The sequence below is a fragment of the Rhynchophorus ferrugineus genome, unplaced genomic scaffold, assembly GCF_030347505.1.
Source record: "Rhynchophorus ferrugineus isolate W39M unplaced genomic scaffold, kcgeb_rfMv2 rfM6, whole genome shotgun sequence".
Lineage (NCBI taxonomy): Eukaryota > Metazoa > Arthropoda > Insecta > Coleoptera > Curculionidae > Rhynchophorus > Rhynchophorus ferrugineus.
This window is the reverse complement of record NW_027472585.1, coordinates 33,430,691-33,719,048: the sequence shown is the minus strand read 5'-3', so window position 1 is coordinate 33,719,048 and position 288,358 is coordinate 33,430,691. Positions and strand designations below refer to the sequence as shown.

General features: G+C 32.0%; 3 protein-coding genes and 3 long non-coding RNA genes across 16 annotated transcripts; 2 read left to right on the top strand and 4 right to left on the bottom strand.

The window, feature by feature from the left end:
- Window positions 1-84,126: 84,126 nt before the first annotated feature.
- LOC143198915 (uncharacterized) lies at window positions 84,127-84,417 on the bottom strand. Its single transcript, XR_013006316.1, has 2 exons — window positions 84,354-84,417; window positions 84,127-84,268 (listed from the first exon to the last, which is right to left on the bottom strand). It is a non-coding gene; the product is annotated as an uncharacterized LOC143198915 (long non-coding RNA).
- Window positions 84,418-86,535: 2,118 nt separating this feature from the next.
- On the top strand, window positions 86,536-253,659 carry SPR (G protein-coupled sex peptide receptor). Its single transcript, XM_076407079.1, has 3 exons — window positions 86,536-86,975; window positions 154,851-155,048; window positions 253,003-253,659. The coding sequence occupies exons 1-3, from the start codon at window positions 86,625-86,627 to the stop codon at window positions 253,594-253,596; spliced, it is 1,143 nt and encodes a 380-aa protein (XP_076263194.1). The 5' UTR covers window positions 86,536-86,624; the 3' UTR covers window positions 253,597-253,659.
- A 9,502-nt stretch (window positions 253,660-263,161) lies between these two features.
- Window positions 263,162-265,413, bottom strand: LOC143198095 (lysophosphatidylserine lipase ABHD12). Of its 9 annotated transcripts, none has more exons than XM_076407081.1 (8): window positions 265,290-265,413; window positions 264,985-265,043; window positions 264,773-264,935; window positions 264,525-264,643; window positions 264,168-264,461; window positions 263,705-264,114; window positions 263,521-263,648; window positions 263,162-263,461 (listed from the first exon to the last, which is right to left on the bottom strand). In XM_076407081.1, exons 3-8 carry the CDS (start codon window positions 264,892-264,894, stop codon window positions 263,401-263,403), a joined length of 1,134 nt encoding a protein of 377 aa, XP_076263196.1. In that variant the 5' UTR covers window positions 264,895-264,935; window positions 264,985-265,043; window positions 265,290-265,413; the 3' UTR covers window positions 263,162-263,400. The 9 variants fall into 9 exon arrangements, with proteins under 9 accessions (XP_076263196.1, XP_076263200.1, XP_076263199.1 ...); XM_076407085.1 differs by lacking the exon at window positions 265,290-265,413 and adding an exon at window positions 265,244-265,267; XM_076407084.1 differs by lacking the exon at window positions 265,290-265,413 and adding an exon at window positions 265,104-265,221.
- Window positions 265,414-268,190: 2,777 nt separating this feature from the next.
- On the bottom strand, window positions 268,191-278,650 carry wde (Fibronectin-III type domain-containing protein windei). 2 transcript variants are annotated; one of them, XM_076407047.1, is made up of 9 exons: window positions 278,500-278,650; window positions 273,899-274,072; window positions 272,654-273,838; window positions 271,866-272,515; window positions 271,634-271,805; window positions 271,424-271,572; window positions 270,916-270,964; window positions 269,129-269,272; window positions 268,191-269,069 (listed from the first exon to the last, which is right to left on the bottom strand). In XM_076407047.1, exons 2-9 carry the CDS (start codon window positions 274,056-274,058, stop codon window positions 268,615-268,617), a joined length of 2,964 nt encoding a protein of 987 aa, XP_076263162.1. In that variant the 5' UTR covers window positions 274,059-274,072; window positions 278,500-278,650; the 3' UTR covers window positions 268,191-268,614. The 2 variants fall into 2 exon arrangements, with proteins under 2 accessions (XP_076263162.1, XP_076263163.1); XM_076407048.1 differs by lacking the exon at window positions 278,500-278,650 and adding an exon at window positions 275,300-275,433.
- Window positions 278,294-278,785, top strand: LOC143198099 (uncharacterized). Of its 2 annotated transcripts, none has more exons than XR_013006149.1 (2): window positions 278,294-278,487; window positions 278,536-278,785. It is a non-coding gene; the product is annotated as an uncharacterized LOC143198099 (long non-coding RNA). The 2 variants fall into 2 exon arrangements; XR_013006150.1 differs by having other exon boundaries at window positions 278,349-278,487; window positions 278,543-278,682.
- A 2,990-nt stretch (window positions 278,786-281,775) lies between these two features.
- LOC143198381 (uncharacterized) lies at window positions 281,776-282,869 on the bottom strand. Its single transcript, XR_013006209.1, has 4 exons — window positions 282,576-282,869; window positions 282,326-282,491; window positions 281,960-282,267; window positions 281,776-281,900 (listed from the first exon to the last, which is right to left on the bottom strand). It is a non-coding gene; the product is annotated as an uncharacterized LOC143198381 (long non-coding RNA).
- Window positions 282,870-288,358: the final 5,489 nt, after the last annotated feature.

The following is a 288,358-nucleotide window of genomic DNA, read 5'->3' as shown; positions in this document are numbered from 1 at the left end:
AATTTCACATTTCATTGCTTGAATCATTTCATTGTTATATGATTTGAAGTAGCCAGTCTAATAAACTCATTTTATCTAGTAATATTTATTAATTATTTAATTACAATATAAAAAACTTTCTAACTAAAGAATAGTTAAAACCTTTTAGCGAAATAAGTTATATATTCAATAAAAGCGTTCGAAAGAAGCAGTATAATTAAAAAATAAAAATACAGCAGCAGGTTTCAATTATTAACTACTGTTAACTCCCGAACAGAGAAAAAAGCTCAGGTCTCGGGGACTCTTCTTTTGTACTCATCAATTATTCGTGCCTGTTTTTTTCCGACTATTACATTTTATCTCAATCATGCTAGACATGTCGAATTTTCAGTGGATGGAGGAAATAATAAGAACACCAAGTTATATAATATGTGAGAGGGTATTAAAAAGAAACATTATTGTAATTAAAATGCTGTTATTGTACGGATAAAAGAAGCGACTGGGTGAACGGCGATAAAACGTCACTGACTCAGTTTATTGAGTCAATTTTCACGATTACATGTATGAATACAATTACATTTGTGACCAATATTTTAAGAGCAAGATACGTTTTTTAACTCTGACAGAGACTGGCGAACATTAAAACAGATTGTTTCCAAACGATATAAACATCCGCAGAAAACACTCACTTGATTGTTCTTCTATTTGATACTTCTTGGATAAAAACAGTACAGCAAGAGCTCCACAAATGTATGATAAACCATAAAAAAGCCTATGGTCCAGGCTTCCTACAGTTAAGTATAGAGGAAGCTTCATGTGTAATTTGGTCTTCTCAATGATGAAGTCCTTACTACGACTAGCTTATTGCCGACAAACACTGTTCCAAGTTGCGCCCGTATACAAAGAAAAAAGGTTCAGTCTTGGTTTGAGGGGCATCGAAGTATCATCAAACATCAAGACAATTGCCATACCTCATATTTGAACCGTTATGGATAGTCTTAGAGTAGAAATAGAGGACCAGATTTCCACCTCCAAAGTTAATGATGATTGGCAGATGTTTTGGTAGTAGAATGGAATAACATTCCGTGAGAAATTCACTCTATGAATTTATTTCGTAAATAATTACAGCTATTGGTAATCCTATTAAGGCATAAATTTTGTGTATATGTTGGACGTTAAAATTATTTTGTCCATCCAATATTGTATATTAAACCGAGATCATTATGCGCCAATTATGTAACTGTATTTTATCTACTAAGCTCTGTTTATCTTAAATATCGCGAGTATAATTTTAGATTTCCGCTCACGGAACACCACGAATACCGTTTATTTGGCTCTTTTTTTTGTTGCCGTGCTTTATGACCGGGAAAGCTAGTTGTAGATTCTTTATTTCCAACTATATATATAACAAAAGACCTTTTTATGTCTCGCCGTTTTATTGCTGGCGAAATATCAGTACGATGAAAACGTGAAAACTTATGCCGGATATATAAAATATAAAAATATTATGGTATCAAAAGAAAATACGAGAAATATCGAGTTGTAAAATGACGTATCAGATAAAAGTGGAGAACTCTTTTAATCTCTTAATAGCGTTTCAGCCCTCTAATGTGAGTTGGCGTCGTAAAAAATTCTGATATATTTTTTTTCTATATATTCAAAATCAATCACATAAATTGCTAAAAGTTTAGCACTTTATTAATGGAGAACTCTTTCAAAATGCCCAGTTGTAAACCTAAAGTATCCTACGCATAAAGTTAAACGTTAAATTGGGATCAGATGCCCCTTAATTTTCTTGTCGATACACCAAATAGAATATGTTCATATACATTTTTAATTTTACATGATGGTATTTTAAAGCACACAAGTGTATTTCGTTCATCCGAAATTGTAGCTTTTACAAAAAATTATTTTTAACTATCAACTTAAATAAGCTTATTTCTACAGACCTTACCGACGTTATTGTTTTCTCTCTCTGTAGTCTGTAACTAATAGATCTTCAATTAGTGAAAATATTTTCACTTTAAATAACTTTTATAGCTATAGGAAAACTTCGAAGTCAAAGGAAATTAATCTGGCAAATAAATAAGTTATTTAAACGTTAACTTGTCGATTTTAATGGTGCTTTTAAGCTACGTGGGCAGGTGCGTTATTTTGGTGTATTTTTATTTCTTCTGAAAACCGGTTAATTTTCTCATATGTTTATCAAGATGCTACCACTTCAATCTAATTCATAGAAAGGAAACAATTCGCAAAATATTTTCACCAATTTTAAAATTGCGCTGGTATTTTTGTTCTTGCGAATTTATAAATTAAATTAAATTTATTTATGAAAATTTTATTACATTCTTACCAATGTTGGAATATTAAAGCAATTATTGAAACATATATGGTGTTTTTAAACTTAAACAACTTGTTACAACAAACAATAACTTGTTACTAATAACAAAGTAACATTTCACAAAATGGAGTAAAAGAAAACTATTCGTATATGTGAGTAAATATTATGAAATCATTGGTACTTTCCACAAAGGTAGTGGGATGATTATCAAGATGCTACCACTTCAATCTAATTCATAGAAAGGAAACAGTTCGCAAAATGTTTTCACCAATTATAAAATTGCGCTGGTATTTTTGTTCTTGCGAATTTGTAAATTAAATTAAATTTATTTATGAATTTTTTTTACATTCTTACCAATGTTGGAATATTAAAACAATTATTGATACATATATGGTGTTCTTTAAACTTAAACAATTTGTTACAAGAAACAATAACTTGTTACTAATAACAAAAAAACATTTAACTGATTTCACAAAATGGAGTAAAATAAAACTATTCGTATATGTGAGTAAATATTATGAAATCATTGGTACTTTCCACAAAGGTAGTGGGACTATATAACAAGTAATTACTACATATATTTTATTTAGATATACCTAGACAGTAACATGTTATTAATATTAAAAATGATATTTACATTATTAGTTATCATTTATTTGTCTTGGATAACATCTTAGCATACTCACTTTGATATATCTTCTGAAAGACGGCATGAACTCTTTTATTTTACTTACCCTGAGAAGTTAGAGAAACAATGTGAAAACTTTATTTGTATAATCAATAAATAATTGTGCCGGCTTAGTTGACGCAGCGGTAAAGGTGACAGGACGGTTCAGCCACTATTGCGATAGTCGCGGGTTCGAATCCTGCTGGGGCATGGTCGTAAATTTATGTTTGTGATTATTTAATATTTCTGATTGTCCTAGGCAAGAGAACAAAATCCGACAATGAAAATGATCCCAGTCATGCCAGTAACTAGGCTGGATAAGACCGGATGTCTTTTGAGATGATTTCTAAGTTATTCACTCGCCAGTCGGTAGGCTTAGGAAATACCGAGGTTCGGGGCCAACGTTAAACTGTAGGTCCAGTCCAAATAATCCTTCGTTGGTAAAAACGAAACTTTAAAATATATATAAAAAAATAAATTATTATCTTTAAAATAAGGAGTACAAAAATATATTTTATTACTAGCATACTAAAACAACACACTCTAGTCAAACAAGAGTATATAACTAGCCCATTAGTTACAACTACTGGGGTACACAAAAGTGTGTTTCAGAAAATGTTTGAAAATGTTGAAAATGAGTTGATTATTAAACTGCTCTAAGAAAACTTCTTCATGACTAGATTGATATTGTGAAATTCGGATCCAAAGAGGATCCAAAGGGGGCTCTAGCAATGTGCTAATTTGAGGTGATCCGTTAACTGAACTGGTTAACTTCCGCTTCAAAAATGACAATAGAGCTCAAGACTCACTTGATGTGTACTGTTTGGACTAAAATATTATCGCAAGAGCTTCACAAACGTATGACAAACCATAAAAAGCCTATGGTCCAGGCTGCCTGTTTCCTACAGCCGAGCATGGAGGAAGCTCCGTTGTGATTTGGTACTCTCATTCACATCACTGACAGCATTACTGAGAATGAATATCTCCACATTATCAATGATGAAGTTTTTACTTCCATGTTATATATTCTTACCAGCATATTGCCGCCACACACTATACCAAGATGATAATGCGCCCATATAAAAAGCCAAAAAGTTCACTCTTGGTTTGAGGGACATCAAAATATCATCAAACATCTTCCCTCATCATAACCACCTCCTCATAGATTAATACTGTGAAATTCGGATCCAAAGAGGATCCAAAGGGGACTCTAGCAAGGCGCATATTTGGGGTGACCGGTTAACTAAAGATAGTAATATTATTTTAGGAAAAAGGTTCACAAAACAAAAAAAGTCACTAAAGGTTTAAAACCTTTTTTAAGCTATATTAATCAACAATGATTCACGTCAAGAGGATGACTTTGCTACTATAATTCGCTATTGCTGCTTTTTTTTGCAATAGTATGTCACTACATTTGCTCACTTGCCGCCGAGAGACATCTGCAGTAACAGTTTTATTCGGTTTGCAGTTCCCACCATATGCTCTGCGATGAATATAACTGCCAGGAATATCCTCCCTCGGTGTCGAGGTGGATAATTTTCTTAGACTAACTCATTTATTTTATACGTGAGATTGCTACAGAAAACTATTCCCTTTTGACAAGGGCATAGTGCAAGATTCTAAGTTAGTTGATTGCGTTCCTATCCCGGAAATGTCCATTCTAATTATTGGCCATTTGAGAATTAGCAGGTGCGATTTTCTAAAATATTTCGAAATATATTAAACCAGTGGGAGAAAAATATAAAATTTAATTTGAATTCAGTACAACACCATATTCAATATCCTATTCATGCTCCATGAAATATCCATTTTAAAGAGCAAACAATCTCTCAATAGTTTTAAATGTATTATAAAATATATAGTAAGCCGGCTTGGTGGCGCAGTGGTAAAGGCGATGGGACGGTCCTCCTACTGTTGCGATAGCCGCGAGTTCGAATCCCTCTGGGGCATGATCGTAAATTTATGTTTGTGATTGTTTAAAATTAGTGAATGTTTTAGGCAAGAGTGTAAAATCCGACAAGGAAAATGATCCCAGTCACGCAACTAACCAGGCTGGGTAAGACCGGATGTGTTCTGGGATGATTCCTAAAGTAGGTTACTCGCCAGTCGGTAGGCTTAATGTTGAAGACCGTGGTTCGGAGCCCACGTTAAACTTTAGGCCCAGTCCAGATAACCCATAGTTGGTAAAAGGAGACTTTAAAATATATAAAAAAATATATATAATATACAGACAATTACGACGAAATTTTTTTTTTCAAAAAGACATGTTTAATTCAATCGTCGAATATAAATAATAAAATATGATGTTTTCCCCTCTTCGAAATCGATACGCTTTTGTCCCCCTTAAATCCGTCCCCAAGGTTGAAAGTATCGGATTAAAATGTTCGACAAATATAAAGCGGACGTCGAAAAAAACATTTCAATCTGCATTAACCTTCGTTTTTTCATTTTAATTATGATAACTGCAATAACAGATTCTGTGATTCGGCAACTTTGGTCACTTTATCAAAACAACGTGGTTTATTAAAAAAAACAGCTATTAAAGATTATTATGAAAAAGAGGGTGAGGGTAGCTTAACCGAAGAAGGTGTGGAATAATAAAGTATTTTCATAGCGATGAAAACGTGAGTATGCCTTCCATAAAAGGACGATATTCATTTCTAGACTATCTGTCCCGAAATCCCGCTATGATTTGTATTCAACTAATATAGCCTAACTTTTGTATTAAATGGAATTTTTTTAATTGAGATAATTGGCTTTTTAAATTTATTAATATATTATTACTAGTATTTGCCTACTAACTTAAGACATGCTTTTACTGTGACTTAAACCTGGGTACTTATCTAGGAAGACACATTGGACCTTACTTAGTCCGATAAAATAAAAGTTATTAGCAGCTTTTAGTAGTTTTACAACAGAGAGCGTCACAACTATACAACATTACATAGTTTGTATCTCTTGAGTGTTGTTTAAGATTTATCAAGAGTCTTGCAAAACATCCCCATAATAGTATTCTATGTATATGGATCTAATAATTTGAAATTTTCATATATCAACAGCAACTATAGTACGTAAAATGTAATACGTCACAGTAATTTTGGCAAGTTACTGAAATTATTATATTATTTTTAAAAATCTATAAAATACCATCTATGATATACATATTGAATAATGAATCATGCATAAAGTATAAATAAAATAATGAAAATAAACCAAAAGCTTGACAATTATATAAGTTATATTATATATGTTAATTAAAGTATACAGTCTATTAGAAAAAGTATAATACTTTATTAAGAATTACCATAAAATATCCGGTCTCGAATACAATAGATCACGCGTTGTGAGTGTAAAATGTTTATAAAAACGATGATTCAGCGACTACTATATCATGCATCAAGTATTCGTCTTATACCAATATAGGCTTAAACGTTTAAAAATGACGATATAATAGTGGAATACCCGAAAACTTAAGATCAAAGATCACCAACAATGATAGAAAACGTGGAGAACGTTAATCGGACACGTTATTTTTAATTGCAAGCGCCCAGGCGTTGTAATTAAGCACAGATAATCATTAAACTATACTAGTGATTGCCTTCCGTGTGATCGAAATCCAATCACAGTTTATTAAGTTAATCATGTATCACTCATAATAAAAGGAATAATTTAAATGATGAAATTTATTTGGTGTATAACATTAATTAAAATAATATAAGTCTGTATATGACAACATATTAAAATATATGCAAAGATTATTATATTATTATAATTATCTCAAGAAATCTTAATAATCTTTAGAATTACCTCTAGTAACCAGAACTATATAAATTACTATCAGTCCTTAAGCAAGAACATTTTTTCTTAGCTGTTCTCTGTTGACATAATAATAAATCAAAATCTGATTTCGAAAATCTAAATATTTTTAAACAAAGAGGACAAACAATTTTTTATTCTCGAATTTGTTTAATGTCGTTTCTTTTACAGCTACAGGAAGTAAAGAAGCACAGCCTCCGATAAAGTGGACATATTAATTCGTTTTCTACAGAAAATATAATTGTACTTGATCATAATATTCTTAATAGTTTTTTACGTAAACTTGCCAACACTCTTTAATATTTCCAACAATATGTGAATAACCGAAGGTAATACAAAATCGTAAATAGCACTGTTTCAAATTAAATAAAATTGGTTTAATAATGCTTTATCATATTCTATTTCCATTTTAATATCTTTTGGAACGTAAAATTGGGGATTTATCATCCGATTAAACATTACCTGACAGTATTTAGTTTTAGATTTTGATACTAAAAATTTCGCATCAGTGGTTGATTTAGGTACAACAGAAACAACAAATAACCTACCTTATGCCAAAAGCCTGAGAAGTCAGTATTAGAAAGCATCTCATTTGCCTAAAGTGAACACTGAGATGTTTAAACGAAGAATTATCAGCAATTACTTCTCTGAAAATTTATAATTTACGTTTATAAAGATAATATTATTTTTTTGTTTATTACATTCGAAAATTTTAATTTAGTAATAAACAGTTTTTATAAAGAGATTTTTTAAAAGATCTAGTAAAAGTGAATTTTATTTTGAGACAACTTCAAAGGCTCTATTTAAAAATCCAGTATTACTTCTCACCTGCCCTTAAAACATCTTCCCTGGTTACAATAAATGTTTATTAGGAAACCTGATAAACCCTAAATATAATTCGAGACCTGATTCTGGTAACGTTTTAATACCTAACAAAATTAAGGAAGGTAGGAGTATTACTGAATAATATTCAATATGTGTAATCTGCACAACAATAGCCCTGGTTGGTTACAATTTGTTGTCGACCGTCAATAACGTTATATAAAACGAGTAAACACCCTTGCTTTACCTGCGGCCATAGAAATTTGGAGATTCTGGCGGTTTGAATTGTGTTTTCTCGCACATATTACGGACCCACAGTATACAGTCGAAAATTCCTTTCTTGCTTTGGATTTTCACACATACACCTTCCTTAGTAAACATCATTCTCTGCGAATTTGTTATACATGTTAGGCATTATATTCCTATATATATACACACACATAATATTACCAATAAGTCCCCAAATTCATACACAAAATAAAAAAATAATTTTAACTATATGTTCTTTACTCTAGGTTTAACAACAACCACTTCTTTATTTTTGTGGGAGTTCTGGTCAAGAGTCGTAAATTTTAGTACTCTTTTTTAGTAAGATTTTTAAAATTTATTTGCTACAGTGTTAGTAGTAGTTGCTGACTAACATACAGTTTGTCTTTAAAATAACCTAAATATAGGAAGACCCATCGTCCCTATCTTAGTCTCTGGTGTAATAATTTGTATCTATTAATAGTGTCGTTTTTTATTAAATATACCTCACTAATTACACTATACAAGATCAAATGGTTTGATTCATTTGATACTGTAACATGTTGTGGTGATATCCGAGAGTTGGAATATATTTATATGAACATGAGAATGGAGACTTGATTGCTAATCTTGATTCATCACCTGTTTCGCATAAATACAGTTTTTTTTTGGGAACACTGAGATAATATTGTTCGTTATTTTTTGAGATATTTTAGTGACCGTGCCCGTACTAATATTTAGTGCAGCTGCAACGCGTAAAAAAATATTTTCAATAAAACCGCGACGATTTGCAATTTATTAAATTCATCTCTTCTAGCATTCTATCTCTTTTTAAATAGAATAAAATTAGAAGAATAATATTGTCTGACTGTAAAACGAAATTATTAATTTTTGACAGACACATATTGATCACGTGTGTCACTACTGTTTTGAATAGACTATACATCTGGAAGCCATAACCAGTACAGTTCAAAGTGTTAATTAGTATTACACAGTGTTAGTGCAATCCGATGAACTTGCATTGCAAGTAAATATGAGTGATAACAGTGAAGATATGGGCTGAAATATTTAGTATCATCCGGTCACATTAAGCATAATATATTTTATATATGGGATCAGCCAGTGAAGTGATTTTATTGTGATTTTGATCATAGATATAGCAATTATTATCAGAAATACTCATTGTTCATTGGGTAGTTTGTTGAATCACTTAAAATTAAAAATAGTAACTGATAAATAATTAGCCCGTATGCCAAACGCAATATGCTTTCGAACAAATATCGAAATTAATGAATTTAGTGATTAAATATTGTTTCAATTTTTTGACTGTATAAGGAGTATAAAGAACCGCCAACCACAAATAGTTGACCAAAATCTACGGTCTATAATTGGGTTCGCTCTGGCTCTGGTTGATGAGTATAGTTTAGTTCAGAAAGACAGTTTAGGGATAGCAGCCGAGTGGCTGTAACTCCGTAAGTAATAGTAGTTTTGGAGAATACTCCTAAGTGCGTATCCCTAAAAGTCTAAACTTTGTTGTTCCAATTCGATATTTTCAAATATTTAGAAAATTATTTCTTGGATATTGAATTATAAGTTGAGTAACCGATCCGATAAAGTAACTTAGCGAAACATCTTTGATATCTAACATGATCAACATGTTGTAGCACCTATATTATAATAATGCTTCAAAAGGTCTACAATACTTTATTTAGATTAGCTTCCTTCAAATTTCTCGGACCAGAATATATTTAGAGCAAATTTTCTTAATTTTGAAATTGAGGGATCTCCATGGGGCATCTTTTTGAAAGGTCTTTTTGTAAAAATGAAGAAGAGTGGCTAAACAATTAGAATTGAAATTTATTCAATTTACAACACACTATAACACTTTTATCTGAGGTGGTTTCTCCTTTAGCTATTATTACAGGCTGTAATCATTCTGGTTATATTTTACTAACATCTCTTAAATTATTTGATCTACTCTTTCTAAAGGCGAAAAATGTATAATGCATACTACCACATATATACGTGAGACCGCTGAAATATTGTTTTCCCATTTACCTTAATCATTTCTGTCTTCATTTGTTCACCTCTCCATCGTTCTTATCACACTTCAATTATTATATTGCCATAATTTGTCCATTACTATTTCGTCATAATAATTAAAAAATGAAGTTGCTTGTTAAATGCTGACCGAGTTGCTAAACCCTGTGATGAGTTACGATTATAGAAACATTAAAAACTTCCTTTAACTTTTGAGATGCTCACAGTGTAATTTTCTAACACCAAAAAAATTTTATATAATATATTTTATGTAAATAAATGAATTATTTTTGGTCCTAATAATAAATTAATATTTGCGTCACATCTACTCCTAAATTAGGGAAGGAAGTAAAGCGTTGACTGCAAAATAATATAATTTGTACGTCGGACAAGGCATTTTAGATTATTGTTCCTATATTTCTGGAAAGCTAAAGTTAACGATCTCCAAAGAACGTTAACGTTATTATTCGTGACTTAAATTGTCATGCCATTAAAATTAAATTAATATATTAGTGTTATTTAAATTTAAATATTTCATGAACAATTCAACAATTATATTTTCAGTGAACTTATAATACAACGGGCGATGTTTTCATTACAAGATCGTATGTCTGGATATTTACATACATACTAAAACACATTCACTGATCTGAGCTAAGACATTTTTAGCCCTACAAAATGGGCTGATAATATGTAAATAGTGTATTTAGGGCGCCATAATCTCGAAATCCCCCACCATCGAGGGAAAACGGGGTAGTTTATTTGCTCTATAGATTAACATGTTGATATTTTACACCAAACATACGCTGGGTGCTCGTCGACGAAGCCCTATCTTTATTTTATATGCAAACCTATTTATATCCTTCTATTGGAAAATATATTTTTAACGGTAGGCCCGTTCGAGATATGAATTTAGAGGTACACCAGAACATAATCTATTTTAATACACACTTTTTTTTCTCTACTGTTTTCGAACAAGTTTTCAGTACAATTAATTTAACACAGACCATTTATTAAATATTCATTTATTACTTTGTGTTTGGATTTGCCCTCTATCTACCAGATATTAGATCTAATATGTTAATGCAAATAACATTTGAATAACTATAGCTTAGTACTTTGGGTATGTATGGTACCTAACAATCTTGCTTTTAATTCAATTAAAATATTGTTAACCATAGCTTTGACCATAAACTGTAGGTCAAATACTACCAAGGATTAATAGCATATCGTTTGTAGATGGCTCTATTATAGGGTCCATAGAAAACACTTTAAATTGTCCATCAAAACATCTATTTTTAATTGAAATTTCGTGAAAGACTAATTATTTGGTTTGGAAGAAAGGAATTTCGACTGACCTACTTCATATAGGTTTTAACAGCGGTTAGTCATACGCTATGGAATTATGAAGAAAAGTTCCTACGAAATTCAACTAATGCAAGATTTAAAGAAAATTATAATGTGTAATGTGTTGTTATAATGTTATGTGGAAAAAATTGCATAAAAGGACAGTGGAGACTAATTAACGGAATTACAACAAAAATACAGAAATTTAGTTGAACTTAGCGCAAGGGAAACGGCATCAAAGATTACACGTATTAAACTTACACAATCTAAAGGTAATTTGGTAACGTTCATGAGAAAGAATTAGTGAAATTATGAGCAAATTATAAGCACATTTTCTCACTGGACAGGCTATACAGGGATAATTAGTGTCTATTAATACCTATCTCTACTTTGTAAGTTCTTTCAAAATAAAAAATTGATATACAGATATGTTCTATATAAATATAAAATAGAATAAATTAACAAAAACTTATTGTTAAAAAAGTAGAACGTTCGTATAATAAAAACTAATTAATAATTTGTTTTCAGTTTGGTTATTAAAATATTGCAACACCATAAACAAAAAAAATTTAAATATTAATCACTGTTTAATTATAAATACCACTGAGTAAAAAACTAAACAGTCAAACAATATAAACAATATTAATTCAATCAGTAATAATTACAAATATTTAAATAAACTAGCATCCGGCTAACCGTTTGCAATAATAATATATAACAACTATATTAATTAAATGAAATCTTTAATATTGAAAATGAATTTGAAGCTCGAAAAAGAGACCGTGACAAATTACCAAATTTGTTAAGTTAGGAGGATGTTATATATCTGTGCCTTTAATTTCACTATAGCCATCAGTTATTCAGCAGGTATCTTCTCATTTTTAAATTTAACTGTTACCAACAGATACCATCAAGAAAACTTCCAAGTACAACCAGATTATAACTTATTCTATTGTTCTGTATTTTTTCACACTTCAGCTCCTTATGTGGTCAGTTGCTATTACCTAGTGTTGGGAACAATCGACTGAAATTGACTATCGACTGTTCAGTAATTGACTACTTTTTACTATCGACTATTTCAGTCTCTATTTTCGGTCCGACAGATTTTATTACTATTTACTATCGACTGTTTCAGTCGTTTACTTTTAGTTACTATTTTCGGTTCTATTAGTTCATTCGACTGATTTTTAACGTTCTGGCCTTCCGTCCTAGCCGCACCCTTGAAAGTAATGCCCCGCATTTATGCTTATATAGATTTATATGTAATATATGTGGTTTTATGTTTTTTTTGTAGTTTGCTTGTGAATAACTGTATATTGTAAATTAATATAGCAACATTTAGCATTAACATGACTAGCATAATAGGTTATACTTTGGACTGGTATAACAGGTAATACTTTTTTGATAAACTTTTACGTTTTTTGTCCAAGCCTCTTATTTGTCGAAACTTTTTTCCTAAAATCTTGAAAACTGAAATTAGGTTCTAAGGGTTTCAGAAATTGCATAGATCCAAAATATTTGAAGAGTTTTTTTTACAGTAGCAGTTGTTGAATTTCTTTTAAAAATATTTACGATAAAGAGTTGAATAAAGTATATTAAATATTTTTAATAAATACATTTTCTGATAGGAAATCTCTATTTTCATATTTTGTCGGCTATTAAGAAGAACACCAGTTTTTATTTGTTAACGAATGGACTATCTTAACAGAATGTGTCCAACTTTTAAAACCCATTGAAATAATGACCACCGAGTTATCTGGTGAAAGATATCCCAACGATGTCTTTAATTATACGGTTAATAAGAGGACTGCAACATTCCATCAAATCCAGGATTTTAACAAGTGAATGGGGAAAAATGACAAAATTGTCTATTAGATGTCATCAAAAAAACACTGGCAATTTTTGGAAACGAATACGATATGCGGGAAATCCACATTCCTAGATTTAAAAAAGCAGGATTTGCTATTGCAAATAATATTCACAATAATTTAAAAATATTTCTGTTCAAAAATAAATAAAACTTTTATTTAAAAATGGTCTGGTAGTTATTGTACGATCTTTTTTAAGTTCATCATGGATTAGATTTTTCAATGATTAGGTACACGTTTAATTTTATTTAGTAGTTATGGTTATTGAAAATATTTAGTTTTTAGGTTTTATTTAAGTTGTATTGTACTATTTATATTTATTATGCTATGTTATTTAAAAATAGCAATTAATATATTAAAACACGATAAAACATTTGTGTTGTTATTATTCCATTCCTTTTTACACATCCACAGAACATTCAGTATAAAAGTAATCCTACTTCATTTAAAATTATATTATTTATTACATGATAATAGAAATTAGTTTTTTGTTCCTTTTCTTTTTTAAAGTTATCACGTGAATGAATATATATACATCTCTGTCTCGCTTATGCTGCCATAAAGACATTTAAAATTAATTGGTCCAAGCATTTATCTCCGTCCTTTCCTATCTCACATTTATTATTTATATTACAGACAAGAATTTGTACCTCTTCGTCTGACATCACGAATGGAAAAAAACAGTCGAACCGTGCAATTACTATTTTCAGTCGCTATTTTTTTGACTATCGACTGTTTTGCGACTATCGACTGTTTCGACTGTTTTCATTCGATAGTTCCCAACGTTACTATTACTTTTTTCAAATGTTAATTTTCAGTTATCAGTTTCTCTATCTCCTTCACTATAATAAAGCAAAATCTAACCAAAATCAACTAATTTGTGAGAACATAAGTTTGTAGATTAAAATATTAATTGAAATTAAATTTGATTGACTACCTATAGATTATAGTAAAAATACAACAAAAAAACGGTTAGTTAACCCAAAATATTTATTTTAATATTAATTTTCTATCTACGAAATATATTGAATAATGTATTTCGATATAACAATAATAATACTGTTAAAGCTAACCGCGATAACCAAGACCAGTTATTTTAAGGATATAACAGAATTAGAAATTCATTAATCAAACTAAATTTATTCTTTAAGCTATCTCAAAAACGGGGGTAGAATTTAAACATGTCTTGGTGGCTATTAACTTTTTTTAATAATATAATTAATTAATTAATATATAATAAAATAATAAATCATCACATTCGCATCAATCACCAGGCTGGGTAAAACCGGATATTTTCGGGGATGATTTCTACGTTGGTCATTCGCTAGTCGGTTGGCTTAATACTAGTGACCCTAGTTCAGAGTCCATGTTATGCAGTAGATCCAATCCAAATAAAACAAAATATAACTCTAATAAAGAAGAGACTATATAACAAAGATATTTATTTCTGAAATACATTTAGATAATTAATTAATTAGATTTAGCTATCCTTAGCAAATCTCGGTCGGTCCTACCTAATTAACCTACGCAATAAATATTACTAAAAATATTTCAATTGTATATGTCTAAAATAACCATAATAGTGAAACAATTAGTTATACTAAATATAGTAAATAATTGTTGCCGTTACAATAATGTATTTCCATTTCGCGTCACAATATACAATAACAATCAATCGAGACAATATACGGTAGCTAATAACCATCCAAATAGTAGATATTTGTATGGATTTATTTTACTTTAATGAGATAAAGGGTGGGTGGAAGTCATATTCCCGTCAGGTCTATTGTTAAACTGTTTGATCATGTCTTATTAAATATAAATGGCACGGAGGCAAAATAACAACAATTAGTCAGAAACGTGATCGTTAATTTTGACTCACTTCCAGAAACGAGGATAAACGCGATCCATTTAACTGTTATTATTTCGAAAGATGCCAGGATAATTAAACTTTATGAAGCCCTTAAGGACAAATCGTTATGGAGAAGCGTTCAGATAGAACAATAATTACGAGATATCTTGTGATGCGTAGTAAATAAGGCATATACTATAAATAATTATCGATATTTCGCCGACAAAATATTTCGAGCATGAAATGGATGTTTGTATTTAAAACGAACCGAATATAATATTGAATTAGAACACAAACTGAACATTTATATTTTTTATTACGTCTTACGTAAACATGCTGGTATAATTTTGGTATATAAATTAATTTATTACTATTGTTCTGTTTTATCTGCATCAATACACAAGTGAGACGAATGTTTGGAAAATTCAACTTAATAGCTCCAAATCTGTCCACATTAATTTTGCATTGAGGCGAAATAATAAAAACTTAATTATATCACTCAATGGATGCCCTAGTCTTCAAGAAGAATCAGCTAAATACCTTGGAATCCATCTTGACGGTAGATTAAATTGGAAGCATCACGTTAGACAAAAAGCAAAACACATTAGAACCAAAATAAAACAACTATACTAGTTAGTCGGAAGATACTCTCAACTTGATCTAAAATCAAAGAGGTTGATCTATATTACAATTATAAAGCCAATTTGGACCTATGGGGTGCAGATATGGCGTTGCATTAATTATTCAAATCAACTAGTCATACAACGCTGTCAAAACAAGGTTCTTCGATAGATTACCAATGCCTATCGCTATGTAACAAATGAAGAACTGCACGATGACCTGGAAATCAAATGGATTTGCGAAGTTATCAAAGATTTCGCCTTGAAACACGAAAGAAGATTACTAAATTATACTAACGTGGAAGCAATACAAGTGCTGGACAGCGCGCAGGATGTCAGGAGATTGAAACGAACAAAACCATACGAACTTATATAAAGTGTATACCTTTAGTGTAAACTATAGGTATAAGTTAATAATTAATAAATAATTAAAATTTTATAATTGAGGAATACATACTGACGTAATTTCTCGCACTCGTCTTGCTTGTTAATTAATCCAAGTACATAGGAAAAGTAATAATAAATTAATTATAAATTAAGATTGTACTAAGCGTATCTAATAAAGATGTTATAAAAAAAAATTAAAATTTAATTAGAAAGGTTCACTGAACAAGTTCGTGTGGTTTGGTTTGCTTCAATCTCCTGTCTGTTGTCCAGTAGCTATATTACTTCAACTTTGCTTTAATTTAGTAGTCTTAGTTCATAATTAAAGACGAAATCTTGGACAACTTTTTTTTATTTACTTCTCACATTAGATATGCTTAGTACAATCTTAATTTAGAAATTAATTTATTGCTACGGTATATGTTCTGGGTACTTTTTTTGGTTCACTTGAATCTTCTGATTTCCTGCATATTGCCCAGTAGCTTCCACGTTGTTGTGATTTAGCAGCGTTACTAAATGTTTTAAGGAGAAATCTTGGATCAGTTCGTATATCCATTTGATAGTTGATACAGTTGCTTGACTTTGAGTCTAATCTGCTCTGTTTTTTGTCTGACATGATATTTCCAACTTAATATACCATCCTATATTTCGAGGTATTCAGCCGATTGTACTTAAGGAATCAGGCATCCGTCAACTGATCAACGCAAAAATAACATGGCCAGATTTCGAGCTATTAAGCTGTATTTTCCAGTCCTTAATTCATTTGTAGATCTTGGTGATCGCTACTTGTACTTTTTTACATTTACTTTTATGGTTGTGTTACTCTATTTACTTGGCCTATTGTAGAGTGGTTATTTCCACTACAATGGAAAATGGAATAATTTTAATATCGCAGATGGCAGCAAAACAGGCCAGTAAAATCCAAGTTGTTCTGCTGGTTTGTCAGATACTTTAAGCATAATTATTCGGGTAACCTTAAGAAATTCCGCAACATGCTTTAGTATCAAACGGACACTGAATATATATGTCAATATGATTATTGCTTTTTGTTATAGTTCATTCAATAACCAAGTTAAAGCATCATCGATTCCAGGAGACTTTTTAGAATTGAGGTTGTTATCAATGTCTGTGGCAAGTTCCATTGAAGACATAATATGATTTAGATCTACATCGGGCGGATAAACAGGATTTATATCTATTATATATATATATATATATATATATATATATATATATATATATATATATATATATATATATATATATATATGTAATGAACGTTCCTGATTTTATATCAAGTTGAACGTAATAATCGTGCGACTAATCAGTGCAATTGGTTGATTTTGAGTCTAATATGAATAAGTGCCTAGGTATGTCAGTGACTCTACTAATCAATCGGGCATCATATTCAATCGGCTAATCCACCATTACCTTTTAAATTAATTTGCGACATAGATTCATAGACTGTCTGAATAGTTGTCAACAGAATATTATTACACTGGTACTATTATTGCACCATACGTCCGCAAATTGATCCAATTTTTTGGAAATGGCAATCAACTCCTGCTTTAAAATTTCTCCTAACTGTTCAATTCTATTGAGTTTTGTCGGTTGTGCTGGTCAGGGAAGATGAAGATATTTAATATAATCAAGTGATCCTCAAACCAATACCTCAAAGACTTAGTCTTGTCTTTTTGGTAGTGCCTAAATCATAACGGAACATTCCTATCTTATGTTTGACTGTAGGAAGCAAGGATCGTAAATATATTTCTGTGGTCTCTATACATAAATCCGGCCGTTTATAGGAAACAATGTAATCGATGATTCACCAAACCATAGTAATTTTTTGTAATTTTTTCAGTCAACAAGTGTTTCCAGCCCATTCTTAGATCTTGTTGCCAGACAGTTGAACGTTGTTATACAACCCTATGTAGAGATATGGTTTTTTGCCATTAAAACTTTATAATCGGGAAAAAATGTTAGGGGCTCCTTCTTTTATTACTAGAATATCACCAAATGCAAAATTCTAGATTTATTTCAGAAATTTAAATATTGATAATGCTCCTTCATTGCGAAACAAATTTTATTTCTAAAAGTTACGACTCCAACAATTGATAGTAGTTGATACGCTATGCTACAATTTGGTCATCTTGTCGATTAATCCCAAATTCTATTATACCTGCTTCAAAAGTGCTGGTCTGTGAGTACTCTACGGAATCCATATTTTTAGGTTTCAGACTGGTATATACATGTTAGTAGAAAAAATAAATAGGAAATTGCATATATTACTGTTATTTAAATGAATAAAAACCAGTAATAAAAGTATTAAATGTAGATGGGAATTAAGATACAATGGAAAAACGATATTACAATGGTTACTGTATATATTAATATATACTATAAAAATTATATATTTTTTGGTAAGTTTTATTCATTAATAGTCAAATATGAGACTACTATATTTATTACGTTGTTTAATAGAACAAAAAAAAATAGAGAACAGGGATAGTATATTTAATTATACAAATCGAAATAAAATTTTATAGAGCTCTTACAACTGTAATATAGTGGTAGCAACAGTTATAGTATATGACAAATAAAAACAAACAAGTATATCTCTGTTAATTTCAGATGTATTATATATTAGATAACAAAGTTGAAACCATTTTTATTACCACTACATGAGACAGTATCAGTTTTATTAAGATCATATAAGCCTGATTGCATTTCTGGTTCTGTTTTCGTCAGTTTAAATGTGTGTCTAAATTATGTGATTTATATCTATACAGTTCCTCGTGACTTATTATATGAATAAATTCATTATATTAGTTTTACTATCACCAGCAGCCTTAATAGAGTTTTATAATAATATATAAACAAATAAAAAATATTTACTCTTGAAAAATCAATTCCAGAATAGATTTATTTTATTAAACAGAAATGATAAATATTAATTGCTGCAAGGTTTGCATAATGAGTGCACTAGAAGAAAACTAAAAAAAAATTACCTTTTTTTCAGTTTGTAACATTCCGAACAGCCGAACAACAGGCCCATAAATAATAGTTCTTTTAGGTATGTAGTTTTTCAGTATTACTACATTTTATATATCGATCATATATGCTATAAAACATAAGCACCGTTTGAAAGTTTTGAAACAACAAAAGAGTTTTGTTTTTTTTTAGAATTAGAGTTTATTATTTTTGCTTTCATGGGTATAAAAATTATAAATAAAATTACTAATTTCTTGTTAATTGTCCCTTATCTTGGAAAAAGACCTGCATTTTTTTATGATCACAAAGGCTGCTACGCTGCCAATTGTTGATTCTTATAATTTGCGATTTTATTTACGGCTTTTATAGTGACTATAGTCTGATATTTTTAATATGGGTTTAGAATTTCAAAAACTATTAGTTTAGAGTTCAGTGTTCTATGTGTCCTTCACGTAATCGTTACAGCAATTCATAATCTCATAATATGGCATAAAGGAAAATTATTTCTCTCAAAAAGTGGAGTGCAATCAATTTGCAGCTGTGTGCATTTGAGGCCTGTGGGTAGTAAAGTAAGAAGTGCGTAGCAGCCAAAAAAACCAATATTAACTATTACTATCTTAAGGGAAATAGATTGAACTGAAACACAAAAACTGGACGGAGAAAATAACTGTAGAAATGTTTTATGGACAAATGAATCAGATTTTTGATCTAATAGACATATTTTTGTGTGCCTATCAAAAGGCGAATGGTTTTCAAAAGGATACACTGTCAAGACTGTTAAGCTTGGTCCAAAACAGGGTCAACGTCAAAAACATTATTACAGAGCAAAAACAAATTGAAAAAATTTTGCAAAAATTCCCGTCAAATTAGTTTGAGATGAACTGGATAGAAAGTGAAGAATCGATACCATCGAACTAAGCACAGTTGTAGTAACACGTAAATGGAATATATTAGAATCCAAATACTTAACTAAGCTAAAAAAGGAACGATTAAAATTTGTGAATAAGTGATTAAAAATGACGAACGCCGTTTTGACGAAACAAATATTTTAATGAAAAATATATTGAATTAATTCATTAAAAATATATTTAAATGTGTACTAAATATATTTAACCAGATTGTAAGAAGTTATTGTTAACATTGTTAAGAATATTTGAGTGGAATAAATTATAATTTATCTGTTTTGTTGACTCTCCAAATTTTTGAAACAATTTTCCTGCGAGTCTCAATAGTATAATATAATGTATTTGGAAGCTACAGTATATATTTAATTAAAATGATACAATAAATTACCAAAAGGTAACATATACCAATAATAACTAAGCAATATATTAGCTTAGGACTTTTATGGCCTCCAGTATGGATCGATACGTACTTCAAATGGACATATAATACAGTTATATACATATATACCGCAGAATTAATAAAGAAATAACAAGCTCTTTATGGACATAAATGGAAACTGTATGAGAATAACTTTAGACAAAAGTATCAAACTAAAAAGTGGAAACATCGTTAACATAACATCGCATTACAACTTAATTAAGAGTATGACGACACGATAAGACAAATGACGACACACTTCAACCACATTAGCTAACTATTTTCTTGTCGTACCATTGAAAGAAATTCCATAGCGTTTTTTACACGATTTTTCATAGAAAATGTGTCAATACGAACCAAAACGACAAACAAAAACTTAGAAATAGAAGTAGCAAGGCCGAGAGAAATGTTCATCAATTCAGGCTTTTTGGGCGGTTAACCTTGTAATATATCGAATTGTTAGCGAAATATTGACATATACAAAGTTTACCCCTCGGTTATTGGGTCTAAGATACTCCCACAAAGAATATATAAATATAAAGTTAGATGTTCCAGAAACTCTACCGAAACAAAACATGCTTAGTTATGCAGAAAAATTTCACATCTTCGGATATTCTGTATGGCAATCGATACAAAACGAAAAAATAATTTAAACATATCTGACTGGCATAACAGTACTACAAATATAACGTGCCAAACCTTATCAAGTTTTGAATTAAATATATATTTTATTATATAACTGATATAGAAAATTTTCGTCTGGTTTAACATTTATTGCTCCATTCCTACGTCCAATGTTTATTTGTAATATATTTAAAATTAGTATTTTGTTTATTTTCATTTTATATAATGTTTGTTTATCGTAAAATATGTTATAACTGTCGTTTATAACGTTTACTAAATTATAACTAGTATATAAAACTTAATTTCGCGGAGATTATTTTATAGTGTATTCACAGTGGTGGTTATATTTATATATTTATTGGCAATATAATTATTATTCATAGTATTATTGCATAAACTAACTTATATTTACATACTCTATACACTTTCTTTAAATTCGCATGAACCTATTGAATAATAAATGTTAATCTTAATTAGTATTATTTAGTAATAAACGTTGTTGTTTTAATGAATAAACCTATATTGTATCAAATATCATTTGAAAACATTACACAAAGCTCAATATCACATTATATATCTCAAAATTGTTACAATTTTTATTTATAAAAATATTATTTATAACATAAATATTTGAAAATTTATTATTATAGTATTACAAAAATGCGAATATTGGGCGTTTTGTATAATTTTTTTCTACAATGTGATGTATTTTATTGTTTTCTGTAAAGTGGCGAACAGTAAACACCTATCATGTTGATATTACATTGTCTTCGGTATCATGCCTATATCTCTTTTATGCAGTAATGAAATCCCTGCTCTTCACTGACATCATCTAATTTTTCATGAAAATAGGCAAGATGGTTGTAAAAGAATTGGATTTTAAGTCTTATGGGTAACAACCTAGAGTTTAAAATTTTAATCGCAAATTGTTCCAAATATATTTTGTTGCTTTTTCGCCTTTTATACCTTTGAAGATGTTATCCAAGGCTCAATGACCTGTTCTTCCAGTTTAGTTTCCGGTTAAGGTGAAAAATTTCCATCAAAAAGTTTAAAACAGTTTAAAATCAGATTTTTAACCTTAACAAAGAGTTTCATTAGGCTGGCTTGACATTAGGCTGGACTATGTGTAGTGGTGACGAAATATTTTTTGGGATTTAATGTCTAACTAAGTTTAAAGCAGTCTAATGTTGGGCCAATGATGATTCTTCGTTCTACGGTTCAAGGGGCATGGAGATAACCTCTTAAACACTATACAGTATCCAGTGGTGAATGGTCAAGCTTTCTTGATATAAATTTAACAAGCAACCGGCAAATGAGCATAAATATTCTCATTATGAAATAATGTGCTTTTTAAAAATTTTGTTTGATTAAGATTGTGTATAAAAATGTGAGAGGTTGGTGGGTAATGCAATTTTTTATTATTATTTTCAAAATTAACATACTAAATATGTAGAAGTCAAAATTATATGTGATTCGATAATTAAAATATTTTCCAGTCACCTTTGTAGCAATTAATTCCAGTTTATTTCCTAAATAGTTATTTGTTACCTCTGTTCTTCCACTCTTCAAAATTCTCAAAAATAATCAACAATATTCTTATCCAGTCAGTCAGTTAACTTTGGGTTTTGTACATTATTCCTCTTCTTCTGTCTGCTGTCATTACCATGGATACAATCACATGTGAAACGTTAAATAAGATCTGAACAATTTCATCGGTTGCTTGTTTTAACCATCGCTGAACAAAGCGTATTATACACTGAAATGTAACCTACAAGACTTGGTATGTAAACTTAAAAAGATATAAACGATGCATTATATACACGGAGACAGTGCTACAAACAAGGTGTACCATGTTCCATCTCTCGTTTATTTTAACATCAACATTTATATTTTCAGTCGGTATAAGATTCTCACCTTACAGAGTGCTAATATGGAATGTAGTTCTAGTGATTGTGTCATTATAGTATGTCTTAACCCTTAGTCAACTAGCATTATTAATAATTGCATCATTTCATTCGCAATAATGTTAGCACTACCTATTTGATATTTTTTTATAATTAACTACTAAACGCAATATATACATGTTACAGGACTAACAAACGGATAAAATTAAAATTTAACCATGTTAATAACATACAAATGTGTTTTAATTTTCATTTAGAATAATTCGCTAATTCCATTAATAATTGAGAAATTAAACTAAAAGTGATGATAAATCGTGTTCATTTGCGGTGTTTAGCAAGTTCTTCCGGGGTTTTGTGTTAGCCGAAACGCAAACTATATAAAATTATTCAGGAGGAATAGAGTTGAGGCTTTTGTATGATTATAAATGTGACTGTAAAGCCTCACAATTTACTAGGCATAATTTGATAAACCTCATAAAGCGGCCAAGTTATTTTGCCGCTTCGTAATCTGCGTAAACGTTTAATGTGTGATTGCTGTGGATTGTTGTAAGACCTGACTACGTATTGTGTGTTTTAGTTCAGGCGAAACGTTCTTAATTTTTAAGGTATATATGCACTGAACATTACTCTTATACAAAATAAAGTTTATTAAACTTTAACTTAATGAATTACGGTCGAATTTTAACACTAACTTACTATTAGTAGTCTTCATACACCTTACTGCGTGTTGAACGGTTGAAATATATTTGAACGAAAATCTGTATAAATCTTCAAACATTTGAAATTTTAAAACTCATAAGATTATAAATATGTTGTGATCCCTGTTGGTTTAATACAAATATATTAACATTTAAACTGGTTAAAGCTCCAACTAGACGCTCAGGATCACGATCACTTTCAAAAAGCTGCTTAAGACGACAACGGCAACTTGAAGTTTCCGTATGTTTAATATAGCTTGGGGAAGTTTTAAATTGATTCGGAACGCTTAAAGTATTAGCGTCGTAAATAACGAGCTTTTATTGCTCTAAACTAGGGCAGCACAATTAAAATATAACGTAGCCTATGACAAAGTAATATAGCGAGAGGATTTTTATAGCAGAAACGTTTACAATTTAGTTGGTCATATTTCTATAAATTTGGGAAATGAAAAATATACGAATAGGTTCTAAATATATTTCTATTAACTACTTTTAGAAAGTATATAGCACTTTTAATTAAAAAAAACCGACTCGAATATGAATTTGAGTACTATAAAAGCTCATTTACAATAAGTGGCAACTTAAACGACTTGCATAATTCAAACCATTAGACGGAGTTAGAAAATCAGAACGATAAATACATTAAAGTCACTGAAACACCTACACGATAGAGATATTGATGAAATATTAAAGCCAATATTTAATACAATTGTTGAATGCAACACTAAAGTGTGCCACTATGCTCAACAGCGCGATATAAAACGCAGCCTAGGATATGCGACAAATATCTAGAGAAGGTAGAAGAAAGAAAAAAGTAAAATTAATCGATCTTGAGAAATCACAGGATATATACGTAACTTCGTTATAAGTTGATATTTCAGGAATTTCATTTTTCATGTCGAGCTAAAAGTGAATTAATTATAAACGACAATAAAATCATTGAAATGTAGCAAGATATCTGGAATTGTCCAAATGATAACCGAAATGATAAGGGTCAGTGGCGAAACATCGAAGGAGTTCTGTCAACGTGAAATAAAGCGATAACATACATGAGACTTTAAAAAATTCACGAAGGGACAAGTCGAAAAGAGCATGTAGGATTTAGACCGATGTTGATGATGATTTGTGCCTACTGCGTGAAGATAGTCTCCTCACAGAGCTGGAATTATGAGCAGATAGCTCTTGACTTATCACGATTGTATGAGTTCTCACACAGCAATAATTCTTCGCCTCTCTTCATAAAAAATTCTCGCATATCTTTTCATACTAACCCCATTTAGCTAATTTAATTATATCAGTATTCACTAAATTAAAAGGAAGATTTCATGGAAATCGATTTGACTAAATCGAAGGAAACCATTTCAGGACTTGAAATCAACAACTGTTTTGAAGACTGAAAAAATGTTGGCATACATGCAGTGTCCCCTAGTTATATTATTATTTTTTATCAAAGGAGTTTATATCTATTTTACAGAACAAAGTATTCTAATGAAGGAAGTAGCTTAAGATAATACTAAGACTTTAAATCCATTTTAAAATAAATCAAATCATTATATTTAAATGTCTCGCTTAGTACTCCATTCACTGAAACATAAACACACCGTCTTCGTAGCCAGGGCTCTATCAGTTGCGCTATACAACATATATCATCGCTGTATACTATTAGTAATGCCAAATATCAGCGATATAATTATTAGGGTTGTCATTTACTTCTCTGACAGCTTTCGGATCGCCTCCTTATATGTGTCGACTTGTTGTTCTTACATTTAAATGAGTTGGCAGGAAAAATTAAACAAATTAGTAGATAGTAACTAGATATATTTTAATAATACTGGCTTCAAAAAATAAAGGTTTATTAATCTTCTAATAATTATTTTAAGTATATTTAAACAAAGTTGAACCGAGAAATATTAATTAGTTTATCGCCCTTTAATCTACTTCATTTATATTACTTCGTGTACAGGAGAGAGACAAAATAATATGAACATCATTCAATATCATAAATTTTGTTGTACTTTGGCAACATTCCGCGCGGGTCTCTTATATGACAGGTCTTATTTTAAGATAGTTGATAATTGAGAACCATGAAATGTTTGGTCTCTCAGGCTCTGAAATGAGATAAATAAACTATTGGTGCTTGATTGTCAAGAGTGTTTGTAGCAAATATAAGTAAGCTGGTTAACTTACGATGAATGTCAGTATCCATAACAATAACAGGATATCTAAAACAAATGAAAAATACTGTATAGTGTATAATGTGAAAAAAACTCGCTTGTCTTTTTACAATGACTCCCTTTAGCTGATTTACTTGATTCAATCAGTATTATACTATTCGCTAGGATAAAAGAAGGATTTCAAGGAAATCAATTTGAGTAAACCGAAGGAAGATATTTCAGAACTTGAATTCAACAACTGTTTCGGAAACTGAAAAAAAAGTATTCAAATGAAGGAAGTATAATGCAATAGAGACTAATTAGCACCGTGCGCTTGTTAGAATATTAATTCAACAGGAAACCGATATATGAGACTTGGTATAGCACTGAATAAAGGTAATTGTGGTATAACTAATATCTTGAAACAACCTTGAACACATACAGTTGTATGTGCGCCAGTAGTGTTTTTAGCAAAGTCTATAAAATACTCAAAAACGAAGGTACAAATTAAAAACCTAGAACCAATAGTTTCATCAATAAATAACCTTCGTTCGTTTAATATTTTATTGAGCTATAATCCCAAAAGTTATTCAATAATTGTTTGTTTTTGAAAAGACATGGCGCAATTAGGCCAGGAAAAGTCGTTTAAAAACACTCGGTGGTGGAATTTCTTTTATATATTTATATAAATTATGTTTTGTATTAGTGATAGTATTAATTAATATTATCCTTACTTTAACAAAACGACTTATATTATTAAAATCCATCTTGTATATGTGGGAACTTCAGAAAATAATTCCGTACGAAATACAGAGGGAAGCTCCATCTTTGTCCATTAAAGTTTCCGGTAAAACAAGCTAATATTAAAATTATATTTATGTATGTTTTATTACTTTCGGTAGTTCTGGCTCGACATATTTAACGAGGAATAATTCGGCGAATATCAGACAAGAGAACGGATGAAAATCGCCTTATTTACGGCTAGGAACAGAGGTCTTATATTACAGTTTTAAAACTTTCGAAACTTATATTAAACATGCGAGAATTTAGAGACTCAAAATCAACTTAAGAACGCTTTTTCCAAGTATAGAAATAAATCAGGCGTTATTACGTTGAGGTCGCTTACAATCCTTTTTCTTAATATTAGAACAAGATATGATTATTAAAGGTTTAAGCACTTAAACGTTGTAAAAATGTGTCGCATATCTCTAAAAATCATCCTGTAAGAACATAACTTATAACCTTGGAACCTTTGCTCACGACAGGATGTCAGGAGATTGAAACGAACAAAACCATACGAACTTGTGTGAACATTTAGTGTATATGATTATTGTAAACTATAGCTATAAGTTAATAATTAATAAATAATTATAATTTTATAATTGAGGAATACATACTGATGTATTTTCTCGCACTCGTCTTGCTTGTTAATTAATCCAAGTACATAGGAAAAGTAGTAATAAATTAATTGTAAATTATATATATATATATATATATATATATATAATATATATATATATATATATATATATATATATATATATAATATATATATATATATATTATATATATATAATATATAATATCACTAGATTTTCTTTAGTCTGGTAAATATATGTCTAAACATTATGCACAATTTTTAGTATAATGTCTACAAGTGTAGTGTAGTGTTGTGTACTACAAATGTTTGTTTTAATTTAGTTTGGTTTGATTTAAATATATATATTATTTAACTAATGCATATAGTATAAAACTAATAAACATGTATACATACTATAATAGTTTATGTTTTTGCGTATATTCTTATCTTTTTTAACTTAAAAAAGGTATTTATAGAGAAAAATGGGTATAACATATGTTAATACTTTTTTTAAATGTGTGCTAGTCAAGGATTGGATCTGAACAAATCTCTCTTGCTGGTCTTTTTTGCAACTATACGTCATTCAGATTGTTTAATTAACATCAGTAGATATCTGCGATTAAATTTTCATTCAGTTTTAGTTGCTCGCACACTGCTGATGTCACCAAGAACAAGACTGCGTCGATGTGAATGATTCTGGTATGGTAGCCCTCTTCCTTACATTTCAATATTTCCTACTATATGTCTGGAACCTCTGATTCATGAACTGCTAAGCTTTCTAGAAGTTTCTTGATTGTTTGAACTGGATTTTCGTGCAAGGAGTTTTGAAATTCATTGTTTTCTTTTTTTTGTTCCTAAACGTCATTGTTGTTGACGTTAATATCGACAACTATGTTATCATTGAGCATCATTGCCATCTGTTTGTAAAAGTATTTAATAGGCTTCGGCAGCACATCTTGTTCAAATCAAATCAAAATAAGAAAAGTAGTGAATATCAAAAATGCTATTACATAGGATTATATTTTATAGCAGACATAACAAGTTACTAGCAATTTTATACAATTGTATTATAAAATTCTTACCGGGACAATATACAACCTTCTAAAAATACAAATAATTTGAGAAAAGACTCCTGTAATGGATATTAGATTTGATTATTTTGATGAATTCGGAAGATTATTTGAAGTAGACCATACCAGAGCTAACATTTTAAAAGTTTAAACATTTTGAAGCATTAAATATAATTAATAGTTTTTTCGCTCACTAATACTATAACAATTGTAAGTGAAAGGGGTTAAAATAACAAAATTTTTATTTTATTTTAAAGACTATTTTATTCTACAAAAAGAACTGGCGACTATTAAACGATGAGTACAAAATGATACTGAGACTTTCGGTCCATTTTAATATAAACCAAATCCCTATATTTAGAGATCTCCCTTAGTACTCCATTAACAGTAACTTAAAAACATAGTCGTCGTAAGTAGAGAAACACATAGTCTTCGTAACCAGGATTGTATCAGTTGCGCTATATAACATACATCACGGATTTATACTATTAATAATGCCAAATTTCAATGACGTAATAAGCGTTAATTTGACATTTACTTCTTCGACAGGTTTCGGATTGTTATCAAAATGGAACATAGAACATAGGAATGGAATTAGTGGATAGTAATTAAAAATAGTTTAATAAAAAATTAAATCTTTAAATATCCACCTTAACTAAATTTAAATAATTCTCTTATATCTACTTCCTTTATATTACTTCGTCTACAGAAGAGGGGCAAAATAATTTGAACATCATTGATATATCACATTTTCTTGCACTTTGGCAACATTAGCACACGTTTATTTTATAAAAGTCTTGTTCAAATATTATATGCGTTATTCTAAAATAGTTAACTATAGCGAACCATGAAATATTTGATCTCTCAGGCTATGCAAGGAGATAAACGAACTATTATTGCTTGGTTGGCGTATATAACAACAATAACTGAACTGTGTGATTTACGATGAGTGTCAGACTCATAGCAATAACGGGATACCCAAATCAAATGCAAACTATTGTAATTTAGAAATAACAAGTGAATCTCAAATGTATTGAACAAAAACAAACATGCCTTAAAGTAATTCTGACGAGACAATTTGAAACTACAACAGCCAAAGGGTCACTAGAGCTGTTACAGTAACACAGGTAATATATTACTAAAGTGCTGAACACTTTTTAACGAAAAATTTAAAAAACTCTAAACATAGAAGAAAGTGGTGCCACAATTATAATATCTGAACGATGCTCAAATGTGTTCTCAGTTTATATATAGACAATGTCAAAGCAATCACACGAACTGAATTACCTGATATAGAGTATAGATTATTTAAGATGTTACATGATAATATTCAGCTGTTTATTCCGATCATCGTCAGAGTAATAAGTTAATTCAGCGCGATGTATCCCTGGAAACAGTGCACCCGAAGGCACTCGCCAAATAAAGAAATATGTGTGATGCCAGTGAAGTGCGTAATTTAAAAGGTTCCTACTATCTAGCCTGATTAATAGACATACAGAATAGTTAAGAATAATATAGAGTAGTTAGCAATGTAGTAATACTCGTATAAAGCGATCTTCTACGTTCTATAATATAAATCCGATCAAATACCTATTGCTCATTGAGCAGATTGTAGAATGTTAAGAGAATAATAAAATACATCATTCGAAGAATTATTGAGAACGAATATCTCGATATCTATAATGATTTTCTTCTATGTAATGATCCTTCTTAATGATACTCGTGTTCTAGGAAATATATAAATGAATAAATATGTAACGTATAGAGTGTAACAGGTCAATTGAAAAGTCCCCGATCTGACACATAATTGGCGCTACTAGAAGTAAATCCATATGTTTTTTAAGTTAGCACTAACCCTCAAAAGATACGTGTGTAAATTTGACAGCTGCCAGATCATTAGTTTGTTGTTGTGTTTATTGTAAAAAATTGATAAAAGGGAATTTCGCGTATTGATAAAATATTGCTTTTTGAAGGGAAGAAATACAGTTGAAGCAAAAACTTGGTTTGATGCCGAGTTTCCGGACACTGTCCCAGGAAAATCAACCATCAACGATTAGTATGATAAATTTGGATGTGGCGAAATGAGCACCGATGACGATGAACGCAGTGGACGCCCAAAAGAAGTTGTTACCGACGAAAATATTAAAAAATCCATAAAACGATTTTGAATGACCGTCAATTGAAATTGACTGAAATACCAGACACTCTAAAGATATCACCTGAACGTGTACATCATATCATTCACGAATATTTGGATATGAGAAAGGTCTGTGCAAAATGGGTGCCGCGCGAGCTCACTTTTGACCAAAAACAACGACGAACTGATTATTGGGAGCAGTGATTGAAGATGATCAAGCACAATAATCCCGAGTTGTTGCATCGATATGTGATAATGGATGAAATATGGCTCCATCATTTCACTCCGAAGTCCAATCGACACTTATCCGGGTACACTGCACACGATCAACCCGCTCCAAAGAATGAAAAAACAAAACACTCGATTGGCAAGGTTATAGCGTCTGTAGATTGGGATGCACATGAAATAATTCTCATTGACTACCTTGAAAAAGGAAGTATCATCAACGGCGACTATTACATAGCGATATATTTTTACCCTTTGAAGGACCAGATAGCCAAAAAACGGCCGCATTTGAAGAAATAGATAGTGCTGCTTCACCAAGACAATGCAACGTGTTGACGAAAATTTGGAGTATCGCTATAATCGCTATATATAAGGAATTATGTTGAATAAAAAAAACTAATTTGGCCAAAAAAATGTGTTTCACTATGGTAGGCCGGGGACTTTTCAATTGACCTGTTAGAGCATTTCTCCTCAACGCCTTTGACGCAATGGAGGAATATTATATTGGGTATAAAATTTGAAGAACATTCTGTTAAAAACTATATAGGCGCCTCTGGAATCCATTATGTGAAGAATTTATTTACCGACCACTTTCTTAACAAAGGCATTTTAGTATCTCTATGTTTACTTTGCGAGAGTAAAATCATTTTATTGTAATAAATTAAACCTTCGCACAAAAAAGTTTTCAACGGAATGGGGGCGAAAAAATACCGTGATAATTTTTTTTGTTTACAAAACACCGTAACACCTCAAACGTAATCGAAAGTTCATAAAGCAATTCAGCGGAATTCATTTTAAACAATTCGGCGGAAAGTTCGACGCGAAATATACGGAAAAAATAAATACGACGGAGTGCCGGCGACAATTTTTTTGTCACTGTTATTATCGAGGTGGAGTGATGAGTCTCGTAGGCGGGCAAAGCGGATCAACATTTTTTGTATGGGAAATAAATCGCAAGACGACGTAAAATGTGACCAAAATAATACCCAACTAAAGCCGGACCAATACAAAATTGCGTTCGAAATAATTCCCGAAAAGTATATAAATATATGTACTTCAAATACAATATAAAAGAAAATGATCTGGAGAATAAAAACAAAATTATCTAAAAATAACTACGAAGATATCGAAGATAAGTACAAATTTCAAAAGGTATAATAGCGAATAATATAATAGCGACACAACTCAACAAAATAAAATAGCATTGTTCTGGATACAGGTATGGACCTCTATATTTTCCAGTCCACAGTATGTAGTTTTTATAATAATATTATATAATATTGTAGAATAAAATATAATATAATATGTAATAAGTATATATAATAATATAAAAGGATAATTGAAAAGTCCCCAAACTACCATAGTAAAACACATTTTTTTGGCAAAATTAGTTTTTTTATTCAACATTATTCCCTTCAAGGGTGATACACTGATTACAGCAAGCCTCCAACTTTTCGATACCGTTTTTGTAGTACGATTTGTCCTTTGCTTCAAAATAGGCCTCAGTTTCGGCGATTACCTCTCCATTCCACGAAAATTTCTTCCCAGCGGGTATTCTTTGAGAACAGGAAATGTTTTTGCGTCGATATGTGACAATTGACGAAACATGGCTCCATCGTTTCACTCCGAAGTCCAATCGACAGTCATCCGAGTGGATCGCACACGATGAACCCGCTCCAAAGCCAGGAAAAACGCAATAGTCGGCTGTTTTTATATTTTGGGATACGCATGGAATAATTTTCATTGACTGCCTTGAAAAAGGAAAGACCATCAACAGCGACTATTACATAGCGTTATCGGACCGCCTGAAGGACGAAATCGCTGAAAAACGGCCGCATTTGAAGAAAAAGAAAGTGCTGCTTCACCAAGACAATGCACCATGTCACAAGTCAGTGAAAACGATAGCAAAAATCTATGCATAGACATATTTGACAGACATTCTTTATCATAGTTGTGGTCTTTGGCCAAACAAGTTAAACAAATAGAATGGAGATAAGAGTAAAAGCTTATAAATTTAACATATTGAAGAGGTATATTTCCCAGATTATTAAAAATCCAAACGAATAATGCGAACTGTCCGTAGTTAAACCTTATGGGTCTATGTCAAACAGAAAAGCTAAAGTAGTTGGTATTTTTAAAAAAGTGAATGAATTTTCTGAAGTGATCTTCTGAAGTGCCAAGAGAATAATAATAATAAAAAACATTTAAATACGAGATAAATGAAAAGTGTTCGATCCCCACCCACAGCTCGACCACCCCTAACCCCCCCCTTTCTCCTTCCACGCATGGCGAAACGACATCAATCAAAAGATAAACAAAAATTACATTTTATTACGTCATCGCGTACCGTTTTATATTGAGGGAAGACGGCCACGGCTATCTTGATTTAGATCTACTCATTTCAACGGCGGGCCCCTTTATAAAGAGAGATATAAAATTTATCGACGACTTTTCTTTTATATAGTTCGTGCTCGACGGCCTAGACGGTGTATCCGGCTTGATTTTGTTGCCGATACTGAAAAAGATCCCGTAGTCAAAGGGTGGGAAGTGTAATTTGATTTATTCGAGGAGGTGGTATGGGTAAACGTCAAGAGTTTTTCCAGTTTTTTTTGCGATTTTGGGAGAGAATGGTATTAAAGATATAATGAATGAGTGATCTTATATATTATGTCGTTCCGATCTTAACTGATGATCCTTTTATTGTATACCAACATTTTAATTCTGTTTTCATCCGTTTATCAAGAATTCCTTTTCGGTACGTTCAAGGACTTTGTGAGAGTTTATTAAAAATAGTGATATAATGAAATATATACACTTACATATATAAGTTGCTAAGTTAGTAACTCGACTGTTTGTAGGCTTGTCACTGACAAATCCCAATTGTTAACAATGAAACTGTAAAATGTAACAAAAGATTATATTATATGAATATCCCGTAACTTATTACTAGTACTATACATAAAATCAGTCAACAATGATTTTATTGCTCTTGAAAAAGGAGTAGTTTCCAACAGTTTTATGAACAGTTTTTCCTATATTTGCTTCGTTTGATTTTTTAATTTATATTTTCATATTATCTAAAAAAACACATTAGAACTGAATAATCCATAAATATCAAATGCATTATACTTAGTATTAAATGTTTAAATGTATGACGTACTTACCAGGCCTAGCGCCTTCTGATTAAACCTTGTTCGGGTTGATGCAGCATGCCTTGGCTGGAAAATGGCAACGGCACATGGCAACTTCGAAATACTGAAGTACGAAAAAAGATTGATGATCGCTACATTAACACAGTTGTTGCCTACAACAAAGTAAAAAGCCATATTCCATTCGTGTATCAAAATAGGTTCTAGTTTACGATTTCACATATGGTGGCAGCGCTGCACTCTTTTAATGGCTGTCAGCTGACGACATTGCATTAAACATCATTTAGAACTTGGGTATGAACTGTGCTTGTGCTTCGGATCATATGAAAATGTAGAGGTCAATGAATGTTTTTGTTGCGTTTGTGGATGTTATATGTTCGGTAAACATGGAAAAATTATGATAAACGCACTGTAAAAAACTTATTTGTAGAACTTTGGGTTTAGTGTAGTATTGATAGTCTATGGATATAACCTGTCTACAGATAATGACGAGTATACGAATATATCAGCTGCTTTTTAAGTGTAGTTCGTACACGTGTTACGCTGATATCTGAGATAATTAATGGAGAGGAAAATAACTGAAGAAATCTAAAATTTATATTTACTATGCTTCAAAAACAGCATCATTTTTACAACGGTATCATCACCATTTTCATCTAACATTTCTTTAAAGAATATCTAGATTCATTGACATGTCATCAAAATTCAATTTAATTACGTTAATTTGATTCAGAAGGCATAATTTTGGATATTTATTTACACTCATTGTTATAGCTTCTGCAAGAAATTTTAAGTAACTTTGAATGAGACATTATTGACAGACAATTTTTGCGAATATATTCTCATACTTGTGGCCTTTGGCTAAACAAGACCAAATAGAATAGAGATAGGAATACAAATTTATAATATTAATACATTGAAGACAACATTTTCTACATTATTTGAAATCCTCATGGATAATGTGAACTGACTTTAGTTAAAGCTATGATAAAAAGAAAAATTAAAGTGGTTGGTATTTTAAAAGAAATAATAAAATTTTGTTATTGAAATAGTCAAAATATATGTACCATTTGACCTATTTATTATATAATTGTAATGCACAATAATGCAATCAATGAATGTTGAAAGCAATGTCAATATTTGAGCTTGTTTTCAACTAGTGATAAATTTTAATCAAGTACTACAGCTTTTACTCAAATTATTTTGATTATATTTCATTGAGAGATACCCAGTCGCTAAAAAGATATATGTCACTAAAAAGTTATGGAATATAATACATATATACAAAATATATAATACAGTTATATATTATAAATTAATTTACACTTTTTTTTAAATGTTTACTTGTTTAAAATATAAGAAATTTTTAACAACAAAATCAGATATTTTAACCAAATTCACGAGTTTCGTAAAAAATTTAATTTCCAAAAAACTCTAAAAGCAACAGCAACCTCCATTAATTTTAATAGCTCTGGTATCCACAAGCAAAATATTAACCACATACACAAAATATATAATATAATATATAATTATATATTATATATATGCATAATACAAAATACTATTTCTCAAAATTAGAGTACTGTAAAATTGAAAATATTATATTTAACAAGTCAATTGAAAGTCCCCGGCTTGATATGTAGATGGCGCTATAACAATTAAATCCATATATTTTTTAGTTAGCACTAAACCTTAAAAGATGCGTGTATAAATTTGACAGATAAATAAATTTGGATCATTAGTTTGGGAGTTATAGCATTTTGAGTGAAGGAGCTTGCGTTATTGTGAAAAGAATGTATAAAAAGAATTTCGCATGATGATAAAATATTGTTTATTGAAGGAAAAAAATACAGTTGAAGCAAAAACTTGGCTTGATGCCGAGTATCTGGACACTGCCCCAGGAAAATCAACCATCAAGGATTGGTATGCTAAGTTTAGACGTGGTGAAATGAGCACCGATGAAGGTGAACCCAGTGGACGCCCAAAAAAGATTGTTACCGAACAAAAATTCACAAAATGATTATGAATGACCGTAAATTGAAATTCAGTGAAATAGCAGACACTCTAAAGCTATCAACTAAATGTGTACATCATATCATTCACGAATTTTTGGGAATGAGAAAGCTCTGTGCAAAGAGGGTACCGCGCGAGCTCACTTTTGGCCAAAAACAACGACGAGTTGTGACAATGGAGGAAACATGGCTCCATCATTTCACTCCGAAGTCCAATCAACGGTCCTCTGGGTAGACAGCACACGATGGACCGGCTCCAAAACGTGAGAAACCGTAACAGTCAGCTGGCAAGGTTATGGCGTTTGAATTTTGGGATGCACATGGAATAATTTTCATTGACTACCTTGAAAAAGGAAGGACCATCAATAGCAACTACTACATAGCGTCATCGGACCTTTTGAAGGACGAAATCGATGAAAAATTAATAAAAAGAAAGTTTTACTTCACCAAGACAATACAGCATGTCACAAGTCAGTGAAAATGATGCCAAAAATCCATCAATTGGGTTTCGAATTGTTTCCTCATCCACTGTATTCTCTAGATCTGGCCCCCAGTGATTACTTCCTTTTTTCAGATCTCAAAGAATGCTCGCTGGGAAGAAATGTTTGTCGAATGAATAGGTGATCGCCGAAACTGAGGCCAATTTTGAGGCAAAGGACAAATCGTACTACAGAAATGGTATCGAAAAGTTGGAGTGACGCTATAATCACTGTATCACCCTAGAAGGATATTATGTTTAATTAAAAACTAATTTTGCCAAAAAATTTGTTAATGGTAGGCTGGAGACTTTTCGATTGACCTGTTAAGAAGTTGTAAAGTTTACACAAAACTCATCGTTTACACAAATAAATATAACTGCAAATTACAATAATATAGATTATAATATAAATATATATATATATATATATATATATATATATATATATATATATTTATATGTATATATATATATATATATATATATATATATATATATATATATATATATATATATATATATTTATATGTATATATATATATATATATATATATATATATATATATATATATATATATATATATATTTATATGTATATATATATATATATATATATATATATATATATATATATATATATATATTTATATGTATATATATATATATATATATATATATATATATATATATATATATTTATATGTATATATATATATATATATATATATATATATATATATATATATATATATATATATTTATATGTATATATATATATATATATATATATATATATATATATATATATTTATATGTATATATATATATATATATATATATATATATATATATATATATATATATATATATATATATATATATATATATATATATATATATATATATATATATATATGTATTTATATATACATAAAATGTTTAAATATGAAAAAGATAAAAAAAATTCTCAACAAAAAATATCAGATATTTTAACCAAACTCACACAGTTTCGCAAAGAAAGCAATCTCCATAATCTCGAAGAAACGCAGCTGAAAGTAACCTCTATTAATAATTTTAATAGCTCTGGCATCCACACGCAAAACATTAACCAACGCCACGGGAAAAGTCTAATTGATGAACAACATTTTTCTTTTCCCCGCGACCAAACCCTTTACAAAATAAATAACGAGAGGATATATTAGAATAAAGATGCAAATTGCAACCGGGCAAGTAGTCGCTTCAGATTTGAATCGAGGGAATGGCTGAGGAAAACTTTAGTAAGCCGGTCGTTACTTTTAATGCTAGATAGTTTCAGGCGTTTTCTACATACCACGGAGATTGTTTCAAAAGTTTTCAGACGCGAATACAGTGTTCGGTTGATAGTATTATGTTATATGAGAAATTTGATGTTCTACATGTTTTTATAGTTTTAGCTAATTGCAAATAGTTGATAACTTGGTAAATACAGTACGAGTTTTAAATGGGGAAACTTTCAAATAATAATATATCTGTGTTATCAGTTTTGATTACTTTGTATATCAGTACAAAGTAGAAAGTATTCTCCCAGTTATAGTGTACTGGTTGCCGTTATAATGTATGATATTTGACAGAAATACTCCTTAATCTTTAGAAAAAATAATGTCTTTAAATTCAGTCGTGAATCTTAGAACTTCATCAACTAGAATTGGTCAGCCCTAAATCTACTTAAGAGACTGGTACTCGCATGACTAGGTTGGTTGATATGATCATTGGACAGCAAAATGGTTGTTCCTCGTCAGATCTCCAAAAACGAATGCAGTCATTCCAGCGGCCCATATACTCCATTATATTACATATATATTTTGAAGGAACTTTTCTGTATGTTCGTCCATAACATATAAAAAACTAAGTGCAAAAAATTGAGATAGGAGTAAAAAAAGGGGGTTCAAGGTTCAATACAGGTTCATTACTTTATATGTATATTAAAAAACCAAATACAAGCTGCCTTCAGCATAAGGCACCATTACGTTCTACCATAATAGGATGGATAGTCATCAGAAACGATCCATCATAGTTAGAATTTTTTGTATGTATGTATGTAATTCTAGCATATCGATATGGATTCCCAGAAAAATACTCAATTTTATCTAACCACTAAGTCTATAGAATTATGGATATTATTGTGTAGCGACTCTCATATCACTACATAGTATAAAACAAAGTCGCCTTTTCTGTCCCTATATCCCTATGTGCACTTAAATCTTTAAAACTACGCAACGGATTTTGATGCGGTTTTTTTCAATAGATAGAGTGATTCAAGAGGAAGGTTTATATGTATAATACATGCATAATATACTAAGGCAACATTGCTAATTTTAGAGGATTCTAACGTGATGTCGTAAATTAACCTATTTTTTTAGGCTTATTTAGCAATTAGCAAAAAACGCTGCCTAACCCTACGAGTTAGATCAAATTAATGTACTACAGTATTGTACACCACAAAAAGGTCTACAAAAAAGTCCGCGATGGTATATGTTTATCTTTTAGGGATAACCCACATTAACCATTTTTATTGTTTACTTTTTACGTGAGAAAATGGCTTATATACGAAGCTATTTTAAGCAATACGGCATTAATCCTTATCGAATTAAGTACCTTAAATACAGTGTGCAATTAATATAGATCAATATGGTTCCTTACAGCATGTAAATTAAACAAATATTTTCGGAGATATTACAAATTTAAAATTTGCGTTTAAAAATGTGTAATGTAATAAAAATTGTATGAATTTAGATATTCCAAAGATAGCAGGAAATCTTCATAGTAAGTATAGGGGAAGAGGAATTGTTTTACTCCAAATTTAATGCGTGCAGGCTAAGGGCAGTAATGAATGAACCAAAAATACTGGATGGATTTTAATCATGTTTTCATTGAGTGACATAGGCATATATATTTTATGCCCGTGCAAAGTCGGAGCGGGCCGCTATGTTTTTATACACAACGTTCATATTTTTTCTGTAGTGTATTTAATTTAGTATCAGCATTGCACCCGTGCGAAGCCGGGGCGGGTCGCTAGTATATATATATATATATATATATATATATATATATATTTATATATTGTCCTATATTTTCCTTATAAGTTGGTTCGACTTGTTCATTCAATTAGTATCCAGTTATCTAGTTACAGTATAGAGATTAAATCGGAATGCGTCAATACAAACATTGCTTATTTATCTGTAGACTATGAGTTGGTCAACCAGAATTTCACTTGAGAGAATTATAGGAAACGAGCCCCTGAAAGTATATGGGCTGGCATATTTCTAAGCTAGAAAAATGAAAAGTTGTTTGAGATGGTATTCATAAATTACCTGAAGGATGTAATTATTTTTAGTAATGTATTCATATTTATAAGTTCTGTTTTAATATGTTCGCCATATATATTCGACAAAATTTGTGTTCTTTCAGTTCATCGAAATGAAAAAGTATATTTTCCCAAAAAAATGAGATTCTATTGTGTTGTAACTGAACATATTCGAAGCTGGAAAAATATATTATTAGATTAACAGAATTTAGCAAAATGATTATAGCAATTTGTTATGAAATTGAAATTGAAAAAAAAATTGAAATTTTCTTTAATTTACATACAAAACGCAACCTCAAAATCTAATAACTTACACACATTTAGAAATTCCTTGTTTTTCTGTGTAATTGCAATACAATTCAAACGAAATTTTTAGAATTTTCCGAGCTTCAATTGGTTGTGTGGTGCACAGGTGCACATTGCCTTTTATTTTCTGCATTTAATGCACAGTACAGCCAAGAAGATTTGTTAATTTTTTACTAAAGTCATCTATTTCATTACTAATTTCATCATATACTAAATGTATTTTAAACTGATTTTATATCAATAGTCGCCAAATTTCGTCTGACATTTTTATTAAAGATTCATTACGTTACATTACATAACATACATGGAAAAAAAATGTGATTATATATCCATATGGAATTTGAAACATTAACCTGTAAATTTAAGTTACAATATTTAATTGAATTGTTTTTTTTTAAAAAAACAATGTCAAATAAACACCTAAAATTCCTCTATTTTTTATTTTCAATATATTTTAATCCAATATATAAACATCGTGTGAAAATAGTATCCGTTAAAAAAGTACCGAGAATAGAATATTTGAAAAGCTCGCTTAAATGAAATGTTACAATTCTGTTTGTTGTTAACACAACTATCCTCTGTATTCAGGCGAAGTTTGAACATCATCTATTACTTAGTTTGTGCACAGTACTATATTTTGTTATTTTAAGTGTTTTTTAGTGATTGCTATGACAGATAAAATCATAGATCAAAAAATCTTCAGTCATCACTATCGTTAAAATAAGTAAATGGCGAGTGAAGAACATACTGTTGAATTTGCACCATAACGTTTCATCTCTCAAAGTTATCATGATGAACGAATTTTTGCCCAAAATCCAAGAAATGCCATCGAATATTTATTGTATTCGTCGACTTTCACTCTAACTTTTATAAATATTTTACCAATCGGAACAGTCGAAAAAGGAAAAGAAAAAGCAATGTAAACGACTTCTGAAATAATAAATGAAGATGTTTGATGAGTAGGCTGGGTGTTCATTTTGTTTACTGACGGTTCCAATTTTGTTGCTGTTTCCTGGTGGTCTTATTTTATAACAATATCGCCAGGGAGAGTTGCTATTTTACTATATTTCAAGTCAGGAACATCATCGGTGCGCATCAGTTAAAACGACCGGTCCCAACGCACTACCCTGTGTTAATGTAGCTTTTGTTTCTGTCAATTCTGAATAAACAACATCATGTTTAACTCTGAGGGCTCTGGTCGAATTTTATACTAGTTTTTAACAACTCTACAAACTGTCTAAGAAATATCTTGCCTAATTTGAAATTAAGACCTTCATTCCTAGGGATGTCATATGCATAGATATCGATTGTCTTTCTTTTAATTTAGTCGTAAATAAATCCAAAAATTCATTTTGATTCTACCTACGTAGACTGCGGCAACTGCAATTGTTACCCAGCTTCTGATACAGCTCTGTGACTAATCCGTAGCCACATATGTTGCGGTATTCCAGGAAAACAAGTAACGACCGTATCCGACTGAAGCTGCCCAAAGCCTTTCAAATCAAAATGTCTTCCAATAGGACTGAGACTGGGAGAGAAGGGAAATTATATTTAATGAGAAACTATTTTTTGTAAAAGCGTAAATATTGAAAGAAAAAGTAATTGTAAAAAAGTGTATGCCACCGAAAAAAAGATGACGGTAACTTATAACACACCATGTTGCACGAAGCCTCCACTTACAAGCCCTAAGCCCATTTCTCGAAAAGATCACTATCTAGGTCACCACTTTAGGGGTTATATGGCTCGGGAATGGAGGTAGGACGAAATAAAATAGCCATGATTACATGATGTAACCGTTATTTATTGGCTTTATAAAAAATAGAAAATGCAAATAGATAAAGGGAAGCGGCTCAGGTTGGCCTGAAGAGAGGCTTGGGAAGTCGATGGTGGCACATCTGAAGCTGAACGATGATCAGCGACCCAATAATCTAAAAGTACCCTTCAGTTATATTCCACATCGATGTTTGGGGATTGTCAGATCTTCGTTGTCGTTTACTGGACTACTATTGGAACCTCGCACGTGTTCAATACATGAGATAATATTTTCTAGGTATTTTGTAGGCAGCTATTCTAGCTAACATTCGACATACCTCAAGCTACACAATAATATCAATAATTCTATAGACTTGGTACAAAATTGAGTATTTTTCTGAAAATCCATACCGATATGCTAGAATTACATGAGAACATCCATCTTGTATCAGAATAATTAGCGATAACAAGAATCTGAATTGGTCTTTGTAAATAGTATGGTATTCCCCAGGAGACAAGATTATACAGCTTTCTTTACCACCAGTTACAGTCCCGACGCCATCCGGTTTCAAGCCCATCTGAACCAGGCGATTGCGTGGTATAAATTCTGGCGGCTGCAGATAAGCCAGAGCAAAATTCATGCTATTCTGTTCCGCTGCAAGAACGAGTTCCGCGCTTGTCGCCGCCAAATGGATAAAGTTCCTCTCCCCTAGCTCCAGAAGATATCCTTAGTGTCCCCTTCGACCGTAGGTTCCAATGGTCAACCCATATCCAGCACGCTATCTGCAAAGGTAATGGCGTGTACAGTCTACTCTTCCCACTCCTCTGTAGAAAATGTAAACTCCCAATCCCCCAGAAAGTGACTCTATATAAAATACTAGTCCGCCCAGTCTGCCTCTTCGGAGCACAGGTGTGATACAGATACATCTCTAAGAGACAACTTGAACTACTCCAAGTGTTCCAATCCAAATTCAAAAAGTTCGCGCGTTACTCAGTGCCTCATGGTTTATGAGGAACGTCAACACCCATCTCGAATCAGGCATCCCGTTCGTGAAGAGTTTCACGAACGTGCTCAGTGTAAGTTTCTCCCTAGACGCCTTAGAATACGATAACAACTTGATGAAATCCGTACCCATCCACAAACCCCAGTAGATGACAAACTACGACAATCCCAATCATAACCCAGGGTCTCTGTTCCTCGTAAAACATTTCTCTGTCCCGCACCCGAAGCGATATTAGCAAAAGACTATTTGGTTCTAGCTGGTCATTCTGGAATAAGAAAAAAAAACCTGACAGTATCTTCTTCGGGCGAATAAACCATTAATAATAGCGTTTGTTTCTATTGCTTTACCACGTTACTCACATACATTATCCTCTATTAGCAGCTTTGGTAAAATTTAAGTAAATATAAAGTAAATTGTTTTCTATTGGCGCAACTATAAATACTTAACAATCCCCTCAACTCGGATCTAGCATTAAGTGCAAATTGTTATTTTATTGATAAACTTTATATCCGATTGGTTTTAGTGATGTGTTATTTTTGGTCACATTTACCCCGTCAGCTGTTCGATTTGTTCCCATCCCGAAAATGTTTAGCCGCTTTACCGCCTACAAAAACTCGACCCTCTGTCACCCCATCACGGCAAAAGCTCCAACGTAAAAAGCTATCGTTCAATACCGATGCTGTTTTCTATTTTATTTTTCAACGCAGTTTTCGAACAAAAAGCATTCGAAAAAAAAACCGAAACTGAACTTTTCGATTATGTTTAAAGTATTAGAGTGTTCCCCAAACAAAAAATATATATCACGAAACTTATCCCTCGGTCCCAGTTCGGTCGGCGGGAATGGCTCTTCGGTTGGTAACGTGCGACAGTTTAATTTATTACGGCGGCACATACTCGTTCTATTCATAAAAATTAAATGAAGACCAAACGGGCGATGATTAATAATGGGTTTGTCTACTTCATTTTTTGCGAAGAAAATTGATTGATTGCCATGTTGTACCTCGTCAATTGGTGATAGATATGGATACTTGTCATTTTTCATCGAGACCGTTATTTTTCTGGCCCTCAGGACAGACACAGAACGTTTTATATTTAGTAGATATATAATATATCGATTATCGAGGGTGTGTTGGAGGATATCGGTCGATTTGTTTCTCACATCACATATTTTGTCGTGTTTTAACAATCTGACAAAACAAATACGTAAAAAATATTTCCTATATAAGAACTTTAAAAAAAGAAATCACAAAGAAGTGAAAAAATTATAAAATTTAGATTTTTAACACAAAAAAAGACGTTTCGGCATGGGTGATTTAACAATTCTTCTAACCAAAGTAGAATAAAAAAAAAGTCGTTGCCCCCGCCGGGACCCGAACCCGCGACCGCGTGTGAGCTAAACACTAACCCTTACTCTACCATTACACCATAGAAGCAATTGCAATATTTCTACGACTTCTCATATGATATGGTTAGTGCTCAAAAAGAAAACTGAATGGCTGCGTACTGAGCAACTTCCAATTTTCCGTCACATCAGCTCAGCAATAACATTATACACAAATATCTAATCAGTTTAGATGAAACAATATGTGAAAACTTGGTACGTGCCTTTGAAATTTGAGGCTTTCCCTCGAATTTCCCACGTTCCCCTATCAGATCGTAATCATCGGAAGTGCACTCTTTTGAATAAAAAAAGATTTTTGAAAATCCTTTCCATAATTGGCGAAGAAATCAGCCAACGTACATTAAAAATATATACACAGTCGAACATAAAACCTCCTCCTTTTTTATGTCGGTAAAATATTAGGTGCTTGCATGTATTTCGATTAGCGATATCTATTGGAGAAGAATCTAAAAGAAATTAAAATGGCTCCCGCACTATTGATTTCAAATTAGCATTTCGAATCGTTTCAATATAGAGTTTTAATATGACTGACTATGAAAAGTAGATCTTCTAGTAGATCGATTTAGTCTAAGAGAGCCATCCACATCGACACCAAATTTTCATGATGATAAAGTATTGCTGTTCATGTGGTGGTATCTACAAGACTTAGGACATTACGAGCTGATGAAACCGAATGAAACTATTACCACAGTTGTCTATCAAGGTTAGTTAAACAAATTTAATGACCTATTGTTGCAAAAAGTTTAACAATAGTGAGTAACAGACTCAAACTCATCCTCTTGAATGACATTGTTCGGCCATACGTTGCCAGGATTGTCAAATATACACTGTTGCAGCTCGAATGGGAAGTTATGATATATCTAGCGTACTTACCAGGCATAGCATGTCCTAATTTCCACTTGTTGAGATTGATGCAGGATGGCTTTTGTACATTTTCTAAATTCTAAAGATTTGCGTAAATGGGTGCCGAATTACTATCGCCCTTTCGACAGGGTATCGCCATGTGTCCAGAAAGATCGGAAAAAGTTGAGGAAAATTATGGAAAATCTTTGGCTTTATATGTAGCGTGAGAGAAGGATAGATCGAAGTAGGCGTGGCCACTGGCCATATATATTTATTCTAAACCTGCTTAAGAGATTTCACAGCTAGGCATTGCTGTTTACGAGTGGTTAGGAAGCATTTTTTAGGTTAATTTTATGTTTACAAAAGTGCGTTAAGGTAATATCATTATTTAATATTTAATTGAAAAATTTAGCAGTAGCCAATTCGAAAGTAAGTGTAAAGTAAGTGTAAGTTCTGGAGTAAAATCTTCCAATTTTGTAACACAATTTTTTGAAATTGCTATGGGATAAGGGGATATTTATGTTAAATTATATGAAAATAAGATTTGTTTAAAGAATATAGTAAAGGCAAGAATGAAAAATACCTTACACCTATAACTTTTTAATGTAGCTGATATTTTAAATGATTACTTAAAAGTTGATGTTTAAATGAAATGTCTTTTTTGAAATGAATGCATTTTTAGGATAGTGTAAACATAAAATATAGTTAACAGAAAGTGTAAAATAAATTAATAACATAAGGTTTGAAGCTTTGTGATCTATTGTCGTTTATATACTTTAATTTAACATAGTATTTAAATCTAACACATTTTTTATAAAAGGAGACAACTATACCCAAATATTGATCGACAACAGGTATTTATATTATTATATTTGCAATGAAGTCTCCACATCACCGATGAGATAGAGTTCTAGAGGTTTATTACGCTTGATCATCTTCAAACACTTTTCCGAATCATCAACTCGTCGTTGTTTTTGGTCAAAAGTGAGCACGTGCGGCACCTACTTTACACAGAGCCTTCTCATACCCAAATATTCGTGTATGATATGATATACACGTCAGTTAATTTCTCTAGAGTGTCTGCTATTTCATTCCACTTCAGTTTACGGTCATTCAAAATCATTTCGTGGATTTTTTAAAAGTTTTCGTCGGTAACAACCTCCTTTGGGCGTCCACTGCGTTTACCGTCTTCGGTGCTCATTTCAGCACGTCTAAACTTAGCATACTAATCCTTGATGGTTGATTTTCCTTAGGCAGTATCCGGAAACTCGGCATCAAGCCAAGGTTTTGCTTCAACTGTATATTTTCCATTCAAAATCTCTTCACTCAAAATGTTATAATTCACAAACTAATTATCCGACAGCTGTCAAATTTACACACGCATCTTTTGAGGGTTAAGGGTAACTAACAAATATTTGTATTTAATTCTAGTAGCGCCATCTATGTGCCAGGCCAGGGACTTTTCAATTGACCTGTTAAGAAGTAATGTCAGCAGTTATGTGACCAATTTGAATGAGAAGACCAGCTAAATTCCTCAACGATGATTCATAGTACTATACCACTTACTTCCAATCATCAAGTGTATAGGTTTTACAACCATAAGCACCACTTTTTTCGCAGCATAGCGTCAGCTTTCATTATAGGGTTTCGCAATAGTAGCCCTTCAATGAATGAAGCTTTGTGAACCTCTCGACGTAGTGTTTTCGTCTCAGAAGTTTTACTTTCTTCCTTTCCTTTCCCTAGTATCTTTTGAATGAGTCGGTCCACTATTCCTCTTCACCAATGTTTTACCATGTTTTCTTTAAGCTGTTACTACAGTCAAATATCTGTAAAAATTTGAGAGATTGCGAATATCACCGATCACTTGTTTTGACCGTTGCAAAAGAAAGCGCTTCCTACACTAAAATATAACCTACAAGACATGAGCTGTACATATGCGTCACATTATTTTCATGGAAACTGTTCTGCCAACATGCAATAATATGTACTATATTGCATAATGTTGATATTATGTTATCTATTCCCTGTACTTATTCGTATTTTTGAAGTTTTAAACAATTCCTATAGAATATGCAAAACGTTTCAAACTATTTGATATTAAAATAATCACCGTTTCAAAGTTTTCCTGACTATTCCTAGATAGAAATCTAGATCGTCTACTTATTCGGTTGCAATTTGCATTTTTATTTTAAAATCCACCCGTTAAGTTCTTTGTAAAGGTTTGACTGCCTCAGGAGAAAAATGTGTTCATCAATTAGACTTTTTCCTGGCGTTGGCTAAATGTTTCCAAAGTGGTCTTAAACTTATTAATACAGGTTCTTCTTGTCGCCGTCTGTGTTTCCTCGCAGATTATGCAAATTAACGGATTTTCCGTATTTTTAACTTTTGATAGTACGAAATTTAAATTTTTCTATTCTCGAAACACTATTTTCATGCGAAATATTTTAGAAACAATTCTGTTCTATTGTTACGTATTTAAATGGTTTATTATAATTTCAATTTAGTGCTCTTGTTAGTTTTATCAGACAAAGTTTGTGGTTTACGTAGAATGTCGAGTGTTCGTGTAACTAGAGCAAAATTTTAATAGTTAACAGTATTTGCATTTTAATTGTTTTGAGATTTTAATCGTTTTATCATAAAATGAAAAATGAACGCGTTTTCAACTACGTGGAAGGCAGAAAATTACAAAAATATCTAGGTCTATTTATTATTAGTTCCTACTGCAATGAAATCGTCGGCCAGTATGTGCCATTACAACAATGGAGTTTAATTGCGCTATTCAAAGATAAGTAAAGTTATTAAATTGTTTAAATATTTTATATTGGCCAATTACTTTACCGGAGGTTAAAAGATAATAATTATAAGATATACCGAATTATAGTTTGAAAGAATCCATACTTATCAAACCGGTCGAGAATTACTTTGTAACCCAGTGTTTGTATATTTTTCTAAGAAGTCTTCGATAACCTAACTACTAAATTCTTAAACTATTATAATAAATGTTAATTTTACATAGTGTTGACTCTACATGGAGTCAAACTATTACAAGGTCTTTGATGTTTAAATCGATCTGACGATTGAATATTATTTTATGACACTTACTGTTTAATAACTTGAGATCCGAAATTCATAATCTGGTATCTGTTTTAAAAAACTTACGTTAAGTCAAGTGCAAGTCTCAGCCTGAGACCCAAACTTAAACAAAGTATGATGGATATGATATAGAATACACTGACTTACTAGATATATGTTTAAAACTCGATAATTTGTTTACACATTATTTAACTTAACTATACTAGTTAGACCGGTATATGTATTGTTAATATTCGAGTAAATCAATATTGGTAGAGCAATTTTCAACATTATTTTCTCCCTGATCATAAATATTTTTAGATCCTTGTAAATGTCAGCCTTTCTATTTTATTCATTTGACTTGACGATTTTATGTTTGTACTATATTAACAATGTATTTCTTTGTTCGTCTCCAGAGTTGTAAATGAAATATAATTCTCTTTTTTTTTCAGATTGGTTGGATAATTTTGATGTGGATCGATTTGATGTTGAAACAGTTTGTAATATCATATTTAGCTAATTCGTGTGATAGATATATACTCTCTATTGGATGTTTTTTATCACCTGTAAACACGTCAAAACAATGGATTCATAAATTGCTAAGCTGTTGAACCTTTTATACAGGAGCTGCATCGTCATAAGTTTCTAAATATGTATAGTGGGCTTCGGCAGAAGATTTCTTAGCAGTTAATAGTTGTTTATATTGTTACTTCATATTTTCATTAATAGATATCGTTCATCAAAATACAGATCTCAGATTAATATCTCATGGCTTGGCTGACACATGGTTACGAGATACTGAAGAAGTTTTAAAATGAATCGTTAATTGAATTGCTACCAAACCAACATCGTTCTTTCGTAAAGATATCAAAACGTTCCCGGAATGATTGGAATAAATGTAGAAAGTGATTGAAAATATTTTAATCTTTTAAAAAATTACCACAATACATACAAGCACATAATAACATCTAACCTTGCCAATAAAACAACAATTTTAAAGTAAAATTCAACATTATTCATCAATATATTCTGTATTGGGAATATTATTCAGTCCAGCAGTCTATTTTCCTCTATTTGTTTATACTTTTTCCTAGAGATATATGCCATTTGAGCCAAGCTTCCTTTTTGTAGCATTCTGTTCAGGTTTGCAAACAAACATTAATAATGGGAGTCAAATCTGCAATAAGTGTAGCATATTTTTGATCAACTTTTTCAAAAAAAAAATTGTTTCACTAAAAATTTATTATAAAAATATGTGTTATTGATTGAAAAATACAATTTATGAATGGATTTCTTAAAAATAAACGAGTTAAGGGTGAAAAGAGCAATATTTTTCCACATCAAAAAAACTGTAAAATACTTTAACTTAAAGGCAGAGGATCATTTAACAGGTCAATTGAAAAGTCGCCGGCCTGACACATAGACAGCACTACTAGAATTAAATCTATATGTTTTTTAGTTAGCCATAACCCTCAAAAGATGCGCGTATCAATTTGACAGCTGTCGGATCATTAGTTGAAATAAAATATTGGCTTGATGCCGAGTTTCCGGACACTGCCCCAAGAAAATCAACCATCAAGGTCATCTAAGTTAAGACTTGGTGAAATGAGCACCGAGGACGGTGAACCCAGTGGACGCCCAAGAGAGATTGTTACCGAACAAAATATTTAAAAAAATCCATAAAATGAAGATATCAACTGAACGCTTACTTCATATCAATCACGAATATTTGGGTATGAGAAAGCTCTTTGCAAAGTGGGTGCCTCACGAGCTCACTTTTGACAAAAAACAATGACGAATTGCTGATTCAGGGCAGTTGACTACCTTGAAAAGGACGAACCATTAACAGCGACTATTATATAGCGTTTATAGACCGTTTGAAGGACGAAATCGCTCTAAAACCGCCGAATTTAAAGAAAAAGAAAGTGCAGCTTCACCAAGACAATGCACCACAATGTGTCACAAGTCAGTGAACAAGTCCAAGAATTGGGCTTCGAATTGCTTCCTCATCTCCCATATTCTCCAGATCTGGCCCTCAGCGACTATTTCTTGTTCTCAGATCTCAACGGGATGCTTGCTGGGAAGAAATTTTCTTCGAATGAAGAGGTGATAAAATCGATGATAGTATCGAAAAGCTGGAGGGTCGCTATCACCCTCGAAGGGAATTATGTAGAAAAAAATTGCCAAAAAAATATGTTTTACTATGGTAGGAAGGGGACTTTTCAATTGACCTGTTATATCAAAACGTTATTTATTATTTTTTTATTAAAAACCATTAATTAAATATTCTTGTAGGCACGTATTATGCTCCAATATAATAATTGGTTACCATAAATTAATTAGATCATCAGAATATAAAATTCTAATTAATATTAAATCAAATTTCCATTGCTTTCTCACTGTGTATTAATTTTATCCGGAGTCGAATAATATGGCAAATACTGCCAATCTAAAAGTACAAATTAAACAGTAATACAATGATGGGATATAATTTCATTTATATATATTTGATTAATTCGAAAGTATGGGATTAAAATAGCTAGTTGAATAATCAATGGTTTGCAAAATACAAAAAGTTTCATATTGCTAAGGTACTAAATTACTATTAATTATAAATTTTACATATTTTATAAAAAATATTTGCAATGATAATTGGATTAGTTTAAGTTTGAGAAAAGTTAAATTGAATTTTCTCCTACTATATATATATATATATAAAATCGAGAAGATCCTGTTGGACTAACTTTTTTCTGTCACCTCAAAGCCAAAAAGGTCCAGAAGTCCTTTCTATCTTCACGGTAAGCCTATTTTAATAAAAATGCGATTAGATTAAATGTTTCGAACCTACAGTACCGATAAATCATCAGGTAATAGCTTGCTTCGTATTTCTGTCCCCTATAAATCACTCGGCGAGGGTCAGGAAATGCTTATATCTGGAACGTAAAAAGAAAATTATTTAATCGTCAGTTTAGAGACTATTTTGGACATTTCCACCGAATTTATAGGTGTAGGGCTGTATAAACGTAGTAAAGAGGTAACACTATTAATAGTTAAGGGTTATATGGAGCTTGAAACATCATGTTAAATATATTTTAAAAAGGAGTTTAGAGGCTAAAATGGTCGTTGAGTAATCCTACAATTACGCTTTTTACAGAAAATCGGCGCAAGGAACATTAAGAACAACAAAATTAAAAATTAATCAGCTGTTATATCTGTTTCCTCTATGAATGGATTTAGCTGAGAAGAAGGCCAAAAAACGCCCCTGGTTCCTCAAGAAACAACAAACCACATTTAAATAATTAAAAATAACTTGTTGTATTTAAACTACACAAGAACATATCTCAGGCATTGAGTGCCCACATTGAGTGAACCGCAGAGCCAAAAGGGACCCGTTAGAGGTAACAGATTAGTACAAATACGCTTATGAATGCGGCAAAATAAACAGAGTGAATGCGGGGAGAAACTAACAGCAAAAACATCAATAATTTGTGAGATGTGGACACAGTCTACATCGACAATTGCTAGGCTAATTCTACAATATTAACCACTCCTTAACCTAAAAAAAGGAGAGGGTTTTGAGTTTTATAAACATCAAAATAATATCAACATAAACAAAGGCTATAAGACCTTTTGAAACATTTTCCCGTTTTTTAATTATTCAAGAAGGAGGGAGGACTATGAATCAGAGCTTCAGTCCGTTGCTCAAAGTTCAAGCAAGCAAAGTTTAAATATAATTTTAACGCAGAAAAAATATATGTAAAAATTAAATTATATCTGCAACTATATGTTGTCCCTATCTTAAAGTTAATATAAATTAAAGCACTATAAATAAATATAGTATAAGAATTTTAGATCATATTTATTTATTTATATTATTAAATTTATTAAGAATAATTGTAATATATATTTACAAATACAAAAATCTTTAACCATTTTTATCCATGGCCTTGACAAAATTTTTCATTAAACCAAGTTTTATATGTAAGGGTGGAAGAATATCCCACATTTTCTTGTGGAATAAGAGGTTCATATTTAACGTTTGATTTACCACAAGCAGAGTCAGTTCATTTTGGTCAATCTTAACTTCATAGTGGTTTTTGGTATCCCTAGTATTCCACAAATAGAGAAAACAATATCTGGTTGAAACCTCCTCGCAAAAACTTTTCAGTTGTATTCTTTGTATTTGATTAATTTATTTATTTTAAAATCACTGAATATACAATAGGTATGGATGTCGGCTGTCATTGTGGAGTAATATAGCTTTTAAGCGTAAATAGTATTCACACTATTACTAAGGAATGTGATAGACAACCATATCAATAAATAGTATTCTTAACAATGATATAAGGAATCGAAAACACGTAATATTCTTTCTTTTTTTTTTAATTTTGTCACACATTGTAATATTTGAAATATTTCACATGTATATAAACTTTCACATTCACACAAATATAAATTATAATATTATTTTGTCACACATTGTAATATTTGTAATATTTCACATGTATATAAACAATATTATAATTTTGTTGTCTACTATAGATTCAGATCACGGATAATTGCTACACGATCTCAAGGATCGTTCCTAATCTATCGGAATTGGTCGATGATACTTTAAGGTTACATAATTCAATTGAAGCATGATGTCAGAGCGACAACTTGGATCTGATACTTAAGCTAATCAATGGCTAATGTAAGCAAAGCGATATGTATATATAACCAATCTGTGAAGATTATTTCGATATTCAATTTGGACAAACATTGGCTATGGAGATTTTTATTATTGGAGAAATTTATTTACTACATATTTAATACAAAATATATAGATTTTACATATATCATAAATACAATTTTTTTTAGAAATATAACGAAATATCTGGTATTCTGTAAATGATGTCATTTGAAATACAATATAATTATTATTATTTATTGTATTATTATTATTATTTGATACAATCTTACTGAATTTTGATATAATTAGTCCCGGAATTATCTAATTTACCGATTGTATCTCTGGCAGTGAAAACATGGAATATCTCTCTACATATCGAGGGCGGATGTTACAACAATTTGTTGAGTAATTTTTTTTTCTTTTAATCTTTTAACTAGTTGTTGATTCACTTCTGTTGTATATTGATGATTCTTTTTTCACTCTAAATTAGACAAAATAATTTGCTTTAATTTCTAAGTAGCTTTGAAGCTAATATTTTACGTTGCGGAAACAATCGAACAACTATAAAGTGATGCTTTTTTGACCAAAACTTTATAATGTAATAAACAGCATTTTTACAAGCAGCATTTACAACTTGACCGAAATCTAGCGTTTAAGGGATATTGAACTATAATATGTTTATTCTTATTCCCAACGATTTAACATTTTTACTGCACTCAATTCAGTTCAGAGTGTTTTTTTTATTTCCCACTATTATCTTTCAGCTGTTTATCATAAAGTCGAGGACAAATGGTTTGAACAAACTAAAAAAAGCGCAAGATGGTCAATTTCCTACCAGTCCCACAACGTATACATAATCACATTTTTCAGCACCAATTTTATCTTCGTAAAATTAGTAATCCATTATTACCACCATATATGATATGTTTCAGTAATCGCCTCACTTCATTGCATTTCAGCAGCTCATCACAAATAGTAGCTCCGTGATATATATGTATATCTTGCTGAACTTTTTTAAAAGTTTCAACAACTTTTCAAGCCCAAACAAAATTTCATCAACATTGTTTATGTTTGTTTTATTATTATTATTTATATTAAAGTAGCTCTCGAAGTGTCCCTATACCAAAAAACCTCACTACTGTTTTACTTAACTGCATAATTTCTGAACGAAAAACTAATCTTTATAATTAAGTTGAATTGGACCGATTCTAAAGAAATCAAAGAAAGAAATTGATTTAAAATACTAGAATCTAGCTAGCTTATTGAGGGAAGCTTTTCTTAATAGATTTACCTAAAATTGACGAATCATAGCTGGCCTAATTTTATAAATTTCAGTCTGCAGAAAGTATGACATAATTGTACTGCCAATGAATGAAACCTGATTTATTTACTTACAATATGTAACATTCATAAATATAATTCATGTTACAAAGCCAAAGTTACATACTAAATTATCCTTTAGAGACCTCAATTTTCCGACAAAATTATTCATACTCGAATACGTTAGATATAACAACCTTATTTCAGCTTCCAACAATTTAAGCCGACTGAACAAAGTGTTTCCGCCAATTCCGATGCAAATCCAATTACTGCAGCCGCACCGACGACAAATTAAAAGATCGGGATAATGTTTAGGGTTGTAAATCGCATCTCGGCAGCAGTAATTAGAGATAAACAAACATCCCCCCGGCTCTGACAACGACAAATCGATTAAGATAAAGATGACTGCATGTAGAGTGAACACCTGGCTGCCATCTCGCTTGTAATACTACCCTTTATAACTATCGTTAATCAAAAAGCGATGCGATCGAGCCGTTATTTAGTAAAATTGAGTTATGCTGAGATTATCTATATGTGTATTATATTTTATTTTGATTCTATCTTGATTCCCTTATTGGCAAGCTGATTTTATCCAATATTGCAGTATAATGAAATTGGTAAGAGTATATACAACTACTGAACCGAAATGAAGCGGAACACAAAATAATTATTTGTATATTTCATTATTTCGAAAGTGCATATACACATCATCTAAAAACTGATGAATATAAGACGAGTTCATATTTAAACAATAACAGTAAGAAGACTGAAGGAGACAAGTTAAAGACTTTCTAATAAAGCTTTTCAACTTACATGTTACGTGTTACAAAAATGCCCGATCACAATTTGGTCAAAACTATATGAACTCAATTTTTACAGAAAATATGAACACGATGTGTGTACTTGAAAAAAAGAGATGGATTGGCTCCAAAGTCATATTGTGTTACAAAGAAACTGAAACTAAAATACGAAAAGGAAACAGTTGCAAAATCAATACCAAAAGGATTTGAAGACTGACAAAAACATTCAGATGAAAATTAATTTTATGTAAAGTTCTTTCTAAGTATTGTTGCAGTGTCTTACAAGAAGTAATATGGTGAATTTTTAGATATTTTGATTGTTTGGTGTCAAGTCAAATCAGTGTCCATCAAATATGAACTATCTAGTAGTCAAATTATCCAAGTTTTTACAATATTTCAAATAATCAGCTGGTGTTCGCGTGATATGATTTTACATTATTATTATTTTTAATCCCTTCTAAGTTATTTTAGAATATATTCAAATAATTTTATTCAATATAATGGCATATATTATATAAATAAATGTATATATTATATAAATTAATAAATAAATATATAAATATAATGTATATAAATACTTGTGCATTAATATGGCTTCATTCAATAGAGATGTATTTAACTCATGATGTACGTCTCATGATCAAAATTCTTTGTAATTTTTAAAAGCTAAGGACAGACTTTTATCAATTAAAAATGTTGATGAAGTGATGGGCCCTGTGGGGTTTGCTGGTTTTGAGACACTGACAGTTTAGAATTGAGGAGATAAATAATTAATAACTTCTACTTTTACTATGATTACTACAAAATAATTAAATTAATGTGTAAATGAGACTTGATTAACTCGATTTTAAGTTATTCCGAAGTGACATAGTAACAAATGGAAAACTTTTTACATATTTTAACATCTTGATTTTGTGCCCTTCCCATAATGGATATTTCTCTTTTTTCTTCCATACCTATGTACTTTTATTCTTTAAAATTCAGTCATTTCTGTGATTATCTTTAAGAAAGAGCGCAAAATCCGACAAATTGATCCTAGTCACTCCAGTAACACGGCTGGGTAGACCGGGGTCTTCTGGGATGATGTCTAAGTAAGTTACTCGCCAGTGATGTTAGGCTTAATGCCCCGAGTTTATACAAACCCTAGTTGCTAAAAAGGAGACTCTCCAATAAAAAAAACAAAATGCTCAGTATTAATTGACATCAGCTGGTATTTATGGACTAGAATGTTTTCACAAGACCTGTTAAATACAAAAAATCGAAAAATTACTTTTTGTTTTTATATCAGCCACGCTTATATTATATATAAGTAACACATTACATATATATTATTTTTACGAAAGGCAATATTTCAACTTGGATGCGAACAATATCAGAATATGCGTATTCAATTCATACACTGTAAAAAATTATAAGTTAATATGATTGCTATATAACATTTTTTGCGAAATAAACAATAACATATCGAACAGTTTTCAGTCAGAATGTAATTTATATCGAAAAAAACTCTCGAATATATTACGCCCCTGTTAGATCAAACCGTAGACATCAGACAGACGTCGGTTTTGCCTTTTGGTATCTCGCAAAAATTCTGCCACGTGGTCACCTTCAAGTTTTAACCGCATCGTCCTCGTGTTTCCGAAAAGTTCGACTATTTTCGGCAAGGAACGCTTCCGGTCGGGAACGCGTTGCCCAAAAATCCGGGCATGCCTAATTGGATTACTTCACCTGGTTATCAGGCCTGTTTTAATTCAAAAATGAACGCAACTATATGTATGAATTTAAATAATTTGGTCAAAACTATGTGAACTGTATTTTTATAGAAAAATGTTACATAGTTGAAAAAAATGTGTATGGATTGGTCCCAAACTCATATTGTGTTACAAAGAAGCAAAAACGAAAACACGAAAAAGATCTTCAGATTAAAATTATTTTTATGTAAATTTTTGAGTTAAAGTTTTTAAGTAATTGTTGAGTTTAAGTTCTTCCTAGATATTATTGCAGAGTCCCACAAGAAGTAATATGGTGAATTTTTAGATAGTTTGATGTTTTTAAACTATCTAGTAGTAAAATTATCTAAAATTTTACAATATTTCAAATGCTCATGTGGTGTTCGTGTGATATGCTTTTACTTTATTTTTATTTCCTTAAAGTTATCTTAGATCATACTCAAATAATTTGATTCAATGTAATGGCGTATAATATATAAATAAATATAAACTTATTAATTAATCTATATTTCTATTTATATAACTTTTTGTAGAACCATACGTTTCATAATCAACATTTTTTTGTATATTTTAAAAGCTAGGGCAAGACTATTATATTAAAAAAATGCCCCTACTTATTTGGAGTTTTTATATATGTACACGTTATAATATCTATTTATAACAGAAAATAATTGAATTAATGTATAAATGAGACTTAATTTACTCGATTTTAATTTTTTCCGAAGTTTCTTAGTAACAAATAGAAAACTTGTTACATATTTTAAACATCTTGATTTTGTGCCCTTCCCATAATGGGTAATTCTGTTTTCTCCTCCATTTTTTATTCCTTAAAAGCAGTTTTATTCCTTAAAATTCAATATTTATTCAGGAGTTAAGTTAAAAATGAACAGCAAAAAATTTCGTGAGATAATTGTGGGGAGCAAAAATACTGCCGGCTTAGTTCCCACAGTGGTAAAAATAACAGGACGGTTATCCTGCTGTTGCAATAGTCGTGGGTTCGAATCTTTTGTGATTATCTTTAAGCAAGAGCCCAAAATCCGACAAGGAAATTTAATACTAGTCACTCCAGTAACCAGGCTGGGTTAGACCGGAATATTCCGGGATGATCTCTAAGAAAGTCACTCATAAGTGACGTTAGGCTTCATGCCGAGTCTAGTTAAACCCTAGTTGATAAAAAGGAGACTCTCCAATTAACAAAAAAAATACTCAGTATTAATTGACATCAGCTGGTATTTATGGACTAGAATATTTTCACTAGACCTGTTAAATACAAAAAAATCGAAAAATTACTTTTTGTTCGTATATCAGCCACGCTCATATTATATATAAGTAACAAATTGCATATATATTATTTCTACGAAAAGCAATTTTTCAACTTGGATGCGAACAATATCAGAATATGCGTATTCAATTCATACACTGTGAAAAATTGTAAGTTAATATGATTGCTATATAACATTTTTTTGCGAAATAAACAATAACATATCGAACAGTTTTCAGTCAGAATGTAATTTATATCGAAAAAACTCCCGAATATATTACGCCCCTGTTAGATCAAACCGTAGACATCAGACAGACGTCAGTTTTGCCTTTTGGTATCTCGCAAAAATTCTGCCACGTGGTCACCTTCAAGTTTTAACCGCATCGTCCTCGTGTTTCCGAAAATTTCGACTATTTCCGGCAAGGAACGCTTCCGGCCGGGAACGCGTTGCCCAAAAATCCGGGCGTGCCTAATTGGATTACTTCACCTGATTATCAGGCCTCTTTTAATTCAAAAATGAACGCAATTATATGTATGAATTTAAATAATTTGGTCAAAACTATGTGTACTGTATTTTTACAGAAAAACATTACATAGTTGAAAAAAATGTTTAACAAAGAAGCAAAAACGAAAACACGAAAAGATCTTCAGATTAAAGTTAATTTTATGTAAAAGTTAAAGTTCTTTCTAGATATTATTGCAGAGTCCCACAAGAAGTGATATGGTGTCAAGTCACATCAGTGTTCACCGAGTATAAACTATCTAGTAGTAAAATTATCTGAATTTTTACAATAGTTCAAATACTCAGCTGGTGTTCTCGTGATATGATTTTACTTTATTGTTATATATTATTTTTATTTCCTTAAAGTTATCTTAGATCATATTCAAATAATTTGATTCAATGTAATGGCGTATAATATATAAATAAATATAAACTTATTAATTAATCTAACTTCATTCAATAGAGATGTATTTAACACTTTCTATTTATATAATTTTTGTAGAACAATGCGTTTCATAATCAACATGTTTTTGTAATTTTTAAAAGCTAAGGCAAGACTATTATATTAAAACAAAAATGCCCCTACTTGGTTGGAGTTTTTATATATGTACACGTTATAATATCTATTTATAACAGAAAATAATTAAATTAATGTATAAATGAGACTTAATTTACTCGATTTTAATTTTTTCCGAAGTTTCTTAACAAATGGAAAACCTGTTACAGATTTTAAACATCTTGATTTTGTGCCCTTCCCATAATGTGTAATTCTGTTTTCTCCTCCATTTTTTATTCCTTAAAAGCAGTTTTATTCCTTAAAATTCAATATTTATTCAGGAGTTAACTTAAAAATGAACAGCAAAAAATTTCGTGAGATAATTGTGAGGAGCAAAAATACTGCCTGCTTAGTTCCCACAGTGGTAAAAATAACAGGACGGTTATCCTGCTGTTGCAATAGTCGTGGGTTCGAAACTTTTGTGATTATCTTTAAGCAAGAGCCCAAAATCCGACAAGGAAATTAATACTAGTCACTCCAGTAACCAGGCTGGGTAAGACCGGAATATTCCGGGATGATCTCTAAGAAAGTCACTCATAAGTGACGTTAGGCTTCATGCCGAGTCTAGTTAAAGCTTAGTTGATAAAAAGGAGACTCTCCAATTAATAAAAAACAAAACAAAAATATTCAGTATTAATTGACATCAGTTGGTTGTATTGTTGTTGGTATTATTGGACTAGAATATTTTCACGAGACCTGTTAAATACAAAAAATCGAAAAATTACTTTTTGTTCTTATATGAGCCACGCTTATATTATATATAAGTAACAAATTACATATATATTATTTCTACGAAAAGCAATATTTCAACTTCGATGCGAACAATATCAGAATATGCGTATTCAATTCATACACTGTGAAAAATTGTAAGTTAATATGATTGCTATTTTTTGCGAAATAAACAATAACATATCGAACAGTTTTCAGTCAGAATGTAATTTATATCGAAAAAAACTCTCGAATATATTACGCCCCTGTTAGATCAAACCGTAGACATCAGACAGACGTCGGTTTGCCCTTTTTGTATTTCAAAAACTTCTGCCACGTGATCGCCTTCAAATTTGAACCGCATCGTCCTCGTGTTTCCAAAAATTTGGACTATTTCCGGCAAGGAATGCTTCCGGCCGGGAACGCGTTGCCCAAAAATCCGGGCGTGCCTAATTGGATTACTTCACCTGGTTATCAGGCCGCTTTTAATTCGAAAATGAACGCAATTATATGTATAAATTTAAATAATTAATTAATTTGCTCCCCCACGGCATCGAGCCACGGTCGTGTTGTCGTGTCGAGTAAGTTTCGAAACGGCAGGTGGCAGGAACGGGAGGCCGTCTTATAAACAGGAAAAATCACACGGTGACAGAAGGGGAGATATCTTACTTAAATACGTTTTAATTAATTTTTAAACGACCGATTGATTAAAAGTGGATTCATTAATATTAAGTGAATGATTAATGACGTATAAGTCATCGAAAGTGAAGGGTTTAGAAGAAAAACAATTATTTTAAAGTAAAACTATTTTGTCGTGTTGGTTAAATCCTGATGTTGAGACTCAAATTTATTATGAATGGTTGGGACAGCCATGTAAAATGTAAGTTACGCTAATTGTAGAATTCTTTCGGTTCTATTGTTAGAGGGTCTAATTTATTAGACCTTTTAACTGAAGTTATTAATATGTATGATATGAAAAAGATTTATGACCCGATAAAAAACAACGTTCGCAGTATATTGAACGTCTGGTAAATATAGACAGGCAAAAGGATACCAAGTAAACAGAACAGACGTGTTCAACAAGGATGATTCCCATCAGCTCGTTTTCGAGTGTTTCGGATAACGAGGGCTCAGGTACCGAGGCTAGACGAAACGTGTCGGATGTTAGACCTGGTATAGGACTCTTTATGGCGCCTAACCATAACTACCAAGAAGACCGGAAATTGTGCAATTTTTGGGAATTCCTTAAGAGTCCGAAACGCACATGTTTTATCAGCGTGAGAAGTTCCCAGCTGGAAGGGTGTTTCCAGATACCCTCAGTGAATCGGGGTACAAAAAAGGGTTTCTTGGACCAGCCTGGTCCACCATCACCAAGAACCCGAGGGAGGAGCTTCAGCGATAAAACACTGTGCATCTACAACGAGAACACAGTCTCACAGTAATTTGCTTGAACACCGAGGAAAAGAGTGTTATTGAAAATGAGAAGAATAAAGTATTGCCGAGAGAAAGTATTGATTTGTTTGAAGAAGAAACTATTGAATTGAATGAAGAAGAAATAATTGAATAAGCATTAGTTGAAGAAATTATTGTATTAACTGAAGTATTATTAAAAGCATAGAATTCCTGTCTGCATTAGCCAATCTACACCTTTCGTTAATAGTAAGTACATGCGATTTGAATCGTAATCCTATAAATATTTACTCATGGAAGAGAGGTTAGCTTCAAGGGTAATACACTGATCATAGCGACCCTCCAGCTTTTTGATACAAATTTTGTAGTACGATTTGTCCTTTGCTTCAAAATAAGCCTCAGTTTCGTCGATCACCCTTCATTCGACGAAAATTTCTTCCTAGCGAGCATTCTTTTGAGATATGAGAACAGGAAATAGACGCTGGGGGATAGATCTGGAGAATACGGTGGATGAGGAAGCAATTCGAAGCCCAATTCATGGATTTTAGACAAGGTGCATTGTTTTGGTGAAGCAGCACTTTATTTTTCTTCAAATGCGGCCGTCTTTCTGCGATTTCCTCTTTAAAACGGACCAATAACGCTATGTAATAGCCGCTGTTGATGGTCCCTCGTTTTTCAAGGTAGTCAATAAAAATTATGCCATGCGCATCCCAAAATACAGACGCCATAACCTTGTCATCCGACTGTTGCGTTCTACCACGCTTTGAAGCGGGTTCATCTTGTGCAGTCCACTCGGATGACTGTCGATTGGACTTTGTAGTGAAATGATGGAGCCATGTTTCATCCATTGTCACATATCGATGCAAAAACTCGGGTTTATTACGCTTGATCATCTTCAAGCACCCCTCCGAGTCATCAACTCGCCGTTGCTTTAGGTCAAAAGTGTGCTTACGCGGCACCCACTTTGCACAGAGCTTTCTCATACCCAAATATTCGTGAATGTTATGATGTACACGTTCAGTTGATATCTCTAGAGTGTCTGTTATTTCATTCAGTTTCAATTTATGGCCATTCAAAATCATTTTGTGGATTTTTTTAATGTTTTCGTCGGTAACATCCTCTTTTGGGCGTCCACTGCCTTTACCGTCTTCGTTGCTCATTTCACCGCATCTAAATTTATCATACCAATCCGTGATGGTTGATTTTTCTGGGGCAGTATCTAGAAACTCGGCATCAAGAAAAGTTTTTGCTTCAACTGTTAATTTTTTCCTTCAAAAAGCAATATTTTATAATCGGGCGAAATTCCTTTTTATCAATTTTTTTCACACTAACAAAATTTGCTTCACTCAAAACGCTATAATTCACAAACTAATGATCCGACAGCTGTCAAATGTATACACACATCTTTTGAGGGTTAGGGCTAACTAAAAATTGATAGATTTAATTCTAGTAACGCCATCTATGTGTCAATTGCCTGTTAAATGTAGGTATATATATATATATATATATATATATATATATATATATATATATATATATATATATATAAAGCGACCCATCATATCATAGTCCTGATGTAATAATGTTAATATATTAACACTGCTGCTCTATTAAATGCATTTCACTACTCTACAACTACACAAGGTCAAATGACTTGGTGATTTTGAGTCTGTGTCCTGTTGTGTTGTTATGCAAGACTAGTATTACTTTGATACTGACATTAGAATGGGATCTCTCTGCTTGCAATTCTCCTGACTTCCTGGATGATAGTCGGTGTCTCAACGTCTCGATGTAAGTAATCAGTCCTGTAATATCTCGGTGCGCATACAACACTTCTCAGGACTTTGTTCAGAAGAACTAGCATTTTATTTATATTGGTTTCTTCTCGGAACATCTCCATAAATGAATTCCGCATGTCCATATAAGTTTCAATACTTGCTTGTATATTAGCAATTTATTCTATGTTGATAAATATGATTTCCTTCCAATTAACCAATTTTCATATATTTCCTTTTTGATCCTACTGTTGAAGTCCAGTTCTTTCCTTGTTGTTCCTTCCTCAAGTTTTGCATCAATATTTTTTCAATATGATGATAGAATACACATGATATAATCTAAGAAAACTAATAAAATCTCGATAAAACCTATTTGATATCATTTAATTGGAAAAGTCCAACTTTAAGAAAAGAAGCATCCTTCTAAAGTAGTGTTTTAATGCTACTAAAAAAGTGTAAAATAAGTTGAGAATGAATCAAATTTTCATTATCTATTTTAAATGAAAGATTCTTAAAACGTCCAAGCTTCTAATAAAATATTTTTCTTTATTTCAATTAAAACTATATCCTGTATATTTAATAGAGAAATTGAGGGAACAAAAATATCTGATATATAAGAGTTTGAATTTGACATTCATAATTTGTTTGGGTTTTTGCTAAGTAGCCTTAATGGACCCAAGTTGACTTCTGCAAATATAAAATATAGTAATTGCTCTACGCTTAACAAAAAAACCATCAATCATGGGGCAATTTCACTTCATAAAGCCAATGAATCAGATATCATCATGCCGACCCCATATTTACTAAAAACATAGTAATGGTATAATAAAAAAATCATTAGACCTTATGCATATTATTTATTTAAGTGCATATTATTTATATGATTATTTGCTTTTTACTATGATATAAATATAATTATTTTCAAACTAACACTCACTCTGGTTTTATTCTTGTAATGTATTATTTTACTGAACACATGAAAAGCTTTCGTTGTTCGAGGACTTTTTTCGGGTTGTACTATCTTATCAGATAGTCACGTAACATGAGATTGTCTTAAGATTAGTTAGTGAGCTCTGAACTAAATCTAATAAATTAAATCACAGTTTTCCGGACGATATGTACTGCAATTAGGTCAAACAAAAATTAGGGGTTTTAGTTTATTTGAGATTTAAACTATTTGAATGATTTTTCTAGCATATTTTATGATTGTCACAGCAGGGTCAAACATAGTTCAATCAAATGAATTAGGGCCAGTTTTGAATAATAGTTTTTTAGGTCGTATACCTGTTATAGGCTTGCTGAAACCTCTGCGTATCATATATCTGACGATACATTGTTCTTTAAACAGGTTTTCCTCATACAAGTGATTCACTTCAGAATCGAAGTAGTCAGAGATCATACCACCATCAATGGTAACGGCTTAAATGGCTTAATTTTTTAAAGTGTAAACCGATGATTTTACCACCCCATAAGGCCCACTAAATCATAGAGTCATAGAGATGCACCTCAATAGGGGACTCTGGCGCAAAGTTTTGCTTTGCTCAATAGCCAGAGGGCGCCATAATGGACCATTCAAGTAATTTGATTGGTCAATTTATATCTCCATTATAGGCACCTGTAAGAAAAATATTTTACGGTGAAGACATTTCATTGGCTCATTAGTAACGGTTGGCACATGACAGTCTTGATGTCATGTTTAATTAACCGATGAAATTTAAATAAAAAACAATTTATTTCTGAAATAAATTTATTAAATAAAATTCAATTAAATATAAATATAATATTTAAATAGAAATAAATATAAATAAAATCTTTAAAAATAAATATAATCTATAACAATAAATATAAATATATAAAGTAAATTTATCCACAATCTTCCCTCTTTTTCATTTTTCATATTTGTTTAGTGCCATCAATTTAATAGGATTTATCAGAGTTCTGTCTTTTTATTTTCTTATAATGAAGGCAAACTTTGAGTTTTTCCCTTAATATTCTGTTCACCTATTTTACTCAAAAGGATCATTATGGAATGTACAATTAAAGGGTTTTAATTTTACTTTTTTTTTAAATATTTGACAAAAATTTTGTTATATTATTGACGTTTAATAAAACAATTTTGTTCGAGTCTGGGGCATGAGATATTGTCTTGCCTCTATAGAATCAGTCTCAATTTGTGGGTCTACTGATTTATTCATAATTGTATGTAAAAAAAATCACTTTTAATTTGTTTTTTCGAAAGTTCTACTAAATAACCTGATATGTACACTACAATAGAACGTAAATTTTGTTTCCTCTTATAAGAAAATCTGAACTGAAGTTATAGAGTCAAGTAATTAACGGCAAGAAAGAGGGACACTGGCTTAATGAATACAAACTTTACCATTACCTTCTGGAGTTTGTTCAAATGTCGATGATGCTTGCTTCGAACGCTCTGGTTGTGGACCTGAAGCGATGGAAATAAGCTTACAATTATAGTAAGACAGTTTAAAAGTTAATGTTAACAATTATGAGCAGAAATGTGACTGACTCCTTCAATTTACCTTCTATATAATTTTGATTTTGATCCACTTCCATTTGTACATATTCTCGGCTCGTGGTCTAATTTTCACCATCACTAAATTATTCATAAGTACTTAAAGGAAAGTTTAAATGTATCACAGTTTAGGATATTTAATATTTTCTACTCATTCCTTAAAGATCGCCGGGTACATTTTTAACGGAAAACGATGATGCATTTCATCACTATCTGTACATCCGGGCACACAACACTTCCTAGAACGAGAGTGTATTTCAAGTATCAACTTGTATATACTAATAAATTAAAATAACGATTTAAGCTATAAACGTTATACTAAGCTAACCACACTATTCTCTATATAGGGCACATTGAAAATGGCGTACAAAATAAACAAACCATAGAAATAAATGAACCAAACAGATCCCGTCGCGGCCCTTAGCACAGCGAATAAAACAAGTAATATATTAAAGGTAGCGACATCTACATGTTGGACGTCGCGAATCATTTCCCCAAAATTTCCTATGAAGTTAAATCTCTATTTCTCTATGCAATAACCAGTCATTCTTTCTATAACTAACATTGTCTCCACATACACTTAGCTTTATTTTAAAAGCATTTAAGTCCCAATCTCAAGTCAAAACCTTTGTTGTAGGTTTAAAAATCCAATATACAATTATTGTGAAGATAACGAATATTAAGGTTTTCTTCTATGCGACGCTCTTCAGCACAAACAATTTCTTCTGTACATATTGCTATATAAGCTATAGTTTGTAACAAACAACACCATGATGTTTATATAGTAGCCTTTTTTGACCACACTGGTATAACATATTTTTAAAATGCATATTCAATTGTCCAAAACTATGTACTGATTATTCAGATTCTTGTTCAAGTAGTCCTTTTATATGAAAGGATTTCAGACTTAACTGTTAACTACGTTTTATTCGCGTTTGTTTTAATACAATTGCTAAACGATTTTAATTTAAAGAATATGGGATTATTAATAATACATAATGAAGTATCTGTTATTTCTTTTTCATATAATTTATAGTGGTTAACTTGCTAATCATAAAATTTCAAACATTTTCATATATTGTTGGCAAGAGATAGCAAAATAAAACCAATTCTAGTTCGATAACAATTAATATAAAATATGAATAGAATACTTAGCTTAAGATTATATCATTCATTTCAGACCACATTAACATATTACATTTGTAAAAAATTTAAAGTATTCTATAAAGAGAAATTACGTAGCAAAATTAATCACGTTTCAGCTTCATAAAAATGTTATATTTTATAGATTAGTTCATTATGTTTTGACTTCATCTTCATCATTTATAAATCTGGATAATATTATTCAGTTCCTCTGAACTTTCACTGTGGTTTGCAATATATTCTATATCTTGTATATCGTTTTTAGAAGAATAGGATCTGATGAAGCATAGTTAAATATGACACGGAGTTGATTGAATTGTAGATGCAACATTTTCGGTATTGAGCAGTTGTTATTTTGTACTTATCACGTCAAATTTTATATTTTATAAGTTCCTACCAAACGAACAGCAAAAGTTATTGCTTGTTTTTTTTTGTTCTTCATTCTCATTACCGTAAATGTAACCACTATTGAATTTAAAAGGACAATTCAAAAGTCCCCGGCCTGACACATAGGTGGCGCTACTGGAATTAAATCCATATGTTTTTTAGTTAGCACTAAACCTCAAGAGATGCAGGTATAAATTTGAGAGCTGTTGGATCATTAGTTTGTGAATAATAGCATTTTGAGTGAAGCAACTTTTGTTATTGTGAAAAAAATTGATAAAAAGGAATTTCGCGTGTTGATAAAATATTGCTTTTTGAAGGGAAAAAAATACAGTTGATACAAAAGCTTGGCTTAATGCGAGTTTTCGGACACTGCCCAAGGAAAATTAACCATCCAGGATTGGTATGCTAAGTTTAGACGTGGTGAAATCAGTACCGTAGACGGTGAATGCAGCGGACGCCTAAAAAGGGTTGTTACCGACGAAAACATTAAAAAAATCTACAAAATGATTTTGAGTGACCGTAAATTGAAACTGAATAAAATGGCAGACACTCTAAAGATATCAACTGAACGTGTACATCCAATCATTCACGAATATTTCGGTATGAGTAAGCTCTGTGCAAAGTAAGTGTCGCGCGAGCACACCTTTGACTAAAAAGAACGAAGAGTTGATGATTCGGAGCAGTGTTTGAAGATGATCAAGCGTAATAAACGCGAGTTTTTGCATCAGTATCTGACAATGGATGAAATATGGCTCCATCATTTCACTCAGAAGTTCAATCGACAGTCATCCGAGTGAACTGCACACGATGAACCCGCTCAAAAGCATGGGAAAGCGCAACAGTCGGCTGGCAAGTTTTGTGGCGTCTGTATTTTGGGATGCGCATGAAATAATTTTAATTGACGACCTTGAAAAAGGAAGGACCATCAATAACGACTATAGCATATTGGACCATTGGAAGGATGAAATCGCCGAAAAATGGCCGCATTTGAAGAAAAAGAAAGTGCTGCTTCACCAAGATAATGCACTGTGTCACAAGTCAGTGATAACAATAGAAATTATCCATGAATTGGGTACGAATTGTTTCCTCATCCACCGTATTCTCCAGATCTGGTCCCCAGAGTCTATTTCCTGTTCTCAGATCTCAGAAGAATGCTCCTGGGAAGAAATTTTCGTCGAATGAACAGGGGATCGCCGAAACTGAGGCCTATTTTGTAGCAAAAGACAAATCGTACTACAAGGATGGTATCGAACAGTTGGAGTCGCTATAATCACTGAAGGGAATTATGTTGATAAAAAAAAATAATTTTGGCAAAAAATTTGTTTTACTATAGTAGGCCGGGGACTTTTCAATTAACCTGTTATGATTCGGCTTTATCTTCAGCATTTATAAATCTGGATAATATTATGATTCAGTTCGTCTGAACTTTCACTGTGATTTGCAATTGTTTGCCTCAAACCCCAAACCAAGGAAACTGCAAGAGTTACTAAAGTCTTCTATATAGTTTTGATAGCAACAGGATCCGATGAGGCATATTTCAATGTCATATGGAGTTGTTCGAATTGTAAATGCAACATTTTTGGTATTAAACAGTTGTAATTTTGTACTTATCGAGTCAAATTTTATATTTTATAGGTTCCTACCAAACGAAAGAAGCAGCAAGAGTTATTGCTTGTTTTTTTTTTGTTCGTCATTCTCATTACTCTAACTGTATTACAATACCCGAATTGTAACCATTATTGAATTTAATATACAAACCATAAGTAGATACACGTTTCATTTGATTTATATTTACTCTGTGCTGCTTCACAATATATAAAATCTTCCGTTGACTGATATAAATAAGGGTAGACATTTTCATGATGATTTTAGTCATCATCACATTTCTTTTAAAAAATCATTTTTGAGCTCGAAATATTTCCATTGTTGCTCAATCTGATTAGTACATAGCATATAGGATCCAAAAATCCGTAGCGGTTAACTGTCAACCAAACGCACGGCCGAGTGACATTAAACACCGACCGAAATCGAATAGACGTCTGACGTTTCAAAGTGATCCAGACTAGCTCGAAACCAACCATAGAAACGCGACAATTTAATCGACCCTAATGACATAAAATTCGGTGGGGTAGAGATCTAATGGAAAATGCATGGCTTATGACGGCCTGCCAGCTTATATGGTGCCATAACAAGATTGCTAATATTAATGTCATCTCGGCTAAAACGCTTTTGATAGGCCCCCATTAAGATTATACGATTTGAGAGAGATAAAACTACATCTTGTAATACAAACACATTTATAGTTTTATTGCGTGCGGTATACGGTATTTTAGTATTCATAAAATTGATTTTATAGGGGGCGTATTGTAAATATGCAAGGAGGTAGACGGCGTAAATAATTAATTGACAAATAATGTTCGTCCGAATATGAACGGGATATTGGAAGTTTTTTTGAAAAACCCTTGTTTTGTTAAGTGTAATTCTAACGTAAATATAAAATATATAAAATATTTCAAGCGTAATATTCTAAATGTACTATAACTCTTTTAACATATACGCCGATGTTATATTTAAATTTTTTATATTAAACATTGTTTTCAAGAAGCGTCTCTGGTGGTAACTCTATTTTCGTTTTTCAAGATTTGTCATCAGTTTTATTATACCAGTCACCGAAGAGCACTGTAGTACTAACAGTTCCACCATCGCAAGCATTTTTCAAGTAATTCTGCAACGTTTTCTCTCGTTTTATTCTCATTGTCATTGCGTACTTATCATTTAAGTTTATAGATAACAGTAGAATGAACTGAAACATTGATGCTGCAAAATAAATAAAAATATATACAAAGAAAAACTGCAGGTGGAAATGTTACCTAAGAAACGTTTGGGCAGTTGATCGTGGCGCATTTGTGCAATCGAAAGAACCGAGTAACTTTATGAGGTTATCATTTCTTCATTTCTATTGGTTTTTCTGTCGCTGTTAGTAGCTCGCATATCTTGCATGACAAAAAAACAATATTGGTTCATTTACAGACTGTTATTTTCAAATATAACACTCGACATATATATCGTTACAACCTATAATTTCAAAGATGTAATATATTGTTTGAAATACTTAACGTTCTCTAACATCATCAATCAAAGTTAGTGATGAGACCCAAAAATCGCTAAAACAAAAATGGTGGTCGTTGTTAACTAAACAAATTCTATGGCAATGTTACCTGTAAGATAAATATCATGATTCTAATCACGTAAAATTATATTGCAATGGTTTGGACATATCTGTAGGATTCAATATGGATGAGTTCCATTGAGGACAAACTTCTGTGGCGAACAGAAAGTTCATGCAACGACTCATGAATTGACTTCACGGCTAAAAAGGCGAAAGTAATCAACACTTACGACATCCTGTCTATTACTTGAAAAGCTTTATTTGTCAAAGTAAAAAGATATTTTCCATTCATTAGTCAAAACTCAGTAAAAAAGTTTACATTATCAGTGTGAAGTTTCTTTCGTTTTGTGCATAAGAAAATTTTCAGAATTACATGGATTGATACTATAAAAACTAAGCTTCCGAGTAATGTTAGTAAATAGCTAATACTTAATTAGTAATGCTATGTTATTTTAAGTTTATATTTGTTTATTAATATATTTTAAACTCTTCTTTCACCAACTATGGGTTTATGTGGACTGGACCTACAGTTTAACGTGGGTTCCGAACCACGGTCCTCAGCATTGAGCCTACCGACTGTGACCAACTTTAGAAATCATCTCAGAAGACACCCGGTCCTATCCAGCCTGGTTACTGGCATGACTGATATAATTTTCCTTGCCGGATTTTACCCTCTTGCCTAGGACAATCACAAGTTTTGAACAATCACAAACATAAATTTACGACCATGCCCCAGCAGATTCGAACCCGCGGCTATTGCAACAGTAGGAGGACCGTCCTATCGCCTTTACCACTGTGCCACCAAGCTGGCTTATATTTGTTTTACTTGTAGGTATAAGGCACATATTTTATAATTAGTTTTCACTATACAGTTATATTAATGTTATTCTTAAGTCTCATTTTTTAAATATTAATTTAATAACAGTTAATGGATGTATTTACATATAGCTCAACATACCAACAAGAACTTGAAAGGTTTTGTCTCTACACTCTTCAGTTCACAAAAATGCTTAAGTCCACCATTAAGTAGTTGTAACACTTCAAAGTCTTTGTATCCATCCAGCGAACACTACGCCGAAATTGATACTAGGTACAGTAGATTTAACAGTAACTAACAGTATTTAGATGTATAATCCCAGAAGACTCCAACAGTATGTCGATATTGTCTTCGATGAAGGCATTTCTCTATAGCTTATGAAACGGTAGTTAGATTGAACTGAGATTAAGTGACGATATTCGCTTAAGAGATGGTATAAAGAAGTTGGTGAATGGGGACTAAACTCATAATTGAGGGGGCTATTTATGTTCATTAAAAGGCTGTGACAGAATCGGGCTAGATAGCTCATTAAAATATCTGACTCAATCTGCAAGAGATGATTGTACCTGAAATTTGAGTAGTTGCATTTGATTGTGTTATTAATATATTTTTCATCGAAAATAATAAGATTTGATTGGAAATAAAATGATTCATGTGTGTCACGCTGACAAGCTGCAAAGCCATTAAAACAAAATTATCCATTCTTAGTTAATTTAAAAATTGAGTATTTTACCTGTATATGTCCGATGCGCAATGGTAAACGTAAGACCTGTCGCCAGTTAGATGGGCTGAGTGTTGACCTAGAGAGTGAAAGAGATCAAATGTCAAAAGATCAGCTCATCTGAAATTCTCTCTCAAAAACGTTGCTAGCTCTTAGCATTAGACAAAATATGACTGATTCTCAATTCATAACGACCTTGACAGATCCTCAAAAATATGGGTGGATTTTTTGCTTTTAAGGCACCATAGAGACATTGTTAATCAATCCTAAAGGCGCTAACCTTATAGTTTTTGTTTATTGTTTGTTTTACATTTGTTTATAAAAATCGCCAAAAGAATGCTAAAAGAATTTCAAGCTTTGGGTTACCTAATGAGTCAAGGCAACCTAAAATAAAAAATCCTAAATCCTAGATCCCAAAAATACATTTTCCTTAATTTCTACCTCGACCACTTCGCGGAAAATTTGAATTTTAAAGACAAAGTGACTCTTTGCTATTTTTTAGTATATTCGATTGATTTTTTCTTCTTTTAGGTAATTTTTCTGCTAACATATATTCTCCTGACTGATAAAAGAGAAATAAAACCAGTATATATCATTCTCTTCACGTTAGCAACAATACAGACATGGCCTTACCCACATTTCATTTAAAGTAACACGGCACTATAAAGTATTTCTTCATTCCAGTCAGCTTTCTACCCCCCATTACAACGGACATCAAAACTTTTTTACGTTCATTTTTATTTCCCTGCCGACGGTCCTCCTTTTACGTCTTTACAGCCCACTAGAGCTCAACAAACAGAACAGACCACACTAATTAAGGTAAAGGCAAAACAACGGTCCTGCCGGTTTCCATGCCGCTCCGTCGAGGATAGTGGCGTGTCGATATTTTTAAAGGGGTTTGTTCCCGTCAACAGTCACGTTCAATAAAAATGTCAGCGGAATTTTCGACCGATACGGGATAAATGGGGTTAATCGCTGTTGTTTTTGTCGGAACGCCGGAATATGGAAATTAGGCTGGGCTTGAAGGAGGTTTGAGACCGTGCGGCGTTGTCTTTTTGTTTAAAATTTACTTAATATAGGGTTTTATATCTGTATCACAAATATGTTGCATATTTGTAATGCTGCGTACAGACCGGACCAACGTAAGACAACGAAGGGATGTATTGCGATATTTTTAGTTCTGTTTGGACGATTAGACGACGGCCAATTCTGTGTTTTAATATTTATTTAAACGGTTTTTGTGTATGTCTCTAAATATGTATTGCTTAGATTATATTTTCTTTAATTATTTTAGTAATTTATTCCAATAAAATTTATTAACTGCTCTGAGGTGTTATATAAATCGAAAGAAATAATAAATCAAAAAGCTTCAAATTCTATATTATTAATTAATTCCAACACTTTCTATTAACACACTGACACTTCCTTTAAACATTTAGCTTTATTCATCTTTTGGAATATCTGTACAATCAAAAATATATTAGTATAATAACAACTAAACAAAACATAACATGGTCATATTTCATTCTTACCTTTACTATAATCTTCAAATAAGTTCTGTTTCCATATTATTTAACATAAAAATATACCCTTTGCGCCATAGCAATCTACAAAATTACTGTTGATTTTATCACCCAGCATAAAGATGTTTTATAGCCTATCCAAAGTAACAGTCAAATCACGTCATCAAGATGTATAATGTAATGCCTATTGCGGTGTGTAAATTCGTTTTGATGCCATAAAATAATTACCTTCTCATTTTATTCTATACAAAAGGAGATACAATGCTGTCTGATTAGTTCGAACATGTTACCGAATCAGCCTGCAAAAGTCGTTCGGTTGTCAAATATCTGCAAAATTCTTCAAAACATTAGTGATAATAAACCGGCACATATTGTTTTGGCGCTTGTTATGACTAATTTCAAATCGCTGCTTTAAAGTAGTGATTACTTTGGTTGAAAATTCCGAGGCCAAATAAATATGTCAATCAGAAACAAACTGATTTTTTTTACCAGTAAAGTGCGTTAGAGAAGTTGCAATACTGAATACTGACATAATATTTTATAGAATTAATTTAAATAGTATAGAATTAATTTTAATATTTCGTGGTACCACCGATTTGCTCTAATAAGTGCTACTGTGTGTCAGAGCATGACCTCAAATCATGTTTTCGCATCTTCCTGGAATTTGGAGATATGATGACATTCTCTTATTAGAGTTTTAATTCATCGCTGCTTGTTGGTAATCACTTCTTTTGCAATGTCTCCTTTGGTGAGATTCGCATACCTAGTGAATTCTTTGACAAAGACCAAAACAATGATTTCTTTCTCGCCAAATATGCAGTAGCATTTATGGCTTAGTTATCATCATTAGGAAACCATTTCTTGATCTGCGGTAGTAACACTGTTTCTAGTACTCGCTTGTCGGTCTTGTTACATTGTCCCTTCTACAATGTAGAGGCGTCCCATGCCTTTGGCTGAGATACAGGCCACAACATGACAGCAACCGCGTATTTAAACCCCTCTACAAGACAATCGGCGTGGAAACCAGGACGTCGTCTTACAAAAAAATATTTGTCAATCAAAATTTGAAAGGTTGATTCGTCGGAAAAGAGGACCCACAAATTAATGAAATTAATACTAGAAAGTCGTTATTGACCAATTGTATCGTCCAAAGGAGTTATACTTATTCCACTCCAGTCTGCAACAGATTTTGATGTTGTCTAACCGATTAGAGGCGTTTCTTTTTCACGATTTTGGTTAACCGTAGTTTTTTGGAAGGCCGCCCTCCTAATAGAATATCTTCAACCAACCGCCTCCGCATTGTCCTCTGCAAAATATTTATACCCTCGTCGCTTATCATCGTAATCAAATGAGCAACGCTCTTTTTCCAATTTTCGAGGAAAATATTTCTGATTGTTCGATCGGTACGAGGTGTGATGATTCGTTTTATGCCATATTTACCACGACGATTGGCCTCAAGAGGCATTTTATTATCAATTTTAATTTTAATTCGATTGAAGACAGACTTTGAAACTCCACCAATAGCTGCTGCCTACTGTCACAACGTTATTGTATCTCTACATCTTTTGGAGACGTGTCCAAAGCCTTACTGCCATCCTGAAAATTTAAAAATTTGTGGTAATCGCGTCGGGCCATTAGTAAAATTTAAATTCGTATACAAAACATTGCAAAAGTGTTGTTATACAGATCATAGTCATCATTTAATTATTTTAGTCATTAAAGACGGTTGAAAGTAATGAAGTTATAATATCTAGACAATACAACAACAATTCTGCAACGCGAGCGTTTGACCAGACAATGACTGAATGAGACCATGAGAATAAGATTATTGATCAATAACACCTGTATAGTCTATCCAACAGTTAAACCGCCTCATCTGAATTGATGATGCAATGTTGCCGCATCAACTCTGAGTTTTAGTATATTTTGTCTTGGACATATAAGAAAATTCTAATCTAAAAAAATAATGAAACAAAAATATCATCTAATATAATTTATTTAAACATTATAGTACATCTAATGCATGTATTATCGAAGAACTTAAACTACAGTTAATTATACAGCCACAATAATTTATAGGTTAGAGTTGTTTTATTATATTTACATTATACTTTTTTCCGTAGTAGTACAGGTAGAGTTCTAGACGCGTTCTTTTTATGTAGCGGTATCCCTCAAGGGCCTAATCCACCTAATTAACAATTCTATCTCGGAGCAGTCTATTTTACTTTCATTAGAGAGTATATTTAGCTTTTACGCTTAGTTCTTGTTTCCATCGATGCAATGTTTCCTTGTAAAGTCATTTTGATATTACTGTATTTCCCCTTAATGCATATTCCCTATAGTTCATTCTTTGACATGATTTCTTCAAAACTTATTTTATTTACTTTAATTGCAGCCTTTGTTGATGTACTTATTGGGATCTCCTCTACGAGTGATCTAGGATATTGTGCATTGTCCATAACAATAAGTGATGCAATAAGTGATTTCAAACTTCTGGAAAAACAAGTTATGGGCCATTTCTCCATGGAAGTCACCCTTAAAGTTCAAAATAGCTTTAAATTCACTGCTATTTTGAAAAGACTACATGTTGTATTGCCACTTCACAAAAACCCTAATAACTATACCAATACCTATTTAAAATAAAGTAATTCTTTAAAAGAAACATAATTTTTAAGTACGAGTACTATAATTTGGCCACCTACTCTATATTATGTTATAATTATTAATAATTTTACAGCAATTAGGACCTACTGTTACTGCTGGCCCATTACTTCGTTAACATAAGGTGACATTAATAAAATCGCTACCCTATAACTTTATGGCCTGTAATAACTTCACGAACGAAAGCCTTACAATCAGCTAATCCGCTATATCTCAATTGTGAAAATTCACTTTTAACATACCCCCAATTATCCTTCCCCTACCGCGCCCCGCAACCGACCCCTTTCATCGAAGAAAACTCCAAAATTATACAGGCGTGTAATATCATCCCGACTGTTTTATCCAGAAGGCCGCGGTTTAATCTGTATGAATCATCGAATAAGAAGAAACTAACGATGTTTTGTTGCGGACGCTGTTATCTGTGAAATTTCCCTTTCACCGTTAAACGGATTATCTGAAATTGAATGTGCCAGTTTGAAGCAAACGATAAGGAATTGACGTGATTAAATTTTCTTCATTTTATACCGGGCCCTTGAGGGGGCCGCGGGAGGGACGGGTTTTGGGAGCAGTAAGATTGCTTTATTCAATTAAGAGGTTTTTTTGTTTCGTCTCCATGAAAAAGTGAAATATCACCCTATAAAGCGAAAGGATTTTTCTTTAACGATTTAAATCAATTCAGAATTATTCAAAAATAATTTACTACAATATCAGATGCGAGCCTGTGGATCGATGTACTATTATAAACAAAATTGAGAAACTTTTTAAATAAAACTAAAATAGTCTAGTTAAGTTTAAATCTTTAAAAATAAAAAAGAGGACTCGAATGAGAACACAAAAAAATGTATTTGTTATTTGCAAGAAAATCTAAATTATCCGTACCCTTATAACCGATTGTTGCTGCTGCACAAGCAGATACTAAAACATATATGAACTATATAAAATCTAGTGACTGAAATATTCTGAGAAGTATTGTGAATGTACCTAGATACTCTAGAAATAACTACTTACACAGAGGCCTTCGGATTATAACTATCATAGAGGAAATTGAGATTCGCAACAAGACATGAGGAAAGACTCCATAAACACCAGAGTGTTGCAGCACTCTTGCACACTGCACACTAAACTGAGATGCAGACTGAAGAGAACCACTGCGCGCTAATGATAAAAACACTGAAAAGTGCTACTAACTTTTATTTTATTAGACATTAAGCAAGAGCTAAATAGTTTTCCTAGTTAAGTACCTAGTTTTAAGTCACTATAAAGACAAGTCCATAATGACTAGTAATAATATATTAATGAATTTGAATTTATTTTTCCTTTACATTCTAACTCTCTTGGATGGAATGCCTTTCCAAACCACTGAAACAATTAGTATTCAATTTGCCGAATATCCTTTAAAGTCTTTTCTGTTTCGACATAGATTGTTGATGAAAATGTTGCGAAAAGCGAATTATTGTAATTTTGAAAAATCATGGGCCATTGACCATGTATCTGTAGACTACAATCAAATAATATTGACTTTAACATTATAAACAATTATGTATTGTGTAATGGATTGCTGCTATTAATTTTTATAAAGCTCTGATAAAATTTTAATATCGTATAAAAAAACGACTATAGAATAAATCAACTGAAGATCTGAAATAATCGATTCATATGTTATGAAACAAGTAGAGGTTTTAAAAAATATTAAAAACAGTTTTATTATAACGAAAATAACGACTTGTTGAATCTATAGTGCAGACACACCGTCAATGAAATTTTATTTAAACAATAATTTTAATTTTAATATAAATTTCCCTTAATTCTAAATAATTAATCATCTCCTCTTACAGCCAGCTTCTTTACCAATTTGTTATCGTTTGAAAAGTGATATTCGGTAAGAATAAAGGTTGATGAATTTGATAAACCGGTAACGTATTTATTTTAATTTTTTCTTTTTGGCAATAGGTCTACATTGTTTACTTTACTCACATGATTTAGGTTTAAGTGATTTCTGGCAGTCACTAAACTAAAAAATATACTTCGACGATGCCTTTTAAAATAGATAATTGATACTAAAGGTCATGGAATAAATCGAAATGAACGGGTTTATTTTAAGGAGGATGAAAGAAATAATTCTTTCGAATTTTAATGCTAAATTTTTTAGTAAATTTTATAAAAAAGATAATTTCTGATATAAGGTTAAGAAGTACTGAATACCACATTAAGATTCATTTTTCACTCTAAATTATTTTAAAGATATTCTTAAGAATCTTAATGTAATTAACTAACCGAAAAAATTTATATATTCCTCATTATAAATCTGCTTGCTATAATTAGGCGACCTATATTAAAATTTTTGCTATTTTTAGCCGCATTTAATCTTGCAGTGGGTAGTTATTTGTATCCAAATAATATATTTTATCGGAAGGCCCTATTTACCGATCTAAATATAGGTGTAGTTACTATGAGTAACATACATTGTATAATACGTAGTATAACACATTATTTCAAATGAAAATATTACCACATTTTTCTGAATAATAATTTATCACTTAATAAGAAATATTTGTGAAGTTTATAATAAAATATGCAGTTGTTAACAACTATGCAATGTTGGAAAGATATATACTAAAGGCAGTAAAAAACAGTACTTAATTTATTATCTAATATATTTATTGTTTTGTTTTATTATCGACAAAGTAACTTGTTAAGACACCAAATCTGAACTATATCACTTTATTAGTAATTTTATGAGCTCAAAATTAATAGGGTGCCATATTTGTCCAAATCTTGTAGAAGTAATATTCTGTACTTATCTAATAACATGTTTTGTTCAAATACTAAAAAGTTACTACTGCTGTATCGGAGGATGAATTGTATTATATGATATGACTGATTTTTTGGACACTTTACTCAACATAGAAGAAAAATAATTCTCATTACTCTTTCTAGCATAGACGTCTGTTCAATAATGTCCAACAACTATATATTCTTTTTCGAGTGCCTAAACATGTTCTTGTATCTTTATCTACGAAAATATACTGCATATATGCTTCCTCAGTATTAGAGACTAAACATGCCTAAATTTTGCTGTCAATTTCTAACATATTATGTTTTTTTTTACATTCGTCAGGAGATGAAGTACAAACTTCTTCAAATATCACCATTTTATCCAATCTGAAAACACATTACAGCAATATTTTCAGTGCTAGCAACAGTGAATGAAAAACCAGCTATATTTCTGTGTACAGCCCAATTCCAATATCGTTAAAACTATTTGTACTACCTACAATTTATTTCAAACTTTTCTCGCATATTACATTTGTCTTCTTGGAAATACTGTAAAGTCCACTGGCGATTCTTTTTCTCGATATATTTCTATGATTTTTGAAATACTACTTTTCTTCATCTAAATATCAAGAACGAAACTGACACTAACAAATAAAAGAATCCACTATATAATAAACAACGACTTGTTTGACATACTTAACTGAATTTTCTATTCTCAGCAATTTAATATTCCTGTAAGAAAAATACCAAACTATTTTTCATATCTTTCTAGTCTAGCCTGATGGTTTATAAGGATATATTCCTTAAGATTTTTACTGAGTACAGCAATTTACCATACTAGTTTTTCAAAACTTTCGAAACTTCATCCATCTTCCAGCACAGTTTTTTAATATAATTAAGATATATAGTACCGTTTTATATAAAATGTTTTTCCGTTATAGATATTAAGCAGGTCAAGTCAAAAAATATTTACGAGTAATTCTACCGTACTAAATTATGTTGTTGTTTGTATGCGCCAAGAAAGGAAATAATGACAGAAACATCAAGCAGCGATAGAATAAGATATTAATATTCATTTTAAATCTTATTTTGATGTTATTTGTAAAGACATCTAAATTGCCTTAACCTATAAAAGACGAGAATGGTTAAGCGTGTTGTTATTAGTGTTGGGAACTATCGACTGAAATCGACTATCGACTGTTTAGTAATTGACTTACTATCGACTGTTTCAGTCGATATCTTTGCTTACGACTGATTTTACTTCTTTTACCAGTGACTGTTTCAGTCGACTGTTTTTAGTCGTTATTTTTGGTCGATTTTTATTTACTATCGACTGTTTCAGTCGTACTTTTGTTATTATTTTAGTTATTATAGTTTTTTTATTTTTTTTGGTAGTTTGCATGTAAATGACAATATATTGTATATTAATATTATAGTATTTTGGTACGATATTTTTCAAGATTGTTCGTGTAATAGCGTAAAAATTAGCGTATTTTGACTGTTTTTATGGCAATAATAGGTAATATTTCGATTACTTTCTGGAGTTTTGTTAAAAAATATTTGCGTTTAATAATAAATAAGGTATTTATATCATTTCATTCAGATCATTTTTAATTATGTCTTAGATTAGTTTTTTTATGATATATGAGATATAAGTTTAATTTTTGTATAGTATTTATGGTTATTATACATCTTTAGTTTTTGTTGTATTGATTTAACTTCCATTGTATTGTCTATATTTATTTTAGTATATTATATTTAGTATATTTTTCGTTTTATGAATCATTTGTGGGGTATTATTCCATTCAATAGAAAAAATCTATTCCTTTTTACTTCCTTCTTTTTTTAATTTAGTTCGTGAAGAAATTTATACATCTCCGTCTCGCTTATACTACCGTTAGAAAATATGAGCACATATAAAATGAATTGCCCCAAGCAATTATATCCGTCCTTTCCTCTCTCACAATTTATACCGGAAAGGATTCGTACATCTTCGTCTGACATCACGAATTGAAAAAAACAGTCGAACCGTGCATTTGACTGAAAATAGTAATTACTATTTTCAGTCGCTAGTTTTTCGACTTTCGACTGTTTTCAGTCGATAGTTCGCAATGCTACATAAAAAAATCACAATGAATTTATTTTTTCATCATAACTTTAGAAAAATAACTATACTAATAGATATATGTTCAGTTTTTCTTAATTAAAATGATTTCGTAGTAATTTTTATATAGTTAGTTATATAACGCATCGTATACGAATGTTGTGTACTTCATCTAAAGGTCATGTTCCGCAGTTCAGTCGGTATATCTGCTAGCAGTAATAAGGTTTTGCTTGCACAGATAACTTGGGCAATTTGCAGCGGAATTTTCCGTGTAATTTCAAGCTTAAATTAGAGACTGCTTATTAGCCGGGGCTTGGCGGCGCTACAATTGCGTTACAATTTGTAATTTGTACCTCAAATAATGTTCCAGCCGTCGGTCGGTGGGTCTGAACGAGTGTATGGGTTAAAGCCGTTAAGGGAGACTACTTTGTTTGTACATTTACGGTTTATATATGTTGAATTAAGCTAAACAATAATCCCATTCCCGAAAGGATATACAGGTTTCTAGATTTCAATGGTGTCAATATGCAAAGAAACAATTCTTAAATCATTCTAGCGTGGCATTGGTTTAGATCCTAATAGTGTTATTGACCTATTGGTTATATATCAAATCAAATATATTATATAAACAATGTTTAATAGAAAACAACAAACAACAAAGATTTCGTAGCAACGCTCTGTTTTCTGCACTTATTAAATTAAATCGTGTTAATTGAATATAATAGTTCAAATAACATAAAAAAAACCAACATAAAAATAATGTAAAATTAGTTCATTTTTTTACCATACCCTAAAAACAGAAAACAAAACTATCACCAGAGAACTGGGAGATGATTTTAATAAGATTAATTAATTATTTCAGTTTCTTTTTAAAAATGGTATCATCATGAAACTAGTGTGAGAAAAGCATGAAATTGACCTTTAGATTTATACTTTGTTTATTAGGTACTTACTTTAGATATGTTAACTTCCTCAAGTTATTACTAACCGCCTGAAATATCATTGACCTCAAATTATTACTGAAGATTTTGCATGTTTCAAGTCCAGATCTAAGACCTACATTTTTCTTTGTTCTTATTTTAGATATTTTCATCTGTCCAAAAAACATAATATGGCTATGAAAATGGAGGTTGCAGGAGGTCATTTTTGTCATAATTGGATTTTTTACTTCAGAAAATAGGTTATACAGTGATTCCACAGTTGATGATTCCATAGTACAGGCGGTACAAGCTTCAGAATAAACTTAGGAAACATCATTTTGTTCGGTTTTTCGTCTTGAAATATCAATAATGGAATTATGAATTTGATGATAAAAAAATGGCAAAAGTTATTTGTATATTTGTATATTTGTTTGATTAGTCTTTGAAGCGAATATGAATATATTCTCTTTGAAGAACATGATCTAAACTGAAATCACTAATTTCCCCAACGCTTTATCAAAACCCTGGGGAGGGAGGGTCTATTAATTGACATTAGGAATATGTCAATATACTGAAGTATTTCCACTCTATTAATAGAAAACTCTTGTGGAAATTCATTTTTATTCATATATTTAACCATATTTTAATTATATTTATTTAGTTTATTTTTAACAATATAAAAAAATTAATCAAAGTATTGCCGTCAATTTTTATATTAACGCCTCGAATTTTCTTGTCATATTCGGCTGACTTTTCATAATTCCAACATTCAGTCGATTCAATAAGGAGGAGTAGTATTGGCTATTAATAGTTATTTCGTCCGACTTCCGCCTTTTTCTGGCATCAATAAGTTTTCTTAGCTCTTAGCACCGTTTTTTCTTTCTGGCGTGTAGTGGGTTCATTCAAGTTTCATCCATTATCAAGGACTCCCTTTTATTTCGCTTAGACAGCACCAAAGGGCACACTTAATTACACACATATTACGTTTGATAGGCGGTTTTAAAGGTACAATTATTATAAACATGACTTCTTTATACGTAAATTTAATCTAACATATAGGTTTTAATATTCCACGCGTTTGTTATCTTACAGCTTCGCTTAATGAAAGATATTTTGTGAAATATATGTTAGATATCAGATATATCAAAAGGATTAAGCTTGGATAATACGACTAACATAATGTTGTTTCCTCTTCCTGGCATTATAATGCGCATTATACTTTAATTTTTGGATACTGTCCATTTGTCGTGCTGTTTTCACTTCATTGTACATCACATTTGCTGTAGTAGGCTACTGCTCTAAGCGACGCTCTTCCACAAAATTATCAACAGATGAAATTATTGATTTTGATTGGTTAACTTGTGTATTTTTTTGCTGCTTTAGTTAATTAGTTCTTTGATAAGAAACAAAAAATCAGTAAAAAATGGGGGGTTAGTAAACACGACCCACGGTGGAAAAAATCCAAAGCAGAGATTGGGAAAATCATATATAAAAAAATTAGAAGTAGAAGACAGAAAATTGCTGAAAAGACAGCGCAATGTTGGCGTTGCTGGCATTACTGTCTACGTATTATAGTAAGTGAGAAACTTCTGGTTTGCTGGTTTAATTCACTGGGCAGATTATTTAGATTAACTGGTTATGTTGAAGAATGCATTATTATCAAATATACTGGAATAGATATTTAATAATAATATTTTGGGTAATATTTTGCAAAAAATAAATTGTTAAAAGCAAAACCATCTTAAACGAGTTGTCAGTCTTGCTTGAATTCGATTTGTCGATTAATTTGCTTTAAATTTTGAATTAAATTTATTTTCTATTTTTCCGTTGCCTAAAATTTTGGATGTGAAGTTTCGTTGCTAATAAAATAGAGATGCTAAAAATATTAAGTATATCAAAAATATGTGCGTATAAGTGGTAATGTGCATTTAACAGTGCTCAGGAATTTAACATATAAGTTATTAAAATTTTAAGAAAGAAAATTTGTTGTGGGTCTCAATTTATTATTGGGAACGAAATATCCTACCGAAAACTAAAAAGAAACATAAAAAACCAATTGATATGACATAGGCTCACAATTTTCTTTGTAATTTTTTTAGTCGATAAAATATAAGATTTTAGAAAGTTATTATTTACATCATTTTTTAATTTCATATTCGTTTACACAAGTACATTATTTCGAAAAGTGCCTACTTTGAAGACTATGCAATGAATTTAAATATATAATACAATTTTTGGGTTATTGATTTTTAACGGAGCAAACCTTTGAAAAAATGGAACGTTTTTCAGTTATATTTCTAGACGTGGACCAAGCCTTTGATAAAGTTACTCCGGAACTTCCAGTACCTCAATGAAGGCCTGAAATGCAAGTTGGAAAACGAATTATCTAGACAGATGAGTCAAATTCTCAATGATTATATTTCAAATCGTCATTTCAGAACAAAATACGGTGACGACTATTTAGATCTAAATCCGATCTATGCAGGTATACCACAAGGTAGTGTCCTTAAACCAATGTTATGTGTAATCTCTACTAGTGATATTCCTACATGTGAATGAGTAATAATAGCTACATTTGCTGATCACACTGAAAACACTACACTACTCTGTACAGGCGACAGCATTTAGATAACTATAAATAAAGCCTAGAATAAAGAAACTCAGAAGCTCATCTCCAATGTTCAATGTGAGGGCACTTACGCATGCGTCGTATGGTAGTTAGTTACAGCGGGAAATTTAGAAATTTGAGCGAGAAATTTAAAAATGTATAGTAAAAAACTTTTAATTTTACTGGGAAAATAAAATAATAAATATATTTAAATATATTTTATTGATATATTACAGATACATAAATGTTCCTTGACCATAAAGACATTGACATAATCGCAGAAATATCTCCACTACCCAAAACACGTGATCCACTGATATCTTCTCTCTAATATTTAAAACAAACCTAAAACAAACATTAAAATAAGATAATATAACTATTAATGGTTCTGCTGTGTTATTTTTTAGAATCAACTAAATTAACAACCTACCTAAATTGAGGTATATTTTATCAAATATGACAACTGTAGTTCGACCTATACAGTCAAGTTTCTGCACTAACGACTAAAATTAGAGGTTACTACTCCAGCAGCAAAAAGGAAACTTATTCAGTATCTGCATTAATGCTCTTTTCGAAGGCAAGCAGAATATCTTCGACAACAGTTTATATCCCTTGCCACTGCATTTCAATATGGATAAATTAATTTTTAATCCAACCGGAAACGAAACTGATGGGACAGGCTGTATCTGTAAATAGGAGTTATTAGTAGTAGTAAGTAAGTTAGTAGGAGTTATCTGTAAATGAACATATAAATTTCAAGTTAAAACCTCCATTCTCTAACAATAAACATAAGTTTCTTATTATATACTTACTTTTTGGTCTTGTTGGGGTAGAAGAATCTCTTATATATCTGTCAGCCTCAAAAAACGTATGTGTTTTAATATTGCCATTGGGAGCATATGTTCCATATCTTGTAGTAAAAGTAAATAATCTCAATAAATATTGCTTAATTATTTCAATGCAATAAATCATTATTATTTAACAAAATACTTACTATCTAAATTACTAGTAGGAATTACATCTTGTTTCAGCCATGGCTTTCTACATTTTGGTCTATAGTCTTCATCTTTAAAATGATTATAAACTTTCCTGGACCTACATAGGGGATCATTTTAGAGGTCCCCTTAAGGTTTTCTTTTTATTACACTGAGAAATTAAAATACACAGAATAATCTAAAGTAATTGTGAAATATATATAAAGACATATACCGAAAAACTTGACGTAAATAAACAACATAAATTATATCATCTAAAAATGGCCGTTAACTGCTTAGGTTACAATTATTAATACCGAGGCCGAACGAGAGAGAAACACACATATAGCTGTTGTATTTTTCATTTACATTTAGCCGCGTAACGGGGCTTCCGAAAAGCTTAAACATGGGACCCGATTTTTCCACATAACTTTCACTTCTAAATTTTTTGATTCTATGAAATAAAGTACAGACAGCTGTCAATTACATTACTAAGTGGACTAATGAATGACATGAAGTTAAATGTTACGAAGTCTACATATATAGATTTCACATAAAAAGTAGACTACCTGTAAATTATAATTGGTTCTAGAGTAATTTTCTATACGAACACAACTAAATATTTGGACATGGCAGTGGATACCAAGCTCAAGTAGAAAAAGTACGATTAAAAAACAAGTAAAACCTTGTATGAGTCTCAAAAAGATCTCAATCAATCTCAAGAATCTCAAAAGAAATCTAATATTAATATGATCCAAACTTACCTTTAGTTAAATTATTTACATTAATTATTTATTTACATTAAATTATTTATTTATTTTATTAATTATTTACGCATCGTGGTATATTATATTAAAAAAGAGGACATCCGCAGATATCTTAAGTTACCAACAGCCTGGAAAGAAATACTACAAGAATGGACATACCGGGTCATTGAAGATACAGAAATAATTTGAACTAATATAGTTAAATTATGTTCGAAAGTTAGGCAGTGGGGTCTATGAAGTCTATGAGAGCACCGTCTATGAAATGCTGATTAAGTTTAGGTTTGAAATCTTAAATCTGATCTTTCAGAACAATATTAAAGGCTAATAGGAGTGATTAATGGACCATAGTAGTAAGAGCGAATAGTGAAAAAAGATAATAGTGAATAATAGGAGAAGTTAATAGACTAATAGGAGTACCAATTGCTTTTAAATTTGGAAAAATTATCGTGCGTTTCACATCACAAAAAGAACTACGTTTTTACAACGAATACCCAAATTTTATATCAATATTCAGACCTTTCTATAAATAAGGGTTGTGTTTTATATTTCGACATTTATGATCTCACTTAATATTTAAGAACCGCCAGTTTTTCAAAATATCGTGTCACATTTTAAAATGTTATATGCATCAAATTGCCAAACGTGTCGGCATACACAACGAGAAGTCATTAATAAAATGCAAAATAAGACGCGAGAATCCAATTTAAACCCGACACAATAACGATGCATGCAACACCTGCCGCTAGTTAAAAAGTAATTTTCTGTTCCAGGTTCTCATGCATACCTGACGAAACCCCGACGTATCCGAAGACAGACAATATGGCCCGGCCGACCGTTCCAACCGTCTCGATCCGGGAATGGTAAACGAAAATCGCGCTAAATATTGAAAGGAGACAATTCGATTTCGCCATTGATCCTCGACATGCTCGCAGTTCTATCCAGTTAGGAGCAGTGGCCGACATGGAGGACCGAGACGAAAACAGTTCGTTCATCAATAATCTAACGAGATTCGATCAGGATTACATCAATGTCACCAACGAGATGCCCATCGGTTACGCGGTGCCCCTGTACGGATATTTCATGCCGTTCCTCTTAGTGGTGACCATCGTGGCTAATACTCTGATAGTGGTGGTGTTATCCAAGAGACACATGCGGACTCCTACGAATATAGTGTTGATGTCCATGGCTCTCTGTGATATGTTTACGCTTTTAGTACCTGCTCCATGGCTCATTTACATGTACACGTTGGGTAATCACTACAAACCGCTTCATCCGGTACCTATTTGCTACACCTGGAGCATCATGCACGAGGTATGTAAATTATAACTCAATTATATAGCAACTTTTTATTAATTTGTTTGTGCATTTATTAAATACACTGTATAATATACAGCTTTAAAATATCACAATGTATCCTAAAGAAAATGGCTTGAAATTGTTGATTTTCATAAATTAATTTTGATTTTAAACTACACTACAACGGCGTCTACACTTTTTGGGTCTGAGCAAACTAATTCTGTTTATAAGGTAAGTAAGAGTGAGATTCCAAATCAACAGTCCGTTTATCAAATTGGTTCTCATTTTCGAAATAATCAATAAATTCATAATTTTACTTTTTTAACCATTAAAGGTCTCTTATCGAATTAAAAAGTATAAATCAGAAATTCACAGAGATGTAGCTCAGTCTTTTACACTGGTTGAGATCTGTTTCAGGCATCATGGACAAGAAATAATCACTCATCGTGACTTTGTCCCAAAATCTTTGGCATCGCCTCTCGATTTTCGCTCTACTTTGGTGGAGCTCTCCTTGCTCGTCGTTTGTTTCGCCTAAGTTTTATGGGGAAAAATCAAAATATGAATACACAAAATGTACTTTGACAGACACTAGAGCTCCAACTTTGTGACAATTTTGGACCAAATAACCAGTAAATTACCTACATGAAATTTAGTAATTTGTGGTTAGCGAGAAAGTTGTGAACAACACTTTGAAACAATGTCCATGCTGCTGCTTCATCAGGCGTTAAACAATTTGTAAACTTTGCGTCAAATTGCGAATAAAATCTCTCAATTCGTTTGGCAACATTAAATACACTTCTTCCATAACGAAATCGCCTTCATTACTCGCCGACGATGGAGATAAAGTTCTTAAGGTATTTTTCGCACTTGTGCCTTCGATAGTGATGATATGTCAGGATATTTATACTATGCTATATTTTGCGTTTGTACCAACAATATTCATCGAGCAAATGTAGCAATAATTTACATCATTTCACACTCTTCATAATGTTAACATAGAAAATGAAAAGTATATGTTTTCAACAAATAATTACTTGTGGAATGTAGCTTTGTTCTATATGCCTTATAAAACAATTTCGGTACCCATGGATTGTCAGTGTTTACTACTGCAAAATCGAAGTACTGTAAATAGGCATCTTCGAGTGTATTTAGCAGTTCCTAATGCATTTTATGCACTTGTGTCTTCAATGGTAATGATATGTCAGGATATTTATGCTGTGCTATATTTTGCGTGTTTTACTATAGTTTGCTATGTTTCCACGTTTAGCGAGCATATAACAATCACAAATATAACAAAAACACTTTGAGTCGAGTTTGACTAGTTTCTGCCTCTTCACAAATTCCTAAGTATAATCACACCACAAGAACAAGTTCCAAATGATGTTTAATGCAACGTCGTCAGCTGGCAGCCGTTATCTGCACCATGAGCACAGTGCTGCCACCGTAGGCGAACTCGAAATCTTGAACCAGTCTTGAACCACGAATTGGAAATCTGAATTCAGACCATGAAATATCCTTAAAAACGAATCTGTAAACTTGTGTATTTTTACTCTCTATATATAATTATTCTCTCCGTGTACTGAATTCCTAAACCGCTGGACCAATTTAGACAAAATATTTTGAATATTTGAGTCCGTCCCAGAATAATTTAGGTTCACATTTAGACATTGAGGTAGGTGGTGCTGTGATAGGTTCCCGGGATTGTTCTTTTGACTTTACATTTTTTTGGGTAAAAAAACGTATAACATCAAAATTTGTGCTAGATTTGTGAAGCTGTAAGCGAAGTGTAACATTCTAAATAAAATGTAACTATTCCTAAAACAGACCATTGGAATGGGTAATCAAGGAGTGCTATTAACTCACATACAATCTTAATAGATATTTTAAATGATACATTTTGTTCTAAATTAAATTAATATGTGATATTTAAGCTAAGATGTACTCACTATTTCGCCCTACTCTTACTTTAACATGTAGCACAACCCTCATAATAATCTGCTTTGGACTAATATTGTTTCACTAACTCATAAGGATTCATCCTTTTCAGTTTATTAGGTTTGTCTTGTCCAGGAGCTCGATAGCCTCGACGTTCACCAGGTTGAGTAAGTTTTGTTCGTAGACACTGGCATATTTGGCGCTGATTTGTACAACAGAATCCGTTTTAACGTATTGATAGATGTTTCTGTTTCGGCGCTACAAGGCTGCATCAACTATGTTCTTTAGAGGTTTATTCTCAAGATGCTAGATTACTTGAATGTTGAATGCAATAAATCCGAACGAGTTTCAAGATTTGCTAAAGTAGGAGTAGTTTGTTATATGTAAAGAGATTGGAATTTATTCCAAGTAGACAATACATTTTCTTCGGTTTGGTGCTAAACTCTTCTCGTTTTCTATTTGACGTGGATTTTCCAGCGGAGTCTAGAGTCAATATCATTCCCAGATATTTTCCTGGGTCTGCAAAATGGATCTTAGTATTATTAATTCTAATCGGTAAGTGTTACTTCTTCGTTTACCTTTGTTTAATTTGATGCACCAAGTCTTAATCCGTCTTAAATGTCTTAATTAAAGTGTTAATTCTATCAATGTATCTTTATTTTATGAATATTATAATAATAAAATTACACTAAGATGTACCTCTATTCCAGTCATTGTGAAATTTGCGGAGACATTGTTTAGAAAGTAAAAATAAAAAAATTAAATTTCTATTAATAATTCCCCAATTTATAATGATGTATTAATTAATGTTATGTGAATTTATATATTTCTTGCTCATGTATAGTATGTTTTATATATTATTTTCACAGATACAGAATTTTTAGTTTTTTTTCGTAAAATAATTTGTTTTTTAATATTACCAATTCATTTGATTTATAGTTTCGATGATATCATAGTATCACGTTCATGTTAATAATTAGAGCTGAAATGAGAATCATCCTCTGAGATATGTGCATAGAAAAATTCAGTCGCTATATAATATAAAACTATTTTTCAATATAACATCTTGACTTTTATGATATTTGGACGACACACTTTCATTATTGGACGAATATAACCACATTTATTAACTATTGACGCTATCGACTTTAATTTTAATATATATGACCGTATATCCACCCTATCGCAGCACAAGTCACAATTTAATTATATTAACGATAAATTAAGTCTTCAAGACAGCCTTTAAAGTCTTCATTGACTAGAGTTTAATCTCCACTAATCAACGTCAGAAAACGATATTTTCCGAGATTTTTTAGAATTTTAGGCTCTTCCCTAAAAAAAATATAATCTTGATAGAGCAAAACCAGGACGAGTAGGACGATTGTGCAATAGAACATGTTGAATGTTTAATAAAAATGCGAGGAAGAACAAATACTGTGTGACAAGACACATTATTGTAAAGAACAAGTTGAGTAGTTTCACACAATATTTTTAATTATTATTTAGTCATTTCCGACTAATCTACAATTTAACTTTATGATAACTTAAATATTATAAACATGATGACATGGATGTCAGGTTGGTGAGTTTTTCAATTCCCTTTCTTGTTAGTTTTTGCAGTAATTCTCCTGTTATTAAATCATAGCCTGGTGATTTCCTGGGTTTAATGTCAGTTTTAATAACTTTGGTTAGCTCTTTCGGCGTGACTAATTCAATCATCGAATTTTCAGCTTCTATGTCTGGCAAATTATATTCAATATTAGTTTCGTTTGATTTGAAAGTTTTTTCTAGATATTCGGCAAGTGCTTCTGCTTTTTGGTGATTGTCACATGCCCAATTCCCACCTAGGTCTCTTATAGGTAGAGTATGTAGACATGAGCGCTTTAGATATTTCGTGGCTTTCCAGGGTGAATAATCAGTTTATTTATCATCTGTTACATTTATCTCAGAATCTCCTTTTTCATTCTTTGGATTATATGTTTCACACAAATGAGGCATAACACTTGTGTAACACCATATTGTATCATATATATTTGGTCACGCTTTGGTCCGACCAAAGGATGAACAACACCACAATATTCAAGAAAAATTGTCATTACTTGGATTTCCTAGCAGCTCTGGTTTAGTTTTTATCGACTTGGAATCACACGATAATTTATGAACACCAAATTTCTTTTCATCCACATCTTATCTGAATTATTTCCATAATTTCTATCAAGGAACAACACTTGCTTGGATAGAAAATCATATAAAATATAAAAACAATATAGTTCTTTTTTGTAGAATTTTTTGACTCCTTAAAAATAAAAAAATTGATTAGACGCTAAATCTTAAAATGTATCATACCATTACTATTCTGCAATAAAGTGTAACAGATATACTTAATGAATTGTTTTTCAGCCAGATATAATTTAAATATTAATTTCTAAATCATGTGGCTCAAGTTTCGGCAGAAATGATGCTGTAATCCTCAAGGGAGGGAGACTTTCCTCATTTATATAAAGACCTTATGAGTAATTACTTAGAACCACTCCATTCGTTACATTCAACCATTATATCCATCTGGCTGCGTCTGCTTCTAATATATTCATTAATTTAATGTTGCTTTATTACGTTAACTACAAGAGATCGTTTTGAAACTCTCGATGCTGTTGCACTGGTTAATGTTTTCTGGAGTAATTTTCTAGTCATACAAATACGAGGATTGTTTTTTGTATTCCAGAAATGCAATGACAATAAATTACTTACTAATAAAATGTTAATTAAAGTGTATTTATCAATATATACTTTATAGAAGTTACTACTTTGAAGAAAATTTTTATTTTTATTAGAGGCTATAGACTAAGTTGAACCATATATTCTTTTTGAATCCTCAATATCTCACTTTTTAAATAAATTGGAGTATTATAAATTGCGGTGTAGAGAATGATGAGATGAGTAGAAATGTAGATGAATGTTATATAATAGATACTAAATAGTATGAGTTATTATTCATTAAGTTTCGTTTCCATTAACTACTATTACTGAAATTTAAACAAAATAGATAAAAAATTGTATCGACCTTCAATACTAATCAATTTTTTATTAAAGAACGTTTACTGAAGACTAGATATTTTATAAGAAAGACCGTTATGAATGTATCATGTAAGGCTAATTCAATCGTATTCAAATCAAAACCTCAAAAGAGTCCCAAACTTAATTGCATACACTTTGTTTTTCTATAAAAGAATGGTTGTTACAATCGAACTATGATTACTGTATATGAAACATCAAGTGTATTATTACGGATTTGTGCATATATTTTCGTATTAAAGATGAGTTCTAAGAAACTATACCAATTGGAAAACCAAGATAAGTTAATAGATTTGTTTGATTATAATGATGCTGTTCATTATCAATACCAATAAATACGTTGAATTTGTTTGTATTAACTAATGTAAGTTATGGTTTAATTTTCAAAGGGCAAACAAAACACTGTGTGAAATCTAACGTAATTAGTTGAAATAATTTCATTTGACTTACCTTCTAAGATTTTAGTAAAAATTGATATGGTTATTATGATCCTAAACAAGTAAAAGATGTACGATTCTATAAATATGTTGTCTGTGAATTACTTTAAATTAAATGTTTACGTTCTACATCATTTTTCAAAATATTGATCATAGCCTGGTTGCCTTGAAGAAGGAAAATTGGAAAAGAAACTGTCTTAACAGTGGGGATACTTACAATTTAGAGTCAACGTATACACACAGGAACCTAGTCTATATAAAATTTGAATTTGCTATGTTGCCAGTTTTTCTAATTTATATGTATATTTCAGGAATATATTTTCTTGTATTCACAAATTAACCAGTAGGCTCAGGTTAAAATTTTGATAAGGTTATTGACACAAATGTCATCTTCTATAATATAGTGATAAGAATGATAAAGGTAAAGTTAAATCAAGTCAGCGATGCTATATATCCAATCAGTTTCGACACCAAAAGAAAAATGACGGCATTCAGTTGACTGTGTTCTACTTTTGGATCACCTGTAATTTGGCAACGTCGCATAATAACGCGAGAACTGCCGAAGTTAACCGAGTACTAACAGTGCGTCAATGAACATAGCCACTACTCGTATGAACACGCGACTAAGCCGGCAGGCTTATTTCGCGGCAATATTCTTACGTTACCTAAGGTTCTTAAACATTATTTTCTAAAAAAATCCGATATTTAAACTCATGTAAACTAAAAGGAATAAATTTGATGTTTAATGTATTAACAGTGTTTTCTTATAACATATTTATTCGATACGCTTAATACAATCTTAAATATAAATTAATTTATTACTACATTTCATTTGTACTTAGATTAATTCACAAGCAAGATGAGCGCGAAAAAATACATCAATAAGTATTCCTCAATTATGCAATTATAATAACCTATAGCTATACTTTACCCTAACGGTATACACTTTATATAAGTTCGTATGGTTTGGTTCGCTTCGATTTCCTGACATCTTGCACGCTGTCCAGCAGTTGTGTTGCATCCACGTTAGTATGATTTAGTAATCTTCTTTCGTGTTTCGAGGCGAAATCTTGGATAACTTCGCAAATCCATTTGATTTCCAGGTCATCGTGCAGTTCTTCGTTGGTTACGTAACGATAGGCATTGGTAATCAATCGAAGAACCTTGTTTTGACAGCGTTGGATGACTGGTTGATTTGAATTTTTAGCGCAACCCCATATTTGCACCCCATAGATCCAAATTGGCTTTATAATTGTTTCATAAATCAACCTCTTTGATTTTAGATCTAGTTGAGAGTATCTTCCAACTAATCGGTATAGTTGTTTTACTTTGGTTTTAATGTGTTTTACTTTTTGTCTAACGTGAAGTTAACAGTGTTTTATAGCACACTTTTATATCGTAGTTTTATATCTAAGGAAAGAATTAATTTATTTTTCTTTTATTTCATTATTTTCTATTATTTATACCATATTTCATTTTTAAAATGGCTTATTATTATAAATTGTTAACATTAATTCTGAAACTCTAATACCATTTTAATTTATAAGATGAAATTTTAAATATATTTTACCCTAAGAGTAACAGGGTGTGCTGAAGGAAAGGTGAAATATTAAAACGATCTTATTTTATACGCAAGAGCGAATATCCTCAATAAGAAAAACTGACATTAAATAAATTATTTCGTTAGACAGAATAATTTCTTTCCATTCCGATTCAATCTGAAAGGAGAAAGCAGAGGAGATACAAGTCATCGATATCACTGGATTCTCCTCGCCGTTATTTTCGTTATTTATTTCATTCATTTACTCTAACAAATCTAACAAAAAAGAACTTGTGCGTTTACATAGAATATTAAAAGGATAAAAAAAGAAAGGGAAGACGCCAGACCCAATACGGGGGAGGGTATTCGAACTTTGTATCGGGAAGGGCAAAAACGAATATACTTAACTGACACAAAAGAGTGTTTTTGTTAAAGTCGTAGCTTTCGTGCTATCTATCCGGGGAGTTTTATTTTTTGTTTTCTTTTGCGGGTTGAAAAAAAAACGACTGTTTCTTCTTCTCCCCGTAGAGTTCGGCAACTTTTACCGTAACGATATTAGCAAATTGACTCTGGTTGGATTAGAGAACTTGGGGGGAAAAAAGTCAAACGACTGAAAAAAGCCCTAACTAATTTTAAACGAAATTAAATTGAAATTCGTAAAGGAAATTCGACAAATAAAGCTTTTAATAAAATTTATTACCGTGATATATTTGCTGACCCTTTTAAATATGCGAGTGTGTTAAATGTTTTATTAACTAGTGGACTTAATTTTGAAACATTTACAACATATGACGTGATTTATATTAATATTTCAGTTCGATGAAGTGCAAAGGTCAAGTACATAAGATCACTAATAAAAAGAAAAATTAACTCAACCGAAATGATAATTCGAATTGATGAAGCAATATGATAATAATTATAATACTTCATGTGATAAAAGTACCAGTAAAGAATACTGGAAAATCATTACCGCTTCCTTCGGAAATAACTATATAATTTTCACGAAAATGGAAAAATGTATTTATTCAAAGTATTGAATATTTGATTCTACATATTGTCCATCTTTCAGGCAATTTATGGATGTCATCTAAAAGAACTGCTTTTCTAACTTGTTCGAGCTTGAAGAACGGAAGCTCTGTCAGCGCGTGCCCAAGTGACGCGAAAAGTTTAGCCGGAGTCGGATGGGATAAGGTCTGGAAAGTACGACGGGAGCGATATTTCCCATCCAAGTGCTTTCAACGCTTCCTTGGCCAGTTTTGCTTTTTGAGACGCCACATTATCATGCTGTAAAATCAATTTATCGTGTATTAAAGCGTTTGGCTTGAGTCGATCCGTCACTATTACGTAGCGAAATGACTTCCGATCATACATTTGAAGCAGCATTTCACAGAAGAATTTTTTATTTTCCATTTTCGTGTCATTCAATTAATGTGACACCCTTTCTCCATCTTTTGGATTTTCACCATTGCTCGTAATCGGTCGCTAATCGTATCTTGGACCACATTTAATATATCTGCCAATGGTTTTTGAGTTTGGGAACTTTTTCGGAATCAAATATACCACTTTTGAATTCTCGAAACTGCACCTCACATGTTTTTAAGGTTAAAACATACTCAACGTCACAAATCTATGACGGTGGTTACTTTCGCAAAATATAGCATATATATCTTTGTAGCTTGACGAGTAGAATAAAATAACATATATGTTAAATCATAACATTGCATACTTATATTACATAGTGGCATCTATTAGATAAACCGGTTATAACTTTCCAGTACATCTGGTATATAATAATCAGTCTTTTCAAAATACTCATTTTATTAATTCGTCCACGAGTTCTCTTTCTATTCGAGAGAATATTAGAAATGAAACTTTTTGATTAAGGTTCAACAATCAATGCACAAAGAAGATAAATAAATAAAAAACTCCTCCCGAACTTTTCTGGTGAAGCGAATCTCTTGGATTTAGTATTCAACAATCAGTCACACAAAAAGAGATGAATTGATATTACTGAGGACTATTTGAAGAAAAAAGTAGATTATTGGCAGAATAAAGGAGAAAACAGGACAACAAGAGCAGTTGCTGCTTGAGGAGTACCTACTGAAAATTCATGCTGAAGTTCATGATGGTGAATATATACATATTTTTAAAACTTCTGTATCTAATAATAAAGCGAATTTCTAAAAATAATCAAATTCTGTTGAAAACTTACTCTAACATCTAGTTTCAGTTATAACTTAATTAGTTAGTAGTTAACGTTAGTATTAGTTATAAGTTATATTTATAGCTATAAGTATCAGAAAATAATAGTAATTCCTATTTAAAATGTGCTTTAATACATCAGTAAGTTAACTGGCCTATGTGTTGATAATAAATTTTTAATTTCAACAATCAAGTAGAAATTTATGAAGCAGAATAAAATTTACTATGATAGCCTACAGGCAAAAATGAAAAAATTATTTTGTTATATTAATATTTATATCAATTTAAATATATATTTTGAGTTTCTTTATCCAGTATTTCTAGTGGGTTTATTTTATATGAGACATTTTTATTTATCTATAAACTTCATTTAAATTAAGAGAATATTATACAACATACAACGCATCTAACTACACAACTGAACATTATAATAATGTATAATTATAATAACCAAATTACACTTATAATAATGACAGGAATTAATATAACTATTTAATTTATCATGTCTCTATATCCAAAATATTAAACGAGCGTGACAAAAAGTTTATTAATTGATTGAATATTTTATATATACAATAATAAATAATTAAATCGTTAATCTAGATACAAAAGTTCGTAAAAGGATATTAGAATATCGTAAGTACGATTTAAGTACAGAAAAGGACCTTATGTAGACCTGTAAGTCTCCTACCAATAATTGGTCAACTAATGAAAGAAATCCTAAACAGAACATCCGTTTCGTCGCTACTACATCGCTCTGTAGATATCATCAGTAGATTTCACTGACAAAAATTTCTTCACTCCAACTACAATGCCATCTAAATAAAATAGAGAAATGGTTTAACCAATGGAGAATAAACTGAGGAGAGAACCTGTGTTGAAGATGACCTATCCGTCTGTTAAATTGTATAACCAAAATATGCAGTAATATAAAATGCAAATATGCAAACTATGCAAAGCAGAACATGCAAAATGCTTGGACCATTACCTGCAACGTAGATTAACTCAGCAGAAGTACATCTGGGCCAAATATAAACAACTCAACAGCAAAATCCGTAGTGTATATTGGTTTTAACATATCGCCATTCAAACTTAAGCAATGAGTGTAAAATGATGGTAAACAAAACCATTTTCAACTCAATCTGGACAGACGACACTTAACTATTGAGCACAGAAAGCAACAGTAATATTGAAAATTTATAAAAATTCCAGAGCAAAACATTAAAGGACATGTTCAATATTCCTCAAAGCACGAGCAATAGGTACCCTATCTATCTATAGGGTGGGGCAAAATTCCTCCTACCATTTTGATTTGTCACTAAGGTGGTGCAAAAGTCTCGCTACCATTTTTATTGCGGGCCATCTTGGTTATGTGAGGTTTAGCTCAGTTTCGTTTTAACCGTTGTATTGTGTAAACGTCCAAATTTTATCATAGATAAATATACGTCACAAGAACTAACTGAAATAGTGACGATATTTATCGAATATAATCGCTCCATTGTTGACACTCAGCTGAAATTGCCTCATTGGTAACCAGTCTTTTGCCACACCCTATATATCTCAATATGAAAATAGTGAATCAGGATATTCACACAAGTTTCAAGTACTAAGCAGTAATATAAGTTCTAATCATAGCATAAAATACCAGAGGCAACAAATTCACGTAGAAGTATGGGTACTGCGCTCACAGATGGAACCTTTCTCATAAAAAAAATACAACAAACAAGTTTAGAAGTTGGGCACAGTGAATTATTGACAGATTTCCAGGGCACAGAATATAGAAGGAAAAAGCTCTACACTCTAACTTTGCAAAATAAAGTATCTATTCATCAGCCAATAGCTGATAAGCTCCTTTCACGTAAATCACATGTATCTTTCTAATAATTTTATTTCTGTTTGAAAACCGTACAGGAAAAGCGATAAAAAATCCAGACTCTCTTTTTTAAACAGATAAAGCGGTGTTTAGACATTGCGCCTTGAGCCGCTTTTATTTTGTTCGGAGTTATTTTTTTCTTTTTGCAGCATTTTCCGCGGCAGAAATTATTCCACCTAAAAAAAGAAAGCGGCTTTCATTATTTTGCAGGAACAATAGAAGTAGCGCTGATACTGGCAAGAGTTATGAATAATTTTCCGAAAAAAGAGGAAATAAATCTCCGCAATTGTAAATATATTTTTATCAGCATAATCAGTTCCTCGTTTTATTTTTCTCGTTTTTCTCGCACGTATTCTACATGGTTTTCTTTTTTTTTTCAAGTCATATTTAAAATCGCAGTTCATCATTATTATCATACTGTGGGATATCCCCAAGGATTTCACAGGAAAAGGAGGATATCGTAGTACAATCCCATGGTAACATTCCATATAAAAGGTATTTCAAATTCAGCATTTTTAATGAAATTCTTGAATAAACATGCCGTTGTCAATTCGATTAGGTCTAGCTAATTCAAGTGAACTAAAATTGTGAATTTGAATAAAATTTATAATATAATAGCGACCCGCCCCGGCTTCGCACGGGTGCAATGCTGATACTAAATTAAATACACTACAGAAAAAATATGAACGTTGTATATAAAAACATAGCGGTCCGCTCCGACTTTGCACGGGCATAAAATATATATGCCTATGTCACTCAATGAAAACATGATTAAAATCGATCCAGTATTTTTGGTTCATTCATTACTGCCCTTGGCCTGCACGCATTAAATTTGGAGTAAAACAATTCCTCTTCCCCTATACTTACTATGAAGATTTCCTGCTATCTTTGGAATATCTAAATTCATACAATTTTTATTACATTACACATTTTTAAACGCAAATTTTAAATTTGTAATATCTCCAAAAATATTTGTTTAATTTACATGCTGTAAGGAACCATATTGATCTATATTAATTGCACACTGTATTTAAGGTACTTAATTCGATAAGGATTAATGCCGTATTGCTTAAAATAGCTTCGTAAATAAGCCATTTTCTCACGTAAAAAGTAAACAATAAAAATGGTTAATGTGGGTTATCCCTAAAAGATAAACATATACCATCGCGGACTTTTTTGTAGACCTTTTTATGGTGTACAATACTGTAGTACATTAATTTGATCTAACTCGTAGGGTTAGGCAGCGTTTTTGCTAATTGCTAAATAAGCCTAAAAAAATAGGTTAATTTACGACATCACGTTAGAAACCTCTAAAATTAGCAATGTTGCCTTAGTATATTATGCATGTATTATACATATAAACCTTCCTCTTGAATCACTCTATCTATTGAAAAACACCGCATCAAAATCCGTTGCGTAGTTTTAAAGATTTAAGCGCACATAGGGATATAGGGACAGAAAAGGCGACTTTGTTTTATACTATGTAGTGATTATAGATATGAAAATATTAACAAAATTGTCAGGATAAAATTGTATATATCAATATTAGTTTTCCTAACGGTTATTGAAAAATATGATTTGTAAGTAGATACAATTGGTAAGAGTATGTAAGGAAGGCCTATTGAAACTTTTAAAGATAACATCTGTGTAGATGCTACTAGGTGAAAAATAAAGTTACAAGGAAACAATCCAGATATACAAGGTACATTTAGAGCACATCGGCAGTGTGAATAAACCACATGCGAAGGAAATACATAAATACCATGTTAGTATACATAATTGAACAAAATATCGATGAGGTTACATCGATTTTGATTTTTTTAAAATTTTAAATTTTAAAAAAGTCTCTGAAGGCCTTATTCTTGTAGGGTTAAGCTTAGGGAAAAAATATCAATTTTTCAAGTTATATACTAGAATACACCCTTAATTCACTGTAATATACGTCAACTTAAAAATTTAATGAATTGCTGTTGCAAGCTCTTGAATAAAACATTATGAACAGCTCTTGGTTGTGTTTACTTTTTGATGCAATTACTTTGAAAGCTTCTATGCCATCGATGATTTCTGTAATCTCTTTCATCGATTGCTAAATACTTTTAACTGACTTGGGAGTCTTACACCATCGAATCATCGAACGCTACTTGCAGCTATTTAGAATTGACCATGTATAGAGAATTATTGCCTTAAAATTCCAAGTTTTTTGAAATTCTTTTGACCCATTTGTTATCCTTACAAACGCAAATAAAATCGGAAATGTAGTTATTTGAAAGATAAATGGTAAAACAATACCGTGAATTGAATCGAACGGTTCCAGTTCAAACTTCGAAATCAATAATAGCATTCCAATGCATACGGTTGACGGGCAATTTGTGCCGTTCCCTAACAATTCCGTTGTATTTCAGTTTCTGCTCAATAAAACGATGCAATTAAGCCTCCATATTAACTAGTGTGTTAGTAAACCTATAATAGTCAAAGAATTCCAAAACTCTACCACATTGTTTAATTCATTATCGTCATACTATATCAGATTGTTTTATCGTAACTATGATATAATTTTGTTTCCTTGGTATTAATTGTGTTTTTCTTGTTTCCTGCATTCATTAAACCGAGACTTGAAAAATTAGTCAATAGTCATTCAAATTAACCCGATTTTATATAATATAGAAAATATTCCTTTCTAAAAGTTATATATAAGTTCATATTCTTAATTTTTACTTTATGGCCAAAGAGTATAAAAATATACCCAAAGAAAACTGTCTCAAATAAAAACGTTTCTAACTTCTTACAGAATGCTCCAATATTGTAGAATTTCAAAGAAAATAAACCCTATCTAAAATGTTTGGAACAATATTCTCTGAAAATTTATTCAAATTATTTTAATTACATTATATTTTGAAATATGTAAGTTTTAGAATCATATATAACTGAACGATACTTCAGAGTCAAACAAGCAGATGTAGAGAAGTGTATTGGGTCCAGTCCTTTACCTATTGTAGACATAGGACTTCAGTGTTCACTTTCTTCTTCATTCCTACATTCAATGAAAATATTGTAGCCATTGGAGATAAAAACACTGAATCAGCCGAGAAGTTACAGACAGCTATTGCCGAAATAGAGTGTTGGGCAGAAGGATGGGAAATCAAAACGAATCCAACTATATCAGAACATATTGATTTCATCAACGAAAGAATCAAACACAAGCCAGTATATATAAATCAGCAAGTAGTCCCAAATGGAAATACAGACGAATATCTCGGCATGACCCTTGAGGTTAAAGCCATGTGGAAGCAATATGTCTAAAAATATAATTCACATATAAATGTGAAGAATTCAAGAAGAAGTATAAAAAATGTATTGTTAATTGGGTCGATATTCAGCCTTGTAAATAATAAGCTTTTACTTTACCAACAAATGTTAAAATCAGTATGAACTTATAGTGTTCAACTCTGGGATTGTACTGTAGTGGTGTAGAGTAGTCTGTGTAAGCACCTGAAGGTAGAAACTGTCAATAACGTTATCAACTATTGTTCCCAAAGATATGAACAGAGGCTCCATCATCACACCAATGTTGAGGTTCTCCAGCCCCTAGATAGTGATAGTTTAGTAAACAGTCCTAGTTCAGTAATAAAACTCAGTGCAGTGACATAAATGTTAAACCCAAAGTATCTCTCGTGAAATAAGTACTTTGGTACTAAGAAAATTGGTGACGGATTTACGGTAAATAATTAAGTAACCAATATTTTGCATAAATATTAACTTCCTCCACCTCTTCTCTATATCAACTTCAATTATGCCCAACCTCATACAGTCAATAGCTGAAATCATGAAATGAATTTTTTTTCAAAGGTAATATTAAATGCAACAAGCTATATGTGATGTATATGTCTAGGCCAGATTGAAACATAGCAACACAGTGTCTGTAGCCAGAGGTGCTGCACTCTCTGATCTCTCTGATTGATGTTGTTTCTACTAAAATTACGTGTTATATCCTGTATACTTAAAGTCAATGGATGCAACGGAATATTCTCTCTGAAAGTAATAAAGAAGATTAAAAAACCTTAACAACATAATCCACCCATTAAAATTGGCAATAATACCTGGGCTGCGATTGATAAAAATAAAGCGGAAGTTTTCTCTAAACACTTAAAAAGAGTATTTAATCCGTACCCGTCTGAAATATCCGCAACGGAAGAAAATAACCTAGTTGACTTTCTTAACACTCCATTTCAAATGGATCTGCCACGAGAAATTTACTGTAAAGGAAGTAAAACAAATTCTACTTAAATAACTCAATGATAAAAAAGCTCCTGGTTTTAACCTAATTACTGGAAGAATCTTGAAAGAGCTCTCAGGAAAGTGTATAAAATTAATAATATTTGTATTTAATGTCCTGCTAAGACTAAATTATTTTCCTAGCACTTGGAAAGTGGCTGAAATTATTATGATTCTTAAAGTCTCAATATAAAAATAAAGAGACTCAAAAGAATCGCAGAAGAGAGAAATATTATCACAGACCAGCAATTTCACTTCCGTAATAAACACGAAACAACAGAATAAATACACACCCTGGACTGCACGTTAAATTGAAAAAGCTTTTGCCCCATGCGCACTTTCAATTGCTGAAATCGTACCTCTCAGACCTACATTTTATTGTCAAACAGGGTGACGAATACACTGACCTACACCCAATATATTCGGGTGTTCTGCAGGGCAGTGTTCTCGGTCCATTGTTATGTCTTATGTATAAAGCTGGCCTACCGACCTCAAGAAACACTACTGTTGCAACATATGCTGACGATACAACGGTTTTATCATCTGATAGCTTATGTCCAAACTCCAGTAGACCATGTTTGTTCGCAGAAATGTTAGCCCGCCTTTGATGGTCTTACATCTTAAACTATGTCTTTGTGCTAGGAATCCAGGGACCAAGGGTTTTCTTCAAAGTCTGAATATTTCCTAACTATAAAACCATAGTTTATAGCTAAGGGTCTTTGGCCACCTTTCACGACGTAACGGCTTCAGCTATGATACTCTTGCCCGAAGTACAGTTAAGTGTAGTTCACACCAAGAAAAGCTTCGGGTAACTGCGGAAAAATTGCCAATCCAACGTCAACCTATTCTGATTTGTCATTTATTGATAATTAATTTAATTCCTGTTCCTAAATCCTAAAAAAATCATAAAAAATCACAAATAAATAGCTGTTGAAAGTCTGCGTCGTAATAATACCGACGAACGGTATCATACACGTTGTACTATGGCATCCGCTTAGGTCCCTAATATCATAAACATGCCTCAGAGTTTGAAATTATAATCCCAATAATGTTGCCTTCAACCACCGTAGACAATTAAGTAATGCGTCCAAACTGTGTATCTCCATCCTTGACAATAACCAAATAAAGCGGGGTCTGATGTCAAACAGAGCCTCCTAGGCCCTGCGGCGTAACGTGGAAATTAGGCCGCTGAAATGACAAGTAGATTAATTTAACATCCACGCGACGACAACGGTCCAAGTATTGTCGTATAAAAAGCGAATACTACCTCGTGTAGTTTGACCTCGACCCGTCGCCGAAAATCGTCCGTCGATCAAGCTTCAAAACCTCACGCATGCCGATTTTAAATTAGCCATCAATTACAAACTGACGAGTTCGTATTGCCGGTTGTCTGGTTCACAAATTAGTAACTATCGTAATTATGTTTCGATCAAACATACATTTTCTATTTTTTACCAGATATTTCTGACATTCTTTATGATGTTTTTTAACTAGAAATATGTTAAAATAAATATTTCTTCTTTAGATAAAAAAAGTAATCTGTGTTAATAACAATAATGAAATGTTAGTAGTCGAGTGACGAAGGCTGGCGCTACTCCCAAGGATATAGCTATTCAAAGTTTTTTCTTATCGTAGGCTTGATCAATAATGTCTGTGATTCAGCAATAATGCCGATAATGAGTTGAATGCTTAAAAAATTACATTCTATCTATGATTGATTTTTACCTTTTTAACAGGAATTTTTCAAATACTTTGGGCATTACTGGTAGTAAGCAGTTTTATAATTGCATTTCTTGGTAGTTTTTCGGCCCATTTCCTGTTATTAAGTCATCATGTGGAGTTTTCTTTGGATTGATGTCAATTGGATTGATGATGCTTATGGTGGTGAACCTATAAAACTCCTAAATATATCAAGGTAGACCTGCATATTTCATCTTCATTCAATCTGCTTCAGCATCTCCATCTGCATTTACATATACATCTCAATCATCATTGGTACATAAGACTTGATACCAAAAGAAGCTCTATATTTGGGTTCCATTGACCAACTATTTTTCACTGACTCGGTATTACTTCAGCACTGACAATATATATATGTAGTAACTCGGCAAGAGGTGAAAGAGATTGGCTGCGAAAATTGGATGAACCCATAATATAGAACATGCCTTACGCCGTCCGACTCGATATTGATAATAATTCATAATTTCTTCTATATGTCCTATGTGTTACATCTAGGTAAATTATGTACTTAGTTTTATTTTAACTATGAATATTTATGTATACATATAGTTTTTATATATTATTCATATTTCTCATCTATAATATATATTGCAAAAACAATAAATATACCGGCTGATATAAATAAAAAGCTGATCACAAAGATAATTTATTTTCTTAAATTATTAAATAAAACTGCATCGATCTTTGCCTATTTTTTTCTCTCTTTTTCATGTTACCCTTGCAGATAGCTCATCATTAATTTGCCTTCTATGGCTTTCGTTTATCAACCACTTTCTACTTTGTCTTTTATCCCACATAGGAACTAACAACTAAACAACAAATGAAGAATTAAAGTTAATATTCTCTGCAACATTCATTTTAATGCTTGAAACACTAATTAACGTATTTATTATCTGCAATATTTTGTCGGTGCTTTGTTAAGAAATGTATTTACTAAAGGAACTTGAAATGAATAAACTTAATACTTTAGAATTATTTCTAGTATAGTCATACCATGTCTCCACAATAATATCAATTACTATCAGTCCTTGAGCAAGAATAATTTTTCTTAAATGTTCTCTGTTAACTAAACAAAATTCTAAATAACTTGTAAACAAAGAGGGCAGACGAATTTTCTTCTCGAATTTTGTTAATCTGGCCTCCAATTACAGCCATATTTACTTTCCAATAAAGCGATCACATTAATTTGTTCTCTCTATAAAAAATGTTAAAGATAGTTTTACGTGATTATAATAGCATTAGTCTTTTTTTATCTGCATCTCCATCTGCATTTGCATATACTTCTCAGTCATCATTGGCACATAAGAGTGGATACCAAAAGGAGCTCTATATTTGGGTTCCATTAACCAGCTATTTTTTGAAAGAGATTGGCTGCAAAAATTGGATGAAACCATCATATAATTAAAACATGCCTTACGCCGTCCGACTACCACTTTTTCTGGGCTTTTTTCATAAAAATCATAAAAATCTTATAATTTTTACAGTGAATTATACTATTACCACAAAAATAGAAAAAGAAAAGTATAATATAATTTCACTTTGAGAAGCGTAAAAAATGAAATTAATTTCTACTGAAACCATTATAACGAAGTGTCAAATCCCACCGGATTTTCTTTATTTTTCGATAGCTCTGAAGCAATTGTTTTCAAGTAATCGAAACTCAATTGTTTCAACAGCATTTTTCCTGGTATAAAGATAACTGCAACATAAAAATGAAACTGAAAACAATGGTAACGATATTCTAATTGTTAAATTCTTGTATAAACGTATAACTGATAAAACGAATCTTTTAATTAATTAAATATTTCAGTTTCCGCAATAAAACTAACAAAGTTCCACCAAAAAAAGCGAATCCGACTACCACATACACCATATCACGGTATTTCCACTATCTGTATAAACAGAACGATGATAATTGGATTTGGCAAACCAATTTGAAACAATACAGCGAGAGCAAACGTTGAATTTAAACAATGGTGTAGCCGAAGGCCACCACGCTGTTCTTAAATCTAATTGAATGTTGTTATAACCCCAACGGACATATCGGCTCGAATCGAACGTGAAATCGTGCATCGGGATTAGTTGGAGTGAACAAATTACTGCTCGTATATTTTTCATGAGTCCGGCATCGATGGGGTTCGATTTAATGCCGGATGAAAGAAAAAGGCAAAAAAGAATCGAAAAATTGAAAGATTTTATGCTTAAAGATACGTAGCCTTTTCCATATACGTCGTGTTTTTTCTTGGCGGGGGAGCGGGGGAAGGGGAAGTGAATCGATGCTTTCCATATCTTTTTAGATTTCTTTCAAATACATATTTACAATACTTATTTACGACAGAGGTAACGAAGTCTCGAATACTCATAACATCCTAGCAATTGCGTTTTAGTTAGCGTTGGGAACTATCAAATGAAAGCAGTCGAAACAATCGAATTTATAATTGAACTTGTTTGTTTTTAAAAATGTCTCGCGTAACTACATTCACTACTATCTCGGAAGACTGTAAAAATATATATTACTCTACAAATATCTCCGGATTTGGTGCACGAGCACTCTCTCCTGCATAGAATAGACCATAGAAAAGAATAAACTATATTGTCTTACTTTTTTAATTTCAAAACAACAAATAAATCTAGAATATTTAGAGTTTGTGTTACATTAATAATTCTATTGTAATAATAATTAATTTATTGTGTTGTTCTTGGTGATTTAACATACATTGGTTTTGAAATCTGGTATAATAAGGTTAAATTTAGTTATAAAATCCAAACAGCATCAATTTTATTTATAGTGGGAATGTTAGTTGCCAAATTTATAACACATCATTTTCAACGACATCGAATAGGTACCACAATATACCAAAATTTAATAATAACAAGAACAGAGAAGAAATGATTCTTGTTGTTTTGGAAGTAGTCAAGTCATTGACAAGAATGGTCTATCAAGAATTATAGCAAAAATTTTCCAAAAAGTCAGTCAGTCAGGAAAAGTCTCCAGCCTGACACATAGATGGCGCTACTATAATTAAATCCACATGTTTTTGGTTAGGACTAACCCTCAAAAGATGCGTGTATATATTTGACAGCTGTCGGATCATTAGTTTATGAATTATAGTATTCTGAGTGAAGCAACTTTTGTTATTGTGAAAAAATGGATAAAAAGAAATTTCGCGTGTTGACAAAATATTGCTTTTTGAAGGTAAAAAATACACTTGAAGCAAAAACTTGGTTTGATGCCCGCTTTCCGGACACTGCCCCAGAAAAATCAACCATCAAGGATTGGTATGTAAAGTTTAGACGTGGTGAAATGAGCACCGAAGGCGGTGAACCCAGTGGACGCCCCAAAGAGGTTGTTACTGACGAAAACATTTTAAAAATCCACAAAATGATTTTGAATGAAGTTGGAGGATCGGTATAATCAGTGTATCACCCTTGAAGGGAATTATTTTGAACTAAAAAAAACTAATTTGCCAAAAATATGTTTTACTATGGTAGGCCGGGGACTTTTCAATTTATCTGCTATAGCGGTAGTTTTTTCGTTTGGTTTTAACTATATTGACTTGGTTTGATGTAAACTATTTTGGTCTTTTTTACGGTAATGCTTATTTGTATGGCTCTTGAAGTTCTTGTTAATTATTCAAATATGTAAATTAATTTATATATGATGTTTTTATAAAAATGGAATGGCTGGACATATATTAATTATATTGTTATTATTTCGTTTTATTCAATACTTTTTTACACAAAATATATTAATTTCAAAATTTTTACATTTTTATTTACCTCCTGAACCTATTTACCTGCTTATATAATGTTTAACTCGAATTATTGTCTGTTTTAAAATTAAATGAAGCTCAATATGCGCCAAATTCGGGGATATTTGTGGAGTAATGTATCCTATTTGTAAAGCAGTGGAGAGGCGATTAGCAAACACCAACTCGCATTATTATTTCGCACCCACAAATATAGCTAATAGAACCTTTGTAAGATGGAACCTGAACAACTTAATAATTTTTAAAATAGTAATGTTTAAAAATAATAGTTTAAAATAGTACTGATATATATATATATATATATATATATATATATATATATATATATATATATATATATATATATATAGCACTATAAAATAAGCTCAAAATATCTTACGAATAAAATGGGTTTAGGGATTTAAATCGAGTATAGGGATATAGAACTGTTCCATAAATCATATTTTCTGCATATCCTTTTTCGTCATGGCGAGTGTAGACGCGCAAAAGTCGAGGAAACATTTCGCATCGTTTATCTTTGCACTTTACCAATCTTTCTCGCGAGAAGAAAAAGAATACGCGCGAATTCGAACTTAAAAGGCGTTGTTTCGCGAGAAATATAATTTGGATCTTTTGCATCTTCGTTTACGGAAGTTGTGCTGAAAGAACTGAGATTGCCGGCGAGTTCAAACCGAGAATTCTCATTTTCCGAATATGGTCGACGATGAATCCCCTTCTACGCGAGACTTTTTATTTATTTCACTTCCTTTAACGCGCCATTAAGTATAGCTTTTTGAGAGTATTTTTTATTGTTTTCAATTACGAAAATTGCTACATGGCAAAAGATTTTTTAATTTTCCTCCTAAAAAAGTGTTATGTTGGAGATTTATAGCTTGTCTCTTTTGGAATAATAAAAAATAAAGAAATTTTCGAAAAATACTAAGACAAAGCACCCTACGTTCATTTCAGAGTGAATCATAAAAAAATTGTAGATGTTGTTTATGTGATCTCAAGGATCACAACTAACAAAATTAAATTGTAAACGATATATAGAAAGAAAACCGTGACTAAGACTGATAAAATTTTATACTTTTAGATAAGGCCATTTTCCATGTTTTTATTTTTTTATTGTCGCTTTCACGGATGTCTTCATTTCAGGACAATACAATTGTACGGTGTTGGGGCCGAGGACAGATATAAAATATATAAGTAAAATAATAAATTAATTAATATCAAGGGGGGTAAAATTATAAACAGTATATAAGCAATTTAAAAATGAACACAAGTACAGGGATACAAATGCAATCATAAAGAAGTGAAGGTTCTATCCAGATAGTACACATCAGCACCCATATTGGAATGGTAATGGTGATTTGGTCAGTAAGACTTAACTTAGCATAGGCTAGATTCTATGAAGAAAATGAATTTCTCGTAGGAATCCGAGGAGCCTGTCTATATTTTCTAATGTTGAGGCATTTCTAAAATTTTACAGCCCATACTAAGTTCTAATCGGGGTGAGCCCTGTACCATCGTTCAGTATGTGGTAGACTGAAATAGGGGCACAGTAACAAAACTCAGAGTGAGCAGGCGGGCTCGAAGTCATCAAGTGACCGAAGGAACGCGAATAAAGGAGAAAAAGTCAGCTTTAACCTCAAACAGCCTGTTGTAGTTAGCCTCCTGGGCCCAACAACGTGGTAGCCCCGCTATTTGTAAAACAAGATACGAATGGTATAAGGTCGGTATCGACACAAACATGCGTGATGGGGAGTAGAGAGGAGGCTGCCGAGTTAGCCGCACTTTCCGCGTGCCCATTTTCCGGTATACCAACATAAGACAACGTACAAACTTACAAACGCAAAAACGTAAGAAAGGATCCACAGTAAAATTGTACTGATCTCATATGATAGAGGGTATGGATGATTGTCAGTGATTGAACAGGGAATGGTTAAAATTCTGTTCCAGGAAACATTCGAGAGCATTTCGGGAGTCGGTCAGGATTAGCCATTCTTTGAAGAACTGTGTTGTGACATAGAATAAACCAATAAACACCGGTCCCCGTTCAGGGAGCTTGAGACGGAATGCCTGGTTGTCTACCACCAACGTACTGCCAGGTCCGCTGCGATATTTGGAGCCATCGGTATATATGTGCTTGGGGCCAGGGTAAGAGTGGAGAAGGTCACCGAACTTGGATCGAATTTGTTTTTAATTGATCTCATAAAGAATTTTAAATTTCGATAAGGGAAAATACGTAAAACCCCGTGACATACATTTTTTCCATTATCTTAGGTTTTTTTTTAAATTAATTATATAACATGTAAAAGCTATATGGAATAAAAAATCCTGCCGATGAAAAAGACCTATTAAGTAAACAAAATTGAAAAATATCGTCTAATTCCACTGTGCGCCTAAATTTTTTAACATAAATAAGAAAACATGTTTTCAATTCCTTATTCCATTACCAAAACTATTGTCTATAGGTACAGTTATCCAACACGCCATGTTCCTTAATAATAGTGTGAATACTATTTAAACTTAAAAGCTGTATTACTCCATAATGACAGGCGATATTCATCCATATCTATTACATATTCAGTCATTTTAAAAGAAATGTATGAAAACATGAAACTAACTTTAGACTTTGTCAAATACAAAGTATACAACTGCACACCAAAAACAACTATGAAGTTAAATATTAGTTAAAAAGAACTGACTTTGTTTGTTGTAAATCAAACGTTAAATATGAACCACTTATCCCATAAGGAAATTTGATTATTCCAACCTTACATATAAGATGGGGTTTAATAAAAATTTTTGTCAAGGGCTTGGATGAAATGATAAAGAATTTTTGTATTTCAAAACTATTTTCTTTAAATTAAGTGATGCTAAATTAAAGGAAAGTATTTTTGTTGGTCCACAAATAAGAAAACTTAGCGAATTGGTTATCTTTAAAGAAAGTAATTCATGGATTTTTCGGCAATCCTAAAGCTAAAAATGCCTAGATTTTAGTGAATTACTCGTTATAAAAATTTAAAATGATAAGGTGCAGAATGTTTTTAAAAATGTATTATTTATATTCCCATTTCGATATTTCCCTACTAACTTTAGAATGGGGAATGACGAACGAGGTAAATACTCTCACCAGGATACAAAACAGATAGAACATCATTTTCAAGGAAGATGGAATGCTAAAATATTAGCAGATTACTGCTGGTTTATAGTTAAAGAGGATTCTACTAGAAAAGTTAATATTTACTTACTTTCTTTCAGAATATATGGCCTATTTTTTTATTGACCACTTAAACCTAAGCTATAACACAGTGAACACTAAGCCAAAATTGGTAGTAGGCACTGTAGATCAGTAATATGATACTTAAACTACATTATAGTCTGTTCATTATGGAAGGCCCTTCCATTAAAGAAATATTTTTGCTAATAACTTACATATAGCTTCTTTTGTTCCATACCAATATCATATTATTTAGTTGGGTCCTTAATCAACGAGTTTCTAGTACATTTTGTATGAAAATCTAATCTACGACAAAAAACTCCCGCACATTCAGAATTATAAATTCGATTTAAAAATATATCTCCTCCATCGTGTTTTATATAACACTAAAAGTAATCTTACTTTTGGAACTACGATTAAATTAGAAAAAAGTTATACTTTAGAAGCGCCTTAATGGTCTAGAATTTATGTCGCCATCGCAACATTTAAGTTTCAATGTAGTTTTACGGCAAAAAAAAGGTTATAGCTAATAAATGCGATAAGTATAAATAGTTTAGAAATTCTGGTCCTATAAGATAACATATTAGACGAAATACATATTTTTTTTATCTCTATCCCCGTGTCAGTGTAACTTTGAAGTATTATTTCAAAAATTGTATTTAAGGAAAAAGTTAATTTAAAATAGATATTTTTATAGGATTCTAAGTATGTCTAGGATTCCTGGAAAACATGTAATTTATGAAACAACATTCTATAAGGCCGATGGGTAGCTTCATTTTGTATTTCCCATTTCTATTTATAAATCTAATATCTAAGTGCCATTTAGCCGTGAAAATTGAAATAGAATCATATGAGCATTTTAATTATGCTATATTATTAAACATGTATCAAAATACAATTTAGAGTTTAAATATTACAGTAACAATATATATGTAATAATAACTGTCCAAAAATATATACAAAAATTGAAATAATTTTCAATCAAATACATTAGTTAAGTTGGTTTAATTCAAGTATTCATTACATTGACAGTTATAACCATATAAATAATTAAAAAGATCCAATTCCTGTTATGATTCAATGCTGCGTACAGCCTGTTATGCTGCCAACGAAAGACAACGAATGGGTTTGTTGGGATATTTTTAGTTCTTATTATCTGGACTGGGCCTAAAGTTTAACGTGAGCCCCGAATCACGGTCCTCAGCATTAAGCCTACCGACTGGCGAGTGACCAACTTTAGGAAGCATCCCAGAAGACATCCGGTCTTACCCAGCCTGGTTACTGGCGTGACTGAGATCATTTTCGTTGTCGGATTTTACACTCTTGCCTAGAACAATCACAAATTTTAAACAGTCACAAATATAAATTTAGGACCATGCCCCAGCAGGATTCGAAACCGCGGCTATCGCAACAGTAGAAGAACCGTCCTAGAGGGTCTTTACCACTGCGTCACCAAACCGGCTATTTTTAGTTCCGTTTGGATGACGACCAACGAAAGTTGGTATTCGCTTTCAATTCGTAGAGTGTCGGTAGCACCAAAAGAAATGAATGGAATGGACGAATACAGTGTGGACGGTAGGTAAATCATTATGATCACCGCGGCCGTTAAAAAATATCGATTCACGACCAACGAAAGTTTGCTCCTAACCACAAATGCTATATGTATGTTTCATCGAAGGTCCACGAATGTTCCGTTATCCAACGCCGAATCTCATTCGTTGCCCCTTGTTGGTCCAGTCCATATGCAGCGTGAGTTTTATTAGCAACATTTCTGAACTAGGAAAAAAGAAGAAAGAGGGAAATATGCTAAAATTAATTGATATTTTATTTAATTATATATAATATTATATATAATTTAATTTATATATTTTAGTTTTAATGCATATTTTTAAAATATTTCAAAGTCTCTTTTCTCGAAACCACGGTTCTCCGCAGTAAGCCTACCGACTGGAGATTGACCAACTTAGAGCCCTCCCAAGACATTCGATCTTACCCAATCTCATGCTGATGTAACTGAGATGATTTTACTTATAGGATTTTACATCTCTTGCAAATGACAATCGTAAATACGTGACAATTATAAATTTATAATTATACCGCAGCGGTAATCCCATCCGTGACAATGTTCTGTTTTACTTCTAATGTGGAAGGTAAATTAAGTCTCACGACTCTTTAACATAACGCAAGTTTGGTATGTATCAATCAAGTTCGTGTAAAATTAACTAAAAGATTTCAAAATATAATTTACATTAGAACATTATAGATATTTAAAATCATTATATATCATCAGTCTCTTTACCAATTTTAAACTGTCGGTTGTTTTGTGTCGGTGCCTTAAATTAAACCACTGAACTAATTACTATAATAGACATAAAATAAAACATTTTAAATATATTGTTTGTTATTGATTATTTGAACCTTAGTTATAAGTGTAAATCGAAACAAGCCATTACGATTCTAATATGATTTGTGCTGAAACATTTTAAAATCAATCATCGTCAATCGATATTGCACTGTCTGTCGTGTCGTTATAAGCACAAGTTGTTAAGTTCATAAATTTTTAAAGCAGACACTGTGGCCATGCAATCAAATTAAATTGGCTGGAAATATCGACACATTTTTTTTACTATGTTGCATTTTTATGTTGTTATAACCATTTGTTATAGATAATTAAATAATTCAAAAAAACTGGTCAAATATGATTCTCTAAGAAAGTTGCAAAGTATAGAAAATATGCTATTTAGAAGGACTAACATCTAGGCTATACAATGGATATATAAAAACATCTCAACTAATCTATCTCAATTTTTGCCGTGATATTTTTGAAGTTGCGCGTGGTCTTGCGTCTTTATGAGGAAAGGTAATGCTTTTTTATCAGTTGATCTTGATTAGTTATGAATTTTGTTATGATATACTTCAATTTCATTGATAGTTGGCAGTAGAAATTCGAATGAACGATTTGACAAGGTTTGATAAGCAGTTTGCGATGAACAATTCTTCTCCAGTACCTCCAAATGATTAGCATCTCCTTTCTGGCCCGTAACGCTAGCTTGTGAAGAATTTTCTCACACTATTTTCATACATACACATTAATTTCGTTTCACCAGCTCAGTTTCATTTCAATGCACAAATCGCAATTCGGTCAATTAAATTAATGTTAAATGTACAATCTAACTTTTGAGCTTACTTTGGTGTCGAGTCTTATCTGGTCCCGCTAGATAGAATATATATATATATATATATATATATATATATATATATATATATATATATATATATATATATACATCTTCAAGAATTTCATTGAATTTTCAACGATTGGCCGACTACTTCACCCTTAACATAAAAATTTTCAAAACAAAATCGAACAAATGAGTACTTACAATGACCTTCACTTAAGTATTTGTCACCATAAATATAGCCTAGTTTTCGACGAGTCTGCAGTTTATTTTTTTGTTTTCAGAAGTAGAAAAGCAAAATATGATGAAAATACCGAACCCTCTGGGCATCTGGAATATCATATATCTAATAAATATAATATATATTGCTAAACGTATATTAATTATATATTAAGTGCACAATTATTTAATTTGCAATACGCAATTAAAATTATATTACTATGCTATTGAATAATGTTTTCCCTATAATCAGAGAGATTTTTTCAAAATTAAAGAAATCTAATCAATATTAGTTTTAAATGATTAAATTTAAATTTAAATCTTCTATTTTCCCTTTAATATTCCTTAAGATGCTGTGAGTCAGAAGAGTTTATTTTGAGCATCGAATTGGTGACTATTGAAAAATTTATAATCTTCCACATATACTCTAACACGTTTATTTACTATTGAAGAAATTTACAGTTTTTCTAGGTATTTTCACTCACTAGTTACGCATTTTGTCCATCTTTCCGGAAATTTTTTGATGCCGGTATCGAAAAATTCCTTGGGCAACTAGGACAGCCATGTCCGCACGAACTCCTCTACTTCGTCGTCGCTGTTGAATCTTTGACATCCGAGGGCTTCTTTCAGTGGTCCAAACATGTCGTAGTCGCAGAGTTGTAAATTCGGACTGCAGAAGGGGCGTTCCAGTATCTCCCACCCTAATTCCGATATTATATCGAACGTAAGAGACGCGGTATGAGGGTGGGCGTTATCCTAACGAGGAATCACATTTCGTGTTGGAATGCTTCTCCGTTTCGAGCGGTAAGCTGGTTTTACGTGTGTTTTCAGAAGTTTGAAGTAGTATGCAGAATTAATGGTACCTTGGGTGTGCAGTAAATCGATGTACAGCACACCCCGCCGTTCCCAGAATACCGTACACAGAACTTTACCCGCGGACCTGATTGTCTTCGCTTTGACTGGCGCCCCTTCCTCCTTCTTCCTCCACTCTCTCGACGACATCTTGCTTTCGGAAGTGTAATAGTCTACCCACACTTTTCTTAAAATCCGGTGGCATAACAAAAAAAAATAAGACGACTATTAAATATAATAATATTGTTATCAGCTACAAGTCCTAGTTCAATAGTTCAGTTAAGTTTTTTATATACAAGAAAAGCTAGTTTTGAATATACATTGAACACATAAAGCAATAGAATAAATTTGAATAAAACCAGTAATTTAATTTGTGAAATAAAAATTCGGAGAAAAATGTTTTATAGCAAAGAAAAAACAGCAAACAATATAACAACAAATATAAAGAACAGCAATAATAGTTATTCAAAATAATTTAATAAATTATTCACGTAGTGAACTGATAAATAAATGATTTGGATATGGCCCATAAGACTATCCTCTTTTCATCTTCTCCTTTCAACAATCTAAACTCTCTTGTCTGATTCATAACTGCAATTATCACCCAACGTTCATAACAGTAATACCTATTTTAATACCACTTATAATGTAACTTAGTAGCCACTAATTAAAAGCTATACAGCCCGGAATGCGATGTTAAAGAATATTCTTTATTACCATAGTTGATTTATAAATAATAATTATACATTTGCTTTCTTCTCACTGGCTATGACTGTTTTAATTTTCTCTTTTCTACCGCGTAACTGGAAGTTGTTACCCAGGAGCCGAGAACATCTGAAAAGGCTGTAATTTTCGAGAACGCTCTAAAAGTACTTTCTGGCTGACGCGAACAATATTAATGGCTTTCAGGGCGGCCTGGTTTTGAAGGAGGGCACTCTTTTCATGAAGTCATGAATAGGCAGATAGATGGGAAATATTTGCGGCGAAATTGATTGAAAAATAAAATAAAAATAACAGTTTTAAAGCCAATAGAATCTATAAAACTATTTCTTTAAAACTATTCTATAAGCTATTTTATACTATCTATTTCTTTGACTATTGATTACACCAACTTAATTGAGTTTCTGTCGGATGAAATTTTATTAATAGTAATAATTTATATATTTTAGATATTTTAGGCGTTGTTAAAAATTATAGGAAGAAAGAAAATTGTAAATTAAAAAAAGCACGACGCTACGAAAACATTTTCGTTCTTTGTCCTAAAGTTTATTTTATGATTTTCCACTTAGTTATCAACAAAAACGAAAAGAAAATACCTTTTTGCTATAAAAATTGCTTTTGAATAGTTATAGTAATAATACTCATATTTGAATTTTTTTGTAAATTTTTATTATTTTTAATACATTTAAAAATACCGCCCAATCAGAGTGGGATTTAAACGTTCACACATCATTGATAGATGGCGCTAGAGTGATAAACAACGATCAGGTGTTTTGTACAAATCTAGAATACCTTAAAATGTCGTCGCGAAAATGTAAATATGATACTGATGCATTTTGTTATATATATGGGCAATTTATTAAAGTTCGTGACGTAAAATACGAATTAAATACATCTCATGTCTCACTTCTGACTGTTCGGAATCAAGACAAGACATGGGTTCCACATGTTGCTCATAATAACTGTAAAAGATATTTGGAAGGTAATCAGCACATTTTAATTAAGTCATTAATATAATAATTAAGAATTAAATATAATAGATATATTAAATTCTATTTATATATTTTAGGTTCGTTTCGAGGTGAGAAAAGGTCAATGAAATTTGCAACACCAAGAATTTAGCGAGAATTCGAGTTTCGAATATCCTGATCTGGAATTCTCTTCTGCTCCAGTCACATATGATCTAGCACGACCAGTACCTGAGCTACCGAAAAAATTATCACGGAAAAGTAACTCATCTCTTAGTTATCATAAAAGTAATTCCGATAAGGAGTTTTTACCTACACCAGAACAACTAAAACACCATCTTATTACTACGGAAGATTTTATTCATGATTATTCAATTCGGCATTCCATTTTTCAAAAAGTAAGCAGAGCTTTTAGACTTTCGCGTAAAAGCATGAAATATTTTCAACATTTTCACAAAAGAAGATAGACTTTGTTTTTGCAAAGACATAAAAAGTATGTTCGAAGAAATTGGCATAACTTGTGTTCCTATCGAATGGCGTTTATTCATTGACAGCTTTACGGAAAACTTATAAGCTGTTTTATTACACAACTAATTATCAGAAGCAAAGGTTAATGCGGGGGTTTTTGTTGGTACGCACATCAAACAGATTTTCGCCGATGAAAAATTTCCAACGCTGCTGAATCGTACTCAAAAAGCAAGTTGGATTTTTAGGAAATAACTCGGAAGCGGAAAACTACAAGAAGCTAGTTGAAAATATGGTAAAAAAATTTTAGGGCTGCAAAATGTCACTAAATTTCATATGTTGCATGCTCATTTAGATTCAAAAACAACATGGGAGCGTATTCAGAAGAGCAAGAATTTAATGGTTTCTTTCTCTATTAAAAATGAACACCACAGAAAGGGATTTATTACAATTCACGCATACTGTACGTACACTTTCATTCCCATCACTCCTCTTTTTGTATTACTTGGTTTTCTTGTCTTCAAAAGTAGCTTTATACTAGTCAACAAAAATTCTGGTAATTTCCTATTTCTGCTTATAATGTTCCAGTCCCTTGCTCTTTTGCCTTAACAAGTGTCTTTTTTAATACGGCTAATAAGGTGTTTAAAATATGTTAATTTTTACCGAATTTTTGTAAGTAATTTTTGAATTCCACATCAAAAAATCAGCAGTTACTTAACCATTCTAATAATGAAGTGTTTTCTCCTTTGGTTTTCTAACAGTACCGAATAACAACAGTTAAGCTTAGTTGAACTATGTATTAATTGTATTACAACAAAATAGTACTTCATAAAAGATCTGTAGCTTTGATCTGATGCAATTGACAATAAGTGGTCGAGCGTTGCCATGTTTATTATTTTGTTTAAGTTCCAGTATAATTATCAAACATTTTGCTGGTTTCGTCGCTCTACCAATTATCACTGTTTTCGCTGGATTTTTATCCTATCAATAATGTTATAGAGAACTGTTTTTTATTTCATTTTTGAATTATTAACATTTTAATATTTTTACTTGTACACTGTATCATTAGCAAATGAAGAAGCCGGTGTTATCAATTATATCGTAGTTTTATTTTTACTTAATAACGTTCAATGTTATTTAATACCATATTATAACTGAAACATTGGTTAATATATAAGTAAACAATTAATCATAAATTATGTATCAATACTATATAATTTAAATATATTTGCATTTTTTTTATATATATATTTTAAAGTCTCCTTTTACTAAATATGGGTTTATCTGGACTGGGCCTAAAGTTTAACGTGGGCTCCGAACCACGGTTCTCAGCGTTAAGCCTACCGACTGGCGAATGACCAACTTTAGAAATCATCTCAGAAGAGATCCGGTCTTACCCAGCTTGGTTACTGGCGTGATTGGGATCATTTTCCTTGTCGAATTTTAAACAATCATAAACATAGATTTACGACCATACCCCAGCAGGATTCGAACCCACGACTATCGCAACAGTTAGAGGACCGTCCCATCGCCTTTACCACTGCACCACCAAGCCGGCTTGCAATTATTTTGATTTTAAATTAATGATTATTATAGTGAAGCCAATGCACTTATCAAAGGTTAGAGATCATATAGATATACGCTTTATCATTTATCCGTTTTATTTTATCATTTGAAGGTAAAAACGACTTGCAATTTACTATGTTTCCTCCGAAGGTTTACTGTTTTTTATTAACTATAGTGCATTTACTATTTATATTTTCTATCTAATTATTTTTATGGAGTGGAATTATATTGACGTGTTCAATTGAATACCCTGCAGTTAGAGCTTTTTGCATATGATTGTTTATAATTTATTTTACATATTATATATATTACCAGAATACCTGAGTTTAGTTTTCACTATTATCTTATGGCGCGTTCCAACGGAAGACTAACCACTATTATTTTTATTAATCCGAGTTCATTATGATTGCATGTCGAAAAGTAACTTGCTGTACGCAGATTGTATGGTAAACACGGCGAAAGAATCAGAACTGCATATTAAAGAGTTTTTATGTCGAATTTCGAGAGTTTTACAACAAGTGGTCGACTGATGCTATATTTTTAAATGACCTTGTCGCGTTTTCCCTCGAAGAATGATGGTTTAAAGAGGAAATATATTCGCCGTAATTTTTCAACAACACGTAACGGCTTTCGGCAGAATGCAACAGTCGAAGTAAATGGCGATTTATTGGGTAATAATTTGACGTATATTAATGTCCACAACATAACTTTGATATATCAAACTTTTTTAAAGTATCTGTTGAGATGCGGGAGATAAAATAAGGTTGTAGATTAAATACAATTTATGTTCTCTCTTCCTTGATTTATTTAATACACAAAGACGAGTTATTTAATTGATAATAAAGAATACATATATTTACATTTAAAAGATATTAATTAATACGTCATAGGAAAAGGATTATGATTCTAATCGCGTGTACTTCCTATTAACGAAAAGTGTAGATTGGCTAATGTAGACAGGAATTCTATGTTTTCAATAATACTTCAATTAATACAATAATTTCTTCAATGTTTCTTCAATTAATACTTTCTTCCCCAAACAATTAAATACTTTCTCCTCATTTTCAATAACACTCTCTTCCTCGGTGTTCATGTAAATTACTGTCAGACTGTGTTCTCGTTGTGGATAGACAGTGTTTTATCGCTGAAGCTCCTCCTTTGGGTTATTGGTGGTGGTAAACAAGGCTGGTCCAAGAAACGAAACCCTTTTCTGTACTCCGATTCGCTGAGAGTATCTGGGTGGGAAACACCCTTCCAGCTGGGAACATGCTGATAAAACATGTGCGTTTCGGACCCTTGAGGAATTCCCAAAAATTCCACGATTTCGGGTCTTCTTGATGTTTATGGTTAGGTGCCATAAAGAGTCCTACCAGGTCTAACATCCGACACGGTTCGTCTAGCCTCGGTACGTGAACCCTCGTTTTCCGAAACACTCGACAACGAGCTGATGGGAATCATCGTTGTTGAACACGTCTGTTCTGTTTACTTGGTATCCTTTTGCCTGTCTATATTTACCAGACGTTCAATATACTGCGAACGTTATGTTTTTTATCAGGTCGTTATTCTTTTCCATGTCATATATGGAAAGTTAAATAGTCTAATAAATTAGACCATCTAACAATAGAACCGAAAGAATTCTACAATTAGCGTAACTTCATTTTACATGGCTGTCCCAACCATTCATAATAAATTTGCGTCGCAACAATATCCTCGAGTTTCCAATAACATTAACTTTCACTTGAAGAAATGTGTAGTTGGTAAGCATAATATAGTTGATTATAGAAGCAAATAGTTACGATGATAAGTGAGAGATATTGGAGACATTCCAACCTACCCGCCAAATCATTTCTTTGTTATGATCACAACTTATTTCTACCATAAGCGCATGACTTGCCTAAGAAACATGTTAACTAATATAAAGACTACAAAAATTAGACCGATTCTATAAATATATAACTACAAAAATAGAAAGAATGAATGGCTACTGACAATTTTCTGAGCAAAATAAGATTTTGTTCTTTCCCTATAAATACTTTAGATTTATTAGGAAACGAACCAAACTCTATTCGTTATTTTTATTTATTACAGGACTATCTTGTAAATATTAAATATTTTTATAAATGTTCTTAATTGAAATAAATTATAATCATGATAAATCCAATAAAACTGTAAGGGTTTCGCCATCTTTCAGATATGCAAATACATATTTATCATTTAAGTCGGTAAAGAACGACAGAAAACAAACGACAAGTAATAATTAGGTCTATTTATTTTATGGATTAAAATCACGACGCTGTGCTTCCAAGAGGGCGTTATCAACAAGTTTGGATAATATATCTTTTCCAACATTATCCATAGACTAGCGCAGCCAGTCCAGACAGACTGACTGTTCTCTCATAATATACCCAATTAACTTAATTATGTAAATATCGTGGGATTTCGTCTCGAATAGACGTCAAAACAAGTCTTATATATAGCCGAAGCGAAAATATAGAGGAATTTTTGCTTGATTATTGCTCTATTGCTTTGTGTGCGTAATATGTCGATAATACTTAAATTAGCAGTGACAAATATTTTCAATTAACTCAATAGTTAATTCTGGAAAATTATCTTGCATGATCCAACCACTAGAGTTATTGATATCGCTTTTTCACGGTACTTGATTGATTGGTTTAAATGGTTATTATAGGTACGTGTAAAGGAAATATTTTGTTGTGAACTTAATTGTAACATTTGGCTCTTGATCTTATTAGATATCGATTCATCTACCTGTAATTCCTGACGTTAACATTTAATAACTTATTATTGTATTGACGATTAGGAGGTTCATCTTAACAATATTTTTGAAAATAACCCCAAGACATCCAAAACTTTCCCTTACATTTCAAAGGTAAAACGTCTGCCTCTTGAAATCTTTGGTTGTTTTTTCAAATAAAACAAATTGTGTTCTATCTTATTAACATATTTCAATAAGTTTTTAATGATTATGTGCGCGCACCTGAATCGAAGTTTGCTGGAAGAGTATCTCCTTATATCAGGCAATAATGTATTCTCTTGACAATAAGTTTATAAAAAGTTGTAAATTATTTAATTTTTTTCTAAAATTGAGATTTGAGACATAAAATATTCGATATTGTACCATGACTGGTGATAAGAACTGTAAAGCTCAACTTTTAGAATATTCAATTGGAAATATTGTTTATAAATCCATTAAAAAACATTCAGGTTTTAAAATATTAATAAATTCAAAAAAATTTAGAAATAGTTTATTACAATATCTCTTAGGTTTGCTTAAGAGAAACATACCATTTTAGGAGTTCTAAACTATATTCATACTTTAATAACTGCCATATTTTAATGCTACTCTAACTTTTAGTATATTTGTTATAGCACTAGTTAACTTTTAGTTCAATTAACTTAGACTATATCTTTGTTATATCAGCTTGGATCAAATAAATTTACAGTGCATTTTTAGAACCCTCGAGCATATTTCTGAGGTCTGCAGAATAGCTAATAGTCGCTGAGGACCATATTTGTAAATTACAGTTGGCGAGGAAGAACTATCGATTTCATCAACCAGTCTACAACATCGATGGCAGTATCTATATAAATTATAATTGCCGAAAAAGGCTTAAATTCACCATATCCCTTATTAAACCAATATTTCAACAGTATTTTTTTTAATAAAATCCAGTATTTTATAAATATGAGAGATTGTTTGAAAAAAAAAATCGTGTCACTAAAACTAGTTTAAATTACATAGTAAGGTTTAAAATAATCCCAATATTAACTCATTATTTGGAGGTTACTAATAAATAGTATACATTTCTGGCACGTAATTTTTTAAGAGAGATTTGTTGATGGTAAGGCAAAGTATGAATATGATAACTATTAAATTCAATTGATGATTCTGACATTTTCCTACAATTTTTTTTTATTTAGTATTAATGGATTATTCAATGCATACACATAGAAAAGTAAATTTTGAATCAGCGTCCAAACCTCATTTTTAGAAATGTATGGTGATGCTGCTCCATTATATCCCAATTTTTGGTTTTAGTGTCGATAATTTTAAAGTAGCAATTCAAAAAAGTCAATGACAAGGAACAGGCTGGAGGAACAACAAAAAGTTTAAAGACAATTAATTCGATCACATGAAAGCCTTGTAATTATTGAGCGAAAATCCAGCTCATCTCTCAAAGTACTTCCACACAGATTCCGGACGTTCACAAGTGATGGAAAATATCCAAAAGGAGGCAAGATGGCTACCAAAGGAGTTGACTGAAAATACCATTTCGAACATTGTGGTTTCATGGCTTGCGAGGTAAAATAAGAAGGGTTCTCCTATGGCATATTGGGATTGGCGATCAAAAGTAGATATACTATAATAATTCCAAGAGCAAACAAGTATGGGTTATCTCAAAAGAGCCATGCATATCAACGCTGAAGTGGGAAATTCGGGGCCATAAAGTTTTTTCTGTTTATATAGTGAGATCAGTAAGGTGTAGTGTATTGCAACCTGCTTAAATAAGGTCAGCAATGACGAGTCATAGATGCAAAGACATCCTCTTATGTGACAATGTTCGGTCTCGCGTTGCAAGAATTGTCAAGAATTGTCAAAGTTTCAAAAAGCAACATCACTTTACTGCCAAACTTTTTCGAAATGCTGAAAAAGTGTAAACATGGTATTGTCATATTGCTAGAATGATATGGAAAGTAGAATGTAATGGACAATATTTTACTGAATATATATTTTACCATTTTTTCTAGCAGACATATCTATTTAAAGTTTTAGTCCGAAAGCAGCCTGCCCATAAAAGGCAAAGCCTGAAAACAGACGCGTCTAAAAATAAATTGATTCAATAAATTCACAAACCCCAAACATTAGTATCAATAAAATATGCATAATCTACGGCGTGATGAAAGTCGTAAAAAAATTTTAAGACGCTTATTTCACGACCTATAAAGCGTAAAAGTGACAATTTTATTAATTCCAATATATTTTTTATTGCCGCGTATAAAATTTTGGGAAAACTTTGAATTGCGCCGTTAAATCCGCCCACGAAAGACGGCTCTTGCGGTTATTTATAAAATAAATGAAAGTATATTGAGAAATTCGCAGATGGTACGTAATACGAGATAATGATTCAAATGGCATCCGTTTAGGATCCAATCCGGTGATGAAAGAACAACCCCCCTTAAGCTTTCTTCTAAAGACCTCATTTATATTATGTGGATAACAAAATAGAGAAGTTAATAACGATACAATTAACATAAGCTTCCTTTGAAATTCGCCAGAGCATCGTTTTATATCTAAGGTATCGTTTAAATATACGATACCTTTTAATAATCTACAATTTTCAGTTAAGAGGATCCGAGAACAAATTTACTGTTTAACTGAAACCATCATCAAGATCAAACAGAAGTAAAATGTGAATTAATTTAGACATAATTAATTTAATTCCACTTTTGAATAACTTTATAGAATTATAATGTCTTCATTATGAACACTAGCTTAATTATTATTTAACTAATGCATGATTATATCTATTTATATTTAGAAATACGTGAAATGCGTTGATCTTAATATTCAGGAACACACTAAAAATATTTTTAACAAAAAAATTGAACCGACTTCAAAAAATTAATAAGGAACTCCCTAAAAATTGCAAAATAATCATACTGAAATTCTTAACACAAAAGTACATTTTGGAATAAAATGTGTACATAATTATTGTTCTAATAACTAAATAAAAATAAATCTTATTTAACATATCTACTGCGCGTTTTATATAGAAAAATATAAACAAAATTTAGTTGGTCACTCGCCAGTCGGTAGGCTTAATGCTGAGGATCGTGGTTCGGAGCCCACGTTACACTTTAGGCGCAGTCCAGATAAACATAATATAATTTTAACAAATTGGTGGCTTTGAAGTCGGTGCTGACCAACAAATTATATATGTTTTATTCCTACTTTTATTTTTTGTGTGTGACACAAAATTGTATCAATATTTTTGTATTGTTAAGCTCGGTTCAAACTGATCAGCCAAACCATCGAACCAAACCAAACTAGAACAACAACAAAAAGTTTTGGACGCCGGGAATAGAACCCGCGACCTCCGCGTGTGATCTGAACGCTCTAATCACTACAACATAGAAGCAGTTGCCATCAATATTTCTACGGCTTTTCATATCTTTTGGTTAATGGTTAAAAAGCAAACTGACGCATGCTTTTACACTGAACGACTTCCAATTTTCCGTCACATCATCTCATTAATAATATTATACCCAAATATCTGATTATTTTAGATAAAATATATGTGAAAACTTTGTACGTACCTTTGAAATTTAATCGTTTCCCTCGATTTCACCACTACCCCAGCAGATCCTGATTTGGTTTATGTGGGACCACCTCGGAAATGCACTATTTCGAATAAATAAAGAATTTTGAAAATCGGTCCACAATTGACGGAGAGATCAGCGAACATACAGTAAAAAATATATATACAGCCGATCTGAACCTCCTCCTTTTTCTAAGCCTGTTAAAAAATCGACGTCCTCCAATATACTATAAAGCTCCTTTTCTACTGGTAGATACCTGCAAGATTTTTATAAAATAAAACCGCTTCACGAAATGTAACTTGATTTAATTAATCAATTTTTTTTCAAATAACCAACAAAAATTCAACTTTTTCCTAAATACATTATTCTTAGGCCAATTTCGAGTTTTGAATGTTATAGGTTTTGGTATGAAAAACTGCACTCTCCGCCACTGGAATATACTACTATTATATGTATATATATATATATATATATATATATATATATATATATATATATATATATATATATATATATATATTACTATTATATCTACTGTTCGTCGAGTCCACTAGTAATAGTTATTTCTTGGCTTTATCATTTGATCCTCACATCTACCCTTCATTTTTAGTAACGGGAATTTTCGACATATATATATATACTACTATATATATATATATATACATATATATATATATATATATATATATATATATATATATATATATATATATATATATATATATATATATTACTATTATATCTACTGTTCGTCGAGTCCACTAGTAATAGTTATTTCTTGGCTTTATCATTTGATCCTCACATCTACCCTTCATTTTTAGTAACGGGAATTTTCGAAGGAATAACTTTTGGATGTCTATACGGCGGCTCTAATAAAATATCCTTCTGTTTAGTTCAGAAATAAAAAGCTGCCAAGCTAAGTACTTATATATATGAAAACGACCTTTATAGCCCGGTCGGTCCAAGTATATCTTCAGAAAATTATTTGTCATGAACAAACGTTACAATTTATTGCTTACAATGTCATTTTTCCATCCTACAACTTTTAAAATAACAATCAATACGATACAACACAATAATGTTTTGCCAAATTTTGAATTTAGTCCTAAGAATTAATTTATATAGCAGTACCTTAACTTTCAAAATAAATACATATATTTATTTATACATTATATATTTATATGCATACTATATATATATATATATATATATATATATATATATATATATATATATATATATATATATATATATATACATACTATATATATAAACATAATCTCCACATCTTAATTAACAGAATAATAACATGTATTCTCGCCACTATTGACTTTATTTTCTTTCATCTTATTCGTGACTTTAGTACGTACTGGGCTTATTTGCACTATACACTATAACTGATAAAATAGAAGTTATAAATGATACTCATTTCCATGCAAGACAAGAATTATGAAGATAAATGAACACGAAATATATTTAAAATAAAAATAACGATGGTTCAAAAATGCAATATAACTATAGAATAAACTAAATAAAAATTTATTACAACATTGATTCGCGAAAATAAAGATTAATCGCGTTTTAGCCAATTTATAGTTATTGTTGCTTTTAGTATTTACCCCCTGGTAAATATTTTCTAGTTGACAGGAACATTATTAATGGCTTTAGGGAGTCATTATTTTTATAAAGTCATAAATAGACATCAATAAGATATATTTACCATGACAAAAATTATTAATCAGACGAGACAGTACAAGAGAGATCCACTAGAGTTGATTAATTTCCGATAATAAATTAATAAAAAGATTTCATTAACCTGATTACAAATTATACTGCCACAAATATATATCATCAGTTCTTTCATCCTGTTAGAAAAGGGCTTTCATTCCATCAAAATAAATACCGCAGCATACCAATCGTAATGATTTATTTAAATATTTGAGGTAGATACTGGAGGGTAGAGACAAAACAATAACACCCTGCAATGATTTGATTTGGACGGCAATATTGTAATATTCAGCTGACCCTCTCATTCGTATCACTGGCTGGATTACAGCGAAGTAATATTTCGACATGCTCATTGATGAAGTATTTACAATGACTAGCTATTTCTTTAGTACCATAAAATTTAAATCAAAATAAAAAACACCATATTATTTCCATATTCTTATTATTTAAACTTTTCGATATTTTACAAGCTAACTAATTTTTCTTTCATTTCAAAGAATAGGGGAAGCTACTGGATAATATATATGATAAAGAAAAGAAAAATTTGTGGAATCAAATTGTGACTATGATCAAGTATTTCCCTATGTTTAAAATCCTTTGAAATAAATACTAAAACAAATATGTAAACAAACAATTTATCGATAATCTGCAACGAAAGTTTTATATCAAACTGCGCATTTATAATAGCGAGTGATCCCGTCATATATTGTTCTTTTCTTCATTTATTTTTATTCAGCCATATGACACTGTACTGTTCCAGAATGAACTGATTTCCTAAGTATTGTTCCCAGAAAATTCCGATAATGTACGTCTGAGCAATTCAGCCTGGACGTTTTCTAATATTAATAGTTTAACTAAACTCCACTAAATTATGCCAAAGAAGGTAATGAGTAACTGAAAAACGATTTCCTGTCCAACGTCAACGCCAATAAATGTTTCCCTTTTCTTGAAGTAAGTTAATTCTGGTTAATTGAATGAATTCATAAGAGATGTATGATCTTCCCGCCTATTATAAAAGCTGTAGAGCGTATAACAAATCTAGTTTAAAACTATTTTATTTTGATGAGAAAATATATTGTTCGGCTGCATATCTGGACATATAAGTATGGCAAATATGGTTGTAAATTAAATTAAATAAAAAATACTCTCATTTCACATCTTCAGTTACTCAAATCGAATATCACAGTTAGGCATTTCACTATGCCTACTGAATTACATCCAATATACTTGGGAGTTCCACAGGGCAGTGTAACAACACCAACATCTGTATCTCCTATATACGCCGATGTACAGACCACAAAATTCACTATTGTGTACATGTATAACATATAAAGGCGACATAGCAATCTTAGCAACTCCCGAAGATTCAATAACACACCTTGGTAAAATTCAACTGTGACTGAGGACATGGCATATTAAAACAAATGAAACAAAATCTACATATATAATAATCACTCTACATAAACGAACATGTCCACCAGTGCCAATAATTGTCAACTTCCCCAAGCAGAGGATGCTAGATATCTTGGTATGTATCTAGATCGACACCTGATCTGGAAGAAACACATTAGTACTCTCAAATATGCTCTATAATCAGTTAAATATGCGTAGACTATAACGTTTAATCTGATCTGGGTATAACATATATTTTAGAATAACATTTGGAATAAGTTTTACACAGAACACAGGAACTGATTTTCTATATATATATATATATATATATATATATATATATATATATATATATATATATATGTATATATATATATATATATATATATTTATATATATATATATATATATATATATATATATATATATATATATATATATATGTATATATATATATATATATATATATATATTTATATATATATATATATATATATATATATATATATGTATATATATATATATATATATATATATATATATATATATATATATATGTATATAATATAGTTCTTATTGCCTACTACTATATACCTACTTATTGGACATACTAAGAGTAATAATTATTTTGGCCAATAGAAGACGACTTGCAGAAAGAAGTCGAGTGTTAGGAAGTCGTATCTGTCGAATTATATAACATCTGTTAATGTTAAATATATTAAAATGCTACTACTATATATCGTTATATAGTAGTAGCTATATAGGTTTCTAGTAAATCCTTTAGCTTGTAACGTCTGGCCAGAAAGTGTTTTTCTAAATTATTTCAATTTATAACCTCTTATCACAGATCGATCTTTTTCTTCATACTGTGATTTATTATCCTGATAATAAATCCCGAAATATATTCGACTTGTCCTTGGCGCGCCATTGGATCTACCAAAGACCTGCTGAATATAATGGTGTAAACGCCCGGATAAGTACGGAGACTGTATGCTTATGAAAAGCCTAGAAAGGTTCTATTGTACTGTCAGCATCGGACGATGGTCCGAAAAAGTTATAAAATATCAAAGGACTGGACGTTGGCGTGCACCTATCACGAGAACATTCGCCATTTGGGAGCAGTAAAGGATCTCTCTACTCGATACTATAACTTTATACCGAGCTGAACTCTTTGAATATTTATTTTGTTCGAAATACAATATCTTATTAAAGATATAATTAGATCAGGTGAAAAAAACTTAAACAAAAATTAATATTTTATAAATATAGTATGGAAAATAATGTTAGATATATTATTATATATCTAACATTATTATTTGTTTCTATTATTTTAGTCTCGTCACCTCCTGGTGTTTTTGGTTAAAACGAGATTAGTAAACATGGTCAATATTAAAATTCTACCACTACGATCTATATAAATTTATCATATGGACCAATTGTCCATATGAAGAAAATCTTAGAAAACTTTTAATGAAATAAGCTTTCTATGTATTTGGTTAGCGATATCTATTGGTAAAAATGGAAATTATTAATGTAAATAACTATTGATTAACCTAAAATAATTATTAAATTCAGTGGTTTTGATATTTCTCCATCTAAAATAATAGTTTTCAGTTTAGTATTATTATGTTATTCAGTGTATAGTTTATCTGATAAGATAGTGAACTCACATCACCTAAATTTATGACATTAATTTTGGCTTTGATATATAGCAACATTCTAATGAAATAATGAATAAAAATGTATCTGAATATAAAAATGAAATCTAATGCATAATTTAATGCATATATTATGGAAGGGGCTACAAATAATTATACAGCCACAGTAGTTTGTAGTTTAAAATTATTTTTATCATATTTACATTGAACTGGAAGTCTAATACACCTAATTAACAATTCTATATCGAAGTAATGTATTTTACATTCATTAGAGATCATATTTAACTTTTTATATTTAGTTCTTGTTTCTTTCTTTCTGGTTTTTGCTGTGTTCTCTTGTCAAGTCATTCTAGTATTACTATATTTTTACTTAGTTTCTTCCAATACTACTTGTCTACTGCGTTTTTCCTAATGCATTTACCATATACAATATAGTTAGTATCAACTCCCTCCCCAATCATTTTAACGAAATACTCATGTATATTCTAAATAACATCGATTTTTAACATTTCTCATTTAATTTTGTTATATATTAACTGTATACTTGTCATTAGTTGTTTCTGCTCACTACTTATTACCCTGTCTTGGCAATTGTCAATGTTGAATTGTTGAATCACAATCCCACATCCAGGAAGTTTTTTATTTAGAAACTCTCGCTTTATTATCCACTATTCAAGTCAATAACGACACTGCTAATTTCCAATCTAAAACTATTTTACAATTCCACCATTTGTCAAATTCAGGTCAACCAAATAAAACAAAAAAGGGAGTTATTATAAACAAGCCTTCTTTCCACATATCCAAACAGTTCTTGCTTGTATATCCTTCTCGACCTGGTTATCTATTGTAGTAATTATTTAACGCATCCCATAACAATTCGATTCGAATTTATATGCAATGATAGAGAGGAAGAAGATATTAAACGCTGTAGACATATTTCAGAATTTTTTCAAGCCTAATTCTAAGAAAGTAAATAATATAAAACACAATTAAGCATTTCATTCATATTTACCAAGTAGCAATTTGAAACACTGCACTCATTAGTATGATATTTTGAAAACCTATAATAATGGATTGTCCACAATAGTAAAGGATGGTTCCTCCTAGTTCCTGTTCGGAGTTATTGATTAAAGACGTAATCTGTTTCTGACTGATTATTTATTGGCTTCGACATTTTCAATTTTCAGAATAATCACAAATATTAAGCAGCGATTTGAAAATTATCAGAAAGAAGCAAAACCCAAACAACCTTTGTCGGTTTCTAACTTCTGATGTTTTATATCGTTAATGTTTTGAAGAATTAGACGGACATTTGACATATGTTTGGCAAGTTTGCCACATTAGTTACATGTTTGGTACACCAGACAAGAGTATGTCTTTTTTTAACTCGAATAAAATGAGAAAGAAAACATTATCTGAAACGAATATTTGAAAATATCTACCACCCAAGTCCATCTAACACCTTTAGAAACGTATTGCGATGCTACTTCCTCATACCCCTATTGTCAGTGTTGATTTAAAATATTTTAATTAGCCATTTTGTCATGTCTGTAACCAAAATCAACCAGTAGAGCCGAAAACAATGATTGTAAGATATATTTGAGGAAAACCCACCTCAGTTTTTCAAAATAAAAATACTTTCAGATAGTTTAGCAGCTGTTTCGAGGTACTTACATACCATTTCGAACTGATTCAACATCGCTGGTTGATTGTTCGCCAGGCAAAAGCAGATTTTCTCTAATATATTGTGATTGGTGATGAAAACTGAATCTACTACAATAACCCCAATGCAAAATGTTATGAGTTAGCCCAAGAGAACCATCTACATAGGCACCTAAACGAAATATTCACCGACATAAAGTTTTGCTGTGCATATAGTGAGATCAGGAAGGTATAGTGAATTGATGAAATTTATTAATTTACAGTCACCTCAATACATTTGCGTTATTTAACATTCCTCAAACACTCACTTAATTCTAACGAGCACTATCTTTTTATTTTATAAACTTTTTAAAGGACCTTTAACCCCAGCGAGGTTCATCCTATTGCGATATTGTCGGCGAGATAAATTTAGCCCGTACGGCAGTAGTTGAACAAATCGAATGACATATAGTTGCTAAAGAGAACAGCCACAGTGAGCAACAGACGCAAAATCACACTATTACATGACAACAGCCGGTCACACGTTGCAACTTTTATAATTCGAACGAAAAGTTCTCCCATACCGGACGTACTCACCAGAAAAAAACCTCCTGATTACCATTTACTTAGAATGACACAGCATAGCTAGTACATGTTTTCCAAATGCTGAAGAGATGGCAAAATGGATTTCTGTCTAGCCAATGTTACTAAACAGATGGAAAGAGTACTAAAGTATCAAGGAAAATAATTTGACTAATATATTATATTATGCCAATATTTCTTAATTTTTTTAAATAATTTTAAAGCCTTTTTTAAATATAGTTACAAGCACCTAATACAAGAGCATCTCTATTGTGTTGCTTCTAAATTGTTTATGCACCACTAATGATGTTGAAGAAAGGGTGAACTGATCCAAAATATGTTTAAATTACTTGCATTTGGACACAGTTTAGTGACAAACTAAAATAGTGAAATTAAATTGAAATTATTATAATATTCGCCTTATTCACCAAACTTTGCCTGGCAAGATCGTCAAACTAATGTCCATTTAAAATAATAGGGTTCTCCATCTTTTTGTAGATAAATACTCGGTGTCAATCCGTTTTACCAATTTTGGAATTTCAAATCTCCCATATTTTTTCCATAGAAAAGTTTCTTATAAGTTGTACTTGATAACTTGTTAGCTGGTAACTCAGTATTTTCTGAGATCATAGAGACTATAGTATTTACCCACTTGCAATATCACACCTATTAATAACTAAACCCCAATACTATATTTAATATCAATATATTTAAATGCCGACTTGATGGCGCAGTGATAAAGGCGATGGGACGGTCGTCTTACTGTTGTGATAGCCGCGGGTGCGAATCCTGCTGTGTGAAAAAAAAATTTAAATAATAGTCACATAATCAAAACTCCTTCATTCAATTCATAATGTATTTATTTTATTATGTATATGTAGCAGTTAGTTTTATAAAAACATATGTATTCTATTTAAAACTTATTTATTATTATTATTTATTTTAAATTAACATAAATTTTTTTTCAGAAAATTCAATATTAACGATAATATTTAATATATTTAAAACATCCTGATAAATAACATTTGTTTGAATCAATGATGTCACGAACCAAGCGGAAATATTTTCATTATGTCTTACATTTTGATGTTTAAACAATGATACATTGAATACTTTAAAATTTGAACAAAAAAGCGTTTAATAAAATATCAGTCGTTAAAATGAATATTAATTATTTTGCCATTATTTAATTTTGTATGAATTCTGACTGACACGAACAATGTTAATGTATTTTACGTCGACATGCTTTTCCACAGGCCATTCTCTTTTCATAAAATCAAAATATATTTAAAAATAAAATTCTAAACGATTCGTTAATAAAACAAAACGCACACGGAGCCCTGCTTGATTGTCCATTTTTATTTAATTTAATATCTGTCAGTAAGAGAAATTAATTATGTTACAATATCATTTATTAGGTTATCTATAATGTTATATTTTCTGATGGCACTCATGGAAGCTGTTAATGAAATCAAGCTGACAATCTCTTTATTGGTAGAAGTAGGTATATGTTACAATAGCGAAATTCCATCTAATAAATTGTTCAATGTATTGTATGAACGATAAGAGATTCTTTAGGTTTGTCGTTGTCGGTTAAATTTTCGATTGCTTATCGAATATCGATTTACCTAGAGAGATTCACTGGAAGCCTTGGGCATTTCAGAGATTATATTATTAATATTTTGGCTGGTATTTTGTATTTCAGAAAGTATTATACACAGTGGGTGTCACAGAACTCATTCGAATATCACTTTAAAAAATTTAAAGGATTTTGTATATTTCCTTAAATTGGAAGACATTTTCTGGATTTCATGTTTTATCATTTATATTACTTTATTTCGTTTATCAAATATTTACATATATTTTGATCAGTGATCAGTGAAATTGCGTGGAAATATTAATGTAAGGAATTGATAAACAATTTCACCTGTTCAATTCTATCAAATTTGACGTTCTTGATATCCATCTACATAAAATGACCGTCTCCCGTTTAGTATTATTGAGTTATTCAGTCTATAGAGACGCCTTAATCATGGAACACCCGACATTACATTTTCGTCATTCATTGTTTTTGTTGTTTAATTTGTATAAATCTGCGAGGTCTATTAAATAGTTTTAAATACTTATAGTGATTCTGTTCCATCATATCAATATATTTGGTTTTGGTTTCAAACATATAAATTTGGTAATTTTGATATCAATGACAGAAAATGGCCTGGAAAGTTCGAAATTAATAAATTGCAGGACTGACTGCCCAAAAACCCAACCTAGCAGTTAATGAATTGACTATTTTCAGATATTTAGGGATAAAGAAGGGAAAATAACGTAATTATTTTTTAAAGGAAAATAAAAATCCAAATATATGTTGTATACGAAGGTCATTATTTATATTTCAGGAATAAGAAAAAGTAAATAGTTAAGCTACGAATATATTTTTATTGTTTTTCAAAGTACTCGCCACGATGATCGATATACTTTTGCATACGCTTAAACCAACTTTCAAAGCATTTATTCCATTCCGAATGAGACATCTTCAAAACATGATTCTTCAACGCATCAATAGCTTCTTCGGGCGATGAAAATCTTTGACCACGCAGTTTATTCTTCACGTATGGGAACAAACAGAAGTCATTGGGTGCCAAATCTGAGCTGTACGGCGGATGACACATCAATTAGATGTTTTAAGTGCACAAATAGGCTCTTGTTTAAGCCGATGTGTGCGTCTCTTGTTGGTTTTTCTTATTTCATCGCAGACTTCTGGCAAACAAATAGTTGTCTGCCAATAAGAATGTACTATTTTACGACCCTCTAGAGATAGTGTTGCAATATGACCAGTTTTCCCAAAGAAACAGGCCACCATTTTCTTTGAAGTGCTTCGTGCTCTAACAACTTTCGTAGGATTTCGTTCACCTTGGAACACCCATACAGTCGACTGCTGCTTACTTTCGGGCTCATACGAATATATCCATGATTCGTGACCTGTCACGATTTTATAAACGTCTTTCGAAGCACCGCGATTGAATTTCTTAAGTATTTTTTCACACCAATCGACACGAGCCTTTTTTTGAGCGATTGTCAAATTATGTGGGATCCAACGCAAACATAACTTTCGCTAATGCTTAGGGATGACTCAATCTCACAATAGGTGACATGACGATCTTCCTTAATTATTTCACACACAGCATCGATGGTTTCTCGCACAACAGTCGATTTTTGACGACCTTCACCAAACTCGTCGGACAGCGAACTACAACCTCGATTGAATTCACTAAACCAGCGATATACGGTGGTTTTTGATGGGACTTCATGGCCAAAAGTCAAAATAAGTTGATTGATGAGCTCTTGTTGTGATAATCCACGTCGAAAATCGTAAAAAATCATCGAACGAGAATATTCACGATTCAGTTCCATTTTTTGCCAAGACGATACCTTCAACTGAATATAAAATAAATAAATAGCGTCCGTGCGACAAAATGTACGTATATCGTCAAAAATATCAAACAGTGACGTCAGGACAACAGTGTTGCCAATTTCCGAAATATAAATAGTGACTCTCGTATACCACCTATTATTTATTTATTGTTATTAATTTCGCTTTAAGTTACCAAATAATTTTTTTTGCTATTAAATTCTGCATAGATATTTAAATATGAGGCCTGATTATATATTCCCTTTTATCTTGACATGAAATAATATTTCCTCTCAAAATGTCATTTCATAATATTGGTTATATTTGATTTCAAAATATTTCACTATATAGCCTAAAAAGCTAAAATGTGTCATTAAAAGCTGGACTTTCAACTATCATACAAAAATAATTAGAGTATTTTAAATAGAGATTTGTAATAATTTTGAGGTTCTTCCATTTTAAATATTTAAACCGTATCGTAATATAAAATATATCAAAATTTACCTATAAAATTAATTTAAAAATAAATTATGTCCAGAATATATTAACAATATAACATAAACTGAGATCAATTATTAAAGAACTTATTGTTTTCAAGAGATGCGGCCACAGCTATACGTTCATTTTGCCCCTAATTTGTCTGTTCAATCTCCGTAATCCGTAATCATAGGTCCATCCCTTTTCTGTTGATTTATCCATGAAAATGAACCCACTAGATCGAAATAAGACCTAACAAGACATATGCAGAATACATTTTAGATACTCGAATGATTTCAGAATCTCATTGTTTTTGCGTGCTTTAAAAGCAATGTTAAATATTGTCATATAGAAAAAGAATACGTAACCTGCAGTCATCAAGAAAACACCTAAATTCATCAGGAGTTTATGCACTGGTCATATCAGGGCAGTTTAATAAGTCAGTGACTTTTGAATTTCCCGCATAATAACTTTAAATACATCACTGTTGCCCTTAACTACCCTCTATTAATAGACTACTGTGAGATTAGAGTAAGCTGTGTCATTTTGTTTAGGCTATGCACTTTCAATATTCTTATTTAATAAATCTTAACTTAAATTGTGAGATTCTGAAAATATTCAGAACTGTTCACACATTATGTAGACCTACTATATTCCACCATCACTAGCAACCTTTTTCCTTGTGGGACCTCTAGAAAATATCTATGACTATTCTAAAAGCTGGTTAAAAAAACCTCGTTAATTATTATTATTACATTACATATAGCAATAATTATGATTTTATTTCATATCACATTATAGGTACTAAAAAAATAGTAATAACTCAACAATTTTAAATATAACAATATTTATTCAGCTATAAATAAAATAAATAATTATTTGTTATTGCAATTATTAGCGTGTCAACAACGCCAATTACGGTTTAATTGAATTTGTTTCTAAATCAATGAGCTTTACTAAATAAATTATAAATTAAAATATATTTATTAAATAACATGGACACTACAATTTACAAATATTATACATATTATAGCATTAAAAATAATTTCCATAATTCCGTAATTTTTTATTTTTATAATTTTTTGTTCCTAATAATTGGAAAGAATGATCATAGATAAGTAAGATTCTTTAAATAAAATGCAAACTGCTATATAAGTTTTCCAAATTTGATTTGATCTACTTCAAAATATTCAAAGTTCTAATTTGGAGTTTAAAGTTACTAGTATGGTCCAACGAAGCTAAATAAGAAAAATAGAATGGTTTAGAATGATGTGATTCTTTAAAACAAAAAACATAAGCCTGGCTCAAATATTTGATGGTTTACTCACCATTAAAGAAATTAATAATGAACAACGGTATGATCTTTATGTTGTATTATTTTTATCACAGAAATATTAATATTTATAGCATTATCAGAACGATTTTTAGATCTATATTTTCTATTTAAATCTATAAATGGTCAAATCTACGGCATTTTCTTCTTGCTGCTGCGATAGACGCGAAGTTCAAGCCTTACCACTTAGTAAAATAGATGCCAAGGGTTATATGCTTGATATCGGCAGTAAACAATAGGTTTAGCATAGATAAAATCTTGTTGATAAAAATATAACACAACCATCATAACAATATCAATTATTTTCTTTTTTTAATACTTGATATACGCATATATGTAACACATCCGTCCATCAGACTACCCGTCTGGCAGCACACATCAATCACGCTCTTGACCAAAGCCTTCGACAAGATCTGGCACGACGGATTGATTGCAAAGTGCGTGCGGTTAAGCCTCCTAGAAGAATTAACCGCTCTCATCAAGTCCTATCTCTCGGACAGATCTTTCAGGGTCAAAATCAGGGAATTACTTTCAAGTCGTAAACAAATCGATGCTGGCGTACATCAAGGTTCCCCTCTGGCCCCAGCCTTATTTAACCTCTTTATTTCAGATCTGCCGAGAAAAGAGCACATTGACGTCGCGTTTTACGCTGACGACACTGCTTTCTTCCCGGCCGCCAGGTTCGAAGTTGCAATTCATGAACGTTTACAGAAGCAGCTCGATCATGCGGTCAACTGGTTCAAATTCTGAAGGCGGCAAATCAACCCCCTGAAAACCCAGGCCATCATTTTCCATAAAAAGCATTACGCACTGCACGTCTCGCAACTTCGCAATATTTCCATGACTGGATAACGTCACGTACCTAGGTCTTCACTTCGACCGGCGGTTCGGTTGGCATTCCCAAATCCAGAAAGCAATCCAAAAAGGTTCGGGGATAGCAAACCTGCTATCTTCTCTGATCTGCCCTTCTAGCAGACTTCCCATCTCCATCAAATGCTTTACCCAATAATCCCTCGTACCCAATAACGGCTGCTCGATCAGCGGGTGCCATATCCCCAAATTTAATGTAGTAGTAGTAGCGATCCGCAGGGGTCAACTGTGAGGCGGTTTCGGTTTAGTGTATTGGTAAGCCCAGAGGTAGTCCCGCATAACCCGGTCCAACTTGTCACTCCATGGCAAGTCTCCGCGACCAGGTATGCGTCATGCATTCCACCGCCTGGTTTTTAGGCCAGAACAAGAAAAAATATATGTAACATCAGAAGGTTGGCGATTTGATAAACTTATGTTATAAAAATGTCATTCTGATAAAACTCGAAAATACCAGAAAAAGTCATAATAAAATTAAATTATAAATACAATTTACTTCATAACAATAACGGCACCCCATTTTACTGAATATGTTTAGCTCTTTCGTTACCTGTTACAGGTAAACTAATTACATTAATTTTGAATTACACCAAAAGTTCATTTATTCAAGTGCTCAAATGGAATATATTGTTTCAAAAACTGGCCTGTAGTGATAAATTAATTAAAAAAGAATAAATCGCGCATATGTATGTTACTTTGATATATATTTTTTGTATATTATTCATGTAGCAACATCAGCATCGCAGGGCTATTGCTACATAACTTAGAAACATAGATCTCGATCATTATTTAACCGAAATTTAGAATTCATAGGATATTAAAATTTGACAATTCGTGAAGCCTACTTCTATTATGGGCATGTGGATTTTGTATGTAAATAATCACAAACATTCCAGAGAGCTTCAGTTAATTTTATTATTAATATTTACACTAATTTAAGAAACAAACAAAGAAACTAAGCGAAGTCTTCGCCATTAGTATCACTACATTACAAAATATGCAAAGGAAAATGCCTCTAATACTATAGTGAATATTAAATGTATCTTAAAATATTAAAAACAATATTTAATCGAGACATGGACCAACATAACCTCACATTTAGCTTCTCGCATGATAATTTACTTAATGGTATGAAAGCTAGCGGCATTTTTCATTGTCACTTCTTTTGTTTAGATTTTATTTTATATTTATAATAATTGTTAACGAAAACAATTCTGAGGTCAGAGGTTTATTAAATTATACTACATTATATGTTTAATAGCATTGCGCAATGGGTACAAACCATTAAACTATACATTAAATTACCGTTCGGTAAGTTTCGTACCATGCCTTATATTTACAGTATTCGTTAAACTGCAGACCCTGCTGAAAAAGGAAGTCCAAAAGTAAGTATCCTTTGACTTTTTGATTGATTTTATTTAAATTATTTTGAATAAATTTATTAAAATAAATATCACATTTACAGAGAAAATTTAGTGAGTCACATCCGTAAGAAAACATTCCTGGGTATAATCCATTATTTCAACTAACATTATGAAAACACATCTACAGTACGTCAGCCACTAGCTAGAGGATTAATATATGTCATTAATGGAGTTTGTCCGTCAAGAATAATAACAAAAATTGCATTGACTGGTAACAATCAGAAGTACATTTTAGTCATTATATGTTTTAGTAATAACATCTATTTTATGTAAAGTATACTTTGAATATATTGAGACATATACGGGACATAAATATGAGATTCGTTACAAAATGGACAAAAGCCAAAAAGAATAAACACAAAGATCAATTGATTGCAAGTCTAACTGTTGATAAGATTTTGCAGAATGCTAGAGTGGTAGAGAATAATAACTCTTAAAAGCATAAATGTGCTGACAAGAGTTGACAAATTATTTCATAAAAACACATAATATTAATTGCTAAGGACACCCTAATGATCTAACAGCTACTACTCTAAACGTAAAAAAGTGGAACAAAGACCCTTTCTATTTAAAAATAGGTAATGAGTTCATGTTTTGTACAGTAATGTTTTAACTAATAATTTAATTGCTTTTATAGATTAGATACAATTAAAAGGATTTGTAGAGTCATTCTAACAAGCAAACTGAGAAATAATTTTTCCATTTTCATAATTCTTTGCAGATTACTATAAAACTCTCCATGAATATTTGTAAAATCCGAATAAAATTTTAAAATTCAATATGTGTTTTTATCCTTGTTATCATTTACTTTTGTAATTCGACCCTTGTGATCTATAATGGTGATATATCATTCTTTAGTTAAAATAGCAATCAAGTCAACGTACATATTATTTTAATATACTTCCATTCGTGTTTATAATTTAACAAATTTATTAGTTTTCGTTTCAATGTTTAAATTAAAAGCACATATTAAATAAAATCAGATTAAGATATTACTTTTGCCATCACATTTAAATTCACTGTTTTGATTTTATATAGTATACATTTACTTATATTTAATTTTTAGTCATTATTAATAAGTTATTTTTACAACTAAATTAGTTAATAACTGATATAAACACAAGGTTAACCTCAAATAATCTAACAAAATTGTTCATGAACATTCTTCAATAAAATTATCACACTTTTTAATTAAAAATCAACTAACCAAGTAGTTAGTTTAAAAATGTCCTTCTTTCCTTCTTCAAAGACGATTAATATTCAACCAATAATGTAATACCAACGCACAACATCCAATGTTCATTATTGGATAGACACATATTTATAGACAAAAAAAATGAAAGAGCAGACAACTTTTATTACCAGAAGTCTAACCTCAACGATCTACTTCTCTCCGATGCTGCATCGTAAGTTTGCCGACTATATGGCAAAAAAATTGATCGGCCATTAGTACACGATTTTATCCGAAGGACAATTACGATTATACCCGAACGCACAGGGTGTGGAGACTAACGATTGCTTATATTTACGGCATACAAAATAATCATTGATTCAAGTAACAATCAGATAATATCTCCATGAACTTTACAGTAACTGCTGCAGGTAACGACAATATATCTACGTAAGCCAAGGCACTATATCCGTCAGCTCCGAAGACTTTGCCTATTTCAGACTCCAGTTTAGCGAATTTTGTATCGAACGAAATGTACGGAAATTCACTGATTCATGACTCAAATAGTTCCGTGTAATCCGGCTTCGATTTAGAAAGGATATTCATCGATAAAGCCCTTTATTCAATATATATCAATACATTACGGTATTTAATGAGATAAGATTTCGCATAAGAACCATCGATTACGTATGCAGTCACATTTAGTCATTGGATATAACCTTTCTTGAAGTCATACATGTGTAATAATAAGTTTGTAGCTTAAATTGAAAGAGGAGCCTCAAACATCTGGATCCACCGTAAGTCTAACCATGCATGCAAAGGCAATGTCAACAGTGAGCGCCACACAACCATAAAAACCAATTTTTGGCCTATTTTGAAAGACGTGACCTATCAATAGTTCTAGCAGAACGACGCGGAGTGTCACATAGCGATGGTATCAATGCCCTGTGCCGACTTTCTACAGAAATTATTTGAGGGTATGGCTACCTATCGCAAAGATGCCACCAGTCAAAAGCTACCAAAATCGTGTGATTTGACCCCGTCAAATATATTCACGTATTCTGAAGTCGCACTTTCATTCCAATAACTCTCAATCGACTGATATTTATATTGACAGCGTAACCTAGGCCATCGATCCATTTCAGCCAGATGTAGGTGACAAAATTATTTATTGGGACCTCCACTATTGCATCATGCCACTGTGAAAAAAGTATATTTTAATGTTACTATATTTTATGCAGATAGATATTATCATATATATCAGCGTTTCAAAGAAAGAATTTCTGAAGTACCTTACAGAACGTTCGTTTCATTCCATTGCAACATTGACTAAAACTTGCAAATTTATTACCAAAATAAAATATCAAGCAAAATAAAATTTGAAATGTATAATAGAACATAAAAACTCAACATTCGTTTACCAGACGGAGATATTGGCAAAGAGAGATGAAATAAGCTACAAACAGCAGAAATTAAATATGTTTAATAGCTAGGGTATAATAAAGATAAGATGAGAAATAAATAAATACCGAAGCAACTTAACATGGAATAATTGGGAGAATATATAGAAAGAAGATAGCTTAGTAAGTGGGGACACTTACAGCACGTGGAGGACGCAATACACGTAAGAAGAGTCTCGGAGGCATGAGTGGATAAAAGAAATACCAGAGAAAACGACTTAAAAAGAGAAAATCGCCAGCCGAAACAAAAATCTGGACAAAAAAAAGTCAAAGTGTACATGGCGTAAGAAAAACCAGGTACTAAATATAACAGCTATACCACTTTTGTTTGTAAATAAGCAACCACTTTTTTAACAACTTAATATATTTTCAGGATTTAAAATAAAAACACAATATATAGCCACCATAATGTAAATGGGACCCATCAATAAATGGAAAAAGCTCAGTCACTTCGCATAATGAAGACAAATGGGCATTAATTAATTTACGATCCTATCTGCTTAAAATTCCCGGCCAACTCTGACGCTCCTATTACCGGAACTGTGAAAAACTCCCCAATCGGACCGCTTAAAATGAATTATGCCGCCGCTAATTGGTAGATAAATGTCCAAAAGTTCGTTCCGATAATCCTCCAAGCTCAAAGATAAACTCCTGATTCAAATTTGTCCTGAAATCGCGGCTATGGACCGATTTGAATAAAAATTTCAACTTTCCAGAAAGCGGAAACGATTTTTTTTGTTTCGAAAACTTTGCCGGCCCTAATTATTATTCCGTCGAAATATTTTTAAGCGTTTAATGCCAGACGGGTCGTTATCGTGCACATTTGAATACAAATGGCACAAGTATTAAAGGTCTTAAACTGAAAAATCCATTCAATTTAAGCGACGAAATATATAAAACTAGAAATACGCCATAAAGTGTAGCGAATATGACCGTATCACCTTTTAATTTTCGCGACACTAGAAATAGTATATAAATTCAAGAAGAATGTTTATGTTTGTTAATAATTATAATAAAACAAACAGATTTTGAAACATGTGATGAAAGACTAAAAGAACTATTATGCTGTTATTACAAATTTCGATTATATTTTTATTGACAAATGGAATAAGTTTTCCTCAACTAAATCATGAGTATTGTAGATACACCCAGGTACTACAGGACTGGTCACTTACACCGAGAGGTTTAGATATCGACTGTCATTCAAGAAATCAACCGAATAGCAAGGAAACATGAGGAGAGTCTCGATTCTCATATTAATATCGAAATACAACAGCATAATACACAGACCAGAAAAGAATCAAACCATTTGATCTTATGTAGTGCAGTGAGGTGCATTTAATAGAAGAACAGCAGTGTCAATACATGCACATTATTAGAGGCTAAGATAGGGCTCTATGTTCAGAACTCTTGAAAGTTTCAGATTAACTTTTAGGCAGTCCAAGTTCATGTTCCATACGCTGAAACAAAAGTAAGAATTTACCGATAATTTTCTTTTTCTGAAAAGGAAAAGAACGGTGAAATAAGTGGTGTAGTCAGTTGTAGATAAATTTAGGAAAGCAAGGAATAATTATGGGAGAAGCAAATAGAACAGCAAGGAATAAATATTTAAAAAAATCAAATTAAAATATATAAAATATATCAAATTCTAACCCATTAAATCAGGATTACCTAACCAATCATGCAAGAAATCGGGGCCAATATTGGAGGAAATAGGACCACTGTAAGTATAAAAAAGATTAAGATATATGACAGATAAACAGTACCATAAATTGATAGACGTAAGAGAAAAACTATTAAAAATAAATAAAAAATAAATATGAACGATCATCTTATGGAACAAAACAACGAAATAGAGGAGATTATGTTAGTAATACAGAGATGAGACAGAAGTACATAAACAATAGATTGAAAATAAGGAAAGCATAATCGTCTTAACGCTAGCTATAAAAGTCAGAACAATAGAAATACTTGAAAATAAGGAAAAGGAGAGATAGAGTATGGAGCAATAAATCAAGATCACACTAATAGCAAAATTATTGACATATAATTAAAAGGAAATGGTGAGAATGATTTAAAAAAGACGAATAAAACAAAAGAAAAGATAACCAATACACGATAATAACATGTGTTTAACAAAGGTAATAGAACAATATCACTACATAGTATAAAACAAAGTCGCCTTTTCTGTCCCTATATCCCTATGTGCGCTTAAATCTTTAAAACTACGCAACGGATTTTGATGCGGTTTTTTTCAATAGATAGAGTGATTCAAGAGGAAGGTTTATATGTATAATACATGCATAATATACTAAGGCAACATTGCTAATTTTAGAGGTTTCTAACGTGATGTCGTAAATTAACCTATTTTTTAGGCTTATTTAGCAATTAGCATAAACGCTGCCTAACCCTACGAGTTAGATCAATTTAATGTACTACAGTATTGTACACCATAAAAAGGTCTACAAAAAAGTCCGCGATGGTATATGTTTATCTTTTAGGGATAACCCACATTAACCATTTTTATTGTTTACTTTTTACGTGAGAAAATGGCTTATTTACGAAGCTATTTTAAGCAATACGGCATTAATCCTTATCGAATTAAGTACCTTAAATACAGTCTGCAATTAATATAGATCAATATGGTTCCTTACAGCATGTAAATTAAACAAATATTTTCGGAGATATTACAAATTTAAAATTTGCGTTTAAAAATTTGTAATGTAATAAAAATTGTATGAATTTAGATATTCCAAAGATAGCAGGAAATCTTCATAGTAAGTTAATGAACGAACTAAAAATACTGGATCGATTTTAATCATGTTTTCATTGAGTGACATAGGCATTGACATTGACATATATATTTTATGCCCGTGCAAAGTCGGAGCGGGCCGCTATGTTTTTATATACAACGTTCATATTTTTTCTGTAGTGTATTTAATTTATTATCAGCATTGCACCCGTGCGAAGCCGGGGCGGGTCGCTAGTGAAGGAATAAACTAAAAATGAAATATGGAAATAAAATCAAAATAAGCACGTAGTAGTAATAGTAAATAAGCATGGTGCTGAAATTTGTTGTGTCAAAACATAAAAGAGTAACTAAAACGAGACCCATCCACTCCAAGGGAAGTTCAATATTACAAAAGTAACAAAGTTTTCATTTCATGAAAGTAATTGACCTCAGATAGTCGGGAATTTCTACTAACTATTATTTATTGTGTTCCAGCTAGATTGGTTTAAGTGCCGCGTCACTAAAATAGCAATATCTTTGAAAAATAAAGTTTCAAAAAATATTTTAAGGGCATATTATTCAATAATTGGTGACGGTGAAATTATGCAAATAAATAATCCAGCAACTATAAAATTACTAATTAATAAAATAATAATAAAATAATAAATAATTAAATTAATTAATATTAAAATAATATAATACTAATATTAAAAAACTGGGTTTACATAAAACAATAGCTTTAAATCAGTTCCCCTGAAAACAACAGACCACACTGGCATGGTAGTACTGGAACAACATCAAAACCAACATCATTTATTAAGTAATCTTCCAAAAGAGCATCAAGATCCTAGTTATTTAACTAACTCACAATGACAGATTGAATAGAATAACCTACTTAGAGGTCAGATCTAGTATCAGAACTACTGTCCTGAAGATGCAATCTATAACTATCTATATCTATATCTATTGGCAGTTTCTTTCAGGACGGTTTTACTGAAACCCAATAATTTAGATATGAGAAACCAAATAAGACAATAATAGCTTAAAATTTGTACCTCTTTCGAAAATAATATTAACAGTTCGAAAACCTGAAATAAAACCTCTAAAAATATCTATAAATAAATAAATATTAAGGAGTTGTATAGAAAAGGGAGTGAAGAACCTAATATATATTTTTTATGAACGTACCTTGTAATACTCTTCTTAGACTTGCTGTACCAACTGCCAAGAAATATAATTAAAGACAAAACGATCTTGGACCACAATGTTTTATAAAATTCTTAAATAAATATGATTATCTTTTTACATAATAATAATAATCTTAAAAGCGCTTTTGATTTCTGTTTTTTTTTTAAAGTTATATATACATAAGTCAAAGACCTAATAACGCAAACATTTAATACGATTTATGAATGAAGTATAAAAAACGGAAACAAAAGACAACAAAAAGCTATTTCAAAGGTAATTATTTCAATTTTAATACTTTAATAATGTCTTTTATGTTTGGTTCTGAAAGGACTTATTTTTTTCTAGTTTGTTTAACATTTGTTTGTCAGACGAATCGAAATAACAATTGTATTTTCCAGATAAGCCAATTTAAGTTGTTTGTTAACTATTTCTAATTAGGATAGATGGTTATTATAAGAGCATTGTTTGATTAGTTGTTTTGTTTCTTAAATAAGATATGGCATGATTATTTATTTTTTGATTATATATAATTTAATTATCGTGAGAGAAATTCTTAATTTTAATAATGCTTAACATGACAGGTCAACTGAAAAGTTTCCAGCCTATCATAGTAAAATACATTTACAATTACATTTTTTTTATTGAACATGATTCCCTTCAAGGGTGATACACTGATTATAGCGACCCTCCAACTTTTCGATGCCATTTTTATGGTACGATTTATGCTTTGTTTCAAAATAGGCCTTAGTTTCGGCGATCACCTATTCATTCGACGAAAATTTCTTCCCAGCGAGCATTCTTTTAAGATCTGAGAACAGCGAATAGTCGCTGGGTACCAGTTCTAGGCAATACGGTGGATAAGGAAGCAATTCGAAGCCCAATTCATGGATTTTTGCCATCGTTTTCACTGACTTGTGACACGGTGCATTATCTTGGTGAAGCAGCACTTTCTTTTTCTTCAAATGTAATCGTTTTTCTGCGATTTCGTCCTTCAAACGGCCCAAAAACGCTGTGTAATAGTCGCTGTTAATAGTTGTTCCTTTTCAAGGTAGTCAATGAAAATTACTCCATGCGCATCCCAAAATACAGACGTCGTAGCTATGCCAGCCGACTGTTGCGTTTTCCCACATTTTGGAGTGGCTTCATCGTTTATAGTCCACTCGGATGACTGTCGACTGAACTTCAGAGTGAAATGATGGAGCCATCTTTCATAAATTGTCACATATCGATGCAAAAACTCGGGTTATTACACTTGGTCATCTTCAAACACTGCTCCGAATCATCAACACTTCGTTGTTTTGGGTCAAAAGTGAGCTCGCGCGGCACCCACTTTGCATAGAGCTTTCTCATATCCATATGTAACTTAGCATACCAATCCTTGATGGTTGATTTTCCGGGGGCTGTGTCCAGAAACTCGGCCTCAAGCCAAGTTTTTGCTTCAACTGAATTTTTTCGCTATAAAAAGCAATATTTCATCAACACACGAAATTCCTTTTTATCCATTATTTTCACAATAACAAAAGTTGCTTCACTCAAAATACTATAATTCACAAACTAATTATCCGACAGCTGTCAAACTTATACAGGTATCTTCTGAGGGTTATGACTAACTAAAAAACATATGGATTCTAGTAGCGCCGTCTATGTGTCAGGCCGGTGACTTCTCAAATGACCTGTTAGTAATCGTAATTAAGACTTGATGAAAACTGATGACCATATTTTTTATTTCAATATAATTTCCCGTAAGTTCATTACACTTATATCCATTTATGGGCCCCATTACTATAGTTTGTTTGATGAAAGATTTTGTCAAATGGAAGGAAATCTAACAAATAAGTTGGATTTTTAATAAATTCGTACATTATTTTACTGATTTAAAGATGTTTTTTGAACTGTGTCAGCAAGTCCTTTACCTTCATGCTTTTTTCTTTGGAAGTAATTACGAAAAAGAAGTTCTTTTATATACCAAAACACCGGGATTGTGGCGATTATGTGCTATATTGCGGATTCCTGAAAACGAACTGGATTTAAGATTCTCCAGTCTCTTGATTCTGGATCATAGTAGTAGATTCCTAGCGATTAGACGATGCATAAAACTAGTTCCGTTATTTTTAAATTCACAGCTTACACTAGCCATTAAATTGTCAAATTAAATTTCAATTGCTGGTTTGACTTGAATGCTGAGTTTGACAGTTGAGTTATATTCTGATGAATGATTGAATAATACTGATAACGACCGAAATCGGCTTTATTGTCATTCAGAACTGCTCTAGCATCACCATATCTACGTGACCGATAATGTAGGAGAAATATTCTTCTTCCGCAAACAAATCTTGTTGGATCTAATTAGTCTTGGGGAATCCATACAATCTATCATACTCACTAATACCAGACTTCCAATAAAAACGTCAGATGTCATCTGACAAACACTCATGGAGACAATGCCAGAAATATAAATAATAACCCCTGTAGATTGTGCTCCATAAACTAACTGAACAATCTAGTAATTAATTGAAATGTATATTTACTTTTAGGTATATTTTGTCCCCAATATTGTAATAAACGCATTTTAGTACACTACCTGAAAACTTCTCATAGTTCCTCAAGTAATTTGATTTAATGAAACTAATATTTCCCGGATAATTAGACGATCTTCGAGATCGCATTTTAATTATCTAAATTGGAAACGATTCCTAGACAAAACTTACCAAATTATGTGGTAATTAGTAATGGAGAAAAGCTTGATTAAGTAACTGAACGAGGACTCTGTAACGAAACCCAAATGGAGTGGATGTTTGAAGTAGTTATAGTAGTTTAAATAACATACCAGCTGAACCGTACCTTTAGTAGTTTACTAATAACAAAATGTCTATATTATTTTTAAACATTAATCAGAATATATACTATTTTTCAACATAATTGCTACTGTGTATTAATCAATTATACTTTTTAGTTAATTTTAGGCTATTTTAATAACACATTCAATAATTCAGAATGAAATGAAACTTTATTAATAAAATATGGTTGTTTTTTTATGAAGGGATGTTTTCCATTGTAGGAGTTAAGCAGTATATAAATATAACAACTTAATACATGGAGATTATGTCATTTGCATCTTAATATACTAGAGCTATATCATCTCTGATCAAGTAGTATATGCCTTATACATTAAATGTTTAATAATTCCTTCTGTGATCTAATGATGTGTATTAAAATTGTTTTTGAAATTGACAAAGATGTTTTATGTCAGGTGACTTAAGTCACAAGATCCATCTCCGGAAAGCATTTACATATCTAAATAGGTTTTCAAAATATCCTTCATTTCATCAGTACCATTGTTAAAATCAATCATATTCTGAGCAATTACATTAATTATTAGTAAACACCTGTTTATTATTACATCCTGGATTCTTTTCGTAACTTATGGACTATAGGAACTAAAATTTCTGAAACATACATCATTGACCTCATCTATAAAATGTTGAACATTGAAATACTTTGTAAAACCACCATATGCACAGTAAAACTAACAACTTTTACACCTGGGATTGTCATAATTGATTTGGTTTTCATCCACAGAAATCTGCTCTTTTGACCTGGCAAGCAATGCACTCGCGATTTTAAACGGTTCAAAATAGCATTTTCAGTGCCACAATTTCATGTGGTCCCATCTCACCATTTTCTCTTCTAAATCTTTTAATCGCATGGAAATTCCAGGAAACATTTAATGAATTAACTGCAAAATTGTCTGAAACTTCTTTGAGAGTATAAACTGAGATTTCGTCCATTAAGTCCTTGTTCTTAAACGTTTTTGGTCCTCCAGTAAATTCTTTGTCACTGACACCATAATATCCACTTTTAAATCTTAGAAAGTACAACTGACAATAGGGATAGGACGTAGCAGTATCGCCATATGATGGTCTGGTAGACTGTAAAAGTGTTTGGTAGGCTTCGACAGCAGATTTATTCAAATTAGGGAACAAAATTTTTAAGAATTTCGAAAGTACAATTTTGAGCGTTCCATGATTAGCCCTTGTGTATACTGAATAGTTTAATTTATTATTAAATGAAAAAGTGCTATATTATATATGAAAATATCGAAAGCATTCAGGTTAGATTTTTTAATATTTCACTAATACTTCACATTTTCATTTCAAATTTCAAATAATTATTTTTAAGGCATATTGGTATATAATAAACTAAAATAAGTTTCTTCTCTAAATAACTTCATAATTACACAACAATTGCATATAAAGGACGTATATTTAAACAAACAACTGAAATACAAATGGAAAGAACTAAGCGAAATTTATCTCGTAAAAGTTAAGCAGTAAATTCATTCATTCAAGATGATGCGATCCGCCTGCCTCTTCAAGTGACAGATGCCGCACCACCCTAAAAGAATGTTACATCTTGTTACGTGTTTTAAAAATATTACCCTATTAACCAAATGGATTTCGATGAAAAGTATGAAAATGAAACACAGTCTTAAGTAATATATTGTATCAATTTTTTTGAATTAATTACATCATATATTAAATATGCTTGTACATTCTTAATTTACCAACTAAATTATTACTAGCGTCTCGTTGTACTTGCCTTAATGAACAAACAAGGCGAGTGCAGGAATATTACATCAGTATGTATTTCCCAAATTAAAATAAAATTAATTTATTTCAGCTAAAGTTAAGAAAACACTTATGCACTAAACAATTTCGTGTGGTTTGGTTCACTTCAATCTTTTGATTTCCTGCGTGTAGTCCAGTGTATTGCTTCCACGTTGATATGATTTAGTAACCTTATTTCATGTTTTCAGGGGAAATCTTATTTGATTTCGAGGTCATGGTGCAGCACTTCGTTGGTTACGTAGTGATAAAAATTAATAATTAACCGTAGAACTTCTTTTGCATGCGTTGAATTACTAGTTGGTTTAATGTTTTTGTACAACCCCATAGGTCCAAATTGATTTAATGATTTACTGACAAACTCACTTCATTTTAGGTCAAGTTGAAGTATCTTCCAACTAACCAGTACAGTTGCTTAACTTTTAGTCTCTGCTTTTTGTCTAACATGATGTTTCTAATTTATCATCCACAGATTCCGCTTGAAGAATCGGGCATTCGTCAAGTAATATAAAGGCTTTTGTCATTTCGCCGCTCGGCAAAACTAACATGGATGGATTTGGAGCTATTAAGCTATATGTTCGAGTCTCTAGTCCATTTATAGATCTTGTTAACTGCTACTTGTACATTTTTATAGCCTTAGACACCTTATGCCATTATAAATGTATCGCCAGAAAAAGCTCCAAGTACTGTTTCTTTTGTGGTTGGGTTAGCAGTATAGAGTAAATATAGAATTGGTTCCAAGACACTACTCTGTGGAACTCCAGCCGAAATACGTTTAAGTGTTGAGATTGCCCCTTCATGCGAGACTCTTCCAGCTGTCGACAGTAATTCCGCGGTAGCAATTTGCTCATTTTGTGGATTAATCCCAAATGCCATACCCATTTAAAAGCTTGCGAGATGGTCAAGAATATTGCAGGGCAGTATTTCTTTTCTTCCATTACCTTTCCAACAACCGCTCTTACTGTATGCACTTGGCTGACTGTCGAATGGTGATTCGGAAATCCCAGCTGTAAATCTAATATTTGTATAAATAGTTTAATGCGCTTCAACAACAGTTTCTCAAATAAGTTTGATATCGCAGGTTGTAGTGAAATAAGCATGTAAAATCCAACGTGTTCCGCTGGTTTGTCGGGTTTTTTAAGCATAATTATTCCAGTAACCTTAAAACATTCCAGAACATGCTTCAGTCTCAAACAGGCATTGAATATCTCTGACAACATTATTAGCGCTTTTCGTGGCAGCCCTATTAATAATCCAGGTGTAATACCACCAATTCCGGGAGCCTTTTTAAGATAAAGATTGTTGTCAATTTCTTTGGAAAGTTCCATTAGAGAAATCAGATTTACAGCTACATCACATTGACAAACAGGATTTCTATTTATTGTAGATTCTATATCATTCGGTTGGAATACGTTAGCTAACCGTTCTGCGAATAATTCAGCTTTTTGATCGTCGCGTCGAACCCACTCATTTTAATAATTTTTAATTGGCTGTACTCTAATAATTAGTCTTAGTTTCTTTCCATATCGACTAATCTTTTTCTGCTTCCGGGTTAATTAACTTATATATTTCTCGAAGCAACTCCGTTTATATAATTTAATCTTTTGATTTGTCTGATTACCAATCCTATTAAATATTGCTCTTCTAGCTTTTCGTCTTTCTTTTATTAATAAATATCAAACATGTTGAACATCAGTGTTAATCTTGAGAAAAATTACGAATAATTATATTATTATTAAAAAAACTACTATCATTAATCGCTCTAGTGGCTTTTCAAACGTTCATTCGACTTCGTATCGAAATAATCTTCATAATACAAAAATTGTAATAATACACAAATCATTATAATACCCTGGTATGAATACATTATCCGGATTTTCGTTTCAAATTTTGGTTTAATTATTTTTACGCGACCAACTTTCCATATTAAGAACTTCCTTCCCAAAGCTCCCGGCCAGATAATTTAAATTTAACGGCATTCGTAAGAATTAACGTACCAACATCGAATATTTTATCGCTACATAAAATATGATGGTTGTTCGGCCCCATCTGACGTACTGAATTGGCCAAATTTAATTAGAGACCGTCTGGAATACTCGAATTTTCCGAATAAGATAAACCCGTTTCCATTGAAAGTAGTTTTTATCGAACCTGAATCTCAATATTGATCCATATTTAGTTCAGCTTATCATTTGGATTACAGTTATTTGAATACACTGAGCGAAATTAAGTTATTTTTGAATTTATAAGATTATTTATTTCCATCTTGTAAGTATCGTACAATTTAATAATCAATTTTTTTCTTTTTGCTAATTGGTCTCTACAACAAGATTTATAAAATATAAAATGAGGGTAATTCACGCTTAATAGATTTTCTATTACAGTAGTTGCCTACAGCATAAGGAAACTGAAAAATATATGAACAACATGCAATATAGTACATCTTGTTGCATGTTGGCAACAGCGCTTCCCCGTAAATAATGCGACGCGTATGTATTACACAGTTTGCATACCAAATCTTATAGATTATATTTCAGTTTATTATACATTTTGTTCTATGACACTTAAATAAGCTATCAGTGAAACGTGTGATCTCTTAAACTTCGAAAAAGGACATATCCTGGGTGCTCAGCTAGCCGGAGCACCTGTGACAAAAACAGCTGAATCTTTTTCACATTTCATGGCCTACCTTATCCACGGAAATAACAGCATCCACAAAACATGGTAAAATATCACAGTCGAAGGGGAATAGTCGATAGGAGCAACAAATTGGCTTTGCATTGTTCGTAATTTAATTTTGTGTTTATGACACAAAATTATATTATTATTTTTATATTGTTTGGGCTTGACTAATAGTAAAACTAAGAGGAGAAAAATACAACGGTCGGGGTCCGCTAGCCTAGGTGATTTGATAAATATAAACTCTCTAACCACTACACCAAGAGGCAATTAACTTCAATAATTCTACGGCTTAAAAAATGATGTGGCCAGACAAAATAAATCTCAACCCGACATTCACTTGAATAATGCCGTTTCGGCAAAAACAGTACGGCGGAAGCTCCAAAGCTAACATTCATAGAAGGGCTGTGATTGCGAAACCTTTCATAATGGAAACTAATGCTAAACTATGGAAGAAGTCGTGCAATGGTCATAAAACTTGGATATTTGATGAATGTGACTTGGAAGAATTTGGTATGTTCCGATGAGTCATCGTTTACTTTTTTCCTATAAACGGCTAGATTTATATACGGAAACACATAAAAGAAACTGCGATCCGAACCGCCTGCTCTCTACAATCAGGCATGGGAAGAGTTCTGATATGACTTGCATATTATTGTATTCAGCAGATCTTCAATGATGAAGTTCTTACTATAAACTTTGTATAAGTTTTTTCAAAATGACAATGCGCTCATACACAGCTGAAAAGCTCCAATCTTGGTTTGAAGAGTATCACGATATCATCAAACATCTTCCCTGACCAGCACATTCCATTTTCCACCACCACTGAATCAGTTAGGAAATATTTTAGTACAAGAATAGAACAACATTCTGTTGAAAACTCTTCAGACACTCTACAAACTAATTCCCCAAAGTATTGTAGCTGTTTTAAAAGCAAATGGTGACTGAATATCTTATTAATAAACAAATATTGTACATATATCAGGTGTTCATATTATTTTGCCCATTTCCTGTATATCTGCGAATTATGAACGGGAGAAAATTATTGTTTTATATTACTTAACGTTTGCATTAAAGATATGAGATTATTTATTTACACCCTTAGCTATATTTTATATATCATCTGATTTAATGAAAAATAATTAACAATATTATATTTTTGTTTCAGGTTTTACCAAACTTGTTTCACACAGCGAGTATTTGGCTTACACTGGTTCTGGCTGTGCAAAGGTATATCTACGTGTGTCATGCCCCACAAGCTCGAAAGTTCTGCACGTTACCAAACGTATACAAGTGTGTGGGATACACGCTGTTCGCCTCCGCTCTACATCAAGCCCCCAGATTGTTTGACACTCAATACAGTTTGGTAAGTCTCGTACTTAAATCGTTTGAAAATTAACTAATATATCATATATTATCGACAGATTATAATGAATAATAAAAATGTAAAATTAGAAAAAATATTTCAATAGGTGCAACTTGTTCCCATTGCATCAACAATATTGTTGGTGTACCAAAACAACTTGGAATAATATTCAAACTTTACGATTAGCTGTCTGTTAAATTGCTTTTGAACAAATTAATACAATGTTTTTGAATCGTAAGGAAATTTTTGCTGTTACTCTTAATATAAATGCTGTTTCTTAATTATTGACTGTGTTGTCAATCACTGTCAATCACATAATTTTTGCAATTAATTTTACTTTAAAATTATTTTGGAATGACTGCGAGGGAATCTTACACTATAAACTGCGGTGATTAGGGGTGTTTTTGGAGCATAGATAGTTTCTCATTAAACAGTTTACGACTAGACAACTTTACAATGCTTTTGATCGAACTCCACTAAACTATATAAAGGAATGCTTCCAGTAACTATAGAACTCTTACCAAGTGTAATTTTATTTAAAAAATATATTAATTTAACGGTAATAAGTACTCATTTGTTGGTATGACCATACAGGCAATTCTTTCAGTCCAATCTTATTCTAGCACCTTCTATTAATATAGAATTATCTTGGTAGCTGATTGGTCTGAAATAGCACATGGGCACTTCTTCCTACTTATCAATTTAAAATTTCAGACCCAATGATACAGAGAAAAAAAATTATACAGCTATTCTCGTATTATTAAATTACTTACTTACAGTATTACATATATAATTTAACGACTTAAAATAAAAAATATGAAGAAGCTACACTTAGTTATACCCTCACAATAATTGTGTGGTGTAGGGTTCTTTTATTATATTTACACTGACCTAGCACTCTCCCTTAATGCCTTTAATATATCATCATCACGTGCCCATACAGCCCTGATTTGGCACCCAATAACTTCTTTTTGTTAAGATTTTAATCGTCCGAAGAAGCTATTGAAGCGTTTAAAAATCGTGTTTCGAAGATACCTTATTCGGAATGGAATAAATGCCTTAAAAATTGGTTTAAGCGTATGCAAAAGTGTATCGACCATCGTCGCGAGTACTTTGAAAAACAATAAATATATATTCTCAGCTTAACTATTTGTTTCTTTTTATTCCCGAAATATAAATAGTGACCCCCATATATGGCTCCGAAATTTGAATACTGTAACAGTCTGATATCTGCAAACTTGAGATCTTTCAAATTTGATGCTTAACATAAATCCCACATGTTTCTCTGCAGGAATTAGTGAAGTATATTCGAAATCCTGCTGCATCAACAGCAGCGTATTTATTGATAAGTAGGCACTCCCCCAAGCACAAGCTATGAATTGATGTTGATGATGCTTCCAAGGGCTTCTTTCATTACTATTAGTGAAATCTTACACTAACATAAATGAAGCCTTTTCAATATCAAGACATCACTCGTCACAGCATGTCATCATGTCACTATTAAATCTAAAACTGAAGACCTAGCAAACTAGTTTCACTAAATGTTATTACAACATTTTTCAGCTATAAAATTATTTACAGAATAAATACAAATAACGCAAGCAACTCTAATAATGACTCTAAAACAGAAATACAGTTAATTAAAATGACTACAACAACAATTATTTCGGTTTCAGTCTGTTACAGCTAGACCATCTTGAGCACTAGTTTTATACTCGCTGCAGTAAATCTTGCGACGCAGACAAATTAACAGACAGGGAAAAAACACCTCAGAATACCACATAGGTATAATAAAATTTACTTTTTTGGGACAAGACGGCCCTTAAGAAGAATAACTGCAAACTAGTTTGAGGTATACTACCATGTTTTATGAAGCTTTTTGTTGCTGAAGATTTATATCATATTTTAACATATATTAAGATGTATGGGTTAGTTTGTTATTTAGAACCATTGTGTTTTACGGCTTTAACTACAAATCTTCGTTTGACATCATGGAAGTTAAATATATTGGTGTTTTTCCTATTTTATAACATATAACAAATAAACAGTGTTATTTTTTATGACAATTAATCCTGAACTAACAATTACTTGTAAATTTACTGTATTAAATAACAAAAAATTTATATTTTTATAGCTTCTAGTTCAGCAGTTTTTCTTTTTAATGACCAACAAAATTTTTGTTTCAGTTTTGTTCCAACAAAATTGTTATATCCTAAGTATTTATAATCGTTAATTAATCCCTAGTACAAGATTTATATCGCTGATTGAGGGTAATTCGACTCTACGTTTTTTTTTTTAATGTGAATATACTACTGAAATTCATCAACAAAAGTGCAACAGATTAGTTCAGAAGTTATCTGTAGTTTTTAGGTCTGCGAACCATAGAAAGAGAGAAGGAATTATTTTTGTATGTTTCTTATCATTTATTATAATTTTTATTATTATTGATCATTATGTGCCAGACATTATGGCAAAAGAAAACTTGCACCTAGTATTTAATGAAAAAATGTTATTTTTTGAATTAGTTCATTCAATTAGTACAGAAAACTTTAGCCTGATGGTGAAGTAGAAAAACAGTTCCAGAACTCAACTGCTTCAAACATTATTTTTGTTATCATAAAGACCATCTGAGCTAGAGAGATTTCTAAAAAATATAAAAACCATTGATTTTATTTAAATTCAATAATTCTATTTAAAGACACGTAGATATTTTGCAGTTTTGCTGTCATTTTCTATAAAATAATTAATAGAATTTAACACAATCGGTTAAGCCTATTTTGATTTTTATCGGATTATTTCAATTGGGCAATACATTTTACGCAAAAATATCACATTCTACCATATCGCACATGAAATTTAAATATCAAAGTATAATTCTTGGTTTGTTTTCCCACCGACCCATATGTAAAAATTGACAATATTATTGATAAAACCTACTTAATAATTCCTAGGCAATCACTACTTCAATATGTAATAATGGTCATCATGGGTTAATTCTTAACCTGTTTTTTTCTGTGGCAATTTTATGTACTGCTGTCTGTATTGCACTTTTTTGGCTAAATGAGTACCTTGTGCCATATTTCAGTGCGATTTACTGACATTCAACAGTAATGAACAGTAACAATTTATGTGTAACGTATTACCGAAAATATTTATATTTTTAGTCCTTTTTTTTTAAATAAAAATGGCAACAGTAACACATACTAAAAGATTTTTATGGCTGATTTTAGACAATTTATATTTTAATTTTTTAAGCACATCAGCAACAGCAGTTATAAAATAATGTAATTTTACGCATTATCTTCTTGTAAATGTTAATTGGCATGCGCTCAGAACGTTTTTATTTTTATGAATATATATTGAAAATTGTTTGAGGTATTACACCAAATATCCACAAATATCAATTTCTGAGAGTACTCAAAAGTCTGAGAATCTGAGAATCCCCATAAAGCTATTCGAAAAAGGCAGCCACAAAAATCGACAATATATTCAAAATCAAGGTTGAGATCATGAACTAACAATAACTTTACTGAGACAATAGTTGGTTAAAAATGTGTCCCATGTATATTTACTTTCTAAGAATTTGCCTTAAGAAAATCGCATTTAAAAAACATCAAACCCACAGTTGTGTCTAAGTTTCGGAGCCATACAAAGAGATTGTCAAGGTAGATGATTGAAAGAGGTGGATTTTGGTCTACACACAGCAAAATCTCCTACAGCTTGGACGATTTGACTTACTAATTCAGCAGTGTATGCCACTATATTGTCCTGTACTGATCCCAAACTCTTAAACTACCGCACTTGCTCTAACTGGATCGCATTTACATTTACAATAACAACAATGCACTCTATAATATCATCATTAATGCTAAGAATGTAACATCGTTCTCTTTTAAATCTTCCATCTCAATGTCTACCCAATAAAACAGTTCATGCATTGATATTTTCAGTTATCAGTTTAATACGATATAATTTAAAAATGAAAGAATGATGTAGAATTGATGTTTTGGAAACTGTAATTTTATTTAAAAAATATATTAATTTAACGGTAATAAGTACTGATTTGTTAGAAAGACCATACAGGCAGTTCTTTCAGTCCAATCCTATTCTAGAACATGCTATTAATATAATACTATCTTGGTAGCTGATTCGTCTGTAATAACACATGCGCACTTCTTTCTACATCAAATTGTTCGGTGCTTTGAAATACGAAAGAAGAAATCGTGACAGGTGACGAATCATGGATATACTCGTATGAGCCCGAAAGTAAGCAACAGTCGACTGTATGGGGGTCCCAAGATGAACCAAATCGAACAAAAGTTTGTTCTCGCACGAAGCACTTCAAAGAAAATGGTGGCCTGTTTCTTCGGGAAAATTGGTCATATTGCAACAGTGCTATAATATCATCATTAATGCTAAGAATGTGACATCGTTCTCTTTTAAATCTTCCATCTCAATGTCTACCCAATAAAACAGTTCATGCAATGATATTTTCCATATCAGTCTAATACGATATAATTCAAAATGAAAGAATGACGTAGAATTGATGTTTATTAAAAATATAGATATTTTAGTACCCATATAATATCATAAATATTTAGATCAATCGTACATATATCGATCACCATGTATGTTTTATTTATTTGTAATAACGTACATATTTTGTTTATTCTGAGCGCAGTATTTTCATCAAAATTTTACTGCTTGCTATCGGAATACATTTTCTGTAGAATATTTTTAGAGGCTAAATATTTGAATAACTATGTTAGTTCGCGTGCTGGTATAATTATGATAGTAATTGTTAAATAATTATAAACATCTTACCTATTATTGTTTTATTTTGATATTTATTAATCACGCAACTTAATAATTACACAACACGTAATTTACGAGTAAGAATCTACTCTTTGCTAAGTTTTATCCAAGATAATCTATAATTTAAGAAATATTAAACTAAGGCTCTGAGATATTAATATTTAATTCAAAAATTGGTCCTCTTATTACACTTTTTTTAGTCTAGCTTATTCGGCTTTACAGTGTGCAATTTTCCTGTTCACAATTTTGATTGTGGTGGGAAACTCAAAGGATGGGACACTTTTTAAATCTCTGGATAAAATAACTCAGGAATGGTATTAAAGAATTCATTAATAACGAATCAGTGTACCTAGTGCACCGGGAAGTCATTACCGGTTTTTTCGATTTGGCCTTGGAGTCGTTCGGCCGGCTTCGCCAGATGATCTTCAATATATATCCACTTTTCATCACCTGTCACTACTCGATGCAGCAATAACTTACCAACATACCTTTGAAGGAGTATTTTATAAACGATTTTTCGATTTTTTATTTGTCTGTCATTCAACTGATGTGGCACCCATTTTCCTATCTTTTTAATTTTCTCCGTTGCTCATAATCGGTTGTTAATCGTTTCTTGGGCTAAATGTGTCCAACACTTCTGCCAATTGTTTTTGAGTTTAGGTTTGGTCTTCATCCAATAAATAAATCTTGTAGTTTCGCATCTTCAAACTATTGTGATTTTACTTTTTACTGAACTTCATTTGTGCTGCACATTGAATTTTCAAAACCACGCCTCACATGTTTTTAAGGTTAGAACATGTTCACTGTAAATTTCTACTAGTATGCACTGACCTTGAGCGGCTTTTTCCCATTGATAAAATAAAAAAGTATGCGTGCCGAAAAAGAAATGTAAATATATGCCGGTGTTCCATTCGCAAAATATAAAATGTAACAGATCAATTGAAAAGTCCCCGGCCTATCATAGTTAAACACATTTTTTGGCGAAAATATTTTTTTTATTCAACATAAATCCCTTCAGGGATGATACAATGATTATAGCGACCATCCAACTTTTGGATACATTTTTGTAGTTCGATTTGTCGTTTGCTTCAAAATAGACCTCAGTTTCGGCGGTCACCTCTTCATTCGACGAAAATTTCTTCCCAACATTCTTTTAAGAACTGAGAACAGTAAATAGTCGCTGGGGGCCAGATCTGGAGAATACGATAGATGAGGAAGTAATTTGAAGCCCAATTCACAGATTTTTTCCATCGTTTTCACTGACTTCTGACACGGTGTATTGCCTTGGTGAAGCAGCACTTTCTTTTTCTTCAAATGCGGCCGTTTTCCGGCGATTTCGTTCTTCCAACGATCCAATAACGCTATGTAATAGGCGCTGTTGATGGTCCTTCCTTTTACAAGGTAGTCGATGAAAATTATTCCATACGCATTCCAATATACAGACGCCATAAATTTGTCAGCCGACTGTTGGGTTTTACCAGGCTTTTCAGCAAGTTTATCGTGTGCAGTCCACTCGGATGACTGTCTATTGGACTTCGTAGTGAAATGATGGAGCCATATTTCATCAATTGTCACATATCGCCGCAAAAACTCGGGTTTATTACACTTGATCATCTTCAAACGCTGCTCCGAATTATCAACTCGTCGTTGTTTTGGTCAAAAGTGAGCTCGCGCGACACCCACTTTGCACAGAGCTTTCTCATACCCAAATAGTCATGAATGATATGGTGTACGTTCAGTTGATAATTTTAGAGTGTCTGCTATTTCTTTCAATTTGCATTTACGGTCATTCAAAATCATTATGTGGATTTTTTAAATGTTTTCGTCGGTAACAACCACTTTTGAGCGTCCACTGCTTTAACCGTCTTCGATGCTTATTTCACCAGGTCTAATGTTAGCATACCAATCCTTGATGGTTAATTTTCTTGGGGCAGTATCCGGAAACTCGGTTTCAAACCAAGTTTTTGCTTCAACTGTATTTTTTCCCTTCAAAAAGCAATATTTTATCAACACTCAAAATTCATTTTTATCCATTTTTTCACAATAACAAAAATTGCTTCACTCAAAATGCTATAATTCACAAACTAATCATCCGACAGTTGTCTATACACGCATCTTTTAATGGTTAGAGCTAACTAAAAAACATATGGATTTAATTCTCGTAGCGCCATCTATGTGTCAGGCCGGGGAGTTTTCAGTCGCTCTGTACATGAAATAAAATTACTAAATCGCAGTGACGTGGAAGCAATACGGCTACTGCACAACACGCAGGAAAGCAGAAGATTGAAACGAACTAAACCACATGAACTTGTTTAGTGTATAAGTGTATTCTTAACTTTAGCTCAAGTGGTTTAGTTTTATTTTAATTTGACATACTTGACATTCTTGCGTATGCTTATGCAAGTACAACAGTAGTAATAAATTAATTTCTAAATTAAGCTTGTACTAAGCATATCCATTGTAAGATGTAATTAATACAAAACTAACTTATCAAACTGCCCTCGTAAAACTAAAATACCCCAATAAAAGTATATATTTGTACTGTATAACTACTGCTTAGATCTACTCTATCGAGTCCTAGTTTGGTTTGAGTTATTCTACCACAATTTTCTGTATGTTCGTTCGATAATTAACGTGTGTGTTTGACGCTCGCGGGGAATTCGAAGCTCAAAGTGGAACCTTGAACTGTTGGCAAATTGCGAGACAATTTAATGGCGGATTTCTTTCACCGAAGTCACGTTCGTATTTGTCGACATCGCGAACGATCGTCCCAAAGATCTTTCCCCCAAAGCGATGAATCGACTCCGAGACAGGCCTAACTGAATTTTACGCGGAAATAATTCGCCTTAACTCCAGTTCGCCAAGTCAGATGATGAAGTTGCCGAGTTTTAATTGGTAAACGACAATGACCTAAGATAACGATAATGAAGTAGATGAATTAAAACGAAGTTTGATTATTGATTACCCATTTTTTAGAAAATTCGGACCAGATTCTTCCCAAGTAATTATCTGTATTAACTTCCTTTAATTACAGATAATTTCAAAACAACCGCAAACTAACTTTGTTTATTTCACAAATTTAAACTCAGTTAATTTCTTAGCATATTTTTAGGAAATATCACTATCTTTATTTCAAATTTATCTGTTTTTATTGTTTAGTAACCGACTCTAATATATATAAATATTAAACGTATGTAACCTTTGGTAGAATTATATATAGAACAAAAATATGCCATCTGTAAATAAATATTAATCCTAACACAAACATGTCAATTTGGGTTCCTAAGCAAACATTCAATGACCAGGTGCGCATAATAACACATATCCTTACAAAATCCTATGAAGATAAGAAATTGCGTTTAGCTATATTCTTAGATGTAGAATCAGACTTCGATAATACTTGGCACAAAGGTCTCTTTAATAAGCTCAGAAAATATTATTGAAGTATACTAAACATACTGAACTATTCAAATCTTACAACATAGCCAGAATGTTCATCATACAGTCAAACAAAAGGAAACCTACTCTACAATAAAAGTAGCTAAATTCTAAATTCTTTAGCTACTTTACACATGATACTTATACCACAAATTGAACTTATCACCGTGGCTACATTTGCTGATGATACTGAGATTTTTGCTTTTGGAGAGCAGGCCAGCGACAAAGTAAATAAAGTCATTTCATATAGCAAAAACGAAAATATCTCAAATGAACCCTTGATGCAAAACACAAGGAATATGTTAAAAAGAATAGGAAATGAAAATGTAAGAAAATAACAATTATCGGTACATAATAAATTACTATTAAGTAACTTAACATGTTCGCTGCCGAACTAGAAGCCGACTACGTTTTTTCTTATAATAACAATAAAATATTCCGAATGGAACTAGGTTTGGACGGAACCTTTGGTAACCTTTTTATGACAGACAAACCAAAGTCGTAAATTGAAATACGATTGCCTGAATTTCTTGTAAAGTTGGCGCTCTTTTCATATCTATTTTTCCACCTTTACGACGAGCGGGCTCTGACATATAGATGTTGTTCCCACCATATGCAATTCTATAAAACATATGAATCTAAAAGAAAAAAATCGAAACCAAGTAAGTAATTGAGTCACCTATAGTCTTCAGATAATGCCAATACAACTCTACGGGCACACTGTTAATGCTGAACTAGATACAAGACTTACCCATCGCACCCACACACATCGGCGTCCAATGAAAGCTTCACATTACGCTCCAGCGCGTTATTAGCAGCGAACGTTTTAAGCATGTTTTAAAGCCTACGTGAGCTTACGGAAGTCAATTATAAATATGTTCCGCAAAAAGCAATATAAATAAAGTCCTAAGAAGCATAGTAATAGCATTCAGGTACTATCCGACTCATTACTTAATAGAGACCGACCCTCACTAGGTAAATCAACGTAATCGCAAAGATACGCGTGGAGAGACTCCACTCTTATGTTAACATAGAAATATTGCAACTCTTGGATAACACCAAAACAGGACAGACTCAAAAGAATTAAACCATTTTATCTTATGTAGTGTTGTATAGTGGGGTGCATTTAATGGAAAAAAGCCAGCAGTATTGATACAAAAACATTATTAGAATAGAGACTAAGTTAGGATCCTTGGGTTCTCCTAGACATGTAAAGTGTTGTAAAGACAAATTGTAAGTTAATAGGTAACGATTACTAATGTAATAAATAATTTTCATAAAATTATAACATGCTTGAAAGGTAATAATAGAGCCTTTCCTTCATATTGACTGACATATTGACTATTCTTTATTACTAAATGTATTTTATCCTCCCCAGAGTAGTTCCTGTTGGATAGAACATATTTGTGCCAAAGTTTTTTTTTATTATCATTGAAATAATTCTTAAGATAATTTCTAAGGTAACCTTGAAAGCTTTCTTTTGGGAAATATCGGTTAGTCAATATCAGCCGAATGAAGAAAACGTACATGTCAAACAATAGTTTCACATTTAAGGAATGGAAATAACTAGCCTGTTAAAATGTTAACATTGTTTTCCAAAATAAAATAGTATATGTTAAGAAAACAATGAAATATAATTCAAGTATTACCAAAATATATTGAATACAGTATAGATGTATTGTATAAAATTTTTCACATGGTATATTTACTTTAAAAAACTCTAATTCTTACTTTACAATTTTTTACGATAGTTACAGATTCCTCCAGTTATTCTCATTATATTTTGCTACTTATATAACATTAAAACTGTAATGTAATATTTAATTTTTTTTTTTTGAACCAGTAAGAGAATATAACCAATTATATTTCTTTTCAGGATGTGTATTTATCATATGGTTTTTTAATATACAGAAAATAGTTTTATACTATAATAGAGTGAAATACCATTGTATCAGTCTGGATCACTACATGTATGAAGAGCACATATTTTTCTACTATGTTGGATGATTACGATAAATTTTATATTGTATATCTTCGACATTTTATTCATCGTCTTACAATTAAATTAAAAATTTAAGAGATTAGGAAGAACTGAATTGACGTAAATGCAATATTTCTTTTAAAGCTAACATAACTTCAGGTACTATCTTACATGTTCTAGCCCCCAAACAGTCCCGATTTAATTCCTATAGACTTATTTTTATGGTAACCTGTCAACATTAAACAAACGAAGTTGTATATTTAACAAAAATTGAATTGCTTTTGAAGAGAAACTCCTAAGTTAGGTCTTAAGAGTCCCATGATAGTCAAAGAGATCATATAATTTAGTTGTAAATATTTTAATCATATTTAATTAATTTTCCTTAGAACAAAATTAATTATTTTTACGTTTCAATATCCAAAAATAAATTTGATATGAATTGGTAACAATCGCATAATATACCATTTATTCTGCATTCATCTAACTTTTTTCGATTAATTCGCTAGTTCTCCTTAAAGTTGTAACTTTAACAGTGATTTGCATTGAACCAACTTTATTCCAGTTCCTGTTCCTGGACTTTCGGGAATTTAATCATCTCTGTTATCGGCTTTAGAACGCGTCAACATTATAATTACACTCGATGGAACTTTACTTCACAACGCACCGTTTGATTATGCAAAATTATGCTTTTATCAAACAGATTTGACTGTGCGCGTGTTTCACGGTAGGTGGCTTCCTACCTCGGAATTTATAATCCTGGAATTCGAACTAAGGAAGTTATGGTTCGAATAGAACCGTTTTTTTTTTAATATTCCATAGTTTGTGAAATGAGCTAGTTTTGCTTTTAACTGTTTGAATAGTTACAAAAAATCAGTATTATATATTCTAAAAATGAGTTTTATATTTGTTATAAAGGCTGTTTTCCAATTTTGTGTATATGGATATTGTTTATTACTTATCCAGATATTGGAACACATTTACGTCGAATTTCATAAAATAATTATTTCGTTTCGTTACTAAGTAATTATGGCGATTTTTTGTACATATTTTAGAGTCTTCTTTCTTACCAACGCGGGTTTATCTGAACCGGATCTACTATTTAAGTGAGCTCCGAACAAAAGTCCTAGGCATTAGTCTACTGACTGGACAGTGATCAACTTAAAGACCATCCCAGAGCACATCCGGTTTTACCCAGCCTGGTTACTGCCCTGACTGGGGTGGTTATTCCCTGTCGGATTTTCCACTGTTGCCTTTAAAGACATCTAAGCCATAGCAGGATTCAAACCCACGACTTTCGCAACACTAGGCAAACCATCCTATCTCCTTAACCACTACGCCAACCAAGCCGGTGACTTTTGATGACGTATTTCGATAATTCATAAGAAATCTCTTTTGTTTTAAAACCTCGGTCTGAACAAAGAATAAATTAGTTGGATATAAAGTAAAAATCAATATTTACAACTTTAATCATTATGAAAACATATATTCGTATGCACATCCCTTGGTAAATTCAAATTAAGTTAATATGGGTCCAATAATGGTAATAAAAAGACCAAAAAAAATTTTACCTTCAAAATCTTTGATAAATAAGCCTTAGTAACGTTTAAGTAAGGTTACATTAGATGAGGGTCCGCGTATGTCTTAGTCAGTCCGTAAAAATCATACGAATTATCACCTATTGTAATTAAGCCTTAAGACGCAATTGTACAATGTCACTTAACCAAAATTGAGTATTGTGGTTTTTTCTAGGGATGCCGAAAAATATACACATATATTTTTTAAAACATCGACATTTTTCGCTGATATTTGCTTGGCCGGTAAATCGATATATGTTATCCGATCTTTTGAGTACTTCTTTCGTCTGTTAGTATCGATAGTTGTAAAAGAGAATGTCGAACTTTAAGCTGGCAAATAAAATATCGATATTAAAAACTTACTATTTCAAAGGAGACTATCGAACTTTTGTTTTGAGATTTCTCTCCCCGAATACTGAGAGTGATCCTTGCGTGGTTTGGTATTGACCATTTTATTCTAGGATATATCATTATTTTTTCCCCGTAACAGATATTCCTAGTTTACCAAGAGATATTCGATAACAGTTGACTGACAGTATGAATCCATATCATGTTATAATAACTGCTAATCTGAATTATGCAAGACTTCTGAAGACTATGAGCATATTTAACATGTATAGGCTATGTCAATACATTTTATAAAAAGATTATGAAATGATAGAAATTCTTGACGACTTTTGAATAATTTGTTAAAAGTTCAGATTATGCTTCCGGCTGAACTATATTCTTTAAATGTTGTATAAGTCCCTTAACACTTCCTTCCCCAGTCCCTTAACACAAACTTTCAATAAAATTGTGGTGTATAAAGGAAAACATTTATCCTTTTAAGTAAATCGTCATGAATCGTCTACACCCGAAATATGATACGAACTGTGCCTTGGAATCTTTGCGAAAATAGTCTCATTATGTGAAAAATAATATTTAATGACATTATGAATATTTTTAAAAATTTCAAAACCACTTTAAAAAGTGCAGCAATTGTCCAATCTGTTAGTTATGGTTGTTATTTATCACATATGTATTACTTATTTTTTACATCAATAGTGACCCACCAGAATATCTTACTCGCTAGATCCTGCTCGATAAATGTAATAAAACTGGTAGTGTAGCTAGAAAATTATATGTCACGTATAATCCAGCACTAATCATTAAATACATTCGAATACTCATTAATATTATCCAAAAACATGATATACCATATAGAGGTTTGTTGCGTATGAAATATTTATTGTTAACGTGCAATATATACAGACAGCCGAGATTATATATTTTGACTTTTGACCTATTCATTCCGGCTAAAAAGGAGATATGATTTGTCACATGGTATTCCCGAACGCTGATTTAACTTTAAAATGCATTCCATTCCGTAAAAAAATAATATAATATTCTGCAAGAGACCAGAAAAAATCAATACCAGCTTGAAGAGCTTAAAATTGTAGTAAAATACAGTATATTTTTAAAATTACTTATTCAACCATATTGCTATTTTTACTAGCAAATCCTCAAATTATACACTTCTAGATTTGTTTCTATAGTTATATACGAAAAATATTGAAATTAGGACAGATGAATTCTTTAATTTATACATTAAAATAAATAATATATCACGTAATGTATTATATATGTTAAAACTGTTAAGAATACATCGTTATTATTCAGTAAGTTTTGAATATAAATATTAAAAAAGTATCTAAACGTTGAGTAACGTATAAAGAAAAACAAATTCTGAATAATATATAAGGTGGACTGAAACAAGGTACCCTATTAAAAATTTGAAATAAAAACATGTTAACCTAAGAAGAGTTTATTGATTATTTAAATGTATATAGACATTTATAAGTTATTTATCGATTATTATATCACCAAGACGTTCCCCAGAACACCAGTAGCGCTAATCTAAAGGGTAAGTTTCGACCACATGACTGTAACTTGCATTGAAAGTTGTCGCCGTTTCTTTACGAATGTTTTGTTTTAAACCCCTATTTTTCAGATAATGATATAAAACAATCGTAAAATCGTCAAAAAAAATATGTCAAAATATAAAATATCAATGTAAATAACTATTACATTCGACGGTTTTAATATTCCTCTATATAAAATAACGGTTTTTCATTTATTTTTGAATTGGTCAGTGTATGCAGATACTAATCATACAACTCTCAAAACAGCATCTTCAACATTTATTATTAGTAGTGATCGTCCGGTGGTCAAAGGAGAGTAAAGGGAATAATTTAAAAACAAAATATCTTACGCTGGATCATGCTTGATAGATGTAAAAACGTTTATAGTGTAGCTATAAAATTATGTGTCACGCATAATCTTGCACTAATCATTAGCTACATTGGAATACTCCTCCATATTATTCAAAAGCATGGTATACCATATCGAGACTTTTTTTATCGTTTAACGCGAACCACGGTCCTCAGCTTTAAGCCTATCGACCAACTTTAGATGTCATCACAGAGGACATCCGGTCTTACCCAGCCTGGTTACTGGCGTGACTGGGATCATTTCCCTTGTCGGATTTTATACTCTTGCCTAGAATATTCACAAATTTTAAACACAAATTATCACAAACAAACATTTACGACCATGTCCCAGCAGGATTCGAACCTGCGGCTATCGCAACAGTAGGATGACCGTCCTATAGCCTTTACCATCGCGCCACCAAGCCGGCGTAGTATATTTTTAAAATTGCTTATTCCATCATATTGCTATTTTTCCAAACAAATGTTCAAATTATACACTTCTAGAATTTTTTTCTATAGTTTTATACGAAATATAGTAATTAGAACTGATGAATTCTTTAATGTATAAATTAATATAAATAATACATTTATCAAGTAAAGGTTAATAATACCTCGTTATTATTCAGTAAGTTTTGATTAAAAAAATGTTGAAATGAAATTTGCATCTTTAACCTACGCCTACTTACTTATCACTTTTTGAAACGAATGATGATCCTACTCCATTATATTTCATTTGTTGGTTTTGGTTTCAGCGATTAAAAAGTAATTATGTTATTGTTAATGTCAAAGAACGAATGGAAAGAACACACAAAAGTGCTACCACACGAATTGCTTAGTCCAGGAAAATAATCCATAACGCCACCAAAGCAGGATATTCATTACCATGAAGTATATAGTGCGATAAGCATGGTGCAGTGTATTATGAGCTGCTAAATGCGAACGAAAGTCTTACTGCGAATGTATTTCAACATCAAATTGAAGTTTTTCAGCATTAGCAAGTATCAGACGTCATTGTTTTACATGACAACACTCGTGCGCATATTGCACAAGTTTTGAAGGGTACACGATTAATAATAAATATCGAAATGTCAATAATACTGGCTTAAATAGTAAGTTCTGCCGCATCCAGCGCTTAACAGCTTTTGATAACAATTTGTTATGATCGATGCAGCACGACTACGCTGGCACACGATTTCGAAATGCTTGATAAGTACGAGATTGGGTCAATAACAGGCGACCCGATATCGCCATGTTTTCAGAAAAATGATAAAGTAGAAAATGATGGATAATATAGTATTTTTAATATATATTAGGCCAGTTTTTCTCAATAAATGACTTATTAAAGTAAACAGTACTCAGAGTACATGCAAACAACAACTTAATAGGTAAGAGCTTTAGACATGAAAACTCCCTGAACATTCAAATGTAACTTTCGATGATATTTATTGAACAATCAATAAATATGAGGGACGAGGACGAGATCAGGCCCGTCATCCTGCAAGATGTTTGTTCTAAATGACATTTAGTAATATTACTACTAGTTTTAAGACATTTTTATGCCAAGTTGTATGTCAAAACCCTAGAGTGAAGTAATGTATTGGATAATAAGTAATGAAATTAGACTAAAAACGATTTCATTCAGTAACCTCCAACAAAAAATAACAATTACTACTTTCAGAAAATACCATATGAATGTAAACGGTATCGACGCAATGCAATAATTCCAGGAAACAACGATTCCAGTAACTTTTATTTGAAAAAGCTCTAATAAATTGCGAGCTTTCAGGCCATTTAAAACAACAGCCGGTCAATCAACGTGCATTTCCTGCTCCTTTTGCAGAAGCGGCCGGATTCAATCACCGCAAATTTACAGTAACGGGGGAAATTGACGAGTCTAAAGCGATCAGAAAAATAATTACTTTTTGTAATTGACGACCGATGTCTGATTAAATAGGCGACGGGAACGGGACCGGGGGGAACGGGAAAAGAAGAAAGCGGGAGAGAAAAAATCGCGTAATTGCTTTTATAAAGTCTATCGGGCCAAATTGCCTAGACAGGAGTAAGCTCTTGGCAAGGATTAAAATAATTATGAATGCTAAAAGAGAAGGGTTTATTCAATTTAAAAAGCAGCCTTTCGTTCTCTATCGTCTAACACGTATTGAACATTAATTAATTGAATGAATTTGGAACGAACGCTGGATTGAGAAGTTAAAGTTTAAAAATTAAAATTTAGTTTTTGTTTCAAAACTAATCAAAAACAAAATGAATATTGTTAGATTCTGTTAATAATGTTCTCATAGTAGCGTTGGTCAAAATTTTAATCGATATTAATATTCAAGGTTCGTTCAATAAGTTATTTACAAAATGTAAGTTATAAAACACTTGACTAGGTTCCTTGAAAAACAGATGAAATTGAAAAAGCTTATGAAGATAAAAGGTAGGTTAAACTATATTCTTATATGTAGCACAAGCCTTCGATGGTATGACTTTTGCCTTGTTTTGTCATATCTGTCTAAGTATGAGTTATATAATCTCTCTGCTTTGATGATTGAATTTTGCATTAATGCTACATAACTTTACACTCGAATCGAACATGAGAATAGATGTATAGTCGCATATGTTTTGTTAGGATATTCTAAAGAATTATATTACTCCAACGATATTTTTTTAATTGAGGTACTTCTCCATGATATGATTATAAATAGTTCATAATATGTTGCAAAGCCTTGGTAAGAAAATGCACTTCGTAAATAATCGACAGTAGTACTCTATTGAATGTATATATAATAACCTAAAAATAGTTATTGTTTAAGCATCAACAGTATAATATATGTATAATATGAAAATCCTACACATTATTTTATTATCATTTTAATGTATTATTAGATAACAAAATTATTATATAAAATGACATTAATTACAAATTAAATATTACTAAATAGTGATCGATATTCTAAACAAATAAACACTTTTTATGGCTTGGTTGATGGAGTGGTAAAGGCGACAGGACGGTCCACCTATTCTTTCGATAGTCGGAGGTTCGAATCCTGCTGGGGCATGGTCGTGATTTTATGTTTCTGATTGTTTTAGCCAAGAGTGTAAAATCCGACAAGGAAAATAACCACAGTCACGCCAGTAACCAGGCTGGGTAAGACCGGATGTCTTCTGCGGTGATTTCTAAATTAGTCACTTGTCAGTCGGTAGGCTTAATGCCGACGATCGTGGTTTGAAGTCCACGTTAAACTGTAGGTCCAGTCCAGATAAACCCCTAGTTGGTAAAAGGACTTTAAAATATAGAAAAAAAAGCACTGTAAGAATATACCTTCTTATTGAACCTTAGATTTTTAAATCTATCGACGATAAATCCTTAATTAGTAATTAAAAATATTTCCAAGCTATTGAAACTTTTTCTATTGTCTAAAAATAGCTTGGTTAAACAATAAAATTAATTAAAAGTTTTCATTGATTATTAAAACAATGAAAAAAAAATCATATCATCTTTGTACAATTTTATATTATAGAAAGTTGGGTAAAACCTTCTTATAATAATAATATAGTCTAGCTTTTTAATAAAATCTAGCGTTTTTATATAGTTAACAAAATGTAATGTCTAATTTTTAGTGTTATTTAGTTTTAGATTGTTATTTATCAAGCATCTTTGATTCTAAACTTTAAAACACACCACAATTACACTATCAATTTAGTATCTGTACTCCTATACATTTCAATTTTCAAAGTCAAAGTCAAAGTCAATGCCAAATCATATCGAAATCCAGAAAGCTGTTTTGATGAAAAAATATGGTTTTCTCCAATGATAAACCAAATATATCTAAATATACTCATATTTCAGTGATCCAAAAAAGTATTTTAATCAGTTGAGGACCAAAACATAGTCCAAGTTCCTTTTGTATCAAAAAAGTACCATCGTAATTCGTAACTTTGAACCTAAGTAGGAGCCAGCCCCAAAATGCTTTTGTTCCATTGTCAGTGAATATGGTATTTTTATATTGTATATATTGTATATTGATATTTACATTGAACACAAAACTTTCCACGTAAGATAAAATATCACTCAGAATTTCTGGTATACTCATATATATTAAAAATATCTTTTGTGTCACTAAGTGGTGTAAGTTATTTTTGTTAATGTGTTGTGTATTTGTGTGTGCTACTGTTAACATCTATTGAATAATTTTTCCATTTCTCATTCCATTATTATGCAGTCCACTACAAATAAAACCATGCCCATTAGTCAATTTATAAATGGCAGACTTGTTCTTTGTCGTTCTTCTATTCTTAATCTTAATTAAGTTCTTTCTCAAGTTTTTCCATCTTGCTAGCCACTCCTCGTATATTCCACGATACCACCTTCCACGTTTTTTGAACATTTCGATTTGTCACGTTTTCTACGTGATTTTCTACGAGACATGTTCTATATATATATATAGAACATGTCTCCCAATTTCGATATTCAATATCTCGTTATCTTCATCTTTAATCCAGTTCTAATAACCTATCTTTACAGTTTTGTCCATCTGCCTCTTTTCCTTTGTTTTGTTTCTTATTTTTCTTTGTATTTTCCTCTGTTCCGTAGACATGTCATTAATATACATTCTCTCTTCAAATATAACCGGTTTCTTTTTATTATTAATAATCAGTTACTCAATTTTGGTAATATTCATCACAATTAGAGAAATCCGAGTTTCTGCATCTCTGGATCTGTATAATCAGACTCGCGAGAGAAGCCACACTGCAAAGGAAGAAATAGGACTGAAAAACCAGGGATGGATCAGCACCAAAACCATCAATAGGATCAAAGAAGGAGAGGTAAAAAGAAGGTGGCAAATGCATTGGGAGTAATCCATTAAAGGAAGAAACCTTTACAAATACTGCCAACAAGTCGAGACAGGAAAAACAGGACTGAGTAGGAAGGCTGTGCAAATAATGCTTACCTGCACAGATTTAAACTAAAGGAGACCGATGGACTCTGCGAGTGTCGCACAGGTCCAGAAGTGGATAGTAGTGGAACGCAGGTGGGATAGTCAACGAGGAAACCGTCACAAGGATCAACGATTGGTCCGAAACGGTAATTGACTTTGAGGAAAGGGATACCCAGGATGGCAGCCAAGAGGAGACGAATGCTGGCGCGCAAGAACGCGGCCAAGCTAGAGATCAGGGAGAGAATATGATAGGGAATTAGCGAATAACAAGCGCAATAACGTCGCGACGGTACTGAACAGGCGCTCGGAGACCCGTCCGTGAACCGTTTCCGAGACTTACGTAGGAAAGACCAGCTCAGAGCTTTAACAAGCACCAGAGCCATAGATAAATGGTCTACATTTCAAATGCATTTGTATAATCAATCATATTTCTCTATTTTCCATTTAATTGCTCTATTATCACCTTAGTTTCTCATTTTCCTCCCTGATCTGCCCTATGTTTTCCTGTTCTTGTCTGATGTTCTCTGTTTAAAATTTAGAAGCATTATTTTCAGATTATTTTACAAACTATCAGTACATTATTGATTATTTTTATCATGATACATATATTGATACATATATCATGTGAAGTAAGTAAGTTTAAGAATAAATAAGTTCATTTAGAGTTTATTAAGGTTTTACCCTGTTGAGCATATCTTGAAAAAATTCAATATTCTTCTAGCGAACAAAAAACTGAGTGTACCTTCCTGATCGCATATTTATAAACGTTCTTTTGAAATTATAACGATATACGAAAAGTCAGTTCCGTGACACTGTCGAATATTAAAGGCAATATGAAACTACGATAGCACGAATTTGACTAGGCTACATTTATTATATAAGAGCTCTGTCGCCCTAACTGCCGTTGTGCCTCCCTTTGCGCCACCCTGGGCTACGCGTTGTTATCCTGAGCGGTGTCGGAGGCATCCATCCATCCATCCAGCGAGTCAAAATTAAATTGGGGACCCTTACAAGAGAGGCAAAGATTTTTTCAGTTAATTAGACGACGATCGTGAGGGTCGCACAATTAATGCTCTGTTTTGCCTCGTGCAAGAGGGAACTAGATAGGCAGCAATAAAATGTTATATAGGCCATTCTTAATGACATGACCTGATTATGAAATAATAACGAATATATTTAGTATGCATGTATGTACATGAATTTTAATACGCGGAATTGGCCAAATTGTTACTATAATCTTCTTGGTCTTCAAGAAATTATTATTTTCACTTAGTTAAATATTATACGATATTTTTTGTCATTTTCACACATTAATGATGTTTTGCAACTTCGTTCCACACTTATTTTATAAAATCACATATATAACTACTACAAGCTTATTTCGCTACTACCTGCGATATCAAAATTATTTTAGAAACTGCTTTTAGAACATATTAAACCATTTATAGAAATATCATAGTTCCAGTTTCAATTCAAAATCACGACTCGACAATGGACCGAGTACAGAGTAACAGTGGTTGTTGAAAAGGCATTCGAAGAATATGCAATATTCCTGCATGTCTCAGATCTTTTGTCCAGGTATGGCATTTGAGATTAATCTATAAAAATGCAAGTTGCTACCTACGGTCGACTGCTGTATTCATATATTTAGAAAGAAAATTTAGAGTCTTGCATGAAGAGGAATTCTCAACACTTAAATATATTTCGGGTAGAGTTCCATAGGGTAATGTCTTAGGACCACTCTTGTATCTGGTTTATACTACTGACATACTAACAATAAAAAAAACAATACTTGGAATATTTACCGATGACACAGTTATTATGCAAAAAAAAATATATCACCTCATGGATTACTGGTTGATGATACATCTCGAATGTACTCCTCGAAACATATTTCGATGGTCTATTAAATTGGAAACATCATGTTGGACAAAAAGTACAACAGATTAGACTCAAAGTCAAGAAAGTAATATCAAAAAGATTGGTTTATCAGTCAATCGTAATGTCTATAAGTGCAAATAAGTGGTTGCACGAAAACATCAATCCAACGCACCCAAAACAAAGTTCTACGATTAATTAATAAAGCTTATCGCTACGTAATTAACGAGGAGCAACACGATGACCTCGGAATCAAATGATTACACGAAGTGATCCAAGATATGGCCCTAGCACATGAAATAAGGTTGCTAAATTACAGTAACATGGATGCAACATGGCTATTGGACAACGCGCACAAATATGCAATGCAAATATGGGGTTGTGCTAAAACATCAAACTAATGCCAACGCAACAATGCAATAAAACGAAGTTCTACGATTGATTACCAATGCTTATCGTGATGTAACCAACAAGGAGCTGCACGAAATCAAATGTATGTAGAACGAAATTATATGTAGTCAAGTTTATCAACGATGTATTTTTTTTTGAACAAATGTCATATTGTATAGATGTATTGAAGATTGAATTACATTATAATATATTTTAATGATATTCCCCATTGGAGCAAATGAACCACATCTTTCGCAAACTTTCCTCTATTTACTATTCTCTCTGCTGAGACGGTGACAAAAAAGAGGACTCATAACACCCATTCGACAACCTGGATTATATGCTCCGATTCGTGAAACTCTCTACAGGCCATTGATAATGCCATTTCACATTCACTAGGAGTTCAAATAGTGGATTCGATTTAATCCCCAGCCGTAAGGAAATAACGGGAAATAAAATAGCTTATTATCACGCGAAAAATTATTACAAATGGTCGTCTACTAATCATAAATATGTTATATTATAAAATATTTTTAACACAAAAATTTAACCAAATTCAAAAAATAAATACGGAACTCACTAAAAGGTAAAGAATAATCAAACTTAGGTTTTTTACACAAGAGAGACATTTTAAAATAAAATATGTTCGTTAATAACTAAATAAAAATAAACAAAAACTTATTTAACCTGTCTACTACACGTATATCCCAATATATAAATAAAATTTAGCTTAATACCTACCTAAACCTATTTATCTATTTACAATATTATTTTAACTACTACCAAATGATAAATTTGAAATCGTTGCCGAGCCTAAACAATACAAAAATAATAATATAATTTTGTGACATATACACAAAATTAAATTACGAACAAAACAAATCTAATTTGTTGCTAAGATCCTGACTTAGTTCCAATGGAACCACCTCGGAAGAGCACTTTTTCGAATAAAAAAAGAAATTTTAAAATCGGTCCATAATTGACGAGGCAAAAACATATCTCGAACATAACTAGAACCTAGAGAACCTAGAGGAAGTTAGGAAGCTCTGGCGGATCGAAAAGAACTTATTTTCTAGAAAATATAACACATTAAAATAGTAAATGCCTGTATATTAAAATAACTACCTCAAGAACTTCCACTCACTAAAGTTTATGGCATTTAGTTGGCATTTAGTTAAATCTAATATCTGATAAGTGTAAATAATCAATAAAGTATTGATAAGTTTAAATTACTACACCACTGAACATTATAACAATGTATCATAAGTAAGATTATTTTCAGAACTGTAAGAACTTCAGGGCATCAAATATAAAATATGCTTAGTCTTTCTTTACTTTGTATTATATAAATATACACCTTAATATATATATCAATGCTTGAATATATTTACAACTTTACTGTTAGTAGTTCATAATTTCTTCTATTTGTCATATGCGTTCCATATATACAAATTATGTAATTTGTTTCATTTTAACTGCAGCATATTTTCATTACTTTGTTTATCTATTCATATAAACATATCATGTATTCATATTTCTCACCTAAAATACATATTGCAAACAATAAATGAAACATAAAATGAATCAAGGCCACAAAAAGTTACAGAAAATTTTTAATAACCTTTAGAATTAGCTTTATTACATTGATATAATATGTCTGCAGAACCACATTAATTACTATCAGTCCTTAAGAAAGATCAATTTTTCTAAGCTGTTCTCTGTTAACCAGATGTCAAATTATATCAAAAGCTGATTTCGAAAATCTAAATATCTTGTAGACAGTGAATCTTTGTTGGGATGAAATTTTCGCGTATGTCGTTTTTTTGATTTAAGCGTATTTATGGGAATTTATTTATTTGTAGCGTATATTACGCAAAAATTTTAAGCCTAAAAATTTTTTCTTGATATAAACTTTAACCGTGCCAGATTCACGCCTCCAGAAGCCCCCGTTTTCATTAAAAGGGAGGCAAAATTTTCGCTAAGCCGGTTATTATATAGGGATCTAGGTTTACATAATAATACGTTGCCTAATATGATATGTTTTTGCAATTATTCACTGCTAAAGTATTAGATTATGTCAGTTATGCTCAACACTACTCTTTACATTTATTTCAATATTGTTTTCTAAAATGAAACCGATTAATTAGCCACAGTTCCAATTTGGTCAATTTTTATATTACATAGTCCCATAAATGTTCCACACTTACCCAATTCCGATCCATTTACACCGGCCGCAACTAAATTTGTGCAGAGCGTATATCAAAATCACGCAAGAAATCGATCGTGATCGAACAAAAGAGCGAAGATATCGCGCCTTCCTCCTCACCGTCCTACTATCCCGACCATTAGATACTTTCCCAACTTTTCGCCCGCATCCTGTCTTAGTCCGGACCCCTCGTAAATTTGTTATAACTCCCGTGACTTCCTAATTCAGTTTTCCACCTTTATTGATGACGAACTTATTATCGTCGTCTTTACGGGACGCTACAATGTCATTAGGATTAAAACTTCCCGGAATTGTTTCGGCTTCAAGCATGTAGGCATAATTAAGGGTACCTTATTATCCGATTTTGTTTTCTCCCGTTCCAAGAACTTTTCCTAAGTGGCGCACTTATCAAGCTCAACTACAGAAAACAGTATGAAAAAGATAATGTCGATCAAAAAACGCGCAGAGTATGTAGAGATCCATAAAAATAATGGTGTAAATGTTTGCTCGTATTAAATTCGTGGTTTTTTATCGATTGTCTTAAACTTTTAATACACTGTGGTATTCCTTAATTACCTTAATAATAATACATAAAAATATCACAGCTGAAGCTTTTCAGTAATGCACTTCTCAGCCACAGAGATTAGAGAGCGGGATAGATTGTATACAACGAGCAACGCCGACATAACAAATACTAAAATAATAAATCACCGACTTGGTTGGCGCAGTGGTAGAGGTGACAAGTGGGTCCTCCTGTTGTTGCGAAAGTTGCGAGTTCGAATCCTACTTGGGCATGGTCGTAAATTAATGTTCCGACAAGGAAAATGATCCCAGTCACGCCAGGAATCAGGCTGGGTAAGACCGGATGTCTTCTGGGATGATTTGGGATGCGCATGGAATAATTTTCATTGACTACCTTGAAAAGGGAAGGGCCATCAACAGCGACTATTTCATAGCGTTATTGGACCGTTTAAATTACAAAATCGCCTAGAAACACAAGTCAGTGAAAACGATTGCAAAAATCCATGAATTGGGCTTCGAATTGCTTCCTCATCCACCGTATTCTCCAGATCTAGACCCCACTGACTATCTCCTGTTCTCAGATCTTAAAAGAATGCTCACTGGGACGAAATTTTCGTCGAATGAAGAGGTGATCGCCGAAACTGAGGTTTATTTTGAAGCAAAGGACAAATCATACTACAAAAATGGTATCGAAAAGTTGAAGAGTCGCTATAATCAGTGAATAATCACCCTTGAAGGGAATTATGTTAAATAAAAAAAACTAATTTTGGTAAAAAAATGTATTTTACTATGCTAAGCCGGAGACTTTTGAATTGACCTGTTATGTATTTATAGCAATACAGTTTCTTATAGTACCAGTTATGGATACAAATGGAACGAAAACCGGATTCAGAGAGGGTCTTTCAAATATTAAAAGAAACATTTACAACGACCAAAGACAATCAGAATCTCCTGTTATAAACACGACTAATTCAGTAACCGATACAAATCCTTCTCTGATGAGTTTCTAAGCCTACGTCGCAACGCCACGTCGCCACTTTCATTAAAAATTGTTTGATATAATTTCCGATCGCCAAACTTCCAACAGTTCAGAAACGGCTTTATGCTTTTTAATTAAAAAGAAACGCGGCGAAAGAGTTTGCGGCGAGGGGGTTGGGGTGCACGGGCTCGGTCGATGTCCATTTGGACGGAATTGTTTAATAAAGCCGTTTGTTAATGGGGTGGGTTGTCGTTTCGCCCGTTCTGTTTTCCATTTTTTCCCACCGATGACGGGACGCAATATTTCAACGGGATTGTCTTTTTTTAATCGTTGACAACATTTATTCCCGCTTTACTGAAAACATGTACGAGATATTGGTGCTACTGACAAGTTTAAATTAATAGCTTCTGATTTATGGATGAATTGTAATTGTTGTCGTATTGTATAAAAATATTGAAAAAAACGTATGATTCTCTTATATTAATTAATAACAAATTTCATTTAAAACACGCGTAAAGACGTAATTCAAAACGTTATTAGATGGCACTCTAATCTTCGTAACTTCTGCCCTAGGAGTACATGTGCTATTAAAAAAATATACATGACTTTGGACCTGTATCAACAACAACCAAGAGCTGTTTATAAGATAAATTGGAGTGGTGAAATAGTTTTTGATATATTTCATATAATCATGATTTTACTATTTTTGACCATTAACGGCCATTTGTTGAATCAAAAACGTTTTTTATTATTACTTTTAGTAGTTTCACAAGCTGCCCAGAGGGCATTAAGTATTGTATATGTTTGCATTATATATACATGGAATGTAGAAAATCACTTCATTAAGTGATCTCCTGTATAAAATACTTTTTTAATTAATTATTCTTATTCTGAAGCTTATTCTAAAGTATATATATATATCCAATAATCGATCGGATGGTGTTAGACGTTTTAGTCTACACACTTCACTATCACTTCGCATATTTAGCTGATTAGCGAGTACATTGTGATGCACTGACTCTTTTTCGAGGTACTTCACACAAACACGTTGAATTACACTCGTTATTGGTTCTAGAGGAATATCACGTTGAATCACTTCGATCGCAACGTAGTACGGGGGATAGACATTGGCACGTAACACTTTATTTTGGAATTGTTCTAAGATGGATATATTAGAGTTGCTAGCGGTTCCCCGTAGTTGAATTCCACATGACCAAAAGTGAATTCAAAGATATTTAGCATTCTCTGCTTGCGGGAGCTAAAATTATTGATTTAGAATCAAAAACTATATATGAAATGAACAGAGGTTGAACTGAGTATTTTAAATTGCTTGAGACCTGCTTCAAAGCTGGAGTAATCGTTCATCATATTCCTTCATCCCAAAATCTTTGGTATCGCCTTTTGACTTGAGCTTCATCTTGGTGTGACCGCTCTTCTTGCTCGTCGCTCGTGTCAAGTTACACGGGAAAAAATTGAAAGACGTGGAGGCAGAAAATGTATTTTGAGAGATATTCGAAAAACAATATTGTAGTATTTTAGTAACAAATTGTCGATTACGTGGTTGCAATTCGGTGATTTGCGGTTACCAAGAGAGTTGTGAATAATACTTTATGAAACTAAATGTTATTCTTCCATATCGAAATCGTTTTCAGTGGTCGCCGGTTATGAAAACAAATTTCTGAAGGCATTTTTTTTACTTGTACCTGGACAAATTAGCAGTGGGTACAATTTATATGTTGAACTGGCTTCGACACTCATGATACATCAGGATATTTATACTGTGCTAATTTTTACTTTTATATTGACGACATTCATCGAGCAAAAAAGAGCAAAAGTAGCAAACACCTACCTTTTTGTTTAACACAATAACAACAATATGTTTTTCTAACCTAGTATTTGAAAGGAATGAAAAGACTGTAACCTTGAGTACACTTTTTCATTTGTCCTAGACCTTCCTTACTAAGTGTGCGCAATAAGAATATAGAGCGGCAGTTAAAACTAGCTTTTCATTTGATCAATTCTGACTGTTTTTATTTTTCTTCTACAATAGAATTAGTTATTTAGGTTATAGAGACAAATTAACGGTTTGATCAAGTTCGCATCTTATGATACACAGATTTGCAATGATTTGTGAAGCATTATTATCGTATTTAATCCACTGTTCATCGATCATACTCATTCGTCTCAAAAATGGCTAGATTTTTTTCGATTCAGCTCGGCACCGACTAATTTTTTTACCATTAATTCATGTGGACACAAGCATCGATATTTTTGGTATCCTGTCTTAGTTAAAAACTGTTTTTAACCAACTTCAAAAAGGAAGCGGTTCTATGATGGACTATATATTTTTTATGTATGTTTACGGATTTCTCCATCAATTGTCGACCAATTTTCAAAATTCTTCTTTCCTTTCTTAAATTTTCCTTTAACTCGAGTGAGTGGACTTCCGAGGTAGTCCCATTGGAACCAAGTCAGGATCCGATGTTGAAATCCGGGTAAATTGAGGGAAACCCTCAAATTTGAGAGACAAGTACGACGTTTTTACATATTTTTTATCTAAAATAAACAGATATTTGTGTATAATGTACTATAATGTAACTTTTTGTAAGGCAATATTATTGTTGTATTACCTCCATACCTCCAAATAATAAAACTAAATCATTAACGTAAATTTTTTCATAGAGCACAAAAACAACAATAAACAACTTAGTTAATTAATATATCTATTGGAACATATTTTCTTTCAAGTAGCTATTGAAATACCCAATAATTACAAAAATTATTAGATTCAAATTAAACTAAACAAATAATAAACAAAACAAACAAATTAAAAGATACAATTGAGACAACTGTATTGAACTTTAAGAATATTAAAATAAAATGATCATTAAGATGTTTAATATATTGGCTACCGCAGTTTGTAAATTCGTTTTAGAATTAGACAATATTTTCCTTCTCATTTTATTCTAGTTATAAAGAGCCTACAAAAATCGTCCGGCTGTCTGCAAAATACATCAAAATATTAGTTACAATAATTAAAAGTTATAAACCGCCAAATGTTGTTTTAACGCTCTACTAAGCTGATATGATGAAAGACACAAGTCCTGAACGGTTAGGGGTTAGAGGATATTCCTTTAAATATTATGGGAATGTACAGACAACTAATTGTCAACTTTAAATTTATTTAGGTAAGCTGATGATGGAAGCAGGAACAGAACCGTTAAGGATTTCTTGAGGAGTTTTAATTTTAATGTTAATTTTTAGCAACTACTATGGTGTAATGGTTAGAGCATTCAGCTCACACGCGGACTTCGCGGGTTCGATACCCGCTGGGGACAAGGGACAACGACTTTTTGATGTTGATCATTATTTCTTAATTCCTATTTTTCCTCATACGGTCTGCACCTTTACTAGGTCTACCCATTGTAATATTAAATTAAATAACTACGCAATTTATTGAGTAGATATCTAACACTAAAAAGAGAAAAATAAAATATTTTTAACAAAAAAATTGAACCGACTTCAAAAAATAAATAAGAAACTCCCTAAAAAGCAAAAATCATCAAACTTAGATTTTTAACACACAAAAATGTTTTTTAAATCAAATATGTACATAATAATTGTTATGATAACCAAATAACAATAAACAAAAACTTTATTTAACCTATCTACTACATGTATTTTATATTCTATTATATACTCACAATTTAGCTTAATACCTAGCAACAATATAAAAAAACGACAATGGTTTCAAAATACAAATAACAAAAGATTCAATCAAAATCAAACTCAAAAACAATAAGACTTTTCGAATAAAGAGCATTATATAGACGAACAATACCACGGCTATTTCATCAAATAGGTCAAACATTTGCCAGTTAATTCCTCGACAATAAAAAAACAGTCGCAGAATTCCCAGAAGACGGGACTCCAATACGAAACTATCGAATCACAATTACTTTTGCAGTAATCGATCTTAATCAGACAATACCGTCAGTGCCTGCTGTAATTTTTTAGTTGCTCCCCAAGGGCTCCAAAGCGAAACGACTTTTCGAAAAGCTAATAATACTCTTTTTCAGCATAAGACCTAAAGAGATTGGTAAATTACTTTTTATTCGGATTTGCCTTTCGGTTCGAGATTTAAATGAGTTATTTTATCAGAAATTATCCACATTTAGAACATTTTTAACATTTGAGCAAATTTCATTATTAAAATGTCAACAATTTCATAAAATGATCAATGAAGGTTATGTAACCTAAAATATGAATATAATTTTTTTCATGCTTTTCAACGCGAATTTATTATAATTTTTTTACACAAACATAAATTTACGACCATGCCCAAGCAGGACTCGAACCCTCGACTATCGCAATAGTAGGTGAAGCGTCCTGTCGCCTTTACCACTGCGCCTACAAGCCGGTACAATAAAAATGAACACTAATCAATGATATTCGTAGGATTAACAAAATAATATATACACCATGCTATATAGTACATTTTGTTGCATGTTGCTCAGTTTACTAGTCAAGTCTTTATGGTTATATTTAAGTGTATTATACGATTTGTTCTGCAAGGTTAAAACAAGGCCTCTATGAAATGTATAATCTATCTTTCATATTTTGTTTAACGCTTCACATCATGAAATACCTTCCAAGGGATTGGCAGCATATAGAAAATTGTGTAGGCGAAACTCATGCTCAACTAACAGAAACCAACGAGCATTAAAAAGGATTGTGGCCAGGCAACATAAAACTATCTCGGTAAAGGTAAAAGCAGAACTCAGCACTTGTGTAATATTGTTCAAGACAAAGACAATACAGAGTTGTGGTTAGGAAGTGTAGCGTCCGCTACAACCTTTTAGACCACCACGTATTCACCTACAGCAAGTTCAAAGGTTGGCGACGCCGGTGGATTGGTTCCATGCCGGTCCCGGCTATAAGAGGCCACCACTACGACGACTCACTCTCTTCTTTTCTTTTATCTACCCCCTTGTAACAGTACCACTTCCACGGCGCCACCGTACTTCCTTTACGTAACCTAATATCCCGTCCATTCTCCCGTCGACCACATGTATCATTCAAAATTGCAATAAACAAATTTTTATTCAACAAGTGTTTTCAGTTCCCATGCGAATTCCCTCCACAAAATAGTAGTGAGTTTTCGGACAAATAATCAACCGGACAAATAATTTTTAGATTAATTTTATATTTACAAAATTTTGTTGCTGTATTTTGGTTTCGGTTGCGGTGTTTTTATTGCAATAATAAAATGCAATAAAGTACAAAAATACAATACACAATGTAATTTTTTTTTGACAAGTATACTTTAAGACATTTTTGATCGTTTTATCCGGATATTTTACTTCAAATTTGCCCGAATGTTATAAAACTGCATGGATTATATAATTATATTTTGAGTTTTCTTATGGGCTTTGATAATTATTCTATTTTGATAGTTATTGGCATTTGATTGTTTAATATCCAAAGTCCCTATCCATACAGATCAGATCATCTAATGAATCCAACTAAGATTTCCAACTCTTACCTTAGCATACGTTCCTATGATATTTTTTTCTAAGGGATTGGTCAAGGACTCATAATAGTGTTGACTCCAATATTTTTTCAGAAGCAGTAAACCCACATTTTTATTTTATCCTCATTTTATAAGTAACTCCGGCAAAAATAATATAACCACAAAGTAATTCATATTGTAGTAGTACATGACAAGTTAAAATTATTTTTTATGCAACATAATTCCCTTCAAGGATGATACATTGATTATAGCAACCCTTCAACTTTTATATTTTTGTAGTACCATTTTTGTAGTACGATTTGCCCTTTGCTTCAAAACAGGCCTCAGTTTCGGCGATCACCTCTTCATTCGACGAAAAATTCTTCCCAGCGATCATTCTTTTGAGATCTGAGAACAGAAAATAGTCGCTGATTCTCCAGATCTGGAGAATACGGTAGATGAGGAAGCAGTTCGAAGCCCAATTCATGGATTTTTCCTATCGTTTTCACTGACTTGTGACACGGTGCACTGTCTTGGTGAAGCACTACTTTCTTTTTCTTCAAATTTGGCCGTTTTTCGGCATTTTCGTCCTTCAAACGGTTTAATAACACTATGTAATAGTCGCTGTTGATGATCCTTCCTCTTTTCAAGGTAGTCATTGAAAATTATTCCATGCGCATCCCAAAATACAGACGCCATAACCTTGCCAGCAGACTGTTGCGTTTTCCCACGATTTGGAACGGGTTCATCGTGTGCAATCCACTCGGATGACTGTCAATTGGACTTCGGAGTGAAATGATGCAATCATGTTCCATCCGTTGTCGATACAAAAACTTAGGTTTATTACGCTTGATCATCTTCAAACACTGGTCCGAATCATCAACTCGTCGTTGTTCTTGGTCAAAAGTGAACTCGCGCGGCGCCCACTTTGCACAGAGCTTTCTCATACCCAAATATTCGTGAATGATATGATGTACACATTCAGTTGATATCTTTAGAGTGTCTGCTATTTCATTAAATTTCACTTTACGGTCATTCAAAATCATTTTGTGGATTTTTTTCATATTTTCGTCGGTAACAACCTCTTTTAGGCGTCCACTGCGTTCACCGTGTTCGGTGCTCATTTCACCACGTCTAAACTTAGCATACCAATCCTTGATGGTTGATTTTCCTGGGGCAGTGATCGGAAACTCGGCATCAAGCCAAATTTTTGCTTCAACTGTATTTTCTCCCTTCGAAAAGCAATATTTTATCAACATGCGAAATTTCTTTTTATCAATTTTGTTCACAATAACAAAAGTTGCTTCACTCAAAATGCTATGACGGCTGGCAAATTTATACATGCAGCTTTTTAGGGTTAGGGCTAACTAAAAACATGAATTTAATTCTAGTAGCGCCATCTATGTGTCAGGCCGGTCACTTTCCAATTGACCTGTTACTTGTACAAATAACTTAAAAAAGTAACTTTGTCAGCTCTGGTAATTTTGTAATGTATGCATCCACCATCTAAATAAATTTGGATTCGTCTGTTTCATTAAAATTTTTTCTCATTTCTTCCTTCAATTGGGCTTTAAGTTTTTTAAAAATTTATTTTTATTTGCATTGATTATTCTTTATAGAATGCCATGAACATAAGAGTCTTTGTGACCTGGTTCTCATAACTTTAATCTAGCCTAGATAATATAATAATAATAATAGTAATAATCACAAAACTTGAGCCTGAACCTGAGCTAAGCTGAGATGTTTATGTTTACACTCAAGCATGGGAAAGAATCCATTATGATATGGACAGCAATGTTATGGTGTTCAGCTGATCAGTCTCATTAACATCACTAGCTGGATTACTTCGAATAAATATTTCGATATCCCGAACAAAAAAATTTGACTATAACTAGCAAACTACTACGACTACTACAATGACTAGCTAATTGTTGCCAAACACTGCAATATTCCAACATAATAATGAGTCTATACACACAGCCAAAAATCTTGGTTGCCGAAATTGCAGCTGATGCAAATGGTAGATTACCACCTTATTTATAACACATTGTGTATATATCAGGTGTTCATATTATTTTGTCCATCCTCTGTGTTTGACGCTTTTAGCCATTCAGGGTTCTGGGTGTTCTGGAAAACAGAACTAAGTGATGTCACAGCGCTAAGAAAGTTTTGCAGAGACTAAAACAAATGATTTTCAGAGGAGGTAAAGTCAGGGCTATACTGAGAATGCAGCAGAACGTCCCAGCCAATCTCACTCATATTTCACCCAGCTAATATGATGCGGTCTAGCATTATCATGATATAAGACAATTATTTCCATAGAGATCAATACGGCTCGTTTCTTAATTGCCTGCATATCCGTTATAAACAGTAGAAAATCAGAAAAGTTGATGGTATGTTCAACAATAGAGTAGCTCATTATGAATATTTTTTTCCAAACGCATCAAATACTTAACACCACCCTTCTCGGTAAATGTCGGGCTTTTTTGGTATTAATTAATATGTAAGTGATACAAAACTATTTTATAGACGATATTCAATCCGTGGTAATGTCTCTACCTCCTCTTTCAAACACGCTACAGTATTATTACAAAAAAGAGAATTTATCTGATAATTTAGTAGTCTTTAAAGCCATCCATTAGGAAATATCGAAATTGAATTTTCCCCGACAGATACCTCCTAAAAAGCTTCAATGAATATTACATTATAATCAGCCTTTTGAGTCGGTTTCTAAGAAATAATATTATTTCAACTTAAGTTATGCTCTGATAACACTTCAATTCCATCTCAGAGAAAAACGACATATCGTTGAACGCCACACAAGAATCGACCAATTTTAGGATATCCTCATAAGAATGCAAATGCTGCCGAGCCAACCATGGAATATCGATTTGAACAAGAACAAGATATAATCAAAAAAGGGAAAGTATAAACGTGGAAAGCCTTCATTAGATGTTCCGGAATCTTACGGAACATGTGACCGTCCATTCTTATATTTTAAATTTAAATTGTTCACGATAAATTTCCTCGTCTTTATTTTAACATACATTAAAATTACTTTCAACATAATTATACGTATCTTAGTGATTTTGGATTCTATCTCTAAGATGATACTGTCAAAATACGCGTCAGTAACACCCATTACTCTATCGTTTGATGAAGATCATTTTCCATTTATAATCAACTGATTACTACGAATATTCATTTGCAGGGGACGGACAAAATAATATGTATACAATGTATATTTATTAATAAGTAGTTTTCAATGTCCAAGAAATGTTGTCCCATTCTTGTACCAAAACATCCGCCAATTGCTTCAGTGATGTTGGAAATGGGAATGTACTCCTCATTCTCCACTCTAAAACTCCCTATAACCGGCCAATTATGTTGAGGTCTGGCGATTCTACTGTCCAGCGAAGATATTTGATGATATTCTGATGCTGCTCTAACCTAGACTGAATCTTTTTGGTTGTGTGTATATCTTGGAATATGGCAGTATTTGGCAGTGATATGTTAGCCACAGTAAGAAAATCATTCTAGCCTATTCCAAATCATAATTGAACCTTACCTATGCTTAATTGTGGAAGCAGGAACTTCGGATTGCCAGGTCTCTTTTGGTGTTCTCTATACATAAACCCAATCGTTTGTAAGGAACAACGATATAAACATGTAAAGTAGCGTTGGGAACTTTCGACTGAAATTGACTATCGACTGTTTAGTAATCGACTATTTTTTACTATTGACTGATTCAGTCGCTATTTTTAATTCGACTAATTTTACTACTTTTTACTAGTGACTGTTTCAATCGACTGTTTTCAGTTGCTATATTCGGTCCGACTGATTTTATTAGTATTGACTATCGACTGTTTCAGTCGTGTAATTTTAGTTACTATTTTTGGCTCCACTAGTTTCATTCCACTGATTTTTAACATTCTGGTACTGTCATCCTACACTGGCCACGACCTTGACAAAAATGTACCAAATTTATGCTTAGATAGATTTATATGTAATATATAGAGTTTTATGATTTTTTAGTAATTTCCTTGTAAATAGAAATATATTGTAAACTAATATAGCAGTTTAGGATCTATAATTTTCAACATTGTTACCCTAATAGGATAAAAAATATTCTGATTGTTTTTACGACAATAATAGGTAATACTATATTTGTTTGACATTTTGGTCTCGATCCAACTCTCTTGATATTTGTTCAAGTCCTTTGATTGTCAAAACTTCTTTCCTAAAATCTCGAAGACAAAATTTAGATACGAAAGGTTCCAGAAATTGAATTGATTCGAAAAAATTTGAAGAACATTTTACAGTAACAGTTAAATTTTGTAAAAAATATTAACTATAGTGAAGCTAAACTATATTCAATACTTAAACTAAATATTTCTAATATATACATTTTCTGATAGGCAAACTCTTCTTTAATATTCAAGAATTTATATTCTTGGCTATTAAAAAATGCAAGAAAATAATGATTGTCGCGACACATTTTAGTTAAAATTTATTTTATCAGCAGGTAAGTCAGCTAATTTTTGTTTCTATTTTATTTTACAATCTATTTTTATTATTTCATAACTTTTCAGTAGAATGATGCATTCAACTAAATATTCTATGGTTTGAGAATATTTTGAAAGAGAATCTTCAACTTCTACTATCAGAATAGAATCAGCATTTGGTATTACAAATAATGCTGAGGCGATAAAAGAAATTATCACAAAAGAGATATATTCTAGCTTCAAAAAATGCGAATGCAGTACTACAGCTCGAAATTCAAGACACAAATATTGACGACGAATGTATTTCATCTGAAGACATTTGGATAAAAATCTAGCTAGAATGAATGAAATAGTTACATCTGGTGCTACAACGACTTTACAAATTAAGCAGTATTTGGAAATGCCATTTACTGGACGTTTAAAAAACCTATTAGATTCTTAGCATACCCATAAAATAATATTACTTGATTTATATCAATTACATTTAAAATATTCTGCTATACCTGCAACATCTATCCCCTCGGCATACGATTTTTCAAAATCTGGTCAAATTATAATAATCAAAGAAATAATCGAAGAAATCGCATCATGACAGGAAAGCTGAACGTGTATATTATATCTTTGAATAGTGGTTAAAGAATATGTCCGTTCAATAATAAATAAAGCATTTATTTTATTTAAAAAAGCTTTAGTTAGTAGTAGTTATTGTTCGATTATTTTTTATTATGTCATACATTGGTTTTTTTCTATGATTAGGTATATGTCTAATTTGTTTTAGTATTTATGGTTATCGTACATCTTTAGCTTTTATGTTTTGTTTATATTCTATTGCATTTTCTATATTAATTATAGTATGTTATTTAAAAATAGCAATTAACATATTATTGAAATACGATAAAACATTCGTGTGTATTCAGTAATTATTTTTTCCTTTTCTATTTTAAAGTTAGTCCGTGAAGGTATATATATATATATATATATATATATATATATATATATATATATATATATATATATATATATATATATACCTTCACGGACTTCTCCGTCTCGCTTATAGTACCATTGGAAACTATAAGCCATCCTTTCCTCTTTCATAATTTATACAGGAGAGAATTCGTGCATCTACGTCTGACACCACGAATGGAAAAAACAGTCGAATCGAACTGTTTTCAGTCGATAGTTCCCAACGCTAATATAAATGATTTCTCCTTTTTTGACAGTGAATAAATTTCCATACACATCTCAAAATATAAAACTTTCAATAAGCTTTAGACAGATTTTATCAACTGTGCCACTCCACACAACTTTGTTCCATTTTGCACAAATAGCTTCAAATGTTGTTTTTAATCCATTCAGAACAAGACAGTGAATTGTTATATTTAAATAGTTAAATTAAAATATTTAGCAATAATTTAACTCTTTAATAATCTGTAACTACAGCATTAAACATTATTAAATTATACATTAACAAGAGTATTTATTTGGAAATATAGCGAGTCCATATAACAATAACTGCAAATAGCAAACATGAATTTCAATTACTACATACTCAAGTAGATTCCAACACCTGCTAGTTCTATAATACCGAAACTAACAATTCCGTCCTCTGCGTTCCATTATATTGATACGACAACTGCCAACGGAGGGAACCAACATCGTCTAACATTATATGTGTAAGATAAGTGTAAGATTTGCATTGTAACCCTAACGTTGGTATTCGATACCAATTACATCAACATATATTTTTATTACAGCTATAAAACAAGGACTAAAATACTGTGTTCAAAAATTAATTATTATCCCTCTACTTTATATTAACAACACGTTATTTTACCTTTTCGAGGATGATTTGGGTACGACATATTAGAAATTCTAAGCTGGGGAGATTAAGGGTTTCTCTATAGAAACTATAAGGATAAAACTTATATTCTCAATTTTAGTGTATTGAATATAAAATAGGATATTATTTCAATAAGTAGATGAATGATATAACTAAAATTATTGTCCACTATAAGTGATAACTTTTTTTGGCCATTTAGGAAGTTTTGAATGCAATCGCCGTAAAACATCTCATTGTTTTGGCTCGAAATTAGGGTTACATTGGTTTCATGCCAAAAAACATATATTATTTTTATATCTAACAAAACTCCGGCAAAATATATGACGTCGGCACGTTGCAATGTTGCCGTATCAAATTGGACTTTTGGTTTATAACGTTTGCCGGTTTATAACTCCCATATTATTATCACTAACATTTTAAAAAATAATTCAGATCTTTCACGTCAGGGTCGACTAGCACCAATACAAATCGAATTTTATAAATTTATTGGGTTACATTTTGCCATGCATCAGGTAACTTTATAACTAACGTTAAATTAAAAGAAAAATTTAAAAACGAATTTTACATTTTTACAAACAGCATTTGGTAGTATATTCGACGAGATCTATGACGTGCATTGGCTGTTTTATTGTAAGTACTATATATAATGTTAAAAATACATATCTAAAATTATAGCTTCAATTTCAATTCTAAGAAGTGAATAACTAAACAGTTCGCTAACAATTAAATGACATTGTGCATAATTTCACCATTTTGAATGAAACATGGTGACTACGATAATGATGGTACTACTACAATAATCTTAATACACGTTTCATTCAAGTGGGTGTTTTTCATTTATCTCCAAATTCATAAAATAAACTCATGAAACATAAACAAACATCATTATGAAGATCAGCAGCATCTACATTTTCTAGGATTTAGTTCCCTCTGGCTGTTCTTATATCTCAAGAATTATTGTAACAACAATCAATGAACTTTGTAACAACAATCAATGAACAAACTGGTCCGTCTGTGTGTTAGGTATTCCTTCGCCTTTTATTTAACAGATATGACATTTAACAGAAATGTGCGTCTCTGAATTATCGTACTTGAATTATGAATATCGTATTTGAAATACCTCAAGCTTACAAATATAAGACCATAACAGTGACAAAATCATGAAGCTTTATAGCAGGATTATTGTTCAAATGTAGGGAATTAAAAAATATGTTGAAGAAAGAAATAGCGTGCACAGAATAAATAATATAAGTCATCTAGCATTATATATAGAATTAAAGTTAGTGAATAAGGTTCATAAAGAATTAAGACGATAGTTTGTTATTTGCTAAAGATAAGAAGCACATTAAAAGCAAATTGGTTCTTCGAGTTGATAAACGTGTTAATTTCTATATTCTTAAATAGTTCGTGAACCGAAATCGTGTTGAAACTCCAACATGAACAATAATTCCCTTTTTCCATGCTGATTGTACTCTTTCCGATACCTAAATTTGCATGAGTACAACATGAAACAATGTTTCCTACCCAGCCTTGGCCACTTCTACCGTCACTTGGTCCACCACAGTGGATTATACCACTTTAATGATTATATTACCGCTCGCAATTCATACATTGTTGTTGTCACTAAACAAAGTTTATGGGATGTCAATTTATCTATGGTGTGTCATGATTGTAGATAATTCCTCAAATGTTTAATGCGACCTCTGTTTCTCTTTTTGGTTTTAGTTTTTGCCTAACTTCTAAAATTTTTAAATTTTATTTAGTTTTGAAACTGTTGATAGAAATAGGTAGCCCGCCTTGTATAAAAGAAATAACTTTAAAACGAATTTTCCAGATGCTCTAAGTATTTCTCTTGTATTGTAGCCGGATAAAACCGAATTGAAAAACGTTGCCGTTTAATTTTCCTGAACAATCAGCGCTGAACATTACCCGACATCGGTATTATGCAATTACAGCAGAAACTCAAACTAATTGCATTTCCGCTAAGGTGTTCAATTTATCATTCTCTTTGTTATATTGGGCGCAAGGTTATCGGGAATGATAAATAATTCTTCTTGGAATTAAACGATACATCAGCTGGAGTGGTGGTGGTGGATCCGCATCGATTTTAGATTGTTTGTTCGCGTTAAACGTAAATTGAACGAGTCGAAATATTGACAGTTGCACTAATCAGGCATAATTGGTAATTTAATCGGTCGATCGATCATTATTAATTTAAATACAAATTCTGATAAACCAACATTGATACGGACTGATATTATACTAATTAAAATGTCATTGTAATAGTCGAGCATCAAACGAAGATCCATTTAATAATACTAATTAATATCACGTAAATATCCGATTAGTTTACTCTTTATTTTAGTCGCATACACATGATGTTGTTTGAATTAACAACAGAAAATTGAAAGTTTGATATGTGAAATTAAACTCCACTGTAGAATATGTTTAACAATGTTCTGCAACCAAATATAATGTACGAAATGTATCACACAAAATTAAAATTCCCGTACAGTTCAATTCTAAGTCTACTTTTGTTAGCAAATTTAATTATTTCTAATGTTGGGAACTACCGACTGAAAACAGTCGAAACAGTCGATAGTCGCAAAACAGTCGAAGCAGTCGATATAAGTAAACACACTTTAAAATCAACGTGCTAATTTTGTAATTCTTCAAATTATTAATATTTTGGGTTTGAGGTGACTCAAGATCCTCTATAGAGTGTCCATAAGCTACTTAATCTATACACAACATTCCGCGGCTTTAAAAATAACAAACATTATTATAAAATTTATTCTTATAATAAATAATTTAATTTAATAAATATGGGTACCCAAGAACTTATTCTGACACTATCATTAATAATTCTTGTTGTTATTAATATCATTGTCAATAGTTTGTTGATATTTCCATGATACATAATTCTTCTTCCTGTCTGTATGCCAACAAATGGAAATACCCAATATTAATAATTAATTGAAATGAGACACATTAAAGCCTTTGCTTATCGCTTATTAATTTCCTGTAGATTAATATTAATCACTATATAATGACTTCTATCCAGATGGAGGCGAGGAAGCTTATATGATTTATTGATTTATTTTTTTCGATGACAGTAACCATGTGTCTAGAATATATCGCTCTGGTGAACACAATTTTTATTATTTACTGTATTTTCAGGTATTTTTTTACAAATTCCTAGACAACTAGCCTTTTTGATGAGATTGTTTATGATCTGATGCAGTTCGGCCTTACAGGTACATATCCTGACTTGTTCATAAACATTTGTGATCGTTTATAAGCAAGAGCATAAAATTTAAGACCTAATAAGCTCAGTATGGAAAACTTTTAGATTTTATATTCAACAACTCACACATAATTAGCATATCATCGCAATATATTTTAACGAATAAACAATATGGAAGCAGACTTGTTTATAGTCATTTTACAAAAAGTAGCCGTATTGCTCCATATGTCCCAATACTAAAGCGTAAATCAACAAAAAATTGAAACAAAGGCAAGCTGACTGGGTCAACTCAAACAAAAAATTCGTATTACGAGAAATTAAATTTTCTGAATTTCCAAAAACCTTAAGAGATGACCAACAGATTGATTATTATTTTTGGAAAGGAGTTAAAAAATCAAATCGTCCAAAATACCAAAGTTCGCCGATTTATTATAAAAATGGAGTGTAAATTTTGCGATAAGGTGGAAAAGTCTATCTGTAAGTGTCTAGTAAAAATATTATAATATAATATGTAATATTATAAATATAAAGTAATTCATTTACTTAGTCGAAAGATATATCGATACTTTAAAAATATAGTTTTCAAAAGGTAATATTCGATTCATTTTGCATTTTTAACTAAGTGTAAAATTAATATTAAACAATTAACATTAAATTAAAAATACGTGCTAATAAAAATGGCGTCGGTTGGCGCAGTGGTAAAGGCGACAGGACAGTTCTCCTCCTCGTTGCGATAGTAGCGGGTTCAAATCCTACTGGTCCTGATTGTCTTTAGGTTAGAGTGCAAAATCCGACAAGGACCATGATTTCAGTCACTCCAGTAACCAGTCTGGGTAAGACCGGATGTCTTCTGGGATGATTTCTAAGTTGGTCACTCGCCAGTCGGGAGGCTTAATCCCCCGAGTACCGTGTTGAGGAGCCCACGTTAAACTGTAGGTCCAGTCTAGATAAACCCTCGTTAATAAAAAGAAGACTTTAAAATATACTTTTAAAAAAAATTATAGAAAATGGTCACAGGTCATCGATTAGAACGTCAGTCATATGACGTCAGGGTTAATTAGTTTAGTCTATATGAATAAATTCTAGAAAAATATGAGTAAGTAAAATAAATTATATATATATAATATTAGGGAATAGCTACAAAATATTTTTGAAATATATAATATTACCCTAGTACCTTAAACATAGTTCATAGTAAAAAGGTAATGACATCTTCCACTTTAGTCAAGACAGAATTTTAAATAAAAAATCGCTATATTTATTATTGATTTAATGTATTTGACGTTTATGTAATCGAAGTAAACAGCGTAAAATGAGAAAAAGAAGACAGATGCAATATACAACAAGAACCGGACTCCCCTGTTATTTTAAATGTGTTTTTCTCCCCAGGTCTTTACTTGCTTTCTTTGATAAATCTTTAATCATAATCATTATCAGTGCTGTCATCCCACTTTGTTTGACGTATTGACGTTGTAATAAAAACGAAGTAATTTTTCAGTGAAAATTACTTTTTGAATTTATTTAGAAAAATAACATTTAAATTTAGTAAATCAATCAGGTTTGGTTCCAATCAGGTATCTTATATAAGATATGATTGGAAATAAACTAAATTGATAATGTCAAAGGTTTTTATGTAAAATATTTAATATTTAAATATTACAACCTCTTTCCAATCTATATATATTATCGTCTATTGTTCTTTAACAGCTTCACTCGTCTAAAATTGTTTTGTTGTAGTTTAGAGTCTTCTTTCTACCAACTCGGGGTTTATCAAGACTGGGCCTACTGCTTAAGGTGGACTTCGAACCACGTTCCTCAGCATTAAGCCTAGCGACTGGCGTTTAATTTTAACAATATATTATTCTATTTGAAGGCAAATACATATGTATGTTATGTTTGGTAGCCCAAGGAACAAAGTGAATAATTGGTATTAAAAGTTTACAGTGTTTTGGTGGCTATTTCTATGGTTGTTCAAAGAGAGAATTATGTCTAAAAAGGAAATCGATTGTTACGTTGTTAATCACATAACTGTGCATACTTAATGAATTAAATCATTAATTATATTTAAATTCTCATCATGTAGAAATACAGTATTTCAAATTTGTATGTAGAATATAACAGTTCTGTTCTGGCCATTTAAATGTATTTTTGTTTAAAATTTTAATTAGGTTAAGTTATTAGATACCTTTAAATTGAAATGGGGTGTTAAATGTATGATTTATGTCAATACAAGGGCCAATATAGAAACGAAGAACAACTAGTAGTGGGCGCTGTAATTTGTATGGAGGCTGTTCAAAAATGTATAAAAGAGCGAACAAAAGAGTTTCTCTTTTGTTCCAAAGCCATAAGTGGTGTTATTAATTCCGTCCCGTCCCGAATCATAAGTGATTCGTAACATTTTATACTTATTTACATATGGGAAGTACTAAGGGACAACCTTAGTAAGGAATGAATACTCCTTCGAATGAAGATCTTGCTCATCTCACCTGGAAAGATATAGTTCATATTGGGGCGTCCTGATCTGGGTACCTGTAAAGTAGGAGTGTTACGTGTCCCGCCTCGTGTAGTACAAGAGTGTCCATGAAATATTGTTACTGCCTGTTTGGCTCCCTCATGTTTTCGTCCATTATGGCCAGTCTGGTGGACACTATGACTTCTTGTCCACTATTTGATGGGTTATTCATGCTTTCCTTCGAATTTCCCATCGAGCAGATCTCATGGCTTCAATTCATATCTATGACAATTCAATCACGTCGGCTGGTAACCAATTTAGCAAACCAATTTGTTGAAATGGTTTAAACAATTGCAACTATTCGTTGGAAGATTGGATTTGCAGAAAACACGTTGCAACACACAGAAATTTCAGTTGCGAACAGAAAACACTGGTTAATTTAAAGAAAAATAAGGTAAGCTATTAAAGGAGAGGGAGAGAGAAACGTCATACTGGCCATAGATTCTATTACGCGTGTATATGTGGTGGCCTACAGACTCGTAGCGAAAGTCCATATCTAGAAATCGTTTATACTTAAATAGCACCTAGTATAAATAATCGAAAAGAAAGTATAGTCTATTATAGTAATTATAGTCAAAAATGTTTGTTACAAAAATCAATTATTGGAAAACTTTTGCTCGTTAAGCCAAAAAGACATCGGCATGCCACTGAAAATGTTCAAGTCCCTTGGAACTTTTTCAATATATCGATGTAATTTCCCTTGGAAAATCACCGTCGTTTGTTTCGAAATACGCCCAAAAAAATATATTTCTACTGGATTTATTGCTAAAGTTTGAAGTATTTGTATCTACTGTTTCTATGAGGAAAAATATGTCAAGCACGATGATTGAAAACAAATACAAATTGTATTAAAAGCTCTATATTTTGTTTCGCTGTAAAGGCAACTTTTATTCATTACGCAAGCATGGCAAATAAATATTTTAGCCGTTCAAAAACTGATATTTGCAGGATATGCAAAATAAGTATGTTTAAAATATTCCTGTTTATCTGCAAATAGTCTATCGGTTATTGTTTGTGAGGTAATAACAAAATATCAATTGTTTTTCCAATTCAATAGAATAATTGAATATATTATTGTCAGAAATAAATTGTAGGCACAATATGAATAAACATAAAATTATTTAAAAAGTTTTAGTATTTTACTTTTGATAATTTTCAGAAAATGAAAAAATTTAAAATTTAATTATAAGATCATATATCATAAACTTTACTATACTATTTTATAAATAAAATGTAGCTAGGTTATTATAATGTAAATCGATATAAACAATTTCATAACTGTTAAATAACAGGTCAATTTAAAAGTCCCCGGCCTACTATAGTAAAACACATTTTTTGGAAACATTAGTTTTTTTTATTCAACATAACTCCCTTCAAGGATCATACACTGATTATAGCGCCGCTCCAACTTTTCGATAACATTTTTGTAGTACAATTTGTCCTTTGCTTCGAAATAGGCCTCAGTTTTGGCGATCATATCTTTATTCGACAAAACTGTCTTCCCAGCGAGCATTCTCTTGAGATCTGATAATAGGAAATAGTCGCTGGGGGCCAGATCTCGGTAATATGGTGGATGAGGTGGCAATTCGAAGCACAATTCATGGATTTTTGCCATCGTTTTCACTGATTTGTGACACGGTGCATTATCTTGGTGAAACAGCACTTTCTTTGAGGGTTAGTGCTAACTAAAAAACATATGGATTTAATTCTAGTGACACCATATATGTGTCAGGCCGGGAAATTTTCAATTGACCTGTTACAATGTATACTGTATTTTCAGTTTATAGACCAGATTTAGACAATTTAGGATTGCATTACTGTACTCAACTCGTTGATCAGAATCTCTCGGCTATTTAGCAATTTTTGGACTGATTGAATTTTGTAGGGGAACATTTTCAAATCAATTTTCAAAATTCGCCTGAAACTGTGTACAGAAATGTATAACTGGGAATTGATGTTTCTGGAGCACTATCGCGCACTAGAGGCACATTTTCAGCGTTCCGAGACCTCCGTTGTCTTCCAGAACGTCCAGAACGAAGCCTGCGACCTGCTGTCGTACCGTAGTGTCGAAAATTCGCATGTAAACTATAAATTGTGGTTTTATTAGGCACTGGACGTTTACCATATTTTTGATGCAATATATTTATCCATATCAAAATTAGGACGTCTATGCAAGAGCATGTTTAAAGCGAAACTAAGCTAAACGTCGCATAACCAAAAGAGAACGCAATTAAAATAGTAGCGATTCTTTTGCCCCAACTGTTGATAAAAACATCATCAAAATTTGAAACGTCAAATTTGAAAGGCATAGTTTTATCATTCAGACAAACTGATCAATAACGTAGCTTATTATATTGATTTAGCATACATCCGACAAAACAACATGGCCATCACAAACCCTGACCTCTTAATTTTCTCTATCTATATTTTCTATAACTGACATCAAAAGGTAACTAATTTAAATTAAAATTTATATTCCTTTAAAATATCCGACGTACATATAACGTAATTCCTAAAGCTATTAGAAAATAAATTATTTATTTACATAAGAAATTTCCAAAGGAAATAAATCAGATTTATATGTAGATGGAAGTAAATTCCAATCAATGTTCGATAATATTCCCTTGTGTAATGGAAATTCGAGTAGGGAAATGCAAATCAAGTAGCATGTATAGAGGTATAGCTGTAGTAGAACTGCACTGTAAGATATGCGATTATATTCGTTAATGTAGATAATAAGATTTTTAGAACCGGAAATATTACCTTTATTTTAAGCAGGTCCACGTTATTATTATTATTTTAGATACTTATTATTACAAAATTATTTTAAAATAAATTATATGTAACACAATATTTCCCTTAAAATGACAATACTGATCATCCATTTAAATGTATATATTGCATCCAATCCAATAAAGGTAGTTTCATTAAAAAATGTATTCAAACAAAAATTGCTCATATGATCTATGAAATAAAGAAATATATTGATTGATCTATGAAATTTAAATGTAAAAGCCTTCAAATAGTGTTGATCAAGCTCTACTATGGTCGAATTACAAAAACCTAATTATATTAAATATCTGGTGTCTAATACATTAAATGATTTAATAAGTAACTAAATCGGTAACTAAATCAGTTATATTAATTTAGATTTGTTTTGTCCGTAATTTATTTTTTTGTGTATTTTTGAAAATTATATTATTATTTTATTATTATCGTTTAGGCTCGACGCCGACTTTAAAATGATCAGTTGGTAGTAGTTAAAATAATATTGTGTGCGGCCGGCTTGGTGGCGCAGTGGTAAAGGCGATAGGACGGTCCTCCTACTGTTACCATAGCCGCGGCTTCGAGTCCTGCTGGGGCATGGTCGTAAATTTATGTTTGTGATTGTTCTAGGCAAGAGTGTAAAATCCGACAAGGAAAATGATCCCAGTCACGCCGGTAACCAGGCTGGGTTAGACCGGATGTCTTCTGGGATGATTTCTAAAGTTGGTCACTCGCCAGTCGGTAGGCTTAATGCTGAGTACCGTGGTTCGGAGCCCTAGTTAAACTTTAGGCCCAGTCCAGATAAATCCATAGTTGGTAAAAGGAGACTTAAGAGAATATAAAATACTTATTATATTTATTTAGTTTTTATAACAATTATTATGTACATATTTTATTTTAAAATGTTTTTTTTTGTTAAAAATCCAAGTTTCACTATTTTTGACCTTTTAGTGAGTTCCTTATAATTACTGTTAGATATTTACTCAATAAATTACGCAGTTATTTTATTTAATATTACAGTGGGTAGGCCAAGTAAAGGTGCGGCCCGTATAAGGAAAAATAGGAATATAGAAACAATGACTGAAAATTAGAAGCGCTTTCGGCTCCGGGATCTAGTGGCTAGCCTAGGTGATTTGACAAATGTTCTAATTAAACAACAACAAAAAGTTATTGTCCCCGCCACCTCCGTTTGGAATCTAAACGCCTTAACTATTACACTATAGAAGCAGTTGTTTATAATATTTCTACGAGTTCTTATATGCTTATATAGTTAGTGCTTAAAAAGCAAACTGAATGGCTCTTGCACCGAACGACTTCCGATTTTCCATCATATTAGCTCAGCGATAACGTTAAACACAAATATCTGATTATTAAAATAAAAATTGTGAAAACTTTGTACGTACCTTTGAAATATGAGCGTTTCCCTCGATATCACCCCTTCCCCCCAACAGATCCTGATGTGGTTCCAATGGGACCACCTCGGAAGGGCACTCTTTCGAATGAAAAAATAATTTTGAAGATCGGCCCACAATTGACGGAGAAATCGGCGAAGAAAATATACACTCGAAAATAGAACCTCCTTCTTTTTTGAAGTCCGGTAATAAAATCATGATCTACTTTATTGGTATTGCTGCTTCTGTTTCTCCCATGCATTTTGTCATGTTTTTTGTCAGTTGTCTTTAAGGCATGAATTTCAAGATGTTTAACTCTTTGCCTCTCAACTCTTTTGTTGCTATATAAAAGTCCGGTACTTAAAATATATCAGATATCAGTTTAGCAACGCCATGAATACCCACCAATTACTTTCGGCATCCAACTCGGCATACGAAAATCACGACGGAATCTTAACAATTCAACTAACGACATGTCGGCATAAAAACAAAATTACTATTCTCCCGGTTAGGCCATAATTTAGTTCAATATAAGCCTACGAGCGTTCCCTGATTGCCCCCGGCGAAATCAAACAATTTGCAGCAGGCGGCGGACTACGTGGAGGGGGTGGGGGAGCTGCGAGTAGGAGAAAAAAACGGTATTCGAAGGCTCTGTCAAATGAATAAATAAAAAGAAAGTGGATAAAAAAATCCCCCGAAATAACCGACTCGATGGTTTTATGTCTTCCAACGCCTCCTTGACGGGACCGGGTTCTCTCGATTTTTTTCTGCGATATAAAAAATCAAATTGAATTATATGTTCTCTCCGGACGCGTCGTCATTTTAACGTATCAAAACACCATCGCCTCATTTAGAAGATTGTTTTTTTTTATTTAGACAGTATTGGGAGTGATATTTCAGTTCAAAAATGTAAATTTTAAATAGATTTGGTTTTTTTTTGTATATATATTTTAAAGTCTCCTTTTACCAACAATGGGTTTATCTGGACCCCACCTAAAGTTTAACGTGGGCTCCGAACCACTCTACTGAGCATTAAGCCTACCGATTGGCGAGTGACCAACTTACTGGCGTGACTGGGATCAATTTCCTTGTCGGATTTTACACTCTTGCCTAGAACAATTCACAAATTTTAAACAATCACAAAAATAAATTTACGACCTTGCCCCAGCAGGATTCGAACCCGCGGCTATCGCAACAGTAGGAGGACCGTCTTATCGCCTTTACCACTGCGCCACCAAGCCGGCAAATTTGGGTTTATATCCACATAGTTTTTAGTACATCATCAAAAAATTTTTTGATTAATAAATTATTATTATATATTTCTTATATTGTTACTAGCCATTGCCGACTAACCCACAAATTTTCTTTACACATAACTTCTATCTTATTTATATACTTGGGAGGATCTATCGGTCCTATCTTAGTTTCTGGTACGATAATGTTTATGTATTGCTGTTTTTCTATTAAATACATTTCAATACACTACAATACACAAGATCAAATGGTTTGATTCTTTCGAGCCTGTGTTCTATTGTGGTGTTATCCCATTTTTATAATACTTCGATATTGACCTGATAACTGAGTCCGTCATCATGTCTCCTTACCATTCCCTTGATTGCCTGAGTGACAATCATTATCTGAAGGTCTCGGTGCAAGTAATCAATCCTGTCGTATCTCGGTAAACCTATAATACTTCTCAAGACTCTACTCTAGAAAACTAGTATTTTATTTTATAACTTTTCGCGAAACATCCCTATAATTGAATTCCGTATGTCCACATAGGATTCAATACGTGCTTGAATAATAGCAATTTATTATGTATTACGTTTTCGTAACAGGTAAATTGAAAAGTCCCCGACTTGACATATAGATGGCGTCACTAGAATTAAATCCATATGTTTTTTAGTTAACATTAACCCTCCAAAGATGCGTGTATAAAAAGAGTATATATATATATATATATATATATATATATATATATATATATATATATATATATAGAGTTGAAACCATAACTTGGCTTGATGGCCAGTTTCCGGACACTGCCCCAGGAAAAACAACCATTAAGGATTGGTATGCTAAGTTTAGACCTGGCAAAATGAGCACCGAAGACGGTGAATGCAGTGGACGCCCAAAAGAGGTTATTACCGTCAAAAACATTAAAACATCCACAAAATGATTTTGAATGACCGCAAATTGAAATTGAATGAAATAACAGACACTCTAAAGATATCAACTGAACGTGTACATCATATCATTCACGAATATTTGGGTATGAGAAAGCTCTGTGCAAGGTGGGTGCCGCGGAGCTCACTTTTGACCAAAAACAACGACGAGTTGATGATTTGGAGCAGTGTTTGAAGATGATCAAGGGTAATAAACCCGAGTTTCTGCGTCGATATGTGACAATGGATGAAATATGGCCTCATCATTTCACTCCGAAGTCCAATCCACAGTCATCCAAGTGGACTGCATACAATGAATCCGCTCCAAAACGTGGGAAAACGCAACAGTCGCTATCAAGGTTATGACGTCTGTATATTGGGATGCGCATGGAATAATTGACTACCTTCAAAAAAAAGAAGTACCATCAACAGCAACTATTACATAGCGTTATTGTACCGTTTGAAGGACGAAATCGCCGAAAACCAGCCGCCTTTGAAGAAAAAGAAAGTGCTGCTTCACCAAGACAATACACCGTATCAAATATCCATGAATTGGGCTTCGAGTTGCTTCCTCATCCACCGTATTCTTCAGATCTGGCCTCCAGCGACTACCTGTGATATTTTAACTCCAGTTATGCCCTTGAATGTTCTACATATGTTCCTTCCAGCGAAGATTTGCGTCAAGCGAATGCATTGCATTGCATTTACAAGATTTATTCGAATGTTATTCGATTGCATTAGAATTTATACTGTTGTATATTTTGGTTGTCATCATTATCTCATTGAAGCACAATATCGTATTGAAACGTCCTTCGTGCTTTACTGCTGTCCTTTTATCTACTCTGATCACTATTATATGATCGTCTAAATGATATCATTTCTAGGGAAACAATTGGTTTTAAACAATTGGATCTATTGATTGTTTGCATACAAAATTTGTTGCAGTTGTACAATCATCTGTCGCTTGCCTCTATGATCGAAATTTCCATAAATGATTCACCATCATTTAATGACAACAATGATCCTGCAAGATGGCGAATTTATCCATTTCATATACTAGCAATTCAAATGATTTATTAGTAATTGTAACCATATGGTGAAGATCTGCACCAAATAAATTTATTTCGAATACACTGTTTTAATATTGAATATTTTGCAAGAAATGCTTTGATGGGACTTTGGCTTTGCCGTTAGCACAATATAACATGGTGATTATGATACTATTGGATCATACCTAAACGCCTAATTAAGTATATTTTGTTGCATATCTCCAGAACTCGAAGGTAGAGGTTCTTCTTCTCCTCTTTCTCTCGAAAATTATGATGTCGGTCTGCATACATCTCTGGACACATCACTGGTGGTATTTTATAATGAATTAAAATAACATGATGATAAACTTCAAAACTCCTCATACATATAAGGCAGAAAAGAACAGCCAGCACAAAATAACACACACAGTGCACTGTTAAATTGCAAAAGAAACGATAATTTAAATTTAATAAAATATGTATGTGTATAAAACCCACTATGGCTTCAAACGATTTGTGTATTTAGCCCGTGTCAAATTAAAAACTTTTTTCTATTATTAAAAGCTTCTATCGAAACCACATAAAAAGTCACGTGTCGGTGAATGTCATTTAACTTTTCGATATGCGAGTAAAGTATTTTAAAATATTTATTATATTTGTAGAGATCTTATATCTGTATATAACGTATGTTATACTGTGTGTGGCAAAGGTAACAGAATGGTCCCCTACTGCTGCAGTGGTGAATTTTGGTAATTACGATTATTCATAAATAACGGTAAAAAATTGGACAAGGAATAACCATTCTAGTCACATCAGTAACTAAGAGGGGTAATACCGGATGTCTTCTAGGATGATTCAAGACGTGACTACAAAACTAGTCCAAATAAATCCTAATTGGTAAAAAGGGCACACTAAAAAAAATATATATATACAGAATATTTAAAACAACAGTGTTATTGATGAACGGTATATTCTAGTATATTTGAAAATTGTAAAATGTTTTATTAAAAACAACCTACTGCGTTTACTCACTGTTTTATATTAAATTTCCATTTCCGGTTGCAATTTCTACTATACAAGAGAAAATTCTCGAATACTGATTGCAATTTACTTCGTTCTACTTATAAATTTAGTGTATTTTCATTGGGGACGTCTTACGTAAATACGCAATTTATTCTCAAATGACCTTTAGTCACGTTAAGTTTCGATATTTGAGACGTGCAAAAGGATGCGCTTTATATTGATTGCCTTCTTATTTACGTTCTATTCAATAAAATTACTAAATATAAATTGGTTTCAAAATTATATTTACTTTATAATAGATCTTGAATGTTTGCCTTCTTTATTTCTTTTTTATATTTCATAATTTTCTAATGGTTTTAAAATCTAAACTGTATGTATTACTCAGAACTAGTATTACTGTATATTTTACACATAATACTATGTGACAAAAGGTTATCCATACGAACATCTTACACACATAATATTTATTAACAAAATGTTGAGCCACAAACAGCGGCAATTCTTCGATGAATAGATTCTGAATTGCTTCTGTGATATTGGAGATGGAATTCTACTTCTCATTCTCTGCTCTAAAACTCCCCATAATGGTTAAATAATACTGAGATCTAGCAATATTCATGATATTTTGATAGTCCTCAGACGAAGACTGAACCCTTTTGGCAGTGTGTATGAGCACATTATCATCTTGGAGTATGGTAGTGTTAACATAGTTATAACACTCAACAATATGCTAGTTATTGTAAAAACTGTTAAAAAAAGATATTAATTCGCTAAACTATCTAAACGATGTATCATCAGACCATACCACATTCGTCCCAGTTTTATGTCCAGTCCTTCCATAAATGTTAACTTTATGGAAAACCCGCCATACTGTTTTTATTCTGCTGTCATTTTTTCTATGGTAATTTTATGTTGTCTGTTCACAATCCTTTTTAATGTTCGTCATTTTCCATCCGTTCACTTTGCGTTTAGCCCACCACTCCTCTTTGACGATAATAAATAAAATAAAATAAATAATACAAACATGGGTGACTAAAAGAATAAATAGTGTATACGCAATTTAAAATGAACACAAATACAAGTCATACTGAAGTGGTAATAGTTATTTGGCCAACTTAAATTAGTTACTTGCCTCAGCATTGTCTAGACTCTATGAAGATAATCGATTTCTCGTTGAAATCAGAGGAGTCTATATTTTCTCCCGTTAAGGAATTCCTAAAATTTTAAGGCCCATACATAGCTCTAATGTGGGTCAGTCGTACAAGGTGGAAAATTGGGGTAGTAAATGGTGAGGGGATACAGCAAGCCAACTCCAGCCTCGGAAGGAAGATCAATAATTAACCGTATGAGAGGTTCAGGTAGAGCAGTTAGGGATAAGATGGCCCAGGACAGGAGGATGACTCCAAGAGCTGGTCAGATTTAAGGAAGATGGCAAAGCAAGCGATCTCAAAACAAATTACAGTGAAAGAAATTCCCTATAATAAGAAAGAGGAGAGGAGAAACGGAAGGCATCCAGCCATATTCTAAGTGAAGTATTTTGAATAGCATCAAAGGACTTGGGATATGTTGGAGCAGCAGCAGCAAAGAGGAAGGTATAGTCTAGCTCGGGAAAGATTATAGAGGGATTATAGAGAATTTTAAGTATGGTTTCCTGCTCTGCCTATGCGCCGGTTAGATAACCAACGCTGCATTTTCATATCTCTGGAGCGGCGAGCTTTAAGATCATTAATGTGATTCTCCCAGGATAGCCGGCTGTCGAAAATTACTTCTTGACGGTCTTGATCTTATCTTATCTTCGTCTTCATCTTATTGTTACACGGAAGTAACGTTGCCATACAGGATATGTCATATTGTATGGTTTTCATATTATTTCGTCTTTACCCTATATATTAATGGTTAGTGTTTAGAGTATATATGAATAATCTAATATATTAAACATATAAAATAAAATAAGTTAATCAACACATAAATTATCTAAATTAAAAAACATATATGCAACGAGACTTTCGGCGTATGAATATCCATAATTAATTACATTTTAACGGTCGACTGCAACCTATTAATTTATAAACGGTGATCAATGGGCCAGAAAGTTTGGAACTCCATTAAAACTTTGCGAATGTGGAATGGAAACGTAACAGTCGGGTTGGTTTTTGCAAATGTCGTTTTGAATATGTTCGATCGTCCATAGATTATGTTAAAGTTCGTGTTACTACTGTAGAAATGAAAAATGGAAAAAGCTGCCCGTAAAAAACCTGACCGGAAAAAATGTTTGGAAATATCGTAAATTTGTCAATAACTTCAGTTACATTTCAAAAACACTGGTAACCATTTTTAAAATGAAAGATTCTAGTGAGTCGGTTATTAGAATATTGGCTAAAAAGTTCCCCATTAGAAAAATGAATGAAACTCTTTTAAAGCAAAATATTCCTTAATTTAACGCGGGGCAAAAGTCCCGCTCCCATTTTGATTGTCTATAACATTGCTTAGAGAAAAGATAAATAAGTTTGGTTTTCATAAAAAGTTTATTTGGTCTTTACATTTCTTTCTCGTTAAGATTGAAAAATAATATCGGCTAAATGGTGACCGCGATTCACTATGAAACTTTCGGCTCTTTTTAAGACATTTTTCATAACATCCTGCAACATCTGATGCTGAATTTCTTCAATTTCGTGACGAATATTGTCTTTAAGATGTTGAATTGTTTGAAGCTTATTCACAAAGTTTTGATTTTAAAAAACCCCATAAGAAATATTCTGGTGCTGTTAAATCCGGCGATCTCGCTGGCCATAACAAATCTCCACTTCGCAAAATTAGTCTTTGTGGAAAAACGTCATTTAATAATTGTATTGTTGAACGAGCTGTGTATTCCGTGACCCCATCTTTATGAAACTACATGTCCTCTAGTCCTGGCTCTTCCATTTCAGGTACAAGAAAATTTCGAATCATGTCTTGGTACCGTTCAACAGTAACAGTAACTACAGTAACACCTTAATCATTAAAAAAAGTGACCAATGATATTTCCAGCATGAATACCACTCCATACAGTTGTTTTTAATAGATGCAATACTGTTTCATGAATTAATTGAAGATTCTGTCTTCCCCAAAACCGACTGTTCTGTTTATTAACGTGGCCACTGAGAACAAAATGGTCTTCATCGCTCATTATCAGTTTAGACGAAAAATCTTCGATTTCACCAGACAGCCTTAGGATTACTCTACTCAACTCGTAGATCAGGATCTCTCGGTAGCAATTTTTGTACTAATTAAATTTTGTACGGGAACATTTTCAAATAAGTTTTCAAAATTCGCCTTAAACTGTGTGCAGAAATGTGTAGCTGGGAACTAAGTCTCCGAATTGATGATTTTGAAGACTCTGCAACACTATCGCGCACCAGAGTCACATTTTCAGCGTTACGAGACGTCCGTTGTCTTCCAGAACGAGGCCTATCTGTTGTCTTACTGTACTGTCGAAAATTAGCATGTAAACGATAAATTGTGGTTTTGTAAGGCACTGGACCATTAAGATATTTTTGACAGAAATTCCGCTGAGTGGCAATAACGGAATAATTATTTTCAATAAATATTGTCACTATTTCTGCTCGTTCTTGTAGCGTATATTTAATCATAGTAAAATTTGGACATTCACACAACACAATGGTTAAACAAACACAAACTAAGCTAAACGTCGCATAACCAAGATTCCGTGCAATCAAAATGGTAGCGGGACTTTTGCTCCACCTGTTATATTGGGTGTACTACGATATCTATGATGATGAAAATGGGAGATATCGATGTAAAAAAACAATTAAGTTTTAAATTCGATGGTAATGATGTTTTGCATGTAGTATTATTGAATTTTTTGTCAAGTCGAAACCTTATTTTTGACATTTGTTACTTTTGTTGTTTGATTTGAAAAACTCTTTTGCTGAAGTCATTTTAATAGAACTTCGAACTAGAACTGTTCTCCTGTCGATGTTGGAGAATCTCTTCAATAGCTCCGTAGTAAACCGAAGACACGGTAAAGTAATTTTACAGCACGGTAACGCGACGTCTCATAAAGCAAAAACCGGTCAAGGAAGCGTTGAAGGTACTTAGATGGGACCTATTATAGCACCCGCCGTACTCTCCAGACCTTGTCCTACCCAACTATCAATTAGAAATTAGAAGTTAGAATCTGCCTTTGGAGCCCTTTTATTTGTTTGTATTGTTAGCACCAGCGATTCCCAACTTGATGTTAACTTCAATTTGCCCTAGTTGCTCACAGCTGATGATTTAAGCTAGACTTGTACTACTAATTTATTAATCAACAATTTACATTGCAATAAATCAAGGTGATGGTATTTCTAAGTCTTTTTAACTCAATCAAAAATTTTTTAATATTACATTACCCCATCAATGGATTTACAAATGTTCTCAGTAAATATTCATTAATCCTGAGAAGTATTTCCGTGAACTAAGTAACATTCGGGGTACGGTGGGAGAGGTGAAAAATGTCTCAAAATCTCTAACAATCTTATCATTAAATTTTAGAAATCTATAATTATCTATGATGATGCTGCTTCGTTATACCCTAACTGTTATGGTTACAACCATTTAAAACTGCGAATTTTGGTACCAATGACCAAGAAAGTTCGAAAACAACGCAATTTGATGAAAACCTAGATCAAACTCATAAACAAATTTCAAATAGTTTAGCGGTTGATGAATCAATTATTTCGGCTTGCACGCTTTCGAATAAAAATATTCAGATCACTACGGGCGTCTTCTATAAAGCTTGAATATCTTGGCCATCCGAGAAATACTTTGTGCATCATTTATGTTGTAAAATACTTATGTTGTGAAATATTATTCAAGCGCAAGTCTTGAATTCGTTGAATTTACATAGTGCTAGGTATACCGAAAAGTCATTAAAGGTTTTTCTAACAGTTTAAATATCACTAAACTTAAAGAATTTTATGACTTGACACATATGTATTCATACTCATCTTCCCATTTTGATGTGTGTGAATACATATGTGCCACATCAATTGAATGACAGGCCAATGGAAAATCGAAAAATCGTCGGTGAAATCTTGTTTCAAAGGTATGATTAGAAGTCATTTTTGCATTGAATAATGACAGGTAAAAAGTAGATTTACTTTGAAAACTATAAGCGCAAAAAATCATGGTTATCACCTGGCCGATCTACTTCAAGGCCAAATCGTTTTGGTCGCAACACAATGCTCTGTGTTTGGTGGGAGCAGAGTAACGTGGTGTATTAAAAACTGTTAAAATCTGATGGAACAGTTAACAGTAATCGCTACCGACAAAAATAGTCAATTTGACCATACAATGTTCACAACACGTCCAGACTGGGCCCGAAGAAACGTAGGTAGTGATTTTACAGCGTGGTAACGCGCCGTCTCCTAAAGCAAAACCATTCAAAGAAGCGTTAAAAGTACTTAGATGGGACACATTATAGCACCTGCCGTACTCTCCAGACCTTGCCCTGTCCAACTACCAACTGTTCGTATCAATGAGACACGCGCTTGTAGAGAAACATATGTCGATGAATGGCTTTGCTCAAAGGACAAACAGTTTTTTTGGAATGGCATCCATAAATTACCTGGAAGATTGGGAAATTGTATAAAATCAAATAGCCAATACAAAATTTTCAGTGCAGTTAGTACAGTTCCAGTATACCTGTATTAATAATACAAATATTAATTAGCTAATACCGACTGAAATAAAGAATACCATCAAAGAGAAATCAAAAAAACAAATTTAACTACATTTTTATTGGCTTATTCGTAATATATACTCTGTCTCTCTATAAAATCCAACACTTCCTTTTACCAAATTGGACATCTGCCAACATAACGAGCTCGATCTATAGTATCTAATCCATCATTCTCTCATTCGATTACACGACCAGCCAACGATGTTTGAATTCTAACGAGGTCTGTGTAGCATGCAATTGTTCCACAAGGGTTCATTTCGATTATATAGAAAAGTGCAGGTCGGATAACAATGTAAATAAACTATGCATGAAATCACGTGTCCATTATAGACAACAAATACAGTGTTTTAATTTCTTTTATTAATTTTTAATCACATATATGCTTAATATACCATAGCCATATAGTAGCCAAATTATTAAGGATAATATTGGGATTATTTAATTTTCTAGTTTAATTAGACTTTTATAGCAAATGATTAGTTAGGGGTCTTTTTATTTTTTATATTTTATCTATTGAGATCGTAAAAACTATAGCTAAAATATGGGAAACAGCTTTATCATGCAATGGCCCGTTGGGTGAGTTCCCACAGGTTTTCTATGGGACTCATCTCTGACGAATTCCCTAGCCAAGGTAAAACAGTGTAAAACAGAATATGCAGTAATACTTGGGCTGAATCATGCATACAAATCTAGTTGTCATCATTAGGAAAACATTCATCGATCTCCTGTAGTGCTTGGGTTTCTAGCAGTTGCTTGTTTTGGTCTTGTTTCATTGTTCTTCTACAAAGTGGCATCCCAAGCTTTTTGCTAAGATAACAGACCACACCATGAAACTAACTGGGTGTTTAAGCTTCTCTACAAGGCAATCGGCATAGAATTGTTCACCAGGGTTTCATGTTACAAAAGAACTTTTGTCAATCAAAATTTGGAAGGTCCATTCGAAGGTTATTGGCCAAATGTATTGTTCAAAAATGCTAAACTTTACATAACTGACTTCATCTTCTAACAGTGATATTTCGATGTTCTTCGACGTGATTTTTCAATCGATACGAAAAGTGGGGACTCTTTTTTGTCACATTTGCCAATACTGTTTGCCTCAAAAACTTTTAGTTGTCAATTTTAATTTTAATTCGATTGACGACAAACTTTGGAGCTGCAGGAATAACTGCTATCTTTCTCTGGGAATATGTGGAGTGTAGTAACAACGTTTGTATATCTGTACACCTTCTTGGAGATGCGTCCAAAACTTTAACCGTCCAATTGTTAATAATAAAATGAACCATAAAATAACCATTAATAAAATGTAAATTCGTGGACAAAATATAACAAAATTATTATTATAGGGCAGCATTACTTGCCTTTTGATAGTTTTAGACACAAAAGTCTCTTTAAAATAATGAAATTAAAATGTCTAGACAATATAGCGACAATACTGTAAAACGCACATTTTAACGAACAACGATTGAATGAGAAGAAACATCACGAAATTGACAAATGACGCGCGTATATTGTGTTGCCACATAAGATAAAATAACCCTTTAAAATCAACATAATAAAATACATTATAAAATATAATCAAAAACATAATCAAAAAACATAATACTATTTTGAATAGAGAATTTGGCTACCTACTGTATTTTAAAACATATACTTTACTAGAAAGTGATTTATAGATACATGCTTCTAAAAATCAATTATCTCCAACAAAAACTGACTCTTTGTATCAAACATCATGTATTATATCATTAATATGGCTTGAGAATTAAACAAACTCACGGACCGCTTATTGTAGCACCCAGTTGAGGAACTGATTCACAGGTGCAGATTACAACGGTTTGGACATGTCTATCGACTGAAAGATGAACGAATGCATTCGTATCGAAGGCGTAATCGAACTTTTGGTTATAAGACACAGCGAACAGATCCGGAGAAGTTATACATGAAAATCATAAAAAGTAATCTGAAAAATATAGCTGTCCATCTGAGGCCAGGACGGTTACAATCAATGGCTAAATGTAGTATGGTGATTTAGTGAAAAATATTAAAAGTCATGCAATGGATTGATGATATTTTTAAAGACCAATAATAAGATTTCTAAAAATTAGATCACATGCGTATAGATATGAGTGATGAAGAACATAAACATTTAATAAAGTTTTTTGGTAATGGTTTCACTCCAAAAAATTCTAGTTGATGATGCAGTTGTTACTGACCGGATAACAACAGCAATGCAGATAATTACTCGCAATGATGAAAATAACAATGAAATATGATGCCAAGTTGTACCGGACATACCAAAGTTTTATTTGAAACTGTGCTGTAAGGTTACAGGTGAAAAAGAAATTATGATGTCATTTATTATATTTTCGAAATCGTTTGATTATGACATTTTGGTAAATTCAACACTCGACTCTATGTCCAAATTTTCTAGAAATGAAATAAAAACTTGATTTATTTTTGTTCCCTTAATCTTTCCTTACCCCATTTTTTTGCTAATTAAAGAAGAGATTTGTCTAGATATCGAAGAATGATAATAATATCGATGAATAAGAATAGTAGTGATCGTCAACCATTTTCAAAATTATGTTAAGTATTTTTTTCATTAAAAATTAAAATGCATAAGTAATTTATGTAGGATCTGTTTGAACAATGTTTAATAAAAATAAGACACAAAGGGGTTGTCTTTTATATTTCGGGATTTGAAATCCAGTTTGTTATTTAATCTAATAAATCAAATATTTTTAAATCACATCCAGTTAATCCACATTACTTGTGAGAATACCAATGGATTTTTTGACTAAATCTCATATAATAATATATTTTAAGAAATTAATTTGGCCTAGTAAGTAAACCTTACTATATAAAGTTACGGGTTTATTTACAATTTACCTGAAACCTCTTTGTTCAAACAGTGACCCACCGCTCATTAATAAGTAATCATATCAAGGAAAATTCCATTTAAATCGGCCTGGGTCAACCCTTGCGGTTAGTCTCCGAGGCTAGATTGTTAAGGGACGAACAACGTTGCGTTCAGTGAACGGTAAACGGAAAGATCTAGCCAGTGTTGATTTTGTCTTTGGTTTTTTTGTTCGTTATTTAGATATTATGATAAACTAGGACGAAAATAGTGTTTAGTTTAACGCCTAATTGTTTTTTTATATTTTATCATTATTAAGAACAAAAAATTGTATTATTCAGTTGAATTCAGTAGATTTTATTTATAGATATTCTCAACTGTTCATTATCAAATTATATCTCCTGCTTAATTTGAAACAATTAACGCAATTATTATTACTTTATTTGGAGTCTAACAATTGAAATTTCATGTTGGTTCTACGATATATTTATACTGAAATTTATATCTAATTCTTTTGATTTTATTCATTCATTCAGTGTGCAATGTACCGTTTAGAATTGGGATTATGATAGGAAACCCAAGGGATGGTCTAGGGTACTTTATTTTTACTTTCTGGAGAAGATAACTTCGGAATTATATGAAGACGTTTCTCAGTCTAAAATCAGAAATCAGTATACTATTGAATATTGTGCAACATTATTGTGGAACATTATGGTAGCATGGTCGGAATGGACCGAATTAACTTATTGTTGATAATGGAAGATGGTTTTATGGCACTTTCGTTAATTCTGCTTCTAGTTTCTCGATGTGTTTGGTATTTTATGATATTCAGAATCATTTTCAATATCCTATTTTTGGAACACTTGCAGTCGTAATGGTTTTTAATATTAGTTGGTTTGTGGAATCGAGACTATACTTGGAAACCATCTAGAAAAACGAAATGTACCATAGCTTGATAGGCAAGAATTTTAACTGAGTCTAATATATTACTTGATGTACCCAGGAGAAGAGACAGTGCTCTCGATACGCCATAATATAATAACTTGGTGGTAATAATTTGACCCCTCAGGCAGCGGTCGAAATGAAGTGACTTCGTGTCAATTTAAATCTAGATTTATAATCAACTCTTGCACTATGTCTCCTCAGAAAATTGTACCCTTGTTCCTATCATATTCATATTCAACTAGAGGCACTTGATAACGTAAACCCTCAATAATGAAAACATTGCGTTAATATAGACACAAAATGTCTAGCATAGAATCATATGAAATACGCGGTAATGAAAACAGTATCTACGATCTCGATGATGTAAACAATTACTGGCAATGCCCAATTAGTTGCCGATTTAGCAGGGAAACCCCCGATATAATTTGGAAATATTCAAAATGCGATACAGCGGGGAGATGCATTAGTGCAGTCACGTGAGGGTTTGAGTACATTTGATTATTGAATATAAGCAGCTAGTATATTGCACATCATTCAGCATTTTTATGAGTGTTATCCAGACTCTATAAACGAAAGTGTTTAAAACTAAGTGACAAAGCAAAAAATCATAAACGAAGTTGGTTTCTTGTATTACCCCCAATAACTCTTTATTTCATCTTACACGGATCATCATTGAGTAATGCCTTCAAAACTTCTTCTCCAGTTTTTTTGGTTGCCCAGAACGCTCTTTGACTGTAGTATCAAAATCACGACTTTAAAAGATTCAAAACCAGTATTCGCCTGTATATTCGATGACCTTCAACAGAAAAAAAGTAAAACTTCGCGCAAATGCGATCTACTCAGTACAAATTTATACAATTTCAACGGACTGAAAAATATGTTTATTCACATATCGACGAAATGTTGCATACTGAAGAGTGAAGCCTGGTAGTGAAGCTTCAACATCAGGTTCGTTACAAATGTACCCGATGCGATTTAATACACAGTAACATTGTTGTAAATCCTTTAAAATAAATGTATAGCTCTAATATCATTCGGGTTTATTTATATTATTGTTTTATTGGCAGTTTACAAATCGATCAAACTCACCAAAAACGTATATTAGGGATAAACCAGAATTGTATGTTGTTACTCTTTGCCCTGTACTTTTTATCTGCCAGTTATTTAACACCAAAATTGTTTACAATTACAATGCCGCTGTTTAAAAAAGGCTGCAGTTCCATTTATACTTCCATGGTTTGTAATTGTAAATAACAGGGACATTTAAACACAAAAGCAGGAACAAACATCGACGGGGGTGCATACATTCAGACTAATTAAATGTTCGTATGACGAATTGAAATGTAAAATGGTCACGGCCATAGAGGCATCTGCAACCGACAACTTTTAATAGAGTTTGCAAGTCGGCAAACGTCAATGAGCAGAACTTAACCCAACACGACCGTGTGAAATTAACCAAAAACAGACTTTCAGTTACGGTTAAAATTTTAATTACTGTATTAAAACGCCCGTAAAAGCAACAAATGGTTTGTTTATTGTGCTTTCGTCGGACAATTATTTTTATAATTACCATTTGATTAAACAATGTTCAATAAAATATGATCGACTTATCACCAAATGCTTAAAAGAATTATTGAGAATTTATTAATTATATAGGATAAATTGAAAATTACTAACAGTATGGAAATCGGTGTGAAGGGATATCACTATTTCTGAGAAATGTTTCTAGGTCTTTTCTGTCACTCTCTGTCTAATTCCAATTTTATATTTTTCCTCACATTTCGTTATGTTGTTATGTTTGTATTTTTTCGAAATTTATCTTTTTTCATCAATTCATTCATTCATTCATTGTTATCTTTGTTTTATGAGATAAATCTTATAATTTTTCGTGGATATTTATTAAAAATTTGACTGTTGCTTGTTATCTTACTCTTTTGTTCTATTTACTATAATATTATATTTTTCGTGTTATTTTTTGGTGGTAAAATATTTTGAAACCACTTACTATCTTTTATATTATTACTTTCATTATTTAATTTCTTTGTCATTCCTCCACTTTTTGTTTCTTATTCTTTTTCTTCAATTTTCTTATTTTTCTCTCTCTTTAGTTTTTATAATTTACTTCTCTCTCCATTATTTTTTTATATCTTGCATTAGATATGCTTAGTATAGTTTTAATTTACAAATTAATATACATGAGTACGTATTTTCCAAATAATAATTAAATTAGACTACTTAAACCAAAGTTTAGAGTAACACTTAAACCTTATACAAGTTCGTGCGGTTGATTCGATTAGCTTCAGTCTTCTGAGTAGTTTTATTGCTTCCACGTTGCAGTGATTTAGTAAACTTATTCCATGTTTTAATTCGAAATATTGGATAAATTAGTAAATCAATTTGATTTCGAGGTCCTCCGAGATGTAGTTTTTCGTTGGTTATATAACTATAAACAGTGTAATAATGTAGTAATCAGTTTAATGTTTCAGTGCAACTCCTTATTTGCACCCCGTGAATCCAAATAGGCTTTATAACCGACATATAAAGCAATATCTATGATTTTGTGTCTGATCGGCATTGCTATTTATCTAGTCAATTTCCTTACCCACAATTATTACTTGATATTCTTGTCCACTTGGTTCTATTATCAATTTTCTATCGATATCTCCAGTTTTCTTGTCCAGAAATGTGAGTTCTTTTTACATTTTTTATGTGAGTTTTTATTTTTCTTCTTTTCCCTCTTATAGTTAATACTAAAATACTTATTGTATTAATTTCCCTCATGATTTTCATTCTTTTTCTATATTTCATTCATTTCTATCCTGCCCATAATTTAGCCTCTTATTAATGTATCTGTTTGTCTCCTACTAATGTCTTTTAGCCGACTTCGAAAAATGACAAGGTTCTATGTTCGGTTATATATACAATATAACAATACAAAAATAATAATATAAGTGTAGTTGGTCAATAGTTAAAATAATATTGTAAATAGATGAATAGATTTAGGTAGGTATAAAGCTATATTGTCTGTATAACACAACGTATAGTAAATATAAAAAACATATAGTAGGTAGATTAAATAAGGTTTTTGTTTATTTTTATTTAGTTATTATACCAATTATTATGTACATATATTATTTTAAAACTGTTTTTTGTGTTAAAAATCTTAAAAAGTTTGATTATTTTTTACCTTCCTTCCATTAGTGAATTCCTTATATATTTTTTGAAGTCAGTTCAATTATTTTGTTAAATTTTTTTTATTAAATTGCTGTTTTAATTAATACACTTATATTTTTTTCTTATAGTTAGTCCTATAGTAGTTCCTTTTCTTTTTACTACATTTGTTTCGTTCCTTGTCTATAATTTTGTTCTCTATTGTTGTATTTGCGCTTTCAATCTCAAATACTATCAAGTTTTTTTCTTATTGCTTCTCTCTATAGTTCTTGTATTCCTTCTTCCTGTCTCTGCATTCTCTATTCTAATTGATTGATTTATATCTGCTGAGATTATGTTCATTTAATAATCAGCACACAAATCAGTTGAAGTGAGGAAGAGGAACAAAATTAACGCAAAAGAGTGGAAGTATCCGGAAGAGATTCTACATATGAAACCTGTAGGGTTTATAATAATGAATTTTATTTTATTTGAGTTATTTTACTATTTTATTTTAATGAAGTGATAATTTCTCGGGATCACTGCACCGACAATACTGCCGCTCCAACCCTGTTGTTACTATAAACGAACCCTTTAACGAAACTCACAACCAGCGTCATATCAGGCGCATTATATAACACCTTCATCCTGAGGAATCGGCCAAAAGGGTGTACGATCTTTGTCCCGTTGGACTACTTGTAGTTGTAGTAAAATTACATGTGAGTAGCTAGAGTACCTTGATCTGGAAGTTTGCCTTTTATGATCTTTTGAATTGTACAACTTCTGGTGTCTTCCAATTCTAATCGTCTACGACTAACTTTTTTCAATTATTAAATAATATGGCAATGATAAAATTAAACACTTCACTCTGAATATTAACTACTGTAATCTGCTTACAAACTGAACTGCGATATTAGGAATCTAGAAGATCAGGAACAACGGTCGTTTATGGCTAGGAGTTTTAAAACATCTTCAATCTAATTATTGTGACCTTACAGCTTATTTTGCCCGAACTCTACTTAACTATGCCAAGGAATGTTTTGAGTAGCTGCGGAACAATTGGCAATCCAACTTCAATCTATCTTTTTCTCTTGATAAGTTTTTTTTCTTGATAAGTAAGTTAATTCCGACTAAATGAATATATTCATAACAGAATCCTTTTATCGACTACGCCTGTTATAAAAAAATATAGAGTTAAAAACATCAAACTTTTATTTAGTGCGAAAACTGTTATTTTAACGGTAAAAAGTGGCAAATTCTGGAATCAATTGCACAAACAGCACTGCTAGTTCAATCCTATCCCAATATAAAAGTCACATTTCTGATTTAAACCTACCACTTTTCACTTCACATCACCATACACCACACTGATTTCATAAAATATCCAATGCTGCATTAGTCGCGCTTCTGTCGTGTGGCAAATAATGGTCTCCCCAGCCTTATTTAACCTCTTTATTTCAGATATGCCGAGAAAAGAGCATATTGACGTCGCCTTTTACGCTGACGACACTGCTTTCTTCACGGCCGCCAGGTTCGAAGTTGCAATTCATGAACGTTTACAAAAGCAGCTCGATCATGCGGTCAAGTGGTTCAAATTCTGGAGGTTGCAAATCAACCCCCTGAAAACCCAGGCCATCATTTTCCACAAGAAGCGTTACGCACTGCGCGTCTCGCAACTTAAGATCGACACCGCAATAATTCCATGGCTGGATAACGTCACGTACCTAGGTCTTCACTTCGACCGGCGGTTCGGTTGGCATTCCCAAATCCAGAAAGCAATCCAAAAAGGTTCGGGGATAGCAAACCTGCAATTTTCTCTGATCTGCCCTTCTAGCAGACTTCCTATCTCCATCAAATGCTTATTTTACAAGATGTTAAATCGGTCCGTACTCCTCTACGGATCTAATGTCTACTTCAAGTTTGTTACACCCAACCGGGTCAAACGGCTTCAAGTTTTCCAAAATAAGCTCCTCAGGAGAATATTAAACACTCCATGGTTTGTCAGAAATAATCAAAATCATAGAGAAACTGACACTCCATAATCAAGCACTTCATATCTCAATCATTCCACAAACAACAACTCAGCTCAAGTTCTTCTGAAAACGCGCTTGTTCGCGAGCTGGTCGACATGCTGGAAGCTTAGCACCGCGTCACCGCTAAGCTCTCCCCCTTTTCCAGGCTGAAACGACCTCATCCGTCGCTACAGTCATAACTTTTGCCCCCATACAACAGTACCCAGTTGTGTGTTAACTCAGGTTCGCGAATCAATAGAATCGCCGAGCCCTCGTGCCCAATAACGGCTGCCCGATCAGCGGGTGCCATATCCCCAAATTTAATGCAGTAACAGTAGTGATCCACAGGGGTCAAATGTGAGGCGGTTTCGGTTTAGTGTATTGGTAAGCCCAGAGGCAGTCCCACATAACCCGGTCCAACTTGTCACTCCAGGGCAAGTCTCCGCGACCAGGTATACGTCATGCATTCCACCGCCTGGTTTTTAGGCCAGAACAAAAAAAATGGTTTCTAAAACTAAAATTGACAGCTGCCAATATACTGCAACTACATAACCTATAAATTAATGCACTTTCAAACATGAATTTCTTTCCGGGCTAACCCATATGTATGTTGTTATGTACACAAACAAATAATAAACATGTCTCCTGGCCTTTACGTAGGATCGACTGATTTCTCCTTTTTTTTCCCTATAACTATTCTAATTTTGATCGGCCGAGCGAGCCGACCAACTGGAAATAACGAGTTCTGACGGCACGAGAAATAGTTGGGGAAAAAGAAAGAATTTGCGAGATTGAGTTTGATTTGCGAGTTTGCATACTGATAGTATTGGCTGGCGGTTTTGTCGACGTAAATTATAATTTATCGCTGTCTCGGTGCACATTCAACTTCGATTGTCGAGAATGGTAACTTTTATCGTTAACACAATGTTTACCAATGCCAACGCGAGAAACAGAAGCCGTAAAGAATAAAGGGAACAATCACAAATAAAATATCGAAGGTTTAGAAAAATAACTTTGTAAATGGAAAATATTATCATACAATATTGTCGTATGTATAGTCATATATAGATAAACTTCATACAATGTAATGATGTTACAGCAGAAACTGATCAACTGCAACTAATTGTATGAAAATTGGGATACAGTGAAGGTTCGAATGTAGTTTTATGATATAATGTAACAGATCAGTTGAAAAGTCCCCGGCCTACTATAATAAAACACGTTTTTTTGGCAAAATTAGTTTTTTTTATTCAACATCAAGCCAATTTTTTGCTTCAACTGTATTTTTTGTCCATTTTTTTTTCACAACAACAAAAGTTGATTAGGGCTAACTATAGAATATATGGATTTAATTTTAGTACCTCTATTTATGTGTCCGGCCGGGGACTTTACAACTGACCTGTTAGAATCTCAATTCATTGACTAACTCTTACAGAAATTGACAAAAAATATACTACATATTTTCAAACAAAATTATAATTGAATATAAAAACTATATTGCTAAAAAGCAATTAACAGTATGAAATATTAAATAATAGCAAGACGAAACCATGATAAATAAATTAAGGCGTTGAATCACGTGACAGAAAACGCCCACCAGAAAGGGCTAAAATAAGGTGCATGAGAGATATCATAAAGTTGAGTGGGACTAATTGGGGAAAAAAAGTCTCGGGGGTACAATAAATGGAGGCGTAATGAAAAAACAACGGTAGTCTTGTGTTGGATCAATAATGGCCAAAATATACTAATTAACATAATAATACATAATAATATATTTTTTATATAATATATATATATATATATATATATATATATATATATATATATATATATATTAGATTGAAATTGGTCAATTGAAAAGTACCCGGCCTACCATAGTAAAACATATTTTTTTGGCAAAATTAGTTTTTATTCAACATAATTCCTTTTAAGGGTGATGACACTGATTATAACGACCCTCCAACTTTTCGATACTATTTTTGTAGTACGATTTGTCCTTTAAAGCAAAATAAGCGTCAGTTTCGTCGATCACCTCTGAGAACAGGAAATAGTCGCTGGAGGCCAGATCTGGAGAATACGGTGGATGTGGAAGCAATTCGAAGCCCAATTCATGGATTCTTGAGACGGTGCATTATCTTGGTGTAGTAGCACTTTCTTTTTCTTCAAATGCTGCCGTTTTTCGTCGTTACGATTTGGAGCGAGTTCATCGTGTGCAATCCACCCGAATGGATGACTGTCGATTGGCCTTCGGAGTGAAATGATGGAGCCATGTTCCATTGTCACATATCGAAGCAAAACCTCGGGTTTATTAGGTTTGATCATCTTCAAACACTGCTACGCCATCAACTCGTCGTTGTTTTTGGTCAAAACTGATCTCGCGCGGCACCCACTTTGCACAGAGCTTTCTCATCATTCGTGATGATATGATGCGCACTTTCAATTGATATCTTTAGAGTGTCATTCAGTTTTAATTTACGGTCATTCAAAATTATTTTGTGGTTTTTTTTATATTTTCGTCGGTAACAACCTCTTTTGAGCGTCCACTGCGTTCACCGTCTTCGGTGCTCATTTCACAATGTCTAAACTTAGTATACCAATCCTTGATGGTTGATTTTCCTGGAAGAGTGTCCGGAAACTCGGTATCAAGCCAAGTTTTTGCTTCAACTGTATTTTTCCCTTCAAAAAGCAATATTTTATCACACGCAAAATTCCTTTTTATCCATTTTTTTCACAAGTTGCTTCACTCAAAATGCTATAATTTACAAACTAATAATCCGAACGCTGTCAAATTTATATACGCATCTGAGGGCTAGGGCTAACTAAAAACATATGGATTTAATTCTATTAGCGCCATCTATGTGTCAGGCCGGCCACTTTTCAATTGACTTATTAAATCACGTCAAATACTTATTGCCCATTGATTAAATGCTAGGAAGAAAGAAAACACTAACTAAAGAAACTTAACATGTATTTAATCTTCATTTCTACAATTAATCGACAATTAAATGCTGTACTTTTTAACACGAAAGTACTGCAATTTAAAAACAATACAAGTAGGTATATAAAAAAAGATTATGAAGTTATTAAATTCTATATTATTTGCCATAACAAAATAATAAGCCTTTATCTTTTATTTTATAAAATGCCTAATTATTTTATTCAATACATTAAACAGTTAAATGAAACCTCAAAAACCATATCGTTGAATATTACGAACTAAATCACCAAAAAGCCTCTAACTGTATTGACGAGCCTTGGCTTTATTGTTATTTAAACCAGTTCCAAATCGCCCCCTCACCAGCCGCCACTCTTCCATAATGTCACCGAGCATCTGGCGTGGCTTTCTAAACGATCTATTCCGATTCCGACCATCTTATTCTTGGGCCATAAAAATTTCAAAACACTATTATGAGGCAATAAGGCTAGTAAGTCTTCCGGGAAGTTTTCCGCAGCCGCTGCCTTTGAACTGTATAAATATACGGCGTCTGACGACTCGTTTTAATAATGCAGCAATAACGACAAATTGACTTAGAGCCAGTTCAGGTATGCATTTTTATTGTCGGCAATTCCATTAACTTGAAACCGTTGTATTTTATTAACCGACTTCAAAAAGGAGGAGGTTCTATGTTTGTTACATACAAAGTATGTTCGCCGATTTCTCGGTCAATTATTTACTTATTTTCAAAATTCTTTTTTTATTCGAAAGAGTGCACCTTTAAGGTGGTCCCATTGGAACCAAGTCAGGATCTGATGTGGGAAATCAAGGGAAAACCCCAAATTTCAAAAGTACGTACGAAGTTTTCACATACTTTTGTATCTAAAATAATTAAATATTTATGTATAATGTTATTCCTGAACTGATATAACGAAAAATCGGAAGTAGTTCAGTGTAAATGCTATTCAGAGTATGATACAAACCAAATGTAGAAATATTTTAGGCAACTGTTTCTATAGTGTAACGGTTAGCAACTTAAGCTCATATGCGGTGGTCGCGGGTTCGATTACCGATACGGGTGCAGCAACTTTTTTGTTCTAGTTTACATTTCACCTAGACTAGGTAGCGGACCCCGGGGCCTGAGAGGCTCTTTATTTTCAGTGATTGTTTTCTTATTCCTATTTTTCCTCATACGGGCTGCAACTTTACTTGGTCTACCCATTGTAATGTTTAATAAAATAACTTCGTAATTTATTGAGTATATATCTAACACTAAAAAGAGAAAACTAAAACATTTTTAACAATAAAATTGAACCGACTTCGACAAATAAATAAGGAACTCACTAAAAATAAAAAAAAATAATCAATCTGGTATAATATACGTACATAATAATCGTTGTAACAACTAAATAAATATAAACAAAATCCTTATTTAACCTATCTACTACACGTATCTTCTATTCTACTATATACAGACAATTTAGCTTAATATATACCTAAACCTATTTATCTATTTACAATATTATTTTAACTACTACCAACTGATCACTTTAAAGTCGGTGCCCAGCCCAAAAGATACAAAAATATTTAGTAACATTTACAAAAAATTAAATTACCAACAAAACAAATCTAAATTAACATTACTGTTTGGGTTCAGCACCGACTTCAAAATAGTCATAACCTTTAAATTAGTAAATTAATAACGTCATCTTTATATCTGAAATGTGCTATGTAACTGTCACATTCTCCTTATAGTATAACTCGCTATAGTAAAGTTTCACTGAATAGTTATTACTTAAAATATGCGAATTTAAAGCCATTTAATAACTATTCTAATCATTCTAGAAAATTCTTTCTCTCCAACCTGATATATATGCAATTTCACAAAGTCTGGATTGATATTACTTATATGGTGTTATATAAGTATTAATTATATTTGCAAGTTGTATGCAGAGAAATTGGTACAATTTTATAATCTTGTACAATTCAATTCAGAGTATTGTCTAACGTTAGCTACTAGTTTTCCTCCTTGTCGAAGAAAAATATTCTTATTCGCGCATACATACTCTTTAGAGGCGATCCTTGACCAATCAATTTTTCCTGCCTTCTTTGCAATACATTCAAGGTTTGGTAAGGTCGGCTTTGCCTCAACATGCCAGAAAGTTGAACTTCAATAATCCGTACAGTTATTGTTTAATACCCACGATAACTTGATCTCTAAGTTGTCATAGTAACTAAATCCAGTTGTAGCCAGTAGTTCGTATGCGAAAAAAACAATATTTGATGTCTCTTTTTCTTTCCGTCTTTCGCTCTCGAATCAAAATATTTAACGCGTCAAAAACTAGCTTCTACATGTCGTTTCCAAGAGACCAACCCATTCCGCCATAATATTTTACAAAATAATACTTTTTCCATAAAAGCTACTTATTGTTATTCTTGAAGTTTTCATGGGAAAGTTTCATTTTTATTTATTAGTTATAAATAAGTTATGTATTAAGGAAAGTTATATATATATATATATATATATATATATATATATATATATATATGCAACTTTTTCTAAGATCACAATACATGCAAGCACTTAATTTTTATTTGATATTAAATTTTCCCAAGCTTAACAATAATGTTGCAGTATTATGGAAATAGGAAATGTACTCGTACTAGTCTTTGTTAGTTCGAAGGTTTGTCAAGCATCTTCTAACCACATACTTTCAACACTGAATTACCTTAGTTAGAAGTGTTTGTTGGTCTCTGTCTTCTCCAAATTAACAGAACATATTTCATCTTGGTGAACAGCAAGAATTTAAACATACTAGCATAAAATAGCAAGTTTATTAGCCAGAAATTATTTTCGTATTCATGTTTAATAATTTATATTTTATTAATCCATTTCTCCACAACTTTATACTCAGTCAAATGACTTACAAAGACCAAAATAAACAACACAAACAACTGAATGTTTCTTTCTTTATTCCATTAAATTATTTGAAGCCATTTGTTAAGTAACCTTTAGTTTCATCCTGATTTGTCAGCCAGTTTTTGTTACTAAACGAACACAATGCATGGAGACCGAAACAATGAAGAAGTAAAACCATTTATTTTCATTGTTGCCGTAGAAACTTCTGTAGCGGATTATTGATTGCTTATTTTTATTCTACATCTTAGCAATTACGACTCTTTTGAGTTGACGAGAGCCCTTGAAAGAGATAATAAAAATAGGAGAAGACAGGGGAGGAGCGGAAGCCTAACAGGATTAATTATGCCATAAACAATCGTCGACGGTTTAACTTTTAAAGAGACGGGAGACAGAGACCGTTCTTCCAAACATTAGCCTCCATTTAACGGAATGTCTTTCTTTCTACTCTGTCTGGCGCATCGACCTTCCCGAATCTCTGGATTATTTTCATTGCTGGATGGGGCTCTCGACCGCCGTGCAGCGAGCATTATGCCGTACGACGGCCATAATACGAAACGACGCCAATTTTTGGCTTTTTTCAAACTTCAAGTTCGGCTTGATCGTTTTTTTTTCCTGCGCAAAGGTTCTCGGTATAGGAAATTCTTTCTCATAATGGAATTGTCGATTAAATTGACAAGGATAATGTGGAAACCCTTGGAGTATTTTTATTGACATACTTAGTCAGAATTGATAAACGTAAGATATTTCCATCATAAATATATTGAAAAAATTTATGAAGCCTAAAGCTATATTTAAGCTCTACCCCAAATAAAATATTTGATATAATAAGACGAACATCATAAAATATACAAAATATAAATTGTAAATTAATTCTGAAAAATATACGATATGTTTTAAAAATTATGAGTACAAATTGAAAACAGTGCTATTTTTCGACTTTTTAAACAATGATTACATTAGAACTACATATATTTATCCGGGGATATATTATGTACCAATACAATAATACAACAATACAACAATACAACCCTAGCACATCATTAGGGTAACAAGAGAATTCTGAGTCAATATTTTTTAAAATTATTTATTAAAGACCAGACCGTCAGCCTCTTGGATTTTTTAGGGTAATTGTTACTTGTTCTATAGTACATATATAATTTAATAATAATATTTATAAATTAAGTGTGGTTATCTAAAGGAGTCAAAACTATAGTAGTATTTATGGTATATATGTAACGAGAAATGTTCAATAAAAATAAATAGTTGTTACACAGGACAATAGTACTGATGATGTAAGTGATAACATTTAGGGCACTTATTTTATCTTAGATAAGATGTATTTATTTTGAAAGTTTATATCTCCGTGTATACGCCAGAGTCTCTGAGGAAGGTGATCAAATTATCCGGATTGTCTATATCAAGGATGTCCTTTAGATTGTCCCCAATACCATATTTTTGTCTTAATTGTGACTATTTTCTGCGTGATGTCGGTATATCGAGTTGTATATGTTTGTTTAGGTTCATTTTTTAAGAGGAAACTCTGCGTCAAACTACAGTATCCTATCTTCAGTAGGGAGAATACAGATAATTTATTTTTTAATATATCGAATATTTTCTGACGTTAATAATATATACTTTTGATTTCCCAGAATTTATTATCATCCTATCATAGTTTGTCCAGTTTTCTGTAGAGTTTTGCGGTGTGCGCATTAAGATTTTTATATCAAAAGAGTATGTTATTGAGTTCCGGTTACCACCTGCAAGATAGTCCACTCGTTCATTTCATCCGATTCCCATATGGGATGGCAACCACATAAAGGTTATGAACTTGCCTCTTAGGATCTTAAATTTATTGATTAATATCTTTATAAGTGGATGTTTGCGATAATAATTTTAATAGAGCTTGTAGAGTATGTGGCCATTGCATTGCAACTTTTGTGTTTATCGTTCTGAACCTGTTCCAGGCTTGTGTAAGTAGCTCCCACAGGTTCTCCCCTTTTTGCTCCATCTGTATATATAAATTGATAATTTTTAAATATATCCTCATTAATTACAGGTCACTTGAAAAGTCCCCAGCCTGACATATAGATGGCGCTACTAAAATTAAATCCATATGTTTTTAGTTAGCCCTAACCCTCAAAAGATGCGTGTATAAATTTGACAGCTGTCAGATCATTAGTTTGTGAATTATAGGATTTTGAGTGAAGCAACTTTTGTTATTATGAAAAAGCAAAAACTTGGCTTGATGCCAAGTTTCCGGACACTATCCCAGGAAAATCAACCATCAAGGATTGGTATGCTAAGTTTAGACGTAAATTGAGTACCGAACACGGTGAACGCAGTCGACGCCCACAAGAGGTTTTTGGCGACGAAAACATTTAAAAAATCCACAAAATGATTTTGAATAACCGTAAATGGAAATTGAATAAAATAGTAGACACTCTAAAGATATCAACTGAACGTGTACATCATATCATTCACGAATATTTGGGTATGAGAAAGCTCTGTGCAAAGTGGGTGCCACGCGAACTGACTTTTGACCAAAAACAACGACGAGTTGATGTTTCGGAGCAGATCAACCCGAGTTTTGCGTCGATATGTGACCATAGATGAAACATGGCTCCATCGTTTCACCCCGAAGTCCAATCGACAATCATCCGAGTGGACTGCACACGATGAAGCCACTCCAAAACGTGGAAAAACAGTCGGCTGGCAAGGTTATGGCGTCTATAGTTTTGAATACGCATGGAATAATTTTCATCGACTACATTGAAAAAGGAAGGACCACCAACAGCGATTATTACATATCGTTATTGGACCGTTTGAAGGACGAAATTGAGATATCTAATGACCTAATGCACATTTAAAAATCTGGAAACTTCCGTGTTGACGAGCATTTTCGATGAGTATCGGCAAATCTTTTAATAGTATCCGTAGCCACATTAATTTCGAGGTCACGATGGAGGTCACAAACGCGTAATACCAAGACACATTCACTATACATACAACCTCTGAATCACTTGGACATTGGAGTCTCTGACATAGCTGAATTCTATAGTTCTACACTGGTCTCAGTATCTGCTGATATACAATAAGCTTGTTGTAAGTTGATAGCTCGGAGTTTCGGCCAAGCAAACATTACATTTTCCGGAACTTGATGCTGAGTTCCTTTTTCATATTTTCCTTCTATCTAAGCTTGGCCTGGTCTCTACTATTGATAATATTGCCATATCATCGGCAAAGTTCTTCTATATAATGTTGTGGGGAAAAATATTTCAGCTTTCTCCAATATAATATTTGCCATATATTCTTTAAATTGATTTTTTTTCATAATAGTTTAACAGCTTCTCTTTAGAACTTTATATAAGTAAATAAGTTCTAATGCATGAATTGCAGCCATGAATAACTTACCCATATACAACTAAAGGCTACATAAAGTGTACAGACCTCTTTCCAACGTTCATTTAGTACCTCTATTTTAATCCACTATTTTAGAATTTTCATGCACCTAAAAAAGTAATTCTGAAAATTAAATATGGATATTTTAATATATATTCCTCATATGAATTAGTTTATTCGTTTTCCCATGTCTTATTATCTTTGAAATATTACGTAACTTTCCTACAGAATATCAAAATGATATAACGGTTCCAGATATTTTTAATTAATTTTGTAGTTACCTGTAGAAATATATCAGTTTATTCACCGCATATAACATCAAACACGTCCAGCTTAGTATTCAAATTGTTAGTCAAAACTACGTTTTAATAAACACACATCGATTAAATGCCCGGTAAAAATTTATATCACATTAAATTATTCTAAATTACCATCTCATTAATATATATTTCAATTTTGTTTTGGTTTCTTAATAAATTTTAAGAAAGAGGACCGCTAAAGTTTTGTTATGCTCACAATGTTGTCTTACATCAACTTTCACACCTGTGTGACTGACACTGTACGAGAAAGGCCAAAGGTCTTCTGAGTCATGTAGAATGTTATTGTTTTCATAATAACTGCGGATTTTAAATGTTCACTAAAATATTTAAAATTAGAATAAATCAAATAGATAGATCAAATACTGACCAAGATGTCGGTGCAAATTCTCTAGGTGCCATCATTTTCACTGCTGCATTGTTTACCATTTGGAATTCTCTTGAAAAGAGGCTCTGATAAATGAGTGATATGTACGGACTCCCTTAGCGCGTTGGTTGCAATTAAATCAAACTCCCACTAGGCAGGATCAATTTTCTTGCCTAATTCCCAGCCAAAAGGTAATTAAGAGAAACGAGACAGTTGAGCCAATGGCGTAATTTCAACTGATCCAGGGCAGCTGAAGGCAAGGCAGCTAGGTTAGGCAAGAAAACAACAAATTAGCTGTCAAAAAAAGACTATTTATTATTCTTCATTATCCTCCACAAATTCAAGTCCTTAATCGACCATCCTCAGTGTCTTCGTTGTAGCTCTCCGGACTTGTATTTCACATATTGACTCCGGACTCCTATGTCTTAAAATGCTGTTTTTTTGAAAACATTGAGGGAATAACTAGATCATCCTGCTATTTAAAAGACCTGTTCACGTCAGAAAAACTACCCAAGTTCGTTAGATTTCTTGAAACTCCTAACCCAGAACCTCATATCACTTGTCCTTTTATTAACAGACTCCAAGAAAGGACGAGGTTTTATGTTCGACAGTATTTTTTTAAATATCTTATACCAATTTTTCCGTCAATTATGAACCGATTTTCAAAATACTTTTTTTATTAGAAAGAGCGCACTTCCGAGATGGTCTCATTGTGACCAAGTCAGGATCTGATGGCAAAATCCGGAGAAATCGAGGGAAAACCTGAAATTTCAAAGTCAGGTGTAAAGTTTTCACATTTTCACATTTTACCTAAAATAATTAGATATTTGTGCATAATGTTATTGCTGAATAGATGTAACGAAAAATCGGAAATCGTTCAGTGCAAAAAACATTCAGTTTGCTTTTTAAGTACTAACCAATTAATGGTATGGAAAGTCTTAGAAATATTGCAGGTAACTACTTCTTTGGCGTAATGGTTAAAGCATTCAGCTTACACGCAGAGGTCGCAAATTCAATTCTCGACGGTGGCAACAACTTTTTGCTATTCTAGTATGGTTAGAGCATTTGTCAAATCACCTAGGCTAGATAGCGGACCTCGGGACGCATAGCGTCCCTTATGTTCAATCATTATTTCTTTATAGCTATTGTTTCTCAAACGAGATGCAAATTTACTTGGCCTACCCACTGTAATACTTAAAAGGAGGAAAATAAAATATTTTAACAAGAAAAATTGAACCGACTTCAAAAACTATATAGAGAACTCATTAAAAAGTAAAAAATATAATAAAATTCTATTAATAGGGGATAAACAAAATAATATATATATATATATATATATATATATATATATATATATATATATATATATATATACGTACATTATTACTATTACTACTTTTATAACTTTTTTTGATATTACTGGAATCACTAAAATATCATTGGATACGAAGCCCCTTGAATTTCAACAAAAAATTGAATATTCGTATAAAAAAAATAAATATCTTATAAGGGTATGGTGCTCCTTTCCAGCTTAGCTCGTTCCATTGTTCATCGCTCATCAGCATCTCAATTCAGATAACGCGTAACCTGAAAAAATGACACGGATAAAAGAACACCGCCATCGTATAACGGCACCAAAAAGTTCGGCCGTCATTAGGGATTATTTAAGCAAAAAAAAGGTTGGAAAAAAGCTCTCCGGCGCCTGTATATTTGTAACGGGGCCAAAAGATCAGCAAAGCTTTATTACACGTACACATCCCGCTGTTTTTGTATTCTTCGCGTTTCAGTAACGACGTGGAAATGAATGGAAGCGGACGTTTCCAGATCGCGCCGATTTATTCGGTTCAATGCGGCGGCGAGGAGAATGCGTTTGTAATTTCCTCAATTTCCCGGAGAAGAAGGTTCTACGCTTCATAATAATCGATATACAACAAAAAAGAAAACTCATATACAATTTCCATATATATATATATATATATATATATATATATATATATATATATATATATATATATATATATATATATATATATATATATATATATACATATATATAAATTAATTTTTTATTACTATTCTGTTTTACTTGTACATTAATGTAACGGGTCAATTGGAAAGTCCCCCGGCCTGACATATGGATGGCGCTACTAGAATTATTCTAGAATCATTAATTTATGAATTATCGAGTGTTGATAAAATATTGCTTTTTGAAGAGAAAAAATACAGTTTAAGCAAAAACTTCGCTTTATGCCGAGTTTCCGGACACTGCCCCAAGAAAATCAACCATCGAGGATAGGTATGCTAAGCTTAGACGTGGTGAAATGAGCACCAAAGACGGGGAACGCAGTGGACGCCCAAAAGGGTTTGTTACCGACGAAAACATTAAAAAATCCACAAAATGAACATAAGCAGTGTAAATGAATGACCGAAAATTGAAATTGAATGAAATAGCAGACACTCTAAAGATATCAACTGAACATGTACATCATATAATTCCATATATTTGGGTATGAGAAACCTCTGTGCAAAGTGGGTGACGCGCGAGCTCACTTTTGACCAAAATCAACGACGAGTTGATGATTCGGAGCAGTGTTTGAAGATGATCAAGCGTAATAAACCCGAGTTTTTGCGTCGATATGTGACAATGGACGAAACATGGCTCCATCATTTCACTCCAAAGTCCAATTGACACTCATCCGAGTAGACTATCCGAGTAAAACGCAAGAGTCGGCTGGCAAGTTTATGGCGTCTGTATTTTGGGATGCGCATGGAATAATTTTAATTGACTACCTTGAAAAAGGAAGGACCATCATCAACAGCAACTATTACATAGCGTTATTGGACCGTTTGAAGGACCAAATCGCCGAAAAACGACCGCATTTAAAGAAAAAGAAAGCGCTGCTTCACCAAGACAATGCACCGTGTCACAAGTCAGTAAAAATGATGGCAAAAATCCATGAATTGGGCTTCGAATTGCTTCTACATCCACCGTATTCTCCATATCTGTCCCCTAGCGACTATTTCCTGTTCTCAGATCTCAAAATAACGCTCGCTGGGAAGAAATTTTCGTCGAATGAAGATGTGATCGCCAAAAGTGGGCCTATTTTAAAGCAAAGGTTAAATCGTACTTCAAAAATGGTATCGAAAAGTTTGAGGGTGGCTATAATCAGCGTATCACCCTTGAAGGGAATTATGTTGAATAAAAGTGTTATATAGCTTTATTTTAATTTGAAATATTTTAGTTTTTTACATTCGATATGCTAGTACAATCTTAAATTACAAATTAATTTATTACTACTATTCTGTTATACTTGCATTAATATACAAGCAAGGCGTGTACGGGATTAATACCTCAGTATGATTTTTTATGATACTCTATGATATATATTTAATGTAACTGTCTGCGGTTATGTTAAATAGTAGACTCAGTCCAAATAAATCAAGGCTGATAGAAAACAGACATAATAAATAAACAAACGAAATGCTTTCAAACACTACAGCGTTTCATCGAATGTGTTTATGTCTTAAAAAATATTACTTATCTTCTTTTTTTTCTATGGTTAATCCATTAGTCTCTCGTTGTGACGTTGCGTATCATAAATATTCCGATTTTGGCAAACGAAAAATGGTGGCAAATTTAAATCCGTGGTTCTTGTCGCGCCGTCCCGCGCAACTATCGGTATAAGACGCATTGAAGAGATGGATATTCCAGCATCGAAAGAGTGTGAATGAAAAACGATGCGGTATTGTGTTGTGCCGGAATAATTGTTGTTCCGTTGTTCGTTTTTGCTGATCGATGACCGTTATCGATTGGGGATTATTTGCCGGCCATTTGTCCGACAAACTGATTGCAAACGATGTAATATTTAATGAAACGATGGAAGCACCAGGTCGGGCTATTCATTACGTTACATCGATTCGAGTTCTATAATCTCCTTCGATTGATTATCTTCGGAAAATTCAGTTGCCGACATTCGGTAGATAGATTTATGCGATTCTGGTTAAACTATTTGTCAGTCTTTTACCTGTTAGGCGTATAATAGGACGTGGGTAGTAAAATATATGTCCTTACTGGGTTTCATAATCTGAATTTATTTAGAATAACGCTAATTTCTGCAAATTAATTATACGATGACCTGCTGCCAGTTTTTAATAGCTTCATAAGCAAGAATTCACAAGCTCGACTTCAACTTATAACTTTTAATTTTACTAAGTTACTAAGTTTTACTAACAGCAGGTACTTTATCATTAGCTTCTTCTACCCAAAGCCGTAGAAAAAGCACAAGACGGAAAATGTGATAATTATACATATGACATTTAAGAATTATACTGTTTTCGATTCATGACATTCATTTTTGATACTTTTTCATTCATCTTAATTCTAATTAAATCTTGACTCTCTTGACTATTTCTTTATACATGGTGCTTAACTATTTCTGTAATTCATTTACTAATTCTGATGTTCTGTTCTTAGTTTTTTAATTCCTTAATTATCTTGCAACTTGTTATTCTGTTGACTTTCTGTAATTCCGATTCTCATTCTCGATGCACATTTTATTGTCAAAGCTCCTCCCTCGGGGGGTTCCTGGTGGTCGCTGAGAAAGTTGGTTCAAGAAACTGTTTTTTGCATCCCGACTCGTTCAGAATTTCGGGACAGGAAAGACTCTTCCAGCGAGGAACTTATCACGCCGATTGAACACGTGCGTTACGGACTTTTAAGAAATACTCGAAAATAGTACCCCTTCTTGACGTTTATGGTTTTACCCACCATAAAGGGTCCTTTACCTTGTCTAACTTTTAGTATGCTTCATCCAATCCTAGTACCTGAACTCTCATTATCGAAAACACTCGACAATGAGCCGATGAGACATCCTTTTTGCTAGCCACGTTACGTGTTTTCTGTTGGCTTGGCGGCTTTCTTATCTTGACGTAGTTTCACCAGACATTCGATACAATGCTATATTTTATATTGTCTCAAGTCATAATTATTTTCCCCTAAACTATACAAAATAGAAAATATTATAATTTTCGTAAGCTTAAATTAAACAGTTTTACTAGTTTTTACTACTGACTGTTTCACTCGCACTTTTAGTTACTATTTTTGGTTCTAATTGTTTCATCGACTCATTTTTAACGTTCTGACTCTGTCGTTCTAGCCGTCACCTTTTAAAAATTTACCCAACTTGTGCTTACATAGCTTATTGCTTTTTTTGTTAGTTTGCTTGTAAATAACAATATAATGTATATTAATATTATAGCATTTTGTTACACTATTTTTCAACATTGTTAATGTAATAGGGTAAAAGATTAAAATTGTGAATAATAAACAGTAAAATATTTTTAACCGTTTTTATAGAAATAACACGTAATATTTGGATTACTTTCTCCATTTTTGTTAAAAAAATATTTCCGTCCAATAATAAAGCATTTATATCATTTCATTCGGAACATTTTTATTTATGTCATGGATTAGTTTTTTTTTCTATGATTAGGTTTATGTTTAATTTTTATATAGTATTTACGGTTATTGTACATTTTTAGTTTTTAGGCTTTGTTTAAATTCCTCTGTCTATATTTATTATAGTATATTATTTAAAAATAGCAATTAACCCATTAAAATACTATAAAACATTTGTAGGGTATTATTCCATTCCTTTTTACAGATCCACAGAACATTCAAATATAAAAGTAATTCTACTTCGTTTAAAATTAATTTATAAATTACATGTTATGTATTATTATTATAATAGTATTCAGTAATTATTTTCTTCCTTTTCTTCTTTAAAGTTAGTTCGTGAACGAATTTATACATCTCCGTCTCGCTTATACTACCGTTGAAAAATATAACTACATATAAAAATTAACTGCCCCAAGGAATTATTTCCGTCCTTTCCTATATCACAATTTATACAGAAAATAATTCGTACATCTTCGTCTGACATCACGAATGGAAAAAACAGTCAAACTGTGCATTTATATATATAGTTTTTACTATTTTCAGTCGCTACTTTTTTGACTATCGACTGTTTTGCGACTACCGACTGTTTCGACTGTTTTCAATCGATAACTCCCAACGCTAATATTGATGTATTAATCCCTTATTCAAGTACAACAGAACAGCAATAATACATTAATTTATAAATTAAGATTGTACTAAGCATATGTAAGGTAAGACGTATCTAATAAATAAAAAATAAAGTTCAAAGCTACTTTATTCTACGGAAAAAAAGTTCCGATACCGTAAACCAAACCACTATGTCTAGACTATGTACTATGTACCAGTCGCGAGATATAACGTATGTATTTATGAATATTTTGAAATATACTGATAAATATGTATTACGCTAGACAAACCACGTATATGGCATCGAGTTTAGTTATGAAGCTGTCTTGAAATTATCCGAAACAACCGAAAAGTTCCTTCAGGAAATTGGAGTACTTCGAGATATTCCTTCGCCGATTGCATTGAACCGTTAAATATTCTATCCAGACACGTCGTTTGTTACGCTGTAGCCGAACCGTAACGAATACAAAGACAACATCATGTTCGTCTAATAAAGCTCCGCTGCGAAACCGTTGCGACGATCTTTTGTCTTGTTTAAAATATGCGCCTCGGAGTGCCTTTTTTCACCTTTTTACCTAAAAATCCCTAATGACAGGGCTTTTAAGGAGGGTTACCTTAGATTTTTTTCTTTGGTTTTTTTTTCGCCGTCATTTTTCCAAATTAAGGCCCTTTTAGCGCCAGACGTTTATATGTGGTAAATAAATACGACTAAAACGCAAAGAGCTTGTTGGACCTGACACAGTTAAGGTTGGAATATTGGTATTGTTACTGACTGTTAAAGTATTCAATATTCAGGGTTGGGCAGTATTTGAATTACTTGAAATTAAAATACAAAATATATGAAACACATATATTGAAATGTATATTAACCGATTTCTCCATCAACTATGGACCGATTGTCAAAATTATTTTTTTATTCGAAAGAGTACACTTCCGAGGTGGTCTTATTGGAACCAAGCCAGAATCTGATATCGGAATCCGGGGAAATCGATGAAAACTCTCAAATTTCAAAGGCACGTACAAGTTTTCACATATTTTTTGTATCTAAAATAATCAGATATTTGTGTAAAATGTTATTCTTGAACTGATGTGACAGAAAATCGGAAGTCATTCAGTGCCAAAGCCATTAAATATGCTTTTTAAGCACTAATCGTATCATATGAGAAATCGTAGAAATTTTGCACGTAACTGCTTCTATGGTGTAATGGTTAGAGCGTTCAGCTCATACGCCGTATCGAGTCCAAACAATACACAAATAATTATATAATTTGAACAAAAGAAATCCACTTTGTTGCTCGTATCAACTTAAAATTGATCAGTTGGTAGTAGTTAATATAAAATTGTAAAAAGATAAATAGGTTTAGGTAGGTGTTATGTTAAATTGTGTGTATATAGTAGAGTATTAAATACATGTAGTAAGTTTGATTATTTTTTATTTCTTAGTGATTTCCATAGTGAATGTTTATGTTTATCGAAGTTAATGTCCCACAAGTTCTTTTCTGTGATTTAGTAAATAAATCATTTCTGTAGAGCACACGCATTAATAAGATTGCTAAATGTATTTATGTTCAAATGTATTTTGAATCCATAAGTATTTGAAATACTAACTATATAAAATAGTTTAGCAAAAAAATTGAACCGACTATTGAATTGAAATTGAACCGACTAAAATGTAAAAACAACAAAAGATTTTTAGCACGAAAAAAAAACGTTTGAAAATAAAATATGGACATAATAATCGTTGTAATAGCTAAATAAAAATAAACAATAACCTTATTTAACCTATTTTCTATACGTGTTTTATTTTCTACTATATACACACAATTTAGCTTAATACCTACCTAAATCTATTTATCTATTTACAACGTTATTTTAACCGCTACCAACTGATGAGTTTGAACCACTAGGTATGCCAGGACCTTATTTTGTTAACTAATTTTAACAATTCTTTTGAATATATATTCCGTACTCTTCTTGCTTGAGTATTGATGTATAATAGACAAATACTAAAAGATTAATCTGTAAATTAAGAATGCACTGAACATATCTAGTCTAAGAAATAACAATATCTGTATATCAAATAGTGATTATACTGGCAACTCTAAATTAAAACAAAATAATAATAATGTAGAAGCACCATATTTCCACTGATTTCTTTCTGGCAAAAAATCTTATTATTTTTTCCCTTGCATTATTTAGGGTTAAGAAAGGATTTTGGTTTATTCGGAATAGATTTAAATCCTGTTATATAGCCGCCCAACAAATAGCCACTTCTTTCTATAAAATAAAATTATATTTTAAAGTAAGTTAAAATGTTTGTTTTTCAAACCCTTCCATATTTCATAACTTATATGGTATATTCACCACAATACTTCCAATTTATTTTAAAGTGTATATAATATTTTAAGTTGTCAGTGGTTTCTTAACATCTCGGTCCCCCTTTACCATTTTTTTATTTTTTATAATTAAGAGCCAATAATGTCGAAGAACTGGCGATGGTAAAAAAAGACAATTAAAAGGTATTAAAATAAACCACTTTGAATTAAATAGTCCCCAAATACGTTTCTGATCGTTAAAATACTCTCCAAACTAGAGTGGATTGTTTACCAGCCAATATTTATGACCGAAATGGACGTTAAACGGAAACAATAACGGAAAACTGATTGTATTGGATAAATTCTATTCGATTTGGTAGCAGATTTAGCGTGCACAATCAATTGAAAGAGATTAAATAACTGGAAATGATGTAACATATTCGATATGATGATTTCGCTATTATTATACAGTACATCCACAACGATTGTGTTATTTCGCTAATATTCACGAACACTTTGTTACAAAATCGCATGATGCAATGGAAAATATTAACTTGGTTTAACACCTTTCATTATTTGCCTTTACCAATGACAAATAACACACAATTCGAACAAATGCCTTTATATATTTGATAATGTGATAATTTATATAAAGCATATTTCATAACTGACATTTTTGACAGATTATCTATAAGTCATTATTATAAATTATGCATTTTAGTATTCCCCTTATTTTCTTGTTACATTCTGCGATTTTTGGCCTCTGTGTCTTTATCATTGCTGCCAGGTCCAACTGACATTTCTAATTGGAAGATTGACTTTTACAACCATAACCTTCCTCAGAACCACAGAATAAACAGATTAAGAATGTGATCTCAAATCTATAAAGTTGTATACTACAAGGGGAAGTTAAACAATAAAATTTAATAAAATATTTTTAAATACTGGTTAACATTTGTAAAAACATTAATAAATAATATCTAATCTGATAACTAATAACTTTTTTTTAATTGTACATTATTATTGTCTTAAATATTATGAAGTAAAAAATATAAATTAAAAAATTATTGGTCCAAAATATACTTAAAATACAATATTTGAGCGTACTGAATATAGTAAATACATGTTTACCTTTTCTTTTTGATATATTTTATTATAGTAGGTATTTGGTTGAACACTATCCACATTATGTGTAAACATGCAATATATTCCATTTTTACCCTTTGCAATTCTTTTTTTTTTTTCGTCAACCAGAACAAGCAACATCTACTTATCTTTCTTATTACATTGGCTTTGCTCAGTATGTTGTGAGCTGAGATCATTCACTGACATTATCCGAATAAGAATTTTCATTATATTTGGTTATGTGCATTATATGCTTCCCACACAAATAAACTAAAATAGTATTTATTACCACTTAATCTTTTTGGTACTATATTACCTAATTCTTATCAACATGAAGTTGAACACGTGTTGAAATGTTCACTTTTCGAACCTCTCAATATACGTACTTCTAACAGGTCAATTAAAAAGTCCCCCGCCTACCATAGTAAAACACATTTTTTTGGCGAAATTAGTTTTTTTTATTCAACGTAATTCCCTTCAAGGGAGATACAGTAATTATAGCGACCCTCCAACTTACTATTTTTGAAGTACAATTTGTCCTTTGCTTCAAAATAGGCCTTAGTTTCGCTAAGTGCCAGAGTGCCAGATCCGAAGAATACGTTCCAATAACGCTATGTAATAGTCGCTGTTGATGGTCCTTCCTTTTTCAAGGTAATCAATGAAAATTATTCCATGCGCATCCCAAAATACAATAACCTTAGAGTGAAATAATGGAGTCATGTTTCATCCGTTGTCACATATCGAAGCAAAAACTTTGGTTTATTACGCTTGATGACCTTCAAACACTGCTCCGAATTAGCAACTCGTCGTTGTTATTGGTCAACAGGAGCCCACTTTGCACATAACTATTTAATACCCAAATATTCGTGAATGATATGATGTACACGTTCATTTGATATCTCTGGAGTGTCTGCTATTGCATTCAATTTCAATTTACGGTGATTCAAAATAATTTTGCGGATTTTTTAAATGTTTTCGTCGGTAACAATCTCTTTTGGGCGTCCACTGCGTTCAACGTCTTCGGTGCTTATTTCACCATGTCTAAACTTAGCATACCAATCCTTAATGGTTGATTTTCCTGGGGCAGTGTCCGAAAACTCGGCATCAAGCCAAGTTTTTGCTTCAACTGTATTTCTCCCTTCAAAAAGCAATATTTTATCAACACGCGAAAATACTTTTTTATCCATTTTTTTCACAATAACAAAAGTTGCTTCACTCAAAATGCTAGAAGTCACAAACTAATGCTCCGACAGCTGTCAAATTTATACACGCATCTTTTGAGGCTTAGGGCTGACTAAAAAATATATGGATTTAATTCTAGTAGCGCCATCTATGTATCAGGCCGAGGACATTTCAATTGGCCTGTTAATTATTTTTAAAAATTCTAATGTAGACATTGGTTACATAATTAGAATCACATTAATGTGCCTAGCATCTAATATGGAGCTACTAGACTGAATCCAAAAGATTCACATTTCTTTAATTTACAGTCTCTTGTATATATCTGTTGTTTTCGTAGTATTCATTCATCAAATTCCGGTGCATTATGAATACTACAGACTCTTCTGGAATTGCAATATTCCGATTCGACACGACAGCAACTCTAAAAAATAAGAACCGATCAATAAAGCTCCAGGTCCAAAAAAAGAAACCGAGATAAAATCATAATAATTAGAAACGGGCGGCTCCGCGCATCATTTTACGGGCGACTTTTTTAATATTTAATGTCTTTGTTGTGCCATCTCCGTATTCCTGACGGGAACTCCACATCACGAATGCTAAAAGCGAGATTTTTCCGAAAAATGCCACCGGGGATAATTTCTAATGGGTTTAAACACAAAAAACACCTTTATACGATTTGCGTTTGTCGCTGATATAACAGTTACGCGTGTGGGGTCCATTTTAAAAAGCGAACCTTTATTTGTTGGAAAAGACCGACATTTTAATGGTCATATTAAAGCCGCTTGTCAAAAAAAAAGTTAAAAAAAACGCCACTTGCTTTAGTCAATCGGAAAACAGTTCAATGCTCTCGAACTCTATAAGATTTCCCAGTAAAAGCTGCTTTATTCATAATATTAAAAAAAACTGTTATTCTTTATTTTATTTAAATTTCTATTTATAAATATGAAAATAAATATATTTCGTATAATGTTATGTTTTTATATTTAGAATTCTTCAAGAAGTTTCAGTTACGTCAAAAGTAGCAGTGACTTTTGACAGTTTTTGTTAATGATTTAAAAACAAAATGTATTTAAAAGTAATACAAAAGATTGTCTTAGCGAGTATAGGAATGGTTGGTATATTAAACATATTTAATGTTGCCATGATATTCAGAACTTTGGAAAAATAGTTGAAGATTCAAAGTGGAAGTAAGTTCTGCCTTCTTTCAACAGCTTTTTCCAGATATCCTTACCATTACTGAACAGTTGTAAGTTATGAGTAGTAGCGTAGTGTTGGTGTCTTCTTATTTAGGTATTTCATTATAAAAGACTATAATATACAATCATTCTAAAGAACTTTTCGGCAAAAAATGTCATCATTAGCATTGGGAACTATCGACTGAAAACAGTCGAAACAGTAGATAGTCAAAAAACTAAGTCAAAGTAATTACTATTTTCAGTCAAAAGCACGGTTCGACTGTTTTTTTTTAATTCGTGATGTCAGACGAAGATGTACGAATTCTTGTCTGTATAAAATGTGAGATAGGAAAGGACGGAGATAAATGCTTGGAGCAGTTAATTTTAAAGTCTTTATATTTTCCAATGGTAGTATAAGCTAGACAGAGATGTATATATATTCATTCACGTGATAACTTTAAAAAAGAAAAGATAAAAAATTACTAATTTCTATTATCATGTAATAAATAATATAATTTTAAATGAAGTAGGATTACTTTTATACTGAATGCTCTGTGGATGTGTAAAAAGGAATGGAATAATAACAACACAAATGTTTTATCGTGTTTTAATATATTAACTGCTATTTTTAAATAACATAGCATAATAAATATAAATAGTACAACATAACTTAAATAAAACCTAAGAAATAATGATTTTCAATATCCATAACTACTAAATAAAATGTAAACATATACCTAATCATTGAGAAATCTTATCCATGGTGAACCAGACCCATTTTAAATAAAAGTCTTATTTCTTTTTGAACAGAAATATTTTTAAATTACTGTGAATATTATCATGTTCAACTTTTCTCCCTTGAGGCGGTTTCTTCGATCGTTAATTATTTGCGCAGATTTTGAAAAAACTCGTTCCCAGGGGACAGATGTTGCGGGTATAGAGGAATATTTTACGTGTAACTGATATAATTCAAGTAGTTTCATATTATGGGCTTGTCAAAAATCCAATGGCTTTTCTAAACGCCCAATAAATGAAATTTCCAAGTACTGCTAAATCTGTAAAGTTGCTGCAGTACTTGGAGTAATCACTTCTTTCATTCTAGCCATTTTTTATCAAAATATGTCCAGATGTCAATACATCCTTGGTCAGTAGTTTTGTCTTGAATTTCGAGTTGTGGAACTATATTTGTATTTTTTGAAGTTAGAATGGAAGATACCTCTTTTGTGATACCTTTTTGTATCGCCTCAGCATTATTTTCAATACCAAATCCTGCTTTTTTTATATCTAGGATCTAAAAATGTGTATTTCCCGCATGTCGTATTCATTTCTAAAATTGCCAGTCTTTTATTAAGGACATCTAATAAACAATTTTGTCATTTTTTCCCCATTTACTTGTTAAAATCCTGAATTTGATGGAATGTTGCAGTGCTCTTATTAACTATATAATTAAAGACATGTTGAGATATCTTTCACCAGATAACTCGGTGGTCATTATTTCAATGGGCTTTAAAAGTTGAACACATTCTGTTAAGATAGTCCATTCGTTAACAAATAAAAACTGTGGTGCTCTTCTTAACAGCCAACAAAATATTAAAGTATAGTTTTCCTATCAGAAAATGTATCTATTAGAAATATTTAAAATACTTTATTCACCTCTTTATCGTTAATATTTTTAAAAGAAATTTAACAACTGCTACTGAAAAAAACTCTTCAAATCTTTTGGATCTATACAGTTTTTGAAACCCTTGAAACCTAATTTTAGTTTTCAAGATTTTAGGAAACAAGTTTCGACAAACAAGATGTTTGGACAATGTTTATGCCAGTCAAAAGCATCTTACTATTTATCATTTACAATTTAATTTTCTTGCCCTCGAAAACTAGCGTTCCAAAATGCTGCTATATTAATTTACAATATATAGTTATTCACAAGCAAACTACAAAAAAAACATAAAACCACATATATTACATATAAATCTATATAAGCATAAATGCGGCGCATTACTTTCAAGGTCGCAGCTACGGAAGGCCAGAACGTTAAAAATCAGTCGAATGAACTAGTAGAACCGAAAATAGTAACTAAAAGTAAACGACTGAAACAGTCGATAGTAAATAGTAATAAAATCAGTCGAACCGAAAATAGCGACTAAAAACAGTTACTAGTAAAAGCAGTCGAACCAAAAATAGCGACTGAAATACTCGATAGTAAACAGTAGTCAATTACTGAACAGTCGATAGTTGATTTCAGTCGATTGTTCCCAACACTACTAAATACTATTTACATGCAATTCATAATTTCATTTTAAACGCAGTAGAATTACTTTTTATATTTGAATGTTCTGTAGTTCTGTGGATTGAATTTTTCGATGGAATGGACCACAAATGTTTTATCGTATTTTAATATGTTAATTGATATGCTTAAATAATATACTATAAATACTTAAAGAGAACTTAAACAAAACTTCAAAACAAAAAATGTTACAGAATGAACATAGAATAAAAACTAATTCATGACATAATGAAAAACGATCGCACAATAACTACTAGAGCTTTTTTAAATAAAGTAAATGCTTTATTTATTATTCAACGGAAATATTTTTGAACAAAAATCGAGAGAGTAATCAAAATATTACCTAATATTGTCATAAAAACAGTCAAAATATCATTCACAATTTTATTATTTTTACCCTATTACATTAACTATGTTGAAAAATAAATGAAACTTTAGATAGGGTTTCGAAAATGAACAAGTCTGATAGCAAGGCAGCTAAGTTCGGTTCTTAATATGGTCAATGAGTTACATTTCAAGAGTATGTGGCATATGAGGACAACCTCAGGGGGAGCATGGGGGGCCTCCCCTTAGCAAACGGATATGTGAATTTACAAGTCGATTAATGATAACATGGTATGACTTGAATTTGAATAGTAGGATAGACGAATTTCTTAATTACGTTAAGCTAACAGTTTTATAACAGAAATTATTGAAAGTCAGCATGCATTCGGATCATTTTTAATCATTTTTATTTCTTTCAATCAGCGTTTTTTTTTCACTTTAAAAAGATATTTATTGAAACATATTGATATAACATAAATTAATCAAAATATTTTCTACAATTACTTCCCATCAAAATCCCTTCAAAAGAACGATGTTGGTTTACAGCGATCCAATCATCAATACATTTTCGCACTTCTTCAGCATTTCGAAATCGTGTGCCAGCAAAGCAACCTACCGACCAACCAACCAGCCATCGATCTGAACAAGTAGTAGTCAGAACTAAATTGTGCACGTGCAAAAATAAATAACTTGTGATAATAACAACTTTTACAAAATTCTATCAAATTAAGCAATTTTTATAATTTTATATATATTTTACCAAATTTTTGTAAGAGAAACTCGCAAAGCATGAAATTATTTCTGTCGTTATCCAGCTGGTCAAAAGCCCTATTTAAACCTGATAAAGTAATAGGCTTAGTACAGGAGGGGATAGAATCGAACGTTAAAAAGGCGATTAAATCTCTACTATAACTCTGACGATAAGATGGGCTTTCAGAACTAATTATGTAGGCAATCCACCCTATTCGTTTCTTCTCAAGTTTAGTCACTCGAGCTGCCTTAAAATATCTACTCAGCACCGTTGACGTATGGCGTATGGCTTTTGTAACTAAAACTTTGATAAATTGCTACGTTTATTATATGTAGCTGAACTATGAGATGAAGTAAGGTGTATATATTGTATGTCAGCACGTATTCTAATAATTTTTGCAGTTTAAAAATAATTCATTGAAACAACGTAGGTACAATATGTACTAGTCAAAATATTTTCCATAAAATAATACCACTTTTCCCACACGATTATGTGCCACGTCCATGTCGAAAGAACAATGTTGCTTTTAAAACGGTCCAATCGTAGTTGCTTTTTAGCATTTCTTCAGCATCCCACAACTGTATGCCACTCAGGTCATGCTGTATCGATCTGAAAAACTAGTAAGTAGAAAGCACTTTCTCTGTTGAGTACGCTGAATACGACATAACTTATCATTCGAGCTGCAAAATTGTAACCTTAATAAGTAATGCAACGTGTTGTCAAGAATTGTTATATAAGAGAATGACTTAGCAACTGTTGCTCACTTACGCTAACTATTTTGCAACAATAACAGCTCAATTGAAAAGTTCCCAGCCTGACACATAGATAACGCTACTAGAATTAAATCCATATGTTTTTACCATATGTCAGCCCTAATCCTCCAAAGACGCGTGTATAAATTTGACAGCTGTCGGATCATTAGTTTGTGAATTATAACATCTTGAGTGAAGCAATTTTTGTGTTTTGACAAAAAACAATTTTCGCGTGTTGATAAAATATTGCTTTTTGAATGAAAAAATACAGTTGAAGCAAAAACTTGCAGTGGACGCCCAAAAGAGGTTGTTACCGGCGAAAACATTAAAAGAATCCACAAAATGATTTTGAATGACCGTAAATTGGAATTGAGTGAAATAGAAGACACTTTAAAGATATCAACGGAATGTGTATATCATATCATTCACGAACATTTGCGTACGAGAAAGCTCTGTGCAAAGTGGGTGCTGCGCGTACTCACTTTTGACCAAAAACAACGACGAGTTGATAATTCAAGCGTAATAAACCCGAGTTTTCGCGTCGATATGTGACGATGGATGAAACATGGCTCCATCATTTCACTCTGAAGTCCGATCGATAGTCATTCAAGTGAACTGCACATGATAAACCCGCTCTAAAGCGTGGGAAAACGCAACAGTCGGCTTTCATTGACTACCTTGAAAAAGGAAGGACCATCAACAGCGACTATTACATAGCGTTATTGGGCCGTTTGAAGGACGAAATCGCTGAAGAACGGTCGCATTTGAAGAAAAAAGAAAGTGCTGCTTCATCAAGACAATGTACCGTGTAACAAGTCAGTGAAAACGATGACAAAAATCCATGAATTGGACTTCGAATTGCTTCCTCATCCACCGTATTCTCCAGATCTGGCAACCAGCGACTATTTCCTATTCTCAGATCTCAAATGAATGCTCGCTGGGAAGAAATTTTCGTTTAGTGAACAGGTGATCAACAACACTGAGGCCCATTTTGAAGCAAAGGACAAATGGTACTACAAAAATGGTGTCGAAAAGTTGGAGGGTTGCTATAATCAGTGTATCACCCTTGAAGGGAATTATGTTGAATAAAAAAAAATAATTTTGCCATAAAAATGTGTTTTACCCTGGCAGACCGGGGACTTTTCAATTGACCTGTTACATCATTTATTTGTTCATTTAAGGTCGGTAAACATTTCCAGTAACTGTTTCATTCTAAAATTCTAACTATAAACATAAAGGTTCTGGTTGAGCTTCTCCAGCTCCCAGATAATGATAGATTAGTCAGAAGATTAAATAGAGTAAAACCATTTGATCTAGTTCAGTGAAGTTAGTAGTAAAACATAGTGCACATTAAAAACAGTGACATAGATAAAGCCGTATATGGTAGAATAAGTACAGTAATTTTAAAACACTAGCAAATGAGTATAAAAACATATATCAACTGCTATAATAAATAATAATAATGAAAATATATATTGTTAGAAATATAGAATTTAAAAAAATACTCGAGTGGTTTTAATACATATGTTCAAATAATTCATTTAATAATAACCATATAAATGACGACAATGACATATATTAAGTAAGACATTAAATAATACAATAAACACAGTAAATATGAGGATGACTATTATTACTGTGAGAGGGACGTGCACTCTACGAGTTGGTACCGAGGAATGTGTTCTCAACATCCCAAGGGTAGCGTTGTTTCGTAATTGAATCCAAAAGTGGAAACATGGGCCGCTAAAAATATATATTTACCAATTTTTCTCAATAAATACCTTGTTAGAGTGAAAAATGATCAGAATACATGCAAACATCTAATAATATTTGAAATTATTAACAATAAATGGAGCACGTTAAGGGTTATTTAAACGAACTGCATTAAATAGAACTTAAATAATGAACATTAAATAGATGAAGTACATATTTTCTACAAGTGCACTGGCAAGAAGAAAATTTCTACACGGAATATGTAGATTATCTGAAAAAAATGTTGACAGACCTATACCACTGCTACCAGTAAAATCTAAGGTATTTGAAAAACTCCTGTTGAAAAGAATAAAACCGATTATAAAAAGAAAAACCTTAATGCCTACACATCATTTTTTTTTATTAATGAACATTCAACAATTGACCAAATTCACATAATAACAGACTGTAATTGAAAAAGCTTGTGAAGGTATGAACTCATCGAAGTATCACACGCCTTCGATAAGGTATGGCACGACTCCCTATTTCATAAGCTACAGACTATGTTGCAGAAACAACACACTGAACTATTAAAATATTACATTATAGCCAAAATATTTAGAGTTAAACAAATGAAAGCTACTCTACAATAAAAAAAAAGCTAAAGCAGTACCACAAGGATCACGATGGCTACATTTCCTGATAACACTGCCATTCTTGATGTCGGTGAAAAGTGACAATATAAATAATTGGACCCAAACTTGGAAAATAAAAATTAAAGAAAATAAATCTGTGCGTGTGTAGTTCATGTGTAATCATACCGCACCAATAACAACACATAAAACAATCAGTCCATGTAGCAACAACGTTAAGTATCTCGGAACGAATCTTGATACAAAACTTCGCTTAGTAGAAAATGTAAAAAAGAAAAGAAAGAGAGGATTTAAAATATAGGAAAATGTATTGGTTAATTGGAAGAAAATAACAGTTACCAGTACAAAGGAGAATGCTATTATACAAGCAAGTATTGAAACCCATATGGACATACGGAATTCAGTTGTGGAAATGTTCTAAGAAAAGTAATATAAATATAATACAAGTTTTCCAGAATAAAGTTCTGAAAAGTATTGTACATACACCCAGGGCTGACAGGACTGATTACTTACACCAAGACCTTCAGATACAGACAGTCACTCAAGAACTCAAAAGAATTATCAGCATTGTTAATACATAAACATTATTACACCGAAAATTTAGATAGAGCCGATGGGTCTTCCTAGATGTATACTCAGATTTAAGTTATTGCAAGGTTATTGCCTCAACGACTAGTAAAAATGTAATAAATAAATAAAAATATATGTTACATGCCCCTAAAACAATGGACATATTTAAACGCTAACCGCTATCTTTATTCATTAATATTTATTACGAAACAAACACAGAACGCATCGCATTGGACCATTCGCCTCGGTCTAAACAAAAGGCATAATTACGATCTAGTTATGGCGATCGTCCTTGATATATATCTCTCTCCCTCTCTACCTCTCACTTCCACAAATCCCTGTCCGAACCCGTCGTCCATGCTCCAGATTTAAACCATTGTTTCGGTGGATCCGCATCGACAACTTTAAAAATCCCAAAACCCCTAGGTCCCCGTCGTTCGAAAACGTCAAAGCTTAATTCTTATCGTTAAGTTTTATGCCGCAAAAGGGCCAGCTTACCATCGTTAAATCGAATGTCTTTGGTTCAGCGTTCCTTTTTTTTGTGCCGAAACGGTAGGCCTTTATCGCTGTATCAGGAGATGGGGGAAGGAACGTTTGAACGGTTTCCATAGTCATATTTGTAACAGATTTTTTGATACCCGCATTTATATCGATCCATTAATAACAAACCAACTCGACCGAATTACGCTTTTTATCTTTATTGGATTAGTTATTATCTTTCGTGTAATATCGTTTAAGTAACTCATGGGATGAAAAGTCGGTCCATAATTGACGGAGAAATCGGTGAACATTCATTTAAAATATATATACAGTCGAACATAAAACCTCCTCCTTTTTTGAAGTCGGTTTATAAGGTTTAAAAAAGTTATAAAATATGAAATGATTTAGAAAACAAAAGCTATTAATTTACTTTAAAAACTGTTTTAAATTAAAGGAAAGACTGGATGAACGGCAATACAAAGAGACGATATTGGTAAAAGGCCACTGGTGTGCCTTTGGATTAGCCAGAACTGTTCATGCGCTTTTATTCTAATAGTTAACTTGATATCATCAACAATATTAGCTAAATATAGAAATATATAGCTAATAATATAGCTTGATGCATTTCACAGCTACGCGCTGTTGTTTACGAACTATGGTTAGGAAGTCATTTTTTTTTTGCATAAAAGTTTGTTGAGGTAATATAATTATTTATTATTTAATAGAGAAAATTAGCAGTAGACAATGCAAAAATAAGTGTATAAGATATGATTGATTAGTGAAATGTTGTAATTTTTCAACATTAATTTTGTAGATTGCTATGAAACTGGGGTATAACATATTTATGATAAATAATCCGAAAACAAAGCTTGTTTGAAGATTATAGTAATGGTAAGAATGGTCTATAACTTTCTGATATGACAGATATTTCAAAATATTTAAAAAAGTAGATATTTAAATGTAGTGTTATGTATTTTTACGATAGTGTAATTATAAGATATAACACATGGGCTGAAAAGACCCGGTCGTAACAAAGAAAACGTTTTCAAACTGGCTTTTTTATTAACGTAATCTCTATCAAGAGCCACAGATTCATTCCAGCGCCGTTCTAACATTTCAATACCACTTTTGTATTATTCTAGATAACATTCTAACTTATTTTAAAGTCTATCCTAACTTATTTTAAAAACTATTCTAGCTTCTTCTAGAGATTATTAAATTTCACTCTATGTGTCTATCAATCAGTTCGTATGGTAGTTTGCGTTTGAGTTTACGCACTTCACTGTCATCGCGCACATTTAACTGTTTAGCGAGTGCATTGGGATGTCATAATACACACAGTCCATAATAGTCTTTCAAAGTACTTCGCACCAACACTCCGAATCACACTCGTTACGGTATATAAGGGGCTATCGGGCTAAATCAGTTTGTTGGACACGTAATGTGACGATGACTCGCAACACTTTATTCTGGAATCTCTGGAGGATATCTATGTTAGATTTGCTAGTAGTATCTTGGTATCTTGGTATCTAATGAAAATATAGATTTACACCCTATCAGCCAGTACATTTGATTTAGTTTAACCCCAAGCTGTTTGCGTTTTATTACCATATGTTTTTTCCATGTCAAACGTCGATCGAAATGCATTCCCAGATATTCAACATTGCCTGCTTTCGGAAGTTCATGATTATTCAATTTTACTGAGGAACATATTCTTCTACAAAGGGTGAATATCACATGGGTAGATTTTGTCTCATTTGATTTGATACGCCACGTTTTCAACCACAATTCGACTTTCTTAAGATGAACTTGGAGGTTTTTTGAGGCTGATATTGGATCCTCGCGTGATGATAAAACCGCCGAATATATTGGGTGTAGGTCCGTGTATTTGTCACCCAGTTTGACAATAATATGTCTATCTATGAGGTACGATTTCAGCAATTGAATATATGTATTTCTTGTATTCTTCCGTGTTTATTACGGAAACCAAATTGATGGTCTGGAATAGTCTAGATATCACAGGTAACAGGCTTATAGGACGATAAGAGGAGACGTCTTCTGATTTTTTCTCAGGTTTTTCAATTCTCGTTTTCATTTAAAATAGCTCTAGTTTGAGGCATAGTTAAATGTTGATTTCGTTTCATTTAAAGTACAATAATCTTCCTACTATGTTGAAGGTTTGGATCATCCAGATTTCTTTCCAGATAGCTTTATGTATGCTTGTTGTTTGGTTAAAATCTTTTGCATAAAGCTGTACGGTATCATACGATATAATTTTGGTTCCCGGGCCTTTATAGATTCAAATTCTCTATTGTATGTAGCTTTTAGTGGTCATAAAACGTTAAATCCAAAAGCTATGTTCTATGCGATGTGTGAGAAGGCAATATTAAGAAATGAACAAAATACTTGCGACCAAAATCGTAAGTTTTCAAACTTACGTATTTCCCATTTTTGTCCAGTAGTAAACAAATAAGATTATTGGCCGATTAAATGAATATTTGTTTAATTATCCAGCCAGAGTCCAAAACACAAACCACCATATTGTTATTCCCCAATTTCATAAGCACCGCACTCATTCTCTTTCTTTTGAATATGAAAGTGGTGGAATAGAAGTGCCTCCAGTGCCAAAACAAGTTATAACTGTGTTCATGGCGCAAGTATCCTGGAATTCCATTGTACAGTATTTCCAACCGATTCTTTGATTTTGAATCGTATCTGGTCGGATTTTTTGTCTAACGTAATGTTCAACTGAAAATGTTTTTCTGGAAGAGCATCCACAAATTGTGTAATTTTTTAAAAGAATAAGTTAGTTGCATATTTCTTACTAATTAATTTTTGAATTTTGCTTTTATGTATTATATTTAAAAGAGCATTTTAAGAATTATTAACCGTTAATATTATTTAATTATATTCCTATATCTTAAGGCATTTTGTAACAAATATATACCACACCTGTCCTTTTTACTGTTATTAAAATGTTTTTTTTTTATTTGCAGGCTACTACAACTTGGAACAACCAAAGCGTAGACGTGTGCGTCAAAAGCTACGCCACCTGGGTACAGAATTTTATCACCATCGACGGCTACTTTATTTTCTACTACGTCTTCAGACTGATATTCGTACACATGCTGCCGTGCATAGCCCTAGTCACCTTGAACCTGCTCCTATTCAGGGCGCTGAAGCAAGCCCAAAAGCGCAGGGATATCCTACTCTCGTCCAAGAAGAACCAGAAAAACGAATGCAAGAAGCTGCGCGACTCGAACTGCACCACCCTGATGCTCATAGTGGTGGTGAGCGTGTTCCTTCTCGTGGAGATCCCGTTGGCCGTCGTCACGATGCTACATATCATTTCCAGCTCCATCATCGAGTTTCTCGACTACGAGGTGGCGAATACTCTCATTATCTTCACCAATTTCTTTATCATTCTAAGTTATCCGATCAATTTCGCCATTTACTGCGGCATGTCCAGACAGTTCAGGGAAACGTTCAAGGAATTGTTCATAAGCGGCGCTGGTAATGCCCGAAACGGTTCTTCCAGATATTCGGTCGTTAACGGACCGAGAACTTGTACAAACGAAACGGTTTTGTAAAGAAATTTAAACAAACAATGTTAAAATGTTGTAAAACGTACTTGGCTACAACTGTTTCACTTTTCTCTCGCACTATAAGTATATATTAATATATAAGTACATACTAATACTTAAGTATACACTATAAGGATATACTTAGTACATATATATATACATATATATATATATATATATATATATATATATATATATATATATATATATATACATATATATATATATATATATATATATATATATATATATACTTTTTTTATTTTTTTTTTTTAATGTGTATCTATCTGATGATTTACTGTTGTTAGTTTGAGGTTAAAAAATTATAATGGAAAGAAATAGGTATCATCATAACGGCATACCAACTTAGAAGAACCAGAATTATCTCTTAAGTCTTTAAGTCCCCTGGCAGACTTAATCATCAAACACATCAGTCATTAACTTATTATTCAAACTCGCAAACGATACAGATGTCGAAATTCCGGCGAATCATAGCATACGAACAAGGATTTGAATTTAAACATTTCCAGTTTTTGCAAATTATACATATATATGAAGGATATAATATAAATAGAATAAAACATCTTGAATTCACAAATTAAGCTAATATTTCCAGTAAGCCTCGTGTGTTTCTTTTCATTCATTTCTTCATATCCTATAATATAAAAAATTTTAATTTTAAAACAAATATAGAACAAAATGCAATTATTTGTCAATCTATAAATATTACAGTAACAAACCAAAGTTATAGTTTTTCTGTATTTAAAGAGTATAATATATATCCTCGTATTCACAAACTAGCTTAAATTTCTTCAGAATTCATATATAATATAAAACATGTAATATGAAGACCCTTTTATAAACATATTACACACTAAAACGAAAAAAAGAAAATTAAACAATATATATGGAATAAGAAATATAATGTATCTGTATCTTCCCAGTTACTCAATAATATATTTAAGTCATGGTAAATTCTAGATGGTCCCAGCCAAACAGCATAGAAGCACCTTTCTCCGTTCATTCAATATAAGCAAGGAATGCAATTCAGACCCATATGCATTAAAACCCTATGTAGACTCTATACATATACAATCATAGCTATATTCCTTTAATTTTTAATATTGCCCTTCATTCATTATGATTAACATAAAATCTTCTTCCTCTAAAGTGCGGCAGGTATCCAGAAACTGAGGTTGTGGCTTATGTAACAAGACACATACTGTATTTTTAACTGTATTTGCCTGTAGTTCAACACCTGTATAGAAACTTTTATGTTTTGTACCTGTGGAATTCCATCAGTTTGTTAAATATATAAAGTTTTAAGCATCAATAAATCTAGTCTTTCCAAATTGCCACTACTTAAATCATAGTCTGTTCAACATTTTTTTAGTAATGCGTCATGGATATTTGTGACGTCGAAACATTGCAATGTTACCGCATCAACTCGTGAGTTTTACTTCAGTCTGGCTTTGACGTACAAGAAAATTCTAATCTAAATAAAATAATTGAACAACAATATTATCAATTATAATTTATTTTAACATTATAGTGCATCTAATACATATATTATCGAAGGACTTAAAACTACAATTAGGAACACATGTATAATAGTTTGTAGGTTCGATTTGTTTTCTTTACATTGAACTCTTTTCCACATCACCCTTGCGGTAGAGTTTCTAGGCGCATTTTTTATGTTGTGGTATCCCCCTGGAGAGCTAATCCACCTAACTAACAATTGTATATCTGAGAAACTGATTTTACTTTCATTCAAGAGCATATATACCTTTAGTTATTGTTTCCTTCGATGGTGTGTACTTGTCAAGTCATCTTGGTATCACTGTATATTTTATTTCTTCTGCTACTATCAGTGTATACCATTCTTTATAAAATTTATCACTTAATTCTGTCTAATGCTTTTACCATATTTACAAAACAGTTGGTATTCATTCTCTCCTCATACGTTCTAACCTAATGCTCATGTTTAATTTTGAACAATTACAATCATATCTGTGCACATAAATAAATCTTTTACGCACTACAGTTATATTCAATTAAATATGTGCATACCTTTAGTTGTTTCCACTCTCATCACTCTGTCTCAGGAATTTCCAGCATTGCACAGCATTAACACATATCCTAAAAGTTTCCTTTAGTCACTTTCACTTTCCGACTCACTGTCTAATTCAATCACTAAACTTTTAATTTCTAATCTGTCTAAAACATGCTCACGATTCCACCATTTATCAATTATTTCCTCCGTATGTCTTATCGAGTTCATCCAAACTGAAGGTGTTATGGTTGACAATGCTTATTTCCACATAACCAAATAGTTTTTGATGGAATATCCTTCTCGACCAGCAATATATCTGAAATTAATTATTAAAAAATATAATGACCAACAAAACCTAATCGAATGTTATTGTAACTTTTACTTTTTCTGTCAATTTTTGTTGTCTTTACACTTTCTTTGTTACTGTCTTGCCAAGAGTGCCACCATGAACCATTTTGAAATATTCAAGTTTCATCAAGACACACAAAATTAAGTAACTTATCTTCCTTTGTCTTATTTTATGCCTTTAAAACTGCATTCTTTTTAAGGCAACGTCTGGAAGTTCCATTAAACCTCTCCGAGGGGTATCTTTACACCCTTTAAACCCTATGCCCTGTAAGAGTGTATGAAAGGATGTCTTACATCCATCAAGAAGCTGCATCTCCCTAATTCTTTTATGTATACTTTCCCGACACACAATTTTCTCTAAATTAATTTTATTAAATTATGTTTATATCGATAAAATAGTTTATGTACTTACTATTCTTATACATCTCGTAATTTTGTTCTCGAATATAGCCAATACCAAGATGGTCACTATTCGTCACCCACTTTGTATGTAGACGGGATTTCTTGGGTGAATCTAACGTATTATTCTTCATTTTGTAATGGATGTTATTAACAGTACCCACAATAATATTTAGTGCGGCAGCAACCCGCTAAAAACATTTTCAATAAAATAGTAAGGACTTTTTTTATTATTTAATATTATCTTTTATTTATTATTTATTATTAATCAATAATTACCTCCCTAACGGAAATTATAGGCAAAAGGGAGTCTCCATTATCTCGTTCTTTTTTGAAATATTTTATTAAAGCCGCAATCAATTTGTGACCCTGACTATCTATTGTTTTCAGCATTTTCAAACGAAATAATATCAATATTACGAGCGATTTAAAATTTATTAATATAATCAAAGCCCTAAAATAACGTTTCTCGGTTATAGTAATAATAACTAATATTTTGAATAATTTTGCGTACGTCTGACAAACGGCCGCCGTCCGTGCAAAATTCTTAAATACAATAGTGTTAAGAGATTTTAACTCTTACCTATGTCAGAGCCAAACTGAACTAAAACTCAGAGTTGATGCGACAACATTGCAGTGTTTCAACGTCACGAATATCCATGACGCATTACTAAAAAAACTTTGAACACACTATATCTCAGATTTCATCCAATATTGAAATTTGCAATCATATTTTTAAAATATCTTACCTAAGTCACTTTTATGTCCTGCATGTGTTTTATTGTATATTTCTTTCCCTTTTCTATCAATCTTATACCAGCCGGACAATAAGAATTTATTCATCACCCTTTGATACTCTTATGAATTCTGAATTCATAAGAATATGAAAGGGTGAGAAATATTCTTACGAATTCCTGATCGATTACAGTCAGAAACTGTGATCTTGATGAAATATGCTCACAAAACGGACATATTTATCTGTACTATTACTTCCTCAGGGTCAACTATGCATAAAATGTAATGAATTTGCTGTAAAACTGAATCCAATTTGAATAATTATGATAAAAATTGCATAGATATGCACCGAGATGGAATGTTTTTATATGCCCCTTCAGTTTAGAAGTCTTATAAAAGCTTTCTCGCCAATAATCACAAATCGATGATTTATCCATTACTGCCTATTGATTATAAATAACACAAGAACAAATAGAATACATATAAATAGAAACACAAGAATAAATAACAACATTCTTAACCTTACAAAACAGACCTCTTACCAGTACCATGGTCAAACCCAAAATGACCGCTGTAGTTCGTTGGATTCTACCTCCTGATTGCTCGTAAATGGCAACATTGCAAAATCAGGCGGAAATGGCCGAAGTTTACCGAATACCACCTATGATTCTCCGAAATAAGCCGCTAATTTCGGAAACGCCGTATAATACATTTATCGACCGCCATCTAGGACGCCTCATAAATTTTAATATATCCGCGTTGATATTTGGGGAGATACCTCGCCATTAACCTCAGCTAATCGCAGTTTAATCACTGTTTCTACCAGAACCGATTCATTATCATCTACTTGGTATACAGAACGGCAGTTTCCCGATAAATTTTGATGTTTTTGACCCCCTATTTACATTAAACCCGCTACGTTTTACAACAATTTTAACTCATAACGATTCGGCGGTATCTTGTTATCGAACATATTAAGCAGCCCTGGAATACTCCAGCTACTTAATCGATAGTACCAAAAGAGAACATCTCCCACAATTAACTGAAAAAAATGACGCTTAATATAGAGACTTAAATGTTTTATATTTATATAATTTTAGGCATAGACTATATATAATTGATATAATTTTGTAAATAACATATATATGTACTGTAGCATAAACTATTTATCTGTAAAGAAAATGGAGATTAAGTGATTCGGATGAACATTACTGTAAAAAATAAACAATATAAACAAATAAAAAATAATTGTGTATAATAGATGTGAAATATTATAATTGGATAATATTTACTGTTACTTCTTTATTATTACTGTTAATAATAGAGTGCTATTCGCTTTCAATGAAAGAGCCCTATTTGAAAGATAATAACACACACGCAAACAAACAGCGCGGCTATTATACTTATATGAGTATTCTAAAATGGCGGAGAAAGTATAATATAATAGCCGGCAAAAAATACGTAGTATCATCCACCTCTGTATTAAATGTTTCCCATTATGACCAAACTACGCGATAACATTTAGTACGAGAGGCGCCTATATGAGTAAAATGCTACAAAACTGTTAGATGTTTTATATATTATAATACTATTTTATAAATGTTAGTTTTTACGTTACATATGCTATTATTAATCGATTATTTAATTAAATAAAATATGTGTTGAAATGTTTGTGTGCATTTAATTTTTAGTATTATTACAATTATTTCTAGTATCCATTTATTTCAATCGCTAGTGTCTAGTGATTGAACACCAATACGACAAAATAGAAATTTATTATAACTAACTTGAAGACTCAAGTTCTAACTTTAACGAATAGTTGCTTCCTTATGATCATAATAATATATCACTGACAAAGCAAGATGAAAATGGCTCACGGCTCTTCAATTACACAATATTTTTTACGAAATCTCTGTGGATGAACCGTTTCGATCTCAGAAACTCTGTACGACCTAAATCCAAGTCTTCTTTTAAAGCAGCTTAATGCTATTTTATCCAAAATATCAAAATTATGTGGCATTTTAATCGAAATATTTAATTTTTTTAACCGACTTCAAAAAAGGAGCAGGTTCTATGTTCGACTGTATATATTTTTCTTAATCTATGTTGGCCGATTTCTCCATCAATTATGGACCGATTTTCAAAATTCATTTTTTATTCGACAAAGTGCACTTCTGAGATGGTCCCAATGAAACTAAGTCGGGATCTGTTGGGGGGAAGGTGGGAAACCTGAAATTTCAAAGGCAATAATCAGATATTTGTGTATAATGTTATTGCCGAACTGATGTAACAGAAGACCGGAAGTCGTTCAGTGCAAACATCGTTCAGTTTGCTTTTTAAATACTAACCATATCATATGAGAAGCCGTAGAAACACTGCAGACAACTGCTTCTATGGTATAGTGGTTAAAGCATTCAGCTCATACGCGGAGGGCGCGGGTTCGATTCCCGGCGGAGGCAACTTTTCGTTGTTGTTTTAGTTTGGTTAGAACCTTTGTCAAATCACCTAGGTAGGATGGCGGACTCCAGACATTGTTACTATATTCCTATTTTTCCTCATACACCCTTACTTGGCCTACCCATTGCAATGCTTAACAATTTTTTTTAATTATTTAATTAATATATTGTTACTAGTCGTTTCCGTCTAACCTACAATTTGTCTTTATAATAACTTAAATCTAGGTATATAACTAGGAGGACCCATCGGCTGGTCACTGCTGAATTTTTTAATATATGCACCTCACTACACAACACTTCACAAGATCAGATGGTTTGATTCTTTTGAGTCTGTGTCCTGTTCTGGTGCTATCCAATAGCAATATTTCAATATTCGTATGAGAATGGAGTCATGCCCCCTTGCAATTATCTTGATTTCTTGACTGACTGTGGGTATCTGAAGGTCTCGATATAGGTAATCAGTTCTATAGTATTTGGGTGCACCCACAATACCTCTCAAGACATTATTCTGAAAAATTTGTATTTGATTTATGTTACTCTTTGCAGAGCATCATAATTGAACTCCGTATGTCCATATAGGTTTTAGTATTTTCTTATATAATAACAATTTATTATGTACTGTTAATTGTGATTTTCTTCCAATTAGCCAGTACATTTTCCTATATTTCAATTCCAGTTCTTTTCTTTTCTTCTTTATATGTTCCTTCCAGCGAAGTTTTGCATCGAGATTCATTCCAAGATATTTAGCGTTGTTGCTATATGGAATGATGGTGTTATTTAACGTTATTGGTGCTTGTACGGTGTGTTTATAGGTGAACTGCACATGTACAAATTTACTTTAATTAAATTTTATTTTCCAAGCTTGTGTCCAATTATTTATATTGTCGCATGCCTGTTGTAATTTTCGTGAGGTTTCTTCACTATTGTCTCCGATAGCTATAATCGCAGTATCATCAGCAAATGTAGCCATCGTAATATTTTCCATTTGTGCTATATCACAAGTGTAGAGTTGATAAAGCATTGGTCCCAGTACACTTCCTTGTGGTACACCTGCTTTAGCTTCTTTTATTGTAGAGTAAGCTCCTTCTTGTTTGACTCTGAACCTTCTTGTAATGTATGGTTGTAATGTATGATTTTAATAGTTCGGTGTGTTGTTTTAGTAGTATTTTCTGCAGTTTATGAACAAGGCCTTCATGCCAAACATTACCGAAGGCTTGTGCTACATCTAAGAATATAGCTGAGCATACTTTTTTACTTTCGTAGGCTTTTTCAATAACATCTGTTATTCTGTTGAGTGCTTGTTAATAAACCCAAACTGGTGTGTTGATATTAGGTTTTTTTCTCTCTATGATCGGTTTTATTCTTTTCAATAGGAGTTTTTCAAAAACCTTAGATATTACTGGCAGCAGTGATATAGGTCTATAGGCTCTTATTTCGTTTGGTGACTTCCCAGGTTTTGGGATCATTATAATTTCCGCCATCTTCCAAATGTCTAGGACATGTTTTAACCTAAATGCTGTATTGATCAAGTTGGTGAGTTTTATAATTCCCTTTCTTAGTAGTTTTTGCAGTAATTCTCCTGTTATTAAATCGTAGCCTGGTGATTTCCTGGGGTTAATGTCAGTTTTAATAACTTTGGTTAACTCTTTCGGCGTGACTAATTCAATTATCGAATTTTCAGCTTCTATATCCGGCAAATTATATTCAATATTAAAGTAGTAAGTAAATTTATAACACTAAAAGGAGAGTAATAAAATATTTTTAACAAAAAAATTGAACCGACTTCTGAAACTTCTGCTTTGTATTATCTTCTTTGCCTGATTGCAAAGAATATAATCATGCAAAGACTGAGGCTTTTTTAAAGTTAACCGATCTCTTAACCTGGCATCTAGTCTCTCCTTTTGAAGCTCTGAAACAACTTCATCAAAGTCTTCCGTTGAACTGTTTCTCTCACAGTCTTGTGACTCATCATTAACAGTTTCCTCTTCTGCTTTCTCTTGTTGAAATGGTAGTTTATTATGTTCATTACAACATCCAGGTTTCCCTTCAAATTGTACATCTCTAGATAAAATAACGCTTTGATCCTTTTCAATCCAAATTCTAAATTATCAACATAATATGTTGAACCAATGATCCTTATGTTGTTGTATGTTCAGAATATATACTGCAATGCTTAACTAACTCAGCTTATAATCCTGCTGGATAGGTCATTTCTGGATTTGAATAATTCAAGGTCCTGGTCACTTCAACTACAGTTCTATTGTCTCGCTCACAAACTCCGTTTGTGTAATTCCATTTTTGCGTAAAATAGATCTAACCTCTCCATTATTTTTGTATTTGAAAACTACTTTCTCTAAATTAACAGATCAATTGAAAAGTCACCGGCCTGACATATAGGAGGCGCTACTAGAATTAAATCCATATTATTTTAGTTAGCCCTAACCCTCAAAAGATGCGTGTATAAATTTGACAGCTGTCGGATCATTAGTTTGTGAATTATTGCAAAAACTTGGCTCGATGCCGAATTTCCGGACACTGCCAAGAAAATCAACCATCAAGGATTGGTATGCTATGTTTAGACGTAGTGAAATGTGCACCAAAGAGGTTGTTACCGACGAAAACATTTAAAAAATCCACGAAATGATTTTGAATGACCGTAAATTGAAGTTGAATAAAATAGCAGATACCCTAAAGATATCAACTGAACGTGTACATCACATCATTCACGAATATTTTGGTAAAAGAAAGCTCTGTGCAAAGTGGGTACCGGGTGAGCTCAATTTTAACAAAAAACAACGCCGAGTTGATGATTCGGAGCAGTGTTTGAAGATGATCAAGCGTAATAAACCCGAGTTTTTGCGTCGATATGTAACAATGGATGAAACATGGCTCCATCATTTCACTCCCAAGTCCAATCGACAGTCATCCGAGTGCACTGCACACGATGAACCCGCTCCAAAGCGTGAGAAAATGCAATGGCAATGTTATGGCGTCTGTATTTTGGGATGCGCATGGAATAATTTTCATTGACTTGAAAAAGGACCATACTAACGATATTAGATAATATTATATAGCGTTATTGGACCGTTTGAAGGACGAAAACGCCGAAAAACGGCCGCATTTGAAAAAAAAATATGCTGCTTCACCAAGACAGTGCATCGTGTCATAAGTCAGTAAAAACGATGGTAAAAATCAATGAATGAATATCACGATACATTGATAGATCTCTGAACCAGCTTTGGATTGATGCTTGGAGTGAGTTAATCCCCGTATTATTGTAAAACCACTTTAGCTTACACTTAAACACACAAAAATTCTACTCTAATAAAATTAAAAACAGCTGCATTATGGATCAATAAATCTAAATAATTGATACTAAATGACGGTTACTTTATAATAGTTCCAAATTACTTACCTGGACAAGAGACCAAGGTTTTGTCCAGCAGAGTATTAGTACCTTATCTCAATAATCTAAATCAAAGCCCTGATCCCTCTTAATTACCTCTTAGTTCTCAGTATTGCCTTCAGGGAATATCATAATTGAGAAGCACAAATTACACTATACAAATAGAATGCTCAATAAGTTTTCAGAAATATTTATTTCTAATTTGTCTAATATAAAATACAAGCCAAAAACTAAAACTATTTATTACATTATAAACACAACTCAAATACATATTTAACATATACTAAATTTTATTTGCTATTAATGAAACAGCATAAGATTTAGTGCTTACACTGATCCATGTTGTATATTTTCGATATATAAAAAATCACAGTTGGCTAAAATTATCTTGGGGTAATGCCTTACAATACTATTTATTCATTCAATACTGTTTTATGATTTTTCTGAAAGGTGTAAACATAGGTGGTAAAATCTCTGAAAAACATAAAAATATTTTAGAAATAAAAATATCATCGTTAAGGGTATAATTTTACCGAATTTTATCTGATAAATCTAACGCTTTGCATATAAACTTATGTCCAAAATGATACTTCTCATCAAAAGAATGAAATATAACCCCTCCCTGAGTATCAAGTCGGCACTTTTCTGCTGATTGATATAACTACAAAAATGTAAACAAATGACACTGTGATCAATAATAATCCACACTGATTGTACCTTATAACCTAATTTATAGGGAACCACTTTATCATCTTTGGCATGAAGTATCATCACAGGAATATCTATGCCACATATATATTTGTCGGTGGTAAAGGGGAAATTTTTCGCCATAGGGTTTACAACTGTCATTTTAAACCATGGCAAATGTTTAAAGAGCTGAGCTAAAGGGAATTCACTAATTTCTTCCTTCATATTATTAAATGGTGCTTCTAATATCAACCCTAAAGGCCGATCTAGACCTAAATTTTGTATTCTTAAAACAGCATGACTAGAAATACTTGTTCCCAATGAATGGCCCCATACAAAAATATTACTTTTTGTTCGATTTTGTATCCATTTATAGATATTCAAAAGGTCATTCACACAACCAATTTCACTCGGAGAAGAACTAGATGAGTCTCCATAACCTACATCAAATTCTTTATATAGTTGCATACTCAGTATTATTAAAGGAAATTACCTCTATAATCAAACGCAAATACATGAAAAAACTTTCTTAATACTTTATACATTTCAATTCTATGGTCACTCAATCTAGTTCCACCATTCCCATGGCTATATATAATAATGTCTTGACCATTATCTAGAATATCCTCAAAAGATTCATCACTGCCTTCAAAGTCTGTAATATTTTCTGGCAAAATTTGCCAAACCCCAAGTTTCACACCATCATCAGTGTTAATATAAAAATTACGAGAACCTTTTAATCCATAAGCAGATGGATTTTTATAATCCGGAAAGGCAGGAACATGCACTATAACATAAGCATCACATTAACAATTGATATAAAGTTAATATAAAAATTGGACATACTTACCAAATGTTAAAAATACAGCATATCTTTGGAGTGTGTAAGAATACTTATAGATGATTGGGAGTATTACAAAGAGCACAAAACAAAAGAACAAAGCAACTTTTAAAAATGTAAGGCTTATTCTGAAACAAATTTTTTTATTATGCAACGAATTGAAAACAAAAAATTAATAAATATAAATAAAATAATGTAACCCTATATTAACAGTGCCTTCTAGATGTAAACAAAGTAACAACTAAAAAAGTACTTACATATCAAAATAAGCCAATATACCAAAAACCACTGGTAATAAGGGTAACAGTACACTCCCAATTAATGCCAAAATTGATTCAACTAGCTCACCAAACGAGTGAAAAGTGAATATTAAAGACATATTATTTTAGTAGATATATATATCAAGTGTTGAGAATATCTCTAAAATAATGAATTAAATAGTGCTCGGCTTATTCAACATAATACCGACCTTCTAATAAATCTCCTTTTACCCATTAACATAGCTCTCTACTAGCCTGTACACAAAACCTAAAAATAAAAGAGTATTGATTCTCTTGACGTAATTATTTAATAATTTAAACCTATTACAAACAAGTTTAATGAAATAACAAAACATGTTAAGTTGAACTTGAAACATTATATTGGGTTGATCTATGAAAAAATAGTCGAAGTCAAAGTTCTTGTGCATTTATTAACAAAAAAATATTACATAATAAAACAATACTTGCTTGCTTTAAAATTAATGAATCAATGAATTAATTAAATAATGCTAACCTTGAAATGATATAAAATATTAACATTCAAACAAACGGACACAAATAACCTTTGAAACCGTAATATTTATGATAGTATTCTTCGATTATTCGTATAATCGAAACATAGCGATTACAGTCAAATATCGATTATAAAAATCCGAGTATTTCAAGTCGAATTCATATCAGAATGAATTGTCAAAAAACGCTGTCAGAGTTACAAAGAAGATTATTTTGGGTATTGTAATTAAGAAAGTATGACACCGTATGTCAGTAAAAAATAATAATTAATATGATGATTGATAAATATAATGAAATATACAAAATAAATGTAAATACAAATTTAAAACTTTAGATTGTCTTCTAATATAATATATTATTGATATGAAAACTTCAAACTAATTATTCGATTATACCTCACAGTAATTTTTATTTACATTTACTTGGTACTTGCAGGTATTTTGATCATTTATTCACTTTCACGTGTTTCCACTCATTTCATTATTCATCATTTGATCAGTCATCGTTTTCCACAACTTTTTCCCATCTTCATTGAAAGATGGACCATGTTTAAAAAATAATGTTGGATTGGTAGCCATCCAATTATCTATCCACTTTTGGACTTCCAGTTGTCATGACAGGCAATGAATATGCAATTTCGAACCAAATCGCAATGCGATAGCCATTTCCCCACTTTTTTTATCTTTCCAAGAGGGACGAGGAATTTTCACACAATAAGTCTTCAAATTCATTATCTTTAATCACCATGTTTAAATTGTGGAAATAATTAAAAAGTTTGGTGGACTTCGGCAGGAAATTTATTAATTAAAATAGTTATGAATACCGAAAATGCAATTTTGTCGTTCCTTATAACACCAATTAAGTCAATAACACTAAATTGAAAAATTATTTTATGTAGACGAATTTCAAGACCATCCTATTTGTAGGGATGTTCGTTTGGTCGGTCGGAATGTGTAGCTGTCGATACGATTGTTTGTCAAAACACTCACTTCTATTTTGTGGAAGGAATTCGCACGAGAACTGAAAATACTGGTTGAAGAAATACTTGTTTATTTCGATTTAAATTGATACATGTGGTCGACGGAAGAATGGACAGGATATTAGGTTAGGTAAAGGAAGTACGGTACCCCTGTGGAAGTGGTACTGTTACAAGGCGGTAGAGAAAAGAAAGGAGGGCGAGACGTATTTTTTGGTCCTGATTTACCAGATGAAAAGGTTTCCTTCCTGATATTAACTCAATTTATAAGAGAGGATTGCCCGTGAATGCGCTTGATTTCGGGTATGAGAACCTTTGGCGGCTTGAAGAACCGCTATTTGGGGGGATAGTCTTGGATAGGACCTGATTGGGAATGCCTCTGACAGGGATCAGATGTGAGAAAAGCGTGACGTCGTGGTGGTGATATTTTATAGCCGGTAAACGCATGGCACCAATCCAACAGCGTTGCCAACCTTTTACTTTGATGTAGGTGAATGCATGGTAGCCTAAAGGGTTGCAGCGGTCGCTACATCACTCCCCTCCTAGTATATCTGCCGTGGAACGTACCTCTATGTGGTGCAGGTTCCGGATTGCACCCGCAATTACGCAATGAATCGCCTAGATACTGCTTATGGCGACGAGTTTTACGTGATAAGCTGCCATCTAAGTTATAGCAGGACGTCGTTCATCTTGGGGCGTTCCGATTTGTTTGAGGGTACGTATAAGTGTGGTGCCTTACGTGTCTCGTCTCGTGATGCAAGGGTTTTCATGTGTTGATGTTATACATGATGGGCTTCTGTGGTTTTCGTCCATCGCGTTAGCATAGTGGGATAACGTCGACCATGTGATGTTGATAGGTTCCGTTCCTCCTGCTATCCTTTCATGCACATGTCGAACACCTGTTAAACTGGTTTGTCTGTTAGGCACTTCGATCATGTCGGATCATTGTAGGAATGTTCGTCTGGTCGCTCGGAATTTGTGGCTGTCGATACGATTGTTTGTCCGAACAATCATTACTATTTTGTCGAAGGAATTCGCACGAGAACTGAAAATACTGGTTGAAGAAATACTTGTTTATTTCGATTTAAATTGATACATGTGGTCAATGGGAGAATGGACAGGATATTAGGTTAAGTAAAGGTAGTATGCTAGCGCTGTGGAAGTGGTATTGTTACAAGGGTGTAGCGAAAAGAAAAGAGAACGAGACGTCGTCGTGGTCGTTAATCCAACAGCGTTGTCAACCTTTGACTTTGGTGTAGGTGAATGCGTGGTGGCTTAAAGAGTTGTAGCGGTCGCTACCATAGAAAAAATGCGACCATGGTCGCTACATATTTAGCATATTTAACAGATAGGTTAGGTTGTTTAACAGTTGCTTATATTTCACACTTCTCATTTTCACCAACAGATGTCGCTGATGAGATTACATACAAGCATCTAATAAAAGTTAAACATATATTTTTATCTGATAAATAGAAATTCAGCTATAAGTTGTTCTATTTTATAAAACCTAATAATATGCCCTATCTATCATTGTTATATATTATAGAACCCATTATATTTCAATTCAAATCAATGATGTCGGATGATGAATGATTAATGTTTTCAGCCTTACAGTAAAAAATAAAGTTGTAGCATTGCAGGTATATTAAATCATGTAAAAATATTATTTTTAATAAGACTTTTTGAATGAGAGATTCTTGGAAACAAAAGCGAAAAGTTACAAATAAGTAAATAAAATGTTATATTTGGTATTTTATTAATATTCTATTGATTAAATGACAATTCACATTTAATCAATATGACCAATGGATATTTTTCTCTGTTATATATAGTAGCGACATCTTTTGAAGGTATTAGGCTTTACTAGCTAGGCTCCTGGGATATAGACTGAAAAGTAAATTTAATAAGGAATAATTAAAAGAAAAATATAATAATAAACTTTAATGCAGAAAATAAATAAAAACTGTTTACAACATGTACCTAGAACAAATCCTTTCTTTTTTAATTTTATCTATAAACATACTTTTTAACTTAACGCAAAAATATATACATTGAGAAAAAATGTGTCGTTTCTTTTCTCAGTATAATTTCGTTAATAGATACTGCCTCTTAAACTATATAATACACAACAGTGGTATTACACAAAGGAATGATTTATACATCATTTAATAAGAGCTTGATATTTAAAATCCTTCAATATGAGGGATATTTTATTCAAAAACGCGAAGAACTAAATAACAAATAGGCATTATCGTTATGAAGTCAAATGAAGAACATTAAAACATGAACTCTTCAAAAACTGGAATCTCTGGAAAGTGGGATAGGCTTAAAATTACGTCGAAGTATTTTTTTATAGGGAGATTTCCTCCGGATCGCTGAATGCCCCTATTCGTTTATGGACATCCACCGACCTAACGGCAAAGTAGTATTTGTTTTTGTCAGCGAATTGCGTTAAGGTACAAGCCATCGGCAATGCGAGAGCTTTAACATCTCCTACTTTCCTCCACATCTCCGTATTAGGTGGCGCACTGGTCTCTTGATATGCGTATAATTGATAGCTGGCAATATCTTCGAATAAATCCAGATTGTATGGCATCTTCCATTGCAGAATGATCCCTATATCAATTTTCTTTATCGTTAAATGTGGTTTGGGTGGAACTGGCTTTAAACTGGGATCTGAAGTTATTCGAGGTAACGCTGGAAGGGGTGCTGGATGTTTTTTCCGCACCGCAGTTGGGACACTCTTTAGAGTTAATGTCTGTCCCTTGTTCACCACAGAAACCGTAGAACTACTTAAAGCGCCAGCTGTAAAAATATAAAATGTTTTAAATTTGATATTGAACAGACCTCAAAACTGTACTTACTCAATACGCCATTAGTTGGTTGGAAATTAACAAAAGCTAGCTTTTGAGCACTACCACCATTTGAAGAGATAGTGGGGACAACATATAGCATTTGGGAACCGTTAGTACCAGACGATATGACAGATCCTGAAGTTAATCTGATTCCTAAAATAATGAAATAAAATATAATTAAGGAAAAAATTGATTTGTTATCATCATCAAGATATGGTATCAAAACTACATGTGCCAAAAACGTATACTTTTGTAGACATAATTCAAAATACTTATGTTTAACATAGAGCATTCATAGAGCTTCTGATGTCTCCAAAGTACGGTGTGAAGATCGTAACATTAGTACACGCGTCAGACTGTGAGTGACATGTTAATTTTTCCTTTATATTCAGCTATTTTCTAAGTTCGTTCTTACAAAACTAGTTCTATTACTTTTTACCAATTAAGATGCATCTGGACTAAAACAACTACTTAATAGGTCTCAACAATAGTCCTAGACATTAAGGCAAGACTTAGGGTCATCCTAAACATCCGGCTATACACAGCTTGATTATTATGATTGTTTCTTGTCGGATTGTACAAGCTTGCTTAAGGATAATTAATTATTTACTTGAATTTTAATATAAGTAGGAATACATTATTGTCGCCTTGAGCACTGTAACTAACCACACCAGTATATTTATTTAATTTTCGAAACTTCAACATCGCAATACTTAAAAAAAGATAAATACATATAGTCTACATGATATTTATATATGCACCATAAATGATTTACATATCAGTAAATAAAACATATCTTTTTGTGATCAAATGCTTCAACGAAAGTAATACAGTGAGTGCTCTAGTAGGTACTTATAACCCCACACAATTTACTTACATACATGATAAAGCTAGCCCAAAAAGTTAAAAAAACCAAAATATGCCATAATATATTCAGATATGGGCAAAGAGTTCACCTCCAAGTAATGAAGCAAAATTTACTAATTTGAAAATCATCTCATAATTTTTTTTATATATTTTAAAGTCTCCTTTTACCAACTATGGGTTTATCTGTACTGGACCTACAGTTTAACGTGGGTTCCAAACCACGGTCCTCAGCGTACCCACTGGCGAGTGACCAACTTTAGAAATCGTCCCAGAAGACATCCGGTCTTACCCAGGGTGGTTACTGGCGTGACTGGGATCATTTTCCTTGTCAAATTTTATACTCTTGCCTAGGACAATCACAAACATAAATTTACGACTATGCCCCAGCAGGATTCGAACCCGCGGCTATCGAAACAGTAGGAGAACCGTCCTATCGCCTTTACCACTGCGCCACCAACATTTTCTTTCATGGAATTCGGCTTTTAATTTAATTTCAACATGTTTGTACAATAATTATTTTCAGACTTCTTATAGATTTTTGTCATAAATATTAATTACTTGCATTACATATATTCAATATAAAATTAATTTAAGGAATACCTTTAGAGCTACTTTGTTTTAACTTTAAGCATGTGATCACAAACTCAAGCAATATCAGACTTCCTATATAATTATGTGAATACAGTTCTCTTATTTATAGAATATGAGGAATTTAACAGAAAATGAATTCCTTAATCTAACAAGAATCATAGTTTCAAGGGAGCAAAGTATTTTGAAGAAATGTTGACATTTGATAATATTCGGCTAATATAACCAACCATAGCCTATTATAATAAGCACATATATAATATATGCAATAGATTCTTGCAAGAATTACACACTTCTTAAAAAAATGATTAATAAGATATAGTAAAAAAGTATAACAATACCTGAAGGTATACTAGGCTTATTTGATTTTTGCTGTCCCATAACTTTGGCCTAAAACAAAAATTATATATATTAATACATAATATATCAAACATCATAATATTAAAATGGATTGTATCAAAATTCCAGTTTTTTTATTGAGCTACCACCCATTTCACATCATCATCATCAGATTAAAAATATAAAGTGTGCCGTGAGTTGTTTGTTTAAATTGTGTATTTTATTATTATGTATTTTATTTTCAAGGTGATTCTGGTTTCATTGACTTTGTGCTATATGCTACTAAGTAAAAACTTATTATTTACATCGCCTGTCATAATTTCACCATGATTGTCACTACATGTCTGACTCCATAACACATGGTCTGTGATGTAGTGTAACATTTCATGCGGATATATGAATAAAATGCAATGCGTAATATAAAACAAAAAATGATATATAAATTGAAATTTTCAAAAAATGTTCTGGTATTAAAAAACAGCCCAACATTGTATATTTCACTATACTAACCTGATTAACCTGATTTGATATTGATTTGCCTGTAGAAATTTTGTTAATTGTAACACTATTGCCAGGACTGGATACAGTTTTGTTAATTTTAATTGCACTATTGATTAATAATCTATTAGCTGCTAATTTTTCATCTTCGTCAGTCAAATCTGAAACAAAATTAACGTGATGAAAATAATTGAGGTAGACAAAAACAAAGGAATAACCTACCAATTACACCAGGCGTAGATGGTGTTGCAGCATCCGGCGGTTTTCTTGTTATGGTGGCGTTTCGCCTGTTCACAGGCATTGGTGATTTTCTGTTATTTTGCTGAAGTACTTGCGATAAAATTTGTCCCGTTTGTGATGATGTTACTGGAGGCTTTGAAGGAGCTGGGAGAATCTAACCAAAATGTTGAAGAGTTCGTTATAAATGTATCGCAATAACTTATCTATTACCTACCTGTCTAACAACACTAGGCGGTTGAGAAGGAGGCTTATTTTTATTTAATACGGGACCAACCGCTACTTGTTTCGGTGGAGGGTTATTTAAAGGTTGTCTTCGTCGCATTTGAACTGGACTCTCACTACCGGGGTTCAGCCTTACTTGTAAGCCAACTGATCGCGTGATTTTCAATGGAACCAACGGCTTATTATGCACGCTTTGAACTTTTAATTCGTTCATTAACCTCTTATTCACAATTTCCAAGTCCTTCGACTGTTTAATCAATTGCTGTAAATCTTTACGCATTCCTTCGATTGATTTTTGTTGTTTTTTAATAGTTTGGTGTAGTTCTCCTTCTGTGCTTCGCAGCATCAAGCATTCGCAGATCTTCTGGATACAGAATTGTTCTAGATCAGATCTCGAGAGTTTCGACGACAGTTTTCTAAATTGCATAAATTTTGCAAACGACGATAGGGTTTTTACGTTGTCATTGGAAATAGGAACTTGCTCTTTGGTTTCCACATTTGAAGTTACACTAGGTGAATCCGCCTCACCCTGAATATTCTCTGCAGTTATAGTATCAGCCAATTTCGCTTTTTTAGGATTTATTTCACTTGTAATATCGCTGGAGGACAAAGACCGTTTACCACAGTGTATTTTTGTTGAATCTAAAATTAATATTATATATAATAACTACAATAGTTCTAATACATTAATTATTCATCAAACATATTAAATTTTTTTATGGCAACATATAACAAAATTAATAAGTTAGAATTAATGCATAACAATTATTATTTAAATACCTGGACTAGTTTTCTCACGAGGAACATCTGGCAATGGTATAACATCTGGAGGATTACTTATTTTTGTAACAGATTCATTGATTTTCTCACTAGCTAATTCAGTCTTATTAGTTACATTGTTAAAATCAGTATCTAAACAATTTTCTGTAGCACACTCATCTGGTTTTAAATTATCCATTTCATTTTCTATGCTTTCTTTCTGTTGTTCTGTTCTATGAACTTCCATATCATCTTTCTTTTCACTTTGCACATCACTAGTTCTACTCTCGCTATCTTCCCCGTTATTACTGTCTTGATTATCTGATTCCCCTACACCACTAATGCTATTTTCGGCCACATCTACACCTCGAGTGTCCTCATCAATTTCATCATACCCTAACTGGTACTGGGTTGGACTGTCTTCGTCATTATCATTGTCGTTATCTTTATCACCATCACTACTTTCTTGTTCCTGTTCCACCTTGTCAGCTGCATCATGATCGAATTTTTCTCCGGTATGAGCATCCTTTTCCGCATCCTCTGTTTCGGGATCTTCCTGAATTGCTTCAGCAATGGCACAAGCATCATCCTCTTCGGTTTCACGGATCATAGATATATCCAGTAAATCTGCATCATCTTCGTCAGGTTGATCTAAATTTTTTTTGGATTCAGTTAGCTCAGATTTCTGCGCAATTTTTAGATCTACATTTTTACTGGTAGAATTAATACTTTCATCAAGTTGCTTTAGCAGATCGTCAGTTGACGTTTCTTCAAAACTTGACGTTTCGGAATTGAAACTAGCTACCGAGTTGGTTGTGCTTTTATTCTCAATATCAACTTCCATTATACTCGTTTTTTTCGGCGTTTTCGTATTACTAGATTTGTTATTAGGGCCTACATTTTGATCAGCTTCGTAATAACTTCTGAACTCGCCATTGCAGTTGGTCTCATAATCAGCACAGTTAAACGTTAGTTTTACTTTAACAGCTGAAGAATCATCACTAACATCAGTAACAGTCTTTTTTCGTTTTTTACAGACTGAGTCAGCTACGGAATTTCTGGTAATCCTCTTCGCAGATTCCTCCAGAACCGCATCATTGCTATTGGACTCAGGACAAGAACTAGATAAGTCATCGTTTAAAATATCTGCTTCTGCATCATCTTTATGCGAATCTTTATCCTTGCCATTGTAAATCATTGATTGATCTGTAAAATCGAAATAAAGATAAATTAGCTTAGAAATCATCATATTACATTTACATATACTTTCGGCATCATCATCATCCAGCGGTAAATGGAAACTTTCTTCAGAATCTGAATATTTTTCATTTTCCGGCATTGTTTTGAATTTGTCAAAAATTTCCAAAGCTGATGACAAAGCATTAAGGCGTCCTGAAGGACCATCGCACTGATCAATTATCGGCATGATGTGACACTAATCTAAAAATTTATATCGTTAAGCAACACATTGGCAAAATAACTATAAAATTACTCAAAATATGTTAAAACAGTATCTACATTATAAAACACACATTTGCGATATGTCAACAAATGTATTGAAGTGAGAAACATTTTAAACAATAAAAATTACTTGATACTCTTGCGGAACAAGTCTCTTTAATTGCATACGCACCCACCTCGTATAAAATGATAAATATACTCTCAAGGTTAAAAACCTACGTAGTATGAAAATACCATGACACCAGTGTTAGAAGCATTCCAAAAGCCATATTATATCTGCCAACACATCTGCTTCTCTGTGTCTTTAACAAACATTTTATTTTGCCATAAACTGTCAAATATTACTTTTAAATGGCTTTATTTGAGAGTCAAATAATAATATCTAATTAAATAATAATTACAGTTATACAAAACATCTTACCTTAATAGAGATTTATTTAATGATATATTATAATAAAAATAAAATGTCAAATTTGACAACTATCAATATGCAACCTACACTACAAATAGATGTAGTATACGATTTCTGTTTTTTACTAGTAAAAGAGAAAAGGTGTATTTAAATTCTTAGTTAATTAACTAGCAAAATTAAGTATCAAATTATTCTTATCCAAAAATGCAATTTTTTAACTCCTCACACATAGATACCACCTGTATATACATCAATGAATAGGATGACCCATTGCCATAACATCAACGACAATAACAAAATTTTGCTAGAAGTGTCAAATGATGTTAGAGACTTCAAAGTAGTTGATCGACTAAGCCAACTACGACTTATCATATAATATGTTTGTGAAAGATAACCGAATAAAATCGAACTAATACAGTATATAATCTGACAGACAGTTTGAAGTATTATAAATAATAATAAATTAACTATACCGTCATGGAACTGTCTTGAATTTTTTTCAACCTGGCCGACTGGGAGGGTCTTTAAAAATTAATATTATAAAATAATATAAATATCACTACTTAAAACAGAAAATATAATTATGGAATTTATAAAAAATATTATGTTTAAAAATCTTATCTAGTACCGTTAAGGTAATACATGCGCAATATTAACTATAACGTTGACTCATTAGTACCCCCACCCCGGATCTAGAAAAACTTAATACCAAAGCGCCATTTTGAATTTTCGACACGTCAACAACTAACAACTACACCAACCTACCAAACTTACTACATACTTAATTCACTCACCTCGTATTATTAAAAATATTGATATATATATAGAAATGAAACTAAGCGAATGTTTCGTCGTGTACCATTTTCCACCACGTCTCAGGCAATGCAACGAGACGGGCGACCTGAGAGGATAACCTCATGGGCGACGAACGCGCAAGCGTCCCAACTTATGCCCCTCCCATTTTGAAGTTTCGCTCTTTATCTTCACAACGTCTGATTCTCATCGTTTTATTAATGTTTCTCCATTTAGTGGAGTTCGAATTTCGAAGTTATTGGAGATATTTCGATCGGCAGAAATGGCAGGGGGATGACTGATAGCCAAGTGATAATCATTTAATATTAACTCTCTATTATCACGGAGAAATCCTTGTAACTACGTAAATACATATGTAAATATGACTCAAAGTATTTTATTGGTCGGATCGGAAGAACAGCATAAATAAAACCACCAGATGGTGCTGTTATTTTTTCGAAAGTAAATGCTTGTGCCAAGCACCAGTGTCCTCGATTGAGAGGTCTTTCACTATTACCAGGGTGGTCCCAAAAATATAATCAAACATGGTAATGAAAGTGCACAAATATACTTTGAAATATGCGTGCATCTTATCGGGAATTTGTTCTAACAGTTGGACCAAGCATTATCAAAATTACGCAGATCCGGATCTCCGTGAAAAAAACATCGCTCGGAGCAAGCATCGTCTGTCAAACCCGAACGGGGTCGGACGACCGTAACGCAACGAACATAGCAGGGGAGCGCGGGACCGCGAGGGGGAACGACCAAGCGGAACCGCTGTCGCTACGTTGCCAAAACTCGACATTCTGGGCTATAGACTGCGCAATCGCCTACTATGTAAGCTTGACGTATTTTGTTATAGATTTTTCCGTTTTGACTACTTGGGACTGTTCTCTTTGGAAACTTATTTTTTACTTTGTACCGCTAGGTCTTTAAATATTAAGAATTACATATTCAAATTCAGAATACGAGTCTTATTTTCTATGTAATAATATAGCCATATTTCCTCTGTCTATTAGACCTTTATGGACGGTAAATGAAATAAAATTGATCCCACATGTCCCTCCAAAAATAGTGTATATTCTATCATATATCACACATAACAGTTATTGTTCTTACAAATTGAACGTATCAACAAACGTATTAAACGTATATATTTTAAATATTTTGAAGGACCAAACATAGATGACAAAAAAAATATTTATATTAAATTATCCTTAAATTACAGGATAATATTAATTCATGTTATAACTGACGAAAAATATTAGTTTCCCCATGTTATAAGTCTCAATATTACTCCGAAAATAGACAGACAATCGACCCTTACCCAAAAACTGCATACCTGCTTCGGGTTATTTTTGACAATATTCATTCTAGAAAGTTATCGAAAGAACAGTACTTTTAATATAACGGTGAATGCGTCGTAAACTCACAAAAAAAATTATAAATTATAAAACCAAACCTGATAAAAATAGTAGAAAAACTAAATCTAATTAGATGCAATTATCTCAATATTGCTAAAATCAAATCCAGAATTATATAAGAATTGTAGGTTAAAGAACAAAATAAAAACTCAATAATACTATTATGCTTGATAAAAGTGAAGAAAATGAAAAGCAAAAACAAAGCATTCTACGGATTACTATATACAAAATCCGAAACAAGAATTACGGCGTTGCCCGTTCGTACACTGTGACCCGCAACCTTACTTCCCTCGACTGGCAAAATGAACTGATCCACCTTTTTATGCGATCGGCACAAGGTCGTTTCTACACTCTCATAATACACCATTCGTTTTGGTAGAAAAGTTATTTTGAGTTTGTCGCCAATCCACTTTAATCCATCATTTTGCCAATCAGTGTTTTTTATAATTAATATGAATCTCAATACTCGATGGACAATTCCCACATTATCCAAATCCCATATCATCTAAATCAATTTTAGCTCTAACCATATCGTTTAGTTACACCTAATTAAATGACATTTCTTGTTGGAAGAAAGGTTGGAAAGGAAAGGAAATTTTTATGAAATGTACTTACAGTGTATTAAAATTAACGTCTTGTAGTGCTAACAGTCTAACAGGCTTGTCAAAATTATTTCAGTAGCTGTCAGAAAATTAATATAAGAAAGCTGACTTTTTGTAATCAAAATTAATTTCCAATCTGTAAAGATCATTTCGAATGTCTAGATGAAATAATAGCTATGATCAAAACGAGATGAAAATGTTCATATACAGTAAATACACTTTTAGTCTTATAATAAAAACATAATGTTTGGGACGGTTTTGCGACCCTTATTTTTCTACCTGAAATATCAACAATAACCGTAGAAGATTCAATAAGATAAAAAGTAAATATTTGAACCAATATAAATAATTATAATAAAAAAAAATGCAAACAAAATTATGCATTACATATACAATAAAAAAACAAATAATTAATTTATAAAGTAACATACATTTTAAGTTACTTTGTAATTCTATTGCTTTAAAATAAGATGTTTTGTCAAATTTTTCAACAATCAACTATTATTTGATAACATTTGAAAGATAAGAAAATTCACGTTTATTTATATCAAAGAAGTATTTTAGATCCTTGAATGAACCAGCATCTGAATTTATGACACTATGAATGGTAATAAAAAATACAATTAAAAACAAATAATTTAGAGCTGGGCTCCTACATCATATAAATGATGTAGACACAAAATACTATTTTATCTCAATAGTTTTTTTTTATTTATTAGATACTAAACAACTAATGTAAACCTCAGAATTAAACATTGTTACTGTATTTACTACTAAAATATTTTTCAAAAATTTTCTGGTAGTAACAAAAATGCATCGAAAAATAAAAATAATAACTATTAAATAATTATTAATATGTCTAAAATATAATTATTTTTTTATATTACCCTCGTATACAAAATACAAGTTAACAAAAAATTAAAGGAGTACTAGTGTTGACTGTGCATTACCTATCCCCACTCCCTGTATAACTTCAACATCTACATTTTAATCCAGATTGTTAACCTCACACTGAGTTGATCAATAAATGCGCAACTCGAAATTAGTGAGTAAGTGCAGACTGTCACGAAAATGGCGGCCGAATACGTCATCAGCACTCCTCCGTACAATTGTGAGGTTATAAGGACGGAAACCTCGAAATCTCACCGGAATAATAGAGTTACAGTAAGTACTTACCATGTGACGAATCCAATGACACATCAACGACACAAGGTTTCAGTTAGAATTCCTCCTCTAAATCTATATAAGCGAGAAAAAATACGACATATCCAAATTGACCCAACTAAGCACTCCACGACCAGAACTGATAGGATATAACGGCAAGTCCGACAAAACCTGACAGTGTTGCCAGTTCGAGGCGGTGCGAACGGCAAGGCGGTGCCGACATCATCTAAAAAAATACCTCCAATACCCGACGGAAGATTACAATGCACTCAATGTTCATCCTCACAGAAGAACACCTTGGTGTTTGGAAGTGTCTTAAAAAGTCATAATTTCTTTTATAGATAATATTAAAAATAAATAATATACAGGGGGTAATTGATACTACACAAAACCAAATTAAAATATAAATAATTAATAAAACAAACTGTGAGAATACAAGGTTTCTCCCAAATTATTATTTAAGTTTGTACAATATAGTAAAATGTATACGACAATAAATACGATTCTATTACTAATCATAATTTAGTATATATAATTTTAAGATATTTTTGTTCCTTTTAGTTCTTGATAAAATCGTGTCGTGTCGATATCATTAAAGTGACAATAAATATCTTAGGAAATAAATGTCTATCCCAAAAAGGATTTTTAAATCAATCTAGATAAGAGTCTATTAAAAACTCTAAAAATAAAGAATGCATAGCAACAAGCCAATGAGGCATAGAGGTGAAAACGTGGCAACATACTATTCACACAGCTAACAATTTTAATTCGACCTTGGATTGACCTAAAGAGCGAGTTCATTGTATCTGATTCGACGAGAACTGTTGCTAGGCACACGTTTCGAACGAATCTCCTTATGCAATCTTCAGGCATTACCGCCTAGAAAAAGTTAACTATATTACGAGTATATATTAAAAGAATGCATTATTGAGCTCACGTAGGATCTGGATAATATTCAAGTGTATTTAGGTTTAGATAAACATCTCTAATTGGCATGACCAATACTAGCGCAAGCGTATCCATCATTAGCGATCGGCTCAAAAAATGCAAGCATTGATGAAAACAGTGCTACGTAAAACATTATCTGAGTCGTTTATTAGTTAACAATGACATCTTTCACTTATCAAAATAAACACTACTATATTTACGGTATATTAGGTTGCCTATAACATCAAATAATTTTTAAATTCTTTTATGACAATCTACTGAAGGATCGCTCCAATTTAAATGTCAAAATGTAAATAAGAATATATTTTGTTCTAAGATAATATCAATTAACGGAATAAACGGACTCCCAAAAATCTAGTATCCTAAACATCCCACTTAAAATATAAAAGATAAGCTAGACAAGCTATTTTCACTGATTAATCTATTTAGCCTTCATCTAATTAATAATCGATAGTAATTGGTAATTAGTGGAATATATATTTCTATGTTATTTGTTTAATTATAAATATATTCCTTTATAATTTTAATTAATCTGTATACCTTTACATACTTTACTTTTACTTTATACCATCTTACCTACTTTTTTTTTATATCATTTGTATTGTATTGCGTATTGAAGTTTAAGAAAGCTTATATTAGCAAATAAATGATACTGAGATTTTATTTATATATGCAAAAAAACAATTCATTCTGTTTAATCAGATCAGCAGAATTAATAGAGCGCTTAAAAAAATTATTTATTATTCGAAAGGTGGATATTTATTAAATTGCGAAAATAATTTCTTTAAAATAATTGGGGCGATAAAGTATTTGAGATAGATAAGAGTTATAGAGATAGAAGTTTTGGTCATTCAAATATAAATTTATTGTTACTCCCTATTATTCAGTTAAATAGTGTAAGTAATAAATATGCAGGGGGATAATAAATCATTGTAGAATAATAAATAGATAAGGGTTTTGATTTTTATTGTGTTGTGATGTTTAATATCGTCCATAATATTAATTATCAATAATAAATTGAAAACTGCCATTAGGCAAAACTGTTGCAGGTAAAAAGAAACTCAATTTTCCTTCCAAGAAGCCCTCACTGTTCTATAATAGAAAAAACCCAATATTTTACTGTTAACATGGGGAATCCAAGTTAAATCCTCAATGGGTTGTATAATAAATATAATTCATATTTTCAAGAATTACTTAAGGTTTCCCAAAAATACTAATTCAAAGAAGTTTTATGATTAATTTTGTTTGTCCTTGAAGAATAATTTGGGGAATTAAAACGGTTTGGAAATTGGTTTTAACCAATTTAAATTTAGGATATATTATTTTGGAACGTCCTAGGCTTTCTGAACTTTCCAGAGAACATAATTAATTTTGAGCGTGTATTGTGGAAGGGGCATACAACTTACTTAAAATTTTCCAGATAGGATTGTTTTGACAGCTAGTTTAAGATGTTAAAACCGATGTAGGCGCATTAATAGGACGGATAAGTTTAACTTTAATTAAGATAAGCTTTAACATCATTTTTTTAATATTAGGTGCTTGTGTGTATTCTGATTTTTTTTAACTTCTAAAAAGCATTAAAACTGGAATAAAACATATAAATGAAATATTATCATAATATATAATTTTTTCTACATTTTCTCGTATTTCTGGCAATATGGTGATATCGTTGGCAGTGGTCCAATCATCGATCAATGTTTGCACATCTTCAGTATTTCGAAATCGTATGCCAGCCAAGCCATGCTGCATCGATCTGAACGACTGGTAATTAGAATGTCTGCGCTGGCGCTATGTGTGTTGAGTAATGTTAGGTGGGACACAACTTTCCATTGAAACTGCACCAGTGTATCTTTCACAATTTTTACAACATTGGCCGAGAGCAATCGTTAGTCTGCAGACCCTCTGCGTTCGGGTATAATCGTGTACTCATGGCCGATCAATTTTTTTTACCATATGGTCGCCATTTACGATGCAGCATCAAATAGAATTAGATCGTTGGGGTTAGACTTCTGCTAATAAAAGTTGTCTGCTGTTTCATGATTTTTTTTTCTATGATCATTATTGGATGTTGCGTGTTTACTAGTGGGCATTAGAGTGATTAAATATTAATCATTTTTGAAGATGGAAAGAAGGACATTTTTAAATTAACTACTTGGTTAGTTGATTAAAAAGTGTGATAATTTTATTGTTAAAATATTTGAGGTTAACCTTGTGTTTATAAAAGTTATGAACTAATTGTTAAGTAGTTAGTTGTAAATTGGTAGAATTAGATATAAAATATATGCTATATAAAATTAAAACAATGAATTTGAATGTGATGGCAAAAGTAACATCTTAATCTGATTTTAATTAATTTATTTTATTTAGACATTGACAATTGACAAGAATCTGTAAAAAATTATGGAAAAGTTATTTTCAATTTGCTTGTTGGACTAACTCTACGAATCCTTTTAGTTGTATCGAATCTGTAGAAGTAATTAAATGATTAGTCAAGACATCACTGTACAAAACATGAACTCATTACCTATTTTATTTTAAATAGAAAGGCTCTTTGTTCTACTTTTCTACCTTTAGAGTAGTAGCTGTTAGATCATTAAGGTGTCGTTAACAATTAATATTATGTGTTTTTATGAAACAATTTGTCAACTCTTGTCAGCACATTTATCCTTAGAGTATTATTCTCTACCACTCTAGCATTCTCCAAAATTATGTCACGAATTAGACCTGCAGTTAATTGATCTTTGTGTTTATTATCTTCGGCTTTTGTCCCATTGTAACAAATCTCATATTTATGCCCCGCATGTGTCTCAATATATTCAAGGGATACTTCACCTAAAATAGATGTTATTACTAAAACATATAACGACTAAAATATACTTATAATTGTTACCAGTCAATGCAATTTTTGTTATTATTCTTGACGGACAAACTCCATTAATGAATTGACTACCTCTAGCTGGTGGCTGACGTATTGTAGATGTGTTTTCATAATGTTAGTTGAAATAATAGATTATACCAGAAATGTTTTCTTTCAGAATTGACCCACTAAATTTTCTCTATAAATGTAATATTTATTTTATTCTCTAAATTTATTCAAAATAATTTAAATAAAATCAATAAAAAAATCAAAGGATACTAACTTTTGGACTACCCACGTCAAAAATGTCCATCGTCCGGCGATTATTTCCGATTGCAAAATACAATTTTATCCGAACGCATAGGGTCTACTGTTTAACGAATACTTTGGTCGAGAGTTGTCTTATAAGAGAATGACTTTGCGTCTGTTTACCTTATTGTTATAAATATTTCCTTGCTGTTGCTGTCTTTTTTATATCATTTCATTTCATTCTTTTTATGTCGGTAGACATGTGAAGCAAGATTTCCAATTGACTTTAGCAGCGCGTAACACACTATGCCTTATTGTAGGAGTGTTGGCCACCAAAAAAAAAATCCATATTTCGATTTACCGATATTTAAAAAAATATTGATATATCAGTATTTATATAAGTATAAAAAATATCGATATTTTACAAAAAAATATATCAATATTTTTAAGAAAAAAATTAAAATAGTAAAATATCAGCCTAAAAAAATATATTTTTTTCTAAATTTCTTAAAGAGTAACTATATTTTTTATAAACCTTATAAATACCGATTTTAAAGGTTGTTTTTTTTTAATATAAATCTATTCTGAAAAAATATCGATATATCAGCCCAAAATATCGATATTTTTTTCAGAAAATATCTATATATCGATACCTTTTTTGCATCCCTGCCTTCTTGATGCCACCATACAAAGACTTTATCGCTAAAGGGTTGAGACGAAACTTTCAGTTGTGCCGCGTAATAGTTAATTTATCTCACTTTTATTTCACATGTAAACATTGGGAAAAGTTGATTCAGAGAGTTTGAGCTGGATTTTCGTCAAATAATTCTTGAAATTCACTACCTTCGAACTTTATCACTATTGACATCAAAATCCCACTTTCCAATCGTGGAAATCAAAACCGATTGTAGAAATTAGTTTAGGCGTCTAATGTATTTGCGTGTTCGGTATATATTTATGTCGAGTTGATTTATATTAGATTTTTTTACGACATCTGTAAATACTCGAAACTAGTGTTGGGAACTATCGACTGAAATCGACTATCGACTGTTTAGAAATTGACTACTTTTTACTATAGACTGTTTCAGTCGCTAGTTTTGGTTCGACTGTTTTTACTAGTGACTGTTTTCAGTCGGCTGTTTTCAGTCGCTATTTTCGGTCCGACTGATTTTATTACTATTTACTATCGACTGTTTCAGTCCTGTACTTTTAGTTACTATTTTCGGTTCTAGTTCATTCGACTGATTTTTAAGAATCTGAAGAATCTTTAAGAATGTCGACCTAGCCGCGACCGTATTTATAAAGTAATGCGCCGAATTTATGCATATATAGATTTATATGTAATATATGTGGTTTTATTTTTTTTTTAGTTTGCTTGTGAATAACTATATATTGTAAATAAATATAGCAGCATTTTGGAACGCTATTTTTCGAAGGCAAAAAAATTGTAAAGGATAAATAGTTAGATACTTTTGAATGGCATAATAGGTAATACTTTGGGCTGGTAAAATAGGTAATACTTTTTTGATAAACCTTCATGATCTTTGTGCAAGCCTTGTGTTTTCAAAACTTTTTCCTAAAATCTTAAAAACTAAAATTAGGTTCCGAAAGTATATTAAATATTTTCAAAACATAAAATAAATCAAAGTAATAAATACATTCTCTGATAGGAAAACTCTACTTTAATATTCAACAATTTATTTTGATGGATAATATAAAGAACACCAGAGTTTTTATTTTATGAAGAATGGACTATCTTAACAGAATGTGTTCAACTTTTAAGCATATTAACCATATGAGAAATAATGACCACCGAGTTATCTGGTGAAAGACATCCCACGATGTCTTTAATTATACCGTTAATAAGAGGATTGCAACATTCCATTAAATCCAGGATATGAACAAGTGAATGGGGAAAAATTTACAAGTCATCAATAAAAGACTGGCAATTTTAAAAATGAACAAGATATGCGGGAAATTCACATTTTTAGATCCTAGGTTCAAAAAAGCAGGATTTGGTTTTGCAAATAATGCTGAGGTGATACAAAAAATGATCACAAAAGAGGTATCTTCTATTTCAACTTAATATAAATATAGTTCCACAACTCGAAATTCAAAACACAACTACTGACCAAGAATGTATTGACATCTATATATATGACAGATATTTTGATAAAAAAATAGCTAAAATGAAAAAAATAATTACTCCAAATACTGCAGCAACTTTACAGATCAAGCAGTATTTGGAAATGCCATTTATTGGGCGTTTAGAAAACCCATTGGATTTTTGGCACGCCCATAAAATGACACTACCTGAATTATATCAGTTACATGTAAAATATTCCTCTATACCCACAACATATGTCCCCTAGGAACGAGTTTTTTCAAAATCTGGGTAAATAATTAACGATCGAAGAAATCACCTCACGGGAGAAAAGTTGAACATGATAACATTCCTGAACAGCAATTACAAAATATTTCCACTCAAAAATAAATAATACTTTTATTCAAAAAGGGTCTGGTAGTCTAGTAGTTATTTTATTTAAAACTAGCGACCCGCCCCGGCTTCGCACGGGTGCTATGCTGATAGTAAATTAAATACACTACAGAAAAAATATGAACGTTGTATATAAAAACATAGCGGCCCGCTCCGACTTTGCACGGGCATAAAATATATATGCCTGTTACTCAATGAAAACATGATTAAAATCGATCCAGTATTTTTGGTTCATTCATTACTGCCCTTGGCCTGCACGCATTAAATTTGGAGTAAAACAATTCCTCTCCCCCTATACTTACTATGAAGATTTCCTGCTATCTTTGGAATATCTAAATTCATACAATTTTTATTACATTACATATTTTTAAACGCAAATTTTAAATTTGTAATATCTCCGAAAATATTTGTTTAATTTACATGCTGTAAGGAACCATATTGATCTATATTAATTGCACACTGTATTTAAGGTACTTAATTCGATAAGGGTTAATGCCGTATTGCTTAAAATAGCTTCGTAAATAAGCCATTTTCTCACGTAAAAAATAAACAATAAAAATGGTTAATGTGGGTTATCCCTAAAAGATAAACATATACCATCGCGGACTTTTTTGTAGACCTTTTTATGGTGTACAATAATGTAGTACATTAATTTGATCTAACTCGTAGGGTTAGGCAGCGTTTTTGCTAATTGCTAAATAAGCCTAAAAAATAGGTTAATTTACGACATCACGTTAGAAACCTCTAAAATTAGCAATGTTGCCTTAGTATATTATGCATGTATTATACATATAAACCTTCCTCTTGAATCACTCTATCTATTGAAAAAAACCGCATCAAAATCCGTTGCGTAGTTTTAAAGATTTAAGCGCACATAGGGATATAGGGACAGAAAAGGCGACTTTGTTTTATACTATGTAGTAAGTATGATCATTTTTAAGTTCGTCATGGATTAAATTTATCAATGATTAGGTATACGTTTACATTTTATTTAGTATTTATGGTTATACTATATCATTTATAAATAGCAATTAATATATTAAAATACGATAAAACATTTGTGGTGTTATTATTCCATTACTTTTTACAAATCCACAGAACATTCAGTATAAAAGTAATCCTACTTCCTTTAAAATTATATTATTTATTACAAGTTAATAGAAATTAGTAATATTTTTTTTCATTTTCTTTTTTAAAATTAGCACGTGAATGAATATATACATCTCTGTCTCGCTTATATTACCCTTGGAAAATATAAACACATTTAAAATTAACTAGTCCAATCAATTATCTCCGTCCTTTCCTATCTCACAATTTATAGAGACAAGAATTCCTACTACCTACATCTTCGTCTGACATCACGAATGGAAAAAAAAATCATTCGAATTTTTGCATTGCAATTTTTTTGACTATCGACTGTTTCGACTGTTTTCAATCGATAGTTCCCAATGCTACTCGAAACACATATGCATTAGTTCGAAATATTTAGATAAACTAATTTCTAATCTATCGATCTTCTAAGAGCGTAAATGATAAAAATGATGTGTGAAACCAGGCATATTTGAGTGCGTAAGCAGCCAGACGGAGTACTTTACATTTGACTCGCTCAGACAGACATTTAATGGCGTAAATAAACCGATACACTTCGAGAAGTTTATTGACCTTGGAAACTCGTCGGAAAGATAAATCTCAGGGGGTTATTGGGTGTATACTTTCTACCGATGCAAGAAAATCACCATTGGACTCATTGGATTCAGGTCCTTCCCTCCCTAGAAATATCTACTATCTACTACGAGAAGAACAGTTAAGCCAGCCCACTTTCTCGGTACGAGGGACCCAAGGTAGGAGCAATAGGGGATTAAAGTACAATGTATTCGTCTAATTTAACACAGTCTTCACATATCCTTTAAAGAGTCTTCACGGAACTAAATAAACTTCACACTCACAATCTTAACAATCTCAGAATAGCATGAGGTCTTTGCATTACAGAATATTTAAATAATCGGTCAAAAGAGCACACAGTTGGTGTCACTTTGACAGTGTGAAGGTTGTCATATGGTTGTCATTATTTATCGTTATATCCGTCTATTCTTTGTAGCTACGCTGTGTAACTCAATAATACTAAGCATTCAATTTAACAACTGTTTAATAGTTTTTTACATTTCGTTCTCGAACAGATATCGCTGATCAAAATACATGTAATTATCAAAGAGTACTACTGAATTCCATTCAGATTAATTAGGGATTGGGATCATAATCAAGAATTTATGAGAGCTCGCTAAAAATGAAGTTTGTTGTACTTGAAGAAGTAAAAATGAAGTAAAATGAAGTTAACTGTAACTTTTATGGCTATGACTGTGTAGTTATTACTGATCTTTAATTTTAGGGTTCAATGAATTCGCTTATTACAATTTATATACCAATTAGAACATAGTTAGATTGTTGTTATTTAGGTTAAGCTTAGATTAGAAATGTATTAATTCTAATTGATTTTTTGATATAGGCTTTGATGTAGGTGGTCAGTCGTAACATTGGAAAGTAAAGATTAAAATAATTAATAATAAGGATTAAGATTTATAATTATATATATATATATATATATATATATATATATATATCTTTATATCAGCGTCTTTGGCGAATTACTCAAATGCTGAGATGTACACTTTTTGGATACAAAGGCCGGCGTCTTAACTGGAAATCATATAGTTCCTTAGAGTGTCTCAAAGAGTATATCATTGACGTTGATTATAAACGAATGTTGTAATCACCATTGTAGTAGCTTGTATATTGTCAAGATAGTGACCATTATAATGATTTGTTGAAATTTTGTATTTTATTTACCAGGATATAAAAGTATTTCTTATACTCCTTTAAGTTGATCCCCCTTGAATGCAGATCAATAATTCGAGTAAGTTTTATTATTTCGGGATTCGGAATTGTGACTGGATTAATGGCATAAAAGTGAATGCTGCTAGGTATTCGAGAGTTAGTCATAAGCGTCTACCGCAGCATGTGTGATACAATAGCCGTTATTCAGCGATGAGGGTCAGAGCTCTTGAATATTATTCAAGTAATACTTAACTAACAGCGTTGTCATAAAATCTTAAATACGTTTAAGTTATTTTAAGGCGTGCGATATTTTTGTTCAATTTCGCAGTTTTTTAAATCAGAGTAGGGGTGTTGGTATATCGGAACAAAAAAAATATCGATATTTTACAAAAAAATATATCGATATTTTTAAGAAAAAATAAAAATAGTGAAATATTAGCCTAAAAAATACATATTATTTCTAAATTTCTTAAATAATAGTAATATTT

Bases quoted from the DNA above. Each gene is read 5' to 3' on its own strand.
- wde (XM_076407047.1), bottom strand. From the start codon at position 274,058: ATGCCGATAATTGATCAGTGCGATGGTCCTTCAGGACGCCTTAATGCT. The intron at 271,573-271,633 runs GTAGGTTATTCC...ATTTTGTTTCAG, and splicing joins ATCTACGCCTGGTGTAATTG to ATTTGACTGACGAAGATGAA. The intron at 269,070-269,128 runs GTAAGTACAGTT...ATATTTTTACAG, and splicing joins ACCAACTAATGGCGTATTGA to CTGGCGCTTTAAGTAGTTCT.
- LOC143198095 (XM_076407081.1), bottom strand. From the start codon at position 264,894: ATGTCTTTAATATTCACTTTTCACTCGTTTGGTGAGCTAGTTGAATCA. The intron at 264,644-264,772 runs GTAAGTACTTTT...AATTTGTTTCAG, and splicing joins ATATTGGCTTATTTTGATAT to AATAAGCCTTACATTTTTAA. The intron at 264,462-264,524 runs GTAAGTATGTCC...CTTATGTTATAG, and splicing joins TGCTGTATTTTTAACATTTG to TGCATGTTCCTGCCTTTCCG.
- SPR (XM_076407079.1), top strand. From the start codon at position 86,625: ATGGAGGACCGAGACGAAAACAGTTCGTTCATCAATAATCTAACGAGA. The intron at 86,976-154,850 runs GTATGTAAATTA...TTTTTGTTTCAG, and splicing joins CCTGGAGCATCATGCACGAG to GTTTTACCAAACTTGTTTCA. The intron at 155,049-253,002 runs GTAAGTCTCGTA...TTTTATTTGCAG, and splicing joins TTGACACTCAATACAGTTTG to GCTACTACAACTTGGAACAA.